At 47.2% G+C, this 279845-nt stretch overlaps 1 protein-coding gene across 2 annotated transcripts; it reads left to right on the plus strand.

The window, feature by feature from the left end:
* Window positions 1-68021: 68021 nt before the first annotated feature.
* LOC148436204 (zinc transporter ZIP4-like) lies at window positions 68022-243503 on the plus strand. Of its 2 annotated transcripts, XM_088465214.1 has the most exons (13): window positions 68022-68216; window positions 124460-124702; window positions 134506-134513; window positions 141209-141390; window positions 154529-154683; window positions 156485-156659; window positions 159446-159618; window positions 220172-220321; window positions 221491-221610; window positions 223296-223347; window positions 240939-241091; window positions 242957-243144; window positions 243236-243503. In XM_088465214.1, the coding sequence occupies exons 1-13, from the start codon at window positions 68022-68024 to the stop codon at window positions 243362-243364; spliced, it is 1923 nt and encodes a 640-aa protein (XP_088321340.1). In that variant the 3' UTR covers window positions 243365-243503. The 2 variants fall into 2 exon arrangements, with proteins under 2 accessions (XP_088321340.1, XP_088321339.1); XM_088465213.1 differs by lacking the exon at window positions 134506-134513 and having other exon boundaries at window positions 141201-141390.
* The last annotated feature ends 36342 nt before the right edge of the window (window positions 243504-279845 follow it).

Consider the following 279845-nt stretch of genomic DNA (forward strand, 5'->3'; position numbering starts at 1 on the left):
GGAATCTGATAAGCTTGTCTGAAGAGGTGAGTTTTCAGGGATCGATTGAAGGATTGGAGACTAGAGGAAAGTCATATTGTGCCTGGTAAGGCATTCCATAGAGTGGGTGCAGCCTGAAGAAAGTCCTCTAACTGTGAGTGGGAGCAAGTAATGCACGGGGATGAGAGACGCAGATCTTGTGCTGAGCGGAGAGGTTGGGTAGGGAGATATTTTGAGATGAGTGAAGAGATGTATGTTGGTGTGGTTTGGTTAATAGCCTTATGTGTAAGTGAAAGTATTTTGTATTGAATACGGTAGAAAGCTGGCAACCAATGGAGGGACTGATAGAGCGGGCAGCAGACAATGAATGTTTGGCAAGGAAGATAAGCCTTGCAGCTGAATTCATAGTTGATTGTAATGGCGATAGACTGTTTTTGGGAAGACCAGTAAGGAGGCTATTTCAATAGTCAATGCGGGAAATAATAAGTGCATGGATTAGAGTTTTCGCAGTGTCTTGTGTGAGATATGGTGGAATTTTGAATATGTTTTTTAGATGTATGTAACATGACTTTGAGACAGATTGAATGTGGGGAACAAAGGACAGTTCAGAGTCAAGGATGACACCAAGGCAGCGAGCTTGTGAGGTGGGGTGGATGGTCGAGGTATCAACAGTGATAAAGAGACCAGGTTGGTAACTGTTATTGGCTGGTGGAAACATAATTAATTCTGTTTTAGAAATATTAAGTTTGACATCCAAGATGAAATTGCAGAAATACATTCAGTGACACGGACCAATACAGATGGAGATAAATCTGGAGAGGATAGGTAGATTTGAGTATTATCCGCATACAGATAGTACTGAAATCCAAAAGAGCTGGTTAGTTTGCCAAGAGAAGTGGTATAGATTGAGAATAACAGAGGCCCTAAGACAGAACCTTGCGGTACTCCAACTGATAGAGGTAGCGAAGAGGAGGCAGAATCAGAAAAATTAACAGAAAAAGAGCGATCAGATAGGTAGGAAGAGAACCAAGAAAGAGCAGTGTTCTTAAAACCCAGGGATTGTAGTGTTTGTATGAGAAGAGAGTGGTCAACAGTGTCAAAAGCAGCAGAGAGATCTAGAAGAATTAGGAATGAGTAATGGCCTTTAGCCTTGGCAGTGACCAGATCATTCACTACCTTAGTCAGTGCTGTCTCTGTGGAGTGTTGGGAATGGAAGCCAGACTGAAGTGGGTCCAATAAGTTGTGTGATTTAAGAAAGTGTATGAGGCGGGTGTAGACAAGTCTCTCAAGTAGCTTGGAGGGGCATGGGAGCTGGGAGATAGGACGGTAATTTGAGAGAGTGGGGGTCAGAGTTTTGTTTTTTTAGAATAGGAGTAATCACTGCATGCTTGAACAGTGATGGAAAGTTGCCAGTAGAGAGAGAGATTACAGATTTTAGTTAGGGTTGGGATAAGCACAGGAGACAGAGCTTTACTGATTTGTGAGGGTATAGGATCAAAAGTAGAGGTAATAGAGTAGGAGGATGAGAAGAGGGAAGATACTTCATCTTCGTTTGTGAGATCAAATGAAGAGAATGTGCCAGAGGATTCAGGTAGGGAATTGAGCAGGTCACTAGCTGAGGAAGAGCATACCATTTCATTTTGGATCTCATCAATCTTGTCCCTAAAATAGGAAGCAAAATCTTGCGCACAGATAGTAGCAGGTGGTTTGGGTGAGGTAGGAGTAAGAAGCAGTTTAAATGTATTAAAAAGTTGCTTGGGGTTAGAGGCTTGAGCAGAGATAAGTGATTGGAAATATGTTTGTTTGGCAGTGTCCAGAGCATTACAATAAGAGTTGTAGATCGTCTTATATGTGAGGAAGTCACTTGGAGTACGAGACTTTTGCCACTGACGTTCTACTTTATGTGAGTGTTTTTGTAGATGCCTTGTTAAGTTAGAATGCCACGGTTGATGTCTAACTCTACGTGGTGTGTGATGGGTAGTTGGAACTACTTCATCGTGAACTTTTTCTAGAATCTGGTTTAGGTGTGATGCCGCAGTCTCAGGAGAAGTGAATGTAGAAATTGGTGAGAGTCATTGTTGGAGAGAGGTAGATAGTTGTTGAAAGTTAATAGCATTAATATTTCTGTGAGTTTTAGGTTTAGGTTTGGTTAATTTCAATGACATTGATGTAATGGAGGAGAGTGTGCTGGTGATAAGGTTGTGATCTGAGAGAGGGAAAGGAGCATTAGTGAAATCAGAAACTGAGCATAGTTGGGTGAATACAAGATCAAGGCAGTGGCCCTCCTGATGAGTAGTGGAGTCAGTCCATTGAGAGAAGCCAAGAGAGGAGGTTACAGAGAGTAGTCTGGAAGCATGAGGAAATTGTGGACTGTCAATGGGGATATTGAAATCACCCATAACAATGGTGGAGATGTCTGTGGATAGGAAGTGAGGGAGCTAGGCAGAAAAATGTTCCAGATTTTGTTGAGGTGGCCCAGGTGGGCGATAGATAACAGCAACTCGCACAGAGAAAGGGGTGAAAGTCCTGATACAATGTACTTCAAATGATGTAAATGTGAGTGAGGGTACCTGTGGGAGAACTGTGAATGTAAAAGATTGGGAGAGTAATATTCCTATCCCACCTCCTTTACAATTATTATGCCTGGAGGTGTGTGAGAAGTGTAGGTCACCATGTGAGAGTGCAGCTGGGGTGACCGTGTCTGATTGTGTGAGCCATGTTTCTGTTATTGCCAGAAGGTTGAGGTTGGTTGAAATAAAGAGGTTATGGATGGATATTAGTTTGTTGCAGACAGAGCGTGCATTCCATAAGGCACATGTTAGTGACTTGGAGGGTGAAGGGAGGCATGTAATGTTTATGAGGTTAGCTGGATTTATAGTTCGTTGTGGGTGTGGAATGTGGGTTGGGCCTGGATTTGGTGATATGTCACCAGCTAATAGAAGCAGAAGGAGAGAGATATAAATTTATTAGTGGGATTTGTATGGTAGATTTTTATGGCAACAGGTTGTGGATGTCATTGTCAATGAGTATAGATAAGTTAAAAGCTCATGTGTGTTTGTAAGAGAAGAGAAGATTAATGAGGCAGCAATATGTACAGAAGGATGAGCTGCAGGGAGAGTAAAGGATGTAGTAGCCTTAGAGATGATTCCATGGAGTGAGATAAGAAATAGAAGTTTTAGATACATTGTATTTTTTATATCAGGCAAAAATTTTAAAAAAATTGTTAAGTAATGGGTTTGTAATTACCTGGTATTAGATGTTGTTCAATGTTTTTCACTGTTTTTTTAACTGTTCAGAAAGCACACTTGATTTTAACCACACTTAATGCATAACCACATCAAGCTGCCCTAAGACTGAATGTTAAGAAATACTATGGCTGATTAAGACACTGGCCTCATCTGAGCCAATTGGTCAGTCGATTGAAATGCAGATTGATCAGTGGACAAACATTGCTCCAAGTTTAAGGAAACAGGCAGTATGGCACTATAAACTGTGCTTCAGTGATCCCCATCCAAACACAGCTAATGACTATTGCTAGCAAGTCATAAAAGATTCCCATACATTTAAACAATACTAATTACAAACATGTACAAAATTAGACACATACTTTAAATACCCAGCTAATTTTGCATTAGTGCAAATATAGATTAGGAGTTGTGGTTTGCAGGATGGTAAGGAATATCACATACATTGCCCATACAGCTGCTAGTGCATGGGGGTTAATGCAGATTCTGGCACTTGTAGTACTAAGCAAGGAATATTCAGTGAGATTCATGAGGTTCATGCAGGATAACTAATTGTTTGTTTTTAACTGTTCAGAAAGCACACTTGATTTTAACCACACTTAATAACCACATCAAGCCGCCCTAAGAGTACAAATGAGATAGAGAGTACCATGAAATAGAGAGTACAAATGAGATAGAGAGTACAGATGAAATAGAGAGTACCATGAAATAGAGAGTACAAATGAGATAGAGAGTACCAATGAAATAGACAGTACAAATGAGATAGAGAGTAGAGAGTACCAATGAAATAGAGAGTACAAATGAGATAGAGAGTACCAATGAGATAGAGAGTACAGATGAGATAGAGTACAAATGAAATAGAGAGTACAGATGAGATAGAGAGTACAAATGAGATAGAGAGTACAAATGAGATAGAGAGTACAGATGAGATAGAGTACAAATGAAATAGAGAGTACAGATGAGATAGAGAGTACAAATGAGATAGAGAGTACAAATGAGATAGAGAGTACAGATGAGATAGAGTACAAATGAAATAGAGAGTACAGATGAGATAGAGAGTACAAATGAGATAGAGAGTACAAATGAAATAGAGAGTAGAAATGAAATAGAGAGTACAAATGAGATAGAGAGTACCAATGAAATAGAGAGTACCAATGCAATAGAGAGTACAATTGAGATAGAGAGTACAGATGAGATATAGAGTACAGATGGGATAGAGAGTACAGATGAGATAGAGAGTACAGATGAGATAGAGAGTACAAATGAGATAGAGAGTACAAATGAGATAGAGAGAACAGATGAGATAGAGAGTACAAATGAAATAGAGAGTACAATTGAGATAGAGAGTACAAATGAGATAGAGAGTACAGATGAGATATAGAGTACAGATGAGATAGAGAGTACAAATGAGATAGAGAGTACAAATGATATAGAGAGTACAAATGAAATAGAGAGTACAAATGAGATAGAGAGTACCAATGAGATAGAGAGTACAAATGAGATAGAGTACCAATGAAATAGAGAGTACAATTGAGATAGAGAGTACAAATGAGATAGAGAGTACCAATGAAATAGAGAGTACAAATGAGATAGAGTACAGATGAGATAGAGAGTACAAATGAGATAGAGAGTACAAATGAAATAGAGAGTACAATTGAGATAGAGAGTACCAATGAGATAGAGAGTACAGATGAGATATAGAGTACAGATGAGATAGAGAGTACAGATGAGATAGAGAGTAGAAATGAGATAGAGAGTTGAAATGAGATAGAGAGTACAGATGAGATAGAGAGTACAGATGAGATAGAGAGAACAGATGAGATAGAGAGTAGAAATGAGATAGAGAGTACAAATGAGATAGAGAGTACAAATGAGATAGAGAGTACCAATGAAATAGAGAGTACCAATGAGATAGAGAGTACCAATGAGATAGAGAGTACCAATGAAAAGGAGAGTACAAATGAGATAGAGAGTACAAATGAGCTAGAGAGTACAGATGAGATAGAGAGTACAAATGAGATAGAGATTACCAATGAAATAGAGAGTACAAATGAGATAGAGAGTACAGATGAGATAGAGAGTACAAATGAGATAGAGAGTACAGATGAGATATAGAGTACAGATGAGATAGAGAGTACAGATGAGATAGAGAGTAGAAATGAGATAGAGAGTACAAATGACATAGAGAGTACAAATGAGATAGAGTACAGATGAGTTAGAGAGTACAAATGAAATAGAGAGTACAAATGAGATAGAGAGTACAGATGAGATAGAGAGTACAAATGAGATAGAGAGTACAAATGAAATAGAGAGTACAATTGAGATAGAGAGTACCAATGAGATAGAGAGTACAGATGAGATAGAGAGTACAGATGAGATAGAGAGTACAGATGAGATAGAGAGTAGAAATGAGATAGAGAGTAGAAATGAGATAGAGAGTACAGATGAGATAGAGAGTACAGATGAGATAGAGAGAACAGATGAGATAGAGAGTAGAAATGAGATAGAGAGTACAGATGAGATAGAGAGTAGAAATGAGATAGAGAGTACAAATGAGATAGAGAGTACAAATGAGATAGAGAGTACCAATGAAATAGAGAGTACCAATGAGATTGAGAGTACAAATGAGATAGAGAGTACAGATGAGATAGAGAGTAGAAATGAGATAGAGAGTACAAATGAAATAGAGAGTACAATTGAGATAGAGAGTACCAATGAGATAGAGAGAACAGATGAGATATAGAGTACAGATGAGATAGAGAGTACAGATGAGATAGAGAGTAGAAATGAGATAGAGAGTTGAAATGAGATAGAGAGTACAGATGAGATAGAGAGTACAGATGAGATAGAGAGAACAGATGAGATAGAGAGTAGAAATGAGATAGAGAGTACAGATGAGATAGAGAGAAGAAATGAGATAGAGAGTACAAATGAGATAGAGAGTACAAATGAGATAGAGAGTACCAATGAAATAGAGAGTACCAATGAGATAGAGAGTACCAATGAGATAGAGAGTACCAATGAAAAGGAGAGTACAAATGAGATAGAGAGTACAAATGAGCTAGAGAGTACAGATGAGATAGAGAGTACAAATGAGATAGAGAGTAACAATGAGATAGAGAGTACAAATGAGATAGAGAGTACAGATGAGATAGAGAGTGCAAATGAGATAGAGAGTACAGATGAGATATAGAGTACAGATGAGATAGGGAGTACAGATGAGATAGAGAGTAGAAATGAGATAGAGAGTACAAATGACATAGAGAGTACAGATGAGATAGAGAGTACAGATGAGATAGAGAGAACAGATGAGATAGAGAGTAGAAATGAGATAGAGAGTACAGATGAGATAGAGAGTACAATTGAGATAGAGTACAGATGAGTTAGAGAGTACAAATGAAATAGAGAGTACAAATGAGATAGAGAGTACAGATGAGATAGAGAGTACAAATGAGATAGAGAGTACAAATGAAATAGAGAGTACAATTGAGATAGAGAGTACCAATGAGATAGAGAGTACAGATGAGATATAGAGTACAGATGAGATAGAGAGTACAGATGAGATAGAGAGTAGAAATGAGATAGAGAGTACAGATGAGATAGAGAGTACAGATGAGATAGAGAGAACAGATGAGATAGAGAGTAGATATGAGATAGAGAGTACAGATGAGATAGAGAGTAGAAATGAGATAGAGAGTACAAATGAGATAGAGAGTACAAATGAGATAGAGAGTACCAATGAAATAGAGAGTACCAATGAGATAGAGAGTACCAATGAGATAGAGAGTACCAATGAAAAGGAGAGTACAAATGAGATAGAGAGTACAGATGAGATAGAGAGTACCAATGAGATAGAGAGTACCAATGAAATAGAGAGTACAAATGAGATAGAGAGTACAGATGAGATAGAGAGTACAAATGAGATAGAGAGTACAGATGAGATAAAGAGTACAGATGAGATAGAGAGTACAGATGAGATAGAGAGCACAAATGAGATAGAGAGCACAAATGAGATAGAGAGTACAGATGAGATAGAGAGAACAGATGAGATAGTGAGTAGAAATGAGATAGAGAGTACAGATGAGATAGAGAGTAGAAATGAGATAGAGAGTACATATGAGATAGAGAGTAGAAATGAGATAGAGTACAGATGAGTTAGTGAGTACAAATGAGATAGAGAGTACAGATGAGATAGAGAGAACAGATGAGATAGAGAGTAGAAATGAGATTGAGAGTACAGATGAGATAGAGAGTAGAAATGAGATAGAGAGTACAAATGAGATAGAGAGTACAAATGAGATAGAGAGTACCAATGAAATAGAGAGTACCAATGAGATAGAGAGTACCAATGAGATAGAGAGTACCAATGAAAAGGAGAGTACAAATGAGATAGAGAGTACAGATGAGATAGAGAGTACAAATGAGATAGAGAGTACCAATGAAATAGAGAGTACAAATGAGATAGAGAGTACAGATGAGATAGAGAGTACAAATGAGATAGAGAGTACAGATGAGATATAGAGTACAGATGAGATAGAGAGTACAGATGAGATAGAGAGTAGAAATGAGATAGAGAGTAGAAATGAGATAGAGAGTACAGATGAGATAGAGAATACAGATGAGATAGAGAGAACAGATGAGATAGAGAGTAGAAATGAGATAGAGAGTACAGATGAGATAGAGAGTAGAAATGAGATAGAGAGTACAAATGAGATAGAGAGTAGAAATGAGATAGAGTACAGATGAGTTAGAGAGTACAAATGAGATAGAGAGTACAGATGAGATAGAGAGTACAGATGAGATAGAGAGTACAAATGAGATAGAGAGTACAGATGAGATAGAGAGTACTAATGAGATAGAGAGTACCAATGAGATAGAGAGTACTAATGAGATAGAGAGTACAGATGAGATAGAGAGTACAGATGAGATAGAGAGTACAAATGAGATAGAGAGTACAGATGAGATAGAGAGTACTAGTGAGATAGAGAGTACTAATGAGATAGAGAGTACAGATGAGATAGAGAGTACAGATAAGATAGAGAGTACAAATGAGATAGAGAGTACAGATGAGATAGAGAGTACTAGTGAGATAGAGAGGGGTTATTTGGTTAATAGAAAAAACAACATTGAAAATATAAAATAAAAAGTCCCTTTATGTGTAATAATAGCAGGGCTAGTGATGTACTGGAAGAGCCCCCTTGTAGAAGTGTGGTACCCCGAATCCTGGGAGTACCACTTCTGAATACCCTGTAGGTTAAGATGCCTTGTTTAATCAGTTGGTGCTGAATGTCATTATAAAGCATGTATATGTTTAATGTATATATGAATAGATGGTATCATAGGCTGTGCCATATATTGTATTTATGCCCAGGATTGGTAGTGACCTGCCCCACTTTGCGGCAGAGACTGTAACCTGTTCTCCTCCGTCCCGGAGTGTGGCCTTTCCCACCTGACCTAAAACTGTTAATGGTGGGCACGCAGAAGGGACTCTTCCACCGGCTCTTGAGGGGAGCCCTGCAAGTTACTGGTCAAATGGCCAGCTGCCATTTAAACAGTGGCTGCAGCATGCAACCCCGGCGGGAGAGAAGCCGGCGTGTGCAAGAGGGCCCGGACGGAGATAATAAGAGGGACTGCCTGAGAAACAGTTGTTGTGTTTCTGAGGCGCTGTGGCAGAAAATGGAGCTGTGACGGAGCGCTTACCTGTGGAGCTTCCGGAGAGCCAGCTGAAAAAGCTGGCAGCTTGACTGAAGGCAGCTACTTGAGGTGGAGCCGGGGGTGGACTGGAGGACAGCTGAGCCAGCCCTTCATTGTCCTGGGGCAGTTGCCAAGTCAGAGAGGCAGCCTGTGGAAGGACGGAGTTGACTGAAGGAGGCAAGTCAAGGGTGGCAGCCAAGTAAGGAGGCTGGGACCTAAACAGAGGAGCTGACTGAAGGGCGGTGATTGTCTGGAGAAGCAACTCCCATCTCCATATGAGCTGCTTCAAGAGAGGTCTGTAAGCGCACCCAGAACAGCCTTTTGGTATCACATCTTTATCCAGCTGGCCAACAAATAGTTACTGCCTAATTACCTATGGTAGTGAGCCTCTTCTCCACTACACTACTGCACTTCATATAAGTGTAGCCAGTATAGTTACAGCTCCCACACTGAAGTTGAAGTATAAGCCTCATCAGTTATTCTATAATAAGAGATTGACTGTAGCTGTTCTCAGTTAGCAGCCTGTGTGCTATTCTAATAACTAACAACTGATCAAGGCACTGTCTGATTCACCTAGTAAAGTGACGGGTTCATCACTGTGAGTTATTGATTCTACATTCACTGCACCTGTACAGCCCTATAGTGTGCAGCCTAGCAGAAATATCCAGAAATATCCAGAATCAGTGATGTCATTGCTATTACTGGAACAACACTATGCCATTTCAATAAATTTGGAAAATTTTATTTCTAACTTAACAGTGCAGGAAGAAAAGAGAGTAAACTGTACATTATCAAGCAGTGTAGCCTGGAAAAAGGAGATAGCTCACATTGACAGAGCTCAGGATTACAATAGCTACAGTCGTGCACCACCGTTAAAGAAATACCTGGCCAGCAACTGTTATATTATAGTGACTTAAATAGTTAAAGTTAGCCATTTAGGATTGTAGAACATATATATCGTACCCTATACTGTTTTCTTGCTGTGTGTTTTAAACTCATTCAATTTTGCAGGCATACAGACAGGGAAGGTTCCCATAAAATAAAACTTAATTGGGTCATGTGTGTTTTCTGTGTGAACTATAGAGAGAATATATAGACAGACAGAGCTAGTATAAGTCACATACAATGCAGAAATACATATAACTGCAAAATGGCACTACAATCAACTACTCAGTCCTTAAAGGCTGGTAAGCTATAGTGCTACATAATCTGTCTCCAGGGAGAAGTATGTAGGGGTACCAGACCCTGCGTTTCCCTGAGAGAGCTGTGGCTGAACCTAGAGAAAATGGCCACCGGAGACCTCTGAGGGGCGTGGTTGGAGGAGGAGAGCAGCTCAGAGAAGCAAGACCTCAGAGGAATGGTGATGAGGTGCCGCTTTAATGGTTAAAGCAGACCTCCCCACGATGATTATTAACCCCCGGGATGCTGGATTCCTGCTCCATATGTACCCTGGTGGTCTAGTGGATCACGTTCTTGGAGCCACTTCTCACCCTCATCACCTCCGATCTATCCCCTGAGACCGGAGGTAAGACTACCCATCTGCGGGCCACCGCAAGCACTGACCCAACTTATCTGTCCCCATAGAAACTGGGCTGCAGTCTGGGTTTGTCTGCAGGGCCAAATAAGGAGGTCCCTGGCATGCCCCCCGAAAGCACCAGGTTAAGCTGGCATTGCGGCTCCCAGAGGGGTAATGGAGAAGCAGCACAGACATCCCGCAGACAGTCTGCTGCAGCCCGCTCAGTTAGCAGCCTGTGTGCTATTCTAATAACTAACAACTGATCAAGGCACTGTCGACGCACCTAGTAAAGTGAAGGGTTCAACACTCTGACTTATCGATTCTACATTTGCTGCATCTGTATGTGTTTTGATGGCTGTTTTGCGGTGGTTTTGGCCCTAGTAAATCCGCAGATAGCAAAACCACCACCAAAAAACAATTAAACACATTTTAGAATAGAATAGAACAGGGCTGTCATTTAAAAACTGCTGCAAAACCGCCACCAAACCCCCAGGGTTTAGAACAGAATAGAGCCCGCCACCAAACCACCTTGGTTTAGAATAGAATAGAAACCGCCGTCAAAACGCTGCTTAGTAAATTTTGCTCAAAGTATTAATTCAACTGTTTGCTCTATCTTATATTTTTCCTGTTATTGCCAATAAAATATAGCATTGAGTACCAATTGCTCTGATATTGCTAGAATCATGGGATAAATTACCTATCCCAGTCTCGGGTAACTTTCCGAAGAACTCCATCAAAGAGAACACTTTAGTAGGGTGTCACAGAAGTATTCATAAGCAATCACACTAGAATACAACAAGGTTTATAAGGAGTTAGCTCACCATAGTGACTGTGCTGGGTGTGTCAGAGGCATGTAACGTGAGTGTTAAACTGTGTGTAATGGGAGTGTCAGAGGCATGTAACGTGAGTGTCAGGGGTGTGTAATGGGAGTGACATGGGTGTGTAATCAGAGAGTCAGATGTGTAATTGGAGTGTCAGGGGCGTATAATGGGAGTGTCAGGGGTGTGTAATGGGAGTGTCAGAGGCATGTAACGTGAGTGTCAGGGGTGTGTAATGGGAGTGACATGGGTGTGTAATTAGAGAGTCAGATGTGTAATTGGAGTGTCAGAGGCATGTAATGTGAGTGTCAGGGGTGTAATGGGAGTGTCAGAGGCATGTAATGTGAGTGTCAAGGGTGTGTAATGGGAGTGTCAGAGGCATGTAACGTGAGTGTCAGGGGTGTGTAATGGGAGTGACATGGGTGTGTAATCAAAGAGTCAGATGTGTAATGGGAGTGTCAGGGGCGTGTAATGGGAGTGTCAGGGATGTGTAATGGGAGTGTCAGGACCATGTTATGGGAGTGTCAGGGGTGTGTAATGGGAGTGTCAGGACCATGTAATGGGAGTGTCAGGGGTGTGTAATGGGAGTGTCAGGGGTGTGTAATGGGAGTGTCAGGGGTGTGTAATGGGAGAGTCATGACCATGTAATGGGAGTGTCAGAGGCATGTAATGGGAGTGTCTGAGGCATGTAATGGGAGTGTCAGGACCATATTATGGGAGTGTCAGGGAGTGTAATGGGAGTGACAGGGGTGTGTCATGGGAGTGTCAGGGGCATGTTATGGGAGTGTCAGAGGTGTGTTATGGGAGTGTAAGGGGCATGTTATAGGTGTGTCAGGGGCATGTTAAGTTAGTGTCAGATTAGTGTTATGGGAGTGTCAGGGGTGTGTTATGGGAGTGTCAGAGGCATGTTTTTGGAGTGTCAGGGGCGTGCTATGGGAGTGTCAGGGGTGTGTAATGGGAGTGTCCAGGGTTGTGTAAAGGGAGTGTCAGAGGTGTGTAATGGGAGTGTCAGGGGCATGTAATGGGAGTGTCAGCGGTGAGTAATGGGAGTGTTAGGATTGAGTAATGGGAGTGTCAGGGGCGTGTTATGGGCTTGTCATGGGCATGTAATGGGAGTGTCAGGGGCATGTTATGAGAGTGTAAGTGGCATGTTATGGGAGTGTTAGGAGTGTGTTATGGGAGTGTCAGAGGCATGTTATGGGAGTGTCAAAGGCATGTTATAGGAGTGTCAGATGCGTGTTATGGGAGTGTCAGGGGTGTGTAATGGGAGTGTCAGATGCGTGTTATGGGAGTGTCAGGGGTGTGTAATGGGAGTGTCAGGGGCATGTAATGGGAGTGTCAGGGTGTGTAATGGGAGTGTCAGGGGCGTGTTATGGGAGTGTCAGGGACATGTAATGGGAGTGTCAGGGGTGTGTCATGTCAGTGTCAGGGGCATGTCATGGGAGTGTCAGGACCATGTTATGGGAGTGTCAGGGATGTGTAATGGGAGTGTCAGGACCATGTAAAGGGAGTGTCAGAGGCATGTAATGGGAGTGTCAGAGGCATGTAATGGGAGTGTCAGAGGTGTGTAATGGGAGTGTCAGGACCATGTAATGGGAGTGTCAGGGGCGTGTAATGTGAGTGTCAGTGGTGTGTAATGGGAGAGTCAGGGGCGGGTAATGGGAGTGTCCGGGATATGTAATGGGAGTTTTGGGGGCATATCATGGGAGTGACAGGAGTGTGTTATGGGAGTGTCAGGGGTGTGTAATGGGAGTAACAGTGGTGTGTAATGGGAGTGTCAGGGAGTGTAATGGGAGTGACGGGTGTGTCACGGGAGTGTCAGGGAGTTTAATGGGAGTGACAGGGGCATGTTATAGGAGTGTCAGGGGCATGTTATGGCAGTGTCAGGGGCATGTTATGGGAGTGTCAGGGGTGTGTAATGTGAGTGTCAGTGGCATGTTATAGGAGTGTCAGAGGCATGTTATGGGAGTGTCAGAGGCGTGTTATGGGAGTGTCAGAGGCATGTTATAGGAGTGTCAGTGGCATGTTATAGGAGTGTCAGAGGCATGTTATGGGAGTGTCAGGGATGTGTAATAGGAGTGTCGGGTGTGTAATGGGAGTGTCAGGGGCATGTAATGGGAGTGTCAGGGTGTGTAATGGGAGTGTCAGGGGCGTGTAATGGGATTGTCAGGGACATGTAATGGGAGTGTCAGGGGTGTGTCATGTCAGTGTCAGGGGCATGTAATGGGAGTGTCAGGGGCATGTTATAGGAGTGTCAGGGGCATGTTATGGCAGTGAGAGGGGCATGTTATGGGAGTGTCAGGGGTGTGTTATGGGAGAGTCAGGGGCATGTAATGTGAGTGTCAGTGGGAAGTTATAGGAGTGTCAGAGGCATGTTATGGCAGTGTCAGATGCGTGTTATGGGAGTGTCAGATGCGTGTTATGGGAGTGTCAGGGGTATGTTAAGGGAATGTCAGGGGCAGGTTAAGGGAGTGTCAGGGGTGTGTTATGGGAGTGTCAGGGGCGTGTAATGTGAGTGTCAGTGGCATCTTATAGGAGTGTCAGAGGAGTGATATGGGAGTGTCAGGGGCATGTTATGGGAGTGTCAGGGGTGTGTTATGGGAGTGTCAGGGGCGTGTAATGCGAGTGTCAGTGGCATGTTCTAGGAGTGTCAGAGGAGTGTTATGGGAGTGTCAGAGGCGTGTTATGGGAGTGTCAGGGAATGTTATGGGAGTGTCTGATGCATGTTATGGGAGTGTCAGGGGCATGTTATGGGAGTGTCAGATGCGTGTTATTTGAGTGTCAGGGGCATGTTATAGGAGTGTCAGGGGCATGTTATCGGAGTGACAGGGGCATGTTATATAACATCTCAGGGGCATGTTATGGGAGGGTCATGGGCATGTTATAGCAGTGTCAGGGGTGTGTTATGGGAGTGTCAGGGTCGTGTAATGTGAGTGTCAGTGGCATGTTATGGGAGTGTCAGAGGCATGTTATGGGAGTGTCAGAGGCGTGTTATGGGAGTGACAGGGGCATGTTATGGGAGTGTCAAGCGCATGTTATGGGAGTGTCAGGGGTGTGTTATGGGAGTGTCAGGGGCGTGTAATGGGAGTGTCAGTGGCATGTTATAGGAGTGTCAGAGGCGTGTAATGGGAGTGTCAGGGGCATGTTATAGGAGTGTCAGAGGCATGTTATGGGAGTGTCAGAGGCGTGTAATGGGAGTGTCAGGGGCATGTTATAGGAGTGTCAGAGGCCTGTTATGGGAGTGTCAGAGGAGTGTTATGGGAGTGTCAGTGGCATGTTATGGGAGTGTCAGAGGAGTGTTATGGGAGTATCAGAGGAGTGTTATGGGAGTGTTAGAGGCTTGTTATAGGAGTGTCAGAGGCATGTTATGGGAATGTCAGGGGCATGTTATGGAAATGTCAGAGGAGTGTTATGGGAGTGTCAGAGGAGTGTTATAGGAGTTTCAGAGGCATGTTATGGGAGTGTCAGAGGAGTGTTATGGGAGTGTCAGGGGAATGTTATGGGAGTGTCAGAGGCATGTTATGGGACTGTCAGAGGAGTGTTATGGGAGTGTCAGAGTAGTGTTATGGGAGTGTCAGGGGCATGTTATAGGAGTGTCAGAGGCATGTTATGGGAGTGTCAGAGGAGTGTTATGGGAGTGTCAGGGGCATGTTATGGGAGTGTCAGGGGCATGTTATGGGAGTGTCAGAGGAGTGTTATGGGACAGTCAGAGGAGTCTTATTGGAGTGTCAGGGGCGTGTAATGTTAGTGTCAGTGGCATGTTATAAGAGTGTCATAGGCATGTTATGGGAGTGTCAGAGGAGTGTTATGGGAGTGTCAGGGGCATGTTATGGGAGTGTCAGAGGCATGTTATGGGAGTGTCAGAGGAGTGTTATTGGAGTGTCAGAGGAGTGTTATGGGAATGTCAGAGGAGTGTTATGGGAATGTCAGAGGAGTGTAATGTTAGTGTCAGATGCATGTTATTGGAGTGTCAGAGGCATGTTATGGGAGTGTCAGAGGCATGTAATGGGAGTGTCAGGGGCATGTTATAGGAGTGTCAGAGGCATGTTATGGGAGTGTCAGAGGAGTGTTATGGGAGTGTCAGGGGCATGTTATGGGAGTGTCAGAGGAGTGTTATGGGAGTGTCAGAGGAGTGTTATGGGAGTGTTAGAGGCATGTTATAGGAGTGTCAGAGGCATGTTATGGGAATGTCAGGGGCATGTTATGGGAATGTCAGAGGAGTGTTATGGGAGTGTCAGAGGAGTGTTATGGGAGTGTCAGGGGCATGTTATAGGAGTGTCAGAGGCATGTTATGGGAGTGTCAGAGGAGTGTTATGGGAGTGTCAGGGGAATGTTATGGGAGTGTCAGGTGCATGTTATGGGAATGTCAGAGGAGTGTTATGGGAATGTCAGAGGAGTGTTATGGGAGTGTCAGATGCGTGTTATGGGAGTGTCAGGGGCATTTTATGGGAGTGTCTTATGCGTGTTATGGGAGTGTCAGGGGAATGTTATGGGAGTGTCAGTGGCATGTTATAGGAGTGTCAGAGGCATCTTATGGGAGTGTCAGAGCCGTGTTATGGGAGTGTCAGGGAATATTATGGGAGTGTCAGATGCGTGTTATGGAAGTGTCAGGGGCATGTTATGGGAGTGAAAGGGACAAGTAATGGGAGTGTCAGGGGTGTGTCATGTGAGTGTCAGTGGCATGTTATAGGAGTGTCAGAGGAGTGACATGGGAGTGTCAGGGGCATGTTATGGGAGTGTCAAGGGTGTGTTATAGGAGTGTCAGGGGCGTGTAATGTGAGTGTCAGGGGCATGATATAGGAGTGTCAGAGGAGTGATATGGGAGTGTCAGGGTCATGTTATGGGAGTGTCAAGGGTGTGTTATGGGAGTGTCAGGGGCGTGTAATGTGAGTGTCAGTGGCATGTTATAGGAGTGTCAGAGGAGTGTTATGGGAGTGTCAGAGGCGTGTTATGAGAGTGTCAGTGAATGTTATGGGAGTGTCCGATGTGTGTTATGGGCATGTCAGGGGCATGTTATGGGAGTGTCAGATGTGTTATGGGAGTGTCAGGGGCATGTTATAGAAGTGTCAGGGGCATGTTATGGGAGGGTCATGGGCATGTTATAGGAGCGTCAGGGGTGTGTTATGGGAGTGTCAGGGGCGTGTAATGTGAGTGTCAGTGGCATGTTATGGGAGTGTCAGAGGCATGTTATGTGAGTGTCAGAGGCGTGTTATGGGAATGTCAGGGGCATGTTATAGGAGTGTCAGGGGCATGTTATGGGAGTGTCAGGGGAATGTTATGGGAGGGTCATGGGCATGTTATAGCAGTGTCAGGGGTGTGTTATGGGAGTGTCAGGGGCGTGTAATGTGAGTGTCAGTGGCATGTTATGGGAGTGTCAGTGGCGTGTTATCGGAGTGTCAGTGTCGTGTTATGGGAGTGTCAGAGGCATATTATGGGAGTGACAGGGGCATGTTATGGGAGTGTCAGGGGCATGTTATGGGAGTGTCAGGGGCATGTAATGGGAGTGACAGGGGCATGTTATGGGAGTGACAGGGGCATGTTATGGGAGTGTCAGAGGAGTGTTATGGGAGTGTCAGGGGCATTTTATTTGAGTGTCAGATGCGTGTTATGGGAGTGTCAGGTGCATGTTATGGTAGTGTCAGAGGAGTGTTATGGGAGTGTCAGAGGAGTGTTATGGGAGTGTCAGAGGAGTGTTATGGGAGTGTCAGGGGCATTTTATGGGAGTGTCAGATGCATGTTATGGGAGTGTCAGGGGAGTGTTATGGGAGTGTCAGGGGCATGTTATGGGACTGTCAGATGCGTGTTATGGGAGTGTCAGAGGAGTGTTATGGGAGTTTCAGATGCGTGTTATGGGAGCATCAGATGCGTGTTATGGGAGTGTCAGAGCAGTGTTATGGGAGTGTCAGAGGAGTGTTATGGGAGTGTCAGGGGCATGTTATAGGTGTGTCAGGGGCATGTTAAGGGAGTGTAAGGGGCATGTTATAGGTGTGTCAGGGGCATGTTATGTTAGTGTCAGATTAGTGTTATGGGAGTGTCAGGGGTGTGTTATGGGAGTGTCAGAGGCATGTTTTTGGAGTGTCAGGGGCGTGCTATGGAAGTGTCAGGGGTGTGTAATGGGAGTGTCCAGGGTTGTGTAAAGGGAGTGTCAGAGGTGTGTAATGGGAGTGTCAGGGGCATGTAATGGGAGTGTCAGCGGTGAGTAATGGGAGTGTTAGGATTGTGTAATGGGAGTGTCAGGGGCGTGTTATGGGCATGTCATGGGCATGTAATGGGAGTGTCAGGGGCATGTTATGGGAGTGTCAGTGGCATGTTATGGGAGTGTTAGGAGTGTTATGGGAGTGTCAGGGGCATGTTATGGGAGTGTCATGGTTGTGTAATGGAGTGTCAGGGGCATGTTATGGGAGTGTCAGGGGCATGTTATGGGAGTGTCCAGGGCATGTTACGGGACTGTCAGGGGCATGTTATGGGAGTGTCAGGGGCATGTTATGGGAGTCTCAAGGGCATGTTATGCGAGTGTCAAGGGTCTGTAATGGGAGTGTCAGGGGCATGTTATGGGAGTGTCCTTGGCATGTTATGGGAGTGTCATAGGCATGTTATGGGAGTGTCAGGGTCATGTTATGGGAGTGTCAGGGGTGTGTAATGGTTCTCAGGGTGTGTGTAATGGGAGTGTCAGGGGCGTGTTATGGGAGTGTCATGGGCATGTTACGGGAGTGTCAGGGGCATGTTATCGGAGTGTCAGGGGCATGTTATGGGATTGTCAGGGGCATATTATGGGAGTGTCAGGGGTGTGTAATGGGAGTGTCAAGGGTGTGTAATGAGAGTGTCAGGGGCGTGTTATGGGAGTGTCACGGGTGCGTAATGGGAGTGTCAGTGGCATGTTATGGGAGTGTCATGGGCATGTTATGGGAATGTCAGAGGCATGTTATGGGAGTGTCAGGGGTGTGTAATGGGAGTATCAGGGGTGGGTAATGGGAGTGTCAGGGGTGTGTAATGGGAGTGTCAGGGGTGTGTAATGGGAGTGTCAGGGGCATGTTATGGGAGTGTCAGAGGCATGTTATGTGAGTGTCAGGGGCATGTTTTGGGACTGTCAGGGGCATGTCATTTACCTGATTCAGCAAGGTTCGCAAGTAAAAGATTGCACGTACCAGGTTGCTGCAAGAATATGCTAATGAAATGCATATGCACGGCAATCGAAGCACATTATGCAGACGCCCAGCACTACATAATGCCAGCCCACCTCATTTTACTCTCTGCTTGATCAGTACACAGGCTAGTGAAATCATCGGTAACATCAGGAACCATCAAACCCAAACACACAACTGTGGTAGCTCTAACAAGCCGCAGGATTGTGGCAGCTCCCTGTGTACATCGAAACATACAGCTGCATATGCCGCCGCACAAGCTTAATTATGCACACTCCTGTAACGCTGTTCAAATGCAAATGCACGCTTGTGTTCACCAGACCACCCCCCATCACCATCCACAAACGGCACTTCCTGTCTATCAACATCGGAGGTCTCTCCATGCTAAATACATGTGCCATACGATCCCTTACTTGATCGCAATGACTGGTTCGCACACGTTCTTTGAGATGCACACGTGTTCGCAGAGACGCAACATCGGCCAACTGCAAGCAAATTCTTACTTGGATCCTTGCTCAATCAGGCCCTAAGCACAGAGACCATGATTAGAGGAGGTTCAGAAGGAGACACTGAGCCAGCAATAAAAACTCATAGGTGTCAATAGCAATAGTGATGGTGCACAGATGGTGATGGTGATAAAGATGGTGCGCAGATGGAATTGGCAATGCTGCATGGATGGTGATGGCGATGGTGCACAGATGTTGATAGTGATGCTGCGCAGATGGTGATGCTGCGCAGATGGTCATGGCAATGGTGCGCAGATGGCTATGGTGCACAGATGGTGATAGCAATGGTGGTTGTGCACAGATGGCGATGGTGGTGGTGCACAGATGGCAATGGTGATGGTGCGCAGGTGGTGATGGCAATGCCGTTTGTGCGCAAATGGTAATTGCGATGTTGGTTTTGCGCAGATGGTGATGGTGCACAGGTACTGATGGCAATGTTGGTTGTGCACAGATGGTGATGGCGATGGTAATGGTGTGCAGGTGGTGATGGCGATGGTGCACAGATGGCGATGCTGATGGTGCGCAGATGGTGGTTGAGCGCAGATGGGGATGGCCATGGTGCGCAGATGGTGATGGTACGCAGATGGTGATGGTGCGCAGACAGTGATGGCGATGGTGCGCAGATGGTAATGGCGATGGTGTGCAGATGGTGATGGCGATGGTACGCAGATAATGATGGTGATGGTGATTGTGCGCAGATGGTGATGGTGCGCAGATGATGATGGTGATGGTGCACATATGGTGATGGTGCGCAGATGGTAGTGGTGTGCAGATAGTGATGGCGATGGTGCGCAGATGGTTATGGTGTGCAGATAGTGATGGCGATGGTGCACAGATGGAGATGGTGATGCTGCGCAGATGGTGATGGTGCACAGATGGTGATAATGTGCAGATGGTGATGGTGTGCAGATGGTGATGGCGATGGTGCAGAGATGGTGACGGCAATGGTGCGCGGATAATGATGGTGATGGTGATGGTGCGCAGATGGTGATGGTGCACAGATGATGATGGTGATGGTGCGCAGATGGTGATGGTGCGCAGATGGTGATGGTGCGCAGATGGTAGTGGTGTGCAGATGGTGATGGCGATGGTGCAGAGATGGTGACGGCAATGGTGCGCGGATAATGATGGTGATGGTGATGGTGCGCAGATGGTGATGGTGCACAGATGATGATGGTGATGGTGCGCAGATGGTGATGGTGCGCAGATGGTGATGGTGCGCAGATGGTAGTGGTGTGCAGATAGTGATGGCGATGGTGCACAGATGGTGATGGTGATGCTGCGCAGATGGTGATGGTGCACAGATGGTGATGGCGATGGTGCAGAGATGGTGACGGCAATGGTGCGCAGACGGTGATGGTGCGCAGATGGTGATGGTGCTCAGATGGTGATGGCGATGGTGCGCAGATGGTGATGGTGCGTAGATGGTGATGGCGCGCAGAAATTAGTTGTGTGCAGATGGTGATGGTGCGCAGATGCTTATGGTGTTCAGATGGTGATGGCGATAGTGCGCGGATGGTGATGGTGATGGCGTGCAGATGGTGATGGTGCACAAATAGTGATGGCGATGGTGCACAGATGATGATGGCGATGATGCGCAGATGGTGATGGCGATGGTGCACAGATGGTGATGGCGATGGTGCGTAGATAGTGATGGCGATGGTGCGTAGATAGTGATGGTGAAGGTGATGGCATTGGTGATGGCGTTGGTGTGCAGATGGTGATGGCGATGTCTTTGGTGTGCAGATGGCGTTGGTGTTCAGATGGTGATGATACGCAGATGGTGATGGCGATGGTGCACAGATGCAGATGGTTATAGTGCGCAGGTGGTGATGGCGATGGTGCACAGATGGTGATGGCGATGGTGCACAGATGGTAGTTGTGCACAGATGGTGATGGTGAACAGATGGTGATGGTGCAAAGATGGTGATCGTGATGGTGCGCAGATGGCGATGGTGTGCAGATGGTGATGGCGATGGTGGGCAGAAGGTGATGGTGCACAGATGGTGATGGTGAAGGTGCACAGATTGTGATTGTGAAGGTAATGGCGATGGTGCGCAGATGGTGATGGTGCGCAGATGGTGATGGCGTTGGTGCGCAGATGGTGATGGTGAGCAGATGGTGATGGTGATAGTGATGGTTCACAGATGGTGATGGTGCGCAGATGGTGATGGCGATGGTGCGCAGATGGTGAAGGTGCACAGATGGTGATGGCGATGGTGCGCAGATGGTGATGGTGCACAGATGGTGATGGTGCGCAGATGGTGATAATGTGCAGATGGTGATGGTGTGCAGATGATGATGGCGATGGTGCACAGATGGTGATGGTGCATAGTTGGTGATGGTGCGCAGATGGCGATGGTGCTCAGATGGTGGTGCCGATGGTGCGCAGATGGTGATGGTGCGCAAATGGTGATGGTGATGGTGTGCAGATGGTGATGATAATGGTGCGCAGAAGGTAGGTGTGCGCAGATGGTGATGGTGTGCAGATTTTGATGGTGTGAAGATGGTGATGGCAATAGTGCGCAGATGGTGATGGTGTGCAGATAGTGATGGCGTTGGTGCACAAATGGTGATGGCGATGGTATGCAGATGGCGATGGCGATGGGACGCAGATGGTCATGGCAATGGTGCTGAGATGGTGATGGCGATGGTGCGCAGATGGTGATGGTGCACAGATGGTGATGGCTATAAAGCTCAGATGGTGATGGTGTGCAGATGGTGATGGTGCGCAGATTTTTGCGCAGATGGTGGTTGTGCGTAGATTTTGATGGTGATGGTGCACAGATGGTGATGGTGATGGCGTGCAGGTGATGATGGTGCGCAGATGGTGATGGCAATGGTGCGCAGATGGTTATGGTGATGGTGCGCAGATGGTGATGGTGCACAGATGGTGATTGTGATGGCGATGGTGCGCAGATGGCGATGGTGCACAGATGGTGATGGCGATGGTGCACAGATGGTGATGGGGATGTGTGCAGATGGTGATGGCGATGGTGCACAGATAGTGAAGGTGATGGTGCGCAGATGATGATGGCAATGGTGCGCAGATGGTGTTGGCAATGGTGTGCAGATGGTGATGGCGACGGTGATGGTGCGCAGATGGTGATGGCAATGGTGCGCAGATGGTGATGGGGATGTGTGCAGATGGTGATGGCGATAGTGCACAGATGGTGATGGTGCGCAGATGGTGATGGCGATGGTGCGCAGATGGTGTAGGTGATGGTGTGCGGATGGTGATCGCGATAGTGTACAGATGGTGATGGTGATGGTGCACAGATGGTGATGACGATGGTGTGCAGATGGTGATGGCGATAGTGCACAGATGGTTATGGCGATGATGCACAGATGGTTATGGTGATGGTGTGCAGATGGTGATGGTGATAGTGCACAGATGGTGATGGTGCGCAGATGGTGATGGCGATGGTTCGCAGATGGTGTAGGCGATGGTGTGCGGATGGTGATGGTGATGGTGCATAGATGGTGATTGTGATTGTGCACAGATGGTAATGGCGATGGTGCACAGATGGTCATGGTGATGGTGCGCAGATAGTCATGGTGATGGTGCGCAGATGGTCATGGCGATGGTCTACAGATGGTCATGGTGATGGTGCACAGATGGTCATGGTGCGCAGATGGTGATGGTGCGCAGATGGTGATGTTGATGGTGCGCAGATGGTGATGGCAATGATGCGCAGATGGTGATGGTGTTGAAGCACAGATGGTGATGGTGATGGTGCGCAGATAGTGGTTGTGAGCAGATGGTAATGGCGATGGTGCACAGATGATGATGGCGATGGTATACAGATGGTGATGGTGCGCAGATGGTGGTTGTGAGCAGATGGTGATGGTGATCGTGCACAGATGATGATGTGATTGTGCGCAAATGATGATGGCGATGGTGCACAGATGGTGATGGTGATGGTGTGCAGATGGTGATGGCGATGGTGCGTAGTTGGTGATGGTGATGGTGTGCAGATGGTGATTGTGATGGTGCGCAGTTGGTGATGGTGCGCAGATGGTGATGGTGCACAGATGGTGATGTTGATGATGCGCAGATGGTGATGGTGATGGTGCGCAGATGGTTTTTGTGCGCAGTTGGCAATGGTGATCGAAATGCTGTATGGAAGGTGGTGGTTGTGTGCAAATGGTGATGGCGATGATGCGCAGATGCTGATGGCAATTGTACACAAATGGTGATGTCGATTGTGCGCATATGGTGATGGCGATGGTGCACAGATGGTTATGGTGCTCAGATGGTGGTTGTGGGCAGATTTTGATGGTGATAGTGCTCAGATGGTGATGGTGATGGTGTGCAGATGGTTTTTGTGCGCAGATGGCAATGGTGATCGCGATGCTGTGTGGATGGGGATAGTGATGGTAATGGTGCGCAGTTGGCGATGGTGCACAGATTGTGTTGGCGGTGCACAGATGGTATTGGTGATAGCGTTGGCGCACAGATGGTGATGGCGATGGTGCACCGATGGTGATGGGGATGGTGTGCAGATGGTGATGGTGATGGCGATGGCACACAGATGGTGATGGCGCACAGATGGTGATGGTGATAGTGCACAGTTGGTGATGGTGCGCAGATGGTAGTGACGATGGTGCGCACATGGTGATGGCGAAGGTGTGCAGATGGTGATGGCAATGGTGATGGTGCACAAATGGTGATGGCGATGGTGTGCAGATGGTTATGGCAATGGTGCACAGATGGTGGTTGTGCGCAAATGGTGATGGCGATGGTGTGCAGATGATGATGTGATGGTGCGCAAATGATGATGGCGATGGTGCACAGATAGTGATGGCTATGGTGCGCAGATGGTGATGGCGATAGTGCACAGATGGTCGTTGTGCACAGATGGTGATGGTAATAGTGCGCAGATGGTAATGGTGATGGTGTGCAGATGGTGGTGGTGATAGTGCGCAGATGGTGATGGTGCGCACTTGGTGATGGTGATGGTGTGCAGATGGTGATGTGATGGTGCGCAAATGATGATGGCGATGGTGCACAGATAGTGATGGCTATGGTGCGCAGATGGTGATGGCGATAGTGCACAGATGGTCGTTGTGCACAGATGGTGATGGTAATAGTGCGCAGATGGTAATGGTGATGGTGTGCAGATGGTGGTGGTGATAGTGCGCAGATGGTGATGGTGCGCACTTGGTGATGGTGATGGTGCGCAGATAGTGATGTGACAGTGCGCAGATTGTGATGGTGATTGTGCACAGATGGTGGTCGCAAAGCTGTGTGGATGGCGATGGTGCGCAGATGATGGTTGTGCGCAAATGGTGATGGTGCGCAGATGGTGATGGTGATGTTGCGCAAATGGTGAGGGCGATGGTGCGCAGATGGTGATGGTGATGGTGCACAGATGGTTATGGTGCGCAGATGGTGGTTGTGCACAGATGGTGATGGTGATAGTGCGCAGATGGTGATGATGATGGTGCGCAGATGGTTTTTGTGTGCAGATGGCAATGGTGATTGCGATGCTGTGTGGATGGTGATAGTGATTGTAATGGTGCGCAGTTGAAGATGGTGCACAGATGGTGATGGCGATGGTGGTGGTGCACAGATGGTGATGGCGATAGCGTTGGTGCACAGATGGTGATGGCGATGACGATGATGCGCAGATGGTGATGGTGTGCGGATGGTAATGGCGATGGTAATGGCGATGCTATCCAGATGATGCTGCACAGATGGTGAAGGCGATGGTGATGGCGATGGTGATCGTGATGCTGTACAGATGGTGAAGGTGATGACAACAGTATGCAGAAGGCACAAGAGCCATCTTGTGCTTAAAGGTGCCCACTGCCGGCTTCTGAGATCCAATGCTGCATCCAAAAATGCATCATTGGATACACTGTGAGCACATCATCGGCCTATCGGGGGGCATCTGGGTATGCTGTGGTCACTCAGGATGTCTGGTTAAACAATGCTGCTGGGACTGGTAAAATGCATCCAAGGACAAAGCCAAAGGCTCCGGCACACCCAGAATATGGGGCTGACACCCCCACTTTTCTGGAAGCTCCAAGTTGCTGCCCCCAAATGCCAGCAGCATGTTACTCATACTGTAGCTTTCTGGGCACTGCAGAGCCAGATCCTCACATGTGCAGTGCGGTTCCTGAGCTAGAATGGACTCTACATTGTATATCGGTCCTAAGAATGGTCCCTGTATTGTGTATCAGCTACGAGAATGGACTTTGTCAGATGGGGCAGGTAGGTATTTTTGTTTTTTGTGGTTAACCCTTTCGGGTGTCACAGATGGTAACAGCTCCCCACGCGTCAGGATGTTGACCACCGGGATTCCAGAGCCAGCATTGTCACGGTTCTGACCATCGGGATTCCAGAGCCAGCATTGTCACAGTTCTGACCATCGGGATTCCGGAGCCAGCATTGTCACAGTTCTTACCACCGGGATTCCAGAGCCAGCATTGTCACGGTTCTGACCATCGGGATTCCAGAGCCAGCATTGTCACGGTTCTGACCATCAGGATTCTGGAGCCAGCATTGTCACGGTTCTGACCACCGGGAATCTGGGCCAGCATTGTGACGGTTCTGACCACCGGGATTCTGGAGCCAACATTGTCACGGTCCTGACCACCAGGATTCCGGAGCCAGCACTGTCACGGTTCTGACCATCGGGATTCCGGAGCCAGCATTGTCAATGTTCTGACCACCGGGTTTCTGGAGCCAACATTGTCAAGGTTCTGACCATCAGGATTCTGGAGCCAACATTTTCACGGTTCTGACCATCAGGATTCTGAAGCCAGCATTGTCATGGTTCTGACCATCAGGATTCTGGAGCCAGCATTGTCAAGTTTCTGACCGTCAGGATTTTGGAGCCAGCATTGTCACAGTTCTGACCATCAGTATTCTGGAGCCAGCATTGTCACGGTTCCGAACATCGGGATTCCGGAGCCAGCATTGTCACGTTTCTGACCATCGGGATTCCGGAGCCAGCATTGTCATGGTTCTGACCACCAGGATTCCAGAGCCGGCATTTCACCATTCTGACTTCTGACGTCAGGATTCTGGAGCCAGCATTGTCACAGTTCTGACCATCAGGAATCTAGAGCCAGCATTGTCACATTTCTGACCATCAGGCTTCTGGAGCCAGCATTGTCACGGTTCGGACTGTGAGGATTCTGGAGCCAGCATTGTCACAGTTCTAACCATCAGGATTCCGGGGCCAGCATTGTCATGGTTCCGACCATCGGGATTCTGGAGCCAGCATTGTCATGGTTCTGACCATCGGGATTCCGGAGCCAGCATTGTCATGGTTCTGACCACCAGGATTCCAGAGCCAGCATTTAACCATTCTGACTTCTGACCGTCAGGATTCTGGAGCCAGCATTGTCACGGTTCTGACCATCAGGAATCTAGAGCCAGCATTGTCACATTTCTGACCATCAGGGTTCCGGAGCCAGCATTGTCACAGTTCTGACCATCAGGATTCTGGAGCCAGCATTGTCATGGTTCTGACCATCAGGATTCCGGCACCAGCATTGTCATGGTTCTGACCATCAGGATTCTGGAGCCAGCATTGTCACGGTTCTGACCATCGGGATTCCAGAGACAGCATTGTCATGGTTCTGACCATCGGGATTCTGGAGCCAGCATTGTCACGGTTCTGACCACCACAATTCCAGAACCAGCATTGTCACGGTTCTGACCATCGGGAATCTAGAGCCAGCATTGTCTCGTTTCTGACCATCAGGGTTCTGGAGCCAGCATTGTAACGGTTCTGACCATCAGGATTCTGGAGCCAGCATTGTCACGGTTCTTACTGTGGGGATTCCGGAGCCAGCATTGTCACAGTTCTCACCATCAGGATTCCGGCACCAGCATTGTCATGGTTTAGACCATTGGGATTCCAGAGCCAACATTGACACGGTTCTGACCATCAGGATTCCGGAGCCAGCATTGTCACGGTTCTGACCATCAGGATTCCGGAGCCAGCATTGTCACGGTTCTGACCATCAGGATTCCGGAGCCAGCATTGTCACGGTTCTGACCACCACAATTCCAGAGCCAGCATTGTCACGGTTCTGACCATCAGGATTCTGGAGCCAGCATTGTCACGTTTCTGACCATCAGGGTTCTGGAGCCAGCATTGTCACGGTTCTGACCATCAGGACTCTGGAGCCAGCATTGTCACGGTTCTGACTGTGGGGATTCCGGAGCCAGCATTGTCACGGTTCTGACCATCGGGATTCCGGCACCAGCATTGTCATGGTTCTGACCATCGGGATCTCAGAGCCAGCATTGTCACGGTTCTGACCATTGGGATTCCGGAGCCAGCATTGTCACGGTTCTGACCACCACAATTCCAGAGCCAGCATTGTCACAGTTCTGACCGTCAGCATTCTGGAGCCAGCATTGTCACGGTTCTGACCTTTGGGAATCTAGAGCCAGCATTGTCACGTTTCTGACCATCAGGGTTCTGGAGCCAGCATTGTAACGGTTCTGACCATCAGGATTCTGGAGCCAGCATTGTAACGGTTCTGACTGTGGGGATTCCGGAGCCAGCATTGTCACAGTTCTGACCATCAGGATTCCGGAACCAGCATTGTCACAGTTCTGACCATCAGGATTCTGGAGCCAGCATTGTCACGGTTCTGACCATCGGGATTCCGGAGCCATCATTGTCATGGTTCTGACCACCAGGATTCCAGAGCTAGCATTTTACCATTCTGACTTCTGACCGTCAGGATTCTGGAGCCAGCATTGTCACGGTTCTGACCATCGGGATTCTGGAGCCAGCATTGTCACGGATCTGACCATCGGGATTCCGGAGCCAGCATTGTCATGGTTCTGACCACCAGGATTCCAGAGCCAGCATTTCACCATTCTGACTTCTGACCGTCAGGATTCTGGAGCCAGCATTGTCACGTTTCTGACCATCAGGGTTCTGGAGCCAGCATTGTCACAGTTCTGACCATCAGGATTCTGGAGCCAGCATTGTCACGGTTCTGACTGTGGGGATTCCGGAGCCAGCATTGTCACGGTTCTGACCATCGGGATTCCGGCGCCAGCATTGTCATGGTTCTGACCATCGGGATTCCAGAGCCAGCATTGTCATGGTTCTGACCATCGGGATTCCGGAGCCAGCATTGTCACGGTTTTGACCACCACAATTCCAGAGCCAGCATTGTCACGGTTCTGACTGTCAGCATTCTGGAGCCAGCATTGTCACGGTTCTTACCATCGAGAATCTAGAGCCAGCATTGTCTTGTTTCTGACCATCAGGGTTCTGGAGCCAGCATTGTAACGGTTCTGACCATCAGGATTCTGGAGCCAGCATTGTCACGGTTCTGACTGTAGGGATTCCGGAGCCAGCATTGTCACAGTTCTGACCATCGGGATTCCGGCACCAGCATTGTCATGGTTCATACCATCGGGATTCCAGAGCCAACATTGTCATGGTTCTGACCATCAGGATTCCGGAGCCAGCATTGTCACGGTTCGGACCACCACAATTCCAGAGCCAGCATTGTCACGGTTCTGACCGTCTGGAATCTAGAGCCAGCATTGTCACGTTTCTGACCATCAGGGTTCTGGAGCCAGCATTGTCATGGTTCTGACCATCAGGATTCTGGAGCCAGCATTGTCACGTTTCTGACCATCAGGATTCTGGAGCCAGCATTGTCACGGTTCTGACTGTGGGGATTCCGGAGCCAGCATTGTTACGGTACTGACCATCGGGATTCTAGAGCCAGCATTGTCATGTTTCTGAGCATCAGGGTTCTGGAGCCAGCATTGTCATGGTTTTGACCATCTGGATTCTGGAGACAGCATTGTCACGGTTCTGCCATGGGCATTCCGGAGCCAGTATTGTCACGGTTCTGACCATTGGGATTCTGGAGCCAGCATTGTCACGGTTCTGACCACCGGGATTCCAAAGCCAGCATTGACACGGTTCTGACCATCAGGATTCTGGAGCCAGCATTGTCATGTTTCTGACCATCAGGATTCCGGAGCCATCATTGTCATGGTTCTGACCACCAGGATTCCAGAGCCGGCATTTCACCATTCTGACTTCTGACCGTCAGGATTCTGGAGCCAGCATTGTCACGGTTCTGACAATCGGGATTCTGGAGCCAGCATTGTCACGGATCTGACCATCGGGATTCTGGAGCCAGCATTGTCATGGTTCTGACCACCAGGATTCCAGAGCCGGCATTTCACCATTCTGACTTCTGACCGTCAGGATTCTGGAGCCAGCATTGTCACGTTTCTGACCATCAGGGTTCTGGAGCCAACATTGTCACAGTTCTGACCATCAGGATTCTGGAGCCAGCATTGTCACGGTTCTGACTGTGGGGATTCTGGAGCCAGCATTGTCATGGTTCTGACCATTGGGATTCCGGCTCCAGCATTGTCATGGTTCTGACCATCGGGATTCCAGAGCCAGCATTGTCATGGTTCTGACCATCGGGATTCCGGAGCCAGCATTGTCAGGGTTTTGACCACCACAATTCCAGAGCCAGCATTGTCACGGTTCTGACTGTCAGCATTCTGGAGCCAGCATTGTCACGGTTCTTACCATCGGGAATCTAGAGCCAGCATTGTCTTGTTTCTGACCATCAGGGTTCTGGAGCCAGCATTGTAACGGTTCTGACCATCAGGATTCTGGAGCCAGCATTGTCACGGTTCTGACTGTAGGGATTCCGGAGCCAGCATTGTCACAGTTCTGACCATCGGGATTCCGGCACCAGCATTGTCATGGTTCATACCATCGGGATTCCAGAGCCAACATTGTCATGGTTCTGACCATCAGGATTCCGGAGCCAGCATTGTCACGGTTCTGACCACCACAATTCCAGAGCCAGCATTGTCACGGTTCTGACCGTCTGGAATCTAGAGCCAGCATTGTCACGTTTCTGACCATCAGGGTTCTGGAGCCAGCATTGTCATGGTTCTGACCATCAGGATTCTGGAGCCAGCATTGTCACGTTTCTGACCATCAGGATTCTGGAGCCAGCATGGTCACGGTTCTGACTGTGGGGATTCCGGAGCCAGCATTGTTATGGTACTGACCATCGGGATTCTAGAGCCAGCATTGTCATGTTTCTGAGCATCAGGGTTCTGGAGCCAGCATTGTCATGGTTTTGACCATCTGGATTCTGGAGACAGCATTGTCACGGTTCTGCCATGGGCATTCCGGAGCCAGTATTGTCACGGTTCTGACCATTGGGATTCCGGAGCCAGCATTGTCACGGTTCTGACCACCGGGATTCCAAAGCCAGCATTGACACGGTTCTGACCATCAGGATTCTGGAGCCAGCATTGTCATGTTTCTGACCATCAGGATTCCAGAGCCATCATTGTGGCGGTTCTGACCGTCGGGATTCTGGAGCCAGCATTGTCAAGGTTGGGATTCTGACTGCCGGGATTGTGTACCCAAACTGAAAAATACAATATTTTTTTCTCATTCTGGAGTTTAAAGGGGATTTTTATGTAATTTATGAATGTTATGACTGGGGTGTATTGCTCATTTGTTGCACATTGCTTTCATATAAGAATTTTAATACATTTATGATCATATTCTTGTGAGGAAAGAATTAATCTAGGAAGGTACCTGTGTAATGACCTATTACAATGGGGAACAGTCAATCTGTTGCGAGGGACTTAAGAGTCGAATTAGATTAATTTTGTGCTCCTGATAATGAATATGCCATGCTTTTGGCTCTAGTTTTTGAGATATGCATAGGTCTTTAATATTTATGAAAAATTAAATTAAACAATGTTAAAAATAGTTTAAAAGATTTTTTTTTGTATTCTGATTAAATTTGATTCATAAAATGTTATAAAAAGACACAGGACAATTACATAGGATTTTCTTTTGTATTATTGTAGCGGGCAGTCCCTCTGCAGACTCCAACAGCAATCATATGAAATAAGATATGTCTAAATGACATATCATAGGGGGCGCTTATAAATTACTGCAGGAGCACATATATATTCAAAAAGATTTATTTATAATTATAACCATTTAAACACACAACACACTAGCACTTGGCTAATTAATAATCAAGAGCATTTAAAAGACATATATAAAACATTAATCCACTGTAGATAAAAATAAAAAATAAGAAACACTCCGTAACAGATGTTTAGGATCAGCAGAAGTGTCAATCTTATATAAAGATCTAAATGTATTCACCCATGTCCAAGTGGATACAATTAGGAGCTGATAATTGTATAGAGGATTGAAGTCTCGTTAGATCAGTTATGTCAGCAGCAGTAAAGGATTGTTGATGTCCCGATGTAGTTCCCCAGCTTACTCCCAATAATTAACTGAGGTGTTGCTGGTCCGGTCTTTACCTTATGCAAACTGCGATCGCCTGAAAGCGGGAATAGAGTCACACTCGTTTGCTGTGTCACTCTGGCTGCAGTTAAGTACTCCGGGCAGCGATGATTCAAACACTGTTTCCCCCGGTAATTTAGCAGCTTAGCTCCTATTCACTTGAGGGGTGTAAATGGAGCTCAAGAATGACAAATTCACAGTATTGTAAATCCAGTGGAAGGTATGACAGCAATGATATCCATCCATAACGCGTTTCTCCGTCTGGATAAAGTGATGGTATATTCAGAAGGTAAGTATCCACCATGCTCCTAGGAATGTCCTTAAATACCACTTTTATCCAATCACAGTCATAATTGATAATCATAGATAGAAAACATATGTGCTCATTAGTAACTCAATACTTTATATGGGACAAACTACAAACATTCTTGTCTATCAGTCCCGATTTTGCAAAAGTATATATATATACAAACGATAGTCTTAGATCTATATTACATACAATCAGTAATTAATATAAATATATACATACACAATTGAATAACTCTCACATAAGCATCAAGGAGTGCAACAGAACCAAAAATCCTAACAATCAGGATAATAAATATATCTAAAATTGTAAGAATCAGAAGCACTTGCTCTATATCTCGACTAGATGAGCATAGGTTTACCAACCAGATGGTCACTGGTTCAAATCCAAGCTAGGACACATAGAATTAATTAAATACATAGATCTAGCCCTTAACTGGGAGCACATATTCCCCCAGGGTTATAATGCAAGGATAACAACGATTGATTACATTACCGAGGTTTTATACCTTCCATTACAGTCTTCAGGTAATACGCCCCCTGTACACCCACTGACATCATCAGATAGACAAAGTTTGTTCTTATGGTCTCTTTCCTTGGCAATCAAAGAGAAGTAGATTCCTTTATGAGATGATCATGATGTTCTGCATCACTATATTTGGTTGCGTGAATTTCTCTAGCCCAAAATGATACATAAATGGTCAAGCGCTTGTACACTCTTTCAGATAAACAGTTTCATTTGGGAGCGGCCTTAAAGACATCTCAACTCATTTCTTCATTTAAATGTGTACAAAGCAAAATGGCTGTGCAAAGGCCATACTGAATTTCATGAACTGTATTCATTATAAAGCACATGTAATTATGGAATTATGTCAAATATAATGTTTCTTGAAATTTTGTTTTCCACAATCCACACTTAGATATGCACATTTTACATGTGCTATATCTCATCTCCATCTATTGTATGTTTTTATGTTTAAAGTAGTCATCTGAATACAGCGTAGGCCAAATCTATAGAATAAGAAGAATCGGAATTATGATCTCAAGAATAAATTTTGTACATAAAATGTTAAAAAACTTTTCTAAACATGAAAATCAAAAACTAGGATCTAATCATGACCATCATAAATCACTTTCAGAATTTTTATCATAATGTATTCATTCAAATTCTCTTGTATAGTAAAAGCCTCATTAATGTAATTAGTAATAATGGCTTCTTCATCTGTAGTATCATTGGTCAAATAATTTCAACAGTGAATTCCAAGATTTGTATAAAAAGTTATGGCCCCCATACATCAGAGCTTGATTGCAGCAATCGTGTAATTTGTCGTCAATTGCGTAGAATTTTTTTCCCCTTTTTCAATCGATTGTGGCAATTCTGCAATCGATTGAAAAAGGGAAAGATTTTTATACACAATCGATTGCAATTGCACGATTGCTGCAATCAATCTCTGATGTATGGGCCCTTTAGACAATATTCTCCAGTCTGCACAATTAATTAATCAATTACGGGCGGTGCTGTAGTAACAGTTCATTCCGGAATATTTTTAATAAATGTCCAACATATATCAATGTCTTATCATATAAAGTTCAGTATCATTGTCAATAAATTTATCCATAAAACTCAGCCATATCAATAATCTCTTGTTGATTATCCAAATATCCCCAATTATCATACGTAAGGATGTCAGCAAAGGTTGTAACAACACAATGTCTCACTGAAATGTCAATCAGGGAAATGTATTTTTATTCACTGGATCAATATCTCTTTTAGAACGTCTGACATCCTGCAAAAGAACTTATCACAAATTATTATGAGTTATAACATATAATTGTAGTATCATTTTGCCTAAAGAGCAAATATCTTCTGAATTAATTAGCAATAGTTTGTAAACATACTTTCCTCATAGGTAATAAAGATCATCTGGTAAAAGGAAAGGAACATAAAATCCTAAATATCATAATAGTAACTATCATTCCTAATATGTCTGAACTATATGATCTGTATCACTATTTGGAACAATATTAGAACTAATCCCTAGCGGTGTATAATCAAATCCCTCATTATAAAAATACATTGTGCATAATAAGCATTCAGCTCTTTTAAAATCTTCCTTACATTGTTCTGTATAGCCAGGAACTTAAGGTTTGTACATAGAAAAGATTTTATTACAATATTCAGACTCAACATTTTCTACTTGTATGGAGTGTCGTAGTATCGGACTAGTAACATTCCTGCAGTTGTCCGAATCTGTGGTGTAGTCTGAATCATTTCATAAACTATCTTATTAAAACAAAATGGAATGTGTTCACTTACATATGGAACTAACACAATTACTAGTGGTTTTGTCAAGTTATAGTTATCAGTAGAGATGTGCACCGACCCTCGTGTTTTGGTTTTAGTTTTGGATCTGGATCGCCCCTGGTTTTGGATCTGGATTGGTTTTGCCAAAACCTCACCTCCGTGTTTTGTTTTCGTGTTTTGGTTTTGGATCTGGATTTTTTTCTCAAAAAATAAAAAAAACAGCTAAAATCACATAAAATGGGCCTATTTTTGTTCCTACAGTATAAATAACCTCAATAACATTTATTTCCACTCGTTTCCAGTAAATTTTGACCACCTCACAGCTCACAAGGGGACCAGGAAGCGCGCTTTCCAAAAATAAATAAACAAATGACTTAAATAATACTTTGCAAATCTTCTGTAAAGGCATTTCCCAACCTGTAGAGAGACATAAAAAAAAACATAGTTAGTGGCCTTCAAACTGCTGTTGTTCCCATTGTCCACTTAACCATATGAGATATATTGTGAACAAGCGGAACAGAAAATGAAACATTTCAGACCTAAGGTTTAAGTATTACTTTGTGTATTTCTTGAGCGCCATGCCTGCTTGCTGGGAATTGCTTTTTTTTCATCCCAGAAGGGGCCAGGAAGCGTGCTTTCCAAAAATAAATAGACACTTGACTTAAATAATCCTTTGCAAACCTTCTGTTTTGTAACAGAAGTTTCCAACCTGTACAGGGACATTAAAAAAACAGAGTTCATTAGTGGCCATTGTTCCCACTGTCCACTTCTTATTAGATACAGTATGTGAATGTTAGAAGGTGGAAGGCCAAAAATTGGGTGGACCACACATGGCTGATTGATCAACCATGCAAACTGGGTGTCATGTTATGAGTTGGCCATATGGGGTATGTTGCTGTAAAGGGATCAGGCTGGTTATCAGTGGACACATTATATTATAGTTGTTGTTATTCTGGGTTGCCATCTCCTGAAGGGTGTTAACCAACAGACAGAGACTACCTACCTATCAGCTCAGGCATAAACACTTCCTGAGGAACAGAGCTCTTTTCTCTGCAGGGAAGCCAAATAGGTGGGAGCCCCTGTACTTCCAACATCTGAAGCTCTTATCTCTCCACATCATCTATGATAGAAGAAAAAAATTTAATTGGGGACATCTAGCTTATCTTTCTGTACCCTTCGTACCCTTTTTGGACAGGAAGTCCAGCATGGACGGTTTGGAAGAAGAAGGCCTAGCAACAGATGGAGATGGTCATTATCAAGACCTGGTCCCCCCAGTGGGTGTAGTCTGGGAGGTATTGGTTGGCATGCAGGCAGCAGAATAACAAAGGCCTCCATGTTGTCTGTGCTTACTATTCCGTATTTCAGTTTACGATTCAGGTAGGAATAAAGTTAGCTACAGGACACAGTAACAGAATTACTGGATGTCTTAGTGCATTCAGGCCAAATATGATCCATGAATTTGCAGACAGATTCCAGACAGATGAATTCTTTGCTTGTAATAATCTTTGGTAATTCCTGGCAAAGGTGGGTGTTATAGCCAGACATTTTGAAGGCTGTAACTTTGAACTGCTTTATAGAAAACATGTTAATGAAACCTTTCCACACTGCAGAACATGATGGAAAAATCCCTTGAAGTTCAGCACCTAGAGCATCTTTTTTTTTCATGTTTTCTGTGGCCTCTCCTGACTGTGAAGAAATATTCTCCACACTGTAGTCTTCCATTGTGATTTTTTAATGGTGATTTCAATGTTGTCCACTGGCTGAGATCCATCTCTTCTGAGGGTTGGGTTTTGCCCATGCAAATTAGACAATTCACATCCAGAAGGTGACTCTTATGTTTAGCCGTGGTGTTAGTCTCTTTTTTGGCAGAATTAGGCTTTAGTTTTTTACAAATATAGGCTTTAGTTTTTTAGAGCATATAACTTTATAGGCTGTTAGGATAACATTTCTGCTATGTTTAAGATTAAAAAAAAAAACTTTTTGTAACCCAATAACTTAATAAAAAGGTTTTCATTGCAATATTCATGCAGTCCTTGACAGACAGCAGCACAGCATCTCTGCGCAGCTATGCTGATGACAGGTGTGGCTGACAAGCACACAAAAAAATTGTTTATTTATTATTTTGGGCAGCAGCCCCTTGACAGACAGGAGCACAGCACCCCTGCGCAGCTAGACCGATGACAGTGACAACCAGGTGTAAAATTGATAATAAATTAATTTAAAAACAATTAATTGGGTGCAGCACCTGGCTGTTAAATTGATCATAAAATAATTTAAAAACAATTCATTGGGTGCAGCCCCTGGCTGTTAAATTGATCATAAATTAATTTAAAAACAATTCATTAGTTCCTAAACCAACCATAACATTAATTTAAAATGTCAGGCAGCAATGCCCCAACCAGCACATAATGGAAAGGAAAGAGGTGCAAGATGGAATAGTCCTTGGGCCCTCCCACCCTTATGTTGTATATGAAACAGGACAGTTTAACAAACCAATCATTTCAGCGACAAGGACTGCCAATCGTGGCTGAAATTATTGGTTTGTTTGGACCCCCCACAAAACAAGCTGATCCCATACACAAACTGGCTTTACATTACAAGTTGTCCTCGTCCTCCTCATCCCCATCAGTGTGTGCATCCTCTTCTTCACACAATATTAATTCATCCCCGCTGGAATCAACCATAGGCGCCTCTGTCATTTTGTGATGTAATTGTTGGTAGAGGTCTTCCTCGTGGAATTTGTAATTCATTTTAATGAACATCATCTTTTCCACATTTTGTGGAAGTAACGTCCTATGCCGATCACTGACAAGGTTGCCAGCTGCACTGAAAACTCTTTCAGAGTACACACTGGAGGGTGGACAATTTAAGTAATGCAAAGCCAGTTTGTGTATGGGACTCCAAATTGCCTCTTTTTCCTGCCAGTACTGAAAGGGACTGTCTGACATGTCTATTAGTTATTCAATTGTATGTATATATTTATATGAAGTACTTATTGTATGTAATATATATCTAACACTATCGATTGTATATATATATACTTTTGCAAAATCAGGACTGATAGACAAGAATGTCTGTAGTTGGTCCCATATAAAGTATTGATTTACTAATGAGCACATATGTTTCTATCTATGATTATCAATTATGACTGTGATTGGATAAAAGTGGTATTTAAGGACATTCCTAGGAGCATGGTGGATACTTACCTTCTGAAGAAACCATCACTTTATCCAGACGGAGAAACGCGTTATGGATGGATATCATTGCTGTCATTCCTTCCACTGGATTTACAATACTGTGAATTTTTCATTCTTGAGCTCCATTTACACCCCTCAAGTGAATAGGAGCTAAGCTGCTAAATTACCGGGGGAAACAGTGTTTAAATCATCGCTGCCCGGAGTACTTAACTGCAGCCAGAGTGACACAGCAAACGAGTGTGACTCTATTCCCGCTTTCAGGCGATCGCAGTTTGCATAAGGTAAAGACCAGACCAGCAACACCTCAGTTAATTATTGGGAGTAAGCTGGGGAACTACATCGGGACATCAACAATCCTTTACTGCTGCTAAACATAACTGATCTAACGAGACTTCAATCCTCTATACAATTATCAGCTCCTAATTGTATCCACTTGGACATGGGTGAATACATTTAGATCTTTATATAAGATTGACACTTCTGCTGATCCTAAACATCTGTTACGGAGTGTTTCTTATTTTTTATTTTTATCTACAGTGGATTAATGTTTTATATATGTCTTTTAAATGCTCTTGATTATTAATTAGCCAAGTGCTAGTGTGTTGTGTGTTTAAATGGTTATAATTATAAATAAATCTTTTTGAATATATATGTGCTCCTGCAGTAATTTATAAGCGCCCCCTATGATATGTCATTTAGACATATCTTATTTCATATAGTTAATTTAAAATTGTAACGTCAGATACATTTATTGGGAGGCTGCTTTATTCATAATCACTAGATAGTCTGTATTATTCTTGATTGCGCCTAGTATAATTTGTTCCAACAGTAATCTGCCATCATGTGACAATCCCACCTTCCTTGATATCTTTCTTCCATTACCTGAATGTCCTGGCAGAACCGTTCTTCACTTAAATTTCTTAGATTGGACGGGAGGTGATCTAAATGGCTGTCCAAAAATGTACTTTAATACTCATTTTGGCACCTACTTTCTCGAAACATTTTAGCATGTTGTGGACTAATTCATGATAGTTATCTGCCTTGTGATTGCCTAAAAATGTGTGAAAGACAGACACATAACTAAGCCATGATTCAGATTCGGTTTCAGTTATAGATGTGGTAAAATTTGGATCCTTCACCAGTTTCCGTATCTGTGGGTCATCAAAAATTCCTTCCTTCAATTTTTCAATACTATGAGGTGGAAATGTTCAACAAATATACATGAAACAATTGCCTGACTTGTCCAATGGTTTTATTAAACCCAGTGTGATATGGAGGCGGCAGTATGATTTTTTTTTTCCTGTCAATTAAGGGCTCATGAATGATGTTGGCTTCTCCTACAGTTACAGCTTCTCTTGGAGGCCATACGGTTTGCTGCCAGTGCTTTTGTTTTGCACGACTATCCCATAAGCATGTGACAAGGATACTTAGCCGCGGGCTTATTGGATATGCCCCTAAGTAATGCGCTAGTTGGGATTCAATTAGTGGGGATTCCACATGCGGGTGCGCACGAGTCCCTGCTGTTGGGCTTTACCTCGCACCTCCTGCAGTTGCGAGTTAAAATCAGCATGAAGCCACCCTGTTCGGCCTCGCGCGACAGAGTATAACACACTGATTCCGCAGTTCGCGCGCCAGAGTCCCGTTCTAATGACCCGGGGAAAAAGCTATTTAGTTGAATAGCTAATCCCCACGTCACAGGACTTTTGCACAAGAATTAGCCACGGGTGAAACCCCGCGTCTAATTGGTTATGCCCCTTAGTCTATCCACTTTGCTGCCCAAGAAAGTTTACCATTATTAAATCGACACACACAGACCACTGATGCTGAGAATAAGCTATTTTTTCTAAGACTAACTTGATATTTTTATTCTGTTCGTTAAGGTTTGTTGAATGACCGATAGGAATTGACGCAAATGTATTCCCATCATGCAGTAATATGCATTTTAAGCTCCTTTTAGAACTATCCAAAAAGAGCCGCCAGTCTTCTGCTCTATATTCTGGTAATCCCACCATCTGGAGAAGTTCCGGAATATTGTTGCAATACACAAGATTGTTATCTTGGCTAGAGAACGGCAGTATGTCTCGCTCTCTAATTCCATACGACGTTATAGTAACATCCGGCTCAAGACGCTACTTTTCTTGAAGTCTGGATGCTAAAAGCTCAGCTCCTTTTTTCTTTGATAAATTCAAGTCACAAAATAAATCGTTTTGTTCCTTTTGAGAAAATTTGTTTGGAGTACAGGAACTTTCTTCAATCTCACTTTCATCTGTGTTGTCACTTGCACTGGATGACATTAACATTTCCACATCATCACATTCAACTTCGCGCAAAGAACTGAATGTCGGTACAGGTAAATCCTCGCTATGTGGTATCGGTTGTTTCGCAGAAATCATACATGGGTATTCCCATTTACGTTTCTTAAATCGATTCATACCCTTCACATTTACAGCACAAATAGCAGTCACTCAAGTGATCTTTTGGCTCACACCACATCATAGGCATGCCGAAATTAAGTCCTTTTCCATCACCTTTAGTCCAATCACGGAGTGATTTCACGCAGGTTTTACAAACATTGTCTCGCTGGCTTATGTGACATCCAAAATAATCCTGATACGCTTGTTTTACCAATACAGTTCTATTTTTTTGCTTTTGAAAAACTAGATTTGCCACAAGTGTGGCCAGTGGGTAGCAATGGGGCTGAGTGATAATCTTCCCATCAGTGCTAGAAAGCTCCGCTGCGGGGAGGGCAGACATGCAGAGCAGTAAGCCAGGACTTGGTCAGCCGGAGTGCGACTGTCCAGACCCTCCGCTGTGATCTGACAGCCTGGTTCCTGACAAAAACAAATTATTGTTTTTGTTGAAAGAGGGAAGTTGTTAAAAAAGCAAAACTAAGTTGATTCTGTTAAGTAAAGTGGCCTAGACTAGGAGGGTACTGTGGCCGGGTCCCAGTCCACTGCCAGCACCCACCGCCCTCCCCTCATAGTAATGGCTGCCATGGCAGTGAAGGGGTTAACCCCCATGCCCTGCGCCATCTTGCTTTGTTGTAGGCGCTAGGCGCCATGTGTTTGATGTTGCCGGTGCTACCGCTGGGTAGTTCTATGTAGCTGCTGCGGTCCAGGTCCAGGGACCACGGCAGCCTAGTGTGTGCCCTCTGCCCACTGGGGGCCGGCTCTTTGCGCCGCTGCTGCCGGAAAGTGGCTCAGGCGGCCGTGCGCTTAGCGTTAACCCCTAGTGTGCCACACCAGGGAAGGGCAGGGACAAGGGATACGCTCTGCGGCTCCAAGCTTGAGCTCCAGCAACCCAGCCTCCCAGATGGATGTGGCGCGCTGACCCCTGGAGGCAGGGAGCCTAGCTCCCGGCTCTCCAGCACAATGGGCAGCGTGGACAGCAGTTTAACCCTCGGTGCGCTGCACCGAGGGGGAGACTGAGGTAGCCGTGCACTGTGGTTCAGGAGCGCTGGCTCCTGGTGCCCCAGGGCGGCAAGAAGGGAGCAGCAGCTGAGCGCTGCTGAAATAGGTACAGCTGCTGCAGGGGGGGCATGGTCCCAGGCTGCAGAGCTAAGAGCCCAGTACTGGGGACGGAGAGCTCAGCTCCCAGTATCCCAGCACTGCAGGGCCGGTATAGTAAAGCCCAGTGCTGAGCGCTGGACACAGTGTATATAATCATCTGTATAAAGCACACACTACACATACTTAAATAAAAATGTTTCATTGTACATAAATGTATTATAACATGAAATGTATTGTAAAATGTATAATGCACTTACCTGTGATTTCCATGGACGGCTAAGGGGATCCAGAGTCCTCAGTGGGCTTCTGGATCTTCTAGCCCCATCCAGGGAAATAAAGTGTCCTCCTATGCGGCCTCATGCCTGGAAGTGGTATGAGGGGGTGCATAGGAAGCTCGCTAATGCAGCCAGCTAAGAATTTTCAGCGAGCTCCAAACTGACTTTCCTCCGTGGCCAGGAACATGCCCAGGGACCCTGCATGCCCACCTCTGGAGCTCAGATTCAGGCAGAGGCAGCAAGCTTGGTCCCTTAGCAGATTCCTGGAAGTCTGTTTTTGGAGGGAAACTTTTATCTCCCCAGGCTGTATCCAGACAGAGCGGAGCCATGGGTGTTGCCCAGCTCGAAGGTTGAGCCCAGGCACAGGGGAGTCACCACTCCCCCTTGCCATAGGGGACAATGTTAAATGAGCATGTGGCTAGCACATGCACAGGTCATGCACTTATGATGATTGGTTAGGGACCACAGGGCGGGCTTACCCCCTGTGGCACTGTGCCCTGAGGGAGCATAAAAGAAGGGTTTGTGGGCTCTGAAATGTATATATTCCTTGTGGATCCTTTGTGGATGTCTGCTGTTTGTACCAACTGTATGCTGTAATCCCTTCACCCAGAAGGAAGAGTCTTTTTCAAGACTATTGAGCAATAAACACCTTTTGCCTCTACACATCTGCATCCTGTGCCTGACAGAATTGCGCCAAACGATATTCCATTTTCCGGCTGTTCTTGAGTGAGCCCAAGTGTCTCCAAGCTCAAGCCCTCGGTCAGCTACTGTGCAGAGCTTTGTCCATTGTGAGGGGCCAGGGAGAAACCAGCTGACACCAACCAGGAGGTGTGGCCGCAGTGCGTCAAGCATACGCAGCAAAAGCGGTTCCAAGCGCCGCTGAAAGGAGCTTGGTGGTGGAAGCTTCAGTAAACGCCCACGACACAGTGGGCAGAGTCAGTGACAGGCGGTCACTGATGGTGAGTGGGAGTCCGAAAGCGCTAACCCGTGACCAGGGCCAGCCTAAATGAAAGGCGTCTGGTCACAGGTACTTCACATGGAATTTTATAATTTTTCATTAATTTAAAAACTGGAGCAAATTCAGCTATAACGAAGATCTAGGAACTCATTCAGACCCGCTCGCAAGATGCGATTGTTTGCTGGAAAAAAGGGACTGGATATTTAAATTAAGAGCTCGCACTGCGTTGTGTTGTCGCCCACTATGTGTTAGAGAGCTACAGCAAAGTTTGCTCGCAAATGTCTGAATACGCCCCCTTGCCGCTTGCAACACACGTCATCTCTGGGAAATGTTTGATTAATCGGGACCATTGTGAGCCATCGGAGCTGCTCGCAGCCCATGAGGTTGCCTTTCCCTGCCACAAGCACAGCGATTAGTACAGGATGAAATACCTGCAGGTGACATGTACAATGACGATACTTTACTAATTATGCACGCCCTTTAAACTGCGTTTTGGTGGCCTGACACGCCTGCATTCACAATACCACTCCCCCATTCATAAGCACCTTCCCCTGTTACCACCCACAAACGGCGCTGTCACTCAAAGTAGCAACCTGATAGTGGCTTACAAGCAACCAAAATCAGATCGCAAAGAATGGCTTGAGCACGCGCACTGCCAATTATAAACATGTGCAGATGGGCAAAAATCACTCACAGCGAGCGAGAGCATCTTAGTGACCGGGTCTGAATCAGGTCCCTAATGCGAAAATAGGACCTGCGAGTACTCTCGTAACGATCTTATATCCTTGGCAAGGAACTTTTTTTTTTCCCCAGTGTTATCTATATATCAAGTTTCAAGAAGGGAGGTGGAAATTTTGTACCACTGGCTGTATTTCTTGACTAATTGTGCATAAGAGAACACAGCCATATCTTTTAGTAACCTTCTGAACCTGTATGAACACATTTACACTTACCTTGAGCCAGACACTGCACGCTCAGGAGCCATATCAGGCTGCACAAGCTGTTGGCTGTTCTGCATTACTTTGCCATTGGGAACATTCAGTCAGTCATGGGGCATGTGGTTAGTAAATACCAATCCACAATTAGTTGATATCTAACTGAAGTCCTGGCAAACCTAAAGACCCTCTCCTGTGCACATTTATCTGCGTCCCTAGTCACGAATAACAGTGGAATGAAGTCAAGTAAGCTTTTTATAGCATCTCAGGCTGGCCTAGTGTCCTGGGTGCTACAGACTGCACACATTGGGCTGAGACCACTTAGGAATAGGTTTGAAATGTATTTAAATAGTCACCAAAATGGCATCGTCAGAGGCGACACAAAATGGCGTCGCCAGATATTAATTTACAAGATTTGGTCTCAGCCAATCATCCGGCTTCGACAGACCACCCTTTGATAGCAAACAAAGTGCTATCGCACTCTAGTCTTAATCTATACAGTCATACACTATCAAATATTATTTAATGTTATATTATGGGATGGCATAATTCAGTCATTAAACCATCAATAATGTGTCTCTGGGAGGGACATAAAACTACCCTTATATGCACACAGCGGATCTCAGAAGATCATGGGAAAGATGTGGGGATGCATCTAACCTATAAAGGAAGTCTTGAAGGGAATAGGGACTTACATTATTTAAGATGTTTAAAATAACATTTAATAACACATTTCATGCATGGATAAATCTATACATCATCTGATGGTACCTTCTAGTTCAGGATTGTAATGCAGTTCTTCATTTACCTTGATATCCATACTATTACTATTAAGCACCATCATAATTTCATTCTCTCGGTTTACCTTAGCATTACATTTTCCACACTTCAACACAATAGGAACACACATGACACATATGCCAATTACTATGATGACACCCAGTAAGAGGATCAGGAGCTTACCTACACTAGCAACAATTTCTTGAACCCACTCTCCTAGACCGGAGAACCATTTTACAGGGTTCAACCATGAGAAACACTCTTCTATCGTTTCCTCTACCTCAATTAATGAAGCATTATGGTTCTTTCCAAATTCCCATTTCAGCTGCAGAATCTCATCCATCTTCCGGTCTATCACCTCCTTGGGGTCTCTAGTATTATTTGTGATGTATGTGCAACACTTGACACCAATTTGGGTGGCCAGAGTCACACAGTATCCACCAGTAACAGCTGTTAAATAATTTAACACTAGTCTATGTTGCACAAGTTCTTTCTTATAGGCCTGTAGCTCCTTACCTGTGTACCTGAACGTGTCATCATACATCTCGGTGATATTATCTATTGATTTAGCAAGGTCTTGGATGTATCTAAAATTTAAAGTACCCCGAGTGATCCTGGAGGGATCTAATGCTACCAAAATTTGGAAGCTAGTTGTTTCGCTAATCAACTGAGTGGCTGTATGTACATCACCAGGTATCATGTCTCTTTTGTCTCTGTGTTCATACTGTGTGTGAAGATATGGTGATGGTGTATTTTTATGAATACCCAGCATTTCACCATGTGTAAGGGTCATAACCTCTGGGAGTACCCTTCCCAGGTAACATAAACCTTCAGAACTCAGAGTGAGCCACTTGTACGCTTTCCTCCCACATATAAAGTACACATTGTCTGGGAGTACATAAGGAATAGAATGCATCATTACCATTAAACACATTTCTCTGACAAAGGATCCTATCCCAAGTTCTCCAATTTGGTTAATATACGTCTCTGGTTGTATAATATCTGCACAGTACCCTACTGGTACTCTGCCAACCATTTCCTTGATGGGGATGCGAGTATACCTATACCAGAAATATCTCCCACTGTAAGTAATGTTATGTACAAGTTTATCATCTAGTGGTCCATTATCAGCTCTGAGTGAGAAGGTCATTGTCTGATTGTTCCCGGTCACCTCCCAGTTTCCTAGTTTATTGAAATTGGTGAAGTTTAAACATAAGAGTTCTATCTACTTGGTATGGGTGAAGCTTAAAATTTGGAGGTTTGGACTTAACAAATTTCCCATCCAGCCTTTTCCCCTTATGTAATCCAAGAACCTCAGAGACATTTAACGGGAATGGTACTACTCCTACTTTATGTTGTCACTGAGGCACGTGAGAGCATACCCAACATCCAGTCTGGTTTAAGACCTTACCCACTAAGGAATGGTAATTGTGAGGATCCCGGGTTTATACGTGCGTTATTTTTGCCCTTTCGCCGTATACTGCCTTGAGAATCTCGCACAGTACCCCAGGTCCCTTATGAGTCCCTTTAGATCACACAGGAAATGACACAATAGCAAAGGTATAATGATACCTTTATTTTACATATCACTACTTCTACATGTAACATCAGCAACTACACACTATTATACAATATATACAGAAATGCCAGTAGTATTAGCTAAACTTTGGGGAACCCAGACATATCCCTATAGCAGGGGACCCTTTAGTGTTAGAAAGGTTGGCAGTTACTCTGTCTGGCTTACCCGCCTGGGCTGGGGACACCACACTTGTGCGAGGCTGCTGTGAGGCTCCACGCTTTCTGGGAAATGGCTTCTCTGTCCCTGGCAGGCTGGCAGGATCTCCCGACTCCTTTGTGCCCAGCCTGAGTCCTGCCCCTTAGGCTAGGACCTCCACAACCCTCAGGTCTCATGTCAGAACTCACTGCATAATACCTAAGCTGGCTATATCCCACCATGAGGTGACACCCCTGATCTCTGCTATTGGGTGATTTGAATCCTCTGTACAGCTTAGTGATCATGTCTTACCTCACTCCAGAGGTGATGATTCCGGTGCCAAGCTGTCTGACACAGGACCCCTTTGGACAAAGACCACTCCATCACATTGACAAGGGGATTCAGCATATCAAGGCAACCCCTCATAGTCATTTATGATGTCACATGCCATTCAGCTGGCTATAGCTTCCTGTCTAGAGCTTAGAGAGAGGGGGGCTGTGGGGGTTATCAGCTTTGTAACTTCCTATGGGGGATATTAGCAGGCACACACAGATACCAGGCTGCCTGTACATATCAGTGGGAGGAGGGGGGATGTCTCCCTCCTACCTCCTTATCACACATTATAGTGTTACATATGCATCTTATACGTAACATACCAGACTTTAGAGATATTATACACTGATAGGCACAAACACTTGTATATACAGTAGGGACTATTTCCCACCATGGGAATTACATATTACACACAGTAACACATCCCTTTGACCTCCAGACTACCTGTTCCTGTTGAGAACACAAATTTTGCATCTCAATTAATTTCTGGGTGTCAATCATTTGAAAAACCTTCATGTTATCAATTTGAATGTTTACTTTTAACCCTGCTGCCCATTTGGCAGCTTCGTCTACTCTGTTATTGCCTATTGACACCGGGTCTTCTTAGCATGTATGGGCTTTACATTTGATGACAGCTACTGCCTTTGGTAGCTGAATTGCTGTCAAGAGTCCTGTTATGTGCTGTGAATGTGCGAGTGGTGTGCCTACTGCTGTCATAAAATTTTGAAGAAGCCAAAGAGCCTCAAAATCATGTACTACCCCGAAGGCGTTCCTAGACTCAGTGTAGATATTAGCTGATTTACCTTCTGCCAGCTCACACACTCTCCTTAATGCCACCAGTTCAGCTACCTGGGCTGAGTGAGGTGGACCAAGTGGTTCAGCTTCTACAACATCCTCGTCATCTACAACAGCATAACCTGTGCATAATTCTCCTGTGTCTGTCTATGACAACTCCCGTCCATGTAAAACGTCACATGTACATTTTCTAATAGTGTATCCGGTATGTCTGGTCTTGCAGTAAAGATCTGATTCAAATATTCCATACAATCATGTGTATCAGTATACCTGCCAAACTCACCTTCAACCAGCGACTCACCTCTCTCCACCCTTTGTGCATCCTGAGGCATATATGGTAAATACGTTGCTGGGTTTAATGTACTGCACCGTTTAATGGTGATATTTGCAGGTGCCATCAGAGCTAGTTCCCATTTCATGAACCTAGCTGAGGAAACATGTCTGGTTTGGGCAGAATTCAGCAAAGCAGATACAGCATGGGGTGTATAAACAATCATATCATGGCCTAATACTACATCTTCACTCTTACTGACCAAAAGAGCAGCTGCTGTTACACTTCTTAAACACGTTGGGAGTAATATTGCCACAGTGTCCAATCGTTCACTGTAGTATGCTACAGGTCTGCTAGCACCACCATGTTTTTGTGTGAGGACACCTGCTGTGCAGCCATAAGCCTCCGTACAATATAAATCAAAAGGTTTTTCATAATCTGGTATTCCCAATGCAGGTGCTCTTGTCAGACTATCCTTAAGGTTAAGGAAAGCCTGCTCTGTTTCCTCAGTGTGTGTGACATGGTCGAGTTTTGAGGATGACACCAATTCCTGCAAATGTAACGCCAAAATAGAAAAACCTGGGATCCACATCCTGCAGTATCCACACATGCCCAAGAAGGTATGGATTTGCTGCTGGTTTTGCACAGTGTCATGGCCTGTATCCTGTCAGTTGTCAAATGTCATAGCCCCTGGGTTAGACAGTGTCCCAAGTATTTAACCTTAGTCTGGCATGGCTGTAATTTGTCCTTAGCAACCTTGTGTCCTGTCTGTGAGAGATGAAGCAACAATAGTTTAGTATCATTTAAACATGACATAAATGAATCAGAGCACAACAATAAATCATCTACATATTGAATTAGAACAGATCCATTGCATGGTTGAAAAGATTGCAAACAGTCATGTAAGGCTTGAGAGAAAATACTTGGGCTATCTATGAAACCCTGGGGAAATATTGTCCATGTATATTGTACCCCCCTGTAGGTGAATGCAAAGAGATACTGACAGTCAGGGTAAAGATGGACAGAGAAGAAAGCAGAATATAGGTCAATGACAGTAAAATAGGTTGCAGATGGTGGAATTTGCATGAGGATGACAGCTGGATTGGGCACTACGGGGAATTGGCTCTCAACTACTTTGTTTACACCCCTAAGGTCCTGTACTAGCCTATAGCCCCTCCCCCCAGCCTTCTTCACTAAAAAATGGGGCTATTAGCTGGGCTAGCTGTACGAATTAAAATCCCCTGTTGTAACAACCTTTCAATTATTGGATAAACCCCTAGCTCTACCTCTGGCTTTAACGGGTATTGAGGGATTTTTGCAGCTTGTCTATTACTTTATAAATTTACCATTACAGGAGATACATTTGCCATCAATCCAGTGTCCTGTCCATCCTTGGTCCAATGTGAACACGGTATTTGGGATAACATTTCTTTAACTTGGGATGGGCTTTGTTCTAAAATGGTAGAGTGAAACATTAACCTTTGTGGAGTGTCCAATATATCCCTTACCTCATGCACAACCTTCTCTGGGATATCTAGGAATATACCATCAGGGGTACAGTAAATGACACATCCCATTTTACATAACAAATCCCTTCCCAGTAGGTTAGTAGGAGCTGCTGCCGCCAGAAGAAAGGAATGCCTAGTTTGCAGCGGCCAGATAGTAACCTCTGCAGATTTGGTTAAAGGACAATGCTGCACTTTACCCATTCCTCCCATTGCTGGTACTGTCTTGTTGGTCACCTGTAAATTTGATGGAGAATTTAACACTGATCTAGTTGCCCGTGTGTCTACAAGAAAAGAGTGTTTAGTACCAGCTATATCTACTGTCATTGTAGGCTCTTCCCTAGTACTGTCTGTTAACCTGACTGGCTGTAGACTACAGGTATGACCTGACCCCTAGAGCTGACTATCATTCTCCAGTAAACCATTCACGGCCACTATGTGAGCTTCTGACTGCTGAGGATTTCCTACATTCTGCTGGTATCCTTTTGGTGTGAACCTATGTATTTTCTTATTATTTGTCCCCCAATTTCTCTCTTGACAGTATCTACTTATATGTCCTTTCATGTGTAACATCTTATGTTGGAAAGTTGTCGTGTAGGTTGTTGTGTATGGACAGTTTGTGGTTGCGTGTGGTATGAGGTTTGTGGCTGGGTATGTTGATATGTGTTTTGTGGCTGTGTGGTATGAATTTTGTGGCTGTGGGTACATTCCTTCTAAAGCTTGAATGCTAACAGCCATTAGCTTCTCACTTTGTGTTTCTCTCTTCCTGAGGATGTTTTTATCATGTTCTATAGCTGATTCCCTGAGGGCATCTACAGTAATTCCTCTCCAGTTAGGCTGAGAGGTTTGAACCCTGGTCTTTACAGTATCTTTAAGACCATCCATAAGTACCGTGACAGCTACTTCCCTGTGGTGTGTATTGTCTTTTATATTTTTTATGCCTGTATATTGGGTGATTGTCAGCAGTGCTCAGGTGAAGTAATCTGCTGTAGACTCACTATCCTTTTGCCTGATGGTGAAAATTTTACTCCAGTTCACTACCACTGGAGAATATATGGCCAATTGGGTGACTATGTGGGAAATGTTACCTTGGTTATTCTCATCGGTTAAGGGACTATCTCGATTCAATACACAATCCGTGATAAACTTTTTCACATCGGTATTGGATGGAAGACATGCCTGTAAAACCACTCGCCAATCTTTGTTGGTTGGCTCATGAGCATTACCTAAATCTTTTACAAATTTTTGGCACTTAGCTAATTCTTTTCTAGGGTCGGGAAATTCTGTAATTATTGAATGTAGCTCCTCTCTCGTCCATGGACAATGCATTGCTTCATCCATGGGGGTACTACATCATTTCCGTCCGGATTTCCATTGGGAACTGTTATTGTGCAGACAGGATGGACACCTACCACTTTGCTGTTTTTAGGGTTACCTACGGGAACTTTTACCTTAGTACTCTGGGGGTTCAATCTGTTACTACAATGCACTGTATTAGCTTCATCAATTTCTACTGCTGGTTTAACTGATGAGATCCCTTCTGCTGATAGAGCTGGTTGGATCACTTCCCTTTCTGGGTTCAGTGCTGTTTCTAACAGATTTACTACATATTTCAACAGGTTCATCATCTACACAAACATTTTCTTTATGATTACTCAGGATAGGGTATTTGAGGATACGGGGTTCTCTCAATCACCCAGACACCAAGCAGATGAAACCAATGTGATGGTTTATTTTTCCACAGCACACAGCAACAGATAATATATCAGGACAAGCGGTAAATACAGTGATCAGGCAATAAACAGGTAGCAGTCCAGACAGAGGCAGTTCCAGTAGAGTATAACGTCTCAGAACAATTCCACGAAATAGCTAGAGACTCTGATCACACTTGCAGTGAATAGCGCATAAGTCCACTCAATCGTTTCCAGGACCCCACACGTAGAAACTATCAGAGATCACACAGCAGTGATAGTCCCTGGGTCCAACCAAGCATTTCCAGGATCCCATACAGTAGAAGCTAATCACAGAACACACAGCAGTGAACAGCGTATACGTCCTTGCAGAATTTCCAAAGTATAAATCCACAGAACTGGTGATGCGTTCCACTAGCACCTTGGCAGAGCGAGGCCTCTTAGCCAAAGTCAGCGACTAACATGCGCAGCTGCCTTCGGTGACCTGTTTTTGAAACCTTCCAATTTCCCAGGATATTGTGACCACCCAGGGGGGGTTGCACCGTTTGCTGATTGGTGCGAGTCCCTTATGCTGTCACTTTCTCCTACCTCCTCCAGATATTACTTCCCTGATGAACACCTGCTGGGATGGTTCCATTCAGTCTGAGAGATTCCACTGAGGCACAAAACAGGCAAATGGAAGGATAAATAAATCCTGAGCGTCCCCTGGGGAGGTGGAAATTAGGGGGTCTTTTGTTCTGGGAGGTGTCACCTTGCTCTAGTGGTTATGGATAACACAGACATATGGACCAGGCTAACATCAAGGGCGAGACAGTACTAAACATTACAATTCCTGCCATTCTTACAGTAAATAATATACCTGATAATGGAAATGTATGTCCAGAGAATGATCACACATACACTAGGAGACGGATGGGGGAACACACAGGGCTAAAAAGTTATTTAATCTCTGCAATGACTGAGATGCTGCAAATACATTTGTAACACAGATCTCATGTCCTCACAGGGTACAAATTACTTGTTACATTTTTATCATTTTTAGTGTCGGCTGTACCGTCACTTTCAGCCGCATAGGGCCGCGGAGGTGCACATGCGCTAATACCTGTACTTTTGGCACCGCTACATTGCGGTGCATGCTTGCTACGCTAACTAGCGTCGTGTGCGTGCTCTCTTGTGGTGCAAGCGTAATGCTGGTTTGCATTGCATGCACTCTCTTTTGCGTAGTGCTCGTGACGCTACTTAGTGGCGCGAGCACGCCAGTCAACCACGTGTTCCCCTCATGTTTCCATAATTTCAAACAATCATTATTCTTTACATGTTTCTTTAGAGAGTTCACCACTCAGATGCCATCGCTAATATTATTCAACACCTCCACATCAAAGCTGCCAATTTTAGGAAAATGTTTCACACATCTCTTGGTCATCTTAACCCATACATCACAGTATGCAGTTGCATACGCACCATACTTTGTATACATTATATGCCTTGCCGAACCTGTTGGCCCTTCCAAAAGCAACACATCGTCCACCATACCCAGCATCAGCCTGGCACCCATCTGGGAAAACGCTAAGCACTTTTCACTAGTGAATGTGGTCCGGTGAACGATTCCAATAGAGCTACATTCATGCACTCCTATCCCGTTGTGCACAACCGGCCCGCTAACCGTTATGGACGGCATGCACAACGAGGTACAGAATAATGTCTTATATGATTAAACTGTCTTTCCGGACACCTTTCAGCCCTTGTCCGGGAGCTCACCCTTTGTGAGTACTCTCCCCTGTTAGAATTTGTGTTCCAATAACACTTACCAATTCCAGTGATTTCCTCCACTACCCCCAAGTCACAATCACGGTCTGCCCAACCATGTGGTCCGGTCACAGTGTCCAAAGAACCTAAGTGATCAATGGGCTCTGCAATTACTATTGGGAGCCAAATTTTGAAACCCCCTTGTTTTCTTCGAGGTACAAAATCCCTCTCCTCGCTGCAATACACCTGCTATGTGTACACACTCAGTAGCTTTCTGCTTCATCAACACCTACCGAGTCTTTAGGACCGACACATGGTACCTAGCCTAGGCCCCACACACAGTAGTAGCCTCTTTCACATTATAATCACACGTTTGCTTTCATACACCTTTAGTTTTCTGCGCAGAAACTAGACTTTTCACTAAATGGCAGTATGATTCAGAGGTCTTAAACAATGTAATCATGCTATCAATACAACAATAGTATCAGAACGATTGTTTGAACACATGGCAGCAATACAGGAAATACGTATACGCTATTGTGCAACTTGCACTCTAGTGCCAAGACAATGAAAGAAACTAACTTTTCTCTCCTGCCCCAGGTCCTAGTCAGCACTCCTTGAAATCACATAACAATGGATATCGGTTTCCAAACACTGGATGGTGCAGGTTTTGAACACAACTGCTTATGGCGCCTTCCACCCTTTGTTGTGAAATCGAGATCCGTACGCTATTGTGCGAATTCTCGGTAGCATGACCTCCAATACAACGAGCCCCCAACTATTGATACCTCTAAATCTCTATACCCAAATGTCGCTATTTAGCGCTACAAGTCGCACAAGAAATAATTGCTTTCCAATCTAATTGTGGTTCCAAAGCACAAAAAGTTATATTGTTCAATGAAAAGTATAACGCATTGTGATCTAGACAATTAGCGGAAAAAGCAAGTAAATTCAAAGGTACAAGCTGATACATACACGTGCGCACTGGTCCCAGTATACAGTCGTCTATCCAGAAACCTGTGGTCATCCAAGAAGAATGGCTGTATACTATAACCAGTAAGCAGGCTATATACCTTACAGAACAAAGAAACTAGTTGACAGGTTTCCATTGGGTCTTGCTTCTGGACATTCTGGTACGATGCAGGTCATTGGACAGTTCATACAGCCTCACTAGGGGCATGTACCAGTTCTTCAGACGTTGCTTTGTGTGGTTTTCCCGCCAAAGAACTGCTCTAAACTAGCCAAAGACACTACATACATTCTAACCACTAATTCCCTATAGTTCATAACTTGCAGACGCATGATGCGATCTCCTTGCCGATAGAACCAGAGATCTGCAAATAAACAGTGATTTAGAATGGTACCAAACATGACATGTCTACATTTCTGTACCTTAAATATCATATACATTACATTTCACAACATAAGTATTTGCTAATAAAAACCTCTAATATTAACCTTAATGCTTGGGAACCTTGTTATAAGTGATTGCATGTGTGAGAGTGAGAATATTGTGTAAATTCGCTAGTATGCATTGTGCGTCTATGTGTTTTGTGATTGTCTGCTTTGATGTACAGCGCAACTGTGCTTTGTGCACCTTGTATGTTTTATATATATTATCTGATGTGCGTATAGGTTTTCATTGGAATTTCAACAATATGCGGTAGCAAAACATACGCACAACGCTAATAATCAAATACAGCATCGTACACAATGGTATCGTACTGAGGACGCAAAATGGCGTCATCAGAGGTGACACAAAATGGCGTCAACAGATATTAATTTATAAGATTTCATCTCAGCCAATCATCCGGCTTCGACAGTACACTTTCCTGTGCTTCCTTCTTCACTGTCTACGTTGTTATTAGAACCTACAACTGCTATTACTTATTCCCCTTACAGGTGATTCTGGCTTTGGCTGTTTCTCTTAGCTTCTGACTCCATTGTCACTTCTGGACACTCCTGCTGAGCATAAATATAATGATGCACATAAGACTATTAGATCAATGATAGAATCCACTTTGGGGCTATTAAGATCTAGGTTCAGGTGCCTGGACAAATCTGGTGGAATTTTGCTTTTTCTCCAACTAAAGTGTCTGACATTGTGTTCTGCTGCTGTATATTGTATAATCTGGCCTTGCAACAACCTTCCCTTCAAGATTATGCAATAGACAGGCAGCAGGCAGAGGTATTTGTTACAATAGGTGACTCTATGAGCACAGAAAGTGGGAGGCAGGTCAGGCAATCAGTGATTAACAGGTTTTCACCTGTAAGTATAATACACAACATTGGTAGTTTCACATTCTCACTAAATTAAAGTATGTGCTTCTGTGTTAGAAGTAACTAAGTATTTTGAAAACAGTCGGCCTGATTCATAGCCGGACGCTATTTGCGGACGGCCGTTCCAAAAAAGGGGCCGACTATTTAAATTGAGCGCACGCTCTTTGCGGTTTGTTGACGCCTCTATGTCTAAGCGAGCGAACGAAAAATGCGCTCGCTATTTTGTAAAGACGCCCCTTTGCCGTTCGCATCACATGTCATCTCCGGTAATTATTAGATTAATCAGGTACATCGAAAAGCATCTGAACTGCTCGCAGTGCTTGTGGTAGGTTTTTCTTACCGCTATCACTGCGAGCAGTTCAGGCTAAAAGACAACCAAGTGACGTGGTCGATGACGCTCCTTTACCAATTATGCATTCCAATTAAATGCCCTTTTGACCATTAGGCACGCCTGCGTTCGGATCTCCACTCCCCCGTTTTCAAGCATCTTCCCGTTACCACCCTCAAACTGTACATTCTGTCAATCAAATTAGCAGCCCCTCGCTGTTTTGTGAGCGCACGATTTCCGACCGCAATGACTGGTTTGCACATGTGCATTACGACCCATATGCATGCGCAGTTGTGCGAACATCGCTCAGAGCGAATGAGCGGCCGCTTACGAGCGGCTCTGAATCAGGCCCTGTGTTCCAACCTATATTAATTAAATAAGGTACCATTGGGACATTTGTAAACTATTAAAGATTGCAAAAATTTTAATCTAAATTAAGGTGGATCTGTGTGTTCACAATCCAAAGACACACATGGTTAAGCACACACGGAAATCTACATGACCTTTATATTGTTCGTGATTTTAATCTATGTAAATGGTTTCATTAATTAAACCTCGCCTTAAACCTGTGTCTGCAACGTTCAGCTAAGAGAGTATTTGCCAACACAATGTTTGTGCCATAACTAAGCCTGTTTATCCAGATATGTATCATGATGTCATCTCTAAAATTAAACCTTATGTAAATGTCCATCATATATTTCATGGGTTACCAGGATGCAAACTGTACCTAAATTAAAAAAGGTAAAATTGTGTAACTTTATTACATCACCTTCTTCTAATGAGGTTTGATGCACAAGGTTCATTACAATAGAAAACAATGGCATGAGTTACCAATCACCAATCATTTGTCAAAAATGTTATTTGTAATGTTGTAACCAAACTATTTTTATATGTAAAATAATACAAATGATTTTTATTTTCTCCATTGAGGACGCTGAGTAGGAGGGGGACGCGCAGGGCCTGGGCGCGTAGCGCTGCCTCGGGGGCAGGGGTAGTAGCTGGTGATGATAGTGACTGGTGCTGCTGGTGTTGGTGGTGATGGTGATGATAGTGACTGGTGGTGGTGGTGATAGTGACTGGTGCTGCTGGTGTTGGTGGTGATGGTGATGATAGTGACTGTTGCTGCTGGTGTTGGTGGTGATGGTGATGATAGTGACTGGTGGTGGTGGTGATAGTGACTGGTGCTGCTGGTGTTGGTGGTGATGGTGATAATAGTGACTGGTGGTGGTGGTGATAGTGACTGGTGCTGGTGGTGATGATAGTGACTGGTGGTGATGGTGATGATAGTGACTGGTGCTGCTGGTGGTGATGGTGATGATAGTGACTGGTGGTGATGGTGATGATAGTGACTGGTGCTGCTGGTGGTGATGGTGATGATAGTGACTGGTGGTGATAGTGATGATAGTGACTGGCGCTGCTGGTGGTAATGGTGATTATAGTGACTGGTGGTGATGATGATGATAGTGACTGGTACTGCTGGTGGTGATGGTGATGATAGTGACTGGTGCTTGTGATGATAGTGACTGGTGCTGCTGGTGGTGATGGTGATGATAGTGACTGGTGCTGCTGGTGGTTATGATAGTGACTGGTGCTGCTGGTGGTGATGGTGATGATAGTGACTGGTGCTGGTGGTGATGGTGATGATAGTGACTGGTGCTGCTGGTGGTGATGGTGATGATAGTGACTGGTGGTGATGATAGTGACTGGTGCTGCTGGTGGTGATGGTGATGATAGTGACTTGTACTGCTGGTGGTGATGGTGATGATAGTGACTGGTGCTGGTAGTGGTGATGGTTATGATAGTGACTGGTGCTAGTGGTGGTGATGATAGTGACTGGTGGTGATGATAGTGACTGGTGCTGGTGGTGGTGATGGTGATGATAGTGACTGGTGCTGGTGGTGATGATAGTGACTGGTGCTGGTGGTGGTGATGGTGATGATAGTGACTGGTGGTGATAGTGATGATAGTGACTGGTGATGCTGTTGGTGATGATAGTGACTGGTGCTGATGGTGGTGATGGTGATGATAGTGACTGGTGGTGATGGTGATGATAGTGACTGGTGCTGCTTGTGGTGATGGTGATGATAGTGACTGATGCTGCTGGTGGTGACGGTGATGATAGTGACTGGTGGTGATGATAGTGACTGGTGGTGATGATAGTGACTGGTGCTGGTGGTGGTGATGGTGATGATAGTGAATGGTGCTGCTGGGGGTGATGGTGATGATAGTGACTGGTGGTGATGGTGGTGAAAGTGACTGGTGCTGCTGGTGGTGATGGTGATGATAGTGACTGGTGCTGGTGGTGGTGATGGTGATGATAGTGGCTGGTGCTGCTGGTGCTGATAGTGATGATAGTGACTGGTGCTGCTGGTGGTGATGGTGGTGAAAGTGACTGGTGCTGTTGGTGGTGATGGTGATGATAGTGACTGGTGCTGTTGGTGGTGATGATAGTGACTGGTGGTGATGGTGGTGATGATAGTGACTGGTGGTGATGGTGATTATAGTGACTGGTGTTGGTGGTGATGATAGTGACTGGTGCTGCTGGTGCTGATGGTAATGATAGTGACTGGTGTTGGTGGTGATGGTGGTGAAAGTGACTGGTGCTGCTGGTGGTGATGGTGATGATAGTGACTGGTGCTGCTGGTGGTGATGGTGATGATAGTGACTGGTGCTGCTGGTGCTGATAGTGATGATAGTGACTGGTGCTGCTGGTGGTGATGGTGGTGAAAGTGACTGGTGCTGTTGGTGGTGATGGTGATGATAGTGACTGGTGCTGTTGGTGGTGATGATAGTGACTGGTGGTGATGGTGGTGATGATAGTGACTGGTGGTGATGGTGATTATAGTGACTGGTGTTGGTGGTGATGATAGTGACTGGTGCTGCTGGTGGTGATGGTAATGATAGTGACTGGTGTTGGTGGTGATGGTGGTGAAAGTGACTGGTGCTGCTGGTGGTGATGGTGATGATAGTGACTGGTGCTGCTGGTGGTGATGATAGTGACTGGTGGTGAAGGTGATAATAGTGACTGGTGCTTGTGGTGATGGTGATACCGTGCATCTCTGCACTGAGGGATTGTGCTCTTGGTGGGGTTGTTGGGAATAAATTCAATGTGATGAACTAATCTTATGTATCCACAGATTCTCCAGCTGTCTCTGTAGTGAATGGTGCTGGTGATGATAGTGACTGGTGTTGATGGTGGTGACAGTGACTGATGTTGGTTGTGATGGTGATTATAGTGACTGGTGCTTGTGGTGGTGATAGTGACTGATATTAGTGGTGATGGTGATGATAGTCACTGGTGCTGGTGTTGATGGTGATGATAGTGACTGGTGCTGATGGTGATGGTGATTATAGTGACTGGTGGTGATGGTGATGATAGTGACTTGTGCTGCTGGTGGTGATGATGACGATAGTGACTGGTGCTGCTGGTGGTGATGCTGATGATAGTGACTGGTGCTGGTGGTGATGGTAGTGACTAGTGTTGATGATGGTGGTGATTATAGTGACTGGTGGTGAGGGTGATGATAGTGACTGGTGCTGCTGGTGGTGATGGTGATAATAGTGACTGGTGATTATAGTGACTGGTGGTGATGGTGATGATAGTGACTGGTGCTGCTGGTGGTGATGGTGATAATAGTGACTGGTGCTGGTGGTGATGTTAGTGACTGGTGCTGGTGGTGATTATAGTGACTGGTGGTGATGGTGACGATAGTTACTGGTGGTGGTGATGGTGACGATAGTGACTGGTGCTGGTGGTGATGATAGTGACTGGTGGTGATGGTGATGATAGTGACTGGTGCTGCTGGTGGTAATGGTGATTATAGTGACTGGTGGTGATGATGATGATAGTGACTGGTGCTGCTGGTGGTGATGGTGATGATAGTGACTGGTGCTGGTGGTGATGATAGTGACTGGTGCTGGTGGTGGTGATGGTGATGATAGTGACTGGTGGTGATGGTGATGATAGTGACTGGTGATGCTGATGGTGATGATAGTGACTGGTGCTGCTGGTGGTGATGGTGATGATAGTGACTGGTGGTGATGGTGATGATAGTGACTGGTGCTGCTGGTGGTGATGGTGATGATAGTGACTGGTGGTGATGGTGATGATAGTGACTGGTGGTGATGGTGATGATAGTGACTGGTGGTGATGGTTATGATAGTGACTGGTGCTGCTTGTGGTGATGGTGATGATAGTGACTGGTGGTGATGGTGATGATAGTGACTGGTGGTGATGGTGATGATAGTGACTGGTGCTGGTGGTGATGATAGTGACTGGTGCTGCTGGTGGTGATGGTGATGATAGTGACTGGTGGTGTTGGTGATGATAGTGACTGGTGGTGATGGTGATGATAGTGACAGGTGCTGCTGGTGGTGGTGGTGATGATAGTGACTGGTGCTGGTGGTGATGATAGTGACTGGTGCTGCTGGTGGTGATGGTGATGATAGTGACTGGTGCTGGTGGTGATGATAGTGACTGGTGCTGCTTGTGGTGATGGTGATGATAGTGACTGGTGGTGATGGTGATGATAGTGACTGGTGCTGGTGGTGATGGTGATGATAGTGACTGGTGCTGCTGGTGGTGATGGTGATGATAGTGACTGGTGGTGATTGTGATGATAGTGACTGGTGCTGGTGGTGATGGTGATGATAGTGACTGGTGCTGCTTGTGGTGATGGTGATGATAGTGACTGGTGGTGATGGTGATGATAGTGACTGGTGCTGCTTGTGGTGATGGTGATACTGTGCAGCTCTGCACTGAGGGTTTGTTCTCTTGGTTGGGTTGTTGGGAATAAATTCAATGTGATTAATAATCTTCTATGTCCACAGGTTTCTCCAGCTGTCTCTGCTGTAGGCGAATGTGGAGCATCTCTCTGGGGATGTAATTCAGAGCATTGGGGAAGTATTTATGTAATGGTCACACTAAAGATTACATACAGCATTCCGCAAATTATTAGCTTACAAAAAATGAATAGGCACCTGTTTATACACAGACACACACAAACACACGGACACACACAGTTTCACACACATACACACACTCACACACATACGGACACACACACAGGGACATACACACACATATGGACGGGGACACACACCCACAGGTACACACGCGCATGCACAGACACACGCACGCACACACGGGTTCCGGACTGTAGATAGACAGTAATTAAATAGACAATGGGCCTGATTCAGAGCCGGACGCAATTAGCGCTCGCTCGTCCAGAAAATAGGGGTGGCTATTCCAATCAACCGTTCGCTCTTTGCGGTCTGTTCACGCCTCTAGGTCTGAACGAGCGAACAAAACTTGCGGTCGTTTTTTGGGAAACTACGCCCCCTGGCCACTCGCATCCTACGTCATGTCCGCTATTTATTAGATTAATCGAGTACATCGACCAGGGTATGAACTGCTCGCTATTCTTGTGTTTGGTTATTGCTACCACAATTTTGCGAGCAGTTCTTGCTATAAAATAACCCAGTGACGTGGTCAATGACGCTGCTGTTTTAATTATGCACACCCATAAAACGCCCGTTTTGACCTTTAAGCACGCCTGCGATCGGATCTCCACTCCCTGTTTTCAAGCACCTTCCCCTGTTACCACCCATATATGCCTCTTTCTGTCACTCAAATTATCAGGCATTCGCTATTTTGCGAGCACATGAATTTCGACCGCACTGACTGGTTTGCGCATGCGTATAACGATCCGTACACATGCGCAGTTGGGCAAACATCGCTCGGAGCGAACGAGCGGCCGCTTATGAGCGGCTCTGAATCAGGCCCAATGTCTAGATAGACCCCAGATGTTAGACAGTCAATAGGACGACAGGTACAAAAGGTCGACACACTAAATGTTGACATGTAAGAAGGTCGACAGGTACAAATGCTTGACAGTTTGACATGAAAATGGTCGGCACAAAAAATGGTCGACATGATTTATTTATTTTTTAAGGGTTAGGTCTAGGTTTAGGATCAGGCACTTACCACAATGGTTAGGGTTAGGCACCAGGAGGGAGGGTTAGGGTTAGGCACTAGGAGGGATGGTTAGGGATAGGCACCAGGAGGGAGGGATAGGGTTAGGCACTAGGAGGGAGGGTTAGGGCTAGGGTCAGGCACCAGAATGGATGGTTAGGGTCAGGCACCAGGAGAGAGGGTTAGGGTTAGGCACCAGGAGGGAGGGTTAGGGTTGGTCACCAGGAGAGAGGGTTAGAGTTAGGCACCAGGAGGGAGGGTTAGGGTTGGGCACCAGGAGGGAGGGTTAGGGTTAGGCACCAGGTGGGAGGGTTAGGGTTAGGCATCAGGAGGGAGGGTTAGGCACCAGGAGGGAGGGTTAGGGTCAGGCACCAGGAGAGAGGGTTAGGGTTAGGCACCAGGCGCCAGGAGAGAGGGTTAGGGTTAGGCACCAGGAGGGAGGGTTAGGGTCAGATACCAGGAGGGAGGGTTAGGGTTAGGCACCAGGAGGGATGGTTAGGGATAGTCACCAGGAGGGAGGGATAGGGTTAGGCACTAGGAGGGAGGGTTAGGGTTAGGCACTAGGAGGGAGGGTTAGGCACCAGGAGGGAGGGTTAGGGTTAGGCACTAGAAGGGAGGGTTAGGGCTAGGGTCAGGCACCAGAATGGATGGTTAGGGTTAGGCACCAGGTGGGATGGTTAGGGTTAGGCACCAGGAGAGAGGGTTAGGGTTAGGCACCAGGAGGGAGGGCTAGGGTCAGGCACCAGGAGGGAGGGTTAGGGTTAGGCACCAGGAGGGAGGGTTAGGGTTAGGCACCAGGAGGGATGGTTAGGGTCAGGCACCAGGAGAGAGGGTTAGGGTTAGGCACCAGGAGGGAGGGTTAGGGTTAGGCACCAGGAGGGATGGTTAGGGTCAGGCACCAGGAGAGAGGGTTAGGGTTAGGCACCAGGAGGGAGGGTTAGGGTCAGATACCAGGAGGGAGGGTTAGGGTTAGGCACCAGGAGGGATGGTTAGGGATAGGCACCAGGACGGAGGGATAGGGTTAGGCACTAGGAGGGAGGGTTAGGGTTAGGCACTTGGAGGGAGGGTTAGGCACCAGGAGGGAGGGTTAGAGTTAGGCACTAGAAGGGAGGGTTAGGGCTAGGGACAGGCACCAGGATAGATGGTTAGGGTCAGGCACCAGGAGAGAGGGTTAGGGTTAGGCACCAGGAGGGAGGGTTAGGGTTAGGCACCAGGAGAGAGGATTAGGGTTAGGCACCAGGAGAGAGGGTTAGGGCCAGGCACCAGGATGGATGGTTAGGGTCAGGCACCAGGAGAGAGGCTTAGGGTTAGGCACCAGGAGGGAGGGTTAGGCACCAGGAAGGAGGGTTAGGGTTAGGCACCAGGAGGGATGGTTAGGGTCACGCACCAGGAGAGAGGGTTAGGGTCAGGCACCAGGAGGGAGGGTTAGGGTCAGGCACTTACCAGAGGGTCAGGCACTAAAGCACGTAGTGATACACATATTAGACTGTCTTTTCATCGGTTTTTATTAAATTCAATCATCATCTAAATTATATTATGGTCAAACTTCACTATAACTTAGGGCATTTAATATTGAGTAATTACCCATTCACTCTCTGTTTAAAATAATACATGTACATATACATACATACAAGGCTGTTTAGACATGTATACAACTTCCCAATACATTATGGACCTCACCGCAAAAAGCGAGTGCTTACTCTGAATGAGAGCAGATGCATTTTTTTTTTAAAAGCCGGCCTCCTGGCTGATCTTGCTAAGCTGTGAGTGACCACCCACAGCTTTTCCGAGCGTCCAGGTGATGGTCACGATGGTTGTGACCATCGTGACCATCGGGCCTGCGATGTGATCCTTGTGGTAGGGTCTCGTCTGTCGGAAGCCCCAGTGAACTTCCGGCTAGTAGGGCCGGAAGCTCACTACTGACATCACTGGTGATGTCAGTAGGGCCACCCACAAACAGCAGGCGTTCCTTCAGGAATGCCTCTGTTTGTCCAGTCACCCCCCCACCCCGCCTACAAAACGGGGTGAGCTGTCGATCAACATCGACAGCCGCCCCGTTTGTAGTGAGCCCCGGAGCGAGTGAATTTCTCACTCGCTACTGTGCTTGCATTCGCACATTGTGCATGCCATGCATGTGCAATGCACAACCATCTACCCGCTTGCGAGTGGGTCTGAATGAGATTCTATTGATCAACCCAAAGTGGCCGCTGCTGTTACTATTCAGGGAACTGACTACACATCAACGGATAGTGGCTTAAGGCCACATATATCCTATACAAATAATCTCACCAAAGATGGCCTCTCCCATTGCTGCAGACATGACTACAAACAATAGAGCTAACAGACCAATGAATGACCATAGGACAGCGCTTCTGATTTGTACTGGATAATCGGCATGATTGATGTTTGCAAGGAGACTAGCACAGGCGCACACTGAGGGACAAAACGCATTGGTACACTATACCTATCTGCATATGTTTTTATGTTATTGTACTGCAACCCTTGCTTATGAGTAATTTCATGTACAAACTCCTTTTTTCATATTAAATCATATGTTTAAGCAATTTAGACTACATTCAGTGATTTTGCTGCACATACTGGGCCCCTTACTCACATGCACTCAGCGAATTAGGATGCATGGAGGAGATGGACCAGCAGACACCATGGCTTCCTAAGTAAACTCAGCCTTACCTGTACCTGCAATTTAGTGTCCGTAGCACCCTGATACTGTGTTCCTTGTTCCCGAGGTGGTGTTAGCTGTGATGGAGGTGGCACCTACAGCATCTTTTGGACAAGGTCTGCACTGCAACCACACAAATTTCTGCCTATAGTTTTTGCCTACCTGATAAAATTTTACTGCTAACTGACTAACCTATACGAGACCAATCTCACCCATTGTAGCCATCCCAGTTCAAACTGGTATGTTTTTATGCCTGTCCGAACAGTGAAGACTTAATTCTGGGACATTAGCTTCCAACTCCCAGCCTCAAGTTTTTGCCTACCTGAGATCGCCCCTGTTATTTACACATGAGGATATGTAATGGACTAATTACAGATTTCAACATGACTAAACCATTACACCATTAGAGGCCGTAATTTTACCCAACCATATATACTACATATTAGTTATATTTACATATTCAAGTACCACAGAGCGCTTTCCTCTTATCTGTCTGTACCTATTTATGTTAGGGAAGTAGGGACACTTCCCGAGGGAGCAGCTAGTGGCTAATCAATATCCCTTTATCTGTGAGCACTTACTGTTTATCTTTGCTACACTACACTGTTCCTGGGAGTGAGGGGAGAGAGATCCTGCCTGTATCCTACCCGACACTACAACCTGCCTGGGGTTCCTCGCAAATGAAGCACATAGTAGTTTTACATATTTTTTTAATTTTACAGTAGTGGCTGTGGAACTTCTAAGATGCCACCTCTACATTTTCAACTGAGGGGCTAGAAAGTGGGTATTGGGGGAGCAGTAAGCAAAAGTTTTGCCTAGGGTGCTGAGAAACCTTGCACCGGCCCTGGCTAGGGTAAAGCATTGTTGCCAAAATATAGTGATCAGATTGCAAGATCTTGACAACCCTTTGGTCCTGGTGAAGCGAATAAAGAAGTTGATTTGCTAGTCCAACATACTAAGCGGAAGCGCTTCATTTCATCTCCTCCTTCAATTTCTCCAACTGTTTTTTCAGAAGTTTTATTAAGGGAATCACCTGACTCAGGCTGGTACAGTCTGAACTCACTTCATTAGTTGGTACTTCAAATGGTTTCAGTAGCTTGAAAAAAACAGAATTCTCCAGTGTGCTGGACTAAGGTACTTTTCCCCATTCTTCCTATGTCATGGCTTGCTGTGTAGGTTTGGATGGCTTGTTGCTGTTCCCCCTGTTGCTGAAGCATATAAAGGGAGGAATTCCACCTGGTTACTACCTCTTGCTTCAGTTGGTGGCATGAAAAATTAAACTGTTGTTGCAGCTGCTGTAATCTTCTACATGCTGTTGCTGAATGCCGAAATTGTCCAGCAATTTTTCTGAACCACCAAGTTTATCTTGTGGGCAAAACATGAGACATGTTTAAATTCACCCAGCTGTAATGCTCTCACAATGGGGTCTATTCATGTTGCAGTAAGGAGCCTTTTACCAGTGATAACAGGTCTTTTCACTGCTTCACCTTATTCACAGAAGGGGTTATCATGTAGAAATCTCAGATTTACCCACCGGCGCCCCTGATTGTTGTAGATATCGCTCTCCCCATACAGTAGTATGGGGAGAGCGAATCATAAAACCACAGAAAGCTCAGGATGGTGTAAGGAGCCTCCTCGTGGGAGAATAGCAAAGAAGACTGCTGCCCTCTTACCTTCTTCCTGCACTGACAGCAGCCAAACAGAAGAGCCCATGGCATACGAATGGTCACCTCCTCCTTACTGCCTGCTGCCCAAGTGTCCCCTCCCTCTACCCCTACCCCCCACTGCCATTATAGTAAGGTGCCCCGATATCTGTATATGCCAGGTCACCTTACTGCCTGCTGCCCCTGCCCCCTCCTTGCACTGCTCCACACCCACCACAGCACTGATATAAGATGGACCAGCATCCACCTCATGCACAGAAGGGAGACCCTTACCGAATCCAGAGGCCTGCAGGAGCAGACTGCATCACTGGAGCCTCGGTTACTGGATCACATTGCAGGAAAGGTATGTATGAATCAATTTAACCTAAACAAAGCTATACAGTACATTGCAGCAAAGTGATGCGATATATAGTGAAAAATGTACATTTTTTTTGAATAGATCCCAATGTTACTTGCGTTATCGTAAATGACAAATCCTCTGATGAGTCCTAGCGGGGTAAGCCATTTTGTTATGACATCTCTGAGTTTTTCTAACAGACTGACAGCAGTATGCCTCTTAGAGAAGCCGGTGATACAAGAGTAGCTGCCTGGGAATGAGCCGATGTTGTGTGTTGGATGCTGCTGCTGAAAGTGATACCCCCACCCAGTGGTCTGTTATACTCAGGTAATCTTTCGTTTGACCACTACCGTTTGTTCACATATTGAAGCTAAGGGGATAGTGGGTGCATAGGAAAATGTCTAGGCCAAAAACTGGTCTTTTTTAGGAATTGCTGTTCTGGCCAAATCGAATCGAGATGGAATTTGGTAGCGAGGACACAGAACCTTGATTAACTAGTATAAGGGTGGCACCCTATAGACATTATATTTAGTAACACACAGGTTGTATTACTTTCATTTTGTATAACAGTGTTACTGACACACAACACAGTACCTCCAGCCCTCCTAGTAATGGTAGCACCCAAATCACTTCATCTTTTTTTAACCCATGTGTTATCATTTAATTTTGTTTGAACAGTACCTGAACACACAACACCTTGCTTCACAGCACTCCTAGTATAACAGTGGCACCCCAATTATGTTACATTTTTTAACAAACAAGTTTTATGATTTTTTATATTTTATAACAGTGCCTGAACACACAACACAATGCTCCTATTTTATTTTTTTTATTGCACAGTGACTCTTTAAATTAAATATAGTGCTCCAGTCCTAATGATGTTTCTTTTTTAATGAGTGTCCCTGTAGGCTGTAGTCCACAGTGCCCCTACACATACACTGCCCCTACATATACAGTTCCCCTAAACATACGGTGCCCCAACACATACTGTGCCCCTTCACATATGGTGCCCCTATACATACAGTGCCCCTACATATACAGTACCCCTCCACACACAGTGCCCCTACACATACAGTGCCTCCACAAATACGGTCCCCCTACATATACAGTGCCCCCACACATACTGTGCCCCGACATATATAGTGCCCCTACACATACGGTGCCCCCACACATACAGTGCCCTGACATATACAGTGCCCCTCCACACACAGTGTACCTACACATACAGTGCCCCCACATATACGGTCCCCCTACACATACAGTGCCTCCACACATACGGTGCCCCTCCACACACAGTGCCCCTACACATACTGTGCCCCCACACATACGGTCCCCCTACACATACAGTGCCTTCACACATACGGTCCCCCTACACATACAGTGCCTTCACACATATGGTACCCCTACATATACAGTGCCCCCACACATACGGTGCCCCTACATACACAGTGCCCCTACACATACAGTGCCCCTACATATACAGTGCCCCTACACATACACTGTCTCTACATATACAGTGCCCCTACACATACACTGTCTCTACATATACAGTGCCCCTACACATAAACTGTCTCTACATATACAGTGCCCCTACACATACAGTGCCCCTACACATACGGTGCCCCCACAAATACAGTGCCCCTACACATACAGTGCCCCCACACATACGGTGCCCCTACACATACGGTGCCCCTACACATACCGTGCCCCTACACATATGGTGCCCCTACACATACAGTGCCCCCACACATACAGTGCCCCTACACATACAGTGGCTCCACATATATGGTGCCCCTACACATACAGTGACCATCGCGACCATCGGGGCTTACGACGAGACCCTAGGGTAGGGACTCATTTGTCGTAAGCCCTGGAGAGCTTCTGGCTCTGTCAGAGCCGGAAGCTCTCCACTGACATCACTAGTGATGTCAGGAAGGCCTCCCCCAAACGGTAGGCGTTCCCATGGGAACGCCTCCGTTTGGGTTGCCACCCGCCCGGCCCGCCTTCCAAACGGGGCGAGCTGTCAATCAACATCGACAGCTCGCCCCCTTTGGAAAGAGACCTGCTACGACCGGCGCTGTCGTGCGCATGCGCACTGGCAAAACATCGAGGCGGCCGTGCGGTCGTAGACCGTACGGCCGCCTCTGAATAAGGTCCTCAGTGCCCCACACATACAGTGCCACTACACATCTGGTGCCTCCACACATACGGTGCCCCCACACATACAGTGACTCTTTTACACAGTTATTCTAATATTTTTTTTTTATTCTATGACAAAGTGCTCCAGTCCACTCCTCCTAATGGCATTTTTTAGTGCTTCATAGTGATGCAGCCCAATCCCACAACCTCTCTCTCTCTGTCCTCCTATGTTAAATAGTGCTCTGATAATGAGGGAGGGTCTTTAATATGAAATTCAAAACACTAGAGATTCGATGCCAGGAAGATGACGTCTAGCTTTGTTTTGGGATCCGATCATGGTGGGAAGACCCGATGCCCAACCGAGCACCGTGTGTGTTCGGTTTCCACTGAAAGCAAACTGTACATCTGTATATAATATATATATTACTTAGTGAATTTCAAGTTACTAATACGAGTATAATATTGAGAGAAGTTTTTCTGCACATGGTGAAATTATTCTTTTCGTTAATTAATGCAGTAAAATATTATGCTGCAAAATCATGACATGAACTGTTCGTGCTTAGTGCTGTTGCCCTTCAGACTGCAAATGTTAATCCAAAATAAACAGTATAAATATGTCACGTTAGTGAGAGGATTGGATCAATACCTGTAAATATCACCTGTACTGTACATAGACATTTCTTACTTAACAAATAAAACTTTGTGCTCTTGCTGCAAAATATGTTGGAGCCTTATAAGTAATGGTTAATAATAAATTGTACTGAATGTAAGAGGAATTGATGAGATAAGTAAACGCGTGACACCGACACCACAGCGAAGGGTTAACAACACCCTTGAACGACTGAACAGACAGGTTCCTGAGGTGTACGGTGCACCCTGGCAGAGGGTGGAGGAGACGACTGCTCCAGGTGAGCCAGGGGAGGAGGGGGGGGGAGCTGTCCTCAATACACTGTAACCGTCTACCAGCCAATCACAAGCCACACGGAGAACATGGAGAGTATCAGTCTGATCTTCCTATGTCACTTTGTAACCTGGACAGGGAGGCACTGCTCACCATCTCCATCAGGTGCCTCATAGTGTGCACCATGCAGCTCCCCGTCCTCTGCTCATACCTGACACTTCTATCCCTGTATCCTGCTGCTACACTGCAGGAAACCCCATTTCAGAGAGTGCTGAGCCTTCTGTCTCCAGGACAGTCTACCCTGAATGTGAGCGCAGTCAGTGATCTTATAAAGCTTCTGGAGGACCGTGCGCAATGTGGGAATGAGACGTGTGAAAAGGTAAGAGCTGGGTGCAAAAACACTCCGAGAATATCTGTCAAGTGCAATACAGGGGGCAAAGGGCAGAAAGCACCATAAACTGATTTATTACCCTAATTATAGATAAGATTAGGAGGGAAAAACTATAGTACAATAACAGGTACAAGACAGGTTACATTGGGTGGGGGTCCTGGTATAGCAATTTCATTCATACAGGTGAGGTACAATACTATAAGTTGAGAGGTCCAGGTACAGTACAAGGAATACAGGGAAGATGTCTCAGAGTAGTGACAGGTACAGGACAGGTGTTATAGGGTGAGGGGTATCAGATTGTAGTAGTGACAGGTACAGGACAGGTGTTATAGGGTGAGGGGTATCAGAATATAGTAGTGACAGGTACAGGACAGGTGTTATAGGGTGAGGGGTATCAGATTATAGTAGTAACAGGTACAGGACAGGTGTTATAGGGTGAGGGGTATCAGAATATAGTAGTGACAGGTACAGGACAGGTGTTATAGGGTGAGGGGTATCAGAATATAGTAGTGACAGGTACAGGACAGGTGATATAGGGTGAGGGGTATCAGATTATAGTAGTGACAGGTACAGGACAGGTGTTATAGGGTGAGGGGTATCAGATTATAGTAGTAACAGGTACAGGACAGGTGTTATAGGGTGAGGGGTATCAGAATATAGTAGTGACAGGTACAGGACAGGTGTTATAGGGTGAGGGGTATCAGAATATAGTAGTGACAGGTACAGGACAGGTGATATAGGGTGAGGGGTATCAGATTATAGTAGTGACAGGTACAGGACAGGTGTTATAGGGTGAGGGGTATCAGAATATAGTAGTAACACGTACAGGACAGGTGTTATAGGGTGAGGGGTATCAGATTATAGTAGTAACAGGTACAGGACAGGTGTTATAGGGTGAGGGGTATCAGAATATAGTAGTGACAGGTACAGGACAGGTGTTATAGGGTGAGGGGTATCAGAATATAGTAGTGACAGGTACAGGACAGGTGTTATAGGGTGAGGGGTATCAGATTATAGTAGTAACAGGTACAGGACAGGTGTTATAGGGTGAGGGGTATCAGAATATAGTAGTGACAGGTACAGGACAGGTGTTATAGGGTGAGGGGTATCAGAATATAGTAGTGACAGGTACAGGACAGGTGTTATAGGGTGAGGGGTATCAGATTGTAGTAGTGACAGGTACAGGACAGGTGTTATAGGGTGAGGGGTATCAGATTATAGTAGTGACAGGTACAGGACAGGTGTTATAGGGTGAGGGGTATCAGATTGTAGTAGTGACAGGTACAGGACAGGTGTTATAGGGTGAGGGGTATCAGATTATAGTAGTGACAGGTACAGGACAGGTGTTACAGGGTGAGGGGTATCAGATTATAGTAGTAACAGGTACAGGACAGGTATTATAGGGTGAGGGGTATCAGAATATAGTAGTGACAGGTACAGGACAGGTGTTATAGGGTGAGGGGTATCAGATTGTAGTAGAGACAGGTACAGGACAGGTGTTATAGGGTGAGGGGTATCAGGTTATAGTAGTGACAGGTACAGGACAGGTGTTACAGGGTGAGGGGTATCAGATTATAGTAGTGACAGGTACAGGACAGGTATTATAGGGTGAGGGGTATCAGAATATAGTAGTGACAGGTACAGGACAGGTGTTATAGGGTGAGGGGTATCAGATTGTAGTAGTGACAGGTACAGGACAGGTGATATAGGGTGAGGGGTATCAGAATATAGTAGTGACAGGTACAGGACAGGTGTTATAGGGTGAGGGGTATCAGAATATAGTAGTGACAGGTACAGGACAGGTGTTATAGGGTGAGGGGTATCAGATTATAGTAGTGACAGGTACAGGACAGGTGTTATAGGGTGAGGGGTATCAGAATATAGTAGTGACAGGTACAGGACAGGTGTTATAGGGTGAGGGGTATCAGATTGTAGTAGTGACAGGTACAGGACAGGTGATATAGGGTGAGGGGTATCAGAATATAGTAGTGACAGGTACAGGACAGGTGTTATAGGGTGAGGGGTATCAGAATATAGTAGTGACAGGTACAGGACAGGTGTTATAGGGTGAGGGGTATCAGATTGTAGTAGTGACAGGTACAGGACAGGTGTTATAGGGTGAGGGGTATCAGATTATAGTAGTGACAGGTACAGGACAGGTGTTACAGGGTGAGGGGTATCAGATTATAGTAGTGACAGGTACAGGACAGGTATTATAGGGTGAGGGGTATCAGAATATAGTAGTGACAGGTACAGGACAGGTGTTATAGGGTGAGGGGTATCAGATTGTAGTAGTGACAGGTACAGGACAGGTGATATAGGGTGAGGGGTATCAGAATATAGTAGTGACAGGTACAGGACAGGTGTTATAGGGTGAGGGGTATCAGAATATAGTAGTGACAGGTACAGGACAGGTGTTATAGGGTGAGAGGTATCAGATTATAGTAGTGACAGGTACAGGACAGGTGTTACAGGGTGAGGGGTATCATATCATATTAGTGACAGGTACAGGACAGGTGTTATAGGGTGAGGGGTATCAAATTATAGTAGTGACAGGTACAGGACAGGTGTTATAGAGTGAGGGGTATCAGATTATAGTAGTGACAGGTACAGGACAGGTGTTACAGGGTGAGGGGTATCATATCATATTAGTGACAGGTACAGGACAGGTGTTATAGGGTGAGGGGTATCAGATTATAGTAGTGACAGGTACAGGACAGGTGTTATAGGGTGAGGGGTATCAGATTATAGTAGTGACAGGTACAGGACAGGTGTTATAGGGTGAGGGGTATCAGATTATAGTTGTGACAGGTACAGGACAGGTGTTATAGGGGGAGGGGTATCAGAATATAGTAGTGACAGGTACAGGACAGGTATTATAGGGTGAGGGGTATCAGATTATAGTAGTGACAGGTACAAGACAGGTGTTATAGGATGAGGGGTATCAGGTTATTGTAGTAACAGGTACAGGACAGGTGTTATAGGGTGAAGGGTATCAGATTATAGTAGTGACAGGTACAGGACAGGTGTTATAGGGTGAGGGGTATCAGAATGTAGTAGTAACAGGTACAGGACAGGTGTTATAGGCTGAGGGGTATCAGATTATAGAAGTGACAGGTACAGGACAGGTGTTATAGGGTGAGGGGTATCAGATTATAGTAGTAACAGGTACAGGACAGGTGTTATAGGGTGAGGGGTATCAGAATGTAGTAGTAACAGGTACAGGACAGGTGTTATAGGGTGAGGGGTATCAGAATGTAGTAGTAATAGGTACAGGACAGGTGTTATAGGGTGAGGGGTATCATAATATAGTAGTGACAGGTACAGGACAGGTGTTATAGGCTGAGGGGTATCAGATTATAGTAGTGACAGGTACAGGACAGGTGTTATAGGGTGAGGGGTATCAGAATGTAGTAGTAACAGGTACAGGACAGGTGTTATAGGGTGAGGGGTATCAGATTATAGTAGTAACACGTACAGGACAGGTGTTATAGGGTGAGGGGTATCAGATTATAGTAGTAACAGGTACAGGACAGGTGTTATAGGGTGAGGGGTATCAGAATATAGTAGTAACACGTACAGGACAGGTGTTATAGGGTGAGGGGTATCAGATTATAGTAGTAACAGGTACAGGACAGGTGTTCTAGGGTGAGGGGTATCAGAATATAGTAGTAACAGGTACAGGACAGGTGTTATAGGGTGAGGGGTATCAGAATGTAGTAGTAACAGGTACAGGACAGGTGTTATAGGGTGAGGGGTATCAGAATGTAATAGTAACAGGTACAGGACAGGTGCTATAGGGTGAGGGGTATCAGATTGTAGTAGTGACAGGTACAGGACAGGTGTTATAGGGTGAGGGGTATCAGATTGTAGTAGTGACAGGTACAGGACAGGTGTTATAGGGTGAGGGGTATCAGATTATATTAGTGACAGGTACAGGACAGGTGTTATAGGGTGAGGGGCATCATATTATAGTATTGACAGGTACAGGACAGGTGTTATAGGGTGAGGGGCATCATATTAGAGTAGTGAAAGGTACAGGACAGGTGTTATAGGGTGAGGGGCATCATATTAGAGTAGTGAAAGGTACAGGACAGGTGTTATAGGGTGAGGGGCATCATATTATAGTAGTGACAGGTACAGGACAGGTGTTATAGGGTGAGGGGTATCAGATTATAGTAGTAACACGTACAGGACAGGTGTTATAGGGTGAGGGGTATCAGATTATAGTAGTGACAGGTACAGGACAGGTGTTATAGGGTGAGGGGTATCAGATTATAGTAGTAACACGTACAGGACAGGTGTTATAGGGTGAGGGGTATCAGATTATAGTAGTAACACGTACAGGACAGGTGTTATAGGGTGAGGGGTATCAGATTATAGTAGTGACAGGTACAGGACAGGTGTTATAGGGTGAGGGGTATCAGAATATAGTAGTAACACGTACAGGACAGGTGTTATAGGGTGAGGGGTATCAGATTATAGTAGTGACAGGTACAGGACAGGTGTTATAGGGTGAGGGGTATCAGATTATAGTAGTAACAGGTACAGGACAGGTGTTATAGGGTGAGGGGTATCAGAATATAGTAGTGACAGGTACAGGACAGGTGTTATAGGGTGAGGGGTATCAGATTGTAGTAGTGACAGGTACAGGACAGGTGTTATAGGGTGAGGGGTATCAGATTATAGTAGTGACAGGTACAGGACAGGTGTTATAGGGTGAGGGGTATCAGATTGTAGTAGTGACAGGTACAGGACAGGTTTTATAGGGTGAGGGGTATCAGATTATAGTAGTGACAGGTACAGGACAGGTGTTATAGGGTGAGGGGTATCAGATTGTAGTAGTGACAGGTACAGGACAGGTGTTATAGGGTGAGGGGTATCAGATTATAGTAGTGACAGGTACAGGACAGGTGTTACAGGGTGAGGGGTATCAGATTATAGTAGTAACAGGTACAGGACAGGTATTATAGGGTGAGGGGTATCAGAATATAGTAGTGACAGGTACAGGACAGGTGTTATAGGGTGAGGGGTATCAGATTGTAGTAGTGACAGGTACAGGACAGGTGTTATAGGGTGAGGGGTATCAGATTATAGTAGTGACAGGTACAGGACAGGTGTTACAGGGTGAGGGGTATCAGATTATAGTAGTGACAGGTACAGGACAGGTATTATAGGGTGAGGGGTATCAGAATATAGTAGTGACAGGTACAGGACAGGTGTTATAGGGTGAGGGGTATCAGATTGTAGTAGTGACAGGTACAGGACAGGTGATATAGGGTGAGGGGTATCAGAATATAGTAGTGACAGGTACAGGACAGGTGTTATAGGGTGAGGGGTATCAGAATATAGTAGTGACAGGTACAGGACAGGTGTTATAGGGTGAGGGGTATCAGATTATAGTAGTGACAGGTACAGGACAGGTGTTATAGGGTGAGGGGTATCAGAATATAGTAGTGACAGGTACAGGACAGGTGTTATAGGGTGACGGGTATCAGATTGTAGTAGTGACAGGTACAGGACAGGTGATATAGGGTGAGGGGTATCAGAATATAGTAGTGACAGGTACAGGACAGGTGTTATAGGGTGAGGGGTATCAGAATATAGTAGTGACAGGTACAGGACAGGTGTTATAGGGTGAGGGGTATCAGATTGTAGTAGTGACAGGTACAGGACAGGTGTTATAGGGTGAGGGGTATCAGATTATAGTAGTGACAGGTACAGGACAGGTGTTACAGGGTGAGGGGTATCAGATTATAGTAGTGACAGGTACAGGACAGGTATTATAGGGTGAGGGGTATCAGAATATAGTAGTGACAGGTACAGGACAGGTGTTATAGGGTGAGGGGTATCAGATTGTAGTAGTGACAGGTACAGGACAGGTGATATAGGGTGAGGGGTATCAGAATATAGTAGTGACAGGTACAGGACAGGTGTTATAGGGTGAGGGGTATCAGAATATAGTAGTGACAGGTACAGGACAGGTGTTATAGGGTGAGGGGTATCAGATTATAGTAGTGACAGGTACAGGACAGGTGTTATAGGGTGAGGGGTATCAGATTGTAGTAGTGACAGGTACAGGACAGGTGTTATAGGGTGAGGGGTATCAGAATATAGCAGTGACAGGTACAGGACAGGTGTTATAGGGTGAGGGGTATCAGAATATAGTAGTGACAGGTACAGGACAGGTGTTATAGGGTGAGGGGTATCAGATTATAGTAGTGACAGGTACAGGACAGGTATTATAGGCTGAGGGGTATCAGAATATAGTAGTGACAGGTACAGGACAGGTGTTATAGGGTGAGGGGTATCAGATTATAGTAGTGACAGGTACAGGACAGGTGTTATAGGGTGAGGGGTATCAGAATGTAATAGTAACAGGTACAGGACAGGTGTTATAGGGTGAGGGGTATCAAATTATAGTAGTGACAGGTACAGGACAGGTGTTATAGAGTGAGGGGTATCAGATTATAGTAGTGACAGGTACAGGACAGGTGTTACAGGGTGAGGGGTATCATATCATATTAGTGACAGGTACAGGACAGGTGTTATAGGGTGAGGGGTATCAGATTATAGTAGTGACAGGTACAGGACAGGTGTTATAGGGTGAGGGGTATCAGATTATAGTAGTGACAGGTACAGGACAGGTGTTATAGGGTGAGGGGTATCAGATTATAGTTGTGACAGGTACAGGACAGGTGTTATAGGGGGAGGGGTATCAGAATATAGTAGTGACAGGTACAGGACAGGTATTATAGGGTGAGGGGTATCAGATTATAGTAGTGACAGGTACAAGACAGGTGTTATAGGATGAGGGGTATCAGATTATTGTAGTAACAGGTACAGGACAGGTGTTATAGGGTGAAGGGTATCAGATTATAGTAGTGACAGGTACAGGACAGGTGTTATAGGGTGAGGGGTATCAGAATGTAGTAGTAACAGGTACAGGACAGGTGTTATAGGCTGAGGGGTATCAGATTATAGAAGTGACAGGTACAGGACAGGTGTTATAGGGTGAGGGGTATCAGATTATAGTAGTAACAGGTACAGGACAGGTGTTATAGGGTGAGGGGTATCAGAATGTAGTAGTAACAGGTACAGGACAGGTGTTATAGGGTGAGGGGTATCAGAATGTAGTAGTAATAGGTACAGGACAGGTGTTATAGGGTGAGGGGTATCATAATATAGTAGTGACAGGTACAGGACAGGTGTTATAGGCTGAGGGGTATCAGATTATAGTAGTGACAGGTACAGGACAGGTGTTATAGGGTGAGGGGTATCAGAATGTAGTAGTAACAGGTACAGGACAGGTGTTATAGGGTGAGGGGTATCAGATTATAGTAGTAACACGTACAGGACAGGTGTTATAGGGTGAGGGGTATCAGATTATAGTAGTAACAGGTACAGGACAGGTGTTATAGGGTGAGGGGTATCAGAATATAGTAGTAACACGTACAGGACAGGTGTTATAGGGTGAGGGGTATCAGATTATAGTAGTAACAGGTACAGGACAGGTGTTCTAGGGTGAGGGGTATCAGAATATAGTAGTAACAGGTACAGGACAGGTGTTATAGGGTGAGGGGTATCAGAATGTAGTAGCAACAGGTACAGGACAGGTGTTATAGGGTGAGGGGTATCAGAATGTAATAGTAACAGGTACAGGACAGGTGCTATAGGGTGAGGGGTATCAGATTGTAGTAGTGACAGGTACAGGACAGGTGTTATAGGGTGAGGGGTATCAGATTGTAGTAGTGACAGGTACAGGACAGGTGTTATAGGGTGAGGGGTATCAGATTATATTAGTGACAGGTACAGGACAGGTGTTATAGGGTGAGGGGCATCATATTATAGTAGTGACAGGTACAGGACAGGTGTTATAGGGTGAGGGGCATCATATTAGAGTAGTGAAAGGTACAGGACAGGTGTTATAGGGTGAGGGGCATCATTTTATAGTAGTGACAGGTACAGGACAGGTGTTATAGGGTGAGGGGTATCAGAGTATAGTAGTGACAGGTACAGGACAGGTGTTATAGGGTGAGGGGCATCAGATTATAGTAGGGACAGGTACAGGACAGGTGTTATAGTGTGAGGGGTATCAGATTATATTAGTGGCAGGTACAGGACAGGTGTTATAGGGTGAAGGGTATCAGACTATAGTAGTGACAGGTACAGGACAAGTGTTATAGGGTGAGGGGTATCAGAATGTTGTAGTAACAGGTACAGGACAGGTGTTATAGGGTGAGGGGCATCAGATTATAGTAGTGACAGGTACAGGACAGGTGTTATAGGGTGAGGGGTATCAGAATGTAGTAATGACAGGTACAGGACAGGTGCTATAGGGTGAGGGGTATCAGAATATAGTAGTGACAGGTACAGGACAGGTGTTATAGGGTGAGGGGTATCAGATTATATTAGTGACAGGTACAGGACAGGTGTTATAGGGTGAGGGGTATCAGAATATAGTAGTGACAGTTACAGGACAGGTGTTATAGGGTGAGGGGTATCAGAATGTAGTAGTAACAGGTACAGGACAGGTGTTATAGGGTGAGGGGTATCAGATTATAGTAGTGACAGGTACAGGACAGGTGTTATAGGGTGAGGGGTATCAGAATGTAGTAGTAACAGGTACAGGACAGGTGTTATAGGGTGAGGGGTATCAGATTATAGTAGTAACAGGTACAGGACAGGTGTTATAGGGTGAGGGGTATCAGAATGTAGTAGTAACAGGTACAGGACAGGTGTTATAGGGTGAGGGGTATCAGAATGTAATAGTAACAGGTACAGGACAGGTGCTATAGGGTGAGGGGTATCAGAATGTTGTAGTAACAGGTACAGGACAGGTGTTATAGGGTGAGGGGCATCAGATTATAGTAGTGACAGGTACAGGACAGGTGTTATAGGGTGAGGGGTATCAGAATGTAGTAGTGACAGGTACAGGACAGGTGCTATAGGGTGAGGGGTATCAGAATATAGGAGTGACAGGTACAGGACAGGTGTTATAGGGTGAGGGGTATCAGATTATATTAGTGACAGGTACAGGACAGGTGTTATAGGGTGAGGGGGATCAGAATATAGTAGTGACAGGTACAGGACAGGTGTTATAGGGTGAGGGGTATCAGAATGTAGTAGTAACAGGTACAGGACAGGTGTTATAGGGAGAGGGGTATCAGATTATAGTAGTGACAGGTACAGGACAGGTGTTATAGGGTGAGGGGTATCCGAATGTAGTAGTTACAGGTACAGGACAGGTGCTGTAGGGTGAGGGGTATCAGAATATAGCAGTGACAGGTACAGGACAGGTGTTATAGGGTGAGGGGTATCAGATTGTAGTAGTGACAGGTACAGGACAGGTGTTATAGGGTGAGGGGTATCAGAATATAGTAGTGACAGGTACAAGACAGGTGTTATAGTGTGAGGGGCATCATATTATAGTAGTGACAGGTACAGGACATGTGTTATAGGGTGAGGGGTCCCAGAATAGGGCAGTGACAGGTAGAGGACAGGTGTTATAGGGTGACGGGTATCAGAATATAGTCGTGACAGGTACAGGACAGGTATAATAGGGTGAGGGGTCCCAGAATAGGGCAGTGACAGGTACAGGACAGGTGTTATAGGGTGACGGGTATCAGAATATAGTCGTGACAGGTACAGGACAGGTATAATAGGGTGAGGGGTCCCAGAATAGGGCAGTGACAGGTACAGGACAGGTATAATAGGGTAAGGGGTGCCAGAATAGGGCAGTGACAGGTACAGGACAGCTATAATAGAGTCAGGGGTGCCAGAATAGGGCAGTGACAGGTACAGGACAGGTATATTAGGGTGAGGGGTGCCAGAATAGGGCAGTGACTGGTACAGGACAGGTATAATAGGGTGAGGGGTCCCAAAATAGGTCAGTGACAGGTATAGGACAGGTATAATAGTGTGAGGGGTCCCAGAATAGGGCAGTGACAGGTACTGGACAGGTATAATAGGGTGAGGGGTCCCAGAATAGGGCAGTGACAGGTACAGGACAGGTATAATAGGGTGAGGGGTGCCAGAATAGGGCAGTGACAGGTACAGGACAGGTGTTATAGGCTGAGGGGTCCCAGAATAGGGCGGTGATATATATTATACAGGACAGGTATTATAGGGTGAGGGGTCCCAGAATAGGGCGGTGATATATATTATACAGGACAGGTGTTATAGGGTGAGGGGTCCCAGAATAGGGCAGTGATATATATTATACAGGACAGGTGTTATAGTGTGAGGGGTCCCAGAATAGGGCGATGATATATATTATACAGGACAGGTGTTATATGGTGAGGGGTCCAAGAATAGGGCAGTGATATATATTATACAGGACAGGTGTTATAGGGTGAGGGGTCCCAGAATAGGGCAGGGATATATATTATACAGGAGAGTAGTTATAGGGTGAGGGGTCCCAGTATAGGACGGTGATATATATTATACAAGACAGGAATTATATGGTGAGGGGTCCCAGAATAGGGCGGTGATATATATTATACAGGACAGGTGTTATAGGGTGAGGGGTCCCAGAATAGGGCGGTGATATATATTATACAGGACAGGTGTTATAGGGTGAGGGGTCCCAGAATAGGACGGTAATATATATTATACAGGACAGGTGTTATAGGGTGAGGGGACCCAGAATAGAACGGTGATATATATTATACAGGACAGGTGTTATAGGGTGAGGTGTCCCAGAATAGGGTGGTGATATATATCATACAGGACAGGTGTTATAGGGTGAGGGGTCCCAGAATAGGACGGTGATATATATTATACAGGACAGATGTTATAGGCTGAGGGGTCCCAGAATAGGGTGGTGATATATATTATACAGGACAGGTGTTATAGGGTGAGGGGTCCCAGAATAGGATGCTGATATATATTATACAGGACAGGTGTTATAGGTTGAGGGGCCCCAGAATAGGACGGTGATATATATTATACAGGACAGGTGTTATATGGTGAGGGGTCCCAGAATAGGGCAGTGATATATATTATACAGGACAGGTGTTATAGGGTGAGGGGTCCCAGAATAGGGCGGTGATATATATTATACAGGACAGGTGTTATAGGGTGAGGGGTCCCAGAATAGGGCGGTGATATATATTATACAGGACTGGTGTTATAGGGTGAGGGGTCCCAGAATAGGACGGTAATATATATTATACAGGACAGGTGTTATAGGGTGAGGGGACCCAGAATAGGACGGTGATATATATTATACAGGACAGATGTTATAGGGTGAGGTGTCCCAGAATAGGGTGGTGATATATATCATACAGGACAGGTGTTATAGGGTGAGGGGTCCCAGAATAGGACGGTGATATATATTATACAGGACAGATGTTATAGGCTGAGGGGTCCCAGAATAGGGTGGTGATATATATCATACAGGACAGGTGTTATAGGGTGAGGGGTCCCAGAATAGGACGGTGATATATGTTATACAGGACAGATGTTATAGGGTGAAGGGTCCCAGAATAGGACGGTGATATATATTATACAGGACAGATTTTATAGGGTGAGGGGTCCCAGAATACGACGGTGATATATGTTATACAGGACAGGTGTTATAGGGTGAGGGGTCCCAGAATAGGGCGGTGATATATATTATACAGGACAGGTGTTATAGGGTGAGGGGTCCCAGAATAGGACGCTGATATATATTATACAGGACAGGTGTTATAGGGTGAGGGTTACCAGAATAGGACGGTGATATATATTATACAGGACAGATGTTATAGGGTGAGGGGTCCCAGAATAGGACGGTGATATATATTATACAGGACAGGTGTTATAGGGTGAGGGGTCCCAGAATAGGATGCTGATATATATTATACAGGACAGGTGTTATAGGTTGAGGGGCCCCAGAATAGGACGGTGATATATATTATACAGGACAGATGTTATAGGGTGAGGGGTCCCAGAATAGGACGGTGATATATGTTATACAGGACAGATGTTATAGGGTGAGGGGTCCCAGAATAGGACGGTGATATATATTATACAGGACAGATGTTATAGGGTGAGGGGTCCCAGAATACGACGGTGATATATGTTATACAGGACAGGTGTTATAGGGTGAGGGGTCCCAGAATAGGGCGGTGATATATATTATACAGGACAGGTGTTATAGGGTGAGGGGTCCCAGAATAGGACGGTGATATATATATTTTACAGGACAGGTGTTATAAGGTGAGGGGTCCCAGAATAGGACGGTGATATATATTATACAGGACAGATGTTATAGGGTGAGGGGTCCCAGAATAGGGTGGTGATATATATTATACAGGACAGGTGTTATAGGGTGAGGGGTCCCAGAATAGGATGCTGATATATATTATACAGGACAGGTGTTATAGGTTGAGGGGCCCCAGAATAGGACGGTGATATATATTATACAGGACAGATGTTATAGGGTGAGGGGTCCCAGAATAGGACGGTGATATATGTTTTACAGGACAGATGTTATAGGGTGAGGGGTCCCAGAATAGGACGGTGATATATATTATACAGGACAGATGTTATAGGGTGAGGGGTCCCAGAATACGACGGTGATATATGTTATACAGGACAGGTGTTATAGGGTGAGGGGTCCCAGAATAGGGCGGTGATATATATTATACAGGACAGGTGTTATAGGGTGAGGGGTCCCAGAATAGGACGGTGATATATATTATACAGGACAGGTGTTATAAGGTGAGGGGTCCCAGAATAGGACGGTGATATATATTATACAGGACAGGTGTTATAGGGTGAGGGTTACCAGAATAGGACGGTGATATATATTATACAGGACAGATGTTATAGGGTGAGGGGTCCCAGAATAGGGCGGTGATATATATTATACTGGACTGGTGTTATAGGGTGAGGGGTCCCAGAATAGGGCAGTGATATATATTATACAGGACAGGTGTTATAGGGGGAGAGTCTCATTATTTTGTTGTAGTATTTCTCAGTTAGTTACTGTGCAGATTCCCCAGTCTCCCCACATATTCCACTGGATGCTGTTTTCCCAAACTTACCCACAGGTTCCTCATTGTGAAAAATGAAAATTACCACTACAATGCAAATTGCTATTCTCTGGAGCCCTTATTGCACCTCTGCCTAATAGAGAGGGGGAGAATTCCAGGTTTAGTCTCAGCTGCACTTTGTCTAATTCCAGGAGGTTACTTTTATTTATTGCCTAAGACTCTGGGGACAGAAAGTTATACTTTTATTTTTCATTTCTTTAAATTAATAATAATTCAATTTTCCTAATTGTCGCAGCTACTTCATTTAGCCGGTCACTGTTCTATTGTCCTCTTATTTCTCCACCAGGAATTGATATTGGTGGTCACAGAACCATTGTTAATGTGCACTTACCTAATGATAATAATAATAATAATAATAATAATAATAATAATAAAAATAACAGTAATAATAATAATGATAATAATAATAATAATAACAATAATAATAATAATGATAATAATAATAATAACAATAATAATAATAATAATAATAATAATAATAGTAGTAATAATAATGATGATAATAATAATATTAATAAGGATAATAATAATGATAATAATAATAATAAGGATAATAATAATAATAATATTAATAAGGATAATAATAATGATAATAATAAGAAGGATAATAATAATAATAATAATAATAATGATAATAATAATAATAATAGTAGTAATAATAATGATGATAATAATAATATTAATAAGGATAATAATAATGATAATAATAATAATAATAAGGATAATAATAATAATAATATTAATAAGGATAATAATGATAATAATAAGAAGGATAATAATAATAATAATAATAATAATGAAAATAATAATAATAATAATAGTAGTAATAATAATGATGATAATAATAATATTAATAAGGATAATAATAATGATAATGATAATAATAATAATAATAATAATAATAATAATTTCCTTTGAAGGTTTTCTTGACTTTGTAATTTAGTTGAGAAATGTGAAATGTTAGAGAAATTCTATCACAGTGGAGGAAGCAGACTGAGGAGGTAAATTGTCTGTATACACTGGTGACTTATTCAGCGCAGAGACTGAGACTTCTACATATAGTTTATAACCAACAATTAGTGACAAATTTACTAAGTATAAAATTAATTTATATCATGGACATTTTATCATTATTTCCTCCAATGTGATAAAATTCCCTCCTGTGACCTAGAAAGTTCATTGTCGCTCGGAGACTTCAGCAATGAGGCCGCAGGAATTCCTGCATTTATGTAACACTAGGGAATGAGGAAATGGAGGAAAACGCTTCTCTCATTAGTCACTATAGTGCTCCTGGCATCCGAGGTTCTCCTTGTGTAACACTTCTAATCTTATTTACTTTACCCTGACAATATAGTCACAGAGAGAATCTGAGGTTATGTCTAACAAACAACCCACACTCCCCTCCTGCTCCCCCTCTCCTGTGTCTGAGCGTTTACGAAGATCTCCCCCAGGCAGTAATGTGAAAGTAACACTTCTGTCATCATTACAATTAAACATATAGCTGAAGTTAGTGATCATGTTCTCTGGCAGAATTAGTGCAGATTACTGGAGACGTTGGATTTCTCAGAAATGTGTAATGCAAGATGGAGGCAGAGACCCCAAAATCTTATCTATATGAGTCTACAAGCCGGGTTTATCTTGAAAAACAAGAACTATAATAATAATGTTACTCTGTATCCTCTGTGTAACCGGTCAGAGATGGGATTAATGTTACTCTGTATCCTCTATGTAACCGGTCAGAGATGAGATTATTGTTACTCTGTATCCTCTGTGTAACCGGTAAGAGATGGGATTATTGTTACTCTGTATCCTCTGTGTAACCGGTCAGAGATGGGATTAATGTTACTCTGTATCCTCTGTGTAATAGGTCAGAGATGGGATTAATGTTACTCTGTATCCACTGTGTAACCGGTCAGCGATGGGATTAATGTTACTTTGTATCCTCTGTGTAACCTGTCAGAGTTGGGATTATTGTTACTCTGTATCCTCTGTGTGACCGGTCAGAGATGGGATTAATGTTACTCGGTATCCTCTATGTAACCGCATAGAGATGGGATTATTGTTACTCTGTTTCCTCTGTGTAACCGGTCAGAGATGAGATTAATGATACGGGATCCTCTGTATCCTCTGTGTAACAGGTCAGGGATGGGATTAATGTTACTCTGTATCCTATGTGTAACCAGTCAGGGATGGGATTAATGTTACTCTGTATCCTTTGTGTAACCTGTCACAGATGGGATTATTGTTACTCTGTATCCTCTGTGTAACCGGTCAGAGATGGGATTAATGTTACTCTGTATCCTCTATGTAACCGGCCAGAGATGGGATTATTGTTACTCTGTATCGTCTGTGTAACCGGTCAGAGATGAGATTAATGATACTCTGTATCCTCTGTGTAACCGGTCAGGGATGGGATTAATGTTACTCTGTATCCTCTGTGTAACCTATCAGAGATGGGATTATTCTTACCCTGTATCCTCGGTGTAACCGGTCAGAGATGGGATTAGTGTTACTCAGTATCCTCTGTGTAACCGGTCAGAGATGGGATTAGTGTTACTCTGTATCCTCTGTGTAACCAGTCAGAGATGGGATTAGTGTTACGCTGTATCCTCTGTGTAACCAGTAAGAGATGGGAGTAATGTTACTCTGTATCCTCTGTGTAACCAGTTAAACATGGGATTAATATTACTCTGTATCCTCTGTGTAACTGGTCAGAGATGGGAGTAATGCTACTCTGTGTAACTGGTCAGAGATGAGATTAATGTTACTCTGTATCCTCTGTGAAACCGGTCAGAGATGGGATTAATGTTACTCTGCATCCTCTGTGTAACCGGTCAGAGATGGGATTAATGTTACTCTGTATCTTCTGTGTAACCAGTCAGAGAGGGAATTAGTGTTACTCCGTATCGTCTGTGTATCCGGTCAGTTATGGGATTAATGTTACTCTGTATCCTCAGTGTAACCGGTCAGAGATGGGATTAGTGTTACTCTGTATCCTCTGTGTAACTGGTCAGAGATGGGATTAATGTTACTTTGTATCCTCTGTGTAAACGGTCAGAGATGGGATCAATATTACTCTGTATCCTTTGTGTAATCAGTCAGAGATGGGATTAATATAACTCTGTGTCCTCTGTGTAATGGTCAGAGATGGGATTAATGTTACTCTGTATCCTCTGTGTAACCGGTCAAAGATGGGATTAATGTTACTTTGTATCCTCTGTGTAACTGGTCAGAGATGGGAGTAATGTTACTCTGTGTAACTGGTCAGAGATGAGATTAATGTTACTCTGTATCCTCTGTGAAACCAGTCAGAGATGAGAACAATGTTAATCTGTATCCTCTGTGAAACCGGTCAGCGATGGGATTAATGTTACTCGGTATCCTCTGTGTAACCGGTCAGAGATGGGATTAATGTTACTCTGTATCTTCCATGCAACCGGCCAGAGATGGGATTAATGTCACTTTGTATCCTCTGTGTAACCGGTCAGAGATGGAATTAGTGTTACGCTGTATCCTCTGTGTAACCAGTAAGAGATGGGAGTAATGTTACTCTGTATCCTCTGTGTATCCGGTCAAACATGGGATTAATATTACTCTGTATCCTTTGTGTAATCGGTCAGAGATGGGATTAATGTTACTCTGTGTCCTCTGTGTAACGGTCAGAGATGGGATTAATGTTACTCTGTATCCTCTGTGTATCCGGTCAAACATGGCATTAATATTACTCTGTATCCTTTGTGTAATCGGTCAGAGATGGGATTAATGTTACTCTGTGTCCTCTGTTTAACAGGTCAGAGATGGGATTAGTGTTACTCTGTATCCTTTGTGTAACCGGTCAGAGATGGGATTAATGTTTCTTTGTATCCTCTGTGTAACCGGTCACAGATGGGATTAGTGTTACTCTGTATCCTCTATGTAACCTGTCAGAGATGGGATTATTATTACTCTGTATGATCTGTGTAAACGGTCAGAGATGGGATTAATGTTGTTCTGTATCCTCTGTGTAACAGGTCAGAGATTGGATTAATGTTACTCTGTATCTTCTGTGTAACCGGTAAGAGATGGGATTAATGTTTCTCTGTATCCTCTGTGTAACCTGTCAGAGATGGGATTAATGTTACTATGTGTCCTCTGTGTAACCGGCCAGAGACGCTATTAATGTTTCTCTGTATCTTCTGTGTAACGGTCAGAGATGGAATTAATGTTACTCTGTATCCTCTGTGTAACTGGTCAGATAAGGGATTAATGTTACTCTGTATCCTCTGTGTAACCGGTCAGAGATGGGATTAATGTTACTTTTTATCTTCCATGTAACCGGCCAGAGATGGGATTAATGTCACTTTGTACCCTCTGTGTAACCGGTCAGAGATGGGATTAGTGTTACTCTGTATCCTCTGTGTAACCGGTCAGAGATGGGATTAATGTTTCTCTGTATCTTCTGTGTAACCAGTCAGAGAGGGGATTAGTGTTACTCCGTATCGTCTGTGTATCCGGTCAGTTATGGGATTAATGTTACTCTGTATCCTCAGTGTAACCGGTCAGAGATGGGATTAATGTTACTCTGTATCCTTTGTGTAATCGGTCAGAGATGGGATTAATGTTACTCTGCGTCCTCTGTGTAACGGCCAGAGATGGGATTAATGTTACTTTGTATCCTCTGTGTAACCGGTCAGAGATGGGATTTTTGTTACTCTGTATCCTCTATGTAACCAGTCAGAGATGGGATTAATGTTACTCTGCGTCCTCTGTGTAACGGTCAGAGATGGGATTAATGTTACTCTGTATCCTCTGTGTAACCGGTCAAAAATGGGATTAATGTTACTTTGTATCCTCTGTGTAACTGGTCAGAGATGGGAGTAATGTTACTCTGTGTAACTGGTCAGAGATGAGATTAATGTTTCTCTGTATCCTATGTGAAACCAGTCAGAGGTGAGAATAATGTTAATCTGTATCCTCTGTGAAACCGGTCAGAGATGGGATTAATGTTACTCGGTATCCTCTGTGTAACCGGTCAGAGATGGGATTAATGTTACTCTGTATCTTCCGTGCAACCGGCCAGAGATGGGACTAATGTCACTTTGTATCCTCTGTGTAACCGGTCAGAGATGGGATTAGTGTTACACTGTATCCTCTGTGTAACCAGTCAGAGATGGGATTAATGTTACCCTGTATCTTCTGTGTAACCAGTCAGAGAGGGGATTAGTGTTACTCCGTATCGTCTGTGTATCCGGTTAGTTATGGGATTAATGTTACTCTGTATCCTCGGTGTAACCGGTCAGAGATGGGATTAGTGTTACTCTGTATCCTCTGTGTAACCGGTCAGAGATGGGATTAGTGTTACTCTGTATCCTCTGTGTATCCGGTCAAACATGGGATTAATATTACTCTGTGTCCTTTGTGTAATCGGTCAGAGATGGGATTAATGTTACTCTGCGTCCTCTATGTAACGGTCAGAGATGGGATTAATGTTACTCTGTATCCTCTGTGTAACCGGTCAGAGATGGGATTAGTGTTACTCTGTATCTTCTGTGTAACCAGTCAGAGATGGGATTAATGTTACTCTGTATCCTCTGTGTAACCGGTCAGAGATGGGATTAATGTTACTCTGTATCCTCTGTGTAATCGGTCAGAGATGGGATTAATGTTACTCTGTGTCCTTTGTGTAACCGGTCAGAGATGGGATTAATGTTACTTTGTATCATCTGTGTAACCTGTCAGAGATGGGATTAATGTTACTATGTATCCTCTGTGTAACCGGCCAGAGATGCTATTAATGTTTCTCTGTATCTTCTGTGTAACGGTCAGAGAAGGGATTAATATTACTCTGTATCCTCTGTGTAACTGGTCAGATATGGGATTAATGTTACTCTGTATCCTCTGTGTAACAGGTCAGAGATGGGATTAATGTTACTTTTTATCTTCCATGTAGCCGGCCAGAGATGGGATTAATTTCACTTTGTATCCTCTGTGTAACCGGTCAGAGATGGGATTAGTGTTACTCTGTATCCTCTGTGTAACCGGTCAGAGATGGGATTAATGTTTCTCTGTATCTTCTGTGTAACAGGTCAGAGATTGGATTAATGTTACTCTGTATCATCTGTGTAACCTGTCAGAGATGGGATTAATGTTACTATGTATCCTCTGTGTAACCGGCCAGCGATGCTATTAATGTTTCTCTGTATCTTCTGTGTAACGGTCAGAGAAGGGATTAATATAACTCTGTATCCTCTGTGTAACTGGTCAGATATGGGATTAATGTTACTCTGTATCCTCTGTGTAACAGGTCAGAGATGGGATTAATGTTACTTTTTATCTTCCATGTAGCCGGCCAGAGATGGGATTAATTTCACTTTGTATCCTCTGTGTAACCGGTCAGAGATGGGATTAGTGTTACTCTGTATCCTCTGTGTAACCGGTCAGAGATGGGATTAATGTTAGTCTATATCTTCTGTGTAACCAGTCAGAGAGGGGATTAGTGTTACTCTGTATCCTCTGTGTAACCAGTAAGAGATGGGAGTAATGTTACTCTGTATCCTCTGTGTAACCGGTCAAACATGGGATTAATATTACTCTGTATCGTCTGTGTAACCGGTCAGAGATGGGATTAGTGTGACTCTGTATCCTCTATGTAACCAGTCAGAGATGGGATTATTATTACTCTGTATCCTCTGTGTAAACGGTCAGAGATGGGATTAATGTTACTCTGTATCCTCTGTGTATCCGGTCAAACATGGCATTAATATTACTCTGTATCCTTTGTGTAATCGGTCAGAGATGGGATTAATGTTACTCTGTGTCCTCTGTTTAACAGGTCAGAGATGGGATTAGTGTTACTCTGTATCCTTTGTGTAACCGGTCAGAGATGGGATTAATGTTTCTTTGTATCCTCTGTGTAACCGGTCAGAGATGGGATTAATGTTGTTCTGTATCCTCTGTGTAACAGGTCAGAGATTGGATTAATGTTACTCTGTATCTTCTGTGTAACCGGTAAGAGATGGGATTAATGTTTCTCTGTATCCTCTGTGTAACCTGTCAGAGATGGGATTAATGTTACTATGTGTCCTCTGTGTAACCGGCCAGAGACGCTATTAATGTTTCTCTGTATCTTCTGTGTAACGGTCAGAGATGGAATTAATGTTACTCTGTATCCTCTGTGTAACTGGTCAGATAAGGGATTAATGTTACTCTGTATCCTCTGTGTAACCGGTCAGAGATGGGATTAATGTTACTTTTTATCTTCCATGTAACCGGCCAGAGATGGGATTAATGTCACTTTGTACCCTCTGTGTAACCGGTCAGAGATGGGATTAGTGTTACTCTGTATCCTCTGTGTAACCGGTCAGAGATGGGATTAATGTTTCTCTGTATCTTCTGTGTAACCAGTCAGAGAGGGGATTAGTGTTACTCCGTATCGTCTGTGTATCCGGTCAGTTATGGGATTAATGTTACTCTGTATCCTCAGTGTAACCGGTCAGAGATGGGATTAATGTTACTCTGTATCCTTTGTGTAATCGGTCAGAGATGGGATTAATGTTACTCTGCGTCCTCTGTGTAACGGCCAGAGATGGGATTAATGTTACTTTGTATCCTCTGTGTAACCGGTCAGAGATGGGATTTTTGTTACTCTGTATCCTCTATGTAACCAGTCAGAGATGGGATTAATGTTACTCTGCGTCCTCTGTGTAACGGTCAGAGATGGGATTAATGTTACTCTGTATCCTCTGTGTAACCGGTCAAAAATGGGATTAATGTTACTTTGTATCCTCTGTGTAACTGGTCAGAGATGGGAGTAATGTTACTCTGTGTAACTGGTCAGAGATGAGATTATTGTTTCTCTGTATCCTCTGTGAAACCAGTCAGAGGTGAGAATAATGTTAATCTGTATCCTCTGTGAAACCGGTCAGAGATGGGATTAATGTTACTCGGTATCCTCTGTGTAACCGGTCAGAGATGGGATTAAAGTTACTCTGTATCTTCCGTGCAACCGGCCAGAGATGGGACTAATGTCACTTTGTATCCTCTGTGTAACCGGTCAGAGATGGGATTAGTGTTACACTGTATCCTCTGTGTAACCAGTCAGAGATGGGATTAATGTTACCCTGTATCTTCTGTGTAACCAGTCAGAGAGGGGATTAGTGTTACTCCGTATCGTCTGTGTATCCGGTTAGTTATGGGATTAATGTTACTCTGTATCCTTTGTGTAACCGGTCAGAGATGGGATTAATGTTACTTTGTATCCTCTGTGTAACCGGTCAGAGATGGGATTAGTGTTACTTTGTATCCTCGGTGTAACAGGTCAGAGATGGGATTAGTGTTACTCTGTATCCTCTGTGTAACCGGTCAGAGATGGGATTAGTGTTACTCTGTATCCTCTGTGTATCCGGTCAAACATGGGATTAATATTACTCTGTGTCCTTTGTGTAATCGGTCAGAGATGGGATTAATGTTACTCTGCGTCCTCTATGTAACGGTCAGAGATGGGATTAATGTTACTCTGTATCCTCTGTGTAACCGGTCAGAGATGGGATTAGTGTTACTCTGTATCCTTTGTGTAACCGGTCAGAGATGGGATTAATGTTACTTTGTATCATCTGTGTAACCTGTCAGAGATGGGATTAATGTTACTATGTATCCTCTGTGTAACCGGCCAGAGATGCTATTAATGTTTCTCTGTATCTTCTGTGTAACGGTCAGAGAAGGGATTAATATTACTCTGTATCCTCTGTGTAACTGGTCAGATATGGGATTAATGTTACTCTGTATCCTCTGTGTAACAGGTCAGAGATGGGATTAATGTTACTTTTTATCTTCCATGTAGCCGGCCAGAGATGGGATTAATTTCACTTTGTATCCTCTGTGTAACCGGTCAGAGATGGGATTAGTGTTACTCTGTATCCTCTGTGTAACCGGTCAGAGATGGGATTAATGTTTCTCTGTATCTTCTGTGTAACAGGTCAGAGATTGGATTAATGTTACTCTGTATCATCTGTGTAACCTGTCAGAGATGGGATTAATGTTACTATGTATCCTCTGTGTAACCGGCCAGCGATGCTATTAATGTTTCTCTGTATCTTCTGTGTAACGGTCAGAGAAGGGATTAATATTACTCTGTATCCTCTGTGTAACTGGTCAGATATGGGATTAATGTTACTCTGTATCCTCTGTGTAACAGGTCAGAGATGGGATTAATGTTACTTTTTATCTTCCATGTAGCCGGCCAGAGATGGGATTAATTTCACTTTGTATCCTCTGTGTAACCGGTCAGAGATGGGATTAGTGTTACTCTGTATCCTCTGTGTAACCGGTCAGAGATGGGATTAATGTTAGTCTATATCTTCTGTGTAACCAGTCAGAGAGGGGATTAGTGTTACTCTGTATCCTCTGTGTAACCAGTAAGAGATGGGAGTAATGTTACTCTGTATCCTCTGTGTAACCGGTCAAACATGGGATTAATATTACTCTGTATCGTCTGTGTAACCGGTCAGAGATGGGATTAATGTTACTCTGCGTCCTCTGTGTAACGGTCAGAGATGGGATTAATGTTACTCTGTATCCTCTGTGTAACCGGTCAAAAATGGGATTAATGTTACTTTGTATCCTCTGTGTAACTGGTCAGAGATGGGAGTAATGTTACTCTGTGTAACTGGTCAGAGATGAGATTAATGTTTCTCTGTATCCTCTGTGAAACCAGTCAGAGGTGAGAATAATGTTAATCTGTATCCTCTGTGAAACCGGTCAGAGATGGGATTAATGTTACTCGGTATCCTCTGTGTAACCGGTCAGAGATGGGATTAATGTTACTCTGTATCTTCCGTGCAACCGGCCAGAGATGGGACTAATGTCACTTTGTATCCTCTGTGTAACCGGTCAGAGATGGGATTAGTGTTACACTGTATCCTCTGTGTAACCAGTCAGAGATGGGATTAATGTTACCCTGTATCTTCTGTGTAACCAGTCAGAGAGGGGATTAGTGTTACTCCGTATCGTCTGTGTATCCGGTTAGTTATGGGATTAATGTTACTCTGTATCCTCGGTGTAACCGGTCAGAGATGGGATTAGTGTTACTCTGTATCCTCTGTGTAACCGGTCAGAGATGGGATTAGTGTTACTCTGTATCCTCTGTGTATCCGGTCAAACATGGGATTAATATTACTCTGTGTCCTTTGTGTAATCGGTCAGAGATGGGATTAATGTTACTCTGCGTCCTCTATGTAACGGTCAGAGATGGGATTAATGTTACTCTGTATCCTCTGTGTAACCGGTCAGAGATGGGATTAGTGTTACTCTGTATCCTTTGTGTAACCGGTCAGAGATGGGATTAATGTTACTTTGTATCATCTGTGTAACCTGTCAGAGATGGGATTAATGTTACTATGTATCCTCTGTGTAACCGGCCAGAGATGCTATTAATGTTTCTCTGTATCTTCTGTGTAACGGTCAGAGAAGGGATTAATATTACTCTGTATCCTCTGTGTAACTGGTCAGATATGGGATTAATGGTACTCTGTATCCTCTGTGTAACAGGTCAGAGATGGGATTAATGTTACTTTTTATCTTCCATGTAGCCGGCCAGAGATGGGATTAATTTCACTTTGTATCCTCTGTGTAACCGGTCAGAGATGGGATTAGTGTTACTCTGTATCCTCTGTGTAACCGGTCAGAGATGGGATTAATGTTTCTCTGTATCTTCTGTGTAACAGGTCAGAGATTGGATTAATGTTACTCTGTATCATCTGTGTAACCTGTCAGAGATGGGATTAATGTTACTATGTATCGTCTGTGTAACCGGCCAGCGATGCTATTAATGTTTCTCTGTATCTTCTGTGTAACGGTCAGAGAAGGGATTAATATTACTCTGTATCCTCTGTGTAACTGGTCAGATATGGGATTAATGTTACTCTGTATCCTCTGTGTAACAGGTCAGAGATGGGATTAATGTTACTTTTTATCTTCCATGTAACCGGTCAGAGATGGGATTAATTTCACTTTGTATCCTCTGTGTAACCGGTCAGAGATGGGATTAGTGTTACTCTGTATCCTCTGTGTAACCGGTCAGAGATGGGATTAATGTTAGTCTATATCTTCTGTGTAACCGGTCAGAGATGGGATTAGTGTTACTCTGTATCCTCTGTGTAACCAGTAAGAGATGGGAGTAATGTTACTCTGTATCCTCTGTGTAACCGGTCAAACATGGGATTAATATTACTCTGTATCCTCTATGTAACCAGTCAGAGATGGGATTATTATTACTCTGTATCCTCTGTGTAAACGGTCAGAGATGGGATTAATGTTGTTCTGTATCCTCTGTGTAACCGGTCAGAGATGGGATTAATGTTACTCTGTATTTTCCGTGTAACCGGCCAGAGATGGGATTAGTGTTACTCTGTATCTTCTGTGTAACCGGTCAGAGATGGGATTAGTGTTACTCTGTATCCTCTGTGTAACCGGTCAGAGATGGGATTAGTGTTACTCTGTATCCTCTGTGTAACCAGTAAGAGATGGGAGTAATGTTACTCTGTATCCTCTGTGTAACCGGTCAAACATGGGATTAATATTGCTCTGTATCGTCTGTGTAACCTGTCAGAGATGGGATTAGTGTGACTCTGTATCCTCTATGTAACCTGTCAGAGATGGGATTATTATTACTCTGTATCCTCTGTGTAAACGGTCAGAGATGGGATTAATGTTGTTCTGTATCCTCTGTGTAACCGGTCAGAGATGGGATTAATGTTACTCTGTATCTTCCGTGTAACCGGCCAGAGATGGGATTAGTGTTACTCTGTATCCTCTGTGTAACCGGTCAGAGATGGGATTAATGTTACTCTGTATCTTCTGTGTAACCGGTCAGCGATGGGATTAATGTTTCTCTGTATCCTCTGTGTAACCTGTCAGAGAGGGGATTAGTGTTTCTCTGTATCCTCTGTGTAACCAGCCAGGAATGGGATTAATGTTACTCTGTAACCTCTCTGTAACCGGTCAGAGATGGGATTAATGTTACTCTGTATCCTCTGTGTAACCAGCCAGGGATGGGATTAATGTTACTCTGTATCCTCTGTGTATCCTTTCAGAGATGGAATTAATGTTACTATGTATCCTCTGTGTAACCTGTCAGAGATGGGATTAATGTTACTCTGTATCATCTGTGTAACCTGTCAGAGATGGGATTAATGTTACTCTCTATCCTCTGTGTAACTGGTAAGAGAGGGGATTAATGTTATTCTGTATCCTCTGTGTAACAGGTCAGAGATTGGATTAATGTTACTCTGTATCCTCTGTGTAACTGGTAAGAGATGGGATTAATGTTACTCTGTATCCTCTGTGTAACCTGTCAGAGATGGGATTATGGTTACTCTGTATCCTCTGTGTAACCGGTCAGAGATGGGATTAATGTTTCTCTGTATCTTCTGTGTAATGGTCAGAGATGGGATTAATGTTACTCTGTATCCTCTGTGTAACCGGTCAGAGATGGGATTAATGTTACTCTGTATCCTCTGTGTATCCTGTCAGAGATGGGATTAGTGTTACTCTGTATCTTCCGTGTAACCGGTCAGAGATGGGATTAGTGTTGCTCTGTATCTTCCGTGTAAACTGTCAGAGATGGGAATAGTGTTACTCTGTATCTTCCGTGTAACTGGTCAGAGATGGGATTAGTGTTACTCTGTATCTTCCATGTAACCTGTCAGAGATGGGAATAGTGTTACTCTGTATCTTCCGTGTAACCTGTCAGAGATGGGAATAGTGTTACTCTGTATCTTCCGTGTAACTGGTCAGAGATGGGATTATTGTTACTCTGTATCCTCTGTGTAACCGGTCAGAGATGGGATTAGTGTTACTCTGTATCTTCCGTGTAACCGGTCAGAGATGGGATTAGTGTTACTCTGTATCTTCCGTGTAACCTGTCAGAGATGGGAATAGTGTTACTCTGTATCTTCCGTGTAACTGGTCAGAGATGGGATTAGTATTACTCTGTATCCTCTGTGTAACCGGTCATAGATGGGATTAATGTTACTCTGTATCTTCCGTGTAACCGGTCAGAGATGGGATTAAAGTTACTCTGTATCCTCTGTGTAACCGGTCAGAGATGGGATTAATGTTACTCTGTATCCTTTGTGTAACCTGTCAGAGATGGGATTAATGTTACTCTGTATCCTCTGTGTAACCAGTCAGAGATGGGATTAATGTTACTCTGTATCTTCTGTGTAACGGTCAGAGATGGGATTAATGTGACTCTGTATCTTCCGTGTAACCTGTCAGAGATGGGATTAATGTTACTTTGTATCCTCTGTGTAACCTGTCAGAGATGGGATTAATGTTACTCTGTATCTTCTGTGTAACCAGTCAGAGATGGGATTAATGTTACTCTGTGTCCTCTGTGTAACCGGTCAGAGATGGGATTAATGTTACTCTGTATCCTCTGTGTAACCGGTCAGAGATGGGATTAATGTTACTCTGTATCCTCTGTGTAACCGGTCAGAGATGGGATTAATGTTACTCTGTATCCTCTGTGTAACCAGTCAGAGATGGGATTAATGTTACTCTGTGTCCTCTGTGTAACCGGTCAGAGATGGGATTAATGTTACTCTGTATCCTCTGTGTAACCGGTCAGAGATGGGATTAGTGTTACACTGTATCCTCTCTGTAACCGGTCAGAGATGGAATTAATGTTACTCTGTATCTTCTGTGTAACCAGTCAGAGATGGGATTAATGTTACTCTGTAGTCTCTGTGTAACCGGTCATAGATGGGATTAATGTTACTCTGTATCCTCTGTGTAACCAGCCAGGGATGGGATTAATGTTACTCTGTATCCTCTGTGTAACCTGTCAGAGATGGGATTATTGTTACTCTGTATCCTCTGTGTAACCGGTCAGAGATGGGATTAATGTTACTCTGTATCTTCCGTGTAACCGGTCAGAGATGGGATTAGTGTTACTCTGCATCTTCCGTGTAACCGGTCAGAGATGGGAATAGTGTTACTCTGTATCTTCCGTGTAACCGGTCAGAGATGGGATTAGTGTTACTCTGTATCCTCTGTGTAACCGGTCATAGATGGGATTAATGTTACTCTGTATCTTCCGTGTAACCGGTCAGAGATGGGATTAATGTTACTCTGTATCCTCTGTGTAACCTGTCAGAGATGGGATTAATGTTACTCTGTATCCTCTGTGTAACGGTCAGAGATGGGATTAATGTTACTCTGTATCTTCCGTGTAACCTGTCAGAGATGGGATTAATGTTACTCTATATCTTCTGTGTAACGGTCAGAGATGGGATTAATGTTACTCTGTATCTTCCGTGTAACCTGTCAGAGATGGGATTAATGTTACTTTGTATCCTCTGTGTAACCTGTCAGAGATGGGATTAATGTTACTCTGTATCTTCTGTGTAACCAGTCAGAGATGGGATTAATGTTACTCTGTTTCCTCTGTGTAACCGGTCAGAGATGGGATTAATGTTACTCTGTATCCTCTGTGTAACCGGTCAGAGATGGGATTAGTGTTACTTTGTATCCTCTGTGTAACCGGTCAGAGATGGAATTAATGTTACTCTGTATCTTCTGTGTAACCAGTCAGAGATGGGATTAATGTTACTCTGTATCCTCTGTGTAACCAGTCAGAGATGGGATTAATGTTACTCTGTATCCTCTGTGTAACCGGTCAGAGATGGGATTAATGTTACTCTGTATCCTCTGTGTAACCAGCCAGGGATGGGATTAATGTTTCTCTGTATCCTCTGTGTAACCAGTCAGAGATGGGATTAATGTTACTCTGTATCTTCTGTGTAACGGTCAGAGATGGGATTAATGTTACTCTGTATCTTCCGTGTAACCTGTCAGAGATGGGATTAATGTTACTCTGTATCCTCTGTGTAACCTGTCAGAGATGGGATTAATGTTACTCTGTATCTTCTGTGTAACCAGTCAGAGATGGGATTAATGTTACTCTGTATCCTCTGTGTAACTGGTCAGAGATGGAATTAATGTTACTCTGTATCTTCTGTGTAACCAGTCAGAGATGGGATTAATGTTACTCTGTATCCTCTGTGTAACCGGTCAGAGATGGGATTAATGTTACTCTGTATCCTCTGTGTAACCAGCCAGGGTTGGGATTAATGTTACTCTGTATCCTCTGTGTAACCTGTCAGAGATGGGATTATTGTTACTCTGTATCCTCTGTGTAACCGGTCAGAGATGGGATTAATGTTACTCTGTATCTTCCGTGTAACCGGTCAGAGATGGGATTAGTGTTACTCTGTATCCTCTGTGTAACCGGTCATAGATGGTATTAATGTTACTCTGTATCTTCCGTGTAACGGTCAGAGATGGGATTAATGTTACTCTGTATCTTCCGTGTAACCTGTCAGAGATGGGATTAATGTTACTCTGTATCCTCTGTGTAACCTGTCAGAGATGGGATTAATGTTACTCTGTATCTTCTGTGTAACCAGTCAGAGATGGGATTAATGTTACTCTGTTTCCTCTGTGTAACCGGTCAGAGATGGGATTAATGTTACTCTGTATCCTCTGTGTAACCGGTCAGAGATGGGATTAGTGTTACTTTGTATCCTCTGTGTAACCGGTCAGAGATGGAATTAATGTTACTCTGTATCTTCTGTGTAACCAGTCAGAGATGGGATTAATGTTACTCTGTATCCTCTGTGTAACCAGTCAGAGATGGGATTAATGTTACTCTGTATCCTCTGTGTAACCGGTCAGAGATGGGATTAATGTTACTCTGTATCCTCTGTGTAACCGGTCAGAGATGGGATTAATGTTACTCTGTATCCTCTGTGTAACCAGTCAGAGATGGGATTAATGTTACTCTGTATCCTCTGTGTAACCGGTCAGAGATGGGATTAATGTTACTCTGTATCCTCTGTGTAACCGGTCAGAGATGGGATTAATGTTACTCTGTATCCTCTGTGTAACCGGTCAGAGATGGGATTAATGTTACTCTGTATCCTCTGTGTAACCAGTCAGAGATGGGATTAATGTTACTCTGTATCCTCTGTGTAACCGGTCAGAGATGGGATTAATGTTACTCTGTATCCTCTGTGTAACCGGTCAGAGATGGGATTAATGTTACTCTGTATCCTCTGTGTAACCAGTCAGAGATGGGATTAATGTTACTCTGTATCCTCTGTGTAACCGGTCAGAGATGGGATTAATGTTACTCTGTATCCTCTGTGTAACCGGTCAGAAACGGGATTAATGTTACTCTGTTTCCTCTGTGTAACCGGTCAGAGATGGGATTAATGTTACTCTGTATCTTCTGTGTAACCAGTCAGAGATGGGATTAATGTTACTCTGTATCCTCTGTGTAACCAGTCAGAGATGGGATTAATGTTACTCTGTATCCTCTGTGTAACCGGTCAGAGATGGGATTAATGTTACTCTGTATCCTCTGTGTAACCAGTCAGAGATGGGATTAATGTTACTCTGTATCCTCTGTGTAACCGGTCAGAGATGGGATTAATGTTACTCTGTATCCTCTGTGTAACCAGTCAGAGATGGGATTAATGTTACTCTGTATCCTCTGTGTAACCTGTCAGAGACGGGATTAATGTTACTCTGTATCCTCTGTGTAACCAGTCAGAGATGGGATTAATGTTACTCTGTATCCTCTGTGTAACCGGTCAGAGACGGGATTAATGTTACTCTGTATCCTCTGTGTAACCAGTCAGAGATGGGATTAATGTTACTCTGTATCCTCTGTGTAACCGGTCAGAAACGGGATTAATGTTACTCTGTATCCTCTGTGTAACCGGTCAGAGATGGGATTAATGTTACTCTGTATCCTCTGTGTAACCAGTCAGAGATGGGATTAATGTTACTCTGTATCCTCTGTGTAACCGGTCAGAGATGGGATTAATGTTACTCTGTATAACGAATTCCTTTTTGGTGGACTCTTTTCTGACAATACTGTCTAAAACTCAGCTTTAAGTACAATCAGAAAATATACAATAACCTAAACAATAAAAACAGTTTGCTTATTTTCAAGCTTGATCCTGGAAGCGATTTTTAAACAGATACATATTGCTGCAAGGGTCTTCTATTCTGGAGAGAGTATTTAATACATGAATAGTATTATTTTGGCACAAGGTAGTGTAGGAATACTTGTGGTGTTTGTAGCAATAAAATATTTTTTATAAAGAAGCCGCATAGCTTTCTATATATATAAACACATTGTTGCTTTTAGTCCAGTATCAGGTATTCGAAAAGACAAAGTGAAATAACTATTGTTACCGATTTTTTCAAATAATAGTATTTAAGTGACATTAGACCATATATCAGATTTGTTTTTATTTCCTGCATCTGTTCATTACCTTCATTTTTGTAATCTGTGTACATGGTAAATTGTCTGTTGCAAATGTCACACCGTTGTAATAAATCTCTATTAACTGCTGATTAATTCCCAAAAGCATTTGATGAGGTTTATGCAGATTCATATATTGTAAACTCAAGTCCTGTTACCTATGACATATAACAATTCTTACCACAATAGTCATCAGCATGTAATTGCCTCTACTGTGGTGCAAGATTAATATCAGCTAATTTACAAACAAAAATAGCAAACAATTGATATTGCAAACATGAATAAAGGCAGATAAAGAGGGCAAAGGATTCTGACTTGTTGGAGGAAGACCCCTCACCTCTGTCCCTGTTTCCCTATTGGTATTGAACAGAGCAATGGGAGAGCGAGACCCCCTAAGTTCAGAATAGAAGCAAGGAGAACAGGACGGGCCTCTTCTGGCCACGCGGTCTCCGGTTATTCCCTGTTGTGAGACCACATTGCAGGATGAACACACTGGAGATCCCTGATGAGAGCGCTGGCAGAAATACCTGTATAGCTGGGGGAGCGCTGTGAGTACAGGTGTGCGGGAGCGTGGTCCCGAGTTGCAGCGTTCAGGTGCTGTCGGGTGCCGGGTCACGTGGGCGCCATACAGCGGCCCAGCAATACAGCCCTCACAGATAGATGACGTACGTTTCACTAAGAAGCTTGATCACATCAGAGCCTGTGAGTTCTCTGTGACAGGACCTCTTTTATAGCAATTGTGGGTGTGTTTAATTGTAATCATAATCATATAATTGTTATTTTAGGTAGATACATTGGGACTCTATATCCCAGGTCTAATTTCATATGATTGGTTACAAAATATTCATTAGTATGTGGCATTATACATAATCCAAAATAAAATGGTGCATTAGTGCAGTATAAAGAATGTTTGTGTGATAATAAACTAATTAGTGGGCTAATTACTATATAGGTGGATACCAATTAGGGTGTTAGCTACCCTAATTAGTAATAGCTATCAGGTGTCAGTATACTAAATATAGTGAGTATACTGTGTTAAGAATATTCTGATCCTCTTATAAGGAATTTAGAGGATATAGAGATTATTATCATTACTAAATGATTGTGATATATTTATACTTAAGCCGTGCAGTTCTATTCAAGTGTTAACAATGTTAGAAAATATACATAATTAATTAAAAACCATTGTGCCTTAAACTAAAGTGCTGTGTGCTGCATACAATATAGAAACCAGGGTGTGAATATATTACCCTCATTCAATTTATATATACATCGCCAAATAAAACTTAAGTTATTTTAATTTAACCTAAAATGATTAATTACCGTGAATACATAGGATATCTTAAACACAGAAAAGTAAAGTAAAAACATATACAAAGTATCCTTAACAAGTATTATTAAAAAATTCAAATAGGAAAATATAGTTACATTATGATATCATTTCCATCATATGTAGATAGAAAATAGAATAATCAAAAGTATTTGCTAGGATTCAACTTCAAGGATGTTCTGTAAATGAGTTAAAGTAATCTAATACCAGAGCTACAAATACATATGAATTATTAAAAAGCAAAATTTTGTTACAAGATTTCGAGGTATATATATATTATATTGTAGTATAAATATTGAGTCTCTTAATTGAGGTCTATGGCCCTCATTCAGAGCCACTCGCTAGCGGCAGTACGCTCGTTCCGAGCGATGTTCGCACATCTGCGCATGCGTACGGATCGTTATACGCATGCGCGAACCAGTCAGTGCGGCCGAAATTCATGTGCTCGCAAAATAGCGAATGCCTGATAATTTGAGTGACAGGATGAGGCGTATGTGGGTGGTAACAGGGGAAGGTGCTTGAAAACGGGGACTGGAAATCAGAACGCAGGCGTGCTTAAAGGTCAAAACGGGCGTTTTATGGGTGTGCATATTTAAAACAGCAGCGTCATTGACCACGTCACTGGGTTTTTTTTAAGCCAGAACTGTTCGCAAAATTGTGGTAGCAAAAACCAACCACAAGAATAGCGAGCAGTTCATACGCTGGTCGATGTACTCGATTAATCTAATAAATAGCGGACATGACGTATGGTGCGAGCGGCCAGGGGGCGTTTTTAACAAATAAACGAGCGTATGTTTTGCTCGCTCGTTCAGACTTAGAGGTGTGAACAGACTGCAATTTGCGAACGGATCATTTGAATAGCCACCCCTTGTTTTTGAACGAACGACCGCAAATAGCGAACGGCTCTGAATCAGGCCCTATATCACTTATGATTCAGAGAGATGATCCCTTATAAAGAAATGTGAGTAATATAACATAGCGTGAGGGAGGTTTCATTCATCCTGACAATCCTGGATGATAGTCCTGTTATATCTTGTAAGGTCTGTATACGTTATCCCAGTGATCGAAGTGAGCACTGGGATAACGTATACAGGGTATATAACGGTATGGTATACCGGCACTTCCAGCACTGACCCGCCCGCCTCCGAGAGGCATATGGATAAGGCGCTGATGCTGCCTTCTCCATACGCCGGACACCTGCTGAGTTTGTGTTACCAGCAGGCGCCCGGCGTCTCCTTCCCTGCAGCCTCCTGAGCTCCACCTCCCGGCACCTGCAGTGCGTGTTGGGGAGAGACGTCATGTCGCCTCTTCCTCTCCCACAGTGCAGAGCGCGGAGCTGACGGGAGAGGACTATGCACAGTGCAGAGCGAGGAGCAGGCGGACGGCGGCGGGCACCGGAGCGGGGCTTCACGTAAGTATGTTTTTATGTGTGTTTATGTGTAAGAGGCACTACTACTACTATGGGCACTACTGCTACTACTATGGGCACTACTGCTACTACTATGGGCACTACTGCTACTACTATGGGCACTACTTCAAGGGGCACTACTGCTACTACTATGGGCACTACTGCTACTACTATGGGCACTACTTCAAGGGGCACTACTGCTACTACTATGGGCACTACTTAAAGGGGCACTACTACTAGTACTATGGGCACTACAAGGGGCACTACTACTAGTACTATGGGCACTACTGCTACTACTATGGGCACTACTTCAAGGGGCACTACTACTACTATGGGAACTACTTCAAGGGGCACTACTACTAGTACTATGGGCACTACTTCAAGGGGCACTACTGCTACTACTATGGGCACTACAAGGGGCACTACTACTAGTATTATGGGCACTACTGCTACTACAATGGGCACTACTTCAAGGGGCACTACTGCTACTACTATGGGCACTACTTCAAGGGGCACTATTATTGTGGCCAATGTATTGGGGGCACTGTTACTCTTGTGGGCAGTGAATAGGGGGCACTACTGCAAGGGGCACTACTACTGTGGGCAATGTATGGGGGCACTATTACAAGGGGCACTACTACTGTTGGCACTATTACTATTGTGGGCAATGTATAGGGGCACTACTACTGTGGGCATTGTATAGAGAGGACTATTACTGTGGGCATTGTATACGGAGCACTACTACCAGGGGCGCTGCATAGGGGCACTACTCCTGTGTACATTGTATAAGGGCACTACTACTGTGTACATTGTATAAGGGCACTACTCCTGTGTACATTGTATAAGGGCACTACTACTGTGTACATTGTATAAGGGCACTACTACTGTGTACATTGTATGAGGGCACTACTACTGTGTACATTGTATAAGGGCACTGCTACTGTGTACATTGTATAAGAGCACTACTACTGTGGGGCAATGTATAGGGGTCACTACTATAAAGAGCACAACTACTGTGGGCATTGTATAAAGAGCACTACTACTGTGGGCAATGCATAGGGGGCATTGTATAAGGGCACTACAACTGTGGGCATTGTATAAGGGCACTACTACTGTGGGCATTGCATAAAGGGCACTACTACTGTGGGCAATGTATAGGGGCACTACTACTGTGGGCATTGTATAGAGAGGACTATTACTGTGGGCATTGTATACGGAGCACTACTACCAGGGGCGCTGCATAGGGGCACTACTCCTGTGTACATTGTATAAGGGCACTACTACTGTGTACATTGTATAAGGGCACTACTACTGTGTACATTGTATAAGAGCACTACTACTGTGTACATTGTATAAGGGCACTACTCCTGTGTACATTGTATAAGGGCACTACTCCTGTGTACATTGTATAAGAGCACTACTACTGTGTACATTGTATAAGAGCACTACTACTGTGTACATTGTATAAGGGCACTACTACTGTGTACATTGTATAAGGGCACTACTACTGTGTACATTGTATAAGGGCACTACTACTGTGTACATTGTATAAGAGCACTACTACTGTGTACATTGTATAAGGGCACTACTACTGTGTACATTGTATAAGGGCACTACTACTGTGTACATTGTATAAGGGCACTACTACTGTGTACATTGTATAAGAGCACTACTACTGTGTACATTGTATAAGGGCACTACTACTGTGTACATTGTATAAGGGCACTACTACTGTGTACATTGTATAAGAGCACTACTCCTGTGTACATTGTATAAGAGCACTACTACTGTGTACATTGTATAAGGGCACTACTACTGTGTACATTGTATAAGGGCACTACTACTGTGTACATTGTATAAGGGCACTACTCCTGTGTACATTGTATAAGAGCACTACTACTGTGTACATTGTATAAGGGCACTACTACTGTGTACATTGTATAAGGGCACTACTACTGTGGGCATTGTATAAGGGCACTACTACTGTGTGCATTGTATAAGGGCACTACTACTGTGTACATTGTATAAAGGCACTACTCCTGTGTACATTGTATAAGAGCACTACTACTGTGTACATTGTATAAAGGCACTACTACTGTGTACATTGTATAAGGGCACTACTACTGTGTACATTGTATAAGAGCACTACTACTGTGTACATTGTATAAGGGCACTACTACTGTGTACATTGTATAAGAGCACTACTACTGTGTACATTGTATAAGGGCACTACTACTGTGTACATTGTATAAGGGCACTACTACTGTGTACATTGTATAAGAGCACTACTCCTGTGTACATTGTATAAGAGCACTACTACTGTGTACATTGTATAAGGGCACTACTACTGTGTACATTGTATAAGGGCACTACTACTGTGTACATTGTATAAGGGCACTACTCCTGTGTACATTGTATAAGAGCACTACTACTGTGTACATTGTATAAGGGCACTACTACTGTGTACATTGTATAAGGGCACTACTACTGTGGGCATTGTATAAGGGCACTACTACTGTGTGCATTGTATAAGGGCACTACTACTGTGTACATTGTATAAAGGCACTACTCCTGTGTACATTGTATAAGAGCACTACTACTGTGTACATTGTATAAAGGCACTACTACTGTGTACATTGTATAAGGGCACTACTCCTGTGTACATTGTATAAGAGCACTACTACTGTGTACATTGTATAAGGGCACTACTACTGTGTACATTGTATAAGGGCACTACTCCTGTGTACATTGTATAAGGGCACTACTCCTGTGTACATTGTATAAGGGCACTACTACTGTGTACATTGCATAAGGGCACTACTACTGTGTACATTGTATAAGGGCACTACTATTGTGTACATTGTATAAGGGCACTACTACTGTGTACATTGTATAAGGGCACTACTCCTGTGTACATTGTATAAGGGCACTACTCCTGTGTACATTGTATAAGGGCACTACTCCTGTGTACATTGTATTAGGGCACTACTACTGTGTACATTGTATAAGAGCACTACTACTGTGTACATTGTATAAGGGCACTACTACTGTGTACATTGTATAAGGGCACTACTACTGTGTACATTGTATAAGAGCACTAGTACTGTGTACATTGTATAAGGGCACTACTACTGTGTACATTGTATAAGGGCACTACAACTGTGTACATTGTATAAGAGCACTACTCCTGTGTACATGGTATAAGGGCACTACTACTGTGTACATTGTATAAGGGCACTACTACTGTGGGGCAATGTATAGGGGTCACTACTATAAGGAGCACAACTACTGTGGGCATTGTATAAAGAGCACTACTACTGTGGGCGCTGCATAGGGGGCATTGTATAAGGGCACTACAACTGTGGGCATTGTATAAGGGCACTACTACTGTGGGCATTGCATAAAGGGCACTACTACTGTGGGCATTGCATAGGGGGCACTACTATTGTGTGGCATAATGTGTATAAGGGGTACTATGGTGTGGTATACTATACTACTGAAAAAGAGCACGTCGTAAGGACACGCACCCTTTTCCGGTGCATGCACGCCTTTGTTGCGCACATAAGTGCAACCTTAGATTTTCCATACCCCCACTATAAAATTCCAACTTCGAACACTGCGTTATCCACAAGAAAAGGTGTTTTATAGTAGGTGGATCCATTGTATTTTATACAGGAAGGAATACTCCATAGTTAGTGGATTCACTGAGTCCATTTGGACTCAATGTGCCTAATTTGAAGATCCACTAGTTCTCCATTTTCAGCAATTCCTCTGTAGCATCCCCTCCTCCTATTCCCAAATGGAGTTTTTCGAGTCCAAATACTCTTAGATCTTTAGTATGATGTGGGTGGTGTAGTAAGAAATGTCTTGCTACTGAGGTAAGTTGTTTGTTCCTTCTAATATCTGCTGCTGCATTTCCTATATTTCCAAGATGGTGGAGAGCTCTGAGTTTCAGTATGCGTGTCATCACGCCAATGTATTTACAGTCACAAGGACATGTGATACAATAAATCACATTTGCCGTTCTGAAGTTTATAAAGTCCTTGACCTCTATATTCTCACCAAATCTATCTGTGATTATTGGTTGTTTCAAAATATGCTCACATGTCTTACAGGCCCCACATGGGTATGTACCTTTCATTTCATTCATTTTCTGGAGTAAATTACTATAATGACTTCGAACCAGTTTATCCCTGATGTTGGGGGACCTCCTCCAGCTCATTGATACTTTTGATCCAAGTTTTTCACTTAAATCTGGATCTGTAAGAAGAATGGGCCAAAATATGTTGATAATTTCCTAAATTTCCCACCATTCCTGGCAGAAGTCTCCTACAACCCTCATTTCTGTGGGGTCATTTTGTGGCTTCTGTTTTGTTCTCTTGCTTTCTTGAGAAATGAACGAATCTCTGTTTATACATAGCAGGGAAGACCTTGCTTTTTCATGCATCTCATACAGAATCCTCTTTGCTTAAATCTTGTAGTAAGTTTTTCAGTCTTGATTCTATATGTATTATCATCAGAGCAGTTACGCCTGAGGCGTAAGAATTCCCCTCTCGGTATGTAGATGGGAAGTGTGAACTTGTGAAATGAAGTACAGACTTCATTGCAGGAATTATTTTTTGTAGTTGAACCATTTTTTCTTCCCACAGATGGGATTAATGTTACTCTGTATCCTCTGTGTAACCGGTCAGAGATGGGATTAATGTTACTCTGTATCTTCTGTGTAACCGGTCAGAGATGGGATTAGTGTTACTCTGTATCCTCTGTATAACCGGTCAGAGATGGGATTAATGTAACTCTGTATCCTCTGTATAACCGGTCAGAGATGGGATTAGTGTTACTCTGTATCCTCTGTGTAACCTGTCAGAGAAGGGATTAATGTAACTCTGTATCCTCTGTGTAACCGGTCAGAGATGGGATTAATGTTACTCTGTATCCTCTGTGTAACCGGTCAGAGATGGGATTATTGTTACTCTGTATCCTCTGTGTAACCGGTCAGAGATGGGATTAATGTAACTCTGTATCCTCTGTATAACCGGTCAGAGATGGGATTAGTGTTACTCTGTATCCTCTGTGTAACCTGTCAGAGAAGGGATTAATGTAACTCTGTATCCTCTGTGTAACCGGTCAGAGATGGGATTATTATTACTCTGTATCCTCTGTGTAACCGGTCAGAGATGGGATTATTGTTACTCTGTATCCTCTGTGTAACCGGTCAGAGATGGGATTAGTGTTACTCTGTATCCTCTGTGTAACCGGTCAGAGATGGGATTAATGTTACTCTGTATCCTCTGTGTAACCGGTCACGGATGGGATTAAAGGAACTCTGTATCCTCTGTGTAACCGGTCAGAGATGGGATTAATGTTACTCTGTATCCTCTGTGTAACCGGTCAGAGATGGGATTAATGTTACTCTGTATTCTCTGTGTAACCGGTCAGAGATGGGATTAATGTTACTCTGTATCCTCTGTGTAACCGGTCAGAGATGGGATTATTGTTACTCTGTATCCTCTGTGTAACCGGTCAGAGATGGGATTAGTGTTACTCTGTATCCTCTGTGTAACCGGTCAGACATGGGATTAATGTTACTCTGTATCCTCTGTGTAACCTGTCAGAGATGGGATTAGTGTTACTCTGTATCCTCTGTGTAACCGGTCAGAGATGGGATTATTGTTACTCTGTATCCTCTGTGTAACTGGTCAGAAATGGGATTAGTGTTACTCTGTATCTTCTGTGTAAACGGTCAGAGATGGGATTAATGTTACTCTGTATCCTCTGTGTAACCGGTCAGCGATGGGATTAATGTTACTATGTATCCTCTGTGTAACCGGTCAGAGATGGGATTAATGTTACCCTGTATCCTCTGTGTAACCTGTAAGAGATGGGATTAATGTTACTCTGTATCCTCTGTGTAACCGGTCAGAGATGGGATTAATGTTATTCTGTATCCTCTGTGTGACCGGTCAGAGATGGGATTAATGTTACTCTGTATCCTCTGTGTAACCGATCAGAGATGGGATTAATGTTACTCTGTATCCTCTGTGTAACCGGTCAGAGATGGGATTAATGTTACTCTGTATCCTCTGTGTAACCGGTCAGAGATGGGATTAATGTTACTCTGTATCCCCTGTATGACCGGTCAGAGATGGGATTAATGTTACTCTGTATCCTCTGTGTGACCGGTCAGAGATGGGATTAATGTTACTCTGTATCCTCTGTGTAACCGATCAGAGATGGGATTAATGTTACTCTGTATCCTCTGTGTAACCGGTCAGAGATGGGATTAATGTTACTCTGTATACTCTGTGTAACCGGTCAGAGATGGGATTAATGTTACTCTGTATCCTCTGTATAACCGGTCAGAGATGGGATTAATGTTACTCTGTATCCTCTGTGTAACCGGTCAGAGATGGGATTAGTGTTACTCTGTATCCTCTGTGTGACCGGTCAGAGATGGGATTAATGTTACTCTGTATCCTCTGTGTAACCGATCAGAGATGGGATTAATGTTACTCTGTATCCTCTGTGTAACCGGTCAGAGATGGGATTAATGTTACTCTGTATCCTCTGTGTAACCGGTCAGAGATGGGATTAATGTTACTCTGTATCCTCTGTATAACCGGTCAGAGATGGGATTAATGTTACTGTGTAACCGGTCAGAGATTGGATTAATGTTACTCTGTATCCTCTGTGTAACCGGTCAGAGATGGGATTAATGTTACTCTGTATCCTCTGTGTAACCGGTCAGAGATGGGATTAATGTTACTCTGTATCCTCTGTGGAACCGGTCAGAGATTGGATTAGTGTTACTCTGTATCCTCTGTGTAACCGGTCAGAGGTGGGATTAATGTTACTCTGTATCCTCTGTGTAACCGGTCAGAGATTGGATTAGTGTTACTCTGTATCCTCTGTGTGACCGGTCAGAGGTGGGATTAATGTTACTATGAATCTTCTGTGTAAAAGGTCAGAGATGGGATTAATGTTACTCTGTTAATGAATGTTGTTGAGGTTAATAATACTGCAGGAACAGCAAACAGGCCCACATTACATTTAAGATGTGTGTGTCATTTATAAAAAAAAAATACAGATCTAATACCAAAACCAAAGCTGTATCCAGATCCAAAAACAAAACACGGGAGTCAATAAACTTCTAGATAACTATGACTTGAGGCCGTGTCATGGGAGTGCTGTGGGCGTGTCATGGGAGTGCTGTGGGCGTGTCATGGGAGCGTCGTGGATGTATATCTAAAGCCTGGTGTGACTCTGAGCCATGAGTACGGGGAGGGTAAACCTGTGTGTGATGGATCTCTGGCTCCTATCATGGGGCTGCAGCAGGTGCTGACACCAATGGTGACAGTTGCTGCGGCCACAGTAAAGTCAGTGGGCAGTAAAGCTTCCCACTTGCAGATGCACAGCCCCTCACATTAGCTATACAGCCCCTCACTTTAGCTATACGGCCCCTCACATTAGCTATACAGCCCCTCACATTAGCTATACAGCCCCTTACATTAGCTATACGGACCCTTACATTAGCTATGCGGACCCTTACTTTTAGCTATACAGCCCCTTACATTAGCTATACGCACCCTTACATTAGCTATGCGGACCCTTACCTTTAGCTATATGGACCCTTACATTAGCTATACAGACCCTCACATTAGCTATACAGGCCCTCACATTAGCTATACAGCCCCTTACATTAGCTATACGGACCCTTACATTAGCTATACGGACCCTTACATTAGCTATATGGACCCTTACATTAGCTATACAGCCCCTCACGTTAGCTATACAGCCCCTCACATTAGCTATACAGCCCCTTACATTAGCTATACGGACCCTTACATTAGCTATACAGCCCCTTACATTAGCTATATGGACCCTTACATTAGCTATACAGCCCATTACATTAGCTATACGGACCCTTACAATAGCTATACAGCCCCTCACATTAGCTATATGGACCCTTACATTAGCTATGAAGACCCTCACATTAGCTATACCGCCCCTCACATTATCTATACAGCCCCTTACATTAGCTATATGGACCCTTACATTAGCTATACAGACCCTCACATTAGTTATACAGCCCCTCACATTAGCTATACGGACCCTTACATTAGCTATACGGATCATTACATTAGCTATACAGCCCCTCACATTAGCTATACGGACCCTTACATTAGCTAAACGGACCCTTACATTAGCTATACAGCGCCTTACATTAGCTACATGGACCCTTACATTAGCTATACGGACCCTTACATTAGCTATACAGCCCCTCACATTATCTATACGGACCATTACATTAGCTATACAGCCCCTCACATTAGCTATACGGACCCTTACATTAGCTATACGGACCCTTACATTAGCTATACAGCGCCTTACATTAGCTATATGGACCCTTACATTAGCTATACGGACCCTTACATTAGCTATACGGACCCTTACATTAGCTATATGGCCCCTCACATTAGTTATACAGCCCCTCACATTAGCTATACAGCCCATTACATTAGCTATATGGACCCTTACATTAGTTATACAGCCCCTTACATTAGCTATACAGACCATTACATTAGCTATACAGCCCCTCACATTAGCTATACAGCCCCTTACATTAGCTATACGGACCCTTACATTAGTTATACAGCGCCTTACATTAGCAATACAGCCCCTCACATTAGCTATACGGACCCTTACATTAGCTATACAGCCCCTTACATTAGCTATACGGACCCTTACATTAGCTATACAGCCCCTTACATTAGCTATACGGACCCTTACATTAGCTATACGGACCCTTACATTAGCTATACGGACCCTTACATTAGCTATACAGCCCCTTACATTAGCTATACGGACCCTTACATTAGCTATACAGCCCCTTACATTAGCTTTATGGACCCTTACATTAGCTATACGGACCCTTACATTAGCTATACAGCCCCTTACATTATCTATACGGACCCTTATATTAGCTAAACAGCCCCTTACATTAGCTTTAGGGACACATACATTAGCTAAGCGGACCCTTACATTATCTATATGGACCCTCATATTAGCTATACAGCCACTCACATTAGCTATACAGCCCCATAAATTAGCTATACAGCCCCTCACATTAGCTATACAGACCCTTACATTAGCTATACAGCCCCTTACATTAGCAATACAGCCCCTCACATTAGGTATATGGACCCTTACATTAGCTATGCAGCCCCTTACATTAGCTATACAGCCCCTCACATTAGCTATACAGCCCCTTACATTAGGTATATGGACCCTTACATTAGCTATACAGCCCCTTATATTAGCTATACAGCCCCTCACATTACCTATACAGCCCCTCACATTAGGTATACGGACCCTTACATTAGCTATATTCACCCTTACATTAGCTATACAGACCCTTACATTAGCTATATTCTCCCTTACATTAGCTAAACAGCCCCTTACATTAGCTATATTCACACTTACATTAGCTATACAGACCCTTACATTAGCTATATTCACCCTTACATTAGCTATACGAACCCTAACATTAGTTATACAGCCCAATACATTAGCTATACAGCTCCTTACATTAGCTATACAGACCCTTACATTAGCTATACGGACCCTTACATTAGCTATACAGCCCCTTACATTAGCTATATTCACACTTACATTAGCTATACAGACCCTTACATTAGCTATATTCACCCTTACATTAGCTATACGAACCCTAACATTAGTTATACAGCCCAATACATTAGCTATACAGCCCCTTACATTAGCTATACAGACCCTTACATTAGCTATACGGACCCTTACATTAGCTATACAGACCATTACATTAGCTATACGGACCCTCACATTAGCTATACAGACCTTTACGTTAGCTATACGGACCCTTACATTAGCTATATGAACCATCACATTAGCTATACGGACCCTTACATTAGCTATACGGACCCTCACATTAGCTATACAGACCTTTACATTAGCTATACAGCCCCTCACATTAGCTAAACTGACTATTACATTAGCTATACAGCCCCTCATATTAGCTATACGGACCCTTACATTAGCTATACGGACCCTCACATTAGCTATACGGACCCTCACATTAGCTATACAGACCTTTACATTAGCTATACAGCCCCTCATATTAGCTATACGGACCCTTACATTAGCTATAAGAACCCTCACATTAGCTATACGGACATTTTCATTAGCTATACAGCCCCTTACATTTGCTTTATGGACCCTTACATTAGCTATACGGACCCTTACATTAGCCATACAGCCCCTCACATTAGCTATACAGCCCCTTACATTAGCTATACAGACCATCACATTAGTTATACAGCCCCTTACTTTAGCTATACAGACCCGCACATTAGCTATACAGCCCCTTACATTAGCTATACGGACCCTTACATTAGCTATACAGACTTTTACATTAGCTATACGGACCCTTACATTAGCTATACAGCCCCTTACATTAGCTATATGGACCCTCACATTAGCCATACAGCCCCTCACATTAGCCATACAGCCCCTTACATTAGCTTTACGGACCCTCACACTAGCTATACAACCCCTTACTTTAACTATACAGACCCTTACATTAGCTATACAGCCCCATACTTTAGCTATACAGCCCCTTACATTAGCTATACATCCCCTCACATTAGCCATACGGACCCTTACATTAGCTCTACGGACCCTTACATTAGCTATACGGACCCTTACATTAGTTATACGGAACCTTACATTAGCTATACTGACCCTTACATTAGCTATACGAATCCACACATTAGCTATACGGACCATTACATTAGCTATACGGACCCTTATATTAGCTATACTGACCCTCACATTAGCTATACAGACCCTTACATTAATTATACGGACCCTTACATTAGTTATACGGACCCTTACATTAGCTATACAGCCCCTCACATTAGCTATACGGACCCTTACATTAGCTATACAGCCCCTTACATTAGCTATACGGACCCTAACATTAGCTCTACAGACCCTTACATTAGCTATACGGACCCTTACATTAGCTATACAACCCCTTACTTTAGCAATACAGCCCCTTACATTAGCTATACAGACCTTTACATTAGCTATACGGACCCTTACCTTATCTTTACAGACCCTTACATTAGCTATACTGACCCCTACATTAGCTATACTGACCCCTTACTTTAGCTATACAGCCCCTTACATTAGCTATACAGACCCTTAAATTAGCTATACAGCCCCTTACATTAGCTATACGGACCCATACATTTGCTATACGGACCCTTACATTAGCTATACTGACCATTGCATTAGCTATACAGCCCCTTACTTTAGCTATACAGACCCTTACATTAGCTATACGGACCCTTACATTAGCTCTACGGACCCTTACATTAGCTATACGGACCCTTACATTATCTTTACAGCCCCTTACATTAGCTATACGGACCCCTACATTAGCTATACAACCCCTTACTTTAGCTATACAGCCCCTCACATTAGCTATACAGCCCCTCACATTAGCTATACGGACCCTTACATTAGCTATACGGACCCTTAAATTAGCTATACAGACCCTTACATTAGCTATACGGACCCTTACATTAGTTATACGGAACCTTAAATTAGCTATACAGACCCTTACATTAGCTATACGGACCCTTACATTAGCTATACGAATCCTCACATTAGCTATACTGACCATTACATTAGCTATACGAACCCTTATATTAGCTATACTGACCCTTACATTAGCTATACAGACCCTTACATTAGCTATACTGACCCTCACATTAGCTATACGGACCCTTACATTATCTATACGGACCCTTACATTAGATATACAGCCCCTTACTTTAGCTATACAGCCCCTTACATTAGCTATACAGACCCTTAAATTAGCTATACAGCCCCATACATTAGCTCTACAGACCCTTACATTAGCTCTGCAGACCCTTACATTAGCTATACGGACCCTTACATTAGCTATACGGACCCTTACATTAGCTATACTGACCTTTACATTAGCTATACAGCCCCTTACATTAGCTATACGGACCCTTACATTAGCTATACAGACCTTTACATTAGCTATACGGACCCTTACATTAGCTATACAGCCCCTTACTTTAGCTATATGGACCCTTACATTAGCTATACGGACCCTTACATTAGCTCTACAGACCCTTACATTTGCTATACGGACCCTTACATTATCTTTACAGCCCCTTACATTAGCTATACAGACCCCTACATTATCTATACAGCCCCTTACATTACCTATACAGACCTTTACATTAGCTATACGGACCCTTACATTAGCTATACAGACCCTTACATTTAATACGGAACCTCACATTAGATATACAGCCCCTTACTTTAGCTATACAGCCCCTTACATTAGCTGTACAGACCCTAACATTAGCTATACAGCCCCTTACATTAGCTATACAGCCCCTTACTTTAGCTATACAGCCCCTTACATTAGCTATACAGACCCTTAAATTAGCTATACAGCCCCTTACATTAGCTATAGGGACCCATACATTTGCTATACGGACCCTTACATTAGCTATACTGACCATTGCATTATCTATACAGCCCCTTACATTACCTATACAGACCTTTACATTAGCTATACGGACCCTTAAATTAGCTATACAGACCCTTACATTAGCTATACGGACCCTTACATTAGTTATACGGAACCTTAAATTAGCTATACAGACCCTTACATTAGCTATACGGACCCTTACATTAGCTATACGAATCCTCACATTAGCTATACTGACCATTACATTAGCTATACGAACCCTTATATTAGCTATACTGACCCTTACATTAGCTATACAGACCCTTACATTAGCTATACTGACCCTCACATTAGCTATACGGACCCTTACATTATCTATACGGACCCTTACATTAGATATAGAGCCCCTTACTTTAGCTATACAGCCCCTTACATTAGCTATACAGACCCTTAAATTAGCTATACAGCCCCATACATTAGCTCTACAGACCCTTACATTAGCTCTGCAGACCCTTACATTAGCTATACGGACCCTTACATTAGCTATACTGACCTTTACATTAGCTATACAGCCCCTTACATTAGCTATACGGACCCTTACATTAGCTATACAGACCTTTACATTAGCTATACGGACCCTTACATTAGCTATACAGCCCCTTACTTTAGCTATATGGACCCTTACATTAGCTATACGGACCCTTACATTAGCTCTACAGACCCTTACATTTGCTATACGGACCCTTACATTATCTTTACAGCCCCTTACATTAGCTATACAGACCCCTACATTATCTATACAGCCCCTTACATTACCTATACAGACCTTTACATTAGCTATACGGACCCTTACATTAGCTATACAGACCCTTACATTTAATACGGAACCTCACATTAGATATACAGCCCCTTACTTTAGCTATACAGCCCCTTACATTAGCTGTACAGACCCTAACATTAGCTATACAGCCCCTTACATTAGCTATACAGCCCCTCACATTAGCTATACAGCCCCTTACATTAGCTCTTACAGACCCTTACTTAGCTCTGCAGACCGTTACATTAGCTATACGGACCCTTACATTAGTTATACAGAACCTTACATTAGTTATACGGAACCTTACATTAGCTATACGAATCCTCACATTAGCTATACTGACCATTACATTAGCTATACGGACCCTTATATTAGCTATACTGACCCTCACATTAGCTATATGGACCCTTAGGTTAGCTATACGGACCCTTACATTAGTTATACGGAACCTTACATTAGCTATAGAAACCATTACATTAGCTATACGGACCCTCACATTAGCATAAGATAGTAAATCTGGTTTCCCAAGATACCTGTTACTACACCCAATGTACCTGTGACTCAGAATCGGCCCCTCTGTGTCCTCCATGAGAGCAGTTAGAAATGGATATTAATGTAGTGTTGGAAGAAACCAAGTACTCAGAGGAAATCCACCTAAACATGAGGAGAACATACAAACCATACACAATCAGAGCTTTATCAGAATGCAACATTGTGAACCCATGTGTTTTGAAGCAGCAATGCTAACCACTATGCTGCCACAAAATAGACTATCGAAAGGCATCCTAAGGTTACCTAACTGAAAAAAATTCTAAATTGTAGCCATAATATCTAATATCTAATGATATCTCGCTATCAGGAATCAAGTTCTGGCAAAAGTTTGCTTTGCTGAGATAGATAAATTAGAGAAGTCTACAGTACATCTATGTTATGGCTCTGTTCCAGTGTGAAGTCATATATTTTTCAATGCATAACATTTGTAAAACTAAATCACTCAGTCGGTGATTGTATACGTAGATGAATCAGTCAGTGATTGTAGGGCTCAGTTGGTGAGTATACACCTACATGGATCAGATGGTAAGTGTACATCTAGATGGATCAGTTGGTAAATGTGCATACCTAGATGGATCAGTCGGTGAGTGTACACCTAGATGGATCAGTCAGTGAGTGTAAGGTCAGTATTATTATTAGTAGGTCTTCCATGACTTGCTCTTTGTGCTTTGGTGGTCTCTCTATGTAAGGCCAGTATTAGTATTAGTAGGTCTTCCATGACTTGCTCTTTGTGCTTTGGTGGTCTCTCTATGTAAGGTCAGTATTATTATTAGTAGGTCTTCCATGACTTGCTCTTTGTGCTTTGGTGGTCTCTCTATGTAAGATCAGTATTATTATTAGTAGGTCTTCCATGACTTGCTCTTTGTGCTTTGGTGGTCTCTCTATGTAAGGCCAGTATTAGTATTAGTAGGTCTTCCATGACGTGCTCTCTGTGCTTTGGTGGTCTCTCTATGTAAGGCCAGTATTAGTATTAGCAGGTCTTCCATGACGTGCTCTTTGTGATTTGGTGGTCTCTCTATGTAAGGCCAGTATTAGTAGGTCTTCCATGACTTGCTCTCTGTGCTTTGGTGGTCTCTCTATGTAAGGCCAGTATTAGTATTAGTTGGTCTTCCATGACTTGCTCTCTGTGCTTTGGTGGTCTCGCTATGTAAGGCCAATATTAGTAGATCTTCCATGACTTGCTCTCTGTGCTTTGGTGGTCTCGCTATGTAAGGCCAGTATTAGTATTAGTAGGTCTTCCATGACTTGCTCTCTGTGCTTTGGTGGTCTCTCTATGTAAGGCCAGTATTAGTATTAGTAGGTCTTCCATGACTTGCTCTTTGTGCTTTGGTGGTCTCTCTATGTAAGGCCAGTATTAGTATTAGTAGGTCTTCCATGACTTGATCTCTGTGCTTTGGTGGTCTCTCTATGTAAGGCCAGTATTAGTAGGTCTTCCATGACTTACTCTCTGTGCTTTGGTGGTCTCTCTATGTAATGCCAGTATTAGTATTAGTGGGTCTTCCATGACTTGCTCTTTGTGCTTTGGTGGTCTCTCTATGTAATGCCAGTATAAGTATTAGTAGGTCTTCCATGACTTGCTCTTTGTGCTTTGGTGGTCTCTCTATGTAAGGCCAGTATTAGTATTAGTAGGTCTTCCATGACTTGCTCTTTGTGCTTTGGTGGTCTCTCTATGTAAGGCCAGTATTAGTATTAGTGGGTCTTCCATGACTTGCTCTCTGTGCTTTGGTGGTCTCTCTATGTAAGGACAGTTTTAGTATTTGTAGGTCTTCCATGACTTACTCTCTGTGCTTTGGTGGTCTCTCTGTGTAAGGCCAGTATTAGTAGGTCTTCCATGACTTGCGCTTTGTGCTTTGGTGGTCTCTCTATGTAAGGCCAGTATTAGTATTAGTAGGTCTTCCATGACTTGCGCTTTGTGCTTTGGTGGTCTCTCTATGTAAGGCCAGTATTAGTATTAGTAGGTCTTTCATGACTTGCTCTTTGTGCTTTGGTGGTCTCTCTATTTAAGGCCAGTATTAGTATTAGTAGGTCTTCCATGACTTGCTCTCTGTGCTTTGGTGGTCTCGCTATGTAAGGCCAGATCTTCCATGACTTGCTCTTTGTGCTTTGGTGGTCTCTCTATTTAAGGCCAGTATTAGTAGGTCTTCCATGACTTGCTCTCTGTGCTTTGGTGGTCTCTCTATGTAAGGCCAGTATTAGTATTAGTAGGTCTTCCATGACTTGCTCTCTGTGCTTTGGTGATCTCTCTATGTAAGTCCGGTATTAGTAGGTCTTCCACGACTTGCTCTCTGTGCTTTGGCGGTCTCTCTATGTAAGGCCAGTATTAGTATTAGTGGGTCTTCCATGACTTGCTCTCTGTGCTTTGGTGGTCTCTCTATGTAAGGCCAATATTAGTATTAATAGGTCTTCCATGACTTGCTCTTTGTGCTTTGGTGGTCTCTCTATGTAAGGCCAGTATAAGTATTAGTAGGTCTTCCATGACTTGCTCTCTGTGCTTTAGTGGTCTCTCTATGTAAGGCCGGTATTAGTATTAGTAGGTCTTCCATGACTTGCTCTCTGTGCTTTGGTGGTCTCTCTATGTAAGGCCAGTATTAGTATTAGTAGGTCTTCCATGACTTGCTCTTTGTGCTTTGGTGGTCTCTCTATGTAAGGCCAGTATTAGTATTAGTAGGTCTTCCATGACTTGCTTTCTGTGCTTTGGTGGTCTCTCTATGTAAGGTCAGTATTAGTATTAGAAGGTGTTCCATGACTTGCTCTCTGTGCTTTTGAGGTCTCTCTATGTAAGGTCAGTATTAGTATCAGTAGGTCTTCCATCACTTACTCTCTGTGCTTTGGTGGTCTCTATGTAAGGCCAGTATTAGTATTAGTAGGTCTTCCTTGACTTACTCTCTGTGCTTTGGTGGTCTCTCTATGTAAGGCCAGTGTAATTAGCGGTGTAACACGAGGTCCTAGCTCCGGATCAAATTCATAGGACTCCACTTCCCATCAGGCAGTTCTACAGCGTTGTGACGTCACCAGTAACCAATGTGCAGCAGATATATTGGTTGATTAGTTGATCAGCCAATATATCAGCCAGTGTGTACCCAGCTTTAGTCTTTGAAAATTCCCAATAATTTACATTGCTCATTGGTTAAGCCTGTGGTTTCTTCTAGGAAATGCAAGTCTGTTTGTCCTAGAAAACCATCTCCAGTACTGGACCAAGATCACCAGGAATATGTAGTAGAGAAATTTTTTGACTACAAAAGAGATCCAGGTCAGATACAGTTTCTGGTTCATTGGGCCAGAAGAAAGGTCTTGGTTTCCTGATAGGAATTTACATGTACAAAACTTAAGGAAGGACTTCTCTAGATTGTTTTCAGGTAAGCCTGGATCTAGTGGTTCTTTAACCCTTCCTCAAGGGTGGGGGTACTTTTAGGAGTTGCAGTGACCAGCGCAGAATTTCACTACTTCCTCAGGTCCCGCTGGTTGCTAGGAGATCTGAATACCAGCGTCAGTATCCACTTTGCATGCTTGTGCCAGCCATTGCAGTTTATGTGATTAGAGGCTGGACATTAATTCTGCAGCTGGTGTTTAATTGCTGGGATTATCTCTAGTTATTATTATTATTATTAACAGTTTCTTATATAGCGCAGCATATTCCGTTGCGCTTTACAATTGTAAACATTGATAGAACAAAACAGGGTAATAACAGACAGACATAGAGGTGAGAGGGCCCTGCTCGCAAGCTTACAATCTATAGGGAAACAGGCATTGATACACAAGGATAGGTGCTATATATTGCATTTTGGTCCGGCCAGAATGCAGAGTTTCTTGGTTGGCTGCATGATCCAGTCACACAGGAATGTCGACCAAATGTCATGAGGATGTGAGAGAAAGACAATGTGTGAGGTTATGTGTGGACTGTGAGAGGGGATGTAATTAGATATGGAAGCTCTGAAGGTTATGTGGGAGGTTCTGGAATCTGATAAGCTTGTCTGAAGAGGTGAGTTTTCAGGGATCGCTTGAAGGATTGGAGACTAGATGAAAGTCTTATTGTGCGAGGTAGTTCATTCCATAGAGTGGGTGCACCGGGAAGAAAGTCCTGTAACCGTGAATGGGAGAAAGTAATGCATGGGGATGAGAGACGCAGATCTTGTGCTGAGCGGAGAGGTCGGGTTGGGAGATATTTTGAGATGAGTGAAGAGATGTATGTTGGTGTGGTTTGGTTAATAGACTTATGTGTAAGTGAAAGTATTTTGTATTGAATACGGTAGAAAACTGGCAACCAATGGAGGGACTGACAGAGCGGGGCAGCAGAAGAAGAACATTTTGCAAGGAAGATAAGCCTTGCAGCTGCATTCATGGATTGTAATGGTGATAGCCTGTTTTTGGGAAGACCAGTAAGGAGGCTATTGCAATAGTCAATGCAGGAAATAATAAGTGCATGGATTAGAGTTTTTGCAGTGTCTTGTGTGAGATATGGTCGAATTTTGAATATGTTTTTTAAGTGTATGTAACATGATTTTGAGACAGATTGAATGTGGGGAACAAAGGACAGTGCAGAGTCAAGGATGACACCAAGGCAGCGAGCTTGTGGGGTGGATAGTCGAGGAATCAACAGTGATAGAGAGATCAGGTTGGTAACTGTTATTGGCCGGTGGAAATATAATTAATTCTGTTTTAGAAATATTAAGTTTCAGGTGGCGAGATGACATCCAAGATGAAATGGCAGAAAGACATTCAGTGACACGGACCAATACAAATGGTGATAAATCTGGAGAGGATAGGTAGATTTGAGTATCATCCGCATACAGATGGTACTGAAATCCAAAAGAGCTGATTAGTTTGCCAAGAGAGGTGTTATAGATTGAGAATAGCAGAGGACCTAAGACAGAGCCTTTCGGTACTCCAACTGATAGAGGTAGCGAAGAGGAGGCAGAATCAGAAAAATTAACAGTAAAAGAGCGATCAGATAGGTAGGAAGAAAACCAAGAAAGAGCTGTGCCCTTAAGACCTATGGATTGTAGTGTTTGTATGAGAAGAGAGTGGTCAACAGTGTCAAAAGCAGCAGAGAGATCTAGAAGAATTAGGAGTGAGTAATGGCCTTTAGCCTTGGCAGTGACAAGATCATTTACTACCTTAGTCAGTGCTGTCTCTGTGGAGTGTTGGGAACGAAAGCCGGATTGAAGTGGGTCCAATAAGTTGTGTGAGTTAAGAAAGTGTGTGAGGCGGGTGTAGACAAGTCTCTCAAGTAGCTTGGAGGTGCATGGGAGCTGGGAGATAGGACGGTAATTTGAGTGAGTACTAGGGTCAGAATTTTGTTTTTTCAGAATGGGAGTAATCACTGCGTGCTTGAACAGTGATGGAAAGTTGCCAGTAGAGAGAGAGAGATTACAGATTTTAGTTAGGATTGGGATAAGCACAGGAGACAAAGCTTTACTGATTTGTGAGGGTATAGGATCTAGAGGAGAGGTAATAGAGTAGGAGGATGAGAAGAGTGTAGATACTTCATCTTCGTTTGTGAGATCAAATGAGGAGAATGTGCCAGAGGGTTCAGGTAGGGAATTGAGCAGGTCACTAGCTGAGGAAGAGCCTACTATTTCATTTCGGATCTTATCAATCTTGTCCCTAAAATAGGAAGCAAGATCTTGTGCACAGATAGTAGCAGGTGGTTTGGGTGATGGAGGGGTAAGAAGCAGTTTAAATGTCTTAAAAAGTCGCTTTGGATTAGAAGCTTGAGCAGAGATTAGAGATTGGAAATATGTTTGTTTGGCAGTGTCCAGAGCAGTACGATAAGAGTTGTAGATAGTCTTATATGTGAGGAAGTCACTTGGAGTATTAGACTTTCGCCACTGACGTTCAACTTTACACAAGAGGTTTTGTAGATGCCTTGTTAAGCTCGAATGTCACGGTTGACATCTAACTCTATGTGGTGTGTGATGGCTAGCTGGAGCTACTTCATCGAGGGCTTTTTCTAGAATCTGGTTTAGGTGTGATGCAGCAGTCTCAGGAGAAGTGAATGTAGAAATTGGCGAAAGTTGTTGTTTTAGAGAGGTAGATAGTTGTTGAAGGTTAATGGCATTAATATTTCTACGGGTTTTGGGTTTAGGTTTGGTTGATTTCAAATGATGTTGATGTAATGGAGGAGAGTGTGCAGGTGATAAGGTTATGATCTGAGAGAGGGAAAGGAGCATTAGTGAAATCAGAAACTGAGCATAGTCTGGTGAATACAAGATCAAGACAGTGGCCCTCCTGATGAGTAGAGGAGTCAGTCCATTGGGAGAGGCCAAGAGAGGATGTTAAAGAGAGTAGTTTGGAGGCATGAGGAGATTGTGTACTGTCAATGGGGATATTGAAATCACCCATAATGATGGTGGAGATGTCTGAGGATAGAAAGTGAGGGAGCCAGGCAGAAAAGTGTTCCAGAAATTGTTGGGGTGGCCCAGGTGGGCGGTAGATAACAGCAACTCGCAGAGAGAAAGGGGTGAAAGTCCTGATAGAATGCACTTCAAATAATGTAAATGTGAGTGAAGGTACCTGTGGGAGAACTGTGTATGTGAAAGATTGGGAGAGTAATATTCCTACCCCACCTCCTTTACAATTACCAGGCCTGGAGGTGTGTGAGAAGTGTAGGTTACCATGTGAAAGTGCAGCAGGGGAGACAGTGTCTGATTGTGTGAGCCATGTTTCTGTTATTGCCAGAAGGTTGAGGTTGGTTGAAATAAAGAGGTCGTGGATGGATGTTAGCTTATTGCAGACAGAGCGTGCATTCCATAAGCCACATTTTAGTGACTTGGATGGTGAAGGGAGGCATGCAATGTTTATGAGGTTAGCTGGATTTATAGTTCGTTGTGGGTGTGGCATGTGGGTTGGGCCTGGATTTGGTGATATGTCACCAGCTAATAGAAGCAGCAGGAGAGAGATATAAATATAATTGTTGGATTTGTCCGAAAGATTTTTAGTTGATCTCTATGTGCAGCTGCACACCTGTAACTTATTTCACTTGCAGGGGGTTGGGCTTAATTGATGTTTTGTCATTGGTCTGTGTGTGTTTTAAAAGGCAGCCAGGCCTTCGCCTCTTTGTCAGTTATAGCTTCATGCCTCGGTGTAAGCATTCTGACAGGAGTGGTGAATACTCTGTACTGCTGGTATCCTGAATCTATGCGTGCTTTCCAGTTTGATCCATGGTCTCCTACTCCCTGCATCAATTGTTGTTAAGTATCACCATACATTAATATTGAAAAAGTGTCACTTTTGTTTGCAGTTGCTATTATCAAGTTACCTGTTGTTACAGCTACTGTTGTAATTGTCAAAAAGTTTTATTATACAGTGTAATTGTACTCACATATGTTATTCTACCAATCCAGCATTAACTCTGTGATTACCTAATTATTGTATAACCCTCTACTATCCTGAGTTTAAGACCTGCTGGCATCTCATTACCAGTGAGAGCATCTCTCTTCATGGGAAAAGGGTGATTGTTATTGGCAGAAGACCTCTGTAGAGTGGTTCTAGAAGGTTTATGCATTTGATTTAGGTGTATCATAACATCAGGTACTCACTATGGAGTCTACTTTCTCACCCTCTCACTATGTTGTCTCTTATCTCAGGTTATCATTATGGCGTCTCCTGTCTCACCCTCTCTCCATAGAGTTTCCTGTCACAGTTTCCTGTCTCAGGTTATCACTATGAAGTCTCTTGTTTCACTTTTTATGGATCTCTTGTCTCAGGTTCTCATTATGGAGGCTCCTGTCTAACTTTCTCACTATGGAGTCTCCTATCTCAGGTTCTCACTATGTCTATTGTCTCAGTATTCTATCTCAGGTTCTCACTATGATGTCTATTGTCTCAGTAATCTGTTCTCACTATAGTTTCCTGTCTCACCCTCTTACTATGGCATATCTTGTCTCAGGTTCTCATTATGTAGTCTCCTCTCTCACCCTCTCTCAATGGAGTCTCCACCCACTCGCCATGGAGTTTCTTATCAAGTTTTCAATATAGTGTCCTATGTCAGGTTCCCACTATGGAGTCTCTTATCTCACGTTCTATGGCGTCTCTTGTCTCAGGTTCTCATTAAGGAGTCCCCTATCTCAGGTTCTCACTATGTAGTCTCCTGTCTAACCCTCTCACTATGGAGACTCCTGTCTCACCCTATCACTACGGAATCTGCACCCTCTCACTGTCGACTCTTCGATCTCAGTTTATCGCTATAGAGTCTCCTGTCTCTGGTTCTCACTATAGAGTCTCCACTCTCACACTATGGAGTCTTCTATATCACCCTTTCATTATGGAGTCTTCTTTCTCACTCTCTCACTATAGAGTCTCCTGTCTCAGGCTCTCACTAGTTTCCTGTATAAGGTACAAACTGTGGTATCTCTTGTATTAGGTTCTCATTATGGAATCTTTTGTTTAAGGTTCTCACTATGGAGTCTCCTATCTCCGGTTCTCACTATGGAGTCTCCTGTCTCTGGTTCTCACTATGACATCTCCTGTCTCCGGTTCTCACTATGACATCTCCTGTCTCTGGTTCTCACTATGACATCTCCTGTCTCTGGTTCTCACTATGACATCTCCTGTCTCCGGTTCTCACTATGACATCTCCTGTCTCTGGTTCTCACTATGGAGTCTCCTGTCTCTGGTTCTCACTATGACGTCTCTTGTCTCTGGTTCTCACTATGACATCTCCTGCCTCTGGTTCTCACTATGACATCTCCTGTCTCCGGTTCTCACTATGACATCTCCTTTCTCCGGCTCTCACCATGGAGTCTCACTAGCAAAAGTTGGGACTGTTTTTTGGCTTAATAATGCATAAAAATATTCAGCACTGGTAGCAGAGTGCAGCTCATATCAGACTGAATATAAAAGAATACCATGCACTGAGATCTCCCACAGAGGAAACAGTATATATTCATAGAACAAGAATGACAGAACACATTCATATAGACTGACACCTGACATATTATTGTGTACACAGAGCAGGTATCTAGTTATAATTTCATCACCAAAGAGGGAGAAGCTTTAGGTACTGCCCCGCACCTACAGAAAATGTGGAACTTTATTTTTAGTTATAAAACTAAAAAACAGACACTGTGGGAATTCTAATCATATTTCCCAGCATGCATCATTTTATTCACACCCACTGGGGACATTGCAGGTAAAATAAGACTTTATTGGACCATTAATCCTGTAGTTTGCTCATATCTTTTACTTATAACTGCTGCATCTCTCCACACAGTGTCTGACGCCGAAGGTGCTGTTTGCTGAACTGAACCAATCCTCAGAGTTCCTGCTGGATGCCCGGGGGTTTGCTGCTGTATCAGGGGGATTGCTAAATTATATCACAGACCCTGCCACTGTCTGCACTGCTGTCAAAGAAGGGAAATGGATGCCTGACACTCTAAACAATGAGGAAGGCGCAGTGGAGACTACCCTACATATAATAGCAACATTACAACTTAAATATAAAACCCAAGACCAGGTAAGTGAGTGTGAAGGTGTCTGTTTAGCAAGGTCTCCCATTTACACCTTCTGTGGAGGGTTCCCACTGAGTTCTACTTTGTGATCGCCCTTTGGGTATTGGTATAACAGGAAGGAGAAAGCAGCTTTGTCAAATATGGTGGTATGAACTTGTCCTACCTAATCAAGGAGCAAATGTGTATTCTCTGCAGCAGATTCTGGGATCAGTCATGGATTCTGCCCATCAGTACAGATGCCCTCTAAGAGCAGAGATGTTTGTTGGCTACAGACAAAAGATAGGTGTTTGCGAAATATGTGAAGTTGGGACTGCCAGGGTGGAGGCATGACAAGGTTCATATTAGAGGAACAGGTGTAGAGAGGCCAGAAGCTGAAACTGAGAAATACAGTAGAGATGGGGGAAAAATGGACAGGATGGAAAACTGCAGCATCAATGGATTTATGGAATGGTACAATGGAGAGGTATAATGGACAGGTACAATGGAGAAGCATAATGGAGAGGTATAATGAAGAGGTACAATGGAGAGGTACAATGGAGAGGTATCATAAGCAACAAGAGGTATAATGGAGAGGGATAAGAAGTAATAAGAGGTATAATGGGAGGTACAATGGAGAGGTATAATGGAGAGGTGTAAGAAGTAATAAGAGGTATAATGGAGAGGTACAATGGAGAAATATAATGGAGATGTGTAACAAGTAATAAGAGGTATAATGGAGAGGCACAATGGAGAGGTATCAGAAGTAACAAGATGTATAATGGAGAGGTACAATGGAGAGGTATAATGGAAAGGCATAATGGAAAGGTATAAGAAGTAATAAGAGTAATAAGAGGTATAAGAAGTAATAAGAGGTATAATGGAGAGGTGTAAGAAGTAATAAGAGGTACAATGGAGAGGTATATTGGAGTGGTGCAATGGAGAAGCATAATGGAGAGGTATAAAGGAGAGGTACAATGGAGAGGTATAATGGAAAGGTATAATGGAAAGGTATAAGAAGTAATAAGAGGTTTAATGGAGAGGTATAATGCAGAGGTGTAAGAAGTAATAAGAGGTATAATGGAGACGTACAATGGAGAGGTATCAGAAGTAATAAGAGGTATAATGGAGAGGTACAATGAAGAGGTATAAAGGAGAGGTATAAGAAGTAATAAGAGGTATAATGGATAGGTACAATGGAGAGGTATAAAGGAGAGGTAGAAAGAAGTAATAAGAGGTATAATGGAGAGGTATAAGAAGTAATAAGAGGTATAATGGATAGGTACAATGGAGAGGTATAAAGGAGAGGTAGAAAGAAGTAATAAGAGGTATAATGGATAGGTATAATGGAGAGTTAAAATGGAAAGGTGTAAGAAGTAATAAGAGGTATAATGGAGAGGCACAATGGAGAAGTATCAGAAGTAACAAGAGGTATAATGGAGAGTTTTAAGATGTAACAAGAGGCACAATGGAGAGGTATAATGGAGAGGTATATGAAGTAATAAGAGGTATAATGGAGAGGTATAATGGAGAGGTATAATGGAAAGGTATAATGGAAAGGTATAAGAGGTAATAAGAGGTACAATGGAGAGGAATAATGGAGAGGTACAATGGAGAGGTATAAGAAGTAAAAAGAGGTATAATGGAGAGGTATAATGGAGAGGTGTAAAAACTAATAAGAGGTACAATGGAGAAGTATAATGGAGAGGTATAAGAAGTAATAAGAGGTATAATGGAGAGGTATAATGGAGAGGTGTAAAAAGTAATAAGAGGTACAAAGGAGAAGTATAATGGAGAGGTATAAGAAGTAATAAGAGGTATAATGGAGAGGCACAACGGAGAGGTATCATAAGCAACAAGAGGTATAATGGAGAGGGATAAGAAGTAATAAGAGGTATAATGGGAGGTACAATGGAGAGGTATAATTGAGAGGTGTAAGAAGTAATAAGAGGTATAATGGAGAGGTACAATGGAGAAATATAATGGAGATGTATAACAAGTAATAAGAGGTATAATGGAGAGGTATAATGGAGAGGTATCAGAAGTAATGAGTTATAATGGATAGGTACAATGGAGAGGTATAATGGAGAGGTATAATAAGAAATAAGGTATAATGGAGAGGTATAATGGAGAGGTATAAGAAGTAATAAGAGGTTTAATGGAGAGGTATAAGAAGTAATAGGTTTAATGGAGAGGTACAATGGAGAGGTATAAAGGAGAGGTATAAGAAATAATAAGAGGTATAATGAAGAGGTACAATGGAGAGGTATAATGGAAAGGTGTAAGAAGTAATGAGAGGTATAATGGAGAGGCATAATGGAGAGGTATCAGAAGTAACAAGAGGTATAATGGAGAGGTATCAGAAGTAATAAGAGGTATAATGGAGAGGTACAATGGAGAGGTATAATGGAAAGGTATAATGGAAAGGTATAAGAAGTAATAAGAGGGTTAATGGAGAGGTATAATGGAGAGATGTAAGAAGTAATAAGAGGAACAATGGAGAGGTATAATGGAGAAGCATAATGGAGAAGTATAATGGAGAGGTATAAAGGAGAGGTACAATGGAGAGGTATAATGGAAAGGTATAATGGAAAGGTATAAGAAGTAATAAGAGGTTTAATGGAGAGGTATAATGGAGAGGTGTAAGAAGTAATAAGAAGTATAATGGAGAGGTACAATGGAGAGGTATTAGAAGAAATAAGAGGTACAATGGAGAGGTACAATGAAGAGGTATAAAGGAAAGGTATAAGAAGTAATAAGAGGTATAATGGAGAGGCACAAAAGAGAGGTATAATGGAGAGGTATAAGAAGTAATAAGAGGTATAATGGATAGGTACAATGGAGAGGTACAATGAAGAGGTATAAAGGAAAGGTATAAGAAGTAATAAGAGGTATAATGGAGAGGCACAAAAGAGAGGTATAATGGAGAAGTATAAGAAGTAATAAGAGGTATAATGGATAGGTACAATGGAGAGGTATAAAGGAGAGGTATAAGAAGCAATAAGAGGTATAATGGATAGGTATAATGGAGAGTTATAATGGAAAGGTGTAAGAAGTAATAAGAGGTATAATGGAGAGGCACAATGGAGAAGTATCAGAAGTAACAAGAGTTATAATGGAGAGTTATAAGATGTAACAAGAGGCACAATGGAGAGGTATAATGGAGAGGTATATGAAGTAATAAGAGGTATAATGGAGAGGTATAATGGAGAGGTATAATGGAAAGGTATAATGGAAAGGTATAAGAAGTAATAAGAGGTTTAATGGAGAGGTATAATGGAGAGGTGTAAGAAGTAATAAGAAGTATAATTGAGAGGTACAATGGAGAGGTATTAGAAGTAATAAGAGGTATAATGGAGAGGTACAATGAAGAGGTATAAAGGAAAGGTATAAGAAGTAATAAGAGGTATAATGGAGAGGCACAAAAGAGAGGTATAATGGAGAGGTATAAGAAGTAATAAGAGGTATAATGGATAGGTACAATGGAGAGGAATAAAGGAGAGGTATAAGAAGTAATAAGAGGTATAATGGATAGGTATAATGGAGAGGTATAATGGAAAGGTGTAAGAAGTAATAAGAGGTATAATGGAGTGGCACAATGGAGAGGTATCAGAAGTAACAAGAGGTATAATGGAGAGTTATAAGAAGTAATAAGAGGCACAATGGAGAGGTATAATGGAGAGGAATATGAAGTAATAAGAGGTATAATGGAGAGGTATAATGGAGAGGTATAATTGAAAGGTAGAAGAGGTAATAAGAGGTACAATGGAGAGGTATAATGGAGAAATATAATGGAGATGTGTAACAAGTAATAAGAGGTATAATGGATAGGTATAATGGAGAGTTATAATGGAAAGGTGTAAGAAGTAATAAGAGGTATAATGGAGAGGCACAATGGAGAAGTATCAGAAGTAACAAGAGGTATAATGGAGAGTTATAGGATGTAACAAGAGGCACAATGGAGAGGTATAATGGAGAGGTATATGAAGTAATAAGAGGTATAATGGAGTGGTATAATGGAAAGGTATAATGGAAAGGTATAAGAGGTAATAAGAGGTACCACTTATTAGTTTTTACACCTCTCCATTATACCTCTTTTTACTTCTTATACCTCTCCATTGTACCTCTCCAATGGAGAGGTATAATGGAGAGGTATAATGGAGAGGTACAATGGAGAGGTATAAGAAGTAATAAGAGGTATAATGGATAGGTATAATGGAGAGGTATAATGGAGAGGCACAATGGAGAGATATAATGGAGATGTGTAACAAGTAATACGAGGTATAATGGAGAGGAACAATGGAGAGGTATCAGAAGTAACAAGAGGTATAATGGAGAGGTATAATGGAGAGGTACAATGGAGAGGTATCAGAAGTAATAAGAGGTATAATGGAGAGGTACAATGGAGAGGTATAATGGAAAGGTATAATGGAAAGGTATAAGAAGTAATAACAGGTACAATGGAGAGGTATAATGGAGAAGTGCAATGGAGAAGCATAATGGAGAGGTATAAAGGAGAGGTACAATGGAGAGGTATAATGGAAAGGTATAATGGAAAGGTATAAGAAGTAATAAGAGGTTTAATGGAGAGGTATAATGCAGAGGTGTAAGAAGTAATAAGAGGTATAATGGAGAGGTACAATGGAGAGGTATCAGAAGTAATAAGAGGTATAATGGATAGGTACAATGAAGAGGTATAAAGGAAAGGAATAAGAAGTAATAAGAGGTATAATGGAGAGGCACAAAAGAGAGGTATAATGGATAGGTACAATGGAGAGGTATAAAGGAGAGGTATAAGAATTAATAAGAGGTATAATGGATAGGTATAATGGAGAGGTATAATGGAAAGGTGTAAGAAGTAATAAGAGTTATAATGGAAAGGTACAATGGAGAGGTATAATGGAGAGGTACAATGGAGAGGTATAAGAAGTAAAAAGAGGTATAATGGAGAGGTATAATGGAGAGGTGTAAAAACTAATAAGAGGTACAATGGAGAAGTATAATGGAGAGGTATAAGAAGTAATAAGAGGTATAATGGAGAGGTATAATGGAGAGGTGTAAAAAGTAATAAGAGGTACAATGGAGAAGTATAATGGAGAGGTATAAGAAGCAATAAGAGGTATAATGGAGAGGCACAATGGAGAGGTATCATAAGCAACAAGAGGTATAATGGAGAGGGATATGAAGTAATAAGAGGTATAATGGGAGGTACAATGGAGAGGTATAATGGAGAGGTGTAAGAAGTAATAAGAGGTATAATGGAGAGGTACAATGGAGAAATATAATGGAGATGTGTAACAAGTAATAAGAGGTATAATGGAGAGGTATAATGGAGAGGTATCAGAAGTAATGAGTTATAATGGATAGGTACAATGGAGAGGTATAATGGAGAGGTATAATAAGTAATAAGGTATAATGGAGAGGTATAATGGAGAGGTATAAGAAGTAATAAGAGGTATTATGGAGAGGTATAAGAAGTAATATGAGGTATAATGGACAGGTATAATGGAGAGGTATAAGAAGTAATAAGAGGTATAATGGAGAGGCACAATGGAGAGGTATGAGAAGTAACAAGAGGTATAATGGAGAGGTAAAATGGAGAGATATAATGGAAAGGTATAATGGAAAGGTATAAGAAGTAATAAGAGGTTTAATGGAGAGGTATAATGGAGAGGTGTAAGAAGTAATAAGAGGTACAATGGAGAGGTATAACGGAGAGGTGTAAGAAGTAATAAGAGGTACAATGGAGAGGTATAATGGAGAGGTGCAATGGAGAAGCATAATGGAGAGGTATAATGGAGAGGTATAATGGAGAGGTACAATGGAAAGGTATAATGGAAAGGTATAAGAAGTAATAAGAGGTTTAATGGAGAGGTGTAAGAAGTAATAAGAGGTATAATGGAGAGGTACAATGGAGAGGTATTAGAAGTAATAAGAGGTATAATGGAGAGGTACAATGAAGAGGTATAAAGGAAAGGTATCAGAAGTAATAAGAGGTATAATGGAGAGGCACAAAAGAGAGGTATAATGGAGAGGGATAAGAAGTAATAAGAGGTATAATGGAGAGGTACAAAGGAGAGGTATAAGAAGCAATAAGAGGTATAATGGATAGATATAATGGAGAGGTATAATGGAAAGGTGTAAGAAGTAAGAAGAGGTATAATGGAGAGGCACAATGGAGAGGTATCAGAAGTAACAAGAGGTATAATGGAGAGTTATAAGAAGTAATAAGAGGCACAATGGAGAGGTATAATGGAGAGGTATATGTAGTAATAAGAGGTATAATGGAGAGGTATAATGGAAAGGTATAATGGAAAGGTATAAGAGGTAATAAGAGGTACAATGGAGAGGTATAATGGAGAGGTACAATGGAGAGGTATAAGAAGTAAAAAGAGGTATAATGTAGAGGTAAAATGGAGAGGTGTAAAAACTAATAAGAGTTACAATGGAGAAGTATAATGGAGAGGTATAAGAAGTAATTAGAGGTATAATGGGAGGTACAATGGAGAGGTATAATGGAGAGGTGTAAGAAGTAATAAGAGGTATAATGGAGAGGTACAATGGAGAAATATAATGGAGATGTGTAACAAGTAGTAAGAGGTATAATGGAGAGGTACAATGGAGAGGTATAACGGAGAGGTATAAGAAGTAATAAGGTATAATGGAGAGGTATAATGGAGAAGTATAAGAAGTAATAAGAGGTATAATGGAGAGGCACAATTGAGAGGTATTAGAATTAACAAGAGGTATAATGGAGAGGTATAATGGAGAGTTATAAGAAGTAATATGAGGTATAATGGAGAGGTATAATGGAGAAGTATAAGAAGTAATAAGAGGTATAATGGAGAGGTACAATGGAGAGGTATAATGGAGAGGTATCAGAAGTTATAAGAGGTATAATGAAGAGGTATAATGGAGAGGTATTAGAAGTAATGAGTTATAATGGAGAGGTACAATGGAGAGGTATAATGGAGAGGTATAATGGAGAGGTATAATGGAGAAGTATAATGGAGAGGTCTAAGAAGCATTAAGAGGTGTAATTGAGAGTTATAATGGAGAGGTATAATGGAGAGGTATAAGAAGTAATGAGTTATAATGGAGAGGTTTAAGAAGTAATGAGGTATAATGGAGAGGTATAAGAAGTAATAATAGGTATAATGGAGAGATATAATGGAGAGTTATAATGGAGAGGTATAAGAAGTACTAAGAGGTATAATGGAGAGGTACAATGGAGAGGTATAATGGAGAGATATAAGAAGTAGTAAGAGGTATAATGGAGAGGTATAAGAAGTAATAAGAGGTGTAATGGAGAGGTATAATGGAGAGATATAAGAAGTAATAAGAGGTATAATGGAGAGTTATAATGGAGAGGTATATGAAGTAATTAGTTATAATGGAGAGGTACAATGGAGAGGTATAATGGAGAAGTATAAGAAGTAATAAGAGGTATAATGGAGAGGTATAAGAAGTAATGAGGTATAATGGAGAGGTATAATGGAGAGGTATAAGAAGTAAAATGAGGTATAATGGAGAGGTATAAGAAGTAATAAGAGGTATAATGGAGAAGTATAATGGAGAGGTATAAGAAGTAATGAGTTATAATGGAGAGGTATAAGAAGTAATGAGTTATAATGGAGAGGTATAAGAAGTAATAAGAGGTATAATTGAGAGGTATAATGTAGAGGTATAATGGAGAGGTATAAGAAGCAATAAGAGGTATAATGGAGAGGTATAATGGAGAGGTATAAGAAGCAATAAGAGGTATAATGGAGAGGTATAATGGAGAGATATAAGAAGTAATAAGCGGTATAATGGAGAGGTACAATGGAGAGGTATAATGGAGAGGTATAAGAGGTGTAATGGAGACGTACAATGGAGAGGTATAATGGAGAGGTATAAGAGGTGTAATGGAGAGGTAAAATAGAGAGGTATAATGGAAAGATATAAGAAGTAATACGAGGTATAATGGAGAGGTATAATGGAGAGGTATAAGAAGCAATAAGAGGTTTAATGGAGAGGTATAAGAAGTAATAAGAGGTATAATGGAGAGGTACAATGGAGAGGTATAATGGAGAGGTATAAGAAGCAATAAGAGGTATAATGGAGAGGTATAAGAAGTAATAAGAGGTATAATGGAGAGGTATAAGAAGTAATAAGAGGTATAATGGAGAGGTATAAGAAGTAATAAGAGGTATAATGGAGAAGTATAAGAAGTAATATGAAGTATAATGGAGAGGTACAATGGAGATGTATAATGGAGAGGTATAAGAAGTAATAAGAGGTATAATGGAGAGGCACAATGGAGAGGTATAAGAAGTATAATGGAGAGGTATAATGGAGAGGTATAAGAAGTAATAAGAGGTTTAATGGAGAGGTATAATGGAGAGGTATAAGAAGTAATGAGTTATAATGGAGAGGTATAATGGAAAGGTATAAGAAGTAATAAGAGTTATAATGGGAGGTATAATGGGAGGTACAATGGAGAGTAATGAGTTATAATGGAGAGGTATAATGGAGAGGTATAATGGAGAGGTATAAGAAGTAATGAGTTATAATGGAGAGGTACAATAGAAAGGTATAAGCTGAATGGTCAGATGTGGAAGGGTGAGGTCAGAGGAACAGCAGATTAATAGAAAGAACTGACGATAATTAACCACATAACTGGCAAATATTTTTTAAAACTGCTGAGAAATTATCTTTTTTTATGGTTGAATTAGGTCAAGAAATTCTATTTAAAACTTATACAACACAATTTTATTATTATTTTTTTTAAACACAGTATACCATAAATGTAGCAATTTTTATTGAATACTGTAGTGATGGCATTGATAGCTGTGCCATCGATCATCTATGGTTTTGAATCATCATTAGCAAACCACTGATGGTTTTGCACATGTGCAGAAGACGACCATCGAGTTAGCACCTCCAATGTTTTGTTAACACCTAGAGCTGCAACTGATGTGGTGGCATTAGTGCTTGCATCTGGCATAGACAATCAATGGTTTTATACCATCAATGGTTGATGGTTGTCCCTAGAAGGGATGGCAATCAGTGGGGTGTAAACCAATGGTTACCATCTATGAGTTGATTAGTGATTACTATCGATGGCACAGAAACCATCTATGGTTTGCACCCATCAATGGCCACCGCTGCTGAGGGCACAGGCTAAGCTCCATCCAGCCAAGAAAAATAAATCCATCGGCTCCCACTTGTCCATTTATGGTGGGCAACCATTGGCTCTCTGCCATCAATGGCAAAACCATCAAACATCATCAGTTAACCATAGAGGATTGCTAGCTATCGATGGTTGATGGCCATCCCTAGTATACTATAATCACAGAGAGGGCTGAAGGGATGGCCATCGGTTGTTTTCCATCGATGGTACCATCGGTGATAACACTGGATGGTACAATAACCATCTTTGGTGAACCATTGATAGTTTGCACCACTCAATGGTCACCGCTGCTGGGTGGAAGATGGGCCAATAAAAATTGGGGGGCAGAGCTTAGCGGACCACCAGTGGGTGGGCTAATTTCCATGTCAGGAGCAGAAAAAAAAAGCCAGGTTCTCTGCCATTGATGGCAAAAGCATTGGCTATTGGTAGTAAACAATCAATTTTTGTTAACTATCAATGTTCGATGGCCATCCCTAAAGGGGGTCGGTGGCGACAGTCCCATGGCTACAGAGAGTAGCAGTTGCTGGGTGAAGACAGAGGGAAGCGGAGCCAGACAGTGAAGATCCCAGGAACTGCAAAGAGAAGCAGCTGCTGGGTGATCACAGGGGGAGAGGTGTGCTGGGCTGGCTGATTACTATGACCAACAGTTATCAGCAGACACTGGGGTAAGATCGAAAGCTGCAGAAGGGCCAGGAGGTCCCTCTGAGACTGGCGGCTACAGGAAGATTGTCTTCTAATAGCTGCTTACAGGGCATTTCTGACTGGTCACATCAGATGCGACCATGTCAGGAAAAACCCAGCCTGGAGTCATCGCATCAGATGCGACCATGTCAGGAATAGCCCAGCCTGGAGTCATCGCATCAGATGTGACCATGTCAGGAAAAGTCAGCCTGGAGTCATCGCATCAGATGTGACCAGGTCAGGAAATGCCCAGCCTGGAGTCATCGCATCAGATGTGACCAGGTCAGGAAAAGCCCATACTGTTGTCATCACATCTGATGCGACCATGTCAGGAAAAGCGCAGCCTGGAGTTATCGCATCAGATGAGACCATGTCAGGAAAAGCCCAGCATGGAGTTATCTCATCAGATGTGAACATGTCAGGAAAAGCCCAGCCTGGAGTTATCTCATCAGATGCGACCATGTTAGGAAAATCCCAGCCTGGAGTCATGTCATCAGATGCGACCATGTCAGGAAAAGCCCAGCCTGGAGTCATCTCATCAGATGAGACCATGTCAGGAAAAGCCCAGCCTGGAGTCATCACATCTGATGTGACCATGTCAGGAAAAGCCCAGCCAGGAGTCATCGCATCAGATGCAACCATGTCAGAAATAGCCCAGCCTGGAGTCATCGCATCTGATGCGACCATGTCAGGAAAATCCCAGCCTGGAGTCATGTCATCAGATGCGACCATGTCAGGAAAAGCCCAGCCTGGAGTCATGTCATCAGATGCGACCATGTCAGGAAAAGCCCAGCCTGGAGTCATCTCATCAGATGAGACCATGTCAGGAAAAGCCCAGCCTGGAGTCATGTCATCAGATGCGACCATGTCAGGAAAAGCCCAGCCTGGAGTCATCTCATCAGATGAGACCATGTCAGGAAAAGCCCAGCCTGGAGTCATCTCATCAGATGAGACCATGTCAGGAAAAGCCCAGCCTGGAGTCATGTCATCAGATGCGACCATGTCAGGAAAAGCCCAGCCTGGAGTCATCTCATCAGATGCGACCATGCCAGGCAAGTGGTTAAACAGTCAGGATATAGGGAGTGTAGGGACTAGGATGGAGGTATACCACAGTTTTGGATGTGGAATTAGAAAAGAGATGTGAGAGGAGTTGAATGCGCAGGAGCTAGAGAGTGAAATGGCTAAAATAGAGGTATGGAAGGGTTATTGAAAGAGCTATTATTATTAAATAAAGTGGGATATTTACTGAAGTGCGGGTTTTTAGAAGTGGAGATGTTTAAACATAGCAACCAATCAGATTCTAGCTATTATCTTCTAGAAGGTGCTAGCTTAATGATAAGTAGAATCTGATTGGTTGCTATTGGCAACATCTCTACTTCTAAAAAGTGCACTTTAGAAAATATACCGCTAAGGGGCATATTCAATTGGGGGCGAGAAAAGCAAAAATCCCGCACCTGTGAGGTTTTCCTGCAGGTGCAGAATTTTTGCTACTCAATTTGGTGCCAATTTTTTCTTTTTTTTGTGCTCCGGGAGCTTTTTTTCTATCGCACCTACAGAGCAAGTGTGATTTTTCCTAAAATCATTAATTTTTAAGAAAAATCTGCGGGACTTGCTCTGGAACCTCTGCGGTACCCCCCTGAGGACTAATAAAGCAATTGGAATTTTCCAATTAGCTTAATTAGTCCATAATTACTCACCTTCTGCAGCGTTGTCTTCTGTATCCAGCGTCGGAAGCCACTTCTTCTGCAGCAGGATGAGTGTGTCAGTGTGTGAGTGTTTGTTAGAGTTTGTTAGTGTGTATGAGTGTGTGTATGTGTATGAGTGTTGTGTGTGTGTGACCCCCGATGTGTGGGTCCCCCAGTGTCTATGTGCCCCCTGGAATGGGTGCTGGGAGAACTACATCTCACAGCAGCCCTTGCCCTTCCCACCAGCCCCTGGAGCCTCCCAGAAGACCCCGAGACTCCCAGCAGCCCCCTATCCATTACGAAGTTAGAGGGGAGGCCACCAAGAGCCGCGGAGACCACCGGAGACCCCCGGGAAGGTAAGTGTAGAATTGTATTTTATTTTTTTCATGGCACAGGGTTTTCAGAGCTGAAAACCCCACAACCACTTTTTTTAATTGTATACCGTGGGTATCGGAAGCGTGCATACCCTCAGTAATCCAAAATTGGGCATGAGGTTTTTTCCTCGCTAAACCTCGCGCCCAATTGAATATGCCCCTAAGTGTGGGAAGCTCTGACTGGTAGGAGGTAAGAATGGATAGCAGGGTTAGTGTATGGGAGATTAGTGGGGAGGCGTGAAGAGATTTGAATGGTCAGAAGGTACAGAATAATCTAGGTTGGATATACTGTGCTCTGAATGTATGGGTAAGTTGATCTATGGCTGCACTTCAAAAAGTGAATAAGGGTCCAAGCTCTTCTGTAAACACTACTATATAGGGGGAAATGCGCTCAACTGATCAACCTTATTGGTAAATGTATTCTACAGCACTATTAGTGGTGATGGTAATAATAACCTTAATCCAGAAATGTAAAATATCAGTATTTATTCATAAAAATGTTGTCCATATAGTGTCTGCTCTCAGGCGTCTGACGTACGTCCTCCACAAAGGGTAACTGGATTGTTCTTAAAGAGTCTTTGTAAGTATACAATATTTTGTCTCAGTCCCTGATTCACTGCGAGGGATTAGCTTCTCCTTCAGGGAATAGCTCTCCGTATGATCTCTGCTCTCAGCTTGTATCATACATTCCCCAGGAGACCGCTGTGCGGCCGTCAGTGAGAGATGAGGAAAACATGTGTAGGTGGTGAGATAACGTATTTATGGTTGTGTCCCGCACATATACTCACCCCAATCTTCTGATCTCTACTTAATGTAGGTGATCTTAGCCTTTCAAAAGGTCTTTGACAACCAATGTCTAGTAGATCCCCTCCTTGTGCAATTTCTCTTATTGGAGGCAGTGAGGTCAACACTTCCAACTTTTTTCTGTGATAGAAGTGTCTGTATTATGCTGGTAACTCAAAGGTAGGTGAAAGGTATGGCAGGTTAATGGATGGTGAATTAATAGAGAAAAAAGATGATAGTTAAACTGCCAAGATGTAAGGAGAGTGGGCACTAAGATGGAGGTATGCCAGAATTAATGGATGTGGAATTAGAAAAGAGGTGTGGACCGATCTGACTGGAAAAACGTAAGGACTGGTGGGAATAGGATGGAGATTTAATGGATAGAGTGATGAGTATAGATGTGCAGTAGGATCTGACTGGTAGGTGGTAAGGACTGGTGGGAGTAGGATGAAGGTATTGTACAGTAAATGAATGGGGGATTAGTAGAAAGGTGTGGGAGGATTTGACTGATAGGAGAGGAATGGAAAAACTTGGAGATATGGAAGGGTAATGGATGGAAAAATAGTGTAGAGGTGTGGGAGCATCTCTGGTAGGAGGTAAGACATGGAGGAGCTAGGATGGAGGTTTGGTAAAGTTAATGGATGTAGGATTACTGTAGAAGTGTGGGAGGATCTGGCTGGTAGGAGGTAAGGAGTGGCGGGACTAGGATGGAGGTTTGGTAAAGTTAATGGATGTAGGATTACTGTAGAAGTGTGGAAAGATCTGTCTGGTAGGAGGTAAGGAATGGTGGGACTAGGATAGAGGTTTGGTAAAGTTAATGGATGTAGGATTACTGTAGAAGTGTGGAAAGATATGGCTGGTAGGAGGTAAGGAGTGGGCGGACTAGGATGGAGGTTTGGTAAAGTTAATGGATGTATCATTACTGTAGAAGTGTGGAAAGATCTGGCTGGTAGGAGGTAAGGAGTGGCGGGACTAGGATGGAGGTTTTGTAGAGTTGGTGAGGTGAGAGAGGATCTGACTGGTAGGAGGGAATGGAGTGGAGAATTAGTGGAGAGGTACAGATGTGTCCTCATACACTATTGCCGAAGCTGCACCAAACAGCCTTTCTCGGTGCACCAGGTATTTTGTTCACTCAAATGTGCATCTTAGTCACACAAATTAAACAGTCAGATGCAACAAAACTGCTTAACGAGACTGCACTGATTAATTTGATATCTGATTCTTGTACATCTGTATGCAAATGAGCGAGAATTTGTATGACGTATTACAGGATTAATGAATGGGCAATATCGATTCCTACCTATCTATACACTCTAAAATGTCGCTATTTAGCGTAATAAGTCGCACCAGAAATAATTGCTCTTCAGACTTTGATTGTGGTTCTAAAGCACAAAAAAGATATTATTCACCAAAAAGCAGATAGTTACACGCTGTAAATTATACAATCACAAGGTATAGTCGTTACATACGCATGCACACCGGTCCCAGTTACAGTCATCAATCCAGAGGTCTGTGGTCATCCCAGAGAATGGCTACTAACTAGGACCAGGACACAGGCTATGTACCCTAACAGATCATGATAACAACAATGTAGACAGACAAACATAGGCCCTGATTCAGAGCCGGATGCAAGTCGCTGCTCGTTCGCTCCGAGCGATGTTTGCCCAACTGCGCATGCGTACGGATCGTAATACGCATGCGTGAACCACTCAGTGCGGCCGAAATTCATGTGCTCGCAAAATAGCGAGTGCCTGATAATTTGAGTGACAGAAAGAGGCGTATGTGGGTGGTAACAGGGGAAGGTGCTTGAAAACGGGGTGTGGAGATCCGATCGCAGGCGCGCTTAAAGGTCAAAACGGGCGTTTTATGGGTGTGCATATTTAAAACAGCAGCGTCGTTGACCACGTCATTGGGTTATTTTAGAGCCAGAACTGCTCGCAAAATTGAGGTAGCAAACACCAGCCCCAAGAATAGCGAGCAGTTCATACCCTGGTCGATGTACTCGATTAATCTAATAAATAGCGGACATGACGTAGGATGCGAGCAGCCAGGGGGAGTATTTTTTCAAAAAACGAACGCAAGTTTTGTTCGCTCGTTCAGACCTAGAGGCGTGAACAGACCGCAAACAGCGAACGGTTCATTTGAATAGCCACCCCTTGTTTTAGAACGAACGACCGCAAATAGCGAGTGGCTCTGAATGAGGGCCATAATTCCATTGGTTCTTGCTCTTGGTCTTTGTAGTACGCTGTAGTTCATAGGACAGTTCACTAGGGGTATGTCCCAATTCTCCAGATTACATTGTCTTTCTTTAATTGATTTAAATTAGATAGTGACACTACATTACAGTGTATACATTCTAACCAATAATTTCCTATATTCCATAACCATCGAACGCAAGATGCGACTCCTTCGCTGATAGGTTCAGATATCTGGAAATAAACATGGTGTCAGTTTAGTACCAAACATGCCATGTCTACCATGTTCTATACCATTAATATCAAATACATACATTTTACATCATAATTAATAACTTTAATATAAACCATAATGTGCAGGAACCTTTTATGAGTGCGTGTATATTTATGGTTATATGTAAGTAAGTTGTGTGTCTACATGCAGCGTAAAAGGTGCGCTGTGTGTTTCTATTTATAATTGCTACTGTATATATATGTGTAAACGCATTGTGGATACCCATGTGATCGTTTAAGTGTATATATATATGTACATATATACATACATACATACATATGTATACATACACACATTGGCCCTCATTCAGAGCCACTCGCTAGCGGCAGTACGCTCGTTCCGAGTGATGTTCGCACATCTGCGCATGCGTACGGTTTTTAGTACGCATGCGCGGACCAGTCAGTGCGGCTGAAAATCGTTGGTATGCAATATAGCGAATGCCTGCTATTTTGAGTGACAGAATGAGGCGTATGTGGGTGGTAACAGGGGAAGGTGCTTGAAAACGGGGAGTGGAGATCAGAACGCAGGCGTGCTTAAAGGTCAAAACGGGCATTTTAAGGGTGTGCATAATTAATCCAGCAGCGTCATTGACCACGTCACTTGGTTTTTTTTAACTCAGAACTGCTCGCAAAATAGCGGTTGAAAACACCAACCACAAGAATAGCGAGCAGTTCATACGCTGTACGATGTACTCGATTAATCTAATAAATAGCGGACATGACGTATGGTGCGTGCGGCCAGGGGGCGTTTTTATCAAATAAACGAGCGTATGTTTTGCTCGCTCGTTCAGACTTAGAGGTGTGAACAGACTGCAATTTGCAAACGGATCATTTGAATAGCCACCCCTTGTCTTTGAACGAACGACCGCAAATAGCGAACGGCTCTGAATGAGGGCCATAGTCAGGAGATGTGAGGAGTATGATCAGTATTATGTGCACAATGTATTGGGATATACGTATTACAGGTTTAATGGATGGGAAATTAGCGGAGGGACTATTATGTAGGCATATTAGGGTAACCAGATTGTAAGAAGGTAGGACAAAGGATGGAGGGTAACATGTGGGACATAGGATGGAGCGTAACATGTGGGACAAAGGATGGAGGGTAACATGTGGGACATAGGATGGAGGGTAACATGTGGGACATAGGATGGAGGGTAACATGTGGGACATAGGATGGAGGGTAACATGTGGGACATAGGATGGAGGGTAACATGTGGGACATAGGATGGAGGGTAACACATGGCACAAAGCATAGGTGCACTCTCCGTGATCTGGCTTCATTACGTGTATGGGAGTTCTCAGTCTTTTTGCGCAACAAGAAAAATGATGATGTTGAAAAGTGGTTCATTTTGTTTTAGGCCGGGAGATGCTTCAATGCTCGGGACATCCTAAACATGACCACAGACCCTGCCCGTGTCAGCACAGAGATCCAGGAGGCCATTCTTCTCCTGGTTATAAATGGATCCTGTATGACGTTACTTCCACCCTTCGAGTACTTTATGGCGTACATCTATAAACAGTTTGGAAATAACAGCATCAGTCTGGAAGGTAAGACTGACACTCCAAACCACACTCACCTCTCCTCACACCTCCCCTCCCCACAGCACTCACCTCTCCTCACACCTCCCCTCCCCACAGCACTCACCTCTCCTCACACCTCCCCTCCCCACAGCACTCACCTCTCCTCACACCTCCCCTCCCCACAGCACTCACCTCTCCTCACACCTCCCCTCCCCACAGCACTCACCTCTTCTCACACCTCCCCTCCCCACAGCACTCACCTCTTCTCACACCTCCCCTCCCCACAGCACTCACCTCTCCTCACACCTCCCCTCCCCACAGCACTCACCTCTTCTCACACCTCCCCTCCCCACAGCACTCCCCTCTTCTCACACCTCCCCTCCCCACAGCACTCACCTCTTCTCACACCTCCCCTCCCCACAGCACTCACCTCTCCTCACACCTCCCCTCCCCACAGCACTCACCTCTTCTCACACCTCCCCTCCCCACAGCACTCACCTCTCCTCACACCTCCCCTCCCCACAGCACTCACCTCTCCTCACACCTCCCCTCCCCACTGCACTCACCTCTCCTCACACCTCCCCTCCCCACAGCACTCACCTCTTCTCACACCTCCCCTCCCCACAGCACTCACCTCTCCTCACACCTCCCCTCCCCACAGCACTCACCTCTCCTCACACCTCCCCACAGCACTCACCTCTCCTCACACCTCCCCTCCCCACAGCACTCACCTCTCCTCACACCTCCCCTCCCCACAGCACTCACCTCTCCTCACACCTCCCCTCCCCACTGCACTCACCTTTCCTCACACCTCCCCTCCCCACAGCACTCACCTCTTCTAACACCTCCCCTCCCCACAGCACTCACCTCTTCTCACACCTCCCCTCCCCACAGCACTCACCTCTCCTCACACCTCCCCTCCCCACAGCACTCACCTCTTCTCACACCTCCCCTCCCCACAGCACTCACCTCTTCTCACACCTCCCCTCCCCACAGCACTCACCTCTCCTCACACCTCCCCTCCCCACAGCACTCACCTCTTCTCACACCTCCCCTCCCCACAGCACTCACCTCTTCTCACACCTCCCCTCCCCACAGCACTCACCTCTCCTCACACCTCCCCTCCCCACAGCACTCACCTCTCCTCACACCTCCCCTCCCCACAGCACTCACCTCTCCTCACACCTCCCCTCCCCACAGCACTCACCTCTTCTCACACCTACCCTCCCCACAGCACTCACCTCTTCTCACACCTCCCCTCCCCACAGCACTCACCTCTCCTCACATCTCCCCTCCCCACAGCACTCACCTCTTCTCACACCTCCCCTCCCCACAGCACTCACCTCTCCTCACACCTCCCCTCCCCACAGCACTCACCTCTCCTCACACCTCCCCACAGCACTCACCTCTCCTCACACCTCCCCTCCCCACAGCACTCACCTCTCCTCACACCTCCCCTCCCCACAGCACTCACCTCTCCTCACACCTCCCCTCCCCACTGCACTCACCTCTCCTCACACCTCCCCTCCCCACAGCACTCACCTCTTCTCACACCTCCCCTCCCCACAGCACTCACCTCTTCTCACACCTCCCCTCCCCACAGCACTCACCTCTCCTCACACCTCCCCTCCCCACAGCACTCACCTCTTCTCACACCTCCCCTCCCCACAGCACTCCCCTCTTCTCACACCTCCCCTCCCCACAGCACTCACCTCTTCTCACACCTCCCCTCCCCACAGCACTCACCTCTCCTCACACCTCCCCTCCCCACAGCACTCACCTCTTCTCACACCTCCCCTCCCCACAGCACTCACCTCTCCTCACACCTCCCCTCCCCACAGCACTCACCTCTCCTCACACCTCCCCTCCCCACTGCACTCACCTCTCCTCACACCTCCCCTCCCCACAGCACTCACCTCTTCTCACACCTCCCCTCCCCACAGCACTCACCTCTCCTCACACCTCCCCTCCCCACAGCACTCACCTCTCCTCACACCTCCCCACAGCACTCACCTCTCCTCACACCTCCCCTCCCCACAGCACTCACCTCTCCTCACACCTCCCCTCCCCACAGCACTCACCTCTCCTCACACCTCCCCTCCCCACTGCACTCACCTTTCCTCACACCTCCCCTCCCCACAGCACTCACCTCTTCTAACACCTCCCCTCCCCACAGCACTCACCTCTTCTCACACCTCCCCTCCCCACAGCACTCATCTCTCCTCACACCTCCCCACAGCACTCACCTCTCCTCACACCTCCCCTCCCCACAGCACTCACCTCTCCTCACACCTCCCCTCCCCACAGCACTCACCTCTCCTCACACCTCCCCTCCCCACAGCACTCACCTCTCCTCACACCTCCCCTCCCCAAAGCACTCACCTCTTCTCACACCTCCCCTCCCCACAGCACTCACCTCTCCTCACACCTCCCCTCCCCACAGCACTCACCTCTCCTCACACCTCCCCTCCCCACAGCACTCACCTCTCCTCACACCTCCCCTCCCCACAGCACTCACCTCTTCTCACACCTACCCTCCCCACAGCACTCACCTCTTCTCACACCTCCCCTCCCCACAGCACTCACCTCTCCTCACATCTCCCCTCCCCACAGCACTCACCTCTTCTCACACCTCCCCTCCCCACAGCACTCACCTCTCCTCACACCTCCCCTCCCCACAGCACTCACCTCTCCTCACACCTCCCCACAGCACTCACCTCTCCTCACACCTCCCCTCCCCACAGCACTCACCTCTCCTCACACCTCCCCTCCCCACTGCACTCACCTCTCCTCACACCTCCCCTCCCCACAGCACTCACCTCTTCTCACACCTCCCCTCCCCACAGCACTCACCTCTCCTCACACCTCCCCTCCCCACAGCACTCACCTCTCCTCACACCTCCCCACAGCACTCACCTCTCCTCACACCTCCCCTCCCCACAGCACTCACCTCTCCTCACACCTCCCCTCCCCACAGCACTCACCTCTCCTCACACCTCCCCTCCCCACTGCACTCACCTCTCCTCACACCTCCCCTCCCCACAGCACTCACCTCTTCTCACACCTCCCCTCCCCACAGCACTCACCTCTTCTCACACCTCCCCTCCCCACAGCACTCATCTCTCCTCACACCTCCCCACAGCACTCACCTCTCCTCACACCTCCCCTCCCCACTGCACTCACCTCTCCTCACACCTCCCCTCCCCACAGCACTCACCTCTCCTCACACCTCCCCTCCCCACAGCACTCACCTCTCCTCACACCTCCCCTCCCCACAGCACTCACCTCTCCTCACACCTCCCCTCCCCAAAGCACTCACCTCTTCTCACACCTCCCCTCCCCACAGCACTCACCTCTCCTCACACCTCCCCTCCCCACAGCACTCACCTCTCCTCACACCTCCCCACAGCACTCACCTCTCCTCACACCTCCCCTCCCCCCAGCACTCACCTCTCCTCACACCTCCCCTCCCCACAGCACTCACCTCTCCACACACCTCCCCTCCTCACAGCACTCACCTCTCCTCACACCTCTCCTCCCCACAGCACTCACCTCTCCTCACACCTCCCCTCCCCACAGCACTCACCTCTCCACACACCTCCCCTCCCCACAGCACTCACCTCTCCTCACACCTCCCCTTCCCACAGCACTCACCTCTCCACACACCTCCCCTCCCCACAGCACTCACCTCTCCACACACCTCCCCTCCCCACAGCACTCACCTCTCCACACACCTCCCCTCCCCACAGCACTCACCTCTCCTCACACCTCCCCTTCCCACAGCACTCACCTCTCCTCACACCTCCCCTCCCCACAGCACTCACCTCTCCTCACACCTCCCCTCCCCACAGCACTCACCTCTCCTCACACCTCCCCTCCCCACAGCACTCACCTCTCCTCACACCTCCCCTCCCCACAGCACTCACCTCTCCTCACACCTCCCCTCCCCACAGCACTCACCTCTTCTCACACCTCCCCTCCCCACAGCACTCACCTCTCCTCACACCTCCCCTCCCCACAGCACTCACCTCTCCTCACACCTCCCCACAGCACTCACCTCTCCTCACACCACCCCTCCCCACAGCACTCACCTCTCCTCACACCTTCCCTCCCCACAGCACTCACCTCTCCTCACACCTCCCCTCCCCACTGCACTCACCTCTCCTCACACCTCCCCTCCCCACAGCACTCACCTCTTCTCACACCTCCCCTCCCCACAGCACTCACCTCTTCTCACACCTCCCCTCCTCACAGCACTCACCTCTCCACACACCTCCCCTCCCCACAGCACTCACCTCTCCACACACCTCCCCTCCCCACAGCACTCACCTCTCCTCACACCTCCCCTTCCCACAGCACTCACCTCTCCTCACACCTCCCCTCCCCACAGCACTCACCTCTCCTCACACCTCCCCTCCCCACAGCACTCACCTCTCTTCACACCTCCCCTCCCCACAGCACTCACCTCTCCTCACACCTCCCCTCCCCACAGCACTCACCTCTCTTCACACCTCCCCTCCCCACAGCACTCACCTCTCCTCACACCTCCCCTCCCCACAGCACTCACCTCTCCTCACACCTCCCCTCCCCACAGCACTCACCTCTCCTCACACCTCCCCTCCCCACAGCACTCACCTCTCCTCACACCTCCCCTTCCCACAGCACTCATCTCTCCACACACCTCCCCTCCCCACAGCACTCACCTCTCCACACACCTCCCCTCCCCACTCACCTCTCCTCACACCTCCCCTCCCACAGCACTGCCTTCTCTTCACACCTCCCCTCCCCACAGCACTCACCTCTCCTCACACCTCCCCTCCCGACAGCACTCACCTCTCCTCACACCTCCCCTCCCCACTCACCTCTCCTCACACCTCCCCTCCCCACAGCACTCACCTCTCCTCACACCTCCCCTCCCCACAGCACTCACCTCTCCTCACACCTCCCCTCCCCACAGCACTCACCTCTCCTCACACCTCCCCTCCCCACAGCACTCACCTCTCCTCACACCTCCCCTCCCCACAGCACTCACCTCTCCTCACACCTCCCCTCCCCACAGCACTCACCTCTCCTCACACCTCCCCTCCCCACAGCACTCACCTCTCCTCACACCTCCCCTCCCCACAGCACTCACCTCTCCTCACACCTCCCCTTCCCACAGCACTCACCTCTCCACACACCTCCCCTCCCCACAGCACTCACCTCTCCACACACCTCACCTCCCCACAGCACTCACCTCTCCTCACACCTCCCCTCCCCACAGCACTCACCTCTCCTCACACCTCCCCTCCCGACAGCACTCACCTCTCCTCACACCTCCCCTCCCCACAGCACTCACCTCTCCTCACACCTCCCCTCCCCACAGCACTCACCTCTCCTCACACCTCCCCTCCCCACAGCACTCACCTCTCCTCACACCTCCCCTCCCCACAGCACTCACCTCTCCACACACCTCCCCTCCCCACAGCACTCACCTCTCCACACACCTCACCTCCCCACAGCACTCACCTCTCCTCACACCTCCCCTCTCCACAGCACTCACCTCTCTTCACACCTCCCCTCCCCACAGCACTCACCTCTCCTCACACCTCCCCTCCCCACAGCACTCACCTCTCCTCACACCTCCCCTTCCCACAGCACTCATCTCTCCTCACACCTCCCCTCCCCACTCACCTCTCCTCACACCTCCCCTCCCCACTCACCTCTCCTCACACCTCCCCTCCCCACAGCATTCACCTCTCCTCACACCTCCCCTCCCCACAGCACTCACTTCTCCTCACACCTCCCCTCCCCACAGCACTCACCTCTCCTCACACCTCCCCTCCCCACAGCACTCACCTCTCCTTACACCTCCCCTCCCCAAAGCACTCACCTCTCCTCACACCTCCCCTCCCCACTCACCTCACCTCAGACCTCCCCACCCCACTCACCTCTCCTCACACCTCCCCTCCCCTCCCCACAGCACTCACCTCTCCTCACACCTCCCCTCCCCACAGCACTCCCCTCTCCTCACACCTCCCCTCCCCAAAGTACTCCCCTCTCCTCACACCTCCCCTCTCCACAGCACTCCCCTCTCCTCACACCTCCCCTCTCCACAGCACTCACCTCTCCTCACACCTCCCCACAGCACTCACCTCTCCTCACACCACCCCTCACCACAGCACTCACTTCTCCTCACACCTCCCCTCCCCACAGCACTGCCCTCTCCTCACACCTCCCCTCCCCACAGCACTCACTTCTCCTCACACCTCCCCTCCCCACAGCACTCACCTCTCCTCACACCTCCCCTCCCCTCCCTTCAGCACGTAAGCCTGTGGTGCTCGGGAGGGGGGGACCCCTCCTTTGGGGGTTCCCTGACTCCCCCGAGATCACCGCTTTGCGCTGACCGACTTGGGGTGCTAATGCTTTGGACCTGGAGCCCCAGCGATTGGGCCTCCAGGGCTGTGGCATTACACCCCGGTCGGTTGGGTCTGGTGCTGGTCTTAAATATCGGGGGTACCCCACATCTTTTTTGCCCCCTATATTTAAAACCAGCACTAGTCCCTGCAGCCTGGTGTTGGTTTCTAAAATACGGTAGAACCCTACACTTTTTGTTCCCCATATTTTGTTCACCACTGGCTGAGAAACCTGGGGCTGGTTTGGCTTTGGGGGGGGGGACCTTATGTCATTTTTTTTTTTTTAAATTGTATTTTTTACAGGTTAAATAAAACAGGAATTTTTGGGAAATATTCTAGGGACCCCCTAAAGATGTGTAGACATGGGGGATCACTATGGGTACCCCCATTTTTAACTACTGAAGGAAGCAAGAGTTTCTAATAGCTGTGGAGAGGAGTGTCAGAGGCGTGTTATAGGCGTATTAGGGGAGTGTCAGAGGAGTGTTATGGGAGTGTCAGAGGAGTGTAATGGGAGTGTCAGGGGCGTGTTACGGGAGTGTCAGGGGTGTGTTACGGTAGTGTCAGGGGCGTGTTACGGGAGTGTCAGTGGCATGTTACGGGAGTGTCAGGGGCGTGTTACGGCAGTGTCAGGGGCGTGTTATGGCAGTGTCAGGGGCGTGTTATGGGAGTGTCAGGGACGTCTTATGGGAGTGTCAGGGATGTCTTATGGGAGTGTCAGGGATGTCTTATGGGAGTGTCAGGGACGTCTTATGGGAGTGTCAGGGGCGTGTTATGGGAGTGTCAGAGGAGTGTTATGGGAGTGTCAGAGGAGTGTTATGGGAGTGTCAGAGGCGTGTTATGGGAGTGTCATGGGTATGTTATGGGAGTCAGGGACGTCTTATGGGAGTGTCAGGGGTGTGTTATGGGAGTGTCAGAGGCGTGTTATGGGAGTGTCAGTGGAGTGTTATGGGAGTGTCAGTGGAGTGTTATGGGAGTGTCAGAGGAGTGTTATGGGAGTGTCAGAGGAGTGTTATGGGAGTGTCAGAGGCGTGTTATGGGAGTGTCAGTGGAGTGTTATGGGAGTGTCAGAGGAGTGTTATGCGAGTGTCAGAGGAGTGTTATGGGAGTGTCAGAGGAGTGTTATGGGAGTGTCAGAGGAGTGTTATGGGAGTGTCAGAGGCATGTTATGGGAGTGTCATGGGTATGTTATGGGAGTCAGGGACGTCTTATGGGAGTGTCAGGGGCATGTTATGGGAGTGTCAGGGGTGTGTTATGGGAGTGTCAGAGGAGTGTTATGGGAGTGTCAGAGGAGTGTTATGGGAGTGTCAGAGGAGTGTTATGGGAGTGTCAGAGGCATGTTATGGGAGTGTCAGAGGAGTGTTATGGGAGTGTAAGAGGCATGTTATGGGAGTGTCATGGGCATGTTATGGGAGTCAGGGACGTCTTATGGAAGTGTCAGCGGCATGTTATGGGAGTGTCAGGGGTGTGTTATGGGAGTGTCAGAGGAGTGTTATGGGAGTGTCAGTGGAGTGTTGTGGGAGTGTCAGAGGCATGTTATGGGAGTGTCATGGGTATGTTATGGGAGTCAGGGACGTCTTATGGGAGTGTCAGGGGCATGTTATGGGAGTGTCAGGGGTGTGTTATGGGAGTGTCAGAGGAGTGTTATGGGAGTGTCAGAGGAGTGTTATGGGAGTGTCAGTGGAGTGTTGTGGGAGTGTCAGAGGAGTGTTATGGGAGTGTCAGAGGCGTGTTACAGGAGTGTCAGGGGCATAATATGGCAGTGTCAGAAGAGTTATGGGAGTATCAGAGGCGTGTTATAGGAGTGTCAGAGGCATGTTCTGGGAGTGTCAGAGGAGTATTATGGGAGTGTCAGAGGCATGTTCTGGGAGTGTCAGAGGCGTGTTTTAGGAGTGTCAGAGGCATGTCCTGGGAGTGTCAGAGGATTATTTTGGGAGTGTCAGAGACATGTTCTGGGAGTGTCAGAGGCGTGTTTTAGGAGTATCAGAGGCATGTTCTGGGAGTGTCAGGAGTATTATGGGAGTGTCAGAGGCATGTTCTGGGAGTGTCAGAGGCGTGTTCTAGGAGTGTCAGAGGCATGTTCTAGGAGTGTCAGAGGCATGTTCTAGGAGTGTCAGTAGTATTATGGGAGTGTCAGAGGCATGTTCTGGGAGTGTCAGAGGCATGTTCTGGGAGTGTCAGAGGAGTATTATGGGAGTGTCAGAGGCATGTTCTAGGAGTGTCAGAGGCATGTTCTGGGAGTGTCAGAGGCATGTTCTGGGAGTGTCAGAGGAGTATTATGGGAGTGTCAGAGGCATGTTCTAGGAGTGTCAGAGGCGTGTTCTGGGAGTGTCAGAGGCGTGTTTTAGGAGTGTCAGAGGCATGTACTGGGAGTGTCAGAGGCATGTTCTGGGAGTGTCAGAGGCATGTTCTGGGAGTGTCAGAGGCATGTTCTTGGAGTGTCAGGGGCATGTTCTGGGAGTGTCAGAGGAGTATTATGGGAGTGTCAGAGGCATGTTCTAGGAGTGTCAGAGGCATGTTCTGGGAGTGTCAGAGGCATGTACTGGGAGTGTCAGAGGCGTGTTCTAGGAGTGTCAGTGGCATGTTCTGGGAGTGTCAGAGGCGTGTTTTAGGAGTGTCAGAGAGGAGTGTCAGGGAGTGTCAGAGGCGTGTTCTGGGAGTGTCAGAGGCTTGTTCTAGGAGTGTCAGAGGCATGTTCTGGGAGTGTCAGAGGCGTGTTTTAGGAGTGTCAGAGAGGAGTGTCAGGGAGTGTCAGAGGCGTGTTCTGGGAGTGTATCATAGGCATGTTCTAGGAGTGTCAGAGGCATGTTCTGGGAGTGTCAGAGGCATGTTCTAGGAGTGTCAGAGGCGTGTCCTGGGAGTGTCAGAGGCGTGTTCTGGGAGTGTCAGAGGCATGTTCTGGGAGTGTCAGAGGCATGTTCTGGGAGTGCCAGAGGCATGTTCTGGGAGTGTCAGAGGCGTGTTCTGGGAGTGTCAGAGGCGTGTTCTGGGAGTGTCAGAGGCATGTTCTGGGAGTGTCAGAGGCATGTTCTGGGAGTGTCAGAGGCATGTTCTGGGAGTGTCAGAGAGGAGTGTCAGGGAGTGTCAGAGGCGTGTTCTGGGAGTGTCAGAGGCATGTTCTGGGAGTGTCAGAGGCATGTTCTGGGAGTGTCAGAGGCATGTTCTGGGAGTGTCAGAGGCGTGTCCTGGGAGTGTCAGAGGCATGTTCTGGGAGTGTCAGAGGCATGTTCTGGGAGTGTCAGAGGCATGTTCTGGGAGTGACAGAGGCATGTTCTGGGAGTGTCAGAGGCGTGTTCTGGGAGTGTCAGAGGCGTGTTCTGGGAGTGTCAGAGGCGTGTTCTGGGAGTGCCAGAGGCATGTTCTGGGAGTGTCAGAGGCGTGTTCTGGGAGTGTCAGAGGCATGTTCTGGGAGTGTCAGAGGCATGTTCTGGGAGTGTCAGAGAGGAGTGTCAGGGAGTGTCAGAGGCGTGTTCTGGGAGTGTCAGAGGCATGTTCTGGGAGTGTCAGAGGCGTGTTATGGGAGTGTCAGAGGCGTGTTCTGGGAGTGTCAGAGGCATGTTCTGGGAGTGTCAGAGGCATGTTCTGGGAGTGTCAGAGGCCTGTTCTGGGAGTGTCAGAGGCCTGTTCTGGGAGTGTCAGAGGCCTGTTCTGGGAGTGTCAGAGGCCTGTTCTGGGAGTGTCAGAGGCATGTTCTGGGAGTTTCAGAGGCATGTTCTGGGAGTGTCAGAGGCATGTTCTGGGAGTGTCAGAGGCAAGTTCTGGGAGTGTCAGAGGCATGTTCTGGGAGTGTCAGAGGCATGTTCTGGGAGTGTCAGAGGCATGTTCTGGGAGTGTCAGAGGCGTGTTCTGGGAGTGTCAGAGGCATGTTATGGGAGTGTCAGAGGCATGTTCTGGGAGTGTCAGAGGCGTGTTCTGGGAGTGTCAGAGGCGTGTTCTGGGAGTGTCAGAGGCTTGTTCTGGGAGTGTCAGAGGCATGTTCTGGGAGTGTCAGAGGCGTGTTTTAGGAGTGTCAGAGAGGAGTGTCAGGGAGTGTCAGAGGCGTGTTCTGGGAGTGTATCATAGGCATGTTCTAGGAGTGTCAGAGGCATGTTCTGGGAGTGTCAGAGGCATGTTCTAGGAGTGTCAGAGGCGTGTCCTGGGAGTGTCAGAGGCGTGTTCTGGGAGTGTCAGAGGCATGTTCTGGGAGTGTCAGAGGCATGTTCTGGGAGTGCCAGAGGCATGTTCTGGGAGTGTCAGAGGCGTGTTCTGGGAGTGTCAGAGGCATGTTCTGGGAGTGTCAGAGGAGTGTTCTGGGAGTGTCAGAGGCATGTTCTGGGAGTGTCAGAGGCGTGTTTTAGGAGTGTCAGAGGCGTGTCCTGGGAGTGTCAGAGGCATGTTCTAGGAGTGTCAGAGGCGTGTCCTGGGAGTGTCAGAGGCATGTTCTGGGAGTGTCAGAGGCATGTTCTGGGAGTGTCAGAGGCATGTTCTGGGAGTGTCAGAGGCATGTCCTGGGAGTGTCAGAGGCATGTTCTGGGAGTGTCAGAGGCATGTTCTGGGAGTGTCAGAGGCATGTTCTGGGAGTGCCAGAGGCATGTTCTGGGAGTGTCAGAGGCGTGTTCTGGGAGTGTCAGAGGCGTGTTCTGGGAGTGTCAGAGGCGTGTTCTGGGAGTGCCAGAGGCATGTTCTGGGAGTGTCAGAGGTGTGTTCTGGGAGTGTCAGAGGCATGTTCTGGGAGTGTCAGAGGCATGTTCTGGGAGTGTCAGAGAGGAGTGTCAGGGAGTGTCAGAGGCGTGTTCTGGGAGTGTCAGAGGCATGTTCTGGGAGTTTCAGAGGCATGTTCTGGGAGTGTCAGAGGCATGTTCTGGGAGTGTCAGAGGCAAGTTCTGGGAGTGTCAGAGGCATGTTCTGGGAGTGTCAGAGGCATGTTCTGGGAGTGTCAGAGGCATGTTCTGGGAGTGTCAGAGGCGTGTTCTGGGAGTGTCAGAGGCATGTTATGGGAGTGTCAGAGGCATGTTCTGGGAGTGTCAGAGGCGTGTTCTGGGAGTGTCAGAGGCGTGTTCTGGGAGTGTCAGAGGCTTGTTCTGGGAGTGTCAGAGGCATGTTCTGGGAGTGTCAGAGGCGTGTTTTAGGAGTGTCAGAGAGGAGTGTCAGGGAGTGTCAGAGGCGTGTTCTGGGAGTGTATCATAGGCATGTTCTAGGAGTGTCAGAGGCATGTTCTGGGAGTGTCAGAGGCATGTTCTAGGAGTGTCAGAGGCGTGTCCTGGGAGTGTCAGAGGCGTGTTCTGGGAGTGTCAGAGGCATGTTCTGGGAGTGTCAGAGGCATGTTCTGGGAGTGCCAGAGGCATGTTCTGGGAGTGTCAGAGGCGTGTTCTGGGAGTGTCAGAGGCATGTTCTGGGAGTGTCAGAGGAGTGTTCTGGGAGTGTCAGAGGCATGTTCTGGGAGTGTCAGAGGCATGTTTTAGGAGTGTCAGAGGCGTGTCCTGGGAGTGCCAGAGGCATGTTCTGGGAGTGTCAGAGGCGTGTTCTGGGAGTGTCAGAGGCGTGTCCTGGGAGTGTCAGAGGCATGTTCTAGGAGTGTCAGAGGCGTGTCCTGGGAGTGTCAGAGGCATGTTCTGGGAGTGTCAGAGGCATGTTCTGGGAGTGTCAGAGGCATGTTCTGGGAGTGTCAGAGGCATGTCCTGGGAGTGTCAGAGGCATGTTCTGGGAGTGTCAGAGGCATGTTCTGGGAGTGTCAGAGGCATGTTCTGGGAGTGCCAGAGGCATGTTCTGGGAGTGTCAGAGGCGTGTTCTGGGAGTGTCAGAGGCGTGTTCTGGGAGTGTCAGAGGCGTGTTCTGGGAGTGCCAGAGGCATGTTCTGGGAGTGTCAGAGGTGTGTTCTGGGAGTGTCAGAGGCATGTTCTGGGAGTGTCAGAGGCATGTTCTGGGAGTGTCAGAGAGGAGTGTCAGGGAGTGTCAGAGGCGTGTTCTGGGAGTGTCAGAGGCATGTTCTGGGAGTGTCAGAGGCATGTTCTGGGAGTGTCAGAGGCGTGTTATGGGAGTGTCAGAGGCATGTTCTGGGAGTGTCAGAGGCATGTTCTGGGAGTGTCAGAGGCATGTTCTGGGAGTGTCAGAGGCGTGTTCTGGGAGTGTCAGAGGCCTGTTCTGGGAGTGTCAGAGGCCTGTTCTGGGAGTGTCAGAGGCCTGTTCTGGGAGTGTCAGAGGCATGTTCTGCGAGTGTCAGAGGCATGTTCTGGGAGTTTCAGAGGCATGTTCTGGGAGTGTCAGAGGCATGTTCTGGGAGTGTCAGAGGCAAGTTCTGGGAGTGTCAGAGGCATGTTCTGGGAGTGTCAGAGGCATGTTCTGGGAGTGTCAGAGGCATGTTCTGGGAGTGTCAGAGGCGTGTTCTGGGAGTGTCAGAGGCATGTTATGGGAGTGTCAGAGGCATGTCAGTGACATCCTCTGTGTTCCCAGATGCACAGCCGCAGTGGCCATGGTTGGACAGTGAAACTGCACCAGCCAGAGTGCAACCAATGGTGGAGACACCAATTGGTATTACAGCGTGCAGGGGCGCTCATAGTGGGCATCGCAGTCATTGCACATTTGGCCACATGGATGTACATAAGGGGAGGAGTTTGTAGTAGAATTTAAATAAACTCGCAGGTGGGCGACCACCAATAGACGCTGCTGTGTGCGTTTCTGCTTGAGGCTTACAATCAGGCTCAGTATGAGATCTTTACTGTCACTCTAATAAATATGACCCCAGGAATCAGCTGCTCATTGCTGACACGTTATGTAATCTCTATTCGCGGTTCCAGGGCTGACCTCCCTCATGCAAGCTCTGAACTTGGTGAGCAAAGATGACCATGATGAGGACCATAATGACGATATCACCGGCAGCAACCAGACAGACGGACAAAGAAGACGTAGCTTGAGACAAACTGATACAGCTGACGTGCATCACTGGGATGAGGTCGGTATATATCTCCTCTTATAATAATATTATTGGCAGTGTCACTTCTTCTACAGGCATAGGGGCTCAGACACAAGGATAGGGGCTCAGACACATGGATAGGGGCTCAGACAAATGGATAGGGGCTCAGACACAAAGGATAGGGGCCCAGACACAAGGATAGGGGCCCAGACACAAGGATAGGGGCCCAGACACATGTATAAGGGCCCAGACACAAGGATAGGGGCTCAGACACATGGATAGGAGCCCAGACACAAGGATAGGGGCCCCGACACAAGGATAGGGGCTCAGACACAAGGATAGGGGCCCAGAGACAAGGATAGGGGCCCAGAGACAAGGATAGGGGCTCAGACACATGGATAGGGGCCCAGAGACAAGGATAGGGGCTCAGACACATGGATAGGGGCCCAGACACATGGATAGGGGCCCAGAGACAAGGATAGGGTCCCAGACACAAGGATAGGGGTGCAGAGACAGGATGGGGCCCAGGCACATGGATAGGGGCCCAGAGACAAGGATAGTGGCCCAGAGGCAAGGATAGGGGCCCAGACACATGGATAGGGGCCCAGAGACAAGGATAGGGGCCCAGAGACAAGGATAGGGGCCCAGACACATGAATAGAAGCCCAGACACAAGGATAGGGGCCCAGAGACATGGATAGGGGCCCAGAGACAAGGATAGGGTCCCAGACACAAGGATAGGGGTGCAGAGACAGGATGGGGCCCAGGCACATGGATAGGGGCACAGAGACAAGGATAGGGGCCCAGACACATGGATAGGGGCACAGAGACAAGGATAGGGGCCCAGACACATGAATAGGGGCCCAGACACAAGGATAGGGGCCCAGACACATGGACAGGGGCCCAGAGACAAGGACAGGGGCCCAGAGACAAGGATAGGGGCCCAGACACAAGGATAGGGGCCCAGACACAAGGATAGGGGTCCAGACACATGGATAGGGGCCCAGACACATGGATAGGGGCCCAGACACATGGATAGGGGCCCAGAGACAAGGATAGGGGCCCAGACACATGGATAGGGGCTCAATGCTGTTACATCTGAACATAAAAACTACACTCTTTGCTGTACCAAACGCACCAACGGTCCCCGATTGAGACAATCCCAGATTTTAAAGACTTGCCCCTGAAAATGTCCCTGTGCCAAGATGCCTGAAGTGGATTTACAAGTTTGTGTTTGGGTTCCACTTATCGTCGGTAACCTCCACTACTGACATCTCCTATTGGTGATATTCCACCACTAGACACTCACCGACTGCCAAATGCCCACTAGTTGTAGGAGAGTAGTCACTGCCATTACCAGGCTCCGTACCCTGCACCTGTAACCGCTTACTTCTGGGTGCTGGTATACAGTAGCTGCTGCAGAGCCTCTTTGCTGGTGATTCTGGGCCTGATTTAGATGCGGATGGTCTTGCACAGCAGCAGGAGATGTCTGTAGGAAATAGCCGCCTCCTGCATGCATCTGCGATCTGAGCTCCAGCATGCATCTGCGATCTGAGCTCCTGCATGCATCTGCGATCTGAGTGCTAAGTCTGAAGATGCAGCATTGGAGAACCATCGCTACCATTGATCATGATGTTTGCAGCCCCCGGCCAGTCTATGTAAGCCAAAGCTTACTCAGACTGGCCATCGGAACGGTCAGTGAGTACCCAGCTTATGCCGAGCAGCACGTAAGGGCAAAATGCACAGATACAAGAGGGAAGTAAGTGTAATAATGAGGACTTTATGTGGCATTTTACATTGTTATTAAAAATTGATTGATGGAAACATTCTGTCACCCCAAGACTTGCTTCAGCCCGGAAGAGATCATGACCATACATGGTGTGAACAAAGATGAAGGAATCCTTCCAGAGAAATTCACAGAGATCAGCACCAGTCTAATCCAGCAGCAGCTTACTGGGGCCTGTCCTGAGAATCACCGGCATGAGAGCAGCGGGGGACAGCTGAGCACGGCTGAAAGTAAGGGAGCGCTCTGCAAAAGTGCACTAATGGGGGACAGCTGAGCACGGCTGAAAGTAAGGGAGCTCTCTGCAAAAGTGCACTAATGGGGGACAGCTGAGCACGGCTGAAAGTAAGGGAGCGCTCTGCAAATGTGCACTAATGGGGGACAGCTGAGCACGGCTGAAAGTAAGGGAGCGCTCTGCAAAAGTGCACTAATGGGGGACAGCTGAGCACGGCTGAAAGTACGGGAGCGCTCTGCAAAAGTGCACTAATGGGGGACAGCTGAGCACGGCTGAAAGTAAGGGAGCGCTCTGCAAAAGTGCACTAATGGGGGACAGCTGAGCACGGCTGAAAGTAAGGGAGCGCTCTGCAAAAGTGCACTAATGGGGGACAGCTGAGCACGGCTGAAAGTAAGGGAGCGCTCTGCAAAAGTGCACTAATGGGGGACAGCTGAGCACGGCTGAAAGTAAGGGAGCGCTCTGCAAAAGTGCACTAATGGGGGACAGCTGAGCACGGCTGAAAGTAAGGGAGCGCTCTGCAAAAGTGCACTAATGGGGGACAGCTGAGCACAGCTGAAAGTAAGGGAGTGCTCTGCAAAAGTGCACTAATGGGGGAAAGCTGAGCACAGCTGAAAGTAAGGGAGCACTCTGCAAATGTGCACTAATGGGGGACAGCTGAGCACAGCTGAAAGTAAGGGAGTGCTCTGCAAATGTGCACTAATGGGGGACAGCTGAGCACAGCTGAAAGTAAGGGAGCGCTCTGCAAATGTGCACTAATGGGGGACAGCTGAGCACAGCTGAAAGTAAGGGAGCGCTCTGCAAAAGTGCACTAATGGGGGAAAGCTGAGCACAGCTGAAAGTAAGGGAGCACTCTGCAAATGTGCACTAATGGGGGACAGCTGAGTACAGCTGAAAGTAAGGGAGCGCTCTGCAAATGTGCACTAATGGGGGACAGCTGAGCACAGCTGAAAGTAAGGGAGCGCTCTGCAAATGTGCACTAACAGGGGACAGCTGAGCATGGCTGCAAGTGAGCGCTCTGCAAATGTGCACTAACAGGGGACAGCTGAGCATGGCTGAAAGTAAGTGAGCGTTCTGCAAATGTGCACTAATGGGGGACAGCTGGGCATGGCTGAAAGTAAGTGAGAACTCTGCAAATGTGCACTAATGGGGGACAGCTGAGCACGGCTGAAAGTGAGCGCTCTGCAAATGTGCACTATTGGGGGACAGCTGAGTACGGCTGAAAGTAAGTGAGCGCTCTGCAAATGTGCACTAATGGGGGACAGCTGGGCATGGCTGAAAGTAAGTGAGAACTCTGCAAATGTGCACTAATGGGGGACAGCTGAGCACGGCTGAAAGTGAGCGCTCTGCAAATGTGCACTATTGGGGGACAGCTGAGTACGGCTGAAAGTAAGGGAGCGCTCTGCAAAAGTGCACTAATGGGGGACAGCTGAGCACGGCTGAAAATAAGTGAGCGCTCTGCAAATGTGCACTAATTGGGGACAGCTGAGCACGGCTGAAAGTAAGGGAGCACTCTGCAAATTTGTACTGTCTCTAGCTGTCTCCAGCTGTCACTGTCACTAGCTGTCATTGTCACTGTCTCTAGCTGTCACTGTCACTAGCTGTCACTAGCTGTCACTGTCACTAGCTGTCATTGTCACTAGCTGTCATTGTCACTGTCTCTAGCTGTCACTAGCTGTCACTGTCTCTAGCTGTCACTGTCACTAGCTGTCACTGTCTCTAGCTGTCACTAGCTGTCACTGTCACTAGCTGTCACTGTCACTACACTAGCTGTCATTGTCACTGTCTCTAGCTGTTACTAGCTGTCACTGTCTCTAGCTGTCACTGTCACTAGCTATCACTGTTTCTAGCTGTCACTAGCTGTCACTGTCACTAGCTGTCACTGTCTCTAGCTGTCACTGTCTCTAGCTGTCACTAGCTGTCACTGTCACTAGCTGTCACTGTCTCTAGCTGTCACTAGCTGTCACTGTCACTACACTAGCTGTCATTGTCACTGTCTCTAGCTGTCACTAGCTGTCACTGTCTCTAGCTGTCACTGTCACTAGCTGTCACTGTCTCTAGCTGTCACTAGCTGTCACTGTCACTGTCTCTAGCTGTCACTGTCTCTAGCTGTCACTAGCTGTCACTGTCACTAGTTGTCACTGTCACTGTCTCTAGCTGTCACTAGCTGTCACTGTCTCTAGCTGTCACTGTCACTGTCTCTAGCTGTCACTAGCTGTCACTGTCTCTAGCTGTCACTGTCACTAGCTGTCACTAGCTGTCACTGTCACTAGCTGTCACTGTCTCTATAGCTGTCACTGTCACTGTCTCTAGCTGTCACTGTCACTAGCTGTCACTAGCTGTCACTGTCACTAGCTGTCACTGTCTCTATAGCTGTCACTGTCACTGTCTCTAGCTGTCTCTAGCGGTCACTGTCTCTAGCTGTCTCTAGCGGTCACTGTCTCTAGCTGTCGCTGTCACTGTCACTAGCTAGCTTGCCTCCCCTCCGTCCCCTGCGGCGGTCCTGTGACAAATCACCACGGAAGGGAGTTACAGTATATCGGATCCAAAACACTTGAGATCCAACGCCGGGAAGATGACGTTGCGCCTAGTTTTGGCATCTGAGCTGCGGCTCGGATCTCCTCGGTTAAGGTAAGTTTGAGCAGGTTCAGTTTCCACGAATCCAAACCCGCTCATCTGTAATTTTATTATTTAATGTATAAAACTGATCTACAATATTATTCCCTATGGACATACATGTAATGTGCTCTTTGTCTTCAACCTAATTTGCTTCCATTGTATTTGCAGAATACATATATGGCAGCATCGCAACGCTGATCGTGTGTCTGTGCTCACTGCTTGGTATTACACTACTGCTGTGCGCAGCCTGCACCAGTACATACCAGTACATTATCCAGTTCTTTGTCAGCCTGGCCGTGGGATCTCTAACCGGAGACGCCATCCTGCACCTTATCCCACAGGTAATGTCTGTAGGTGACCGATGTGCTAGACCTGTAATCAGGATGTGTAGGGAGGGCAGCCGTGAGAAGAGCTCGATGGAAATGTGGCCATGCAATATTGTGTATTCCCAGCCCCTCCGGGGCTCTGTGGTGCTGAAGACAGCTCGATAATACAATGCCCGGGACGTGGCTGTGCCTCTGGCAGGTCTGGGCCCACAGTATTTTGTACCTGCTCCTACCTCTCAGTGCCCAAGTTGATATGGATCTTTTAGCTATAGGCAATCAGTGACCCGGTGCCTGGGAGGGCAGACACATAATAACAGCAGCAATCACTGACCCGGTGCCTGGGAGGGCAGACACATAATAACAGCAGCAATCAGTGACACGGTGCCTGGGAGGGCAGACACATAATAACAGCAGCAATCAGTGACCCGGTGCCTGGGAGGGCAGACACATAATAACAGCAGCAATCACTGACCCGGTGCCTGGGAGGGCAGACACATAATAACAGCAGCAATCAGTGACCCGGTGCCTGGGAGGGCAGACACATAATAACAGCAGCAATCACTGACCCGGTGCCTGGGAGGGCAGACACATAATAACAGCAGCAATCAGAGACCCGGTGCCTGGGAGGGCAGACACATAATAACAGCAGCAATCACTGACCCAGTGCCTGGGAGGGCAGACACATAAAAACAACAGTAATCAGTGACCCGGTGCCTGGGAGGGCAGACACATAATAACAGCAGCAATCAGTGACCCGGTGCCTGGGAGGGCAGACACATAATAACAGCAGTAATCAGTGACCCGGTGCCTGGGAGGGCAGACACATAATAACAGCAGCAATCAGTGACCCGGTGCCTGGGAGGGCAGACACATAATAACAGCAGTAATCAGTGACCCGGTGCCTGGGAGGGCAGACATATAATAACAGCAGTAATCACTGACCCGGTGCCTGGGAGGGCAGACACATAATAGCAGCAGTAATCAGTGACCCGGTGCCTGGGAGGGCAGACACATAATAACAGCAGTAATCAGTGACCCGGTGCCTGGGAGGGCAGACACATAATAACAGCAGTAATCAGTGACCCGGTGCCTGGGAGGGCAGACACATAATAACAGCATTAATCAGTGACCCGGTGCCTGGGAGGGCAGACACATAATAACAGCAGTAATCAATGACCCGGTGCCTGGGAGGGCAGACACATAATAACAGCAGCAATCAGTGACCCGGTGCCTGGGAGGGCAGACACATAATAACAGCATTAATCAATGACCCGGTGCCTGGGAGGGCAGACACATAATAGCAGCAGCAATCACTGACCCGGTGCCTGGGAGGGCAGACACATAATAACAGCAGCAATCAGTGACCCGGTGCCTGGGAGGGCAGACCGATAATAACAGCAGCAATCAGTGACCCGGTGCCTGCGAGGGTAGACACATAATAACAGCAGTAATCACTGACCCGGTGCCTGGGAGGGCAGACACATAATAACAGCAGTAATCAGTGACCCGGTGCCTGGGAGGGCAGACACATAATAACAGCAGCAATCAGTGACCCGGTGCCTGGGAGGGCAGACACATAATAACAGCAGTAATCAGTGACCCGGTGCCTGGGAGGGCAGACACATAATAACAGCAGTAATCACTGACCCGGTGCCTGGGAGGGCAGACACATAATAACAGCAATAATCAGTGACCCGGTGCCTGGGAGGGCAGACACATAATAACAGCAGCAATCAGTGACCCGGTGCCTGGTAGGGCAGACACATAATAACAGCAGTAATCAGTGACCCGGTGCCTGGGAGGGCAGACACATAATAACAGCAGTAATCACTGACCCGGTGCCTGGGAGGGCAGACACATAATAACAGCAGCAAGCAATGACCCGGTGCCTGGGAGGGCAGACACATAATAACAGCAGCAAGCAGTGACCCGGTGCCTGGGAGGGCAGACACACAATAACAGCAGCAATCACTGACCCGGTGCCTGGGAGGGAAGACACATAATAACAGCAGCAATCACTGACCCGGTGCCTGGGAGGGCAGACACATAATAACAGCAGCAATCAGTGACCCGGTGCCTGGGAGGGCAGACACATAATAACAGCAGTAATCAGTGACCCGGTGCCTGGGAGGGCAGACACGGTGCCTGGGAGGGCAGACACATAATAACAGCAGCAATCAGTGACCCGGTGCCTGGGAGGGCAGACACATAATAACAGCAGTAATCAGTGACCCGGTGCCTGGGAGGGCAGACACATAATAACAGCAGTATTCACTGACCCGGTGCCTGGGAGGGCAGACACATAATAACAGCAGCAATCAGTGACCCGGTGCCTGGGAGGGCAGACACATAATAACAGCAGCAATCAGAGACCCGGTGCCTGGGAGGGCAGACACATAATAACAGCAGCAATCAGTGACCCGGTGCCTGGGAGGGCAGACACACAATAACAGCAGCAATCAGTGACCCGGTGCCTGGGAGGGCAGACACATAATAACAGCAGCAATCAGTGACCCGGTGCCTGGGAGGGCAAAAACCGAATAACAGCAGTAATCAGTGACCCGGTGCCTGGGAGGGCAGACACATAATAACAGCAGCAATCAGTGACCCGGTGCCTGGGAGGGCAGACACCGAATAACAGCAGTAATCAGTGACCCGGTACCTGGGAGGGCAGACACATAATAACAGCAGCAATCAGTGACCCGGTGCCTGGGAGGGCAGACACATAATAACAGCAGCAATCAGTGACCCGGTGCCTGGGAGGGCAGACACATAATAACAGCAGCAATCAGTGACCCGGTGCCTGGGAGGGCAGACACATAATAACAGCAGTAATCAGTGACCCGGTGCCTGGGAGGGCAGACACATATTAACAGCAGCCATCAGTGACCCGGTGCCTGGGAGGGCAGACACATAATAACAACAGTAATCAGTGACCCGGTGCCTGGGAGGGCAGACACATAATAACAGCAGTAATCAGTGACCCGGTGCCTGGGAGGGCAGACACATAATAACAGTAGCAATCACTGACCCGGTGCCTGGGAGGGCAGACACATAATAACAGCAGCTATCAGTGACCCGGTGCCTGGGAGGGCAGACACATAATAACAGCAGCAATGACCCGGTGCCTGGGAGGGCAGACACATAATAACAGCAGCAATCAGTGACCCGGTGCCTGGGAGGGCAGACACATAATAACAGCAGCTATCAGTGACCCGGTGCCTGGGAGGGCAGACACATAATAACAGCAGCAATGACCCGGTGCCTGGGAGGGCAGACACATAATAACAGCAGTAATCAGTGACCCGGTGCCTGGGAGGGCAGACACATAATAACAGCAGCAATCAGTGACCCGGTGCCTGGGAGGGCAGACACATAATAACAGCAGTAATCAGTGACCCGGTGCCTGGGAGGGCAGACACATAATAACAGCAGTAATCAGTGACCCGGTGCCTGGGAGGGCAGACATATAATAACAGCAGTAATCAGTGACCCGGTGCCTGGGAGGGCAGACACATAATAACAGCAGCAATCAGTGACCCGGTGCCTGGGAGGGCAGACACATAATAACAGCAGCAATCACTGACCCGGTGCCTGGGAGGGCAGACACATAATAACAGCAGTAATCAGTGACCCGGTGCCTGGGAGGGCAGACACATAATAACAGCACGAATCAGTGACCCGGTGCCTGGGAGGGCAGACACATAATAACAGCAGCTATCAGTGACCCGGTGCCTGGGAGGGCAGACACATAATAACAGCAGCAATCAGTGACCCGGTGCCTGGGAGGGCAGACACATAATAACAGCAGTAATCAGTGACCCGGTGCCTGGGAGGGCAGACACATAATAACAGCAGTAATCAGTGACCCGGTGCCTGGGAGGGCAGACACATAATAACAGCAGCAATCAGTGACCCGGTGCCTGGGAGGGCAGACACATAATAGCAGCAGTAATCAGTGACCCAGTGCCTGGGAGGGCAGACACATAATAACAGCAGCTATCAGTGACCCGGTGCCTGGGAGGGCAGACACATAATAACAGTAGTAATCAGTGACCCGGTGCCTGGGAGGGCAGACACATAATAAAAGCAGTAATCAGTGACCCGGTGCCTGGGAGGGCAGACACATAATAACAGCAGCAATCAGTGACCCGGTGCCTGTGAGGGCAGACACATAATGACAGCAGTAATCAGTGACCCGGTGCCTGGGAGGGCAGACACATAATAACAGCAGCAATCACTGACACGGTGCCTGGGAGGGCAGACACATAATAACAGCAGTAATCAGTGACCCGGTGCCTGGGAGGGCAGACACATAATAACAGCAGCAATCACTGACCCGGTGCCTGGGAGGGCAGACAGATAATAACAGCAGCAATCACTGACCCGATGCCTGGGAGGGCAGACACATAATAACAGCAGTAATCAGTGACCCGGTGCCTGGGAGGGCAGACCGATAATAACAGCAGCAATCAGTGACCCGGTGCCTGGGAGGGCAGACACATAATAACAGCAGTAATCAGAGACCCGGTGCCTGGGAGGGCAGACACATAATAACAGCAGCAATCAGTGACCCGGTGCCTGGGAGGGCAGACACATAATAACAGCAGTAATCAGTGACCCGGTGCCTGGGAGGGCAGACACATAATAACAGCAGTAATCAGTGACCCGGTGCCTGGGAGGGCAGACACATAATAACAGCAGTAATCAGTGACCCGGTGCCTGGGAGGGCAGACACATAATAACAGCAGTAATCAGTGACCCGGTGCCTGGGAGGGCAGACACATAATAACAGCAGTAATCAGTGACCCGGTGCCTGGGAGGGCAGACACATAATAACAGCAGTAATCACTGACCCGATGCCTGGGAGGGCAGACCGATAATAACAGCAGCAATCAGTGACCCGGTGCCTGGGAGGGCAGACACATAATAACAGCAGTAATCAGTGACCCGGTGCCTGGGAGGGCAGACACATAATAACAGCAGTAATCAGAGACCCGGTGCCTGGGAGGGCAGACAGATAATAACAGCAGCAATCACTAACCCGGTGCCTGGGAGGGCAGACACATAATAACAGCAGCAATCAGTGACCCGATGCCTGGGAGGGCAGACACATAATAACAGCAGCAATCAGTGACCCGGTGCCTGGGAGGGCAGACACATAATAACAGCAGCAATCAGTGACCCGATGCCTGGGAGGGCAGACACATAATAACAGCAGCAATCAGTGACCCGGTGCCTGGGTGGGCAGACACATAATAACAGCAGCAATCAGTGACCCGGTGCCTGGGAGGGCAGACACATAATAACAGCAGCAATCAGTGACCCGGTGCCTGGGAGGGCAGACAGATAATAACAGCAGCAATCAGTGACCCGGTGCCTGGGAGGGCAGACACATAATAACAGCAGCAATCACTGACCCGGTGCCTGGGAGGGCAGACACATAATAACAGCAGCAATCAGTGACCCGGTGCCTGGGAGGGCAGACACATAATAACAGCAGCAATCAGTGACCCGGTGCCTGGGAGGGCAGACACATAATAACAGCAGCAATCACTGACCCGGTGCCTGGGAGGGCAGACACATAATAACAGCAGCAATCAGTGACCCGGTGCCTGGGAGGGCAGACACATAATAACAGCAGCAATCACTGACCCGGTGCCTGGGAGGGCAGACACATAATAACAGCAGCAATCTGAGACCCGGTGCCTGGGAGGGCAGACACATAATAACAACAGTAATCAGTGACCCGGTGCCTGGGAGGGCAGACACATAATAACAGCAGTAATCAGTGACCCGGTGCCTGGGAGGGCAGACACATAATAACAGCAGCTATCAGTGACCCGGTGCCTGGGAGGGCAGACACATAATAACAGTAGCAATCAGTGACCCGGTGCCTGGGAGGGCAGACGCATAATAGCAGCAGTAATCAGTGAACCGGTGCCTGGGAGGGCAGACACATAATAACAGCAGTAATCAGTGACCCGGTGCCTGGGAGGGCAGACACATAATAACAGCAGCAATCACTAACCCGGTGCCTGGGAGGGCAGACACATAATAACAGCAGCAATCTGAGACCCGGTGCCTGGGAGGGCAGACACATAAAAACAACAGTAATCAGTGACCCGGTGCCTGGGAGGGCAGACACATAATAACAGCAGTAATCAGTGACCCGGTGCCTGGGAGGGCAGACACATAATAACAGCAGCTATCAGTGACCCGGTGCCTGGGAGGGCAGACACATAATAACAGTAGCAATCACTGACCCGGTGCCTGGGAGGGCAGACACATAATAACAGCAGTAATCAGTGACCCGGTGCCTGGGAGGGCAGACGCATAATAGCAGCAGTAATCAGTGACCCGGTGCCTGGGAGGGCAGACACATAATAACAGCAGTAATCAGTGACCCGGTGCCTGGGAGGGCTGACTCATAATAACAGCAGTAATCAGTGACCCGGTGCCTGGGAGGGCAGACACATAATAACAGCAGTAATCAGTGACCCGGTGCCTGGGAGGGCAGACACATAATAACAGCAGCTATCAGTGACCCGGTGCCTGGGAGGGCAGACACATAATAACAGCAGCAATCAGTGACCCGGTGCCTGGGAGGGCAGACACATAATAACAGCAGCAATCAGTGACCCGATGCCTGGGAGGGCAGACTCATAATAACAGCAGTAATCAGTGACCCAGTGCCTGGGAGGGCAGACACATAATAACAGCAGCAATCAGTGACCCGGTGCCTGGGAGGGCAGACACATAATAACAGCAGCAATCAGTGACACGGTGCCTGGGAGGGCAGACACATAATAACAGCAGTAATCAGTGACCCGGTGCCTGGGAGGGCAGACACATAATAACAGCAGTAATCACTGACCCGGTGCCAGGGAGGGCAGACAGATAATAACAGCAGCAATCAGTGACCCGGTGCCTGGGAGGGCAGACACATAATAACAGCAGCAATCAGTGACCCGTTGCCAGGGAGGGCAGACACATAATAACAGCAGCAATCACTGACCCGGTGCCTGGGAGGGCAGACACATAATAACAGCAGCAATCAGTGACCCGGTGCCTGGGAGGGCAGACACATAATAACAGCAGCTATCAGTGACCCGGTGCCTGGGAGGGCAGACACATAATAACAGCAGCTATCAGTGACCCGGTGCCTGGGAGGGCAGACACATAATAACAGCAGCAATGACCCGGTGCCTGGGAGGGCAGACACATAATAACAGCAGTAATCAGTGACCCGGTGCCTGGGAGGGCAGACACATAATAACAGCAGCAATCAGTGACCGGTGCCTGGGAGGGCAGACAGATAATAACAGCAGCAATCAGTGACCGGTGCCTGGGAGGGCAGACACATAATAACAGCAGTAATCAGTGACCCGGTGCCTGGGAGGGCAGACACATAATAACAGCAGCAATCAGTGACCGGTGCCTGGGAGGGCAGACACATAATAACAGCAGCAATCACTGACCCGGTGCCTGGGAGGGCAGACACATAATAACAGCAGCAATCAGTGACCCGGTGCCTGGGAGGGCAGACACATAATAACAGCAGCAATCAGTGACCCGGTGCCTGGGAGGGCAGACACATAATAACAGCAGCAATCAGTGACCCGGTGCCTGGGAGGGCAGACACATAATAACAGCAGGAATCAGTGACCCGGTGCCTGGGAGGGCAGACACATCATAACAGCAGCAATCAGTGACCCGGTGCCTGGGAGGGCAGACACATAATAACAGCACGAATCAGTGACCCGGTGCCTGGGAGGGCAGACAGATAATAACAGCAGTAATCAGTGACCCGGTGCCTGGGAGGGCAGACACATAATAACAGCACGAATCAGTGACCCGGTGCCTGTGAGGGCAGACACATAATAACAGCAGCAATGACCCGGTGCCTGGGAGGGCAGACACATAATAACAGCAGTAATCAGTGACCCGGTGCCTGGAAGGGCAGACACATAATAACAGCAGCAATGACCCGGTGCCTGGGAGGGCAGACACATAATAACAGCAGTAATCAGTGACACGGTGCCTGGGAGGGCAGACACATAATAACAGCAGCAATCAGTGACCCGGTGCCTGGGAGGGGAGACACATAATAACAGCAGTAATCAGTGACCCGGTGCCTGGGAGGGCAGACACATAATAACAGCAGCAATCAGTGACCCGGTGCCTGGGAGGGGAGACACATAATAACAGCAGTAATCAGTGACCCGGTGCCTGGGAGGGCAGACACATAATAACAGCAGCAATCAGAGACCCGGTGCCTGGGAGGGGAGACACATAATAACAGCAGTAATCAGTGACCCGGTGCCTGGGAGGGCAGACACATAATAACAGCAATAATCAGTGACCCGGTGCCTGGGAGGGCAGACACATAATAACAGCAGCAATCAGTGACCCGGTGCCTGGGAGGGCAGACACATAATAACAGCAGCAATCAGTGACCCGGTGCCTGGGAGGGCAGACACATAATAACAGCAGCAATCACTGACCCGGTGCCTGGGAGGGCAGACACATAATAGCAGCAGTAATCAGTGACCCGGTGCCTGGGAGGGCAGACACATAATAACAGCAGCAATCACTGACCCGGTGCCTGGGAGGGCAGACAGATAATAACAGCAGCAATCAGTGACCCGGTGCCTGGGAGGGCAGACACATAATAACTGCAGTAATCAGTGACCCGGTGCCTGGGAGGGCAGACAGATAATAACAGCAGTAATCAGTGACCCGGTGCCTGGGAGGGCAGACACATCATAACAGCAGCAATCAGTGACCCGGTGCCTGGGAGGGCAGACACATAATAACAGCAGTAATCAGTGACCCGGTGCCTGGGAGGGCAGACAGATAATAACAGCAGCAATCAGTGACCCGGTGCCTGGGAGGGCAGACACATAATAACAGCAGTAATCAGTGACCCGGTGCCTGGGAGGGCAGAAACATAATAACAGCAGCAATCAGTGACCCGGTGCCTGGGAGGGCAGACACATAATAACAGCAGCAATCAGTGACCCGGTGCCTGGGAGGGCAGACACATAATAACAGCAGTAATCAGTGACCCGGTGCCTGGGAGGGCAGAAACATAATAACAGCAGCAATGACCCGGTGCCTGGGAGGGCAAACACATAATAACAGCAGCAATCAGTGACCCGGTGCCTGGGAGGGCAGACACATAATAACAGCAGCAATCAGTGACCCGGTGCCTGGGAGGGCAGACACATAATAACAGCAGCAATCAGTGACCCGGTGCCTGGGAGGGCAGACACATAATAACAGCAGCAATCAGTGACCCGGTGCCTGGGAGGGCAGACACATAATAACAGCAGTAATCAGTGACCCGGTGCCTGGGAGGGCAGAAACATAATAACAGCAGCAATCAGTGACCCGGTGCCTGGGAGGGCAGACACATAATAACAGCAGTAATCAGTGACCCGGTGCCTGGGAGGGCAGACACATAATAACAGCAGCAATCACTAACCCGGTGCCTGGGAGGGCAGACACATAATAACAGCAGCAATCTGAGACCCGGTGCCTGGGAGGGCAGACACATAAAAACAACAGTAATCAGTGACCCGGTGCCTGGGAGGGCAGACACATAATAACAGCAGTAATCAGTGACCCGGTGCCTGGGAGGGCAGACACATAATAACAGCAGCTATCAGTGACCCGGTGCCTGGGAGGGCAGACACATAATAACAGTAGCAATCACTGACCCGGTGCCTGGGAGGGCAGACACATAATAACAGCAGTAATCAGTGACCCGGTGCCTGGGAGGGCAGACGCATAATAGCAGCAGTAATCAGTGAACCGGTGCCTGGGAGGGCAGACACATAATAACAGCAGTAATCAGTGACCCGGTGCCTGGGAGGGCAGACACATAATAACAGCAGCAATCAGTGACCCGGTGCCTGGGAGGGCAGACACATAATAACAGCAGTAATCAGTGACCCGGTGCCTGGGAGGGCAGACACATAATAACAGCAGCAATCAGTGACCCGGTGCCTGGGTGGGCAGACACATAATAACAGCAGCAATCACTGACCCGGTGCCTGGGAGGGCAGACACATAATAACAGCAGTAATCAGTGACCCGGTGCCTGGGAGGGCAGACACATAATAACAGCAGTAATCAGTGACCCGGTGCCTGGGAGGGCAGACACATAATAACAGCAGTAATCAGTGACCCGGTGCCTGGGAGGGCAGACACATAATAACAGCAGCAATCAGTGACCCAGTGCCTGGGAGGGCAGACACACAATAACAGCAGCAATCAGTGACCCGGTGCCTGGGAGGGCAGACACATAATAACAGCAGTAATCAGTGACCCGGTGCCTGGGAGGGCAGACACATAATAACAGCAGTAATCAGTGACCCGGTGCCTGGGAGGGCAGACACATAATAACAGCAGTAATCAGTGACCCGGTGCCTGGGAGGGCAGACACATAATAACAGCAGCAATCACTGACCCGGTGCCTGGGAGGGCAGACACATAATAACAGCAGCAATCAGTGACCCGGTGCCTGGGAGGGCAGACACATAATAACAGCAGCAATCAGTGACCCGGTGCCTGGGAGGGCAGACACATAATAACAGCAGCAATCAGTGACCCGGTGCCTGGGAGTGCAAAAACCGAATATCAGCAGTAATCAGTGACCCGGTGCCTGGGAGGGCAGACACATAATAACAGCAGCAATCAGTGACCCGGTGCCTGGGAGGGCAGACACATAATAACAGCAGCAATCAGTGACCCGGTGCCTGGGAGTGCAAAAACCGAATAACAGCAGTAATCAGTGACCCGGTGCCTGGGAGGGCAGACACATAATAACAGCAGTAATCAGTGACCCGGTGCCTGGGAGGGCAGACACATAATAACAGCAGCTATCAGTGACCCGGTGCCTGGGAGGGCAGACACATAATAACAGTAGCAATCACTGACCCGGTGCCTGGGAGGGCAGACACATAATAACAGCAGTAATCAGTGACCCGGTGCCTGGGAGGGCAGACGCATAATAGCAGCAGTAATCAGTGAACCGGTGCCTGGGAGGGCAGACACATAATAACAGCAGTAATCAGTGACCCGGTGCCTGGGAGTGCAAAAACCGAATAACAGCAGTAATCAGTGAACCGGTGCCTGGGAGGACAGACAGATAATAACAGCAGCAATCAGTGACCCGGTGCCTGGGAGGACAGACAGATAATAACAGCAGCAATCAGTGACCCGGTGCCTGGGAGGACAGACACATAATAACAGCAGTAATCAGTGACCCGGTGCCTGGGAGGGCAGACACATAATAACAGCAGTAATCTGAGACCCGGTGCCTGGGAGGGCAGACACCTAATAACAGCAGCAATCAGGGACCCGGTGCCTGGGAGGGCAGACACATAATAACAGCAGCAATCAGTGACCCGGTGCCTGGGAGGGCAGACACATAATAACAGCAGCTATCAGTGACCCGGTGCCTGGGAGGGCAGACACATAATAACAGCAGCAATCAGTGACCCGGTGCCTGGGAGGGCAGACACATAATAACAGCAGTAATCAGTGACCCGGTGCCTGGGAGGGCAGACACATAATAACAGCAGTAATCAGTGACCCGGTGCCTGGGAGGGCTGACTCATAATAACAGCAGTAATCAGTGACCCGGTGCCTGGGAGGGCAGACACATAATAACAGCAGTAATCAGTGACCCGGTGCCTGGGAGGGCAGACACATAATAACAGCAGCTATCAGTGACCCGGTGCCTGGGAGGGCAGACACATAATAACAGCAGCTATCAGTGACCCGGTGCCTGGGAGGGCAGACACATAATAACAGCAGTAATCAGTGACCCGGTGCCTGGGAGTGCAAAAACCGAATAACAGCAGTAATCAGTGAACCGGTGCCTGGGAGGACAGACAGATAATAACAGCAGCAATCAGTGACCCGGTGCCTGGGAGGACAGACAGATAATAACAGCAGCAATCAGTGACCCGGTGCCTGGGAGGACAGACACATAATAACAGCAGTAATCAGTGACCCGGTGCCTGGGAGGGCAGACACATAATAACAGCAGTAATCTGAGACCCGGTGCCTGGGAGGGCAGACACCTAATAACAGCAGCAATCAGGGACCCGGTGCCTGGGAGGGCAGACACATAATAACAGCAGCAATCAGTGACCCGGTGCCTGGGAGGGCAGACACATAATAACAGCAGCTATCAGTGACCCGGTGCCTGGGAGGGCAGACACATAATAACAGCAGCAATCAGTGACCCGGTGCCTGGGAGGGCAGACACATAATAACAGCAGTAATCAGTGACCCGGTGCCTGGGAGGGCAGACACATAATAACAGCAGTAATCAGTGACCCGGTGCCTGGGAGGGCTGACTCATAATAACAGCAGTAATCAGTGACCCGGTGCCTGGGAGGGCAGACACATAATAACAGCAGTAATCAGTGACCCGGTGCCTGGGAGGGCAGACACATAATAACAGCAGCTATCAGTGACCCGGTGCCTGGGAGGGCAGACACATAATAACAGCAGCAATCAGTGACCCGGTGCCTGGGAGGGCAGACACATAATAACAGCAGCAATCAGTGACCCGATGCCTGGGAGGGCAGACTCATAATAACAGCAGTAATCAGTGACCCAGTGCCTGGGAGGGCAGACACATAATAACAGCAGCAATCAGTGACCCGGTGCCTGGGAGGGCAGACACATAATAACAGCAGCAATCAGTGACACGGTGCCTGGGAGGGCAGACACATAATAACAGCAGTAATCAGTGACCCGGTGCCTGGGAGGGCAGACACATAATAACAGCAGTAATCACTGACCCGGTGCCAGGGAGGGCAGACAGATAATAACAGCAGCAATCAGTGACCCGGTGCCTGGGAGGGCAGACACATAATAACAGCAGCAATCAGTGACCCGTTGCCAGGGAGGGCAGACACATAATAACAGCAGCAATCACTGACCCGGTGCCTGGGAGGGCAGACACATAATAACAGCAGCAATCAGTGACCCGGTGCCTGGGAGGGCAGACACATAATAACAGCAGCTATCAGTGACCCGGTGCCTGGGAGGGCAGACACATAATAACAGCAGCTATCAGTGACCCGGTGCCTGGGAGGGCAGACACATAATAACAGCAGCAATGACCCGGTGCCTGGGAGGGCAGACACATAATAACAGCAGTAATCAGTGACCCGGTGCCTGGGAGGGCAGACACATAATAACAGCAGCAATCAGTGACCGGTGCCTGGGAGGGCAGACAGATAATAACAGCAGCAATCAGTGACCGGTGCCTGGGAGGGCAGACACATAATAACAGCAGTAATCAGTGACCCGGTGCCTGGGAGGGCAGACACATAATAACAGCAGCAATCAGTGACCGGTGCCTGGGAGGGCAGACACATAATAACAGCAGCAATCACTGACCCGGTGCCTGGGAGGGCAGACACATAATAACAGCAGCAATCAGTGACCCGGTGCCTGGGAGGGCAGACACATAATAACAGCAGCAATCAGTGACCCGGTGCCTGGGAGGGCAGACACATAATAACAGCAGCAATCAGTGACCCGGTGCCTGGGAGGGCAGACACATAATAACAGCAGGAATCAGTGACCCGGTGCCTGGGAGGGCAGACACATCATAACAGCAGCAATCAGTGACCCGGTGCCTGGGAGGGCAGACACATAATAACAGCACGAATCAGTGACCCGGTGCCTGGGAGGGCAGACAGATAATAACAGCAGTAATCAGTGACCCGGTGCCTGGGAGGGCAGACACATAATAACAGCACGAATCAGTGACCCGGTGCCTGTGAGGGCAGACACATAATAACAGCAGCAATGACCCGGTGCCTGGGAGGGCAGACACATAATAACAGCAGTAATCAGTGACCCGGTGCCTGGAAGGGCAGACACATAATAACAGCAGCAATGACCCGGTGCCTGGGAGGGCAGACACATAATAACAGCAGTAATCAGTGACACGGTGCCTGGGAGGGCAGACACATAATAACAGCAGCAATCAGTGACCCGGTGCCTGGGAGGGGAGACACATAATAACAGCAGTAATCAGTGACCCGGTGCCTGGGAGGGCAGACACATAATAACAGCAGCAATCAGTGACCCGGTGCCTGGGAGGGGAGACACATAATAACAGCAGTAATCAGTGACCCGGTGCCTGGGAGGGCAGACACATAATAACAGCAGCAATCAGAGACCCGGTGCCTGGGAGGGGAGACACATAATAACAGCAGTAATCAGTGACCCGGTGCCTGGGAGGGCAGACACATAATAACAGCAATAATCAGTGACCCGGTGCCTGGGAGGGCAGACACATAATAACAGCAGCAATCAGTGACCCGGTGCCTGGGAGGGCAGACACATAATAACAGCAGCAATCAGTGACCCGGTGCCTGGGAGGGCAGACACATAATAACAGCAGCAATCACTGACCCGGTGCCTGGGAGGGCAGACACATAATAGCAGCAGTAATCAGTGACCCGGTGCCTGGGAGGGCAGACACATAATAACAGCAGCAATCACTGACCCGGTGCCTGGGAGGGCAGACAGATAATAACAGCAGCAATCAGTGACCCGGTGCCTGGGAGGGCAGACACATAATAACTGCAGTAATCAGTGACCCGGTGCCTGGGAGGGCAGACAGATAATAACAGCAGTAATCAGTGACCCGGTGCCTGGGAGGGCAGACACATCATAACAGCAGCAATCAGTGACCCGGTGCCTGGGAGGGCAGACACATAATAACAGCAGTAATCAGTGACCCGGTGCCTGGGAGGGCAGACAGATAATAACAGCAGCAATCAGTGACCCGGTGCCTGGGAGGGCAGACACATAATAACAGCAGCTATCAGTGACCCGGTGCCTGGGAGGGCAGACACATAATAACAGCAGTAATCAGTGACCCGGTGCCTGGGAGGGCAGAAACATAATAACAGCAGCAATCAGTGACCCGGTGCCTGGGAGGGCAGACACATAATAACAGCAGTAATCAGTGACCCGGTGCCTGGGAGGGCAGAAACATAATAACAGCAGCAATGACCCGGTGCCTGGGAGGGCAAACACATAATAACAGCAGCAATCAGTGACCCGGTGCCTGGGAGGGCAGACACATAATAACAGCAGCAATCAGTGACCCGGTGCCTGGGAGGGCAGACACATAATAACAGCAGCAATCAGTGACCCGGTGCCTGGGAGGGCAGACACATAATAACAGCAGCAATCAGTGACCCGGTGCCTGGGAGGGCAGACACATAATAACAGCAGTAATCAGTGACCCGGTGCCTGGGAGGGCAGAAACATAATAACAGCAGCAATCAGTGACCCGGTGCCTGGGAGGGCAGACACATAATAACAGCAGTAATCAGTGACCCGGTGCCTGGGAGGGCAGACACATAATAACAGCAGTAATCAGTGACCCGGTGCCTGGGAGGGCAGAAACATAATAACAGCAGCAATCAGTGACCCGGTGCCTGGGAGGGCAGACGCATAATAGCAGCAGTAATCAGTGAACCGGTGCCTGGGAGGGCAGACACATAATAACAGCAGTAATCAGTGACCCGGTGCCTGGGAGGGCAGACACATAATAACAGCAGCAATCAGTGACCCGGTGCCTGGGAGGGCAGACACATAATAACAGCAGTAATCAGTGACCCGGTGCCTGGGAGGGCAGACACATAATAACAGCAGCAATCAGTGACCCGGTGCCTGGGAGGGCAGACACATAATAACAGCAGCAATCACTGACCCGGTGCCTGGGAGGGCAGACACATAATAACAGCAGTAATCAGTGACCCGGTGCCTGGGAGGGCAGACACATAATAACAGCAGTAATCAGTGACCCGGTGCCTGGGAGGGCAGACACATAATAACAGCAGTAATCAGTGACCCGGTGCCTGGGAGGGCAGACACATAATAACAGCAGCAATCAGTGACCCAGTGCCTGGGAGGGCAGACACACAATAACAGCAGCAATCAGTGACCCGGTGCCTGGGAGGGCAGACACATAATAACAGCAGTAATCAGTGACCCGGTGCCTGGGAGGGCAGACACATAATAACAGCAGTAATCAGTGACCCGGTGCCTGGGAGGGCAGACACATAATAACAGCAGTAATCAGTGACCCGGTGCCTGGGAGGGCAGACACATAATAACAGCAGCAATCACTGACCCGGTGCCTGGGAGGGCAGACACATAATAACAGCAGCAATCAGTGACCCGGTGCCTGGGAGGGCAGACACATAATAACAGCAGCAATCAGTGACCCGGTGCCTGGGAGGGCAGACACATAATAACAGCAGCAATCAGTGACCCGGTGCCTGGGAGTGCAAAAACCGAATATCAGCAGTAATCAGTGACCCGGTGCCTGGGAGGGCAGACACATAATAACAGCAGCAATCAGTGACCCGGTGCCTGGGAGGGCAGACACATAATAACAGCAGCAATCAGTGACCCGGTGCCTGGGAGTGCAAAAACCGAATAACAGCAGTAATCAGTGACCCGGTGCCTGGGAGGGCAGACACATAATAACAGCAGTAATCAGTGACCCGGTGCCTGGGAGGGCAGACACATAATAACAGCAGCTATCAGTGACCCGGTGCCTGGGAGGGCAGACACATAATAACAGTAGCAATCACTGACCCGGTGCCTGGGAGGGCAGACACATAATAACAGCAGTAATCAGTGACCCGGTGCCTGGGAGGGCAGACGCATAATAGCAGCAGTAATCAGTGAACCGGTGCCTGGGAGGGCAGACACATAATAACAGCAGTAATCAGTGACCCGGTGCCTGGGAGTGCAAAAACCGAATAACAGCAGTAATCAGTGAACCGGTGCCTGGGAGGACAGACAGATAATAACAGCAGCAATTAGTGACCCGGTGCCTGGGAGGACAGACAGATAATAACAGCAGCAATCAGTGACCCGGTGCCTGGGAGGACAGACACATAATAACAGCAGTAATCAGTGACCCGGTGCCTGGGAGGGCAGACACATAATAACAGCAGTAATCTGAGACCCGGTGCCTGGGAGGGCAGACACCTAATAACAGCAGCAATCAGGGACCCGGTGCCTGGGAGGGCAGACACATAATAACAGCAGCAATCAGTGACCCGGTGCCTGGGAGGGCAGACACATAATAACAGCAGCTATCAGTGACCCGGTGCCTGGGAGGGCAGACACATAATAACAGCAGCAATCAGTGACCCGGTGCCTGGGAGGGCAGACACATAATAACAGCAGTAATCAGTGACCCGGTGCCTGGGAGGGCAGACACATAATAACAGCAGTAATCAGTGACCCGGTGCCTGGGAGGGCTGACTCATAATAACAGCAGTAATCAGTGACCCGGTGCCTGGGAGGGCAGACACATAATAACAGCAGTAATCAGTGACCCGGTGCCTGGGAGGGCAGACACATAATAACAGCAGCTATCAGTGACCCGGTGCCTGGGAGGGCAGACACATAATAACAGCAGCAATCAGTGACCCGATGCCTGGGAGGGCAGACACATAATAACAACAGCAATCACTGACCCGGTGCCTGGGAGGGCAGACACATAATAACAGCAGTAATCAGTGACCCAGTGCCTGGGAGGGCAGACACATAATAACAGCAGCAATCAGTGACCCGGTGCCTGGGAGGGCAGACACATAATAACAGCAGCAATCAGTGACACGGTGCCTGGGAGGGCAGACACATAATAACAGCAGTAATCAGTGACCCGGTGCCTGGGAGGGCAGACACATAATAACAGCAGTAATCACTGACCCGGTGCCAGGGAGGGCAGACAGATAATAACAGCAGCAATCAGTGACCCGGTGCCTGGGAGGGCAGACACATAATAACAGCAGCAATCAGTGACCCATTGCCAGGGAGGGCAGACACATAATAACAGCAGCAATCACTGACCCGGTGCCTGGGAGGGCAGACACATAATAACAGCAGCAATCAGTGACCCGGTGCCTGGGAGGGCAGACACATAATAACAGCAGCTATCAGTGACCCGGTGCCTGGGAGGGCAGACACATAATAACAGCAGCTATCAGTGACCCGGTGCCTGGGAGGGCAGACACATAATAACAGCAGCAATGACCCGGTGCCTGGGAGGGCAGACACATAATAACAGCAGTAATCAGTGACCCGGTGCCTGGGAGGGCAGACACATAATAACAGCAGCAATCAGTGACCGGTGCCTGGGAGGGCAGACAGATAATAACAGCAGCAATCAGTGACCGGTGCCTGGGAGGGCAGACACATAATAACAGCAGTAATCAGTGACCCGGTGCCTGGGAGGGCAGACACATAATAACAGCAGCAATCAGTGACCGGTGCCTGGGAGGGCAGACACATAATAACAGCAGTAATCAGTGACCCGGTGCCTGGGAGGGCAGACACATAATAACAGCAGCAATCAGTGACCCGGTGCCTGGGAGGGCAGACACATAATAACAGCAGCAATCAGTGACCCGGTGCCTGGGAGGGCAGACACATAATAACAGCAGCAATCAGTGACCCGGTGCCTGGGAGGGCAGACACATAATAACAGCAGCAATCAGTGACCCGGTGCCTGGGAGGGCAGACACATAATAACAGCAGGAATCAGTGACCCGGTGCCTGGGAGGGCAGACACATCATAACAGCAGCAATCAGTGACCCGGTGCCTGGGAGGGCAGACACATAATAACAGCACGAATCAGTGACCCGGTGCCTGGGAGGGCAGACAGATAATAACAGCAGTAATCAGTGACCCGGTGCCTGGGAGGGCAGACACATAATAACAGCACGAATCAGTGACCCGGTGCCTGTGAGGGCAGACACATAATAACAGCAGCAATGACCCGGTGCCTGGGAGGGCAGACACATAATAACAGCAGTAATCAGTGACCCGGTGCCTGGAAGGGCAGACACATAATAACAGCAGCAATGACCCGGTGCCTGGGAGGGCAGACACATAATAACAGCAGTAATCAGTGACACGGTGCCTGGGAGGGCAGACACATAATAACAGCAGCAATCAGTGACCCGGTGCCTGGGAGGGGAGACACATAATAACAGCAGTAATCAGTGACCCGGTGCCTGGGAGGGCAGACACATAATAACAGCAGCAATCAGTGACCCGGTGCCTGGGAGGGGAGACACATAATAACAGCAGTAATCAGTGACCCGGTGCCTGGGAGGGCAGACACATAATAACAGCAGCAATCAGAGACCCGGTGCCTGGGAGGGGAGACACATAATAACAGCAGTAATCAGTGACCCGGTGCCTGGGAGGGCAGACACATAATAACAGCAATAATCAGTGACCCGGTGCCTGGGAGGGCAGACACATAATAACAGCAGCAATCAGTGACCCGGTGCCTGGGAGGGCAGACACATAATAACAGCAGCAATCAGTGACCCGGTGCCTGGGAGGGCAGACACATAATAACAGCAGCAATCAGTGACCCGGTGCCTGGGAGGGCAGACACATAATAACAGCAGCAATCACTGACCCGGTGCCTGGGAGGGCAGACACATAATAACAGCAGTAATCAGTGACCCGGTGCCTGGGTGGGCAGACACATAATAACAGCAGTAATCACTGACCCGGTGCCTGGGAGGGCAGACACATAATAGCAGCAGTAATCAGTGACCCGGTGCCTGGGAGGGCAGACACATAATAACAGCACGAATCAGTGACCCGGTGCCTGGGAGGGCAGACAGATAATAACAGCAGCAATCAGTGACCCAGTGCCTGGGAGGGCAGACACATAATAACAGCAGTAATCAGTGACCCGGTGCCTGGGAGGGCAGACAGATAATAACAGCAGCAATCACTGACCCGGTGCCTGGGAGGGCAGACAGATAATAACAGCAGCAATCAGTGACCCGGTGCCTGGGAGGGCAGACACATAATAACTGCAGTAATCAGTGACCCGGTGCCTGGGAGGGCAGACAGATAATAACAGCAGTAATCAGTGACCCGGTGCCTGGGAGGGCAGACACATCATAACAGCAGCAATCAGTGACCCGGTGCCTGGGAGGGCAGACACATAATAACAGCAGTAATCAGTGACCCGGTGCCTGGGAGGGCAGACACATAATAACAGCAGTAATCAGTGACCCGGTGCCTGGGAGGGCAGACACATAATAACAGCAGCAATCAGTGACCCGGTGCCTGGGAGGGCAGACACATAATAACAGCAGTAATCAGTGACCCGGTGCCTGGGAGGGCAGACAGATAATAACAGCAGCAATCAGTGACCCGGTGCCTGGGAGGGCAGACACATAATAACAGCAGTAATCAGTGACCCGGTGCCTGGGAGGGCAGAAACATAATAACAGCAGCAATCAGTGACCCGGTGCCTGGGAGGGCAGAAACATAATAACAGCAGCAATGACCCGGTGCCTGGGAGGGCAAACACATAATAACAGCAGTAATCAGTGACCCGGTGCCTGGGAGGGCAGACACATAATAACAGCAGCAATCAGTGACCCGGTGCCTGGGAGGGCAGACACATAATAACAGCAGCAATCAGTGACCCGGTGCCTGGGAGGGCAGACACATAATAACAGCAGCAATCAGTGACCCGGTGCCTGGGAGGGCAGACACATAATAACAGCAGTAATCAGTGACCCGGTGCCTGGGAGGGCAGAAACATAATAACAGCAGCAATCAGTGACCCGGTGCCTGGGAGGGCAGACACATAATAACAGCAGCAATCAGTGACCCGGTGCCTGGGAGGGCAGACACCGAATAACAGCAGCAATCACTGACCCGGTGCCTGGGAGGGCAGACACATAATAACAGCAGCAATCACTGACCCGGTGCCTGGGAGGGCAGACACATAATAACAGCAGTAATCAGTGACCCGGTGCCTGGGAGGGCAGACACATAATAACAGCAGTAATCAGTGACCCGGTGCCTGGGAGTGCAGACACATAATAACAGCAGCAATCAGTGACCCGGTGCCTGGGAGGGCAGACACATAATAACAGTAGTAATCAGTGACCTGGTGCCTGGGAGGGCAGACACATAATAACAGCAGCAATCAGTGACCCGGTGCCTGGGAGGGCAGACACATAATAACAGCCGGAATCAGTGACCCGGTGCCTGGGAGGGCAGACACATCATAACAGCAGCAATCAGTGACCCGGTGCCTGGGAAGGCAGACACATCATAACAGCAGCAATCAGTGACCCGGTGCCTGGGAGGGCAGACACATAATAACAGCAGCAATCAGTGACCCGGTGCCTGGGAGGGCAGACACATAATAACAGCAGTAATCAGTGACCCGGTGCCTGGGAGGGCAGACACATAATAACAGCAGTAATCAGTGACCCGGTGCCAGGGAGGGCAGACACATAATAACAGCAGCAATCAGTGACCCGGTGCCTGGGAGGGCAGACACATAATAACAGCAGTAATCAGTGACCCGGTGCCTGGGAGGGCAGACACATAATAACAGCAGCAATCAGTGACCCGGTGCCTGGGAGGGCAGACACATAATAACAGCAGTAATCAGTGACCCGGTGCCTGGGAGGGCAGATGCATAATAACAGCAGTAATCAGTGACCCGGTGCCTGGGAGGGCAGACACATAATAACAGCAGCTATCAGTGACCCGGTGCCTGGGAGGGCAGACACATAATAACAGCAGTATTCACTGACCTGGTACCTGGGAGGGCAGACACATAATAACAGCAGTAATCACTGACCCGGTGCCTGGGAGGGCAGACACATAATAACAGCAGTAATCAGTGACCCGGTGCCTGGGAGGGCAGACACATAATAACAGCAGTAATCAGTGACCCGGTGCCTGGGAGGGCAGACACATAATAACAGCAGTAATCACTGACCCGGTGCCTGGGAGGGCAGACACATAATAACAGCAGTAATCAGTGACCCGGTGCCTGGTAGGGCAGACACATAATAACAGCAGTAATCAGTGACCCGGTGCCTGGGAGGGCAGACACATAATAACAGCAGCAATCAGTGACCCGGTGCCTGGGAGGGCAGACACATAATAACAGCAGTAATCAGTGACCCGGTGCCTGGGAGGGCAGACACATAATAACAGCAGCAATGACCCGGTGCCTGGGAGGGCAGACACATAGTAACAGCAGCAATCAGTGACCCGGTGCCTGGGAGGGCAGACACATAATAACAGCAGCAATGACCCGGTGCCTGGGAGGGCAGACACATCATAACAGCAGTAATCAGTGACCCGGTGCCTGGGACGGCAGACACATAATAACAGCAGTAATCAGTGACCCGGTGCCTGGGAGGGCAGACACATAATAACAGCAGCAATCAGTGACCCGGTGCCTGGGAGGGCAGACACATAATAAAAGCAGCAATCAGTGACCCGGTGCCTGGGAGGGCAGACACATAATAACAGCAGCAATCAGTGACCCGGTGCCTGGGAGGGCAGACACATAATAACAGCAGCAATCAGTGACCCGGTGCCTGGGAGGGCAGACACATAATAACAGCAGTAATCAGTGACCCGGTGCCTGGGAGGGCAGACACATAATAACAGCAGCTATCAGTGACCCGGTGCCTGGGAGGGCAGACACATAATAACAGCAGCAATCAGTGACCCGGTGCCTGGGAGGGCAGACACCGAATAACAGCAGTAATCAGTGACCCGGTGCCTGGGAGGGCAGACACATAATAACAGCAGCTATCAGTGACCCGGTGCCTGGGAGGGCAGACACATAATAACAGCAGCAATCAGTGACCCGGTGCCTGGGAGGGCAGACACATAATAACAGCAGCAATCTGTGACCCGGTGCCTGGGAGGGCAGACACATAATAACAGCAGCAATCAGTGACCCGGTGCCTGGGACGGCAGACACATAATAACAGCAGTAATCAGTGACCCGGTGCCTGGGAGGGCAGACACATAATAACAGCAGCAATCAGTGACCCGGTGCCTGGGAGGGCAGACACATAATAAAAGCAGCAATCAGTGACCCGGTGCCTGGGAGGGCAGACACATAATAACAGCAGTAATCAGTGACCCGGTGCCTGGGAGGGCAGACACATAATAACAGCAGTAATCAGTGACCCGGTGCCTGGGAGGGCAGACACATAATAACAGCAGCAATCAGTGACCCGGTGCGTGGGAGGGCAGACCGATAATAACAGCAGTAATCAGTGACCCGGTGCCTGGGAGGGCAGACACATAATAACAGCAGCAATCAGTGACCCGGTGCCTGGGAGGGCAGACACATAATAACAGCAGTAATCAGTGACCCGGTGCCTGGGAGGGCAGACACATAATAACAGCAGCAATCAGTGACCCGGTGCCTGGGAGGGCAGACACATAATAACAGCAGTAATCAGTGACCCGGTGCCTGGGAGGGCAGACACATAATAACAGCAGCTATCAGTGACCCGGTGCCTGGGAGGGCAGACACATAATAACAGCAGCTATCAGTGACCCGGTGCCTGGGAGGGCAGACACATAATAACAGCAGCTATCAGTGACCCGGTGCCTGGGAGGGCAGACACATAATAACAGCAGTAATCAGTGACCCGGTGCCTGGGAGGGCAGACACATAATAACAGCAGCAATCAGTGACCCGGTGCCTGGGAGGGCAGACACATAATAACAGCAGCAATCAGTGACCCGGTGCCTGTGAGGGCAGACACATAATAACAGCAGCAATCAGTGACCTGGTGCCTGGGAGGGCAGACTCATAATAACAGCAGCTATCAGTGACCCGGTGCCTGGGAGGGCAGACACATAATAACAGCAGTAATCAGTGACCCGGTGCCTGGGAGGGCAGACACATAATAACAGCAGCAATCAGTGACCCGCTGCCTGGGAGAGCAGACACATAATAACAGCAGTAATCAGTGACCCGGTGCCTGGGAGGGCAGACACATAATAACAGCAGTATTCACTGACCTGGTGCCTGGGAGGGCAGACACATAATAACAGCAGCAATCAGTGACCCGGTGCCTGGGAGGGCAGACACATAATAACAGCAGCAATCAGTGACCCGGTGCCTGGGTGGGCAGACACATAATAACAGCAGTATTCACTGACCCGGTGCCTGGGAGGGCAGACACATAATAACAGCAGTAATCAGTGACCCGGTGCCTGGGACGGCAGACACATAATAACAGCAGCAATCAGTGACCCGGTGCCTGGGAGGGCAGACACATAATAACAGTAGCAATCACTGACCCGGTGCCTGGGAGGGCAGACACATAATAACAGCAGCAATCTGTGACCCGGTGCCTGGGAGGGCAGACACATAATAACAGCAGCAATCAGTGACCCGGTGCCTGGGAGGGCAGACACATAATAACAGCAGTAATCACTGACCCGGTGCCTGGGAGGGCAGACACATAATAACAGCAGCAATCAGTGACCCGGTGCCTGGGAGGGCAGACACATAATAACAGCAGGAATCAGTGACCCGGTGCCTGGGAGGGCAGACACATAATAACAGCAGGAATCAGTGACCCGGTGCCTGGGAGGGCAGACACATAATAACAGCAGGAATCACTGACCCGGTGCCTGGGAGGGCAGACACATAATAACAGCAGCAATCACTGACCCGGTGCCTGGGAGGGCAGACACATAATAACAGCAGCAATGACCCGGTGCCTGGGAGGGCAGACACATAATAACAGCAGTAATCAGTGACCCGGTGCCTGGAAGGGCAGACACATAATAACAGCAGTAATCAGTGACACGGTGCCTGGGAGGGCAGACACATAATAACAGCAGCAATCAGTGACCGGTGCCTGGGAGGGCAGACACATAATAACAGCAGCAATCAGTGACCCGGTGCCTGGGAGGGCAGACACATAATAACAGCAATAATCAGTGACCCGGTGCCTGGGAGGGCAGACACATAATAACAGCAGCAATCAGTGACCCGGTGCCTGGGAGGGCAGACACATAATAACAGCAGCAATCAGTGACCCGGTGCCTGGGAGGGCAGACACATAATAACAGCAGTAATCAGTGACCCGGTGCCTGGGAGGGCAGACACATAATAACAGCAATAATCAGTGACCCGGTGCCTGGGAGGGCAGACACATAATAACAGCAGCAATCAGTGACCCGGTGCCTGGGAGGGCAGACACATAATAACAGCAGCAATCAGTGACCCGGTGCCTGGGAGGGCTGACACATAATAACAGCAGCAATCAGTGACCCGGTGCCTGGGAGGGCAGACAGATAATAACAGCAGTAATCAGTGACACGGTGCCTGGGAGGGCAGACACATAATAACAGCAGTAATCAGTGACCCGGTGCCTGGGAGGGCAGACAGATAATAACAGCAGTAATCAGTGACCCGGTGCTTGGGAGGGCAGACACATAATAACAGCAGTAATCAGTGACCCGGTGCCTGGGAGGGCAGACACATAATAACTGCAGTAATCAGTGACCCGGTGCCTGGGAGGGCAGACACATAATAACAGCAGCAATCAGTGACCCGGTGCCTGGGAGGGCAGACACATAATAACAGCAATAATCAGTGACCCGGTGCCTGGGAGGGCAGACACATAATAACAGCAGCAATCACTGACCCGGTGCCTGGGAGGGCAGACACATAATAACAGCAGCAATCTGTGACCCGGTGCCTGAGAGGGCAGACACATAATAACAGCACGAATCAGTGACCCGGTGCCTGGGAGGGCAGACACATAATAACAGCAGTAATCAGTGACCCGGTGCCTGGGAGGGCAGACACATAATAACAGCAGTAATCAGTGACCCGGTGCCTGGTAGGGCAGACACATAATAACAGCAGCAATCAGTGACCCGGTGCCTGGGAGGGCAGACACATAATAACAGCAGCAATCAGTGACCCGGTGCCTGGGAGGGCAGACACATAATAACAGCAGCAATCAGTGACCCGGTGCCTGGGAGGGAAGACACATAATAACAGCAGTAATCAGTGACCCGGTGCCTGGTAGGGCAGACACATAATAACAGCAGCAATCAGTGACCCGGTGCCTGGGAGGGCAGACACATAATAACAGCAGCAATCAGTGACCCGGTGCCTGGGAGGGCAGAAACATAATAACAGCAGCAATGACCCGGTGCCTGGGAGGGCAAACACATAATAACAGCAGTAATCAGTGACCCGGTGCCTGGGAGGGCAGACACATAATAAAAGCAGCAATCAGTGACCCGGTGCCTGGGAGGGCAGACACATAATAACAGCAGTAATCAGTGACCCGGTGCCTGGGAGGGCAGACACATAATAACAGCAGCAATCAGTGACCCGGTGCCTGGGAGGGCAGACACATAATAACAGCAGTAATCAGTGACCCGGTGCCTGGGAGGGCAGACACATAATAACAGCAGCTATCAGTGACCCGGTGCCTGGGAGGGCAGACACATAATAACAGCAGCAATCTGTGACCCGGTGCCTGGGAGGGCAGACACATAATAACAGCAGTAATCAGTGACCCGGTGCCTGGGAGGGCAGACACATAATAACAGCAGCAATCAGTGACCCGGTGCCTGGGACGGCAGACACATAATAACAGCAGCAATCAGTGACCCGGTGCCTGGGAGGGCAGACACATAATAAAAGCAGCAATCAGTGACCCGGTGCCTGGGAGGGCAGACACATAATAACAGCAGCAATCAGTGACCCGGTGCCTGGGAGGGCAGACACATAATAACAGCAGTAATCAGTGACCCGGTGCCTGGGAGGGCAGACACATAATAACAGCAGCAATCAGTGACCCGGTGCCTGGGAGGGCAGACACATAATAACAGCAGCAATCACTGACCCGGTGCCTGGGAGGGCAGACAGATAATAACAGCAGCAATCAGTGACCCGGTGCCTGGGAGGGCAGACAGATAATAACAGCAGCAATCAGTGACCCGGTGCCTGGGAGGGCAGACACATAATAACAGCAGCAATCAGTGACCCGGTGCCTGGGAGGGCAGACAGATAATAACAGCAGTAATCAGTGACCCGGTGCCTGAGAGGGCAGACACATAATAACAGCAGTAATCAGTGACCCGGTGCCTGGGAGGGCAGACACATAATAACAGCAGTAATCAGTGACCCGGTGCCTGGGAGGGCAGACACATAATAACAGCAGCAATCACTGACCCGGTGCCTGGGAGGGAAGACACATAATAACAGCAGCAATCACTGACCCGGTGCCTGGGAGGGCAGACACATAATAACAGCAGTAATCACTGACCCGGTGCCTGGGAGGGCAAACACATAATAACAGCAGCAATCAGTGACCCGGTGCCTGGGAGGGCAGACACATAATAACAGCAGCAATCAGTGACCCGGTGCCTGGGAGGGCAGACACATAATAACAGCAGTAATTAGTGACCCGGTGCCTGGGAGGGCAGACACATAATAACAGCAGCAATCAGTGACCCGGTGCCTGGGAGGGCAGACACATAATAACAGCAGTAATCACTGACCCGGTGCCTGGGAGGGCAAACACATAATAACAGCAGCAATCAGTGACCCGGTGCCTGGGAGGGCAGACACATAATAACAGCAGCAATCAGTGACCCGGTGCCTGGGAGGGCAGACACATAATAACAGCAGTAATCACTGACCCGGTGCCTGGGAGGGCAAACACATAATAACAGCAGCAATCAGTGACCCGGTGCCTGGGAGGGCAGACACATAATAACAGCAGCAATCAGTGACCCGGTGCCTGGGAGGGCAGACACATAATAACAGCAGTAATTAGTGACCCGGTGCCTGGGAGGGCAGACACATAATAACAGCAGTAATCAGTGACCCGGTGCCTGGGAGGGCAGACACATAATAACAGCAGTAATCAGTGACCCGGTGCCTGGGAGGGCAGACACATAATAACAGCAGCAATCAGTGACCCGGTGCCTGGGAGGGCAGACACATAATAACAGCAGCAATCACTGACCCGGTGCCTGGGAGGGCAGACACATAATAACAGCAGCAATCACTGACCCGGTGCCTGGGAGGGCAGAAACATAATAACAGCAGCAATCAGTGACCCGGTGCCTGGGAGGGCAGACACATAATAACAGCAGCAATCAGTGACCCGGTGCCTGGGAGGACAGACACATAATAACAGCAGCAATCACTGACCCGGTGCCTGGGAGGGCAGACACATAATAACAGCAGTAATCAGTGACCCGGTGCCTGGGAGGGCAGACACATAATAACAGCAGTAATCAGTGACCCGGTGCCTGGGAGGGCAGACACATAATAACAGCAGCAATCAGTGACCCGGTGCCTGGGAGGGCAGACACATAATAACAGCAGTAATCAGTGACCCGGTGCCTGGGAGGGCAGACACATAATAACAGCAGCAATCAGTGACCCGGTGCCTGGGAGGGCAGACACATAATAACAGCAGTAATCAGAGACCCGGTGCCTGGGAGGGCAGACACATAATAACAGCAGCAATCAGTGACCCGGTGCCTCGGAGGGCAGACACATAATAACAGCAGTAATCAGTGACCCGGTGCCAGGGAGGGCAGACACATAATAACAGCAGCAATCAGTGACCCGGTGCCTGGGAGGGCAGACACTGAATAACAGCAGCAATCAGTGACCCGGTGCCTGGGACGGCAGACACATAATAACAGCAGCAATCAGTGACCCGGTGCCTGGGAGGGCAGACACTGAATAACAGCAGCTATCAGTGACCCGGTGCCTGGGACGGCAGACACATAATAACAGCAGCAATCAGTGACCCGGTGCCTGGGAGGGCAGACACATAATAACAGCAGCAATCAGTGACCCGGTGCCTGGGAGGGCAGACACATAATAAAAGCAGCAATCAGTGACCCGGTGCCTGGGAGGGCAGACACATAATAACAGCAGCAATCAGTGACCCGGTGCCTGGGAGGGCAGACACATAATAACAGCAGCAATCAGTGACCCGGTGCCTGGGTGGGCAGACACATAATAACAGCAGTATTCACTGACCTGGTACCTGGGAGGGCAGACACATAATAACAGCAGTAATCAGTGACCCGGTGCCTGGGACGGCAGACACATAATAACAGCAGTAATCAGTGACACGGTGCCTGGGAGGGCAGACACATAATAACAGCAGCAATCAGTGACCCGGTGCCTGGGAGGGCAGACACATAATAAAAGCAGCAATCAGTGACCCGGTGCCTGGGAGGGCAGACACATAATAACAGCAGTAATCAGTGACCCGGTGCCTGGGAGGGCAGACACATAATAACAGCAGCAATCAGTGACCCGGTGCCTGGGAGGGCAGACACATAATAAAAGCAGCAATCAGTGACCCGGTGCCTGGGAGGGCAGACACATAATAACAGCAGTAATCAGTGACCCGGTGCCTGGGACGGCAGACACATAATAACAGCAGTAATCAGTGACACGGTGCCTGGGAGGGCAGACACATAATAACAGCAGCAATCAGTGACCCGGTGCCTGGGAGGGCAGACACATAATAACAGCAGTAATCAGTGACCCGGTGCCTGGGAGGGCAGACACATAATAACAGCAGCAATCAGTGACCCGGTGCCTGGGAGGGCAGACACATAATAACAGCAGCAATCAGTGACCCGGTGCCTGGGAGGGCAGACACATAATAACAGCAGTAATCAGTGACCCGGTGCCTGGGAGGGCAGACACATAATAACAGCAGCAATCAGTGACCCGGTGCCTGGGAGGGCAGACACATAATAACAGCAGTAATCAGTGACCCGGTGCCTGGGAGGGCAGACACATAATAACAGCAGAAATCAGTGACCCGGTGCCTGGGACGGCAGACACATAATAACAGCAGTAATCAGTGACCCGGTGCCTGGGAGGGCAGACACATAATAACAGCAGCAATCAGTGACCCGGTGCCTGGGAGGGCAGACACATAATAAAAGCAGCAATCAGTGACCCGGTGCCTGGGAGGGCAGACACATAATAACAGCAGTAATCAGTGACCCGGTGCCTGGGAGGGCAGACACATAATAACAGCAGCAATCAGTGACCCGGTGCCTGGGAGGGCAGACACATAATAACAGCAGTAATCAGTGACCCGGTGCCTGGGAGGGCAGACACATAATAACAGCAGTAATCACTGACCCGGTGCCTGGGAGGGCAAACACATAATAACAGCAGCAATCAGTGACCCGGTGCCTGGGAGGGCAGACACATAATAACAGCAGCAATCAGTGACCCGGTGCCTGGGAGGGCAGACACATAATAACAGCAGTAATTAGTGACCCGGTGCCTGGGAGGGCAGACACATAATAACAGCAGCAATCAGTGACCCGGTGCCAGGGAGGGCAGACACATAATAACAGCAGTAATCAGTGACCCGGTGCCTGGGAGGGCAGACACATAATAACAGCAGTAATCAGTGACCCGGTGCCTGGGAGGGCAGACACATAATAACAGCAGCAATCAGTGACCCGGTGCCTGGGAGGGCAGACACATAATAACAGCAGCAATCACTGACCCGGTGCCTGGGAGGGCAGACACATAATAACAGCAGCAATCACTGACCCGGTGCCTGGGAGGGCAGACACATAATAACAGCAGCAATCAGTGACCCGGTGCCTGGGAGGGCAGACACATAATAACAGCAGCAATCAGTGACCCGGTGCCTGGGAGGACAGACACATAATAACAGCAGCAATCACTGACCCGGTGCCTGGGAGGGCAGACACATAATAACAGCAGTAATCAGTGACCCGGTGCCTGGGAGGGCAGACACATAATAACAGCAGCAATCAGTGACCCGGTGCCTGGGAGGGCAGACACATAATAACAGCAGTAATCAGTGACCCGGTGCCTGGGAGGGCAGACACATAATAACAGCAGTAATCAGTGACCCGGTGCCTGGGAGGGCAGACACATAATAACAGCAGTAATCAGTGACCCGGTGCCTGGGAAGGCAGACACATAATAACAGCAGCAATCAGTGACCCGGTGCCTGGGAGGGCAGACACATAATAACAGCAGCAATCAGTGACCCGGTGCCTGGGAGGGCAGACACATAATAACAGCAGCAATCACTGACCCGGTGCCTGGGAGGGCAGACACATAATAACAGCAGCAATCACTGACCCGGTGCCTGGGAGGGCAGAAACATAATAACAGCAGCAATCAGTGACCCGGTGCCTGGGAGGGCAGACACATAATAACAGCAGCAATCAGTGACCCGGTGCCTGGGAGGACAGACACATAATAACAGCAGCAATCACTGACCCGGTGCCTGGGAGGGCAGACACATAATAACAGCAGTAATCAGTGACCCGGTGCCTGGGAGGGCAGACACATAATAACAGCAGTAATCAGTGACCCGGTGCCTGGGAGGGCAGACACATAATAACAGCAGCAATCAGTGACCCGGTGCCTGGGAGGGCAGACACATAATAACAGCAGTAATCAGTGACCCGGTGCCTGGGAGGGCAGACACATAATAACAGCAGTAATCAGTGACCCGGTGCCTGGGAGGGCAGACACATAATAACAGCAGTAATCAGTGACCCGGTGCCTGGGAAGGCAGACACATAATAACAGCAGCAATCAGTGACCCGGTGCCTGGGAGGGCAGACACATAATAACAGCAGCAATCAGTGACCCGGTGCCTGGGAGGGCAGACACATAATAACAGCAGTAATCAGAGACCCGGTGCCTGGGAGGGCAGACACATAATAACAGCAGCAATCAGTGACCCGGTGCCTCGGAGGGCAGACACATAATAACAGCAGTAATCAGTGACCCGGTGCCTGGGAGGGCAGACACATAATAACAGCAGCAATCAGTGACCCGGTGCCTGGGAGGGCAGACACTGAATAACAGCAGCAATCAGTGACCCGGTGCCTGGGACGGCAGACACATAATAACAGCAGTAATCAGTGACCCGGTGCCTGGGACGGCAGACACATAATAACAGCAGCAATCAGTGACCCGGTGCCTGGGAGGGCAGACACATAATAACAGCAGCAATCAGTGACCCGGTGCCTGGGAGGGCAGACACATAATAAAAGCAGCAATCAGTGACCCGGTGCCTGGGAGGGCAGACACATAATAACAGCAGCAATCAGTGACCTGGTGCCTGGGAGGGCAGACACATAATAAAAGCAGCAATCAGTGACCCGGTGCCTGGGAGGGCAGACACATAATAACAGCAGTAATCACTGACCCGGTGCCTGGGAGGGCAGACACATAATAACAGCAGCAATCAGTGACCCGGTGCCTGGGAGGGCAGACACATAATAACAGCAGTAATCACTGACCCGGTGCCTGGGAGGGCAGACACATAATAACAGCAGCAATCAGTGACCCGGTGCCTGGGAGGGCAGACACATAATAACAGCAGCAATCAGTGACCCGGTGCCTGGGTGGGCAGACACATAATAACAGCAGTATTCACTGACCTGGTACCTGGGAGGGCAGACACATAATAACAGCAGTAATCAGTGACCCGGTGCCTGGGACGGCAGACACATAATAACAGCAGTAATCAGTGACACGGTGCCTGGGAGGGCAGACACATAATAACAGCAGCAATCAGTGACCCGGTGCCTGGGAGGGCAGACACATAATAAAAGCAGCAATCAGTGACCCGGTGCCTGGGAGGGCAGACACATAATAACAGCAGTAATCAGTGACCCGGTGCCTGGGAGGGCAGACACATAATAACAGCAGCAATCAGTGACCCGGTGCCTGGGAGGGCAGACACATAATAAAAGCAGCAATCAGTGACCCGGTGCCTGGGAGGGCAGACACATAATAACAGCAGTAATCAGTGACCCGGTGCCTGGGAGGGCAGACACATAATAACAGCAGTAATCAGTGACACGGTGCCTGGGAGGGCAGACACATAATAACAGCAGCAATCAGTGACCCGGTGCCTGGGAGGGCAGACACATAATAACAGCAGTAATCAGTGACCCGGTGCCTGGGAGGGCAGACACATAATAACAGCAGCAATCAGTGACCCGGTGCCTGGGAGGGCAGACACATAATAACAGCAGTAATCAGTGACCCGGTGCCTGGGAGGGCAGACACATAATAAAAGCAGCAATCAGTGACCCGGTGCCTGGGAGGGCAGACACATAATAACAGCAGTAATCAGTGACCCGGTGCCTGGGAGGGCAGACACATAATAACAGCAGCAATCAGTGACCCGGTGCCTGGGAGGGCAGACACATAATAACAGCAGTAATCAGTGACCCGGTGCCTGGGAGGGCAGACACATAATAACAGCAGTAATCAGTGACCCGGTGCCTGGGACGGCAGACACATAATAACAGCAGTAATCAGTGACCCGGTGCCTGGGAGGGCAGACACATAATAACAGCAGCAATCAGTGACCCGGTGCCTGGGAGGGCAGACACATAATAAAAGCAGCAATCAGTGACCCGGTGCCTGGGAGGGCAGACACATAATAACAGCAGTAATCAGTGACCCGGTGCCTGGGAGGGCAGACACATAATAACAGCAGCAATCAGTGACCCGGTGCCTGGGAGGGCAGACACATAATAACAGCAGTAATCAGTGACCCGGTGCCTGGGAGGGCAGACACATAATAACAGCAGCTATCAGTGACCCGGTGCCTGGGAGGGCAGACACATAATAACAGCAGCAATCTGTGACCCGGTGCCTGGGAGGGCAGACACATAATAACAGCAGTAATCAGTGACCCGGTGCCTGGGAGGGCAGACACATAATAACAGCAGCAATCAGTGACCCGGTGCCTGGGACGGCAGACACATAATAACAGCAGCAATCAGTGACCCGGTGCCTGGGAGGGCAGACACATAATAAAAGCAGCAATCAGTGACCCGGTGCCTGGGAGGGCAGACACATAATAACAGCAGCAATCAGTGACCCGGTGCCTGGGAGGGCAGACACATAATAACAGCAGCTATCAGTGACCCGGTGCCTGGGAGGGCAGACACATAATAACAGCAGCAATCAGTGACCCGGTGCCTGGGAGGGCAGACACATAATAACAGCAGCAATCAGTGACCCGGTGCCTGGGAGGGCAGACACATAATAACAGCAGTAATCAGTGACCCGGTGCCTGGGAGGGCAGACACACAATAACAGCAGCAATCAGTGACCCGGTGCCTGGAAGGGCAGACACATAATAACAGCAGTAATCACTGACCCGGTGCCTGGGAGGGCAGACACATAATAACAGCAGCAATCAGTGACCCGGTGCCTGGGAGGGCAGACACATAATAACAGCAGCAATCAGTGACCTGGTGCCTGGGAGGGCAGACACATAATAACTGCAGCTATCAGTGACCCGGTGCCTGGGAGGGCAGACACATAATAACAGCAGTAATCAGTGACCCGGTGCCTGGGAGGGCAGACACATAATAACAGCAGTAATCAGTGACCCGGTGCCTGGGAGGGAAGACATAATAACAGCAGTATTCACTGACCTGGTGCCTGGGAGGGCAGACACATAATAACAGCAGTAATCAGTGACCCGGTGCCTGGTAGGGCAGACACATAATAACAGCAGCAATCAGTGACCCGGTGCCTGGGAGGGCAGACACATAATAACAGCAGCAATCTGTGACCCGGTGCCTGGGAGGGCAGACACATAATAACAGCAGTAATCAGTGACCCGGTGCCTGGGAGGGCAGACACATAATAACAGCAGCTACCAGTGACCCGGTGCCTGGGAGGGCAGACACATAATAACAGCAGCAATCAGTGACCCGGTGCCTGGGAGGGCAGACACATAATAACAGCAGCTATCAGTGACCCGGTGCCTGGGAGGGCAGACACATAATAACAGCAGCAATCAGTGACCCGGTGCCTGGGAGGGCAGACACATAATAACAGCAGTAATCAGTGACCCGGTGCCTGGGAGGGCAGACACATAATAACAGCAGCAATCAGTGACCCGGTGCCTGGGTGGGCAGACACATAATAACAGCAGTATTCACTGACCCGGTGCCTGGGAGGGCAGACACATAATAACAGCAGCAATCAGTGACCCGGTGCCTGGGAGGGCAGACACATAATAACAGCAGTAATCAGTGACCCGGTGCCTGGGAGGGCAGACACATAATAACAGCAGCAATCAGTGACCCGGTGCCTGGGTGGGCAGACACATAATAACAGCAGTATTCACTGACCCGGTGCCTGGGAGGGCAGACACATAATAACAGTAGCAATCACTGACCCGGTGCCTGGGAGGGCAGACACATAATAACAGCAGTAATCAGTGACCCGGTTCCTGGGAGGGCAGACACATAATAACAGCAGCAATCACTGACCCGGTGCCTGGGAGGGCAGACACATAATAACAGCAGCAATCACTGACCCGGTGCCTGGGAGGGCAGACCGATAATAACAGCAGCAATCAGTGACCCGGTGCCTGGGAGGGCAGACACATAATAACAGCAGTAATCAGAGACCCGGTGCCTGGGAGGGCAGACACATAATAACAGCAGCAATCAGTGACCCGGTGCCTGGGAGGGCAGACACATAATAACAGCAGCAATCAGTGACCCGGTGCCTGGGAGGGCACACACATAATAACAGCAGCAATCTGTGACCCGGTGCCTGGGAGGGCAGACACATAATAACAGCAGCAATCAGTGACCCGGTGCCTGGGAGGGCAGACACATAATAACAGCAGCAATCAGTGACCCGGTGCCTGGGAGGGCAGACACATAATAACAGCAGCAATCACTGACCCGGTGCCTGGGAGGGCAGACACATAATAACAGCAGCAATCAGTGACCCGGTGCCTGGGTGGGCAGACACATAATAACAGCAGCAATCAGTGACCCGGTGCCTGGGAGGGCAGACACATAATAACAGCAGCAATCAGTGACCCGGTGCCTGGGTGGGCAGACACATAATAACAGCAGCAATCAGTGACCCGGTGCCTGGGAGGGCAGACACATAATAACAGCAGCAATCTGAGACCCGGTGCCTGGGAGGGCAGACACATAATAACAACAGTAATCAGTGACCCGGTGCCTGGGTGGGCAGACACATAATAACAGCAGTAATCAGTGACCCGGTGCCTGGGAGGGCAGACACATAATAACAGCAGCTATCAGTGACCCGGTGCCTGGGAGGGCAGACACATAATAACAGCAGTAATCAGTGACCCGGTGCCTGGGAGGGCAGACAGATAATAACAGCAGCAATCACTGACCCGGTGCCTGGGAGGGCAGACACATAATAACAGTAGCAATCAGTGACCCGGTGCCTGGGAGGGCAGACACATAATTACAGCAGCAATCAGTGACCCGGTGCCTGGGAGGACAGACACATAATAACAGCAGCAATCAGTGACCCGGTGCCTGGGAGGGCAGACACATAATAACAGCAGTAATCAGTGACCCGATGCCTGGGAGGGCAGACACATAATAACAGCAGCAATCAGTGACCCGGTGCCTGGGAGGGCAGACACATAATAACAGCAGTAATCAGTGACCCGGTGCCTGGGAGGGCAGACACACAATAACAGCAGCAATCAGTGACCCGGTGCCTGGAAGGGCAGACACATAATAACAGCAGTAATCACTGACCCGGTGCCTGGGAGGGCAGACACATAATAACAGCAGCAATCAGTGACCCGGTGCCTGGGAGGGCAGACACATAATAACAGCAGCAATCAGTGACCTGGTGCCTGGGAGGGCAGACACATAATAACTGCAGCTATCAGTGACCCGGTGCCTGGGAGGGCAGACACATAATAACAGCAGTAATCAGTGACCCGGTGCCTGGGAGGGCAGACACATAATAACAGCAGTAATCAGTGACCCGGTGCCTGGGAGGGAAGACATAATAACAGCAGTATTCACTGACCTGGTGCCTGGGAGGGCAGACACATAATAACAGCAGTAATCAGTGACCCGGTGCCTGGTAGGGCAGACACATAATAACAGCAGCAATCAGTGACCCGGTGCCTGGGAGGGCAGACACATAATAACAGCAGCAATCTGTGACCCGGTGCCTGGGAGGGCAGACACATAATAACAGCAGTAATCAGTGACCCGGTGCCTGGGAGGGCAGACACATAATAACAGCAGCTACCAGTGACCCGGTGCCTGGGAGGGCAGACACATAATAACAGCAGCAATCAGTGACCCGGTGCCTGGGAGGGCAGACACATAATAACAGCAGCTATCAGTGACCCGGTGCCTGGGAGGGCAGACACATAATAACAGCAGCAATCAGTGACCCGGTGCCTGGGAGGGCAGACACATAATAACAGCAGTAATCAGTGACCCGGTGCCTGGGAGGGCAGACACATAATAACAGCAGCAATCAGTGACCCGGTGCCTGGGTGGGCAGACACATAATAACAGCAGTATTCACTGACCCGGTGCCTGGGAGGGCAGACACATAATAACAGCAGCAATCAGTGACCCGGTGCCTGGGAGGGCAGACACATAATAACAGCAGTAATCAGTGACCCGGTGCCTGGGAGGGCAGACACATAATAACAGCAGCAATCAGTGACCCGGTGCCTGGGTGGGCAGACACATAATAACAGCAGTATTCACTGACCCGGTGCCTGGGAGGGCAGACACATAATAACAGCAGCAATCAGTGACCCGGTGCCTGGGAGGGCAGACACATAATAACAGCAGTAATCAGTGACCCGGTTCCTGGGAGGGCAGACACATAATAACAGTAGCAATCACTGACCCGGTGCCTGGGAGGGCAGACACATAATAACAGCAGTAATCAGTGACCCGGTTCCTGGGAGGGCAGACACATAATAACAGCAGCAATCACTGACCCGGTGCCTGGGAGGGCAGACACATAATAACAGCAGCAATCACTGACCCGGTGCCTGGGAGGGCAGACCGATAATAACAGCAGCAATCAGTGACCCGGTGCCTGGGAGGGCAGACACATAATAACAGCAGTAATCAGAGACCCGGTGCCTGGGAGGGCAGACACATAATAACAGCAGCAATCAGTGACCCGGTGCCTGGGAGGGCAGACACATAATAACAGCAGCAATCAGTGACCCGGTGCCTGGGAGGGCACACACATAATAACAGCAGCAATCTGTGACCCGGTGCCTGGGAGGGCAGACACATAATAACAGCAGCAATCAGTGACCCGGTGCCTGGGAGGGCAGACACATAATAACAGCAGCAATCACTGACCCGGTGCCTGGGAGGGCAGACACATAATAACAGCAGCAATCAGTGACCCGGTGCCTGGGTGGGCAGACACATAATAACAGCAGCAATCAGTGACCCGGTGCCTGGGAGGGCAGACACATAATAACAGCAGCAATCAGTGACCCGGTGCCTGGGTGGGCAGACACATAATAACAGCAGCAATCAGTGACCCGGTGCCTGGGAGGGCAGACACATAATAACAGCAGCAATCTGAGACCCGGTGCCTGGGAGGGCAGACACATAATAACAACAGTAATCAGTGACCCGGTGCCTGGGTGGGCAGACACATAATAACAGCAGTAATCAGTGACCCGGTGCCTGGGAGGGCAGACACATAATAACAGCAGCTATCAGTGACCCGGTGCCTGGGAGGGCAGACACATAATAACAGCAGTAATCAGTGACCCGGTGCCTGGGAGGGCAGACAGATAATAACAGCAGCAATCACTGACCCGGTGCCTGGGAGGGCAGACACATAATAACAGTAGCAATCAGTGACCCGGTGCCTGGGAGGGCAGACACATAATTACAGCAGCAATCAGTGACCCGGTGCCTGGGAGGACAGACACATAATAACAGCAGCAATCAGTGACCCGGTGCCTGGGAGGGCAGACACATAATAACAGCAGTAATCAGTGACCCGATGCCTGGGAGGGCAGACACATAATAACAGCAGCAATCAGTGACCCGGTGCCTGGGAGGGCAGACACATAATAACAGCAGTAATCAGTGACCCGGTGCCTGGGAGGGCAGACACATAATAACAGCAGCAATCAGTGACCCGGTGCCTGGGAGGACAGACACATAATAACAGCAGTAATCAGTGACCCGGTGCCTGGGAGGGCAGACACATAATAACAGCAGCAATCAGTGACCCGGTGCCTGGGAGGGGAGACACATAATAACAGCAGCAATCAGTGACCCGGTGCCTGGGAGGGCAGACACATAATAACAGCAGTAATCAGTGACCCGGTGCCTGGGAGGGCAGACACATAATAACAGCAGCAATCAGTGACCCGGTGCCTGGGAGGGCAGACACATAATAACAGCAGCAATCAGTGACCCGGTGCCTGGGAGGGCAGACACATAATAACAGTAGCAATCACTGACCCGGTGCCTGGGAGGGCAGACACATAATAACAGCAGCAATCAGTGACCCGGTGCCTGGGAGGGCAGACACATAATAACAGCAGCAATCAGTGACCCGATGCCTGGGAGGGCAGACACATAATAACAGCAGCAATCAGTGACCTGGTGCCTGGGAGGGCAGACACATAATAACAGCAGTAATCAGTGACCCGGTGCCTGGGAGGGCAGACAAATAATAACAGCAGCAATCACTGACCCGGTGCCTGGGAGGGCAGACACATAATAACAGCAGTAATCAGTGACCCGGTGCCTGGGAGGGCAGACACACAATAACAGCAGCAATCAGTGACCCGGTGCCTGGGAGGGCAGACACATAATAACAGCAGTAATCAGTGACCCGGTGCCTGGGAGGGCAGACACATAATAACAGCAGTAATCAGTGACCCGGTGCCTGGGAGGGCAGACACATAATAACAGCAGCAATCACTGACCCGGTGCCTGGGAGGGCAGACACATAATAACAGCAGTAATCAGTGACCCGGTGCCTGGGAGGGCAGACACATAATAACAGCAGCAATCAGTGACCCGGTGCCTGGGAGGGCAGACACATAATAACAGCAGCAATCAGTGACCCGGTGCCTGGGAGGGCAGACACCGAATAACAGCAGTAATCAGTGACCCGGTGCCTGGGAGGGCAGACACATAATAACAGCAGCAATCAGTGACCCGGTGCCTGGGAGGGCAGACACCGAATAACAGCAGTAATCAGTGACCAGGTGCCTGGGAGGGCAGACACATAATAACAGCAGCAATCAGTGACCCGGTGCCTGGGAGGGCAGACACATAATAACAGCAGCAATCAGTGACCCGGTGCCTGGGAGGGCAGACACATAATAACAGCAGCAATCAGTGACCCGGTGCCTGGGAGGGCAGACACATAATAACAGAAGCAATCAGTGACCCGGTGCCTGGGAGGGCAGACACATAATAACAGCAGCAATCAGTGACCCGGTGCCTGGGAGGGGAGACACATAATAACAGCAGTAATCACTGACCCAGTGCCTGGGAGGGCAGACACATAATAACAGCAGTAATCAGTGACCCGGTGCCAGGGAGGGCAGACACATAATAACAGCAGTAATCAGTGACCCGGTGCCTGGGAGGGCAGACAGATAATAACAGCAGCAATCAGTGACCCGGTGCCTGGGAGCGCAGACACATAATAACAGCAGCAATCACTGACCCGGTGCCTGGGAGGGCAGACACATAATAACAGCAGCTATCAGTGACCCGGTGCCTGGGAGGGCAGACACATAATAACAGCAGCAATGACCCGGTGCCTGGGAGGGCAGACACATAATAACAGCAGTAATCAGTGACCCGGTGCCTGGGAGGGCAGACACATAATAACAGCAGCAATCAGTGACCGGTGCCTGGGAGGGCAGACACATAATAACAGCAGCAATCAGTGACCCGGTGCCTGGGAGGGCAGACACATAATAACAGCAGCAATCAGTGACCCGGTGCCTGGGAGGGCAGACACATAATAACAGCAGCAATCAGTGACCCGGTGCCTGGGAGGGCAGACACATAATAACAGCAGCAATCACTGACCCGGTGCCTGGGAGGGCAGACACATAATAACAGCAGCAATCAGTGACCCGGTGCCTGGGAGGGCAGACACATAATAACAGCAGTAATCAGTGACCCGGTGCCTGGGAGGGCAGACACATAATAACAGCAGCAATCACTGACCCGGTGCCTGGGAGGGCAGACACATAATAACAGCAGCAATCAGTGACCCGGTGCCTGGGAGGGCAGACACATAATAACAGCAGCAATCAGTGACCCGGTGCCTGGGAGGGCAGACAGATAATAACAGCAGTATTCACTGACCCGGTGCCTGGGAGGGCAGACACATAATAACAGCACGAATCAGTGACCCGGTGCCTGGGAGGGCAGACACATAATAACAGCAGCAATCTGAGACCCGGTGCCTGGGAGGACAGACACATAATAACAGCAGTAATCAGTGACCCGGTGCCTGGGAGGGCAGACACATAATAACAGCAGTAATCAGTGACCCGGTGCCTGGGAGGGCAGACAGATAATAACAGCAGCAATCAGTGACCCGGTGCCTGGGAGGGCAGACACATAATAACAGCAGTAATCAGTGACCCGGTGCCTGGGAGGGCAGACACATAATAACAGCAGTAATCAGTGACCCGGTGCCTGGGAGGGCAGACACATAATAACAGCAGTAATAAGTGACCCGGTGCCTGGGAGGGCAGACACATAATAACAGCAGGAATCAGTGACCCGGTGCCTGGGAGGGCAGACACATAATAACAGCACGAATCAGTGACCCGGTGCCTGGGAGGGCAGACACATAATAACAGCAGCAATCACTGACCAGGTGCCTGGGAGGGCAGACACATAATAACAGCACGAATCAGTGACCCGGTGCCTGGGAGGGCAGACACATAATAACAGCACGAATCAGTGACCCGGTGCCTGGGAGGGCAGACACATAATAACAGCACGAATCAGTGACCCGGTGCCTGGGAGGGCAGACACATAATAACAGCACGAATCAGTGACCCGGTGCCTGGGAGGGCAGACACATAATAACAGCACGAATCAGTGACCCGGTGCCTGGGAGGGCAGACACATAATAACAGCACGAATCAGTGACCCGGTGCCTGGGAGGGCAGACACATAATAACAGCAGCAATCACTGACCCGGTGCCTGGGAGGGCAGACACATAATAACAGCAGCAATCAGTGACCCGGTGCCTGGGTGGGCAGACACATAATAACAGCAGCAATCAGTGACCCGGTGCCTGGGAGGGCAGACACATAATAACAGCAGCAATCTGAGACCCGGTGCCTGGGAGGGCAGACACATAATAACAACAGTAATCAGTGACCCGGTGCCTGGGAGGGCAGACACATAATAACAGCAGCAATCTGAGACCCGGTGCCTGGGAGGGCAGACACATAATAACAGCAGCAATCTGAGACCCGGTGCCTGGGAGGGCAGACACATAATAACAACAGCAATCAGTGACCCGGTGCCTGGGTGGGCAGACACATAATAACAGCAGCAATCAGTGACCCGGTGCCTGGGAGGGCAGACACATAATAACAGCAGCAATCTGAGACCCGGTGCCTGGGAGGGCAGACACATAATAACAGCAGTAATCAGTGACCCGGTGCCTGGGAGGGCAGACACATAATAACAGTAGCAATCAGTGACCCGGTGCCTGGGAGGGCAGACACATAATAACAGCAGTAATCAGTGACCCGGTGCCTGGGAGGGCAGACACATAATAACAGCAGTAATCAGTGACCCGGTGCCTGGGAGGGCAGACACATAATAACAGCAGTAATCAGTGACCCGGTGCCTGGGAGGGCAGACACATAATAACAGCAGCAATCAGTGACCCGGTGCCTGGGAGGGCAGACACATAATAACAGCAGCAATCAGTGACCCGGTGCCTGGGAGGGCAGACACATAATAACAGCAGCAATCAGTGACCCGGTGCCTGGGAGGGCAGACACATAATAACAGCAGCAATCAATGACCCGGTGCCTGGGAGGGCAGACACATAATAACAGCAGTAATCAGTGACCCGGTGCCTGGGAGGGGAGACACATAATAACAGCAGCAATCAGTGACCCGGTGCCTGGGAGGGCAGACACATAATAACAGCAGCAATCACTGACCCGGTGCCTGGAAGGGCAGACACATAATAACAGCAGTAATCAGTGACCCGGTGCCTGGGAAGGCAGACACATAATAACAGCAGCAATCAGTGACCCGGTGCCTGGGAGGGCAGACACATAATAACAGCAGCAATCAGTGACCCGGTGCCTGGGAGGGCAGACAGATAATAACAGCAGTAATCAGTGACCCGGTGCCTGGGAGGGCAGACACATAATAACAGCAGCAATCAGTGACCCGGTGCCTGGGAGGGCAGACACATAATAACAGCAGTAATCAGTGACCCGGTGCCTGGGAGGGCAAAAACCAAATAACAGCAGTAATCAGTGACCCGGTGCCTGGGAGGGTAGACACATAATAACAGCAGCAATCAGTGACCCGGTGCCTGGGAGGGCAGACACATAATAACAGCAGCAATCAGTGACCCGGTGCCTGGGAGGGCAGACACCGAATAACAGCAGTAATCAGTGACCCGGTGCCTGGGAGGGCAGACACATTATAACAGCAGTAATCAGTGACCCGGTGCCTGGGAGGGCAGACACATAATAACAGCAGCAATCAGTGACCCGGTGCCTGGGAGGGCAGACACATAATAACAGCAGTAATCAGTGACCCGGTGCCTGGGAGGGCAGACACATAATAACAGCAGCAATCAGTGACCCGGTGCCTGGGAGGGCAGACACATAATAACAGCAGCAATCAGTGACCCGGTGCCTGGGAGGGCAGACACATAGTAACAGCAGTAATCAGTGACCCGGTGCCTGGGAGGGCAGACACATAGTAACAGCAGCAATCAGTGACCCGGTGCCTGGGAGGGCAGACACATAATAACAGCAGCAATCACTGACCCGGTGCCTGGGAGGGCAGACACATAATAACAGCAGGAATCAGTGACCCGGTGCCTGGGAGGGCAGACACATCATAACAGCAGCAATCAGTGACCCGGTGCCTGGGAGGGCAGACACATAATAACAGCACGAATCAGTGACCCGGTGCCTGGGAGGGCAGACACATAATAACAGCAGTAATCACTGACCCGGTGCCTGGGAGGGCAGACACATAATAACAGCAGTAATCAGTGACCCGGTGCCTGGGAGGGCAGACACATAATAACAGCAGCAATCAGTGACCCGGTGCCTGGGAGGGCAGACACATAATAACAGCAGCTATCAGTGACCCGGTGCCTGGGAGGGCAGACAAATAATAACAGTAGCAATCAGTGACCCGGTGCCTGGGAGGGCAGACAGATAATAACAGCAGCAATCACTGACCCGGTGCCTGGGAGGGCAGACACATAATAACAGCACGAATCAGAGACCCGGTGCCTGGGAGGGCAGACGCATAATAACAGCAGCAATCAGTGACCCAGTGCCTGGGAGGGCAGACGCATAATAGCAGCAGTAATCAGTGAACCGGTGCCTGGGAGGGCAGACACATAATAACAGCAGCTATCAGTGACCCGGTGCCTGGGAGGGCAGACACATAATAACAGCAGCAATGACCCGGTGCCTGGGAGGGCAGACACATAATAACAGCAGTAATCAGTGACCCGGTGCCTGGGAGGGCAGACACATAATAACAGCAGCAATCAGTGACCGGTGCCTGGGAGGGCAGACACATAATAACAGCAGCAATCACTGACCCGGTGCCTGGGAGGGCAGACACATAATAACAGCAGCAATCAGTGACCCGGTGCCTGGGAGGGCAGACACATAATAACAGCAGCAATCACTGACCCGGTGCCTGGGAGGGCAGACACATAATAACAGCAGTAATCAGTGACCCGGTGCCTGGGAGGGCAGACACATAATAACAGCAGGAATCAGTGACCCGGTGCCTGGGAGGGCAGACACATCATAACAGCAGCAATCAGTGACCCGGTGCCTGGGAGGGCAGACACATAATAACAGCACGAATCAGTGACCCGGTGCCTGGGAGGGCAGACACATAATAACAGCAGCAATCACTGACCCGGTGCCTGGGAGGGCAGACACATAATAACAGCAGCAATCAGTGACCCGGTGCCTGGGTGGGCAGACACATAATAACAGCAGCAATCAGTGACCCGGTGCCTGGGAGGGCAGACACATAATAACAGCAGCAATCTGAGACCCGGTGCCTGGGAGGGCAGACTCATAATAACAGCAGCAATCAGTGACCCGGTGCCTGGGAGGGCAGACACATAATAACAGCAGCAATCTGAGACCCGGTGCCTGGGAGGGCAGACACATAATAACAGCAGTAATCAGTGACCCGGTGCCTGGGAGGGCAGACACATAATAACAGCAGCTATCAGTGACCCGGTGCCTGGGAGGGCAGACACATAATAACAGTAGCAATCAGTGACCCGGTGCCTGGGAGGGCAGACAGATAATAACAGCAGCAATCACTGACCCGGTGCCTGGGAGGGCAGACACATAATAACAGCAGTAATCAGTGACCAGGTGCCTGGGAGGGCAGACACATAATAACAGCAGCAATCAGTGACCCGGTGCCTGGGAGGGCAGACACATAATAACAGCAGCAATCAGTGACCCGGTGCCTGGGAGGGCAGACACATAATAACAGCAGCAATCAGTGACCCAGTGCCTGGGAGGGCAGACACATAATAACAGCAGTAATCAGTGACCCGGTGCCTGGGAGGGCAGACACATAATAACAGCAGCAATCTGAGACCCGGTGCCTGGGAGGGCAGACACATAATAACAGCAGCAATCAGTGACCCAGTGCCTGGGAGGGCAGACACATAATAACAGCAGCAATCACTGACCCGATGCCTGGGAGGGCAGACACATAATAACAGCAGTAATCAGTGACCCGGTGCCTGGGAGGGCAGACACATAATAACAGCAGCAATCTGAGACCCGGTGCCTGGGAGGGCAGACACATAATAACAGCAGCAATCAGTGACCCGGTGCTTGGGAGGGGAGACACATAATAACAGCAGCAATCAGTGACCCGGTGCCTGGGAGGGGAGACACATAATAACAGCAGTAATCAGTGACCCGGTGCCTGGGAGGGCAGACACATAATAACAGCATCAATCACTGACCCGGTGCCTGGGAGGGCAGACACATAATAACAGCAGTAATCAGTGACCCGGTGCCTGGGAGGGCAGACACATAATAACAGCAGTAATCAGTGACCCGGTGCCTGGGAGGGCAGACACATAATAACAGCAGCAATCAGTGACCCGGTGCCTGGGAGGGCAGACACATAATAACAGCAGCAATCACTGACCCGGTGCCTGGGAGGGCAGACACATAATAACAGCAGCAATCAGTGACCCGGTGCCTGGGAGGGCAGACACATAATAACAGCAGTAATCAGTGACCCGGTGCCTGGGTGGGCAGACACATAATAACAGCAGTAATCAGTGACCCGGTGCCTGGGAGGGCAGACACATAATAACAGCAGCAATCACTGACCCGGTGCCTGGGAGAGCAGACACATAATAACAGCAGTAATCAGTGACCCGGTGCCTGGGAGGGCAGACACATAATAACAGCAGCAATCAGTGACCCGGTGCCTGGGAGGGCAGACACATAATAACAGCAGCAATCACTGACCCGATGCCTGGGAGGGCAGACACATAATAACAGCAGCAATCAGTGACCCGGTGCCTGGGAGGGCAGACACATAATAACAGCAGTAATCAGTGACCCGGTGCCTGGGAGGGCAGACACATAATAACAGCAGTAATCACTGACCCGGTGCCTGGGAGGGCAGACACATAATAACAGCAGCAATGACCCGGTGCCTGGGAGGGCAGACACATAATAACAGCAGTAATCAGTGACCCGGTGCCTGGGAGGGCAGACACATAATAACAGCAGCAATGACCCGGTGCCTGGGAGGGCAGACACATAATAACAGCAGTAATCAGTGACCCGGTGCCTGGGAGGGCAGACACATAATAACAGCAGCAATCACTGACCCGGTGCCTGGGAGGGCAGACACATAATAACAGCAGCAATCAGTGACCCGGTGCCTGGGAGGGCAGACACATAATAACAGCAGCAATCAGTGACCCGGTGCCTGGGAGGGCAGACACATAATAACAGCAGCAATCAGTGACCCGATGCCTGGGAGGGCAGACACATAATAACAGCAGCAATCAGTGACCCGGTGCCTGGGAGGGCAGACACATAATAACAGCAGCAATCAGTGACCCGGTGCCTGGGAGGGCAGACACATAGTAACAGCAGTAATCAGTGACCCGGTGCCTGGGAGGGCAGACACATAATAACAGCAGCAATCACTGACCCAGTGCCTGGGAGGGCAGACACATAATAACAGCAGCAATGACCCGGTGCCTGGGAGGGCAGACACATAATAACAGCAGTAATCACTGACCCGGTGCCTGGGAGGGCAGACACATAATAACAGCAGCAATCACTGACCCGGTGCCTGGGAGGGCAGACACATAATAACAGCAGTAATCAGTGACCCGGTGCCTGGGAGGGCAGACACATAATAACAGCAGTAATCAGTGACCCGGTGCCTGGGAGGGCAGACACATAATAACAGCAGTAATCAGTGACCCGGTGCCTGGGAGGGCAGACACATAATAACAGCAGTAATCAGTGACCCGGTGCCTGGGAGGGCAGACACATCATAACAGCAGTAATCAGTGACCCGGTGCCTAGGAAGGCAGACACCTAATAACAGCAGTAATCACTGACTCGGTGCCTGGGAGGGCAGACACATAATAACAGCAGCAATCACTGACCCGGTGCCTGGGAGGGCAGACACATAATAACAGCAGCAATCACTGACCCGGTGCCTGGGAGGGCAGACACATAATAACAGCAGCAATCAGTGACCCGGTGCCTGGGAGGGCAGACCGATAATAACAGCAGTAATCAGTGACCCGGTGCCTGGGAGGGCAGACACATAATAACAGCAGCTATCAGTGACCCGGTGCCTGGGAGGGCAGACACATAATAACAGCAGCAATCAGTGACCCGGTGCCTGGGAGGGCAGACACATAATAACAGCAGCAATCACTGACCCGGTGCCTGGGAGGGCAGACACATAATAACAGCAGTAATCAGTGACCCGGTGCCTGGGAGGGCAGACACATAATAACAGCAGCAATCAGTGACCCGGTGCCTGGGAGGGCAGACACATAATAACAGCAGCTATCAGTGACCCGGTGCCTGGGAGGGCAGACACATAATAACAGCAGCAATCAGTGACCCGGTGCCAGGGAGGGCAGACACATAATAGCAGCAGAAATCAGTGACCCGGTGCCTGGGAGGGGAGACACATAATAACAGCAGTAATCAGTGACCCAGTGCCTGGGAGGGCAGACACATAATAACAGCAGCAATCACTGACCCGTTGCCTGGGAGGGCAGACACATAATAACAGCAGCAATCAGTGACCCGGTGCCTGGGAGGGCAGACACATAATAACAGCAGCTATCAGTGACCCGGTGCCTGGGAGGGCAGACAGATAATAACAGCAGCAATCACTGACCCGGTGCCTGGGAGGGCAGACACATAATAACAGCAGCAATCAGTGACCCGGTGCCTGGGAGTGCAGACACATAATAACAGCAGCAATCAGTGACCCGGTGCCTGGGAGGGCAGACACATAATAACAGCAGTAATCAGTGACCCGGTGCCTGGGAGGGCAGACACATAATAACAGCAGCAATCAGTGACACGGTGCCTGGGAGGGCAGACACATAATAACAGCAGCAATCAGTGACCCGGTGCCTGGGAGGGCAGACACATAATAACAGCAGCAATCAGTGACCCGGTGCGTGGGAGGGCAGACACATAATAACAGCAGCAATCAGTGACCCGGTGCCTGGGAGTGCAGACACATAATAACAGCAGCAATCAGTGACCCGGTGCCTGGGAGGGCAGACACATAATAACAGCAGTAATCAGTGACCCGGTGCCTAGGAGGGCAGACACACAATAACAGCAGCAATCAGTGACCCGGTGCCTGGGAGGGCAGACACATAATAACAGCAGTAATCAGTGACCCGGTGCCTGGGAGGGCAGACACATAATAACAGCAGTAATCAGTGACCTGGTGCCTGGGAGGGCAGACACATAATAACAGCAGCAATCAGTGACCCGGTGCCTGGGAGGGCAGACACATAATAACAGCAGCAATCACTGACCCGGTGCCTGGGAGGGCAGACACATAATAACAGCAGCAATGAACCGGTGCCTGGGAGGGCAGACACATAATAACAGCAGCAATGAACCGGTGCCTGGGAGGGCAGACACATAATAACAGCAGCAATCAGTGACCCGGTGCCTGGGAGGGCAGACACATAATAACAGCAGCAATCACTGACCCGGTGCCTGGGAGGGCAGACACATAATAACAGCAGCAATCACTGACCTGGTGCCTGGGAGGGCAGACACATAATAACAGCAGTATTCACTGACCCGGTGCCTGGGAGGGCAGACACATAATAACAGCAGCAATCAGTGACCCGGTGCCTGGGAGGGCAGACACATAATAACAGCAGTAATCAGTGACCCGGTGCCTGGGAGGGCAGACACATAATAACAGCAGCAATCAGTGACACGGTGCCTGGGAGGGCAGACACATAATAACAGCAGCAATCAGTGACCCGGTGCCTGGGAGGGCAGACACATAATAACAGCAGTAATCAGTGACCCGGTGCCTGGGAGGGCAGACACATAATAACAGCAGTAATCACTGACCCGGTGCCTGGGAGGGCAGACACATAATAACAGCAGCAATGACCCGGTGCCTGGGAGGGCAGACACATAATAACAGCAGTAATCAGTGACCCGGTGCCTGGGAGGGCAGACACATAATAACAGCAGCAATGACCCGGTGCCTGGGAGGGCAGACACATAATAACAGCAGTAATCAGTGACCCGGTGCCTGGGAGGGCAGACACATAATAACAGCAGCAATCAGTGACCCGGTGCCTGGGAGGGCAGACACATAATAACAGCAGCAATCAGTGACCCGGTGCCTGGGACGGCAGACACATAGTAACAGCAGTAATCAGTGACCCGGTGCCTGGGAGGGCAGACACATAATAACAGCAGCAATCACTGACCCGGTGCCTGGGAGGGCAGACACATAATAACAGCAGCAATGACCCGGTGCCTGGGAGGGCAGACACATAATAACAGCAGTAATCACTGACCCGGTGCCTGGGAGGGCAGACACATAATAACAGCAGCAATCACTGACCCGGTGCCTGGGAGGGCAGACACATAATAACAGCAGTAATCAGTGACCCGGTGCCTGGGAGGGCAGACACATAATAACAGCAGTAATCAGTGACCCGGTGCCTGGGAGGGCAGACACATAATAACAGCAGTAATCAGTGACCCGGTGCCTGGGAGGGCAGACACATAATAACAGCAGTAATCAGTGACCCGGTGCCTGGGAGGGCAGACACATCATAACAGCAGTAATCAGTGACCCGGTGCCTAGGAAAGCAGACACCTAATAACAGCAGTAATCACTGACTCGGTGCCTGGGAGGGCAGACACATAATAACAGCAGCAATCACTGACCCGGTGCCTGGGAGGGCAGACACATAATAACAGCAGCAATCACTGACCCGGTGCCTGGGAGGGCAGACACATAATAACAGCAGCAATCAGTGACCCGGTGCCTGGGAGGGCAGACCGATAATAACAGCAGTAATCAGTGACCCGGTGCCTGGGAGGGCAGACACATAATAACAGCAGCTATCAGTGACCCGGTGCCTGGGAGGGCAGACACATAATAACAGCAGCAATCAGTGACCCGGTGCCTGGGAGGGCAGACACATAATAACAGCAGCAATCACTGACCCGGTGCCTGGGAGGGCAGACACATAATAACAGCAGTAATCAGTGACCCGGTGCCTGGGAGGGCAGACACATAATAACAGCAGCAATCAGTGACCCGGTGCCTGGGAGGGCAGACACATAATAACAGCAGCAATCAGTGACCCGGTGCCTGGGAGGGCAGACACATAATAACAGCAGTAATCACTGACCCGGTGCCAGGGAGGGCAGACACATAATAGCAGCAGAAATCAGTGACCCGGTGCCTGGGAGGGGAGACACATAATAACAGCAGTAATCAGTGACCCAGTGCCTGGGAGGGCAGACACATAATAACAGCAGCAATCACTGACCCGTTGCCTGGGAGGGCAGACACATAATAACAGCAGCAATCAGTGACCCGGTGCCTGGGAGGGCAGACACATAATAACAGCAGCAATCAGTGACCCGGTGCCTGGGAGGGCAGACAGATAATAACAGCAGCAATCACTGACCCGGTGCCTGGGAGGGCAGACACATAATAACAGCAGCAATCAGTGACCCGGTGCCTGGGAGTGCAGACACATAATAACAGCAGCAATCAGTGACCCGGTGCCTGGGAGGGCAGACACATAATAACAGCAGTAATCAGTGACCCGGTGCCTGGGAGGGCAGACACATAATAACAGCAGCAATCAGTGACACGGTGCCTGGGAGGGCAGACACATAATAACAGCAGCAATCAGTGACCCGGTGCCTGGGAGGGCAGACACATAATAACAGCAGCAATCAGTGACCCGGTGCGTGGGAGGGCAGACACATAATAACAGCAGCAATCAGTGACCCGGTGCCTGGGAGGGCAGACACATAATAACAGCAGCAATCAGTGACCCGGTGCCTGGGAGTGCAGACACATAATAACAGCAGCAATCAGTGACCCGGTGCCTGGGAGGGCAGACACATAATAACAGCAGCAATCAGTGACCCGGTGCCTGGGAGGGCAGACACATAATAACAGCAGCAATCAGTGACCCGGTGCCTGGGAGTGCAGACACATAATAACAGCAGCAATCAGTGACCCGGTGCCTGGGAGGGCAGACACATAATAACAGCAGCAATCAGTGACCCGGTGCCTGGGAGGGCAGACACATAATAACAGCAGCAATGAACCGGTGCCTGGGAGGGCAGACACATAATAACAGCAGCAATCAGTGACCCGGTGCCTGGGAGGGCAGACACATAATAACAGCAGCAATGAACCGGTGTCTGGGAGGGCAGACACCGAATAACAGCAGCAATCACTGACCCGGTGCCTGGGAGGGCAGACACATAATAACAGCAGCAATCACTGACCTGGTGCCTGGGAGGGCAGACACATAATAACAGCAGTATTCACTGACCCGGTGCCTGGGAGGGCAGACACATAATAACAGCAGCAATCAGTGACCCGGTGCCTGGGAGGGCAGACACATAATAACAGCAGCAATCACTGACCCAGTGCCTGGGAGGGCAGACACATAATAACAGCAGCAATCAGTGACCCGGTGCGTGGGAGGGCAGACACATAATAACAGCAGCAATCAGTGACCCGGTGCCTGGGAGGGCAGACACATAATAACAGCAGTAATCAGTGACCTGGTGCCTGGGAGGGCAGACACATAATAGCAGCAGAAATCAGTGACCCGGTGCCTGGGAGGGCAGACACATAATAACAGCAGCAATCAGTGACCCGGTGCCTGGGAGGGCAGACACATAATAACAGCAGCAATGAACCGGTGCCTGGGAGGGCAGACACATAATAACAGCAGCAATCAGTGACCCGGTGCCTGGGAGGGCAGACACATAATAACAGCAGCAATGAACCGGTGTCTGGGAGGGCAGACACCGAATAACAGCAGCAATCACTGACCCGGTGCCTGGGAGGGCAGACACATAATAACAGCAGCAATCACTGACCTGGTGCCTGGGAGGGCAGACACATAATAACAGCAGCAATCAGTGACCCGGTGCCTGGGAGGGCAGACACATAATAACAGCAGCAATCACTGACCCAGTGCCTGGGAGGGCAGACACATAATAACAGCAGTAATCAGTGACCCGGTGCCTGGGAGGGCAGACACATAATAACAGCAGCAATCAGTGACCCGGTGCCTGGGAGGGCAGACACATAATAACAGCAGTAATCAGTGACCCGGTGCCTGGGAGGGCAGACACATAATAACAGCAGCAATCAGTGACCCGGTGCCTGGTAGGGCAGACACATAATAACAGCAGTAATCAGTGACCCGGTGCCTGGGAGGGCAGACACATAATAACAGCAGCAATCACTGACCCGGTGCCTGGGAGGGCAGACACATAATAACAGCAGCTATCAGTGACCCGGTGCCAGGGAGGGCAGACACATAATAACAGCAGTAATCAGTGACCCGGTGCCTGGGAGGGCAGACACATAATAACAGCAGCAATCACTGACCCGGTGCCTGGGAGGGCAGACACATAATAACAGCACGAATCAGTGACCCGGTGCCTGGGAGGGCAGACACATAATAACAGCAGCAATCACTGACCCGGTGCCTGGGAGGGCAGACACATAATAACAGCAGTAATCAGTGACCCGGTGCCTGGGAGGGCAGACACATAATAACAGCAGTAATCAGTGACCCGGTGCCTGGGAGGGCAGACACATAATAACAGCAGCAATCAGTGACCCGGTGCCTGGGAGGGCAGACACATAATAACAGCAGCAATCACTGACCCGGTGCCTGGGAGGGCAGACACATAATAACAGCAGTAATCAGTGACCCGGTGCCTGGGAGGGCAGACACATAATAACAGCAGCAATCAGTGACCCGGTGCCTGGGAGGGCAGACACATAATAACAGCAGCAATCACTGACCCGGTGCCTGGGAGGGCAGACACATAATAACAGCAGCAATCAGTGACCCGGTGCCTGGGAGGGCAGACACATAATAACAGCAGCAATCACTGACCCGGTGCCTGGGAGGGCAGACAGATAATAACAGCAGCAATCACTGACCCGGTGCCTGGGAGGGCTGACTCATAATAACAGCAGTAATCAGTGACCCGGTGCCTGGGAGGGCAGACACATAATAACAGCAGTAATCAGTGACCCGGTGCCTGGGAGGGCAGACACATAATAACAGCAGCAATCACTGACCCGGTGCCTGGGAGGGCAGACACATAATAACAGCAGCAATCACTGACCCGGTGCCTGGGAGGGCAGACACATAATAACAGCAGCAATCAGTGACCCGGTGCCTGGGAGGGCAGACACATAATAACAGCAGGAATCAGTGACCCGGTGCCTGGGAGGGCAGACAGATAATAACAGCAGCAATCAGTGACCCGGTGCCTGGGAGGGCAGACACATAATAACAGCAGTAATCAGTGACCCGGTGCCTGGGAGGGCAGACAGATAATAACAGCAGCAATCAGTGACCCGGTGCCTGGGAGGGCAGACACATAATAACAGCAGGAATCAGTGACCCGGTGCCTGGGAGGGCAGACACATAATAACAGCAGCAATCAGTGACCCGGTGCCTGGGAGGGCAGACACATAATAACAGCAGTAATCAGTGACCCGGTGCCTGGGAGGGCAGACAGATAATAACAGCAGCAATCAGTGACCCGGTGCCTGGGAGGGCAGACACATAATAACAGCAGCAATCAGTGACCCGGTGCCTGGGAGGGCAGACACATAATAACAGTAGTAATCAGTGACCCGGTGCCTGGGAGGGCAGACACATAATAACAGCAGTAATCAGTGACCCGGTGCCTGGGAGGGCAGACACATAATAACAGCAGCAATCACTGACCCGGTGCCTGGGAGGGCAGACACATAATAACAGCAGCAATCACTGACCCGGTGCCTGGGAGGGCAGACACATAATAACAGCAGCAATCAGTGACCCGGTGCCTGGGAGGGCAGACACATAATAACAGCAGCAATCACTGACCCGGTGCCTGGGAGGGCAGACACATAATAACAGCAGCAATCAGTGACCCGGTGCCTGGGAGGGCAGACACATAATAACAGCAGTAATCAGTGACCCGGTGCCTGGGAGGGCAGACACATAATAACAGCAGCAATCAGTGACCCGGTGCCTGGGAGGGCAGACACATAATAACAGCAGCAATCAGTGACCCGGTGCCTGGGAGGGCAGACACATAATAACAGCAGCAATCACTGACCCGGTGCCTGGGAGGGCAGACACATAATAACAGCAGCAATCACTGACCCGGTGCCTGGGAGGGCAGACACATAATAACAGCAGTAATCAGTGACCCGGTGCCTGGGAGGGCAGACATATAATAACAGCAGTAATCAGTGACCCGGTGCCTGGGAGGGCAGACACATAATAACAGCAGCAATCAGTGACCCGGTGCCTGGGAGGGCAGACACATAATAACAGCAGTAATCAGTGACCCGGTGCCTGGGAGGGCAGACACATAGTAACAGCAGCAATCAGTGACCCGGTGCCTGGGAGGGCAGACACATAATAACAGCAGCAATCAGTGACCCGGTGCCTGGGAGGGCAGACACATAATAACAGCAGTAATCAGTGACCCGGTGCCTGGGAGGGCAGACACATAATAACAGCAGCAATCAGTGACCCGGTGCCTGGGAGGGCAGACACATAATAACAGCAGTAATCAGTGACCCGGTGCCTGGGAGGGCAGACACATAATAACAGCAGCAATCAGTGACCCGGTGCCTGGGAGGGCAGACACATAATAACAGCAGCAATCACTGACCCGGTGCCTGGGAGGGCAGACACATAATAACAGCAGTAATCACTGAGCCGGTGCCTGGGAGGGCAGACACATAATAACAGCAGCTATCAGTGACCCGGTGCCTGGGAGGGCAGACACATAATAACAGCAGCAATCAGTGACCCGGTGCCTGGGAGGGCAGACACATAATAACAGCAGCAATCAGTGACCCGGTGCCTGGGAGGGCAGACACATAATAAAAGCAGCAATCAGTGACCCGGTGCCTGGGAGGGCAGACACATAATAACAGCAGTAATCAGTGACCAGGTGCCTGGGAGGGCAGACACATAATAACAGCAGTAATCAGTGACCCGGTGCCTGGGAGGGCAGACACATAATAACAGCAGTAATCAGTGACCCGGTGCCTGGGAGGGCAGACACATAATAACAGCAGCAATCAGTGACCCGGTGCCTGGGAGGGCAGACACATAATAACAGCAGCAATCAGTGACCCGGTGCCTGGGAGGGCAGACACATAATAACAGCAGCAATCAGTGACCCGGTGCCTGGGAGGGCAGACACATAATAACAGCAGTAATCAGTGACCCGGTGCCAGGGAGGGCAGACACATAATAACAGCAGCAATCAGTGACCCGGTGCCTGGGAGGGCAGACACATAATAACAGCAGCAATCAGTGACCCGGTGCCTGGGAGGGCAGACACATAATAACAGCAGCAATCAGTGACCCGGTGCCTGTGAGGGCAGACACATAATAACAGCAGCAATCAGTGACCCGGTGCCTGGGAGGGCAGACACATAATAACAGCAGCAATCAGTGACCCGGTGCCTGGGAGGGCAGACACATAATAACAGCCGCAGTGACCCGGTGCCTGGGAGGGCAGACACATAATAACAGCAGTAATCAGTGACCCGGTGCCTGGAAGGGCAGACACATAATAACAGCAGCAATCACTGACCCGGTGCCTGGGAGGGCAGACACATAATAACAGCAGTAATCAGTGACCCGGTGCCTGGGAGGGCAGACACATAATAACAGCAGCTATCAGTGACCCGGTGCCAGGGAGGGCAGACACATAATAACAGCAGCAATCAGTGACCCAGTGCCAGGGAGGGCAGACACCTAATAACAGCAGCAATCAGTGACCCGGTGCCAGGGAGGGCAGACACATAATAACAGCAGCTATCAGTGACCCGGTGCCTGGGAGGGCAGACACCTAATAACAGCAGCAATCAGTGACCCGGTGCCATGGAGGGCAGACACATAATAACAGCAGTAATCAGTGACCCGGTGCCTGGGAGGGCAGACACATAATGACAGCAGTAATCAATGACCCGGTGCCTGGGAGGGCAGACACATAATAACAGCAGGAATCAGAGACCCGGTGCCTGGGAGGGCAGACACATAATAACAGCAGCAATCACTGACCCGGTGCCTGGGAGGGCAGACACATAATAACAGCAGTAATCAGTGACCCGGTGCCTGGGAGGGCTGACTCATAATAACAGCAGTAATCACTGACCCGGTGCCTGGGAGGGCAGACACATAATAACAGCAGTAATCAGTGACCCGGTGCCTGGGAGGGCAGACACATAATAACAGCAGCAATCAGTGACCCGGTGCCTGGGAGGGCAGACACATAATAACAGCAGCAATCAGTGACCCGGTGCCTGGGAGGGCAGACACATAATAACAGCAGCAATCAGTGACCCGGTGCCTGGGAGGGCAGACACATAATAACAGCAGCAATCAGTGACCCGGTGCCTGGGAGGGCAGACACATAATAACAGCAGCAATCAGTGACCCGGTGCCTGGGAGGGCAGACACATAATAACAGCAGTAATCAGTGACCCGGTGCCTGGGAGGGCTGACTCATAATAACAGCAGTAATCAGTGACCCGGTGCCTGGGAGGGCAGACACATAATAGCAGTAATCAGTGACCCGGTGCCTGGGAGGGCAGACACATAATAACAGCAGCAATCAGTGACCCGGTGCCTGGGAGGGCAGACAGATAATAACAGCAGCAATCAGTGACCCGGTGCCTGGGAGGGCAGACACATAATAACAGCAGTAATCAGTGACCCGGTGCCTGGGAGGGCAGACACATAATAACAGCAGAAATCAGTGACCCGGTGCCTGGGAGGGCAGACACATAATAACAGCAGCAATCTGTGACCCGGTGCCTGGGAGGGCAGACACATAATAACAGCAGCAATCTGTGACCCGGTGCCTGGGAGGGCAGACACATAATAACAGCAGCAATCACTGACCCGGTGCCTGGGAGGGCAGACACATAATAACAGCAGCAATCTGTGACCCGGTGCCTGGGAGGGCAGACACATAATAACAGCAGCAATCACTGACCCGGTGCCTGGGAGGGCAGACACATAATAACAGCAGCAATCACTGACCCGGTGCCTGGGAGGGCAGACACATAATAACAGCAGCAATCAGTGACCCGGTGCCTGGGAGGGCAGACACATAATAACAGCAGCAATCAGTGACCCGGTGCCTGGGAGGGCAGACACATAATAACAGCAGCAATCACTGACCCGGTGCCTGGGAGGGCAGACACATAATAACAGCAGCAATCAGTGACCCGGTGCCTGGGAGGGCAGACAGATAATAACAGCAGGAATCAGAGACCCGATGCCTGGGAGGGCAGACAGATAATAACAGCAGCAATCAGTGACCCGGTGCCTGGGAGGGCAGACACATAATAACAGCAGTAATCAGTGACCCGGTGCCTGGGAGGGCAGACACATAATAACAGCAGTAATCAGTGACCCGGTGCCTGGGAGGGCAGACACATAATAACAGCAGTAATCAGAGACCCGGTGCCTGGGAGGGCAGACACATAATAACAGCAGCAATCAGTGACCCGGTGCCTGGGAGGGCTGACTCATAATAACAGCAGTAATCACTGACCCGGTGCCTGGGAGGGCAGACACATAATAACAGCAGTAATCAGTGACCCGGTGCCTGGGAGGGCAGACACATAGTAACAGCAGCAATCAATGACCCGGTGCCTGGGAGGGCTGACTCATAATAACAGCAGTAATCAGTGACCCGGTGCCTGGGAGGGCTGACTCATAATAACAGCAGTAATCAGTGACCCGGTGCCTGGGAGGGCAGACACATAATAACAGCAGCAATCACTGACCCGGTGCCTGGGAGGGCAGACACATAATAACAGCAGCAATCAGTGACCCGGTGCCTGGGAGGGCAGACTCATAATAACAGCAGTAATCAGTGACCCGGTGCCTGGGAGGGCAGACACATAATAACAGCAGCAATCAGTGACCCGGTGCCTGGGAGGGCAGACACATAATAACAGCACGAATCAGTGACCCGGTGCCTGGGAGGGCAGACACATAATAACAGCAGTAATCAGAGACCCGGTGCCTGGGAGGGCAGACACATAATAACAGCAGTAATCAGTGACCCGGTGCCTGGGAGGGCAGACACATAATAACAGCAGCAATCAGTGACCCGGTGCCTGGGAGGGCAGACACATAATAACAGCAGCAATCAGTGACCCAGTGCCTGGGAGGGCAGACACATAATAACAGCAGCAATCAGTGACCCGGTGCCTGGGAGGGCAGACACATAATAACAGCAGCAATCAGTGACCCAGTGCCTGGGAGGGCAGACACATAATAACAGCAGTAATCAGTGACCCGGTGCCTGGGAGGGCAGACACATAATAACAGCAGCAATCAGTGACCCGGTGCCTGGGAGGGCAGACACATAATAACAGCAGCAATCAGTGACCCGGTGCCTGGGAGGGCAGACACATAATAACAGCAGCAATCAGTGACCCGGTGCCTGGGAGGGGAGACACATAATAACAGCAGCAATCACTGACCCGGTGCCTGGGAGGGCAGACACATAATAACAGCAGCAATCAGTGACCCGGTGCCTGGGAGGGCAGACACATAATAACAGCAGTAATCAGAGACCCGGTGCCTGGGAGGGCAGACACATAATAACAGCAGCAATCAGTGACCCGGTGCCTGGGAGGGCTGACTCATAATAACAGCAGTAATCACTGACCCGGTGCCTGGGAGGGCAGACACATAATAACAGCAGTAATCAGTGACCCGGTGCCTGGGAGGGCAGACACATAGTAACAGCAGCAATCAATGACCCGGTGCCTGGGAGGGCTGACTCATAATAACAGCAGTAATCAGTGACCCGGTGCCTGGGAGGGCTGACTCATAATAACAGCAGCAATCACTGACCCGGTGCCTGGGAGGGCAGACACATAATAACAGCAGCAATCAGTGACCCGGTGCCTGGGAGGGCAGACTCATAATAACAGCAGTAATCAGTGACCCGGTGCCTGGGAGGGCAGACACATAATAACAGCAGCAATCAGTGACCCGGTGCCTGGGAGGGCAGACACATAATAACAGCAGCAATCAGTGACCCGGTGCCTGGGAGGGCAGACACATAATAACAGCAGCAATCAGTGACCCAGTGCCTGGGAGGGCAGACACATAATAACAGCAGCAATCAGTGACCCGGTGCCTGGGAGGGCAGACACATAATAACAGCAGCAATCAGTGACCCGGTGCCTGGGAGGGCAGACACATAATAACAGCAGCAATCAGTGACCCGGTGCCTGGGAGGGCAGACACATAATAACAGCAGCAATCAGTGACCCAGTGCCTGGGAGGGCAGACACATAATAACAGCAGCAATCAGTGACCCGGTGCCTGGGAGGGCAGACACATAATAACAGCAGTAATCAGTGACCCGGTGCCTGGGAGGGCAGACACATAATAACAGCAGCAATCAGTGACCCGGTGCCTGGGAGGGCAGGCAGAGTTGCTGTGAGTGGGGGCACACTGGAGATAGGGATAGTGCAAGGGGAGAACCAAGAAGGTGGATGGCCCTACATACAGTGAAGGGGTGCCCAAGTGACCCCACACCACCACCACATGGCTGATAAATGCCATGCATAGACAGGGTAAATAGCAGGGCAGGACAAATATTGGGGTATTGAATCCCCAACAGCCCCTAAGATCCTATCAAGTCCTAACTGTAATTGTGAAAGTGCAGCTCCGTTCACCTGACTGTGTCGTTGCTCTGCTGTACCTACAGTTCCTGGGACTTCATGGCCACAGCGAGACTGACAGCCACTCTCATGAAGAAGAAGACCGCACTCACCTCTGGAAGCTTCTGGCTGTTTTGGGTGGTCTCTACAGCTTTTTCCTGCTGGAGAAGTTCTTCAGCATTCTTCTGACACAGGAGGTATGTGATGGCTCGTGGGATGGATAATCTGATACTATAGGTTTTCAGGTCTGATATGTGTTAGTAGAGGATACAGATGATTAATCTGTTTATTTCTGAGTGTTCCTATGAAGCCTGGTACAGCTCCATCTATCGTAGGGGAAAAGTTATAAAGACAGATACAATTACAGTTGCTTCAAATTTTCAGAGATTACCAAACTGATTGTCCTGGACTTCAAATCCCATTGGGCCACTCCTGGACAATGGACTTTCTTCAATAGTCCCTTTTCCCCATGGACAGTGTAAAACAAGATGAATTGCCTCAAAGGGATAATATAATGTAATTATAACGTACAGTACAATTCCATTGTGGCTGTCAGTCCAAGTCAATGCCCCTCCTAGGAAATTGGATTAGCGCTAGATGGAGTCACCTGGAGGAAGGTGGTAGTAACACTGTGCAGTACCAAGCTCCATATCTCCGTATCTCCATATCTCTTTATCTCCGTATCTCCATATCTCCATATCTCCATATCTCCGTATCTCCGTATCTCCGTATCTCCGTATCTCCATAGCTCCGTAGCTCCGTATCTCCGTATCTCCGTATCTCCATAGCTCCATATCTCCATAGCTCCGTATCTCCGTATCTCCATATCTCCATAGCTCCATATCTCCATATCTCCATGTCTCCGGGGCCACCACGTTCACTCACAAAGATTCCTCTATTACAGCTCATACTGTAGCTGGGATTCATGTGCTTTCCCAGCTGAGGGAAGGTGACTGAGTATCTCACACTGAGGACCCCACAGGCATATATAAAGATGTCAGTTATAGAAGAGTTCCTTCATATTCAGGGTTTATTTATTACATTGAGTAAAGCTCTTTCTCTGCTGTTTTCAACAGACTTTACTCAACTTTTAGCAATTAGTCACCAGGTTAACACCAGAGAAATCTGACATTTTCTGGTGCTCCCCAAGTTTGCCTTATATAAATCTAGATTTACTAAGCAACCAAAAGCTTTGTTCAGTAAATGGGTAATGCTATCTCTGAAAGGCGCCTGAATTATGGCCGCCATGTGCAGTAATGCAGATTTTCAGTTGCACATCTGTGTAATACTGTGAATGGCTCCATTAGTCTTTTGAAGAATAAGGTGAAACACCTGACAATTTGTATTGTGTATATTTGAACATTAGGAGGAAGAAGATGACCATAAAGGCCACGGACACTGTGACCATGGCGTGTCCCTACAGAATTACCATGAGGAACAGAAGAAGAAGAAACTGCAGAAGCAGTCGGAGTCTCAGGCGGACCTGGTATGGAGATAAATGGCGGCTCACCTACAGAACCGTAAACTGGCCAAGCGCTGTTCTATCATTTCATATAATACAATTCCACTGCAGGATTCCCATAGACTGAGACTAATGATAATTCGGAGATGTGGAACATATACAGTTAGAGGTTTCATTACAAGTCTTCATGCTGCAGAGAAATGGAAGTGATGACAGTCACATGACTGCACCCTTACACGACCTGTGGCATAAGATTAATTATATCTAAGTCCTTTGTGCATCAGACTGTACGTTGTTCTAATAGTATGACATAATTGAATAACAATCATTGTGTGTGTGAGCACCTTCAGAATCAGTGACCTCATATAACACATAGGAACCATCTATGTGTTATATGAGGTCACTTACCAACTGTCAGTTACAGGGAGCACCTACAGTATCTTTCATTGTATGTATATATATATATATATATATATACACACACACACAGTATATGTGACTCAATGATAACAGTTCTGGTGGCCGCCTTAAGCACAATCCTACTTTTCACGTCGGTGGCATTTCTGCAACAAATGATAGCAATAGGCGCCTCTTAGTGCAATAAATTAGCGAATTTTGGAAACATTTGTGGATGTGATACCAAATACACATGTACAATGTAATTAGCCCAAAGAAATATCTTGGATATTACTCATTGTGCTAAGTGTAGTCTTCTAAAAGGTGTCGCCAATCTCACACTCCAAACGCATTAGGAGCTATAGAATAAGTAAAAGTGAAAAATAATAATAATATAGTGTAATACATTTAACTATAACATATAACACAAAAGAAGAAATATTAAGCAGACATTTAAAATAGTGCACATGTAGCAAGAAGAAAGGAATAATCCCTGGACAGGGAAACGGCCTCAACGCGTTTCATCTGTATAATGTGTTAGGACCTCATCAGGGATGTATATATACACAAAGTCACATAGACAGTATGCAGTCAGCAGGTCTATGGTCAGAATGCCAACAGCAGAAGGTCTATGTTGATGATGTTTAAATGCTTAAAATGTTGATATCATTCATGTAGACATCTGCAAAATGTCAACAATGACAGAATGTCAACATCAGTGGTGTCAACATTGTCATGAAGTCAACACTTCCATTAGGGTCAGGGTTACTGTTAGGGATAGAGATAGAAAAAGATGAAAAGCACAGTGTAAACATTTCAACAATGTGGATATTACATCAGTGTCGACATCATGAATATCGCATGAACATGGTCAATGTCGACATTACAACCATGGTGACATTCTCATGTCAACATAATGTCAATATTGAGAATGTCGACAAGCTATACTACACCCACGTAGCCATAGTGGCCTCTTTGAATTTATCAGTTCCAGGTCTTTGTATCCTGACGATGTCACTACAACTAATACTGTCTTCTGGCTTTTATCACTTCATAAAGTCACCCATGATGCTCAATACAGAACTCACTGGCCATGGTTAGGTGGCCACAGTATTGTAAACATTCCAGTTATGTCTTTAAAATAGTTTTGTTTTGTTACCTGAAAGGAAAGCAATACTTCCTGTGCGTTGGTCCATTAAAACCTATTTGTATGAATTTCACAAAGGTTTGGCTACTATCCATTTCATTTGGATTTTTGGGGTATACAATATAACATGACAGTCAGTGTCTCATTCAGCTGTTTCGATTTGTAGGTCAGCTCTGATGTAGAGTCTGAGAAGATCAAGACGCCAACAAAAAGCCGCGGTAAATTAAATTAATTCATAATTCCAAATCACTCATATCCAACACAACACCACAAATTACCTCTGCTTTTCCATATATCATCTCCATAATAATCTCCAGTCACTCCTCTATTTATTAATACAAACTCATGCTTACTTTCTCTTGTGTCTCATCCACAATATTCATCCCTCACATCACCATCCTCTTCTGTCTCCACAACAATAATCCCCCTCACATCACCATCCTCTTCTGTCTCCACAACAACAAAATCTCCCTCACATCACCATCCTCTTCTATCTCCACAACAATAATCCCACTCACATCTCCATCCTCTTCTGTCTCCACAACAATAATCCCCCTCACATCTCCATCCTCTTCTGTCTCCACAACAATAATCCCCGTCACATCTCCATCCTCTTCTGTCTCCACAACAATAATCCCCCTCACATCTCCATCCTCTTCTGTCTCCACAACAATAATCCCCCTCACATCACCATCCTCTTCTGTCTCCACAACAATAATCCCCCCTCACATCTCCAGCCTCTTCTGTCTCCACAACAATAATGCCCCTCACATCTCCATCCTCTTCTGTCTCCACAACAATAATCCCCCTCACATCACCATCCTCTTCTGTCTCCACAACAATAATCCCCCTCACATCACCATCCTCTTCTGTCTCCACAACAATAATCCTCCCACACATCTCCATCCTCTTCTGTCTCCACAACAATAATCCCCCTCACATCACCATCCTCTTCTGTCTCCACAACAATAATCCCCCCTCACATCTCCAGCCTCTTCTGTCTCCACAATAATCCCCCTCACATCTCCATCCTCTTCTGTCTCCACAACAATAATCCCCCTCACATCACCATCCTCTTCTGTCTCCACAACAATAATCCCCCTCACATCACCATCCTCTTCTGTCTCCACAACAATAATCCTCCCTCACACCTCCATCCTCTTCTGTCTCCACAACAATAATCCCCCTCACATCTCCATCCTATTCTGTCTCCACAACAATAATCCCCCTCACATCACCATCCTCTTCTGTCTCCACAACAATAATCCCCCCTCACATCACCATCCTCTTCTGTCTCCACAACAATAATCCCCCCTCACATCACCATCCTCTTCTGTCTCCACAACAATAATCCCCCTCACATCTCCATCCTCTTCTGTCTCCACAACAATAATCCCCCCTCACATCACCATCCTCTTCTGTCTCCACAACAATAATCCCCCTCACATCACCATCCTCTTCTGTCTCCACAACAATAATCCCCCTCACATCTCCATCCTCTTCTGTCTCCACAACAATAATCCACCCTCACATCACCATCCTCTTCTGTCTCCACAACAATAATCCCCCCTCACATCTCCATCCTCTTCTGTCTCCACAACAATAATCCCCCTCACATCACCATCCTCTTCTGTCTCCACAACAATAATCCCCCTCACATCTCCATCCTCTTCTGTCTCCACAACAATAATCCCCCACACATCACCATCCTCTTCTGTCTCCACAACAATAATCCCCCTCACATCTCCATCCTCTTCTGTCTCCACAACAATAATCCCCCTCACATCTCCATCCTCTTCTGTCTCCACAACAATAATCCCCCTCACAACTCCATCCTCTTCTGTCTCCACAACAATAATCCCCCCTCACATCACCATCCTCTTCTGTCTCCATAACAATAATCCCCCTCACATCTCCATCCTCTTCTGTCTCCACAACAATAATCCCCCTCACATCTCCATCCTCTTCTGTCTCCACAACAATAATCCCCCTCACATCTCCATCCTCTTCTGTCTCCACAACAATAATCCCCCTCACATCACCATCCTCTTCTGTCTCCACAACAATAATCCCCCTCACATCACCATCCTCTTCTGTCTCCACAACAATAATCCCCCTCACATCACCATCCTCTTCTGTCTCCACAACTATAATCCCCCTCACATCACCATCCTCTTCTGTCTCCACAACAATAATCCCCCTCACATCACCATCCTCTTCTGTCTCCACAACAATAATCCCCCTCACATAACCATCCTCTTCTGTCTCCACAACAATAATCCCCCTCACATCACCATCCTCTTCTGTCTCCACAACAATAATCCCCCTCACATCTCCATCCTCTTCTGTCTCCACAACAATAATCCCCCTCACATCACCATCTTCTTCTGTCTCCACAACAATAATCCTCCTCACATCACCATCCTCTTCTGTCTCCACAACAATAATCCCCCTCACATCTCCATCCTCTTCTGTCTCCACAACAATAATCCCCCTCACATCTCCATCCTCTTCTGTCTCCACAACAATAATCCCCCTCACATCTCCATCCTCTTCTGTCTCCACAACAATAATCCACCCTCACATCACCATCCTCTTCTGTCTCCACAACAATAATCCCCCCTCACATCTCCATCCTCTTCTGTCTCCACAACAATAATCCCCCTCACATCACCATCCTCTTCTGTCTCCACAACAATAATCCCCCTCACATCTCCATCCTCTTCTGTCTCCACAACAATAATCCCCCTCACATCACCATCCTCTTCTGTCTCCACAACAATAATCCCCCTCACATCTCCATCCTCTTCTGTCTCCACAACAATAATCCCCCTCACATCTCCATCCTCTTCTGTCTCCACAACAATAATCCCCCTCACATCTCCATCCTCTTCTGTCTCCACAACAATAATCCCCCCTCACATCACCATCCTCTTCTGTCTCCATAACAATAATCCCCCTCACATCTCCATCCTCTTCTGTCTCCACAACAATAATCCCCCTCACATCTCCATCCTCTTCTGTCTCCACAACAATAATCCCCCTCACATCACCATCTTCTGTCTCCACAACAATAATCCCCCTCACATCACCATCCTCTTCTTTCTCCACAACAATAATCCCCCTCACATCACCATCCTCTTCTGTCTCCACAACAATAATCCCCCTCACATCACCATCCTCTTCTGTCTCCACAACTATAATCCCCCTCACATCACCATCCTCTTCTGTCTCCACAACAATAATCCCCCTCACATCACCATCCTCTTCTGTCTCCACAACAATAATCCCCCTCACATCACCATCCTCTTCTGTCTCCACAACAATAATCCCCCTCACATCACCATCCTCTTCTGTCTCCACAACAATAATCCCCCTCACATCACCATCCTCTTCTGTCTCCACAACTATAATCCCCCTCACATCACCATCCTCTTCTGTCTCCACAACAATAATCCCCCTCACATCACCATCCTCTTCTGTCTCCACAACAATAATCCCCCTCACATCACCATCCTCTTCTGTCTCCACAACAATAATCCCCCTCACATCACCATCCTCTTCTGTCTCCACAACAATAATCCCCCTCACATCACCATCCTCTTCTGCCTCCACAACAATAATCCCCCTCACATCTCCATCCTCTTCTGTCTCCACAACAATAATCCCCCTCACATCACCATCTTCTTCTGTCTCCACAACAATAATCCTCCTCACATCACCATCCTCTTCTGTCTCCACAACAATAATCCCCCTCACATCTCCATCCTCTTCTGTCTCCACAACAATAATCCCCCTCACATCTCCATCCTCTTCTGTCTCCACAACAATAATCCCCCTCACATCACCATCCTCTTCTGTCTCCACAACAATAATCCCCCCTCACATCTCCATTCTATTCTGTCTCCACAACAATAATCCCCCTCACATCACCATCCTCTTCTGTCTCCACAACAATAATCCCCCTCACATCACCATCCTCTTCTGTCTCCACAACAATAATCCCCCCTCACATGTCCATCCTCTTCTGTCTCCACAACAATAATCCCCCTCACATCTCCATCCTCTTCAGTCTCCACAACAATAATCCCCCTCACATCACCATCCTCTTCAGTCTCCACAACAATAATCCCCCTCACATCACCATCCTCTTCTGTCTCCACAACAATAATCCCCCTCACATCACCATCCTCTTCTGTCTCCACAACAATAATCCCCCCTCACATGTCCATCCTCTTCTGTCGCCGCAACAATAATCCCCCTCACATCTCCATCCTCTTCTGTCTCCACAACAATAATCCCCCTCACATCACCATCCTCTTCTGTCTCCACAACAATAATCCCCCTCACATGTCCATCCTCTTCTGTCTCCACAACAATAATCCCCCTCACATCTCCATCCTCTTCTGTCTCCACAACAATAATCCCCCTCACATCACCTTCCTTTTCTGTCTCCACAACAATAATCCCCCTCACATCACCATCCTCTTCTGTCTCCACAACAATAATATGAGATATGGTAAGAATTTACCCTTGTTATCTCTATTTCTACGAAGTCCATAGGGTTCCCCAGGATACCTTGGGGTATAGGTGATGACGTCAGGCATCGGGCACCATAGAGTTAAGTTTTCAGCCTCCCAGGATGCACTAGGGTCCCCCTCCTATACCCCGACCCCGAGCCAAGGCATCTCAGTTACATACCAAGCCATAGGCCGGAGGAGGAGAAGGAAGAGAGAGAAAAAAGATCTGAACACACACAAGAATCACATTCTCACCAGAGGGAGACGGAAAAACCGGTGACCAGAGTAAAGCCCATCTGCAGCACAGGTGCAACAGGGCGGGAGTCTCCTGTGGAACCCTATGGACTTCGTAGAAATAGAGATAACAAGGGTAAGTTCTTACCATAGCTCATATTTTTCTACTTCAGGGTCCATAGGGTATCCACAGGATACCTTGGGGATGTCCCAAAGCAGTATCCTTCAAGGCTGGGGATGCTCCTGTGCTGAAAGGAGAATCCGCCGCCCGAAGGAAGCATCCTGAGAGGCAAAGGTGTCAAACGCGTAATAAATCACAAATGTATGGACAGAGGACCACGTTGCAGATCTGGACTACAGAGGCACCACGTCGAGCTGCCCACGAAGGACCCACAGACCTAGTGGAATGAGCCTTCACAGAAGGAGGAACCAGCAGGCCTTCATGAAGATAAGCTTTTGAAATCGCCATACGGATCCAGGCTGCCAAAGTTTGCTTTGAAGCAGGCCAACCCTTTTTATGGAAGCCATAGAGGACAAACAAGGCGTCCGACTTCCTAAACGAAGAAGTGCGGTCAACATAAGTCCTTAAGGCCCGCACAACATCCAAAGTGGCCTCACCCACTGAAAGACCAGGTGAGTTAAAAGCTGGTACAACTATTTCCTCGTTAACATGAAACTGGGAAACAACTTTGGGAAGAAATTCAGGACGAGTGCGTAGCACTGCCCTGTTCCCATTAAAAATCAAGAAAGGGGGTCTACAAGAGAGAGCCCCTAAATCAGAAACACGTCTGGCCAAAGCTATGGCTAGAAGGAAAACAGTCTTAGCTGTTAGCCAGTTAAGATCCACTGAGCCCAGTGGTTCAAACGGCGGTCCTTGGAGAACCCTCAGGACCACAGCCAAGTCCCAAGGCGCCACAGGTGGAACAAATGGTGGCTGAATTTGCAGAATGCCTTGCATAAAGGTGCGCACATCAGGGATTGTAGCAATCCTACGATGAAACCAGACAGACAGGGCAGAAACCTGCACCTTCAAAGAAGCAAGGTGAAGCCCATGGTCTAGTCCCGCTTGTAGGAAGGCTAGCACTCTAGACAGACGAAACTCCCGCAGTGCATAACCTCTCAGTCGACAACACTGGAAGAACGTATGCCACACGCGATGGTATAGTCTCACGGAAGACAGTTTCCGAGCTCTTAGCATGGTTCACACTACAGAGCTGGAAAACCCCCTGGACTTCAACATGGCCGTCTCAACAGCCATGCATCAAAGACAGCCGAGTCAGGTCCGGGAGAAGACAAGGACCCTGTGACAGAAGGTCCGGTCATAGCGGTAACCGCAGAGGACTGTCCATGGACAGACCGTGAAGGTCTGAGAACCAGTGCCGTCTGGGCCATGCGGGAGCTATCAACAGGAGCGTCCCTCCTTCCTGTTTGAATTTCCGGATTACCCGCAAAAGAAGGGAAAACGGAGGAAACAGATAAGCGAACCGGAACGTCCACCAAACGGACAGAGCATCCACCAGAGACGCGTCTTTATCTCTTGTGCGAGACCCGTACACCGGCAACTTGTTGTTGTGCCGGGACGCCATGAGGTCGATCTCTGGAAGACCCCACCTGTCCACCAGCAGTTGAAAAACATCCGGGTGCAGGGACCATGAACGTCCTGGCGACTGAGAAAGTCCGCCTCCCAGTTTAGCACTCCCGTGATGAAGACTGCTGATATGGCCGGAAGATTGCGTTCCGCCCATACCAGGATTCGGGACACCTCTACGAGAGCCCCCCGACTTTGGGTTCCTCCTTGCCGATTTATGTAGGCCATGGTGGTAGCGTTGTCCGACTGGACCTGCACTGGGTGACCTCGGAGAACCAGATGTGCCTGCTGGAGAGCCTTGAACATCGCGCGGAGCTCCAAAATATTTATGCCTGAGTCCACCTGCCCTGGAACAAGTGTGGACCCGAAACTGCTCCCCAGCCCCGAAGACTGGCGTCCATTGTCAACAGGACCCAATTCTCCACCCAGACCGGACGACCCTTGTTGAGATGGGTCATCTACAACCACCAGGCTAGGGACAGGCGAACCTCTGGAGTGAGCACCGTCTGGGATTTTAGAGACTGAGGCAGTCCATCCCATTTGGACAGGATCAGGTGCTGCAGAGGTCTGGAGTGAAACTGGGCATATTCCACCATGTCGAATACCGACATCATGGAGCCCAGTAACCTCATCGCCGAGTGCAGAGACACCCGGCGGCTCTGCAGACAACTGCGCACCTTCGACTGCAAGGCAGAGATATTTTCCCCCGTCACAAAGATCCTCTGCTGTCCGGAGTCCAATAAGGCTCCGAGGTGCAGAATCTGCTGAGACGGGATCAGTGTGGACTTCTGCCAGTTTATCAACCAGCCGTGCCATTGCAGTACCGCAATGGTCAGGTCCAAGTGGCGCAGAAGGAGCTCTGGAGATCCTGCCACCAAGAGAAGGTCGTCCAAGTACGGTAACATGCGGACTCCCTGCAGCCGCAGGGAAGCCGCCATGACCGCCATCACCTTGGTGAAAACACGTGGTGCTGTCGCCAGGCCAAAAGGCAACACCGGAACTGAAAGTGGTCATTGCAGATTGCAAACCTGAGGAACTGCTGATGGCGTAAAAGAATAGGGACATGCAGGTAAGCGTCCTGTATGTCCAACGACACCATATAGTCCCCAGGTTCCAGCGCCAGAATGATGGACCGCAGGGTCTCCATCCAAAACTTCGGCACCCGCAAAGACTTGTTGAGAGCTTTGAGGTTGAGTATCGGACGATACGACCCATTGGGTTTCTGCACCAAAAAGAGATTGGAATAGAAACCCTGGCCCCTCTGGGAGAATGGAACAGGCACTATAACTCAGCCCGGAGCATAGTGTGCAAAACTTTCCGCAGTTCCAAGGCTTTGTTCCGGTCTGATGGCAGACCTGTGGTGAAGAATCGAGCCGGGGGTCTGTGCCGGAAGGAGAGGGCGTACCCGTGAGAAACCACCTCGAGAACCCAAGAGTCTGTCGTGGAGACTGACCAACACCGGGCGAACTACAGCAGGCGGCCTCCCACTTTGGGATCCCCCAAAGGGAGGCCAGGACCGTCAGGCCGCAGGCTTGTCATCTGGCTTAGGAGCCGGACGCCTGGTACTCCAGGCCTGCTTCCGGAGCTTGGCCGATCTTTTGGGGCCAGCCTGTCGGGGAAAAGATTGTGCTTTAGGCCTACCCTGGGCCCTGTAAGGCCGAAAGGACGATGCACCTGAGCTGGACGGAACTGCTGCAGACGGGAGACATGCCGATTTGGCTGCCGCCAGTGTGGCCACAATTTTGTCCAGATCCGGACCAAATAGGACTTCTCTGTTAAAGGGCAAGGCTTCCAGGCCCTTTTTGGAATCAGCGTCCGCCTTCCAAGATCACAACCATAACGTGCGACGAGTCGCCACAGCAGCCTAAGAAATCCGTGAGGTCAGGGTACTGATATCCAAAGCCGTTTCATTAATGTAAGTGGCTGAATCTCTGAGATTGCCTATCAACTCGGTTTGTTCAGCCGAACAGTCGAAATCGAAGGACGCCTCTAAAGTATCTGCCCAGCACTCCATAGCTCTGGCTACCCAACAAATGGCTATAGCCGGCCTAGCTGCCCCCCCGCAAGGGAATAAATGGACTTTAGGCAGATTTCCACCTTACGGTCCGTGGCATCCTTTAAGGAGGACATGGAGGGCATGGGCAACGTGGCACTTCGGACCAGGCGTGTTACATGGGAATCCACCTGTGGCAGAGATTCCCACTTAGCAAAATAATTGTCCACTAATTGCCCCGAAAGAGGAAACACTGTGGCATCGCCCTTAACATCCTTGAAAAAGGCGTATTTGGATTTTGAAACCGGAGGCTCCTCATCCTCAATAACTAAAGCAGTACGGACTGCACGAATAAGGCCAGGTATATAAACCTTAGACTTATCGTCCAACTCTTTAGTACGGAGAGGTTCCTGGTCAGAAATATCCAGAATCTCCCCATCATCGGACGTCCCATCGTCATCCTCATAAGGAGCAGACAGAGACGCCACCGGCCGCTTGTGAGGCCGCAACACAGACTCCCCTTGCAACACGTCTGACAAATGCTGTACAGAGCTTGTTAAGGAATTAACCCATGCAGGCTCGTGAGAGACCTGAGGAGGGGAAATAGGGAGACTGTGGGGTACCATCAATTGTCTTGGGAAACCCTGCATGGGTGATGATACCACTGACTGCTGGGACAATCCCATCTGAGTGAAGGCAGGCTGCGGAGCTAACTGGCCCATGAGGGTTGTAAGCACTTTGGCGAAACAGGCCCAGGGCGGTTCCTATGTAGGAGCCGTGACAGTAATCGGCAGCGTCAATAAATAACACTGCTGACATAGCACCTCCGCGCTACCGTCCCCCTCCGCTATAGGTACCTTGCATGTAGTACATAAAAGCTGGAGAGGAAAATCACTTTCAGACATGATGGTAAGTGTGTGGTAAGTATGTGACCCCTCTCACTGATACTCGTAGTATAGTGTGAGACCACCCTGCAATCACCGCACAGCAAGGGCTTTAGTAGAAAAGGATCAGGGACAGTGAAAAAGTTGACAGTAGAAAACTAAGTACAGGCAGCAACGCTAGCAGAAGTCACATACAATGCAAAGAAATTCAATTCCTGCACTATCAGCGCTGATAATCAACTACACAGACACAGAGCCTGGTAGGACACAACACTGCATACACAGACCTGAACCAGACGGAGGAGAGGTATGCCGGGGGACCCAGACCGCGATGCCACCGCTTCCAAGCTTCCAGCAGCGTTCACCATGCGCTTGTAAAGATGGCCACTGAGGAGCATAGAGGAGGCTGGCCTGGGGGAGGAGCATTGCCACAAGGCCAGTCAGCACATGCAGAGAGGGCTGTGTGCAGCGGGGGAGGCACCGGCTGTGAGACAGGGAAGGCGCGCTCCCCTGGCATGCATTTAACCCCTGGGATGCCGCAGCGCTACCGCTCTGCCGCGGTCTGCTGTCCCAGGGGGGTAGTGGAAGCGCAAGTTAGTACCTGGCTCCATGCTGCAGCCAGTCCCCAGGGAGCCCCCTGCATGGGGACTCTGGACCATGTTTCAGCGGGGACCCACCACGGTACCCCGCTGTTTACCTGCTGTCCCCCTTAGATCCGGCCATAGTCCTGAACATCTGGGGTCACCGCTAGCAGTGACCCCAGATGCCTACCAGCATCCCCAGATCGGTACCGGCGTTCTGGTACCGGCGAGGGTGTAGGGAAGACAGCATGGATGTCAGGAATGACTGTCCATGATGTACTCCCAGATATGCAGCCACAGCTGCATAAAAGAAAACTTCAGGGGCTCTTCTTGGCCCCCCTCTAAGAGGTGCATCCGACTCCGGCCGGGCACCAAACTAAACTGAGATGCCTTGGCTCGGGGGCGGGGTATAGGAGGGGGACCCTAGTGCATCCTGGGAGGCTGAAAACTTAACTCTATGGTGCCCGATGCCTGACATCATCACCTATACCTCAAAGTATCCTGTGGATACCCTATGGACCCTGAAGTAGAAAATCCTCCCTCACATCTCCATCCTCTTCTGTCTCCACAACAATAATCCCCCCTCACATCTCCATCCTCTTCTGTCTCCACAACAATAATCCCCATCACATCTCCATCCACTTCTATTTCCACAACAATAATCCCCCTCACATCTCCATCCTCTTCTGTCTCCACAACAATAATACTCTCACACATCACCATCCTCTTCTATATCCATTCACAATAATCCTCCCTCACATCTCCATCCCATTCTATGTCCACAACAATAATCCTCCCTCACATCTCAACTCCCATTCTATGTCCTCAACAATAATCCTCCCTCACAATAATCCTCCCTCACATCTCCATCCTCTTCTGTTTTCTCCACAATAATCCTCCCTCACATCTCCATCCTCTTCTATATCCATTCACAATAATCCTCCCACACATCTCCATCCTCTTCTGTCTCCTAAACAATAATCCTCCCTCACATCTCCATCCTCTTCTGTCTCCTAAACAATAAATCTCCCACACATCTCCATCCTCTGCTGTCTCCTAAACAATAATCCTCCATCGCATCCCCATCCTCTTCTATATCCATTCATAATAATCCCCCTCACATCTCCATTCTCCTCTGTCTCCTAAACAATAATCCTCTCTCACATCTCCATCCTCCTCTGTCTCCTAAACAATAATCCTCCCACACATCTCCATCCTCTTCTATCTCCTCCACATTAATCCTCCCTCACATCTCCATCCTCTTCTGTCTCCTAAACAATAATCTTCCCACACATCTCCATCCTCTGCAGTCTCCACAACAATAATCCTTTCTCACAACTCCATCCTCTTCTATCTCCTAAACAATCATCCTCCCACACACCTCCATCCTCTTCTATATCCATTCACAATATTCCTCCCTCACATCTCCATCCCATTCTATGTCCTCAACAATAATCCTCCCTCACATCTCCAATGCCATTCTATGTCCTCAACAATAAACCTCCCTCACAATAATCATCCCTCACACCTCCATCCTCTTCTGTCTTCTCCACAATAATCCTCCCTCACATCTCCATCCTCTTCTATATCCATTCACAATAATCCTCCCACACATCTCCATCCTCTTCTGTCTCCTAAACAATAATCCTCCCTCACATCTCCATCCTCTTCTGCCTCCTAAACAATAATACTCCCTCACATCTCCATTCTCTTCTGCCTCCTAAACAATAATACTCCCTCACATCTCCATTCTCTTCTGCCTCCTAAACAATAATCCTCCCTCACATCTCCATCCTCTTCTGTCACCTAAAAAATAATCCTCCCACACATCTCCATCCTCTTCTATATCCATTCCCAATAATCCTCCCTCACATCTCTATCCCATTCTATATCCATTCACAATAATCCTGCCACACATCTCCATCCTCTTCTATATCCATTCACAATAATCCTCCCACACATATCAATCCTTTTATGTCTCCACAACAATAATACCCCCTCACATCTCCATCCTCAGCTGTCCACATCAATAATGCACCTCATATCTCCATCCTCTTCTGTCTCCTCCACAATTATCCTCCCACACATCTCCATCCTCTTCTATATCCATTCACAATAATCCTCCCACACATCTCCATCCTCTTCTGTCTCCTAAACAATAAACCTCCCACACATCTCCATAATCTTCTGTCTCCTAAACAATAATCCTCCCACACTTCTCCATCCTCTGCTGTCTCCTAAACAATAATCCTCCATCACATCCCCATCCTCTTCTATATCCATTCACAATAATCCCCCTCACATCTCCATCCTCTTCTGTCTCCTAAACAATAATCTTCCCTCACATCTCCATCCTCTTCTGCCTCCTAAACAATAATCCTCCCACACATCTCTATCCTCTGCATTCTCCACAACAATAATCCTCCCACACATCTCCATCCTCTGCAGTCTCCACAACAAAAATCCTTTCTCACAACTACATCCTCTTCTATATCCATTTACAATAATCCTCTCACATCTCCATCCTCTTCTGTCTCCACAACAATAATCCTCTCACACATCTCCATCCTCTTCTATCTCCTAAACAATAATCCTCCCACACACCTCCATCCTCTTCTATCTCCTCCACATTAATCCTCCCTCACATCTCCATCCTCTTCTGTCTCCTAAACAATAATCCTCCCACACATCTCCATCCTCTGCAGTCTCCACAACAATAATCCTTTCTCACAACTCCATCCTCTTCTATCTCCAAAACAATAATCCTCCCACACACCTCCATCCTCTTCTATATCCATTCACAATATTCCTCCCTCACATATCCATCCCATTCTATGTCCTCAACAATAATCCTCCCTCACATCTCCATCCCATTCTATGTCCTCAACAATAAACCTCCCTCACAATAATCATCCCTCACACCTCCATCCTCTTCTATTTCCCTCACAATAATCCTCTTCTGTCTTCTCCACAATAATCCTCCCTCACATCTCCATCCTCTTCTATATCCATTCACAATAATCCTCCCACACATCTCCATCCTCTTCTGTCTCCTAAACAATAATCCTCCCTCACATCTCCATCCTCTTCTGCCTCCTAAACAATAATCCTCCCTCACATCTCCATCCTCTTCTGCCTCCTAAACAATAATCCTCCCTCACATCTCCATCCTCTTCTGTCACCTAAACAATAATCCTCCCACACATCTCCATCCTCTTCTATATCCATTCCCAATAATCCTCCCTCACATATCTATCCCATTCTATATCCATTCACAATAATCCTCCCACACATCTCCATCCTCTTCTATATCCATTCACAATAATCCTCCCACACATATCAATCCTTTTCTGTCTCCACAACAATAATACCCCCTCACATCTCCATCCTCAGCTGTCCACATCAATAATCCACCTCATATCTCCATCCTCTTCTGTCTCCTCCACAATTATCCTCCCACATATCTCCATCCTCTTCTATATCCATTCACAATAATCCTCCCACACATCTCCATCCGCTTCTGTCTCCTAAACAATAATCCTCCCACACATCTCCATCCTCTGCAGTCTCCACAATAATAATCCTCCCACACATCTCCATCCTCTGCAGTCTCCACAACAATAATCCTTTCTCACAACTCCATCCTCTTCTATATCCATTTACAATAATCCTCTCACATCTCCATCCTCTTCTGTCTCCACAACAATAATCCTCTCACACATCTCCATCCTCTTCTATCTCCTAAACAATAATCCTCCCACACACCTCCATCCTCTTCTGTCTCCTAAATAAAAATCCTCTCTCACATCTTCATCCTTTTCTGACGCCTCCACAATTATCCTCCCTCACATCTCCATCCTCTACTGTGTCAACAACAATAATCCTCCCACACATCTCCATCCTCTTCTATATCCATTCACAATATTCCCCCCTCACATCTCCATCCCATTCTATGTCCTCAACAATAATCCTCCCTCACATCTCCATCCCATTCTATGTCCTCAACAATAAACCTCCCTCACAATAATCATCCCTCACGCCTCCATCCTCTTCTATTTCCATCACAATAATCCTCCCTCACATCTCCATCCTCTTCTGTCTCCTAAACAATAATCCTCCCACAAATCTCCATCCTCTTCTATCTCCTAAACAATAATCCTCCCACACATCTCCATCCCCTTCTGTATCCATTCACAATAATCCTCCCTCACATCTCCATCCTCTTCTATATCCATTCACAATAATCCTCCCACACATCTCCATCCTCTTCTGTCTCCTAAACAATAATCCTCCCTCACATCTCCATCCTCTTCTGTCTCCTAAACAATAATCCTCCCACACATCTCCATCCTCTTCTGTCTCCTAAACAATAATCCTCCCACACATCTCCATCCTCTTCTGTCTCCTCCACATTAATCCTAACTCACATCTCCATCCTTTTCTATATCCATTCACAATAATCCTCTCACATCTCCAACCCATTCTATATCCATTCACAATAATCCTCCCACACATCACCATCCTCTGCTGTCTCCTAAACAATAATCCTCCCTCACATCTCCATCCTCTTCTATATCCATTCACAATAATCCTCTCACATCTCCAACCCATTCTATATCCATTCACAATAATCCTCCATCACATCTCCATCCTCTGCTGTTTCCACAACAATAATCCTCCCACACATCTCCATCCTCTTCTGTCTCCTAAACAATAATCCTCCCTCACACCTCCATCTTCTTCTATATCCATTCACAATAATCCTTCTTCACATCTCCATCCTCTTCTGTCTCCTAAACAATAATCCTCCCACACATCTCCTTCCTCTTCTGTCTCCTAAACAATAATCCTCCCACACATCTCCATCCTCTTCTGTCTCCTAAACAATAATCCTCTCTCACATCTCCATCCTCTTGTCTCCTAAACAATAATCCTCGCACACATCTCCATCCACTTCTGTCTCCTAAACAATAATCCTCCCTCACATCTCCATCCCATTCTATGTCCTCAACAATAATCCTCTCTCACATCTCCATCCTTTTCTGACTCCTCCACAATTATCCTCCCACACATCTCCATCCTCTATTGTGTCAACAACAATAATCCTCCCACACATCTCCATCCTCTGCTGTCTCCACAACAATAATCCTCCCTCACATCTCCATCCCATTCTATGTCCTCAACAATAATCCTCCCTCACAATAATCATCCCTCACCTCCATCCTCTTCTATTTCCATCACAATAATCCTCCCTCACATCTCCATCCTTTTCTGACTCCTCCACAATTATCCTCCCTCACATCTCCATCCTCTGCTCTCTCCTCCACAATAATCCTCTCTCACATCTCCATCCTTTTCTGACTCCACAACAATAATCCCCCTCACATCTCCATCCTCTGCTGTCTCCTAAACAATAATCCTCCCTCACACCTCCATCCTCTTCTGTACCCGCCATAGTAATCCTGCCTCACACCTCCATCCTCTTCTGTATCTGCTATATTAATCCTCCCTCACACTTGACTCCTCCACAATAATCCTTCATATCTCCATCCCCTTCTGTCTTCTCCACAATAATCATCCTTTACATCTACATCCTCTTCTGTATCCTCCACCATAATCCTCCCTCACAACTTCATTCTCTTCCATCTCCTCCACAATAATCATCCCTCACATCTCCATCCTCCACAATACTCCACCCTCACATATCCATTCTCTTCTGTCCATCCACAATAATCCTCCCTCACTCCCCTATCCCATTCTGTCTCCTCCACAATAAGCATCCTTCACATCTCCATTGTCTTCTGTATCCTCCACAATAATCCTCTCAAAACTCCATACCCTTCTGTCTCCTCCACAATTAACCTCCCACGCATCTCTATCATCTTCTGTATCCTTTACAATAATCATATCTCACACCCCCATCCCATTCTGTCTCCTCCACAATAATCCTCCCTCACATCTCCATCCCATTCTATCTTCTCCACAATTATCCTCCCTCACACCTCCATCCTCTTCTATATCCATCACAATAATCCTCCCTCACATCTCCATCCTCTGATGTCTCCTCCACAATAATCGTCCCTCACATCTCCATCCCATTCTATCTCTTCCACAATAATTCTCCATCACACCTCCATCCTCTTCTATAGCCATCACAATAATCCTCCCTCACACCTCCATCCTCTTTTGTATCCTCCAAAATAATCCTACTTCACATTTCCATCCCCATCTTTATCCTTCACAATAATCATCCCTCACATATCTACCCTCATCTGTCTCCTCCACAATAATCATCCCTCACATCTCCATCCCATTCTATCTCTTTCACAATAATCCTCCCTCACAAGTCATTCTTCACACCTCCATCCTCTTCTGTATCCTCCACAATAATTATCCCTCACATCTCCATCCTCTTCTGTATCCTCCACAATAATCCACCTCACATCTCCATCCCCTCCTGTCTCCTCCATAATAATCTTCCCTTATATCTCCATCCCATTCTGTCCCCTCGACAATAATCCTCCCTCACACATCCACCCTCTTCTGTATACACCACAATAATCATATCTCACACCCCCATCCCATTATGTTTCCTCCATAATAATCCTCCCTCACACCTCCATCCTCTTCTGTATCCTCCACAATAATCCTCCCTCACACCTCCATCCTCTTCTGTATCCCCCACAATAATCCACCCTCAAATCACCATCCTCTTCTGTATCCTCCACAATAAACATCCCCCACATCTCCATTCTCTTCTGTATCCTCCACAATAATCAGCCCTCACACCTCCATTCTTTCCTGTCTACTCCACAATAATCCCCCACCACACCTCCATCCTCTTCTATCTGTTTCACATTAATCCTCCCTCACACCTCCATCCTTTTCTGTTTCCTCCATATTATTCCTCCCTCATGCCTCCATTCTATTCTGACTTGTGCACAATAATCCTCCCTCATGTCTTCATCTTCATCTGTTGTCTCTACAATAATCCTCCCTCATGTCTTCATCCTCATCTGTTGTCTCTACAATAATCCTTCCTCACAAATCCACCCTAATGTCTCCTCCACAATAGTCTTCCATAACATCCACATCCTCTTCAGTCTTCTTTACAATAATCCACCTTCTTACTGCCCTCCCCTTCTGTCTCCTCCACAACAATCTACCCTTACAATTCCATCCTCTTCTGTTTCCTCCAGAGTAATCCTCCCTTGCACCTCAATCCTCATCTGTCTTCTCCAAAATAATCCTCTCTCATGCCTCCATCCTCTTTTGCCTCTTCCACAATAATCCTCCCTCTCATCTCCATTTTCTACTGTCTCCTGCAAAACAATCCTCCCTCATGTCTTCATCCTCATCTGTCTCTTCCATAACAATCCCCCCTTACGACTCGCTTTGGTCTTTTCCACAATAATCTTTCCTCACCTCCATTCTTACCTGTCTCCTCCACAGTATCATTCCACATGCCTACATCTTCTTCTGTCTCCTCCACAATAATCCTCCATCTTCTTGTGTCTACTCCATAATAATCATTACTAACACAAAAATCCTCCCTCACACCTCATCCGTCTCCTCCACAGTATCCTTCCTCACACCTCCATCCTCTTTTGTATCTACCACAATAATCCCCCAATGCCTCCATCTTCTTCTGTCTCCTCTACAATAATCATCCCTCACACCTCCATCTTCACCTATCTCCTCAACAATAATAGCTAATCTTCCTGTTGAACCCCATTTTATATCACTGATTTTCTCATTGTTTTACTCCATGGTACCTAATTACAGTATTTGGCTTTTCCCTAAATGTACTGTTTTCCAAATGTCCTGTGTTCCCCCGGGGACAGATGACTATTTTTAGCTTTATGGGAAGGGGGATTGCTAGATGTGAAGGGTGCATTAGCTTTGGTCACTTATATAGATATATTACACTGCCCCGCTCACTCCTCAATGATATTTTATCTCATTACAACCCACCACACTCACTCCTGCCATTTCCCCATTGCTTGCAGAGCTGCAGATGATCCCCTATATGATCACTATAGGGGATGCCATACACAATTTTGCCGATGGTCTGGCTATGGGAGCTGCATTCGCAACATCCTGGAAAACCGGTCTAGCCACATCTCTGGCGGTGCTGTGCCACGAGCTCCCGCATGAGCTGGGTAAGTCCTAAGGGATCAATTATTTAGCTGCACAGAGCAGTATTTTGTCAATTCCTACAAATGTCAAGAGAGAATTTATCTTGCAATTCATTTAAGTGCTTTGTCCCTCACATACTATAAGTCTGGTTATTTGGTGACACCATGCTGAGAAAATGCAGCAATAAGAGGATTTCTCCATTTGAAGGAAGCATCCTTCTTACGGCAATTACAATATTTGGAGTTTGGTTTCTCTTTTCACCTCAGACAGTAATTTATTCACGATAACCATTTATAGAACATGTAACAAATTTTGGACACTATTTATCATCATAGTGATTATTGAGCTAAAACTGTAATTGTATTCTGCTGAAAAGTTACCTAACGCTGCATATACTATTATTTTACCAAAACTGATTGAAAAAAACTATGGGGTAAATGCGCTAAGAATCGTGTTTGGACGTGAATAACCACGCTGGGTATCGCTCAGACTCGCATGTGTTTTTCACATTCAACCAAATAAATTGTCTATGAATCGTGTTTGCCTGTCTATTTTGATTGGACGGTGATACTGTTTGCGTTGTATCATGTGCGAGTTCAGTCGTATTTGCCTCTTGTACATAAACACCACTGAGCACTGCACAGATTTTATAACCTGACCCTTCGTAGAAAAACCCTGAGGTCTTCTCACTCCAATTATTTCTGACACTACATTAATAACACCCACGTTTAATGATTAGGGTTTCCTGTCATTCCAACCAGTCCTGACATAAAGTCATGAACACCCAACTTTAATTATTAGTAAAGCATTTATATCTAATTATTAGCAAAGCATTTATATCTAATTATTAGCAAAGCATTTATATCTAATTATTAGTAAAGCGTTTATATCTAATTATTAGTAAAGCATTTATATCTAATTATTAGCAAAGCATTTATATCTAATTATTAGTAAAGCGTTTATATCTAATTATTAGTAAAGCGTTTATATCTAATTATTAGTAAAGCATTTATATCTAATTATTAGTAAAGCGTTTATATCTAATTATTAGTAAAGCATTTATATCTAATTATTAGTAAAGCATTTATATCTAATTATTAGTAAAGCGTTTATATCTAATTATTAGTAAAGCGTTTATATCTAATTATTAGTAAAGCGTTTATATCTAATTATTAGTAAAGAATTGACATCTAATTATTAGTAAAGCGTTTATATCTAATTATTAGTAAAGCGTTTATATCTAATTATTAGTAAAGCATTTATATCTAATTATTAGTAAAGCGTTTATATCTAATTATTAGTAAAGCGTTTATATCTAATTATTAGTAAAGCATTTATATCTAATTATTAGTAAAGCATTTATATCTAATTATTAGTAAAGCGTTTATATCTAATAATTAGACATACTTTCCCTTTGAGCCCTGACCTTACATCACGAGCACCTACATGTTATAGAGAAAGATTGCACTAATAGTCCCTACATTATATTGATGGTCCTTCCATTACATCACAACCCCACAACATTACATGAATATTCCCCTCATATTACACTAACTTACCTGATCTGCTCAGACAGTAACCGGACTTACCTTATAAGTGGGCCACGATCCAGTCTGTACCCTACTCTGCTTCAGAACCAGAGATCCCTTGTGCTTCCAGAATGTTCCATGCGGTGTTGGAAAGATAACCTACCTGTCACTGACCTACAGCTAATCAATGACATGCATATTTAGAGAAACATTGATGTGTTTTGCATGTATTTATCCGAGCTCTTCCCATCAGAACATGCAGAGCCAAGAGCATCCTTTGTACATAACCTTAATGGAAATGAATTATTTCTGACAATGCTTATACTTCACCCACTGAAACATACTCTCCATCCTACCAGGTGACTTTGCTGCTCTGCTCCACGCTGGGCTCAGAGTTCGCTGGGCTCTGCTCCTGAATTTTGGCAGTGCCCTAACTTCATTTATTGGATTGTACATTGCACTCTCCATAGCAACGCATGATGCCATCCAACAGTGGATATTTACTGTGGCCACTGGTCTCTTTCTCTATGTGGCTCTAGCAGACATGGTGAGAACTGTCTGTCTCTATACCCTGTTATGTCTCAACACTGCATATATGGTCCTCAGTTACTAACACACCTCCTCCTCCTCTTTTCCAGCTGCCCGCGATGATGAATGTGAAAGATCGTAGACCATGGCTGGTCTTCTTCCTCCACAACTTGGGGCTCCTTATTGGTTGGGCTATTCTTCTGCTGCTTTCCATTTATGAGGAGAATATTGCCCTGTAATGTTCTGCAGCTGGACAAATATCTGTCTTCTTCTCAGCAGTTCCAATGCATCGTGCCCTTTCTTAGGATCACACAATAATCCAAATAATAATATAACCCGTCCTCAGATGTCCCCCTGGACCCCACTCAGGTTTCATCAGTTTGTAGCCAATTTGAGGATATTCCCATTTCTGGCTGTAATTAAGTTTTACAACCTCCAAGGCAATAAGATACTGGTCTTTTGACAAAGCCTGATACAGCTCCAGTCACATACAGTGTTAGATACTGAGATGGCTCCATCTTTAGGAGATGTGACCTGGTCTAGGGAACAACATCCTCTCGTGGATTATCTGGATTATCCTCCATTTTGTTGCCTATATCCAGTGACTTCAGTCCTTATGTGGTTCCACTGTTGAAAAAGGTGTTGCTTAGTTGTCTTACAAATGTTTTCCTGAATGTGACAAATGTTGCTGCCCGTGATTGCAGTATAATGTATAGTTATAACTCTGAAAGAGATGCAGATTACTTGTGTACTGTGAAGCACTGTCTGGAGCACTCCGGCTGGTACAGAGCGCCTCCTAGTGTTCAATAAAAGAGAGGAGTGGTGTCAGCAGTGTAATAGTCTAATTATGTCAGACCATTGTGCCAGGTTTGTACTTTATAACCACGGTCACATTATTAAACTGGTGAATGAGTAAATAATGTTTACAGAAGGAACATTGAACTTTATCGAAAGGTTACTATATGCATAAAACTTATTTCCCACACACATAGTTCCAGAATAAACTATGGATAACTGCTCATAATACTCCCTATAACTCCTCATAGTAATCCATACCTCACTTCCATATTCCTCCTATTACTCCATATATCCCCTTCCTATCACTCCATATTTCCCCTCCATATAACTCCTCATACTACTCCATAAAACCCTTCCTATAAGGTCTGCTATTATTTTATATATACTTTCCCTATTTTTATTACTCTATATATCCCTTCCAAATAACTCTTCCTATTACTCCATATATCCCCACTCTATAACTGCAACCATTACTTCATGTAACCTCTCCCTATAACTCCTCCTATTACTCTATATGCCCTCTCCCTATAACTCCTCCTATTACTCTATATATCCCCTCCCTATAACTCCTCCTATTACTCTATATATCCCTTCCCAATAACTCCTATTACTCCATATATCCCCACCCTATAACTGCAACCATTACTTCATGTAACCTCTCCCTATAACGCCTCCTATTACTCTATATGCCCTCTCCCTATAACTCCTCCTATTACTCTATATATCCCCTCCCTATAACTCCTCCTATTACTCTATATATCCCTTCCCAATAACTCCTATTACTCCATATATCCCCACCCTATAACTGCAACCATTACTTCATGTAACCTCTCCCTATAACGCCTCCTATTACTCCATGTAACTGCTCCCTATAACTCCTCCTATTACTCTATATGCCCCTTCCCTATAACTCCTCCTATTACTCTATATATCCCCTCCCTATAACTCCTCCTACTACTACATATATCCCCTCCCTATAACTCCTCCTATTACTCTATATATCCCCTCCCTATAACTCCTCCTATTACTCTATATATCCCCTCCCTATAACTCCTCCTATTTTATCCACTCCCTATAACTCCTCCTATTACTCCACTTAATCTCTCCCTACAACTCCTCATATTACTCTATATATCCCTTTCCTATACTCCCCCTATAACTCCTCCCTATAACTCCTATTACTCTATATATCTCTTGAATATAACTCTCCCTATTATGCCACGTAACCTATCACTCCTCAAATTTCTCAATATATATTTTCCCTATTACTCCATATAACCTCTCCCTATAACTACTCATATTACTCTATATATCCCCTCCCTATAACTCCTCCTATTACTCCATATATCCCCTTCCTATCACTCCATATTTCCCCTCCATATAACTCCTCATACTACTCCATAAAACCCTTCCTATAAGGCCTGCTATTATTTTATATATACTTTCCCTATTTTTATTACTCTATATATCCCTTCCAAATAACTCTTCCTATTACTCCATATATCCCCACTCTATAACTGCAACCATTACTTCATGTAACCTCTCCCTATAACTCCTCCTATTACTCTATATGCCCTCTCCCTATAACTCCTCCTATTACTCTATATATCCCCTCCCTATAACTCCTCCTATTACTCTATATATCCCTTCCCAATAACTCCTATTACTCCATATATCCCCACCCTATAACTGCAACCATTACTTCATGTAACCTCTCCCTATAACGCCTCCTATTACTCTATATGCCCTCTCCCTATAACTCCTCCTATTACTCTATATATCCCCTCCCTATAACTCCTCCTATTACTCTATATATCCCTTCCCAATAACTCCTATTACTCCATATATCCCCACTCTATAACTGCAACCATTACTTCATGTAACCTCTCCCTATAACTCCTCCTATTACGCTATATGCCCTCTCCCTATAACTCCTCCTATTACTCTATATATCCCCTCCCTATAACTCCTATTACTCTATATATCCCTTCCCAATAACTCCTATTACTCCATATATCCCCACCCTATAACTGCAACCATTACTTCATGTAACCTCTCCCTATAACGCCTCCTATTACTCCATGTAACTGCTCCCTATAACTCCTCCTATTACTCTATATGCCCCTTCCCTATAACTCCTCCTATTACTCTATATATCCCCTCCCTATAACTCTTCCTATTACTCCATATATCCCCTCCCTATAACTCCTCCTATTACTCTATATATCCCCTCCCTATAACTCCTCCTATTACTCTATATATCCCCTCCCTATAACTCCTCCTATTTTATCCACTCCCTATAACTCCTCTTATTACTCCACTTAATCTCTCCCTACAACTCCTTATATTACTCTATATATCCCTTTCCTATACTCCCCCTATAACTCCTCCCTATAACTCCTATTACTCTATATATCTCTTGAATATAACTCTCCCTATTATGCCACGTAACCTATCACTCCTCATATTTCTCAATATATATTTTCCCTATTACTCCATATAACCTCTCCCTATAACTACTCATATTACTCTATATATCCCCTCCCTATAACTCCTCCTATTACTCTATATATCCCCTCCCTATAACTCCTCCTATTACCTATATATCCCCTCCCTATTACTCTATATATCCCCTCCCTATAACTTCTTCTATTACTCTATATATCCCCTCCCTATAACTCCTCCTATTACTCTATATAACCCCTCCCTATAACTCCTCCTATTTTATCCACTCCCTATAACTCCTATTTTATCCACTGCCTATAACTCCTCCTATTTTATCCCATCCCTATAACTCCTCCTATTACTCTATATATATCCCCTCCCTATAACTCCTCCTATATTATCCACTCCCTATAACTCCTCCTATTTTATCCCCTCCCTATAACTCCTCCTATTTTATCCCCTCCCTATAACTCCTCCTATTACTCTATATATCCCCTCCCTATAACTCCTCCTATTTTATCCCCTCCCTATAACTCCTCCTATTACTCTATATATCCCCTCCCTATAACTCCTCCTATTTTATCCCCTCCCTATAACTCCTCCTATTACTCTATATATCCCCCCCTATAACTTCTCCTATTTTATGCACTCCCTATAACTCCTCCTATTACTCCACTTAACCTCTCCCTATAACTCCTCATATTACTCTATATATCCCTTTCCTATACTCCCCCTATTACTCCACATAACTCCTCCCTATAACTCCTATTACTCTATATATCTCTTGAATAAAACTCTCCCTATTATGCCACGTAACCTATCACTCCTCATATTTCTCAATATATACTTTCCCTATTACTCCATATATCCCCTCCCTATAACTCCTCCTATTACTCTATAAATCCCTTCCCTATAACTCCACGTAACCCCTCCCTATAACTCCTATTACTCTATATAGCTCTTCCCTATAATGCCCTCTATTACTCCACGTAAACGCTCCCTATTACTCCTCCTATTTCTCTATATAGACTTTCCCTATAATTCCTCCTATTACAACATATACAGTCAGGTGCATAAATATTGGGACATTGACAGAATTTTCATATTTTGGCCTCTATTCACCACCACAATGGCTTTGAAATGAAACAAACAAGATGAGCTTTACCTGCAGACTTTCAGATTTAATTTAAGGGTAATTACATCCAAATCAGGTGAACGGTGTAGGAATTACAACGGTTTCTATATGTGTCTTCCACTTTTTAAGGGGCCAAAAGTAATGGGACTATCAACTTAAAAGCTATTTCATGGACAGGTGTGGGCTATTCCCTCGTTATTTCATTATCAATTAAGCAGGTAAAAGGTCTGGAGTTGATTCTAGGTGTGACATTTGCATTTGGAATCAGTTGCTGTCGACTCTCAATATGAGATCCAAAGAGCTGTCACTATCAGTGAAGCAAGCCATCATTAGGCTGAAAAATCAAAACAAACCCATCAGAGAGATAGCAAAAACATTAGGTGTGGCCAAATCAACTGTTTGGAACATTCCTAAAAAGAAAGAACGCACCAGAGAGCTCAGCAACACCAAAAGACCCGGAAGACCACGGAAAACAACTGTGGTGGATGACAGAAGGATTATTTCCCTGGTGAAGAAAAACCCCTTCACAATAGTTGGCCAAATCAAGAACACTCTCCAGGAGGTAGGTGTATATGTTTCAAAGTCAACAATCAAGAGAAAACTTCACAAGAGTGAATATAGAGGGTTCACCACAAGATGTAAACCATTGGTGAGCCTCGAAAACAGGAAGACCAGATTAGAGTTTGCCCAACAACATCTAAAAAAAGCCATTACAGTTCTGGAACAACATCCTAGGGACAGATGAGACAAAGATCAACTTGTACCAAAGTGATGGGAAGAGAAGAGTATTGAGAAGGAAAGGAACTGCTCATGATCCAAAACATACCACCTCATCAGTGAAGCATGGTGGTGGTAGTGTCATGGCGTGGGCATGTATGGCTGCCAATGGAACTGGTTCCCTTGTATTTATTGATGATGTGACTGCTGACAAAAGCAGCAGAATGAATTCTGAAGTATTTCAGGCGATATTATATGCTCATATTCAGTCAAATGCTTCAGAACTCATTGGACGGCGCTTCACAGTGCAGATGGACAATGACCCGAAGCATACTGCAAAAGCAACCAAAGAGTTTTTGAAGGCTAAAAAGTGGAATGTTATGCAATGGCCAAGTCAATCCCCTGACCTGAATCCGATTGAGCATGCATTTCACTTGATGAAGACAAAACTGAAGGGAAAATGCCCCAAGAACAAGCAGGAACTGAAGACATTTGCAGTAGAGGCCTGGCAGAGCATCACCAGAGATGAAACCCAGCGTCTGGTGATGTCTATGCATTCCAGACTTCAGGCTGTAATTGCCTGCAAAGGATTTGCAACAAAGTATTAAAAAGTGAAAGTTAGATTTAGGATTGTTTAGTTTGTCCCATTACTTTTGGCCCCTTAAAAAGTGGGAGGCACATATAGAAACCATTGTAATTCCTACACCGTTCACCTGATTTGGATGTAATTACCCTCAAAATAAATCTGAAAGTCTGCAGGTAAAGCACATCTTGTTTGTGTCATTTCAAAGCCATTGTGGTGGTGAATAGAGGCCAAAATATGAAAATTCTGTCAATGTCCCAATATTTATGCACCTGACTGTAAATTCTCCATATAACTCCTCCTATTACTCCATATACCCTCTCCCTATAACTATTCATATTACTCTATATATACTTTCCCTAAAACTTCTATTACTCCATATATCCCCTCCCTATAACTCCCCCTATTACTATATATAATTTCCCTATAACTCCCCCTATTACTCTATATATCCCCTCCTTATAACTATTCATATTACTCTATATATCCTCTCCCTATAATTCTTCCTATTACTCCATATATCCCCTCCCTATAGCCCCCCTATTACTCTATATATCCCTTCCCTATAACTACTCCTTTTACTCTAGATATCAACTCCCTATAACTATTCCTATTACTCTATATAACACTTCCTTATAACTCCTTCTATTACACCATATATCCCCTCCCTATAACTCTATATATCCCATCCCTATAACTCCTCCTAATACTCTACATATCCCTTCCCTATAACTCCTATTTCTCCATGTAACGTCTCCCTATAACTCCTCCTATTACTCCATATAACCCTTCCTATAAGGCCTCCTATTTTTCTATATATACCTTCCCTATTATTACTCTATATATCCCTTCACAATAACTCCTACTATTGCTCCATATATCCCCTCCCTATAGCTCCTCCTAATACTCCATATATCCACTCCCTATAGCTCCCCCTATTAGTCTATATTTTCCTTCCATATAACTCCATCTTTTACTCTATATATCAACTCCCTATAACTATTACTCTATATAACACTTCCTTATAACTCCTCCTATTACTCCATATAACCTCTGCCCTATAACTCCAGATATCCCTTCCCTATAACTATTCCTATTACTCTATATATACCCTCCCTATAACTATTCCTATTACTCTATATATCCCCTCCCTATAACTATTCCTATTACTCTATATCCCTTCCCTATGACTCCCCCTATTACTCCACGTAACCCCTCCCTGTAACTCCATATATCCCCTCCCTATAACTCCCCCTATTTCTCCTCATATCCCCTGCCTATAACTCCTCCTATTACTCCATGTAACCTCTCCCTATAACTCTTCCTATTACTCCATATATCCCCTCCCTATAGCTCCCCCTATTACTCTATATATCCCTTCCCTATAACTCCTCCTATTACTCCATATATCAACTCTCTATAACTATTCCTATTACTCCATATAACAATTCCTTATAACTCCTCCTATTACTCCATATAACCTCCGCCCTATAACTCCATATATCCCTTCCCTATAACTATTCCTATTACTCTATATATCCCCTCCCTATAACTATTCCTATTACTCTATATATCCCCTCCCTATAACTATTCCTATTACTCTATATATCCCTTTCCTATAACTATTACTCTATATATCCCCTCCCTATAACTATTCCTATTACTCTATATATCCCTTTCCTATAACTATTACTCTATATATCCCCTCCCTATAACTATTCCTATTACTCTATATATCCCTTTCCTATAACTATTACTCTATATATCCCCTCCCTATAACTATTCCTATTACTCTATATAACATTTCCTTATAACTCCTCCTATTACTCCAAATATCCCCTCCCTATAACTCTATATATTCCCTCCCTATAACTCCTCCTATTACTCCATATATCCCCTCATTATAACTCTTCCTATTACTCTATATCCCTTTCTTATAACTATTACTCTATATATCCCCTTCCTATAACTATTCCTATTACTCTATATAACATTTCCTTATAACTCTTCCTATTACTCCAAATATCCCCTCCCTATAACTCTATATATTCCCTCCCTATAACTCCTCCTATTACTCTATATATCCCTTTCCTATAACTATTACTCTATATATCCCCTTCCTATAAGTATTCCTATTACTCTATATAACATTTCCTTATAACTCTTCCTATTACTCCAAATATCCCCTCCCTATAACTCTATATATTCCCTCCCTATAACTCCTCCTATTACTCCATATATCCTCTCCCTATAACTCCCCCTATTACTCCACTTATCCTCTCCCTATAACTCAAGGGTTCCCAACCACGGTCCACAAGGCACACTAACAGTCCAGGTTTTAAGGATAGCCATACTTGAGCACAGGTGTCTTAATCAGTACCTCAGTTATTTTGATTTAACAATCTGTGCTCAATCATGGATATCACTAAAACCTGGACTGTTAGTGTGCCTGGAGGACTGAGGTTGGGAAACACTGCTATAACTCCTCCTATTAATATATATATATCTCTTCCCTATAACTCCCCCTAATACTCCACATAATCTCTCCCTATCACGCATCCTATTTCTCTGTATATCCCCTCCCTATAACTCCTCCTATTACTCCATATATCCCATCCCTATAACTCCTTCTAATACTCTACATATCCGCTCCCTAAAACTGCTCCAATTACTCCATGTAAACTCTCCATATAACTCCTCCTTTAATTGTATATATCTTCCCTATAACTCCCCCTAATAGTCCACGTAATCTCTCCCTATAACTCCTCCTATTACTCCATATATCCCTTCCCTATAACTCCTCCTATTACTCCATATATCCCTTCCCTATACTCCCCCTATTACTCCACGTAACTCCTATTGCTCTATATATCTCTTCCCTATAACTCCTCCTATTACTCCATATAATCTCTCCCTATAACTCATCCTATTGCGCCATATATCCCTTCCCTATACTCCCCCTAATACTCCACGTAACCCCTCCCTATAACTCCTATTACTCTATATATCTCTTCACTATAACTCCCCCTATTACTCCTTATATCCCTTCCCTATACTCCCCCTATTACTACACGTAACCCCTCCCTATAACTCCTCCTATTACTCTATATATCTCTTCCCTATAACTCCCCCTATTACTCCATATATCTCTTTCCTATAACTCCCCCTAATACTCCACGTAATCTCTCCCTATAACTCCTCCTATTACTCCATATAATCTCTCCCTATAACTATTCCTATTTCTCTATATAGACTTTCCCTATAACTCCTCCTTACTCCATATAATCTCTCCCTATAACTCCTCCTATTACTCTATATATCTCTTCCCTATAACTCCTCCTTACTCCATATAATCTCTCCCTATAACTCCTCCTATTACTCTATATATCTCTTCCCTATAACTCCCCCTAATACTCCACATAATCTCTCCCTATCACGCATCCTATTTCTCTGTATATCCCTTCACTATAACTCCTCCGATTACTCCATATATCCCTATATCCCCTCCCTATAACTCCTATTGCTCTATATATCTCTTCCCTATTACTCCATATAATCTTTCCCTATAACTCCTCCTATTACTCCATATATCCCTTCCCTATACTCCCCCTATTACTCCACGTAACCCCTCCCTATAACTCATCCTATTACTCCATATAATCTCTCCCTATATCTCCTATTGCACCATACAATCCTTCCATATAACTCCTATTACTCCTTCTGACCCCTCCTTATAACTAGGGGTGTGCACCGGCCACTTTTCGTGTTTTGTGTTTTGGTTTTGGATCTGGATCTTTCTTCGTGTTTTGGATCTGGATTGGTTTTGCCAAAACCACCCTTCGATGTTTTGGGTTCTGGGTTTTGTGTTTTGGATCTGTATTTTTTTTTAAAAAAGCATAAAAACAGCTAAAATCACAGAATTTGTGGGGTTTTCTGCTCCTATGCTATTATTAACCTCAATAACCTTAATTTCCACTAATTTCCAGTCTATTCTGAACACCTCACACCTCACAATAGTGTTTTTATGTCCAAAAGGTTGCACCGAGGTAGCTGGATGACTATGCTAAGCGACACGAGCGGGCGGCACAAACACGTGGCCCATCTAGGCGTGATACTGCAGTGGCAGACAGGATGGCAGTTTGAAAAACTAGGCCCCAAACAGTACATAATGCAAAGAAAAAAAAGAGGTGCAAGATGGAATTGTCCTTGGGCCCTCCCACCCACCCTTATGTTGTATAAACAGGACATGCACACTTTAACAAACCAATCATTTCAGCGCCAGGGTCTGCCACACGACTGTGGCTGAAATGATTGGTTCGTTTGGGCCCCCACAAAACAAGCTGGCAATTAATCTGGCCCTGCACAAACTGGCTCTACGGAGGCAAGATGTGGTCCTCATCTTCCTCATTCACCGATTCCTCACCCTCTTCAGTGTTGTGTACATCCTCATCCTCACAGAGTATTAATTCATCCCTGCTGGAATCCACCACCACAGGTCCCTCTGTACATTCTGGAGGCTGGTGTCCCTGGAAAAGTTGATAATTCATTTTTATGAACATCATCTTCTCCACATTTTGTGGAAGCAACCTCCTACGCCTTTCGCTGACAAGGTTCCCGGCTGCACTAAACACTCTTTCGGAGTACACACTGGAGGGGGGGCAACTCAGGTAAAATAGAGCCAGTTTGTACAGGGGCCTCCAAATTGCCTCTTTTTCCTGCCAGTACATGTACAGACTGTCTGACATGCCTACTTGGATGCTGTCACCGATATAGGCCCTCATTCAGAGCCGTACGCTCTGAGCAGAGCGCACGCTCTGCATGAGGGCCGGGCTCCATTTTCATGGAGCGTCCTCCTGGACGCTCGTATAGCTGTGGGTCACCACCCACAGGCTATACGAGCGTGCATTTTGATGGCCGCGATGGTCGTGACCATCGCGACCATCGAAATTGCGAGCCGGAGCCTGCGGTTGAGGTTTTCAACCGCAAGCTCCGGAGTGATTTTGGCTCTATCAGAGCCAAAATCACTCCCACTGACATCACTAGTGATGTCAGTGGGCCGGGTTCTGACGGGAGGCGTTCCCGTGGGAACGCCCCCGTCAGGGAGGCACGCCCCCGGCACGCCCACCAAAGGGGGCGTGCTGTCAATCAACATTGACAGCACGCCCCCTTTGATCGGACACGAGCGAAGGAAAGTCCTTCGCTCGTCGTGTCTGGCGCATGCGCACGACGGAGCTCCCTCCGTCGTGCGCATGCTCAGTGCAGACCATCGACCCACTTGCGAGCGGACAGCCGCTCGCGAGTGGGTCTGAATCAGGCCCATAATCCCTTAACAGACAGACGCACGCTTGTCGCTGCTGCTTTGAGGATGCAAGTGCGGCTACAGCCCACACATTTCACAAAGACAGGAAAAAAAAGAAGAATTTTTTTATTGTTTGTGGAGCGCACTTTGAGGGTTACACCACCCTTTAACAGACAGACGCACACTTGTCGCTGCTGCTTTGAGGACAGTATCATATGCAGTGACAGTAGACTTGTCAGAAATTGTTGGCACGTCCTTCAGTCCGGACCAGATGTCCAAACCGGCCCTTGACTTATGACACAGGCGCACGCTTGGCGCTGCTACTGTGTTGATGCACGTGCGGCTACATCGCACAGAAGTCACAAACACATAAAAAAAATAGTTTTTTATTTTTTTGGAGCACTTTGAGGGTTACACCACCCTTTAACAGACAGAAGCACGCCTGTCGCAGCTGCTTTGAGGAAGCAAGTGCAGCTACAGCCCACACATTTCACAAAGACAGAAAAAAAAAGAATTTTTTTATTGTTTGTGGAGCGAACTTTGAGGGTTACAGCACCCTTTAACAGACAGACGCACGCTTGTCGCTGCTGCTTTGAGGATGCAGGTGGAATCTGGACGGGATTTGGAACCGGGGACACACTACCTCCATCAATTGTCTAAATCCCACTGCACTAATGGCGGATACCGGACGCACGTCTAACACCAACATAGCAGTCAAGGCCTCAGTTATACGTTTTGCTTCAGGATGACTGCTGTCGTACTTCATCCTCATCGCTAGGGACTGTTGGAGGGTCAATTGTTTAATAAAAGTAGTGATGTTCCTACTTCCTCTCTGGGATGATGAACAACTCCCAGCAGCAGCAACAGCACTAGGAGGAAGTGGTTCTTGATCGTTCCCTATTTTATTTTTATCGGAGAAAGTTTGGTCCTCCATTTATGTTATATTGATATATACGTGCGGCTAAGGCGCACACAAACACAGAAAATAATTTTTTATTTTTGCTGGAGAGTAGTGCACTTTGTGGGTTACACCACCCTTTAAGAAATGAGTCAGCCGGCCCTTTACTTATGTGACACAGGCGCACGCTTGGCGCTGCTCCTTTGTTGATGCACGTGCAGCCACAGTGCACACAAGTCACAAACACAGAAAATATTTTTTTATTTTGTTTGGAGTGTACTTTGGGGGTTACAGCACCCTTTAACAGACAAGCCAGCCGGTCCTTTACTTATAACACAGGCGCACGCTTGGCACTACTTTGTTGATGCACGTGCGGCTACTGCGCACACAATTCACAAACACAGAAAATAATTTTTTATTTTGTTTGGAGTGTACTTTGGGGGTTACAGCACCCTTTAACGGACAAGCCAGCCGGTCCTTTACTTATGACACAGGCGCACGCTTGGCGCTGCTCCTTTGTTGATGCACGTGCGGCTACTGAGCACACAATTCACAAACACAGAAAAAATATTTTTTTTTTAGCACTTGGGGGGAGCACGCTTGATGGACAGAGCACCCCCTGGACAACACTACAGCACCCCTTTAGGACTGGGACACTGCACAGGACTTTGGAGTGGACACAGCCCCTATGGACAACTGACTGCACAACACAACACAGCCAGCCCCTATGGACTTTGAAGTAGTGGACACAGCCCCTATGGACAACAGCAGCACAGCGCAGCACAGCACAGCACAACACTACCCTGCACTACACTACACTACACAGCCCAGCCAGCCCTAACTCCCACCCTCCCTCTTCACTGTCCACAGCCGAGTGAGAAAATGGCGCCGACGCGGGTACCTTATATAGGATCCAAAACCCGCGAGACCCGGAAGGCGGGATGATGACGTTTTGCCTCGATTTCAGATCCGAGTCAGGCGGGAAAAGTCGAGCCTGACTCGGGTCGGCCTCGGATCGGGGGGGCTCGGGGGGGTTCGGATTTCAGAAATCCGAACCCGCTCACCCCTACTTATAACTAGTGTTCCTGCTAGCTTGTTTTAGTGTGTTGCCGTGCCCTGCCTGATTTTAAGAAGGGCAAAACGCGCCCTGGCCTTTTAGTGGCACCCTGCTAAAACAGTATGCCCTGAGCCTTCCCCACCTGTGGGCCACAGTGCCCTGCCCGCACTCTAGCAAGAACACTAACTTCTATTACACCATATAACCTCACCTATCACTCTATATAAGATCTCCTATTACCCTATATAAGACCTCCTATTACTCATATACCCCTCCTGTTACTACATCTAGTTTCCTGCAGCCACAGAGGCTGCTCATGTCTTATACAAAAAGTGCATTTTTTAAACCCATTACAATAATATACTCTTAAACCATATTCCTATAAGTGCAAAGCCTATTAAATATATGCACCATGCACTAATGCATTGCAGATCAGCTGCAGTGCATTACAGCAATATATATATATTTTAATACAGTTTATTATAAACCATGAGCAGTGTGCTTTTATACTGTGTCCTCACTGGGACTGTAACTGTTTCAGCGCTGGTCGCAGTGGCTCCCAGGGTGCAGCCACACTCTACCCACACTCCCCCAGTGCAGCCGCACTCTACCCACACTCCCCCAGTGCAGCCACACTCTACCTACACTCCCCCAGTGCAGCCACACTCTACCCACACTCCCCCAGTGCAGCCACACTCTGCCCACACTCCCCCAGTGCAGCCACACTCTACCCACACTCCCCCAGTGCAGCCACACTCTACCTACACTCCCCCAGTGCAGCCGCACTCTACCTACACTCCCAGTGCAGCCGCACTCTACCTACACTCCCTCAGTGCAGCCGCACTCTACCCACACTCCCCCAGTGCAGCCGCACTCTACCCACACTCCCCCAGTGCAGCCGCACTCTACCCACACTCCCCCAGTGCAGCCGCACTCTACCCACACTCCCCCAGTGCAGCCGCACTCTACCCACACACCCCCAGTGCAGCCGCACTCTACCCACACTCCCCCAGTGCATCCGCACTCTACCCACACTCCCCCAGTGCAGCCGCACTCTACCTACACTCCCCCAGTGCAGCCACACTCTACCTACACTCCCCCAGTGCAGCCACACTCTACCTACACTCCCCCAGTGCAGCCACACTCTACCTACACTCCCCCAGTGCAGCCACACTCTACCTACACTCCCCCAGTGCAGCCACACTCTACCTACACTCCCCCAGTGCAGCCACACTCTACCTACACTCCCCCAGTGCAGTGTGTCCTGGCCGCTGCATATAAAACATTAAAAAACACACTTATTAACACTCAGCATGTAGTACAGAGTACACATTTACAATGGGCCCCTGGCGCCTTTTTGTCCTTTTAAAAATGGCGGCACAGCACGGGGGTTAACCCCTTCAGTGCTCTGGCAGCCATTAACCCCGTGTGGCCTGCCTCCGGCCACAGGAGGGGTAAATATTTTCCAACTCTCTACAGTAATTCTACTAATAAAAAAAAAAAATCAAACACATTAGCCCCCACAGGAAAAAAGAAAACACATTGGTCTCCATATTAATTGCCCCAGCCCCCTTCAGAAGACTGACCTGTCACGTGCTGCAGAGTTGGGTCAGACCCAATTACCTTGTGAACAACACCTGGCCTACGGGCCAATGTCAAGGAGGCAACAACAGGGCTCCAGAGAGGTCCAGGCATCTCCCAGGCTAACAGCACCCGGAAGTGCCCGCTAGCCCGAGCAGATGATGGCTTTCAGAATCAAGCAGCCAGTATAAATTGGCCAGGTGCAAGGGCCAGCCAGGGTCTGTAGCACCACTGAAAGGAAGACGGGACCAGCCCAGCAGGATCTGTCCCAAGTTCTTGAAGGGCCTCGAGACAGTTCTGTCGGACAGCTAATCTCCAGCACCCTGGCCTAAGCCAGGTGCCTGAGGCACGAGCTCCATCCTCACTCCTGCATTGCCCCTCACTATATAACTACACCTAATACTCCATGTATGCCCTCCCCGTAACACCTCCTATTGCACCATATAATCCCTGCTATTACCCCATATAACTCCAAATAACCCTTCCCTAACTCCTATCACTCTATAACCCTTCCTTATAACTCATTTTCTTACTATATATAACACTTTCCTATATCTCCTCATATTAAGCCATATAAGCCTTCCCTATAACTCCTATTACTCTTCCATATAAACCTTCCCTATAACTCCTCCTAATACTCCATATAACCCTTCCCTATAACTCCTCCTATTACTCCATATAACCCTTCCTTATAACTCCTCCTATTACTCCATATAACCCTTCCTTATAACTCCTCCTATTACTCCATATAACCCATCCTATAATTCCATATAAACCTTCCTTATATCTCCTCCTATTACCCCATGTAACCCTTTCTTATATCTCCTCCTAATACTCCATATAACCCTTCCCTATAACTCCTCCTATTACTCCATATAACCCTTCCCTATAACTCCTTCTATTACTCCATATAACCCTTCCTTATAACGCCTCCTATTACTCCATATAACCCTTCCCTATAACTCCTCCTAATACTCCATATAACCCATCCTATTATTCCATATAACCCTTCCTTATAAATCCTATTACTCCATATAACCCTTCCTTATAACTCCTCCTAATACTCCATATAACATATCCTATTACTCCATATAACCCTTCCCTATATCTCTATTTACTCCATATAACCCATCCCTATAGCTCCTCCTATTACTCCATATAAAACCTTCCGTATAACTCCCATTACTCCATATAACCCTTCCCTATAACTCCTCCTATTACTCTTCCTATAACTGCTCCTATTACATCATATAAACCTTCCATATAACTCCTATTACTCCATATAACCCCTCCTATTACACCATATAAACCCTTCCCTATAACTCCTCCTATTACTCCATATAAATGGAGTAAAAAGAGACTCTTGTCCTATTTAGAGTGTAAACAAATGGTGGCTTGTAAATATAATGTGCAGATGTCCTATTACTCCACATAACCCTTCCCTATAACTCCTATTACTCCACATAACCCTTCCCTATAACTCCTATTACTCCATTTAACCCTAGCAGTTACTTTCGCACCCAGGATGCAACCAAAACCCTCATACACTCACTGGTCATCTCCAGATTGGACTACTGTCACCTCCTCCTATCTGGCCTCCCCAAATCCCACCATCTCTCCCCTCTCCAGTCTGTGCTCAATGCTGCTGCTCGGCTCATCTTCCTCTCCAAACGCTCTGCATCTTCCTCCCCTCTCCTACAAGCCCTCCACTGGCTCCCATTCCCTTTCAGAACCCAGTTCAAGGTTCTCACACTCACTTACAAATCCCTCACCCATTTACATCTCTGACCTCATCTTCCTTCACTCTCCTCTCCGCCCTCTTCGTTCACGTAATACACGCCACCTTTCATGCCATCTGATTACTTCCTCCCACTCCCGCCTCCAAGATCTTGCCCGCGCTGTTCCCTACCTGTGAAACTCCCTCCCTCTCCCCATCAGACTCTGCACCTCTCTACAATCATTCAAACGAGCTCTTAAGACCCACTACTTCATTATAGCCTTCCAGCTCTCATCCTAACTTGCTGCTACATCTTCCTTCCTCCCCGCCCACCCCATCTGTGTCACTCCTGTTTGTCTGCCCCTCCCTTAAAGAATGTAAGCTCTTTCGAGCAGGGCCCTCTAGCCTCTTGTGCTTCTCCCTACTGTAATTTAATTGATCTCTTACTCCCCACTAGGGCAACTAACACTTGGCTGCTTAGGTGGGCGTAAATGTCGCTAATAAAGCAATGTTTATTATCCATGTCCTGTATTGTATTGTAAGTCACTAGTTACTTATTTGTTTATGTACTTTGTAAGGTGCTGCAGAACATTAGTGGCGCCATTTAAATAAATGATAATAATAATGACATCATATAACCCTTCCCTATACCTCCTCCTATTACATCATATAACCCCTCACTATATAACTATATAACTACACCTATTACTTCATATAACCCTTCCCTATAACTCCTCCTAGTACATGTCACGCTGGGAGGCGGTTTTCTGGAAGCTGAGGCCTGAGGCTGTGGGAGGAAACTGAGGCGAGGGGCCTGAATGTACGACCTCCGCATCCACGGCTCTTGGTCGTTGGCGAGACCTAGTCAAAGGTGCAGAATCTAACCCACGAGATGGTGTTCGCCAGTGACCCCACCAATCGGGATATGGGCTTGAGCTGCACCTCGTAAGCAGGTCGCGGTCCTTTGACTAGGTGACCAAAGCCTGCGGGAAAAAGGAGAGACGAACACTCGTGGCCCAAAGGGTCTGTGCCCGTAAGGGGCATGTAGGGACACTGTACTTGAGGTACAAGGAAGTGTGCACTGCGGACACACTCTACCGGGTTGCCGGTTAGAAAGAGTGCACGACGGTGCAATACTGTAACACGTAGGTAGGGACCACAGAGTCCAGTAACGAGGTGGGTAGTGGTACTGGAGCCAGCCAGAGATTATGACTCTGGAGAGGTGGGTACGTATTACTACACTCAGGCTGTGATGGTAAAGCACTGGTGAAATGGATAGTATACTGCACACAGGCGGCGGTGGTAATGCACTGGTGGAATGGAGGTATACTGCACACAGGCGAGGTGTATTCTCTCCCAGGTTCCTGCTTTAGTCTCCCCAACACCTGCCTCTGCCCAATGTACCCTGCTCCTCCTCTCACCTCTATTCTCTCCCAGGACCCTGCTTTAGTCTCCCCAACACCTGCCTCTGCCCAATGTACCATGCTTCTCCTCTCACCTCTATTCTCTCCCAGGTTCCTGCTTTAGTCTCCCCAACACCTGCCTCTGCCCAATGTACCCTGCTCCTCCTCTCACCTCTATTCTCTCCAAGGACCCTGCTTTAGTCTCCCCAACACCTGCCTCTGCCCAATGTACCATGCTTCTCCTCTCACCTCTATTCTCTCCCAGGACCCTGCTTTAGTCTCCCCAACACCTGCCTCTGCCCAATGTACCCTGCTTCTCCTCCCACCTCTATTCTCTCCCAGGTTCCTGCTTTAGTCTTCCCAACACCTGGCTGTGCCCAGACAATGTACCCTGCACCTCCTCCCACCTCTATTCTCTCCCAGGTTCCTGCTTTAGTCTTTCCAACACCTGGCTGTGCCCAGACAATGTACCCTGCTCCTCCTCTCAACTCTATTCTCTCCCAGGCTCCTGTTTTAAGTCTCCCCAACACCTGCCTCTGCCCAATGTACCCTGCTTCTCCTCTCACCTCTATTCACTCCCAGGCTCCTGCTTTAGTCTTCCCAACACCTGGCTGTGCCCAATGTACCCTGCTTCTCCTCTCACCTCTATTCTCTCCCAGGTTACTGCTTTACTCTCCCCAACACCTGGGTGTTCCCAATGTACCCTGCTCCTCCTCTCACCTCTATTCTCTCCCAGGTTCCTGCTTTAGTCTCCCGAACACCTGGCTGTGCCCAGACAATGTACCCTGCTTCTCCTCTCACCTCTATTCTCTCGCAGGTTCCTGCTTTAGTCTCCCCAACACCTGGCTCTGCCCAGACAATGTACCCTGCTCCTCCTCTCACCTCTATTCTCTCCCAGGTTCCTGCTTTAGTCTCCCTAACACCTGGCTGTGCCCAGACAATGTACCCTGCTTCTCCTCTCACCTCTATTCTCTCCCAGGTTCCGGCTCTAGTCTCCACAACACCTGGCTGTGCCCAGACAATGTACCCTGCTCCTCCTCTCACCTCTATTCTCTCTCAGGTTCCAGCTTTAGTCTCCCCAACACCTGGCTGTGCCCAGACAATGTACCCTGCTCCTCCTCTCACCTCTATTCTCTCCAGGTTCCTGCTTTAGTCTCCCCAACACCTGGCTGTGCCCAATGTACCCTGCTCCTCCTCTCACCTCTATTAGTCTCCCCAACACCTGGCTGTGCCCAATGTACCCTGCTTCTCCTCTCACCTCTATTCTCTCCCAGGTTCCAGCTTTAGTCTCCCCAACACCTGGCTGTGCCCAATGTACCCTGCTTCTCCTCTCACCTCTATTCTCTCCCAGGTTCCTGCTTTAGTCTCCCCAACACCTGGCTGTGCCCAGACAATGTACCCTGCTCCTCCTCTCACGTCTATTCTCTCTCAGGTTCCTGCTTTAGTCTCCCCAACACCTGGCTGTGCCCAATGTACCCTGCTCCTCCTCTCACATCTATTAGTCTCCCCAACACCTGGCTGTGACCAATGTACCCTGCTTCTCCTCTCACCTCTATTCTCTCCCAGGTTCCTGCTTTAGTCTCCCCAACACCTGGCTGTGCCCAATGTACCCTGCTTCTCCTCTCACCTCTATTCTCTCCCAGGTTCCTGCTTTAGTCTCCCCAACACCTGCCTCTGCCCAATGTACCCTGCTTCTCCTCAAACCTCTATTCTCTCCCAGGCTCCTGTTTTAGTCTCCCCAACACCTGGCTGTGCCCAGACAATGTACCCTGCTCCTCCTCTCACCTATATTCTCTCCCAGGGTCCTGCTTTAGTCTCCCCAACACCTGGCTCTGCCCAGACAATGTACCCTGCTTCTCCTCTCACCTCTATTCTCTCCCAGGCTCCTGTTTTAGTCTCCCCAACACCTGGCTGTGCCCAGACAATGTACCCTGCTCCTCCTCTCACCTCTATTCTCTCCAGGTTCCTGCTTTAGTCTTCCCAACACCTGGCTGTGCCCAGACTATGTACCCTGCTTCTCCACTCACCTCTATTCTCTCCAGGTTCCTGCTTTAGTCTCCCCAACACCTGGCTGTGCCCAGACAATGTACCCTGCTTCTTCTCTCACCTCTATTCTCTCCCAGGCTCCTGTTTTAGTCTCCCCAACACCTGGCTGTGCCCAGACAATGTACCCTGCTCCTCCTCTCACCTCTATTCTCTCCTAGGTTCCTGCTTTAGTCTCCTCAACACCTGGCTGTGCCCAATGTACCCTGCTCCTCCTTCTCACCTCTATTCTCTCCCAGGCTCCTGCTTTAGTCTCCCCAACACCTGGCTGTGCCCAATGTACCCTGCTCCTCCTCACACCTCTATTCACTCCCAGGCTCCTGCTTTAGTCTCCCTAACACCTGGCTTTGCCCAATGTACCCTGCTTCTCCTCTCACCTCTATTCTCTCCCAGGTTACTGCTTTAGTCTCCCCAACACCAGGCTGTGCCCAGACAATGTACCCTGCTCCTCCTCTCACCTCTATTCTCTCCTAGGTTCCTGCTTTAGTCTCCTCAACACCTGGCTGTGCCCAATGTACCCTGCTCCTCCTTCTCACCTCTATTCTCTCCCAGGCTCCTGCTTTAGTCTCCCCAACACCTGGCTGTGCCCAATGTACCCTGCTCCTCCTCACACCTCTATTCACTCCCAGGCTCCTGCTTTAGTCTCCCTAACACCTGGCTTTGCCCAATGTACCCTGCTTCTCCTCTCACCTCTATTCTCTCCCAGGTTACTGCTTTAGTCTCCCCAACACCAGGCTGTGCCCAGACAATGTACCCTGCTTCTCCTCTCACCTCTATTCTCTCCCAGGTTACTGCTTTACTCTCCCCAACAGCTGGGTGTTCCCAATGTACCCTGCTCCTCCTCTCACATCTATTCTCTCCCAGGTTCCTGCTTTAGTCTCCCGAACACCTGGCTGTGCCCAGATAATGTACCCTGCTTCTCCTCTCACCTCTATTCTCTCCCAGGTTCCTGCTTTAGTCTCCCCAACACCTGGCTGTGCCCAGACAATGTACCCTGCTCCTCCTCTCACCTCTATTCTCTCCCAGGTTCCGGCTCTAGTCTCCACAACACCTGGCTGTGCCCAGACAATGTACCCTGCTTCTCCTCTCACCGCTATTCTCTCCCAGGTTCCGGCTCTAGTCTCCACCACACCTGGCTGTGCCCAGACAATGTACCCTGCTTCTCCTCTCACCTCTATTCTCTCCCAGGTTCCTGCTTTAGTCTCCCCAACACCTGGCTGTGCCCAGACAATGTATCCTGCTCCTCCTCTCACCTCTATTCTCTCCCAGGTTCCTGCTTTAGTCTCCCCAACACCTGGCTGTGCCCAGACAATGTACCCTGCTCCTCCTCTCACCTCTATTCTCTCCCAGGTTCCGGCTCTAGTCTCCACAACACCTGGCTGTGCCCAGACACTGTACCCTGCTTCTCCTCTCACCTCTATTCTCTCTCAGGTTCCTGCTTTAGTCTCCCCAACACCTGGCTGTGTCCAATGTACCCTGCTCCTCCTCTCACCTCTATTCACTCCCAGGCTCCTGCTCGGACATATAGTGGAGCAGGGTCTCTCCGGTAAAGTGCAGCCTCTGGTTAGGCACCATGCTGATTGCTGACAAGGGTCTGTATATAGTATTGGCTACTCGCTGTGCTTGCAGAAGGACAGCTTATGTTGAAACAAATGCAGTGATTGGTGACTGGTCTTGGGGGAGGGGCCAATCACTGGAATGCACAGCAGTGGTGGGGCCGGACCCCTATAGTTAGGGATGGCCATCTGGGGGTGATTGTGGCATGAACCATCAATGGTATAAATCTATGCTGTTATATACCATCAATGGTTTAGACCATCGGAGATTCGAGCATGCGCAAAAAAAACTGCCTATAAAGCTATGCAGTTTCCTTTGCTTTTGCGCAGCGGCCGAGCAGCTTCCTGATGCTGGTCTCAGGGGAGGTCTTGATCGGCATCTGGCATTTGCACACACAGTGCTGCCCTGTGTAAGGAGGGGGGACATCCAGTCAATGGCTACCATCCATGGCCAGAAACTATCTAGTTCTTCGCCATCAATGGTAAAACTATTTGACATCGGGTGGCGACCATTGATGATTTTTAATCATCGATGGTCATCCCTACCTGTAGTTGAGGAACAACCTGGATAATGACACACTGCATACTAGTATGTACCTCTAGGTGCACATGCCCGCCCTTTCTCCACAGATCAGAAAGAGTGAGACTCTGCCTGGTCAGCCCACACTATGACCCTGTTATGGGTACGGGGCTGGAGTTCACCAAAGATAGGGGTAGGGACACTTAGGCACCCTGATTGTCGGTGTGCTTGTGACTGCCCCCATCTCAGGCTAGCTGCCTCCTGCTGGCACAACTCTAATTGTAACTTCAAGTGCGGAGTGCCAGACAACTGGGAGGCAGACGAGAAACCTGCCTGGCTGTCAGGTAAATGCATACAGAGCGCACCAGCCCGCCCCTTATTGCCAGTGATGGCGTGAGTGGCTGACACTCATCCAACCACACCCCCACACAACCCCTTCCAGTTTACCTTCTGCTCCTCTGGAGCTGGCACACACTTGAATAGGTGCCTTTTTGTAGCAAGCAGCAGACACACCCACCTTACTGCCATGATTGACAGCTCAGGTATCGACCCCTCATTGTTAGTAGTGATGCTAGGATAACGGTATGAGTTGCATTCCTGCCGACCAATGGGAGAGGTCCGTGACTCAGCTGAGTGGCAGCGGCAGCACCTCATTAGTATGCGGGAGAGGGGGCTGCAGAGACCCTCAGGCTGGCCGCAGGAAGTGCCCGAGCCTGGAGGTACAGAGCCGGGTATGGAGCAGAGATATTGCTGTGCCTGTTTACAGGGTGTACAACCTGACACAGTAATAAAAATGTCAGTGCTTGAATGGTGCTGGTCTGCCATACCGGCAAATACCATCACATACCATCATATACTGCCACATACTGGCAAATAACGTCATATACCAGCAAATACCATCATATACCGGCAAATACCATCATATACTGTCACATACCGGCAAATACCACCACATACCGTCATCCCGGCAAATATCACATACCGTCATATACTGTCACATCCCGGCAAATACCATCACATACCAGCAAATACTATCACATATCGTGTCATACCGGCAAATACCAGCACATATCGGCAAATACTGTCATATACCAGCAAATACCGTCATATACCATCACATATTAGCAAATACCAGCACATACTCTCACATACCGGCACATATCACATACCGTCATATACTGTCACATCCTGGCAAATACCATCACATCCTGGCAAATACCATCACATACCGGCACATATCGTGACATACCGGCAAATACCAGCACATACTGTCATATACCATCACATATTGGCAAATACCGGCACATACTGTCATATACCATCACATACCAGCACATATCATGACATATTGCACATTTCGAGCACTGGGATATCCTACCCTCCAACATGACCCCTTCCATCCGGTACACAATGCTCTGCTCCTGTACTCCCCACCTAATGTATGACTGCAGCCACCTGTGGTGTAACACCTGTCTCATCTATTACCTAGCTCAGCACAGGTGTCTGCAGTCATACATTATATACACAGTGCTCTGCTCCTGTACTCCCCACCTAATGTATGACTGCAGCCACCTGTGCTGAGCTAGGTAATAGATGAGACAGGTGTTACACCACAGGAGGCTGCAGTCATACATTAGGTGGGGAGTACAGGAGCAGAGCACTGTGTATATAATGTATGACTGCAGACACCTGTGCTGAGCTAGGTAATAGATGAGACAGGTGTTACACCACAGGTGGCTGCAGTCATACATTAGGTGGGGAGTACAGGAGCAGAGCATTGTGTATATAATGTATGACTGCAGACACCTGTGCTGAGCTAGGTAATAGATGAGACAGGTGTTACACCACAGGTGGCTGCAGTCATACATTAGGTGGGGAGTACAGGAGCAGAGCACTGTGTATATAATGTATGACTGCAGACACCTGTGCTGAGCAAGGTAATAGATGAGACAGGTGTTACACCACAGGTGGCTGCAGTCATACATTAGGTGGGGAGTACAGGAGCAGCACTGTGTAAATAATGTATGACTGCAGACACCTGTGCTGAGCTAGGTAATAGATGAGACAGATGTTACACCACAGGTGGCTGCAGTCATACATTAGGTGGGGAGTACAGGAGCAGAGCACTGTGTATATAATGTATGACTGCAGACACCTGTGCTGAGCTAGGTAATAGATGAGACAGGTGTTACACCACAGGTGGCTGCAGTCATACATTAGGTGGGGAGTACAGGAGCAGAGCACTGTGTATATAATGTATGACTGCAGACACCTGTGCTGAGCTAGGTAATAGATGAGACAGGTGTTACACCACAGGTGTCTGCAGTCATACATTAGGTGGGGAGTACAGGAGCAGAGCACTGTGTATATAATGTATGACTGCAGACACCTGTGTAGCACTAGATAATAGATGAGACAGGTGTTACACCACAGGTGGCTGCAGTCATACATTAGGTGGGGAGTACAGGAGCAGAGCATTGTGTATATAATGTATGACTGCAGACACCTGTGCTGAGCTAGGTAATAGAAGAGACAGGTGTTACACCACAGGTGGCTGCAGTCATACATTAGGTGGGGAGTACAGGAGCAGAGCACTGTGTATATAATGTATGACTGCAGACACCTGTGCTGAGCTAGGTAATAGATGAGACAGGTGTTACACCACAGGTGGCTGCAGTCATACATTAGGTGGGGAGTACAGGAGCAGAGCACTGTGTATATAATGTATGACTGCAGACACCTGTGCTGAGCTAGGTAATAGATGAGACAGGTGTTACACCACAGGTGGCTGCAGTCATACATTAGGTGGGGAGTACAGGAGCAGAGCACTGTGTAAATAATGTATGACTGCAGACACCTGTGATGAGCTAGGTAATAGATGAGACAGGTGTTACACCACAGGTGGCTGCAGTCATACATTAGGTGGGGAGTACAGGAGCAGAGCACTGTGTATATAATGTATGACTGCAGACACCTGTGCTGAGCTAGGTAATTGATGAGACAGGTGTTACACCACAGGTGGCTGCAGTCATACATTAGGTGGGGAGTACAGGAGCAGAGCACTGTGTATATAATGTATGACTGCAGACACCTGTGCTGAGCTAGGTAATAGATGAGACAGGTGTTACACCACAGGTGGCTGCAGTCATACATTAGGTGGGGAGTACAGGAGCAGAGCACTGTGTATATAATGTATGACTGCAGACACCTGTGCTGAGCTAGGTAATAGATGAGACAGGTGTTACACCACAGGTGGCTGCAGTCATACATTAGGTGGGGAGTACAGGAGCAGCACTGTGTATATAATGTATGACTGCAGACACCTGTGCTGAGCTAGGTAATAGATGAGACAGGTGTTACACCACAGGTGGCTGCAGTCATACATTAGGTGGGGAGTACAGGAGCAGCACTGTGTATATAATGTATGACTGCAGACACCTGTGCTGAGCTAGGTAATAGATGAGACAGGTGTTACACCACAGGTGGCTGCAGTCATACATTAGGTGGGGAGTACAGGAGCAGAGCACTGTGTATATAATGTATGACTGCAGACACCTGTGCTGAGCTAGGTAATAGATGAGACAGGTGTTACACCACAGGTGGTTGCAGTCATACATTAGGTGGGGAGTACAGGAGCAGAGCACTGTGTATATAATGTATGACTGCAGACTCCTGTGCTGAGCTAGGTAATAGATGAGACAGGTGTTACACCACAGGTGGCTGCAGTCATACATTAGGTGGGGAGTACAGGAGCAGAGCACTGTGTATATAATGTATGACTGCAGACACCTGTGATGAGCTAGGTAATAGATGAGACAGGTGTTACACCACAGGTGGCTGCAGTCATACATTAGGTGAGGAGTACAGGAGCAGCACTGTGTATATAATGTATGACTGCAGACACCTGTGCTGAGCTAGGTAATAGATGAGACAGGTGTTACACCACAGGTGTCTGCAGTCATACATTAGGTGGGGAGTACAGGAGCAGAGCACTGTGTATATAATGTATGACTGCAGACACCTGTGCTGAGCTAGGTAATAGATGAGACAGGTGTTACACCACAGGTGGCTGCAGTCATACATTAGGTGGGGAGTACAGGAGCAGAGCAATGTGTATATAATGTATGACTGCAGACACCTGTGCTGAGCTAGGTAATAGATGAGACAGGTGTTACACCACAGGTGGCTGCAGTCATACATTAGGTGGGGAGTACAGGAGCAGAGCACTGTGTATATAATGTATGACTGCAGACACCTGTGCTGAGCTAGGTAATAGATGAGACAGGTGTTACACCACAGGTGGCTGCAGTCATACATTAGGTGGGGAGTACAGGAGCAGAGCATTGTGTATATAATGTATGACTGCAGACACCTGTGCTGAGCTAGGAAATAGATGAGACAGGTGTTACACCACAGGTGGCTGCAGTCATACATTATATACACAGAGCTGCTCCTGTACTCCCCACCTAATGTATGACTGCAGCCACCTGTGGTGTAACACCTGTCTCATCTATTACCTAGCTCAGCACAGGTGTCTGCAGTCATACATTATATACACAGTGCTCTGCTCCTGTACTCCCCACCTAATGTATGACTGCAGCCACCTGTGGTGTAACACCTGTCTCATCTATTACCTAGCTCAGCACAGGTGTCTGCAGTCATACATTAGGTGGGTAGTACAGGAGCAGAGCATTGTGTATATAATGTATGACTGCAGACACCTGTGCTGAGCTAGGTAATAAATGAGACAGGTGTTACACCACAGGTGGCTGCAGTCATACATTAGGTGGGGAGTACAGGAGCAGATCATTGTGTATATAATGTATGACTGCAGACACCTGTGCTGAGCTAGGTAATAGATGAGACAGGTGTTACACCACAGGTGTCTGCAGTCATACATTAGGTGGGGAGTACAGGTGCAGAGCACTGTGTATATAATGTATGACTGCAGACACCTGTGATGAGCTAGGTAATAGATGAGACAGGTGTTACACCACAGGTGTCTGCAGTCATACATTAGGTGTGGAGTACAGGAGCAGAGCACTGTGTATATAATGTATGACTGCAGACACCTGTGCTGAGCTAGGTAATAGATGAGACAGGTGTTACACCACAGGTGGCTGCAGTCATACATTAGGCGGGGAGTACAGGAGCAGAGCACTGTGTATATAATGTATGACTGCAGACACCTGTGCTGAGCTAGGTAATAGATGAGACAGGTGTTACACCACAGGTGTCTGCAGTCATACATTAGGTGGGGAGTACAGGAGCAGAGCACTGTGTATATAATGTATGACTGCAGACACCTGTGCTGAGCTAGGTAATAGATGAGACAGGTGTTACACCACAGGTGTCTGCAGTCATACATTAGGTGGGGAGTACAGGAGCAGAGCACTGTGTATATAATGTATGACTGCAGACACCTGTGCTGAGCTAGGTAATAGATGAGACAGGTGTTACACCACAGGTGGCTGCAGTCATACATTAGGTGGGGAGTACAGGAGCAGAGCACTGTGTATATAATGTATGACTGCAGACACCTGTGCTGAGCTAGGTAATAGATGAGACAGGTGTTACACCACAGGTGGCTGCAGTCATACATTAGGTGGGGAGTACAGGAGCAGGGCACTGTGTATATAATGTATGACTGCAGACACCTGTGCTGAGCTAGGTAATAGATGAGACAGGTGTTACACCACAGGTGGTTGCAGTCATACATTAGGTGGGGAGTACAGGAGCAGAGCACTGTGTATATAATGTATGACTGCAGACTCCTGTGCTGAGCTAGGTAATAGATGAGACAGGTGTTACACCACAGGTGGCTGCAGTCATACATTAGGTGGGGAGTACAGGAGCAGAGCACTGTGTATATAATGTATGACTGCAGACACCTGTGATGAGCTAGGTAATAGATGAGACAGGTGTTATACCACAGGTGGCTGCAGTCATACATTAGGTGAGGAGTACAGGAGCAGCACTGTGTATATAATGTATGACTGCAGACACCTGTGCTGAGCTAGGTAATAGATGAGACAGGTGTTACACCACAGGTGTCTGCAGTCATACATTAGGTGGGGAGTACAGGAGCAGAGCACTGTGTATATAATGTATGACTGCAGACACCTGTGCTGAGCTAGGTAATAGGTGAGACAGGTGTTACACCTCAGGTGGCTGCAGTCATACATTAGGTGGGGAGTACAGGAGCAGAGCACTGTGTATATAATGTATGACTGCAGACACCTGTGCTGAGCTAGGTAATAGATGAGACAGGTGTTACACCACAGGTGGCTGCAGTCATACATTAGGTGGGGAGTACAGGAGCAGAGCACTGTGTATATAATGTATGACTGCAGACACCTGTGCTGAGCTAGTTAATAGGTGAGACAGGTGTTACACCACAGGTGGCTGCAGTCATACATTAGGTGGGGAGTACAGGAGCAGCTCTGTGTATATAATGTATGACTGCAGACACCTGTGCTGAGCTAGGTAATAGATGAGACAGGTGTTACACCACAGGTGGCTGCAGTCATACATTATATACACAGAGCTGCTCCTGTACTCCCCACCTAATGTATGACTGCAGCCACCTGTGGTGTAACACCTGTCTCATCTATTACCTAGCTCAGCACAGGTGTCTGCAGTCATACATTATATACACAGTGCTCTGCTCCTGTACTCCCCACCTAATGTATGACTGCAGCCACCTGTGGTGTAACACCTGTCTCATCTACTACCTAGCTCAGCACAGGTGTCTGCAGTAATACATTATATACACAGTGCTCTGCTCCTGTACTCCCCACCTAATGTATGACTGCAGACACCTGTGCTGAGCTAGGTAATAGATGAGACAGGTGTTACACCACAGGTGGCTGCAGTCATACATTAGGTGGGGAGTACAGGAGCAGCACTGTGTATATAATGTATGACAGCAGACACCTGTGCTGAGCTAGGTAATAGATGAGACAGGTGTTACACCACAGGTGGCTGCAGTCATACATTAGGTGGGGAGTACAGGAGCAGCACTGTGTATATAATGTATGACAGCAGACACCTGTGCTGAGCTAGGTAATAGATGAGACAGGTGTTACACCACAGGTGGCTGCAGTCATACATTAGGTGGGGAGTACAGGAGCAGAGCACTGTGTATATAATGTATGACTGCAGACACCTGTGCTGAGCTAGGTAATAGGTGAGACAGGTGTTACACCACAGGTGGCTGCAGTCATACATTAGGTGGGGAGTACAGGAGCAGAGCACTGTGTATATAATGTATGACTGCAGACACCTGTGCTGAGCTAGGTAATAGATGAGACAGGTGTTACACCTCAGGTGGCTGCAGTCATACATTAGGTGGGGAGTACAGGAGCAGAGCACTGTGTATATAATGTATGACTGCAGACACCTGTGCTGAGCTAGGTAATAGGTGAGACAGGTGTTACACCACAGGTGGCTGCAGTCATACATTAGGTGGGTAGTACAGGAGCAGAGCATTGTGTATATAATGTATGACTGCAGACACCTGTGCTGAGCTAGGTAATAGATGAGACAGGTGTTACACCACAGGTGTCTGCAGTCATACATTAGGTGGGGAGTACAGGAGCAGAGCACTGTGTATATAATGTATGACTGCAGGCACCTGTGCTGAGCTAGGTAATAGATGAGACAGGTGTTACACCACCGGTGGCTGCAGTCATACATTAGGTGGGGAGTACAGGAGCAGAGCACTGTGTATATAATGTATGACTGCAGACACCTGTGCTGAGCTAGGTAATAGATGAGACAGGTGTTACACCACAGGTGGCTGCAGTCATACATTAGGTGGGGAGTACAGGAGCAGAGCACTGTGTATATAATGTATGACTGCAGACACCTGTGCTGAGCTAGGTAATAGATGAGACAGGTGTTACACCACAGGTGGCTGCAGTCATACATTAGGTGGGGAGTACAGGAGCAGAGCACTGTGTATATAATGTATGACTGCAGACACCTGTGCTGAGCTAGGTAATAGATGAGACAGGTGTTACACCACAGGTGGCTGCAGTCATACATTAGGTGGGGAGTACAGGAGCAGAGCACTGTGTATATAATGTATGACTGCAGTCACCTGTGCTGAGCTAGGTAATAGATGAGACAGGTGTTACACCACAGGTGGCTGCAGTCATACATTATGTGGGGAGTACAGGAGCAGCACTGTGTATATAATGTATGACTGCAGACACCTGTGCTGAGCTAGGTAATAGATGAGACAGGTGTTACACCACAGGTGGCTGCAGTCATACATTAGGTGGGGAGTACAGGAGCTTGCACTGTGTATATAATCTATGACTGCAGACACCTGTGCTGAGCTAGGTAATAGATGAGACAGGTGTTACACCACAGGTGGCTGCAGTCATACATTAGGTGGGGAGTACAGGTGCAGAGCACTGTGTATATAATGTATGACTGCAGACACCTGTGATGAGCTAGGTAATAGATGAGACAGGTGTTACACCACAGGTGTCTGCAGTCATACATTAGGTGGGGAGTACAGGAGCAGAGCACTGTGTATATAATGTATGACTGCAGACACCTGTGCTGAGCTAGGTAATAGATGAGACAGGTGTTACACCACAGGTGGCTGCAGTCATACATTAGGTGGGGAGTACAGGAGCACAGCACTGTGTATATAATGTATGACTGCAGACACCTGTGCTGAGCTAGGTAATAGATGAGACAGGTGTTACACCACAGGTGGCTGCAGTCATACATTAGGTGGGGAGTACAGGAGCAGAGCACTGTGTATATAATGTATGACTGCAGACACCTGTGCTGAGCTAGGTAATAGATGAGACAGGTGTTACACCACAGGTGGCTGCAGTCATACATTAGGTGGGGAGTACAGGAGCAGAGCACTGTGTATATAATGTATGACTGCAGACACCTGTGCTGAGCTAGGTAATAGATGAGACAGGTGTTACACCACAGGTGGCTGCAGTCATACATTAGGTGGGGAGTACAGGAGCAGAGCACTGTGTATATAATGTATGACTGCAGACACCTGTGTAGCACTAGGTAATAGATGAGACAGGTGTTACACCACAGGTGGCTGCAGTCATACATTAGGTGGGGAGTACAGGAGCAGAGCACTGTGTATATAATGTATGACTGCAGACACCTGTGCTGAGCTAGGTAATAGATGAGACAGGTGTTACACCACAGGTGGCTGCAGTCATACATTAGGTGGGGAGTACAGGAGCAGAGCACTGTGTATATAATGTATGACTGCAGACACCTGTGCTGAGCTAGGTAATAGATGAGACAGGTGTTACACCACAGGTGGCTGCAGTCATACATTAGGTGGGGAGTACAGGAGCAGAGCACTGTGTATATAATGTATGACTGCAGACACCTGTGCTGAGCTAGGTAATAGATGAGACAGGTGTTACACCACAGGTGGCTGCAGTCATACATTAGGTGGGGAGTACAGGAGCAGAGCACTGTGTATATAATGTATGACTGCAGACACCTGTGTAGCACTAGGTAATAGATGAGACAGGTGTTACACCACAGGTGGCTGCAGTCATACATTAGGTGGGGAGTACAGGAGCAGAGCACTGTGTATATAATGTATGACTGCAGACACCTGTGCTGAGCTAGGTAATAGATGAGACAGGTGTTACACCACAGGTGGCTGCAGTCATACATTAGGTGGGGAGTACAGGAGCAGAGCACTGTGTATATAATGTATGACTGCAGACACCTGTGCTGAGCTAGGTAATAGATGAGACAGGTGTTACACCACAGGTGGCTGCAGTCATACATTAGGTGGGGAGTACAGGAGCAGAGCACTGTGTATATAATGTATGACTGCAGACACCTGTGTAGCACTAGGTAATAGATGAGACAGGTGTTACACCACAGGTGTCTGCAGTCATACATTAGGTGGGGAGTACAGGAGCAGAGCACTGTGTATATAATGTATGACTGCAGACACCTGTGCTGAGCTAGGTAATAGATGAGACAGGTGTTACACCACAGGTGGCTGCAGTCATACATTAGGTGGGGAGTACAGGAGCAGAGCACTGTGTATATAATGTATGACTGCAGACACCTGTGCTGAGCTAGGTAATAGATGAGACAGGTGTTACACCACAGGTGGCTGCAGTCATACATTAGGTGGGGAGTACAGGAGCAGAGCACTGTGTATATAATGTATGACTGCAGACACCTGTGCTGAGCTAGGTAATAGATGAGACAGGTGTTACACCACAGGTGGCTGCAGTCATACATTAGGTGGGGAGTACAGGAGCAGAGCACTGTGTATATAATGTATGACTGCAGACACCTGTGCTGAGCTAGGTAATAGATGAGACAGGTGTTACACCACAGGTGTCTGCAGTCATACATTAGGTGGGGAGTACAGGAGCAGAGCACTGTGTATATAATGTATGACTGCAGACACCTGTGCTGAGCTAGGTAATAGATGAGACAGGTGTTACACCACAGGTGGCTGCAGTCATACATTAGGTGGGGAGTACAGGAGCAGAGCACTGTGTATATAATGTATGACTGCAGACACCTGTGCTGAGCTAGGTAATAGATGAGACAGGTGTTACACCACAGGTGGCTGCAGTCATACATTAGGTGGGGAGTACAGGAGCAGAGCACTGTGTATATAATGTATGACTGCAGACACCTGTGTAGCACTAGGTAATAGATGAGACAGGTGTTACACCACAGGTGGCTGCAGTCATACATTAGGTGGGGAGTACAGGAGCAGAGCACTGTGTATATAATGTATGACTGCAGACACCTGTGCTGAGCTAGGTAATAGATGAGACAGGTGTTACACCACAGGTGGCTGCAGTCATACATTAGGTGGGGAGTACAGGAGCAGAGCACTGTGTATATAATGTATGACTGCAGACACCTGTGCTGAGCTAGGTAATAGATGAGACAGGTGTTACACCACAGGTGGCTGCAGTCATACATTAGGTGGGGAGTACAGGAGCAGAGCACTGTGTATATAATGTATGACTGCAGACACCTGTGCTGAGCTAGGTAATAGATGAGACAGGTGTTACACCACAGGTGTCTGCAGTCATACATTAGGTGGGGAGTACAGGAGCAGAGCACTGTGTATATAATGTATGACTGCAGACACCTGTGCTGAGCTAGGTAATAGATGAGACAGGTGTTACACCACAGGTGGCTGCAGTCATACATTAGGTGGGGAGTACAGGAGCAGAGCACTGTGTATATAATGTATGACTGCAGACACCTGTGCTGAGCTAGGTAATAGATGAGACAGGTGTTACACCACAGGTGGCTGCAGTCATACATTAGGTGGGGAGTACAGGAGCAGAGCACCGTGTATATAATGTATGACTGCAGACACCTGTGCTGAGCTAGGTAATAGATGAGACAGGTGTTACACCACAGGTGGCTGCAGTCATACATTAGGTGGGGAGTACAGGAGCAGAGCACTGTGTATATAATGTATGACTGCAGACACCTGTGCTGAGCTAGGTAATAGATGAGACAGGTGTTACACCACAGGTGGCTGCAGTCATACATTAGGTGGGGAGTACAGGAGCAGAGCACTGTGTATATAATGTATGACTGCAGACACCTGTGCTGAGCTAGGTAATAGATGAGACAGGTGTTACACCACAGGTGGCTGCAGTCATACATTAGGTGGGGAGTACAGGAGCAGAGCACTGTGTATATAATGTATGACTGCAGACACCTGTGCTAGCACTAGGTAATAGATGAGACAGGTGTTACACCACAGGTGGCTGCAGTCATACATTAGGTGGGGAGTACAGGAGCAGAGCACTGTGTATATAATGTATGACTGCAGACACCTGTGCTGAGCTAGGTAATAGATGAGACAGGTGTTACACCACAGGTGGCTGCAGTCATACATTAGGTGGGGAGTACAGGAGCAGAGCACTGTGTATATAATGTATGACTGCAGACACCTGTGCTGAGCTAGGTAATAGATGAGACAGGTGTTACACCACAGGTGGCTGCAGTCATACATTAGGTGGGGAGTACAGGAGCAGAGCACCGTGTATATAATGTATGACTGCAGACACCTGTGCTGAGCTAGGTAATAGATGAGACAGGTGTTACACCACAGGTGTCTGCAGTCATACATTAGGTGGGGAGTACAGGAGCAGAGCACTGTGTATATAATGTATGACTGCAGACACCTGTGCTGAGCTAGGTAATAGATGAGACAGGTGTTACACCACAGGTGGCTGCAGTCATACATTAGGTGGGGAGTACAGGAGCAGAGCACTGTGTATATAATGTATGACTGCAGACACCTGTGCTGAGCTAGGTAATAGATGAGACAGGTGTTACACCACAGGTGGCTGCAGTCATACATTAGGTGGGGAGTACAGGAGCAGAGCACTGTGTATATAATGTATGACTGCAGACACCTGTGTAGCACTAGGTAATAGATGAGACAGGTGTTACACCACAGGTGGCTGCAGTCATACATTAGGTGGGGAGTACAGGAGCAGAGCACTGTGTATATAATGTATGACTGCAGACACCTGTGCTGAGCTAGGTAATAGATGAGACAGGTGTTACACCACAGGTGGCTGCAGTCATACATTAGGTGGGGAGTACAGGAGCAGAGCACTGTGTATATAATGTATGACTGCAGACACCTGTGCTGAGCTAGGTAATAGATGAGACAGGTGTTACACCACAGGTGGCTGCAGTCATACATTAGGTGGGGAGTACAGGAGCAGAGCACTGTGTCATATAATGTATGACTGCAGACACCTGTGCTGAGCTAGGTAATAGATGAGACAGGTGTTACACCACAGGTGTCTGCAGTCATACATTAGGTGGGGAGTACAGGAGCAGAGCACTGTGTATATAATGTATGACTGCAGACACCTGTGCTGAGCTAGGTAATAGATGAGACAGGTGTTACACCACAGGTGGCTGCAGTCATACATTAGGTGGGGAGTACAGGAGCAGAGCACTGTGTATATAATGTATGACTGCAGACACCTGTGCTGAGCTAGGTAATAGATGAGACAGGTGTTACACCACAGGTGGCTGCAGTCATACATTAGGTGGGGAGTACAGGAGCAGAGCACCGTGTATATAATGTATGACTGCAGACACCTGTGCTGAGCTAGGTAATAGATGAGACAGGTGTTACACCACAGGTGGCTGCAGTCATACATTAGGTGGGGAGTACAGGAGCAGAGCACTGTGTATATAATGTATGACTGCAGACACCTGTGCTGAGCTAGGTAATAGATGAGACAGGTGTTACACCACAGGTGTCTGCAGTCATACATTAGGTGGGGAGTACAGGAGCAGAGCACTGTGTATATAATGTATGACTGCAGACACCTGTGCTGAGCTAGGTAATAGATGAGACAGGTGTTACACTACAGGTGGCTGCAGTCATACATTAGGTGGGGAGTACAGGAGCAGAGCACTGTGTATATAATGTATGACTGCAGACACCTGTGCTGAGCTAGGTAATAGATGAGACAGGTGTTACACCACAGGTGGCTGCAGTCATACATTAGGTGGGGAGTACAGGAGCAGAGCACTGTGTATATAATGTATGACTGCAGACACCTGTACTGAGCTAGGTAATAGATGAGACAGGTGTTACACCACAGGTGGCTGCAGTCATACATTAGGTGGGGAGTACAGGAGCAGAGCACTGTGTATATAATGTATGACTGCAGACACCTGTGCTGAGCTAGGTAATAGATGAGACAGGTGTTACACCACAGGTGGCTGCAGTCTTACATTAGGTGGGGAGTACAGGAGCAGAGCACTGTGTATACAATGTATGACTGCAGACACCTGTGCTGAGCTAGGTAATAGATGAGACAGGTGTTACACCACAGGTGTCTGCAGTCATACATTAGGTGGGGAGTACAGGAGCAGCACTGTGTATATAATGTATGACTGCAGACACCTGTGCTGAGCTAGGTAATAGATGAGACAGGTGTTACACCACAGGTGGCTGCAGTCATACATTAGGTGGGGAGTACAGGAGCAGAGCACTGTGTATATAATGTATGACTGCAGACACCTGTGCTGAGCTAGGTAATAGATGAGACAGGTGTTACACCACAGGTGGCTGCAGTCATACATTAGGTGGGGAGTACAGGAGCAGAGCACTGTGTATATAATGTATGACTGCAGACACCTGTGCTAGCACTAGGTAATAGATGAGACAGGTGTTACACCACAGGTGTCTGCAGTCATACATTAGGTGGGGAGTACAGGAGCAGAGCACTGTGTATATAATGTATGACTGCAGACACCTGTGCTGAGCTAGGTAATAGATGAGACAGGTGTTACACCACAGGTGGCTGCAGTCATACATTAGGTGGGGAGTACAGGAGCAGAGCACTGTGTATATAATGTATGACTGCAGACACCTGTGCTGAGCTAGGTAATAGATGAGACAGGTGTTACACCACAGGTGGCTGCAGTCATACATTAGGTGGGGAGTACAGGAGCAGAGCACTGTGTATATAATGTATGACTGCAGACACCTGTGCTGAGCTAGGTAATAGATGAGACAGGTGTTACACCACAGGTGGCTGCAGTCATACATTAGGTGGGGAGTACAGGAGCAGAGCACTGTGTATATAATGTATGACTGCAGACACCTGTGCTGAGCTAGGTAATAGATGAGACAGGTGTTACACCACAGGTGGCTGCAGTCATACATTAGGTGGGGAGAACAGGAGCAGAGCACTGTGTATATAATGTATGACTGCAGACACCTGTGTAGCACTAGGTAATAGATGAGACAGGTGTTACACCACAGGTGGCTGCAAGTCATACATTAGTTGGGGAGTACAGGAGCAGAGCACTGTGTATATAATGTATGACTGCAGACACCTGTGCTGAGCTAGGTAATAGATGAGACAGGTGTTAGCACCACAGGTGGCTGCAGTCATACATTAGGTGGGGAGTACAG

The sequence above is a fragment of the Taudactylus pleione genome, unplaced genomic scaffold (assembly GCF_031769625.1).
Source record: "Taudactylus pleione unplaced genomic scaffold, aTauple2 ptg001913l, whole genome shotgun sequence".
Lineage (NCBI taxonomy): Eukaryota > Metazoa > Chordata > Amphibia > Anura > Myobatrachidae > Taudactylus > Taudactylus pleione.

Coding starts and splice junctions, on each gene's coding strand:
- LOC148436204 (XM_088465214.1), top strand. CDS start 68,022: ATGCAGCTCCCCGTCCTCTGCTCATACCTGACACTTCTATCCCTGTAT. Junction 159,619..220,171: donor TCCTGCACCTTATCCCACAG/GTAATGTCTGTA, acceptor CTGTACCTACAG/TTCCTGGGACTTCATGGCCA. Junction 241,092..242,956: donor CGAGCTCCCGCATGAGCTGG/GTAAGTCCTAAG, acceptor CCATCCTACCAG/GTGACTTTGCTGCTCTGCTC.